Below are 288358 nucleotides of genomic sequence, written 5' to 3' on the forward strand. Positions count from 1 at the left end.
TCTTGCGTTTTGGCCCTTATCAAAGTTGCCCTAAATCCTTACGCTTGCTCATTCTTTCTGCTTTCAACACATCCACTTCAGGGACAACATTTTTACTTTGAGATGCCATTGTAATAAGATAATTAAAGTTAATCATTTTCCCTGTCAGTGGTCATCAAGTTATGGTTGATCAGTGTATATCCATGCTGTAAGGTTATATTGAGAAAAATATTAAAGCTGAATTCCAGGTATGGATTTTGTTACATAGTTACATTGGTCCAGCCTGGACCAATGTAAGCATGCACATACCTTACCTATGAGATCTTCGTGAAAGCTGAAAATCACTATTCCATTACTCCACTGATCTCCACTAGCTCTCTGGTCCCACGCTAAATGTCCTGCTACATTGTGAACACAGGCCACCAGTTGAGCATGGATGCCATTCTGAGAATGCCTTGTATTTGCTAAATGAATGCGTTTGTATTTGCTAAATGAATGCAAAATGCTCCAATGCTGGATGAGTGCAACTATGTAAAAATAGCCATACTTGGGATTACAGGAATTCAGCTACTTGGTAAAAAAAAAAAAAAAATTCTAAAGAGGTGCCTGCTGCCTTGTAGACTTCTCTCTGATGTTCATGTTTGACAGGTTTATTATGCACCAGTTAGACAACTTCCTGAGCTCCGACACAGTTCACTGTGGTCTCGGCTCCTTTTAGAGCAGAGTCGCTGGAACTGCTATGCTCGCCTCTTCACTCCTGCCCATTCACAGAAGCCTTTGCATTATGTGAACTCATTCACAAGGTACAAAGGCTTCTGTAAATGGGAAGCAGAGGGGAGGGGTGGGCATAGCTGTTCTGTGTGATTCTCTTCTCTCACAGCTGGAGTGTATCCTCCAGTAATTCAATAAACCAGTCACCTATAGGTAATCAAGAAATATCTTGGAGGTGAAATGCACCTAAGTGGATCTAACTCATATTAGGGATCCATCGATTATCGGCAATGCCGATATATATCGGGGGCCAATATGCACTTTCCCCGTTATATCGGAATCGGCCACCGGGGGTTACCTATATTGCCGATATTTCGGGAAAGTGCTGTACCGGAGTGATGCCTGCAGCTAGAGGCATCACCCCCGTACCGGCGTCCATAGTCGACACTCGGCTGTCTTGTAATGACAACCGGTGCAGCTAAGAAGCCGCTCGGCTTTAATTACAAGGAGCGGGCCAAGAAAGCTGCCCCTTTCCGCGGCTCGCTACCTGCACAGCTGCCGAAGAGAAGACCTGATCAAAGCCGCATTCGGCTCTGATCGGGTCTCCCTGTAAAAAAACCCGGAAGTGATGTCATGACACTTCCGGGTACTCGGCGGCAAGTTTAAAAAAATGTGAGCATTCAAAACAGCCAAACTTGGCGTTTTTAATGCTTTTAAGTGCAGAGCAGGGGTTTGGGGTCTTATAGACCCCCAGATCCCTCCACACTAGGTAACTGTGAAAAATAAAAAACATTTTTTTTTTTTAAATGTCCGAAAATATCGGCCGATACCGATATCCAATGACCAAAATATTGGTATCGACACTAAAAAAAACATATCGGTCGGCACTAAAAAAAACCATATCGGTCAATCACTAACTCATAGTGTGCCTGCTCTTTGGCAAAGTTGCTGAATTCCTGGAATTCAGCTTTAAGTGGGGAAAAAGCAGCAAATATTTAGGGGGCAAAAAGTTGTGGTCCAAAAAAAACCTTTGCGTTGTCCTCGAAGCCCCAGTATAAAAAAATGGCACCCTCTGCTCTTTTTCTTTTGAAGTATGCACTAAAAGCACATGAAAACGTGCATGGAAAGGGTTGAATTCATCCTAATTGTATTTTTGTATTTTATATCCAAATGGGCCATTAGACACTGGAGGTATTTGTTCACTGATATTGTTTAAAGTGTTTTCCAGATAGAACAATAAACTAATCATACTTAATACTATATTTTTAGCAATGTGATAAATCACAGACTGGAGCTCTGGAGGATGACGAAATTGAGGAATTTTATAAAATCCTGACAATGCGAGACGAAATAGATGTAATATTTGCCACTTACAAGAGCAGCCAGCATCTTATGTCTGCTGAAAAACTGCACAAATTCCTGATGGCGGAACAGAGGGAGGCTGTGACCTTGGAGCAGGCAGCCTCCCTGATAGACAAGTATGAGCCAAGTGAGGAAGGTGAGCAAGATTTATCTCTGGAGGGAAAACTTTCCAAATCTTGTGAAAAAAGAAAAAGCCTTGTTGTCCAAGGGCACCAATTATTAAAAAAAAAAAAAAATTAAAGTTTAGGTAACTTCTCATTTCACTTTTTATTATTTTCAATCATTTTATTTCTTTTTGGTTAGAACTGAAGGGTTAGAGACTTTCAGGTATTTATTTCCAAAGGGAAGCCAGTAACCCTGTATAAAAAAAAAAAAAATAAAAAAATGCACCCTGACTGCAAAAATAATGATAAAAATTACACCACATTCTGGTGCTTTTGGTGTTTCCAAGAAAAAGAAAAATATCACAAACGGTGAAGGCATATAAATAGACAAAACTAATTAAAAAAAACTATATTTACTATATTTAGCCAACTGTCCCCTAGCAAGTTGTTTGACCCCCCCCCCCCCCAAAAAAAAGTAAAACATACACAAAATCTAATCCGAACAAAAACCTGATCAGGTTGATATGATAATGTGCCCACTCTACTTATTGCAAAGGGCCGTTGTAGAGAGACCACTGCTTTTATATGGAAGCCGTAGTCACCCTCTGCAGGCTGCTAGTGGCCACATACTTTACAAGTGAATCAAACCGTAGGAATGTTGTGCTTTTTTTTTCGGTCCCTATTAGGTTTACAAGTGGTTTTAGTGTTTTTTTAGGCAAAACTTTTTTTTTTTTACTTTTATTATCAGGAATTGTTCAGGCCTTTTGTCAAGTTTTTATTAATGCTTGTGACTGGTGACCACTGTCGCCAAGAGAGAAAATGAGGCAAAGTTTAGAATTTTAGATTTGTCCTGGGGAGACCGTCCCTATTCTTTCTAACAATATAAAAAGTTTTAGCCATTCATACACTTTAATGTGAAATGTAACTTGGGCTTTAAATATGTTGCATTCAGTGTTGGGGTAGTTACTCAAAAAATGTAACTAGTTACTTCTGTAAATTGTAATGAGATTACTTTACTAGTTACTGCATTTGAAAAGTAACTTCACTACTTATTACTTTACTTTCCTCTTTCTTAATTGACCGTGTAGAAAAAGATACATGACACTCTTTCTGCATAGAGTTTATTGTATAAACACAGGCTTTGGGAAACATGAGAACAAAACCTGAAAAAACAGAATAAAACATAAAGTGCAACAAAAAGTCATAAACTTCATCCCTCTCTATTGGCTGAAATAACGATTGTATCGCACGGCTTGGGTAACGCAGGAAAGCGCGTTCCTATAGCCTAGTAAAGTAGTTTAGTTACTTCCTATAGCCTAGTAAAGTAGTGTAGTTACCAATATTAGTATTGTAACTAATTACATTACTTCGTTACCAAAAAAAGTAATGTAGTTACTGTAATCAGTTACTTTGTAACTCGTTACCCCCAACACTGTTTGCATGGCAATGCTTTATTCAGTTTAGTTTTATTGTATTGTTTGCTCCAAGTGTCTACTTTTCTAAGACCTCATTTAAACAGAATTCACCTGCAAAAACTTGTTTTGTATATCAGATGCCTGTACCGGACTATAGAACACTAATGTGTATTATATGCATTTTGTAAAATAGCAGCCTTTGTGGTCAGTAGCAAGCCTCATGCTTCTGCTCAGTGTATGCAATAAGGGAATTGTACAGGGAGTGTGCACACTTTTTAGCTTTACTTGCTCTATGTAGACACTAGAAGCTGTTGGCCACTCACAAATTTAAATCGGGCTCCATGCACACTAGCGGTTTTTTAAGCTCCTAAAAGCTGTTAGCATTCTTTTTCCTGCTCCTTGAAGCTAAATAGTGTTATCCTATGTGCCCATGCACACTACTTTAGGCTATTAGCGTTTTGGCGACTAGGAGCAGAAAAAAACATTTTTTGTAGAGTTTCTTGGATTGTTTTTCCAGCAAAAATGCTCCTAAACTCTACTAATCCTTCTTTTTTTTTTTTTGTTTTTTTTTTTTTTTTTGTTTAAGGAACTGAAAAAATGCTTATAAAACACTAAGGGCTCTTTCACACGGCCGCTCCGTGTGAGAGCTCCGCTGCGGTCCTTTTTTTTTTTTTTTTCACGGAGCGGATGACATTTCTGTCATCCGCTCCGTGTGTCCGCATATCATCCCATCCGTTTGCGGATGATATACGGACATAATGTAAGTCTATGGGGATTGCGGATGTCAGCGGATGACACCGCTGACATCCGATTTTTCTTCCTTTCCGTTTTTTGAACGGAGGAAAAATAGGGTTCTGTTCCGTTCGAAAAAACGGAACAGAACTGACAGGAAGGAAATCGGATGTCAGCGGATGGTATTTCAATGCCATTGCCATTGACTTACATTATGTCCGCAAATCATCCGCAAAAAATAGGATGATTTGCGGACATACGGAACGCTCGTGTGAAAGAGCCCTAACGCTCCTCAATGGACTTAAACACTCCTAAAACGCTACTACAAAAAGCTATTACCAACGTTTTTTTTTTATAGCGTTTTTTTTTCCAGCATTTTTTTAGCTAAAAAAAACTCTAGTGTGCATGGCACCTTAAGCCTTTTCTATCAACATTTTCTTACTAAGAACTGTTTGTTTCCTCACAGCCAACAACCAGAGTCAAACATGTACATCTACTCTGTACTATACATCTACTCTGCCACCTATCTGATGCTGATAGGTGGCAGAGTAGATGTAGAGTGCATCCAGAAAGTATTCACAGCGCTTTACTTTTTCCACATTATTTTATTTTAGGTTACAGCCTTATTCCAAAATGGATTAAATTTTATTTTTTTCCTCCAAAGTTCTACAAACCATACCACATAATAACGTGAAAGAAGTTTGATTGAAATCTTTGCAAATTTAATAAAAATAAAAAATCACATGTACATAAGTATTCACAGCCTTTGCCATGACACTCAAAATTGAGCTCAGGTGCATCCTGTTTCCACTAATCATCCTTGAGATGTTTCTACAACTTGATTAAATTCCACCTGTGGTAAATTCAGTTGATTGGACATGATTTGAAAAGGCACACCCCTGTCTATATAAGGTTCCACAGTTAACCGTGCAGGTCAGAGCACAAACCAAGCCATGAAGTCCAAGGAATTGTCTGTAGACCTCCGAGACTGGATTGTATGGACGCACAGATCTGGGGAAGGGTACAGAGAAACTTTTTGCAGCATTTAAGGTCCCAATGAGCAATGAGCACAGTGTCTTCCATTATCCGTAAATGGAAGAAGTTTGGAGCCACCAGGACTCTTCCTAGAGTCAGGGAGGTGACCAAGAACCCGATGGTCACTCTGACAGAGCTCCAGTGTTTCTCTGTGGAAAGAGAAGAACCTTCCAGAAGAACAACCATCTCTGCAGCACTCTACCAATCAGGCCTGTATGGTAGAATGGCCAGACGGAAGCCACTCTTCAGTAAAAGGCACATGATAGCCCACTTGGAGTTTGCCAAAAGACACCTGAAGGACTCTCAGACCATGAGAAATAAAATTCTCTGATGAAACAAAGATTGAACTCCTTGGCCTGAATGGCAAGCATCATGTCTGGAGCAAACCAGACAACGCTGATCATCTGGCCAATACCATCCATACAGTGAAGGATGGTGGGGGAAGCATCATGCTGTGGTGATGTTTTTCAGGGACAGGAACTGGTAGACTAGTCAGGATTCAGGGAAAGCTGAATGCAGCAATCAATAGAGACATCCTTGATGACAACTGCTCCAGAGCTTTTTGGACCTCCGACTGGGGCGAAGGTTTATCTTCCACCGGGACAATGACCCTAAGCACATAGCCAAGGTAACAAAGGAGTGGCTACGGGACAACTCTGTGAATGTCCTTGAGTGGCCCAGCCAGAGCCCAGACTTGAACCCGATTGAACATCTCTGGAGAGATCTGAAAATGGCTGTGCACTGACGCTCTCAATCCAACCTGAGGGAACTTGAAAGGTCCTGCAAAGAAGAATGGGAGAAACTGTCTAAAAATAGGTGTGCCAAGCTTGTAGCATCATACTCGAAAAGACTTGAGGCTGTAATTGGTGCCAAAGGTGCTTCAACAAAGTATTGAGCAAAGGCTGGGAATTTCTTTGTTTTTATTTGTAATACATTTGCTAAGATTTCAAACAAACTTCTTTCACATTGTCATTATGGGGTAATGTTTGTAGAATTTTGAGGAAAATAATGAATTGAATCCATTTTGGGAATAAGGTTGTAACATAAAATGTGGAAAAAGTGAAGCGCTGTGAATTCCAGCACTGTAACTCCATCCTATTACATTCGGGTCTGAATAAAAAATGCAAAAGTGTTGCGTCCTTTTCCTGTTTTTTGCACATAAACATGACAAATCAGAGGTGATCAAGCTGTGAACGAATGTAAGCCTATATACATGTGACTGCTCTTAGCTCTAACGCGAGTCCAGAAAGCTCCACTTTTTTTAAAGCTGTGGTTTAGAAATTGCATTTTGTATAGTTACATTGTTGGCGCTTGAAACCATGTAAGTGTACATGTGCCATATGTGGCCAATCATAAGGTAGGCACCACTACTACAGTGATCCCTGCTAGCTTCTGCGTCCCCCATGGCATGGGCACCATTCACAAAATCCTTGCATTTTTCTAAATTATTGCAGGGCTTTTATTGATTGGACGAGCTGCAGATTGTGAGGTCACTGCCCCCCCCCCCCCCCCTCTTTACCTTGCTAGATCAGAGAATGCTAAGTGTTCTCTGAATGGCGCCTAAACTGAACAGGCAATCTCCTGTGATTCACTATGCAGCAAGGCAGTCACTTAGCACAGGACCCAGAAGACAGCAGCGGTCACGGTAGTAGTTTCCAGCTTCCAGAGATTTGGCAAATGCGCACTTTAAGGATTTAAGCTTAACCAATGTAACCATGCAAAAAAAGCCATACCTTGACTTCTGCTGTAAATTCAGGAAATGAATGAAGAGACACCGATGTTACAAAAGTGATACCTGCTTTTTACTGCTCTGATTCAGCAGAGAATCTTTTTCCCTGCTGATCAGACCAAAAATGATCCAGAAATGATCCAGAAATGATCCATGTGAAAGGGGCCTTGGAACCAGTGTCAGTGGGCTTCAGTGGACAAATGCAGTGTGCTATTGACATCAGTTTAAGGGTCCTTTCACACAGGCTTTCCGCCCGTCAAACTCAATTTTGCTCAGCGGTTCGATCTGCCGATCCCCGCTGAGCAGGCAGATGACAGCTCTGTCTCCACTCACTTTGCAGAGACAGACCTATCAGATCCCCGCTCTACTCTATGGGAGATCGGATGAAAACAGACCCTATCTGCTCTGATTCTGCAGACAGATGGGAAATAGGGCTTCCATCAGTCTAGATTTCACGGATTGCATCAGATAGCAGCGGGTGTCAGCGGACATGTCACCGCTGACATCCGCTGCTCCAAAGAGGTGCATGGAGCATCCAATCAGGTCCGCCTGATTGAAAAGCCCGTGTGAAAGGGCCCCGATCATTGAGAAAAAATTGCTGATTCCTATGAATGACATTTGACCTTCTCCAGCTTTGTTTTTAAACCTTTACATCTTTGATCATGGTTTTTCAGTTGCAGACCATGCTGGATTAACAAAATAAACTCTTACTACTGGTTGTAATAGTGTCATACATTGTGTTACAGCTAAGAAACAACAGTCCCTGACAAAAGATGGCTTCCTTATGTACCTGCTTTCTGATGATGGGAATGTATTTAACCCAGCACACAATAAAGTTTACCAGGACATGAACCAACCACTGTCTCATTACTTCATCTCCTCTTCGCACAACACCTACTTGATGGAAGACCAGCTAAAAGGACCGAGCAGTACTGAGGCCTACATAAGGTGAGCTGCAATCAGCTGGTGATCTACCACCGTGATCACACCAAGCTTTTCTAGAATGGAACTAACACGCGCCTTTGTATATATTTCAGGGAATACTGACCTGGACTAGATTCAGTTTTGGGTGATGGACTTTTGGGGAGAGTTGTATAGTGACACTTATCAGCTGTATAGTATGCAGGTTTACCAAAAATAATTAGTATCCAGTCTCATAGACTTGGTATTGCAAATGAGGAACTGTAAAACCTCCAAGCAAACTTTGTAATATGTTTTTATAGCTGAAATTGAAATGTCACACTTCTGCTTTGAAACCAGGGCTCTTACAAAAGGATGTCGGTGTGTGGAGCTAGATTGCTGGGATGGGCCCAACGGCGAGCCCGTAATTTATCATGGCTACACCCTGACGACAAAGATCCTCTTTAGAGATGTCATAACGACCATAAAGAACTATGCATTCAGGGTAAGGATTGCCCAGTTTGTTTTTTAATATGTTTCAACTTTATTTAATTGTGTAGCGTTATTCTTAAGGCTACATTCACACCTGAGCGTTTTTACCGCGATTTTACCGCGATTTTTGCGGCGTTTTTTACCGCGATTTTACCGCGATTTTTACCGCGATTTTTGTGCAGGCGTTTTTAGATTGAATAGAGATCAATGGAAAACGCCTGTAATCTGCCCAAAAAGAAGCTCATGTACTTTTTTGAGCGTTGGGCGTTTTGTATACAGCTTCAAAACGCTCAGATGTGAACAGGGGCCATTGAAATGAATAGGATTTGTCTTGTTGGGCGTTTTGAGAGCTGATCCTAGAGCAGAAAAACGCCCCAAAAACGCCCCAAAACGCCTACATGTGAACGGAGCCTAACAGAGTTTTTGTGAGCATTATTTTTATACTATTTGATTTCACCCTTCTCTTTATGCAGTGATATATTAAAATGTTAAAAATGGGTATACACTGATGCCGGTATCTGTGCCAAGACTGAGTATTTTAACGAGTACTCGTGAAAATGCTCCCAATACCAAAATCGATACTTTGCAGTGCGATTTGCGGCCATACAAAATGAATGGGTGCAAATCACACTGCAAAGAATCGCAAGCAATTTGAACAGGAATGCGGTGCGATTCAGGTCTGCATCGCATGCGTTTTCCCGCACTGCTTCAGTGTGAACCCAGGCTAAAATGGTGCTGAATTACCTGGGTTCACACGAGAGTTGTGGGAAAACCACATGCGATTTCAGATAGGAATCGCACCCGCATTCCTGTTCAAATTGCATGCAATTATTTTCAGTGCAATTTTTGTGCCTGTTCATTTTGTATAAACACAAATCGCACCGCAAAGTATGGGTATCGAGGAGCACTTGACCTTACCTATCGGTACTCGTACTCACTGATAAAAAAAACAAAATGATATTTGTGCATCCCTAGTTAATAGTATAGTTCACCTTTACCGAAAAACTGCCTATATGGGTAAGGGGCATCTGTGGATAAAAAAACAAACTGTAGCTTTGGCCACAATTGAATAATGCTTTCGCTATGGATGTGGGCCATTTACGTACCTCCTGAAGAATGACTAGGAAACTCCCAGAGATCACATCATCCCTTTCTGCTTTGTTGGTAGGACATTGTGAAGATACTCCTAGCTCTTACTGATCACCTCCATCACAGGTACAAGCTCTTTCTCTGATACAAACCCCCTCTCGTGCGTTTTCTCTCCCCTGACATAGTAGCTGTGAGCTCAGTGTTTAAAAGCTCCCTCCTGTGATAGTGGAGGTGAGCAGTAACAAATAGAAGGCTCTTAGCAACGCCCTAGTAACAAAATAGGACGGGATGATGCAGTCTTGAGGAGTTTTTCAGTTATGCTTCAGGAGGTACATAAATGGCCTATACCTATAGCAAGGGCATTATCAAATTTTGGGTAAAGTGGCATCATTTGTTTTCATCTACAGGTGCCCATACCTGCATAGGCAGCATTTGGTAAAGGTGAACTATGCCTTTTAAGCTTTAGGAGTTTTATTTCTCTGCCTTTTGCACCTTCTGTTAGCAGCAAGCTTCACTTAGCAGTAGCAAGAATCCCGATTTATAGCACTGCAAACTGTTTGCCAGCACTTAGCAGATTCCTCTGTTGTATACAGATATATTCCCTGCATTTAGTTTGGATACTCTCTAGAAAATAGCTCTTGTCCATTTGTCTACTGACTGTGCCCTGTTGGGGAGATATCCCTTCACTTCCTATCTTGGAGACACAACAGGAAATTCAATCTTTCCAAAGTGAATATAAATTTCCTCTGATGCAATAGCCTCCAGAACAGGTGTCCCACTTCAAGATTTCCCATCACCTCCTGCTCCAAAAATGTAATCTCCTCTTTGTATTGTTTATGAGCATTGTGCCATTTTTTTTTTTTTTTTCATTTTATTCTCTTTCCTTGTGCAGGCCTCCCCGTACCCTGTGATCATCTCTCTGGAGAATCACTGCAGTCTGGATCAACAGAGGACAATGGCAAAGCACATGAAAAATATACTGGGGGACATGCTGCTGCTGATGCCTGTTGAAGGAAAAGTAAAGGAGTTCCCATCCCCAGAGGTTGGAGCAAATTGTCAGAGTGTTGTATAGAAAAGATCAAAATGTAAACTTTAAGGGGTATGAAAAGTTATACTACTTTGGTGCCAGCCCTAGTAACATGAACCTTCTGGAGTGGAGACAGAGGACTTGCAGTGATGTGCAGCTTATTGAACACTTTTCCTGCTACATCTGGGGCTGAGAGGAGCTCCATTCCTGCCCGCAATCCTAACAGGTGGCATAGGATGAGGAGTCCCCCCGCCCCAGAGCATGGTTGGCACCTATGTGTTGTATTTGGTTCACTATTAATAAAGATGCCTTAAATGTGTAACCTTGTAAATGTTAGTACAGCATACTACTAAAAAGAATGGACTTTTCAGCTATCTATTGAGTTAAAGAAACAAACAGAAATGTTCTATATAAAACGTTTTGCGTGTTTGCTATACCTCTACATTTATGCCTGATTATCAGATAATCTGATCCAGATGTCGACTGGCATTTATGAAACTGGAGGAACCGGAAATGGAATAATAGATTCTCCAAGCTTGCCACCTAGTGGTAGAACTAAAGAAGAACATTTGCAACTTTTTACTATCCTTGGCAAATCCTAAAAGGAAAATCTTTACTGGTGTTCCCTGGGAATGATTATTGTAAATACGCTAAACTTTCTCTTTTTCACAAACATGTATTCTGAGTTAATTACACAGTGTATGTATGAAAGGAATTCACTTAATACAAGATTTATCTTCATTATTTGTATTACAAATAGTGATTTGAAGAATTGGCACTGAAGCTTAGTAGAGCTACTGTGACTTTTAGGCCAGCCATACATGAATCTAAATTTGGCCGGTTTAGTAGGTACCGACTGAATTTCAATCCATGTATGGGAAGGCTGATTGTACCCTTTAGATCCATCGATCGACTTGGGTACAACCAGACTGTCCGATTTTTCTACATGCGATTACTACCAGCGGCTATAGCCGCTAGCAGTAATCATTGTATCCTGCTAGCAGTTTGCTGTAAGTAAAGTCAAAGAAAAGTCAGTGCTCTTCTCTGCATATTTGAACTGGGTAAGTGACTAACGAATAATTGAAGCCAATAGATCAGAGTTACAGGGAGGTACATTTTCTGAAGTAAAAACTGGCAACTGCCTTGCTCCTCTCTGTACTGCTGCTGTACTGTTGCGAATTGCACAATTGCAGAGTTTTCTTTTAAAGCTTGCTGCATTCTCTCCTTTGAAGGCTCTTTGTACCCTGTGTCATCGGTGCACCTTGTTGCCAAGATTTGTTTTTCATATAAAGTTTCATTCATTTCCGTATGTCCTTGGGTTGAAGGGGTTATACCGGGGCTATGGCTGCAGTCATGACCCCTGTATCCATCTTTTTTGTCAGCGATGCTGAATAAAGTAAAAGCAATCTGAGCAGCAAAATAGCTGCCGGATCACTTTTATATGTGTTGGAAGGGGATCCCTTCCGACGTTGTCAGGCATGCATACAAGCACATGGGATCTGTACAAACTACTAAGTACCGTTTTGAGTTGCTGCAATAACATTTCAGCAAAATAGACTAGCCTGCTGCATCAATTTTTCACTTTGATTTTCGGGGTGTCTTTGAACTTGGCCCTCTGTAGGTTGATAATTGTCATTTCAATCTAACGATGTGGCATCCTTTCATTCCGAACTCATTACCCAGTCCATATCAGTATAGATATCCAGCATGATATTTTTCCCCATTGAGATCTGATGTGTTTTCAAAGTGTCCCTTTAATTTTTTTGAGCAGTGTATTTTACCAAACCATTGAGTATTACATTGTGTTTTTGTGCATTAAAATTTTAAAGTAATTATTCCAGAAACATTGCGTTTGAAAAACCACTGGGCAAATATCGTGTGACATAAAAAATTACAACACCCATCATATTGTTCTCCATGGCCTCTGCTTAAAAAAAAAAAATGTGAGAAGTGTCAGAATAGGTTTGGGAAGCAAGTGGTTCTACTGGCCTCATGCACACTGGACGTTTTTAAAAGCTGCTGTTTTTGGTTTCAGGCGTATTTTTCTACAGCCAGTAAACTCATCAGCATGTTATCCTATGGGTCCATGTACAGATAGGCTTTTATCAGCAGTTTTTAGCAGAAGAGTTTTCTGGCTGGAAAACACTCCCAAAACTAGTGGTTTGAAGAAGAGTTTTTCAGCTCTCTAACTCTGGGGGAAAAAAAAGCAGAAAAACATGATTATCCTGCATGTATGAGCGTTTTTGAAACATAGGCTTTTGTGGGAGTAAAGTTTTGCTAAAAAACGCTAATGCAAAGTTATGCGTAAAACCGCTAATGCAAAACGCTAGCAAACTCAAGTTTTTACAGTAGCATTCTACAGCTAAAGTTACTGCCATTTTTACAACGTCCAGTGTGCATGAGGCTTTATAGCAAGAAAAAAAATGTAAAAATCTGTTCAATAAAAAATAATGTAAAAAAAATTTAAATAGCCCAAATCCATTTTTCGACTGTTTGTTTTTTTCTCAGCAACTCAAAGGGAAAATCCTGGTGAAGGGTAAGAAGCTTAACAAGCTAGAAGACAGCCTGAAGAATGGTGTCAGCAACGGCACCACAGAGACCGCTGATGTGTCTGATGAGGATGAAGCTGCAGAAATGGAGGATGAGGCAGTCAAGTCTAAAGTGAATGCCAAGAAAAGCACAGTAAGCCATTTGGGTTTCAGTGCAGACCTGTGTATACATTGACATTTTATTATTAGAGGTAAAGTGTGGACTTTGCAGTACCTAATGATGTAAACATTGTTATTTTAGGCTGCAAAGCTAAAGCTTGCCAAGGAGCTGTCTGACACCGTAATCTACTGCAAAAGTGTGCATTTCCGTGGCTTTGAATATGCAGCAGAGCACCAAGCATTCTATGAGATGTCCTCCCTAACTGAGAGCAAATCTCTGAAGCTGGCCAGTGAGTCAGGTGAGCTCAGGTTATACAGATAAATGGCAACCACCCCAATCTATAACTAGCCTTTACAGTAAGGTGCACATGGAAGGGGCTTTGCACATTATGAACAGAGAATTTCCCAGCACGTTTACCAGCTAGCCTGCAACAAAACCAAATTAGCCCTGTCCAACAGTTCATGTTAAAACCGAGGTTGCAAAGTATTCCCAGCGTTTCCCTTTATCCACATTTTGTTACGTTACAATGGCTTAATTTCATTATTTTCCTAAAAATTCTCCAAACAATACTTCATAATGACAACGTAAAAGAAGTTTGTTTGAAATCTTTGCAAAATTATTAAGCATATAAAACTAGAAAAATCACATGTACATAAGTATTTGCAGCCTTTGCCATGACACTCAAAATTGAGCTCAGGTGTATCCTATTTCTACCGATCATCCTTAGGCTCCATGTATACGGGACGTTGTAAATGGCCGTTTAGGAGCAGTTGGGCGTTTTTTTCAGAAGCCCCTGAACCCACCTACATGTTATTTTATCTGTCCATGTACACAGGGTCGTTTACAGTCATTTGCAGGCAGTTGAGTTCAGGGACGTTTTCTGGAACGCAATTATTTGCGTTCGAACGTGTTGTTTCCCGGCGATTCAAACGCAAAAACGGGACTGAACGTGATGAAGTACGTTCAGCCACGTTATACGTTTTTTTTTTTTTTCTTCCATTCAAAATCAATTGTTCCCTATGGGAGCCTATTAATTTGAATGGAAGGCGCACCGCAAGTCAGATCAGGATCCTGATCCGACTTGCGGTGCGACTTGCGCTGTGAGAATCTTGAGGGGAACTCCACGCCAAAAATGGGGAAAAAAACTGCGTAGGTTCCAAACCAAGCCCTTCGGGTCTGGTATGGAATTTGAGGGTAGACCCACGCCGAAAAAACGGCATGGGGTCCCCCCCAAAATCCATACCAGACCGTTATCCGAGCATGCAACCCGGTAGGGCAGGAAGGGGGAGGGGACGAGCGAGCGCCCTCCCCCCCCCAACCATACCAGGCCGCATACCCTCAACATGGTGGGTGTTGGTGCTTTGGGACAGGGGGAGCTCAGGGCCTCATCCCCACAACCCTGGCCGGTGGTTGTGGGGGTCTGCGGGAAGGGGGCTCATTGGAATCTGGAAGCCCCCTTTTAACAAGGGGGCCCCCCAGATCCCGGACCCCTCCATATGTGAATGGGTATGGGGTACACTGTACCCCTACCCATTCCCCCCATAAAAGGCAGTGTATGTAAATAATGAAAACAGAATGGTGTAGCGCTAAATTATGAATGACAAACACCTATACTGAATCAAAGTATGATGTTAACATTTACAGTCCAAAAAATGAACACTGAAGTCCACAAAGGAAGGTATTGGCTGAAATAGATTCCCAGGAAAGGAAAAGCTCCAAACAAATGAAGAAAGGTGAAGATCAGGTGTGCCAAGGAGTATAAATGAATCCACCAGACAATATAGTGAGAAATGGCTCCTTACCAAATAGCTCTTTCCACTAGATTATAGGTGGCTGAACGCTCATATGAAAGAGAGATCCTCCAATGTAGTGGAATGGCCAGGCAGGAGCATAGGTCACTCTCTCCGGGGACAACCAATCATAGGTCACAGGGATATCCAGTGTATAACCATGGAAATAAAAAGGGGAAACACTCCCATAGTGCATTACCAATGTATAACTTAAATAAATAAAAAGGGATGCACTCTCATGTAAAAACTTCGTATGTCAGCGGAACAAACAATGACATGCAGGTGCAGCGTTCCTGCAGAACATTCCTCCTCGGATCGTGGGTCACCCGGCAGTATGGTGGAGAGCTAACGCTGATGATCCATCTAAACACCAGGGACCAATACGAACTCTCGCGCCGTCAGGATAAACCACTACATGTTTCGTGATAACTCACGTCCTCTGGGGGTTGGTCCTAGGACGATGTCTCCGGTGATTATGCCAGTCTCCTGTGACATGAGGGGGCGGGGTCTCCTGATGATGTCACCTGGCGGCCACGCCCACAATGGCTATATAACAAGCTGCAGAGACCGACATAATCACCGGAGACATCGTCTGAGGTGGCCCGGAGGAAGAAGAGGAGCCGAGGGCAAAAGAACAGAAGAGCGGACCGCAAAAGAGAAGAAGACCAGGTGATCAGAGAGGGAGAAGACCAGAGCGGAGAAGACCAGATGAAGATTTTTAATAAACTTTCCAAAACGTCTCCTGTCATTATTTACATACACTGCCTTTTATGGGGTGAATGGGTAGGGGTACAGTGTACCCCATACCCATTCACATAGGGAGGGGGTCCGGGATCTGGGGGGCCCCCTTGTTAAAGGGGGCTTCCAGATTCTGATGAGCCCCCTGCCCGCAGACCCCCACAACCACTGGCCAGGGCTGTGGGGATGAGGCCCTTGTCCTCATCAACATGGGGGCAAGGTGCTTTGGGGTGGGGGGTGCAGAGCTCCCCCTGCCCCAAAGCACCAACACCCCCCCATGTTGAGGGCATGTAGCCCTACCGGGCTGCATGCTCGGATAAGGGTCTGGTATTGATTTTGGGGGGGACCCCACGCCGTTTTTTTGGCGTGGGTCTACCCTCAAATTCCATACCAGACCCGAAACATTGTTTATAGACAAAATAACTATAAGGGCTCTTTCACACGGCCGCTCAGTTATTTTCTTCCGCTCCGGTGCTTTTTTTTTTTGCACGGGCACAGATGACATTTGTGTCACATCCGTTTGCGGATGATATACGGACATAATGTTTGTCTATGGGCATTGCGGATGTCAGCGGATGACACAACTGACATCCAATTTTGCATCCGTTCCGTTTTTTAAACAGAACAAAAATAGGGTTCTGTTCCGTTCCAAAAAACGGAACAGAACTGAAAGGACGAAAATCGGATGTCAGCTGTTGGTCATCCGCTGACATCCGCAATCCCATAGACATTCATTATGTCCGTAAATCACCCGCAAACGGATGGGGTGATTTACGGACATACGGAAAGTCCGTGTGAAAGAGCCCTTAAACAGCAGTTCAAAAAACATTTAAACAGAAAAAATATATATATTTCAATGACAGTGAGGCCTCTGTGTATTTGCTGACAATTTATTAACTGTCCATGTCCCTGTCTGGCATTTATCACTGATCTTCACAAAGATAATCCTATCGTAGAGAAGTAATATCCTCAATTGCTGATGGGTACTGGCAATATCTCACCCAATATAACCACAAATACAGATTCTTACATTGGATATTATTTATGCAAACCACAGGATTTACTATGACCAGTAAGCCTGATTTTGGGATAGAACCAATTGATAAAAACAGGTTTTATAACTTTGGGGTTTGCTGTGATATGATTGCAACACCAACTATGTCCTTTAAGGCCTGGTTCACATCTATGCGTTTGGTGCTTTTTGCAGAAACTCTCTACAGTCCATTTGACATGGTTTCCCTTGGGGCACATTCACATCAATGCTTTTTTTTTCAGCCCCTGCGTTTTTGGGATGGGTCAGGGACTTTCTTAAATGCAAAATGGTGCGTTTTTGGTTCAATAAACTTCAATGGAGATGCTGCAGAAATGCATGTGCCAAACAACAAATTGGCCAAAAAAAGCATAAAAAATGTACCAAAAACCCAGTGAAAAACATTCTGCGAAAAGCACTGCAGAAACAGATAAAAAGCAAACTGCATAGGTTTGAAACAGCCCTAAAAACCAGTTCACAAGTTCAGGATAATAGAAAAGGAGAGCGTTGTTTTAAAATGAACAGCTTTTAAAATATTTAAATATAATAACACAAACCTTCCTTGTGGTGTGGGAGCAGCCAAAAAGTTGGGACTGTAAATCTGTGATTTAACATAAAACTGTAAGATCATATTGAAAAAATAATTAAGCTGTGCTTTTTTTTGCATCCCAGTCCTAGTTCTCTGTATTTATATTTTTGTACTTGTCTTACTCCTAAAGCAAACAGTTATATTCGCCATAATACTCGACAGCTTACCAGGATATATCCTGATGGCAGGAGAACAGAATCCTCCAATTACTGTCCTGTAGATATGTGGAATGTGGGCTGCCAGATAGGTAAGTCATTCTCAGCCAGACGTTGTCCATTCTCTCTCTCTGTCTTCAGCCTTATACATAAAAGGGATTCCCATATGAAAAATTATAGGGTCTCTACAATTTAAAACCCCCTTCTAATCAAGTTTTTTATTTTTTTTTTATGTTTCTTGGCAAGTGTCTTCTATACTGAAAATATGTCAGCAGTGCACAGATATGGATGTTATGATGTAGAGTGCAGTAGACCCTAGCAACCAATTATCTTTCAGTTAAATGTAGTTCAGGGAGTTAAAGAAGAATTTCTATTGGTGGGTAGCTGTTAGCGGTGATTAAATACCACCAAAAGAAAGCTCTATATGTCTCAAAAAAATTATAAAAAAATTGTTTTGGTACAGTGTTTCTTGACTGCGTAATTGTCATTCAAGTGGCATAAACACCGTACACAGCCAGGCAGGTGACACTCTTGTTTCTTGGGTGTATAATATTGTTGCCAGGTCATCTCTCTGCATTTTTCCTTTACTGTGTAGTGCAAATCAATTCCAAGTCCTGTATGCACTGAGACTGTTTGCATAAAATCCTAGTTTGGCCCTGGGTATTGGTTAGCTTTCAATGAAGGCTAAGAAATGTTGGGTACTCGGGTTTTATGCATGTGTATGTGCAAAGTACTGGAATCAGTACATTCAACCATCTAAACAGTAGACAAACCCCTTTTTTCACTCTACAGACACAATTTAAACATGTTCACTCTCATCTACGTTTTACACGCCATTTTTTTTTATGCTTTTTTTTTTTATGTTTTATATTTTTTTATTCAGTTCACAAAAATGAAACCAAAATTAAAATGTGAAATAAAGACTGGTGTGTTTGAGAATAATACGCTTCTAAAATGTTGGGTGTACTTTACAGTGGCTTTGAATTTCCAAACTCCAAGCGCAGAGATGGATGTGTACCAGGGCAAATTCCGCGATAACGCGTTTTGTGGATATGTGCTGAAACCCTCATTCCTGCGATACAATCAGTCTAAATTCAATCCAAAGTCTATTCAGGATGGAGAGTGGTGGACACCTAAAAAGCTTAATATCATGGTAAGCTATGTACGAACTTGCCTCAGGACTACCTCTTTTTACAAACTTCAAACACAAGTTCTGCAGTTCAGATGATATTACCACTGTAACATCCCTCAAAGGCTTAGGCTGGCTATACATACATAGTTTTTTTTTTTCGAAAATATTAGTTTTTTTTTTCAGATTCCTCCATTCACGTTATACAGTATTCACGGCTATTCTGACAGCTGCCACCAGGGGTGGACAGGGCCATCCACTAAGCGAATATTGGCCAGTTCATCGGGAACCTGTCAAAATTCAAACAGTGTATGGCCTGCTTTGTACATGAGCTTGTGGTAATATTGATCTGTACACTGAAAAGAAGCTTTGTCTTATCGGACATCTTCAGTTTTATTCCATTAGTATGTGCTACATCACAACAATATGTCATCCTTACTATTTCACAACTGTAATATAAAATCTTATTGGTTGCTACTGTGTTTATAAAATCTTATTGGTTGCTACTGTGTTTATAAACCGGCAGAGAAGAGTAGGTGGTGGTATGTGTCCATCCTTAAATTACTTTTGTGACACTTGGACTCATCAGCTTATTCAGATGACAGAAGGGAGTTCGGTGTTCCTTTGTTTCCTTTTCTCCATATAAAAATGAACAATTTGTTATGAAATGAAGAATGCATAGATCTATACCTAACAAAAGAAAAAATGCTCCCCCCCAGTAAACAAAAAACATGTATAAATTATACAGAAGACCACTTAGCCATCTTTCTGGCGTCCCTTTTTCTAGGTTTCTGTAAATTTTTCCAGCATGTAGTAAATGCCTTTCTATGGCAATATTTGGATCTGATAATCTAAAGTCCATGCCCAATATTTTAAGTTATGCTCAAGTTGGTAATACACTACGAGGGGGATTTACTAAGACTGGAGCATCCAGAATTTTGGACCATTTGTGCATATCCACTAATCTAGCTTCTTTTTATGAAAAAGGTTCCCCCAATACTTTTTATTGATTCCATTTAGACTTGCATAACCTTCTGTTAAATTAAGTTGCAAGCCGCAATGAAATTGGCAGTGCAAATCGCACTGATGTGCAGCTTTGAAATCCCGCTGAAATAGTGCGATTTTCTCAAAAATGCACTGGTGTGAACAGGGACCTATGGTCCAAGCTTAATTGAACAAGTACAACTGCATTCGATGCTGTCTGCTCCAGTTTTAGTAATAGTAAATCCCCCCACATATAGCCAAAATATTTTCGACACCGGACTATCACACCCATGTGAGTTTGCTGGACATTCCATTCTTAAACCATGGACATTAATATGGAAATGTCCCCCACATTTGTCACTGTAACAGCACCCATTCTTCTGGGAAGGCCTCCCACAAGATTTTGGAGAGTATCTGTGAGATTTGTGCCCACTTAGTCAAAAGAACATTTATGAAGGCAGGTAATTATGTTGGACCTTGCTCACAATCTGAATTCCAGTTCATTCCAAAGGTGTTCTATAGGGTTGAAATCAAGGCTTCCTGCTAGCCACTTGAGTTCCTCCACACCAAACTTGTCAAACCATGACTATATGAAGTTGGCTTTGAGCAGTGGTACACAGTTATAATGGAATAGAAAAGGGCCGTCACTAAACTGTCACTACAAGGTTACAAGTGCACAATTAACTAAAATGGCTTTGTATGCCTTAGTATTAAAGTGATACTAAACAGAGAAGCGTTGGTTTCATAATTCATTCACCTAAATCTTCTATATCATGGCACTGTATTTTTTTTTTATTTATCCTTTTCATGTTCTTTGACGTCTGCAGGGAAAGATCCTTGGGAGGGGCCTGTGTTACTTTGCTGATGTATGCTCTCTACAGTGTGAGTCTGTGTCTGGCTCTGGCCAGCCCTGATTGGTGCTGTACCAGTTTCATGACAAAAAAAAAAAAGTTTCAGAAGAGCAGTTCAAATTCAATTATAAATATGAAAAAACTATTTTATAGCTCCCAGTTTATCTTTATTGAACATCAAATGTGCATGTATGTGGTGTCAACTAACTTTATTTTGTTCAGACGGCATCTGCACCCAAGGCTCTTTTTTTACTTTACCAGTATTAGCAATTACATTCAATACTGATTTATATTAAAACTAAGCTGAAATTCTTAGTGAATGTGATCAGAATGCTATATCCCAGCCCCATAGTGAAGAACATGGAAGAGGAGTTAGGGAGGGGAGTGTCATTTATCACTCTATACAAGCGTGTGACTCTATAGCCATGTGGGCTGAACAGATAAGAAAAATAAGGAAATGGAGAGCTTAGAAAGGAATTAAAATAGGAGCATGCTCACTGGCGGACACAGTCTACACAATCTCAGGCTGAAATGGGGACATAGAGAAGATGGGAGGGATAGCTGAAGGTAGGATCACCCAGGTATATTTCAATCTACACAAAATGAATGCTTTATTAGCTAAAGTGTGTCGGGATTTCCTCGCCTCCTATCGATATCAAGGATGCCTTTCTTCACATTCCAATATATGCCAGTCACCAGCGTCTTCTCCGCTTTTAGTATCACATCTGCTTCTCCAAAAGTGTTAGCCCCGGTGCTAGCTTTGCTACGCCAACGGGGGATCGCGGTACTGGGCTACTTGGGTGATCTCCTTCTGCGAGCAGAGTCTCCTTCTGCTCTGGTGGAGAACCTGGAGATCACAATATGAACTCTGCAGGGGTTCGGCTGGATTCTGTAATTTCAGAAGTCTGCTCTGGTTCCAACCACAAAGCTGGACTACCTGGGCCTGACTCTGGACAAACTCCAGAAATTGCTGGCTGCAATTTGCCCCCTGCTGTCCACCAAATGGTCATCCCTCCGGACTTGCATGCGGGTGCTTGGCCTGAGGGTGTCTACCTTCGAGGCGGTTCCGTTTGCACAGTTTCATAGGAGGTCCCTGCAAAGGGAGATTCTGACCAAATGGGACAGGACTCCGCAGTCTCTGGACTATCTGGCTAAGTCGGGGAACAAAGGAGTCCCTTATATGGTGGCTTTGTTCTCCCGCGCTTTGACTGGGAAAATCCTTCCTCCCCTTGTATTGGACAGTGGTCACCACAGATGCCAGCCTGTCTGGCTGGAGAGGCGTCCTCGGCAAGCATTCTGCTCAGGGAATCTGGATGCTGGAAGAGTCCAGACTACCAATCATTGTCTTGGAAATCCGAGCGATCAGACTGTGTCTGGGTCATTGGACAGATCGTCTTCAGGGTTGTCCAGTGGGCATTATATCTGACAATGCCACGGCCGTGGCTTATGTCAATCACCAAGGGGGCACAAGAAGTGTCCTGGCGGCTCTGGAGGTAGCCGGCATTTCAAGGCGGGCAGAACGGTTCGTTCCAACCCTCTCTGTCATACACATTCCCGGGGTGGAAAATTGGCAGGCAGATTACCTCATTCGGCAGGCGTTGGATCACGGGGAGTGGTTCCTTCATCTGGAGGTGTTTCATCAGCTGGGTCTCCGGTGGGGCACCCCCGAGTTGGATCTGTTGGTGTCTCGGCTCAACAGAAAGGTGCAGAGGTTTGTGGCTCGGTCAAGGAATCCTTTGGCGGATGCCACAGACGCGCTGGTGGCCCTGTGCTGTCAGGATCGCCTGATTTACGCCTTCCCGCCTCTGAAGCTTCTGCCCAGACTTCTATGCAGGATTGAGGCAGAAGGGATTTTGATCATCTTAGTGGCTCCAGACTGTTCTCGCCGGGCTTGGTACGCTGATCTGGTGCGGCTGGTCGCCTGACGTTCCTTGACAGCTTCCTCTCAGGGAGGATCTCTTGTCCCAAGAACCGAGCTTCCATCCTGCAATACAGTCGCTGGCTTTGACAGCTTGGCTGTTGAACGCCAGGTGCTGAGGGATAGAGGTTTATCTGAGTGTGATTCCTACACTGTTGAAAGCTAGGAAATCTACTTCTAGGAAGATCTACCATCGTATGTGGAAGATGTACATTGCGTGGTGTGAGTCTCTTGTGGTGCATCCTTGCTCTTTCTCGGTGGCTCTGATTTTTTACCTTCCTTCAACAGGGGGTTGAACAGAAGTTGGCCTTGAGTACCAGCATCTTCAACCATCCCTTTGAAAATATATTGTGAGATTCCCCTGCTTGCGCTGTCCCAGAAAGTGGCCTTTTTAGTGGTTATCGCCTCTGCACACAGGATGTCGGAACTCGCAGCGTTATCTTGTTGTTCACCTTACCTGGTGATTCACAGGGATAAGGTGGTTCTTCGCCCCTGGTTGTCGTTCCTTCCAAAGGTTGTCTGGTTACCTGGCAGCTACGGAGTCTTTCAGGAAGTCAGACTCTCTTTGTGCTCATGGATGGACCTCGAAAAGGGTTGTCTGCTTCCTCTGCGACCATTTCCAGATGAATCAGACAGACAGACGGTGGTTCAGGCCTATTCCATCAGGGGTCAGGTTCCTCCTTTCCCTGTCAAGGTGCACTCTACTAGGGCGCTTAGTACCTCCTAGGTTTTCTTTCATCAGGAGTCAATGACGCAAGCTTGCAAGGCGGCAACCTGGTTGTCGGTGCACACTTTTACAAAGTTTTATAAAGTGGATGTATTGGCATCTGCAGATGCTTCTTTTGTTCGCAAGGTTTTTTGCAGGCTGTTGTTTAAGAAGACCTGACCTGACCTTTTTTGAGGGTGTATTGTTTGTTTGTTTTTTTTTCAGGTGGGCTCCAGTTTGTTTGATATCCTGTTGCCTGGTTGGCTAATGTTTTAGCCTTGGGAATTTTTTTTGTTGTTCCCACCCCTCATGCTTAACACTGCTTTGGGACGTCCCAATGGTTATGAATATAAGGAACTGTGTCCGTCACTGAATGAAAGCGAAAATGGGATTTTTGACCATCAAATCCATTTCTCTGATGTTCATTGACTGACACAGCAGCACCCACGCCACTGTGGAGTTATAATTCTCCTGACCATGTTGTAACAAAACAAAGTGGCTTTAGCAAAGAGTGGTAGTATACCCCCTAGGAGTGCTCATGGGTGTAGACAGAATTATTTTCTGCCTAGTGTCCAACTCCTGTAGGGGGCAGTATAACCCAATGGTTATGAATATCAGGAGCTGTGTCTGTCAATGAATATCAGAGAAATGGATTTAACATTAAGTCAAAAATCCAATTTTTGCAGATCTGGTATTCACAACATATAGCACATACATATCGATCTATATTCCTGGTGTATATATAACATACAGTCAAATATTTGTGTGCAATATATTGTAAATATAATTTATTTTTTATGAGTAGACCATATGTAGACTTTTTATCTGAAACAGACGAGCCTCTACTTTCTAATGCCACATGTAAATTCCCTATCTGTTTTGTTATATGTTCTGTTTACTATTGTGGGATGGTGGCATTTTGGACATATGACTTTCACATTTGATATACCGCTCTTCATATCATTAATTATTAACATTTTCCAGTTTGACAGCCTTGATGTATTCAGTGTTGATCGTGAATGACTCTTTGGGTAACCTGAGCATGTTTTACATAGTGTATGCTGTAGTCAGTATAGGTGATCACACATATCCTAAGTGTATACCATGTTACATCGATTTATGTAGAAATACACAATCCTGTTATAAAAGGTCAATGCACAAACAATTCAGTTCTATGTTATATTTTCTGAAAATGTCAGATAGCACTTGGAAGGATTTCATGTTTTATTGGGCAATCCCTGGATTTGACAATATGACACAGGTCATTGGTTTCCCAAACCCATCCTCCATATCTGATTTTGAGTTCTGCTACTTTCACGTTTTTTATTTAGATTGACAGGTCAACTTTATTTTTGTTCAGGTGATTTCTGGACAACAACTACCAAAGCTGAACAAGAAGAAATCATCCATAGTGGACCCCTTTGTTTCCATAGAAATACTGGGTGTCGCTCGAGACCATGAGAAAAAGCAAACCAAAGTCAGAGAGAACAATGGTAAGAGACTTCAGTAAAGCATTCACGGCACTTTTCTGGTAGTAGCGCCCTTTAAAATCTACCTGCACCTAATTCAGTCAAGCATTTGCACCAGTTTCTGTAACATTACCCTTTCATGTGACAAATTCAGGTAGTTCTTACTAGCTATAGCAGCAACTGATTCCTAAAGAATTACAACCAATTCGCAGATTAAGAAACTGGCGGTAATTAAGGCCATCTCTGAGCTGGCATAAAGAGGAATGCCAGTGCTCAGAGTGTGGCATGGCTGTGCAGGGGAGCTGTCACAAAGGTGACAGCTTCCTGAGTAGTACAATATCTCTGGACCCATTCAGCTGTCAACAAGAGATTCCCCGGTTGTAAGCTAAATGTAGACAAAAGGGCAGAGGATAATAATGGTGTCCTTACCCTAAATTTGGTAATACCCATATTTGAGAAATGTCAAGTTCACAGGGGAGGCGGACCTCATAGTCTTGATGGCCCAGCACCGTATAACATTCCCCATCATGTCCACCTTAATTTTAGTTGTCAGCAGATGGCAGTGGGCAAATTTGAAAGCTGCTATTAGACTGAATAGCACCTGTGGAGCTGCCCACTGCCGTGAGATGTCAAACATAAGCAATGCGGACCTGATCAGGAACTCCTTGCAATGAGCCTGTCTGTATGATGGACCCAGTAGTTGGGTAGGGAGTGCACTGGGAAAGGAGCAATCCAGTACGTGCTCCAACTTAAAGCGTTTGTTATCCCAGCACTTCATATACTAGTGTGAGAAAGTATCCTGTTTTCTTTATATTTGCTTTGTGTGAAATCCCTGGTGTTCCTGCTAGTCCCCTTGTTTTCCAATAAAAACTGACCACACTAAGCAGGAGAACATACTGTGGTCGGTTCTCTAGTGTACTCTTCTCCAGTGATCAGATTTGTCCTGACACATGCTTTTAATTCCTATTTTAAACTGAATTGGTTGTTTTACAAGGTGATCCTTTACAATCATTTTATTGTACCTGTTTCGGACACTGAATCTGAACACCAGCAATTTTCAGTGTGGAGGCCTAACCAAATTCTAAAAGGATGTCAGTAACACCCTTTACGAATTCTCCCCAGTGTCTGGCCACAGATGTGCAGACCAGGTCAGACCAGTTTTGGCAACCTACCAGATTGAGATTTACTGACATTACACCCAAAATTTACTGGCACAGCCAAGTTTTTACTGGCATTTTACAAAAGTTACAAAACTACAGTTTAAAGTGTAAATTTCAGTATTAAAGCTGCAAACAAGTACAATATGCAAATAGCAATGTTATTTAAAGTGAATATTAAGGTTAAAAAAAATATTGCTGTTATTTTCGATATAATAAGGGCGGATTATTTAGCCAATCAGTTTTTGTCACCTATCTCCAACTGGAGAGATTTCACCTTAATTTGTGTTCCATAGCCACCACAGAAAGTGAGGGAAAATCCCAGGTAGGCGCTAGGATCACCAGAATTTATGTCCCCAATTCTAAAGACCTCCTGTTTCCATCAAACCTCACCTCCTGTCTCCATCACACCATCTCTTCATCACCTCCTGTCTCCATTCCTCCAACACCTCCTGTCTCCATCACACCATCCCTCCAATCACCTCCTGTCTCCATCCCCTCCTGTCTCCATCCCCTCCTGTCTCCATCCCCTCCTGTCTCCATTCCCTCCTGTCTCCATTCCCTCCTGTCTCCATCCCCTCCTGTCTCCATCCCCTCCTGTCTCCATCCCCTCCTGTCTCCATCCCCTCCTGTCTCCATCCCCTCCTGTCTCCATCCCCTCCTGTCTATATCCCCTCCTGTCTATATCCCCTCCTGTCTCCATCTCACCATTCCCCCTTGCCTCCATCTCACCATCACCCCTTGCCTCCATCTCACCATCACCCCTTGCCTCCATCTCACCATCACCCCTTGCCTCCATCTCACCATCACCCCTTGCCTCCATCTCACCATCACCCCTTGTCTCCACCCCTCTAGTCTCCATCTCTTCATCACTCCTTGCCTCCATCCCCTCCTGTCTCCATCTCACCATCACCCCTTGCCTCCATCTCACCATCACCCCTTGCCTCCATCTCACCATCACCCCTTGTCTCCACCCCTCTAGTCTCCATCTCTTCATCACTCCTTGCCTCCATCCCCTCCTGTCTCCATCTCACCATCACCCCTTGCCTCCATCTCACCATCACCCCTTGCCTCCATCTCACCATCACCCCTTGCCTCCATCTCTCCATCCCCTCTTGTCTCCATCCCCTCTTGTCTCCATCCCCTCTTGTCTCCATCCCCTCTTGTCTCCATCCCCTCTTGTCTCCACCCCCTCTTGTCTCCACCCCCTCTTGTCTCCACCCCCTCTTGTCTCCATCCCCTCTTGACTCCATCCCCTCTTGTCTCCATCCCCTCTTGTCTCCATCCCCTCCTGCCTCCATCCCCTCCTGCCTCCATCCCCTCCTGCCTCCATCTCACCATTCCCCCTTGCCTCCATCTCACCATTCCCCCTTGCCTCCATCTCACCATTCCCCCTTGCCTCCATCTCACCATCACCCCTTGCCTCCATCTCACCATCACCCCTTGCCTCCATCTCACCATCACCCCTTGCCTCCATCTCACCATCACCCCTTGCCTCCATCTCTCCATCCCCTCTTGTCTCCATCCCCTCTTGTCTCCATCCCCTCTTGTCTCCATCCCCTCTTGTCTCCATCCCCTCTTGTCTCCATCCCCTCCTGTCTCCATCCCCTCCTGCCTCCATCCCCTCCTGCCTCCATCCCCTCCTGCCTCCATCCCCTCCTGCCTCCATCTCACCATTCCCCCTTGCCTCCATCTCACCATTCCCCCTTGCCTCCATCTCACCATTCCCCCTTGCCTCCATCTCACCATTCCCCCTTGCCTCCATCTCACCATTCCCCCTTGCCTCCATCTCACCATTCCCCCTTGCCTCCATCTCACCATTCCCCCTTGCCTCCATCTCACCATTCCCCCTTGCCTCCATCTCACCATCACCCCTTGCCTCCATCTCACCATCACCCCTTGCCTCCATCTCACCATCACCCCTTGCCTCCATCTCACCATCACCCCTTGTCTCCACCCCTCTAGTCTCCATCTCTTCATCACTCCTTGCCTCCATCCCCTCCTGTCTCCATCTCACCATCACCCCTTGCCTCCATCCCTCCTTCACCTCCTCCCTCCATCCCCTCTTGTCTCCATCCCCTCCTGCCTCCATCCCCTCCTGCCTCCATCTCACCATTCCCCCTTGCCTCCATCTCACCATTCCCCCTTGCCTCCATCTCACCATTCCCCCTTGCCTCCATCTCACCATTCCCCCTTGCCTCCATCTCACCATTCCCCCTTGCCTCCATCTCACCATCACCCCTTGCCTCCATCTCACCATCACCCCTTGTCTCCACCCCTCTAGTCTCCATCTCTTCATCACTCCTTGCCTCCATCCCCTCCTGTCTCCATCTCACCATCACCCCTTGCCTCCATCCCTCCTTCACCTCCTCCCTCCATCCCCTCCTGTCCCCATTGCTCCATCCCCCTCATGTCTCCATCACCTCCTGTCTCCTTGTGTCCTTTATTGCTCCATCATTCCTTTATCCATTCCCTCCAAAACTCCATCCCTTCATCACTTTCTCCATCCTATCCTCTATCCTCCATCTCTCCATAACTCCATGATGCCATCCTTCTATCCACAAAGGTGATTGCAAGCAAGACTGAATGTACATATGTGTGAAGTATCATCTTGATATCTTAACGTAAGGAAGTCTGAGAACACAGGCTTGCCTTGCTTGTGTGCCTGCCCTGGGTTGGTCCGTTCGTGCTGTGGATGCCTGGGCAGCTGCTGGGCTGGTGCATGACTCTGTCCCTGACTCCCTGTGGAATCTGGATGGCCTGGACACTCCACCAGACCACCACGAGGGCTCGTCCATTTCGGCTGCTCAGCTCCTGTTTTTTTTTTTTTAAATGCGGACGGGATGCACCATGACATCACTTGCCTTGCCTTGCCAGTAACACGCCGCATAACCTCTGTCAGATTCGCCCCCTAAACCCGAGCGGCTCCGCCCACCGGCGCCAGCCAAATAGAGGATGGCATGCGCAGTTCCAAACGAACCCGGTCACAGCTTTTTTTTTTTTTTTTTTTACTGGCACTTTTCTCCTATAATGGTCATTTACGGGCAGGGAAAAAAGTGCCTTGTTTTCACGATTGGCAACACTGGGTCAGACTGAGTCTTGAAACCCACCTGCATCACCTAAAGTTAAAGGAACCATTAGGGCACTAGGAAAGCCTGATTATCCAATTTGTACATAATGTGATCATGAACATATACTGTGATATGTGTCCATAGACACAAGATGACGGTTTTCCTATCTGGTTGAGTATGGTTGGATTGGTCTGTGACCTGTGCAGACTCTGCTGGTTAAAGAACTGATTGACCTTGATGGAATTTTGCAAATAGTTGTTTTCGGTGGCACAGATGTCTGTTCAGTTGCACAAGTAAATATATTTCCAAATTATATATGCGGGTAAGTATAGCCTGTGGGTATCCGCTTTTGGTCTAATGAGAAACAATAGTAATAATATATTTGTATCCTGGTTTAAACTAGGGATCGACCGATTATTGGCAAAGCCGATATTTAGAGGGCTGATATGCACTTTACCCGATATATCGGCCCCTGAGGTTACCGGTATTGCAGCTACAGGCATAACCCCGGTACCGGCGTCCATAGCCGGCAGTCGGCTGTCTTGTAATGACAACTGATGCGGCTGAGATGCCACTCAGCTGTCATTACAAGGAGCGGGAGGGGACGTTCCCCCTCCCGCCGCCTTTCGCGGCTCACCCGGGTCTCCTGTCCCACCGGGAGACCCGGGCAACCAGACTGCACGACCGCCGAAGACCCGATCAAAGCCGCATTTGGATCTGATCGGGTCTCCATGTAAAAACGGATTCTCTCGTTCCAGACCAGCGCTGGGTGATGTCACTAGGGGATCCTAATGTGCAGGGCAGGAGGCACTTTACGGAGCTCTGATTTGCTGCTTCCTCGATGTAACGCCTCCAGGGGGCGGGGCTTGGCTGTTACTGTGTCCGCTCCTTTTAATGTCGGGCTGTCCAGCTACCTGCAGGAGAGAGTGCCCTATCTGATCAACGAGGCCACCAAGATCTATGGGGCGCCTGCCGGGGCTCTCAATGCTGCCGCCTTGGTGAGTCCTATGGAGAGACGGAGGGGGGGGGGGGGGCTCCTGTGTACACAGCAGTTCGGCTTCTAGTGGTGCCAGAATGACATCACTTCCGGGTACTCGGCGCCAGTTTAAAAAAAAGACAGCATTCAAAACAGCCAAACTTGGCATTTTGAATGCTTTTAAGTTCAGAGGAGGAGTTTGCGGTCTTTTAGACCCACAGATCCCTCCACAAGAGTACCTGTCATTTGATCAAAAAAAAAAAAAAATTAAATGTACAAAAATATTGGCCCATATCGGCCGATACCGATATTCAATGGCCAAAATATCAGCATCGGCAACAAAAAAACGATATCGGTCGATCACTAGTTTAAACATTATGAATTCTAAAACTTAAACATTCATCTCTAGAGTGAATCCATTTTCGATTTTGTCTGACAAGAAGGTGTGTCCTCTAGAGCTAGAGGCCAGTGTTTATAGGTACTACGTATACAAATATTTTCTATGAGCAATGATGAAAGATTTAAGACATGTATAGTTTCTGATGCATGTTATATGCGTGTTACATTTGCAGCGTAAACTAAATCCCCCAATGAAAATATTCAGACGTTTCCTATTAAATGCTAAGTAAGCTTTTAGTGCTGATCCCTAATTTGACCTTGTTCAAGTACTCTGTACAATACGTATAATAAGTGTAGCTCCACTTCTATTCAAGGGGAAAAAAAGAAACAACCATTTCCAGGGCAATTCCATAAAGTTAAAGCATTTTAGATGGCTTAACTGCAATTGTTTTACCTTCTCTTCTTGGTGTTACTGAAATTAGCTACTCCACTAGTCTGCCCATTATCACTGCTTGACCAGGCCCTGTATTGTAATAAGAGAAGCATGGCATCCCCATCCTTTGGATATACGGTATAGTCAAATTATAGCCATAGATGAAAAGCTTACTGCACTAAACAGAAACAGAGCAAACGATGCCCCAGGTTTAAGCTTAACATAAGTTTTGAAAAATGAATGAGCCAATCACACAAGTGGGTAGTACAATTTCTGAGGAGTATTCCACACAGGAACGGTGTACTGAACAGCGCCCGATATCTTTTTTTCATTACTATAAAGGATTTATAACATCTTAGCTGGCTACTGGTTGAAATGGAGATGTCCTTTTATTTGTATGAATTATATAGATAGTATTACTTTTAAAACCTAGATACAGAAATTCCCTTTATATTGAAAGCAGTACATGTGTAGTTGGGGTCAGTGTATATAAAAAAATACTGTGCCTTGCGGTCTGTAGTTGTGTGCACAGTCAGCTGTAGTGCTAAGGAAATGCTCCCTGCTGCTACAAGAGGGTGCGCTCCAGAGACAGGGCAGACCTGTATAGGGTAAATGAGAAGCCCTCTCCAAAGTGTACCTTCCAGTGGCAGCAGGTGGTACACTGTCAGGACGCTGAAATATGTGTAGTACAGTATACATTTTTGTACAGGTTATCCTTTAAAAGATGGGTTCTGAATTGCTGCCTTTAGGAAGTGATTTATGTATTTTGATATATTCTAATAAAGAATTGAAAAGTGGGCCATGTTTAACACATTTGGTGCTTTTTTTAGAATGGTAACAGACACTCTGTGTTTTTTCTTTCTTTCCTTCTCTTTTTTTAGGATTCAACCCAATGTGGAATGAGCACTTTGAATTTGAAATTGACGTGCCCGCCCTCGCTGTGGTGCGATTTCTGGTGGAGGATTATGATGCCTCTTCGAGAAATGACTTTGTGGGGCAATACACTGTTCCACTCACCAGCTTACAGCTAGGTACAAATATGTTCATCATAAGATTTATGGGTGTTGTTATTTTTGCCTAAGAATTACAGTTGAGGGTGCCAATTGCAGTATATAGGAAAATACTTTATTAAAAATCACAAATTTGCCCACTTTGTATTGGTGTTAGAACCAAAGTATTGACCTGACAGGGACACAAACAGCAATAAAAGTAGAATTTCTTGTACATCTATACAAAAGCCTGTGATATTGACAAAAAAAAAATATTGCTAAGGGAAAAGGGTAAGAATGAGGGGGAAGGGGGTAGAGGGGGAGGGCCAGAAGGAAGAGGAGCAGCAAGAAACAGCCCTTTTTTCTATCATTTCTCCACCTGCTCTAAGACAATCAGCCAGACAGCCAGAAGAGATCTTAAACCAAGTAAAGGGCCTACAATTGTCCCACAAGGCATTTTCGCAGTTCAGATAACTCCCTGAACACCTAACAAGAGAGCTATGTTTGGTGGCATTGTTCGTATGTATCGAGTTTGCGTGCTAGGAGGGACTCAATTCTCTCAACGTAATCCATCTCTGTAACCCATTGGTCCTCAACCCTGGCCTACAGGGCCCACTAACAGGCCAGATTTGCAAGATAACTGAAATACATCACACGTGATATCATTTGCTGCTCAGTGATTGCAGTACTCTAGTCTGCATCTCCCCAAGGTAATACTTAAAATCTGGCCTGTTAGTGGGCCCTGAGGACCGGAGTTGAGGACCTTTGCTGTAACCCACTCAAAGGAGGAACTTGGGTTGTCCACCAGTGGCGTGAAATAACCGATCTCCCCGCTGTCAAACAATGCCTAAGGAGGTCTTTTTTAATCTGTTTAAAAAAGGCAGGTAGGGTACAGAACAGAGTGATTTGCAGGGTGTTGGGAACAGTCCCCCTTGTAACAGTGGTATAGAGCTGTAAGATCTGATCCCAAGTAATCATGAATAGGGGGGGCATTCCCAATAGATAAGCAAGAGGGAGCCCCTAGCAGAACGGCAGCACCTGCAGAGGTCCGAAACGGACAAATACATCCAATGGAGCAGCGTCGGGCATCGATACCCACAGGAGAGGAGCTTGAAGTTCGTCTCGTGAGCTGAAAACCTTTTTAGTAGACCTCTCTCTGGTGTGCAGAGACCATGTTAACCCCTTAGTACAACATTAGAGAACATCAGACTATTTTTATAGTCCACATATAGTTTATTAGTCCCATTTCTGGGGTTCTGAAACGGTTCTCTTTGTCAGGGCTACAAGATAACAAATAGATCTTAGGTTAGCCATGTAGTTGTGGTATCCTCAAAACACATAATGTGATGGTATGAGGTCCATCTCTCTGTGTGTCATGGACTTCCCCATAGACCTAGGTGAGAGAAATGGGTGACAAAATCTCAAGGCTATTCAGACCTAGACTTTCAAATAGAGATGAGCTTGTGTGTCCTCCAAACCCATATCTAGCCGAACTCTGAACCTGTGCTCTTTTTATAATCTATCGCCTCTTTGATTACATGAGCTGCAGAATAGGAATGACAGCCTCACAGCTCATTGGAGTAAAAAAATAGCAGGAGTCTGAAGTTCTGATGAAAATAAGTTTTTGGAGAATGTTCAAGCTCATCTCTTTCAAACAGCAGAGCATTAAATAAGCAACACTGAGACAGGTATGATTTGTATCTGCCTTGACCCCTTCCTGCTATCTACTGGCACTCCCTAGATTTACGTAGGTGGAGTTGTTCTTAAAACCAATCCAGTTTCTTTTTTCTATTAATAAATGTATTTGATCTTCATCTAGTCACTCTCTGAGTTATTTACCCAGTTTGGTTGTTTTTATCCTAGGCTATCGTCACATCCATCTACTAAACCGGAATGGAGATCCTCTTCCCTCTGCTACATTGTTTGTGCACGTCATGCTCCAAGAAAGCAAACCCTGAATTACGATTATGTTTACATTATTTTATTTTATTTTTAACTGACATTTTTTAGGTCAGATATTTTTACAATTGCTAGACAAGGTTGTTCAGTAATGTTTTAGCCTATTTTTATAACAGTTTTAATGTATTATAATTTTAAAGTTTTAATGAGGTTTTTAGAAAGGTTAGGTTGACTTCCATGTTTAGTGAAATGAAAAAAAAAAAAACATTTAAAGTATATTGACTCGAAAGGGAATGTTATGCCAAAATAGCACTTTGAGACTTTGCAGGGTCCGAGGGGGATAAATCTGTAGGTTGGGCCCTGTATGACAACCCAGAAATGTTTTTTTTTCAGTGGGCCCCAGAATATTATATATGCAATTTATTCTACTGAAAGCTGTGGTGTTAAAGGTCCCAGAAAGATGTCCAGAGTAAATTTATTTGTAGGTATCCAAAACATAAACTGTCTGTGTTGGCCAAAGAAACAGGGATATGACAGTTGAAGAACAGAAGGCACACTCTGAGCAACTTTAGGGCAATCAGACAGTTGTTCGTTTGGGCAGTGTAATAAGTGGACATATCTGAGCATGTTCTGGTTATTTTAATTTTATTGAACTATTCCTGCCTCGCTGTATACTCATGCAATATGGCATATGTGACAATCAGTCTATGCTTTTTCTATTTACTCAGGTAATGAAATCTGGAACTGATTACCCAGAAGCCTTAGCTTGGTAGCCTGTGCTGCATGTGCCTTAAAAGATAAAATAGGATAAGAAAGCATGTAAATAAATCCTTAACTCGGCTAATACACAGTCTAGCCCCATAAGTACCTGATGGCTAGAAACTGGAGAATAATACTGACAGAGAATAGAATTGTATAGAAACTATTCATATGGCTTCCAAATTATTACTGTACCTCATATGCTGCAAACTAAGCTGTCAATATAACATTGTTTTTTCAAGGGTGATCCTACAAAGATTGGTTGTAGACTGTTCACAAGAGGGAGCATTCATATATACATTGTGATTTTGCACATGCAGATTTCATGGGTTATCTGCTGTTGATAACCCATTGATTGCCCTCTGTAGAATTAGGGGGTCTAATATGTCACTAATACCGTCACTTACCGCTTCTAATGGTGACAGCCTGTGTGTCATCCATTGTCCAATACACTACAAAGACACTGTGATTTACATTTGTATTTAAACATCTATGTACATTAGAAATGTCAACATGTTTTTTGTGCTTGATTAACTATGTCAGTTTGTTCTCATTCATTTAAATTTATGTTCTATTGCATTAAATGTGTCCCTTTATCACCCCTGATTACCTGTCAAATAACGGTTTATTTTGTAATCTAATACAAATACCGTTTTGGGTTCCATAAAAATGAGCAACCAAATCAGCCTTCCCAGTTAATAGTAGTTAAAGGGGAAGTTTATATTTTTTGTAAAATGGAGTTAGAATGTTTGACTTTTTTGTAGATGTCCCTACCTTTTTATAAAGATTTCCCCTTCTGACCATAGTGTCACTGAGACAAGAAGTATGGTGACATTTTTATAACTTGGCAGACAGAAATACACAACTTTTTGGGTAAAAACCTGTGTCATGCTTTGGTAGCTTTGCCCCCACTGGGGGGATTGTCCCTCATTCTGTGTCACTGGATCAGGAAGTGAGAGGAAATGTTACAAAGGTTCTAACTTTTCCCCAAAGTTTTATCGGAAACTCCCTAAATGTCAGTTATGATTGGTTGTCATGAAATGCTCAGTATTTCGTTTAAACTTTCTCGAAGTCAAACAAACAGGTGACTTTTCTTCATGATGTATGTTGTCTTGTTTTATAGCCCACTTATTGTCTAGTCTTATTTAGTAAGATTTAAGATGTCCTGTTGTATGTACAACTGCTGTAACTATTTAAAGAGCCTGTATCCTATTTCTTTTTGAATTATCTCCTGTATCCCATAATCTGTTTACTTAAATCTATTCTAAAAAAAAAAATCTTGGATAAATGGGATACACATTTTGCAAATAAAAATTTTCAGGCTTGTTTTCTGACTGTTGCATTTTAATGTCCATATTTTGCCATTAGAGGGCAATCTTAGAGAATTGCATTTAATTGCATTTATTTGTCTGATACAACATGCTACACTGATTAAATGCCAAAAAGCAGTTTAGGAAAGTCAAAATGTGAACCGTAGAGAATGAAGAAAAGGGCAACTTAACTTTTATAACAGGCACTGATGACCCCTGTTATGAGGGCATATAGTGCACTTGGTACATACGATAAGTATACCAGAAGCTAGGATCTCAGACACCTAGTCTTCTACTCAGGAGTTGAGAGAGTTCTTGCAAAAAAAACTTTAGAGGTGTTTTCAGAATAACCTGGTTGAACAAATTTAATTTACCATGACACTGTGAGCCTCGTGTTAAAGTAAAGTGTAAACCTTATCAAGTACCTGAGATTCAGAGAAAAGCTATTTCAGAAGAGGAACATAACATGGAATCTAACCACAAGTGGTCAATTGCCTTGGTCAGCAAGTGGTCAAATGCTTTGGTGCTCATCCCTGAACTGGCAGCCTGAAGTTCTGCAACTACTTTAGGAAATTAAGAGAGATCCAAATTTTAATGCTTATCCCATGCCCTAAGTAAGTGATCTCCAAACTGCGGTCCTTTACTCGCCATGATCTGTCCCTTGGAGCACTTTTCTTTCTACTGATACAAGACACTATTCCTTCCACTGCTTATATCAGCAATGCTCACAGCCCAACTTAAAGTAGAACTATAGGCAAAACTTTTTTCATTTTGGACAGAGTAAAGGAGGAGTTTAACCCCTGTCAGTTTTTTTTTTTTTTTTGCCATATGGCATGGGTGAAGAGGTATTATTATTATTATATATATATTTTTTTTTTTTTATTTCTGTACCATAGCCAAAACAGGAAGTGAGTGAATCTCTAGTTGTTCCTGGGGTCACCAGAGGGAATGATTTACCCTATATTACTGTTCTGGTAACAACCCAAATTTTGGGGTTTTTCTTTACCTTTGGCACCCTTGGTAAACATAACAGAGTGGGTGAACCTCTCTAACCTGGGCATAGACAGCAATAAAAACATGACCGGTGGTCTAATCCATCTCCATTGTATCCAAAACAACAAAAGGTTTTTCCTAGTTGTACTTTAAGCAAAATCTTTTCAGTTACGTATGCATAGAGTGCAGAAAGGTTCAAGCCTCTGTCAGGTTTTTATTGGAATTCTGTGTACCTATTGTATCAGAGTTTTAGTAGTTAGTGGCAGGTTAGAAATTCCAGAAATAGGATCCAGGAGCACTCACTGCAAACTGTTCTTTCTTTGTAACCATAACAAAGGCTAAAATCAATTAAAATGGTTATCTGTTCAAAAACCGTTTCCAGTGCAATTATTTTTATATTTAATGCTTTTATTGGTATCTGTTCCTTTCTATCCCTGTGAGAAGCACAAATGCCACTCCTACCAGGGGACAGACAAAAATGTTTTCTTTTACTTCGATTTTATTACCACGTTAACAAATTTGACCACATGTTCACTTGAAGTAGAATTCTTAAATGAGCTATACCTAACTAATCTTAAAAATGCCCCCCCCCCCCCCCAAACACCTATTCTAAATAACCTGTGTAGAAACAATTTTTATATTTAGCAGCTTCAGGAGGGGAGCGGAGGGAGCGTCGTCAAAACATATGGGTCATGCAACCCCCCAGGCATTTTCAGCTATTGTCAAGCATTGTCTTCTCTCCCCTGCAGCCAGTGCTGGATGACACAGGGGAGATTACGTAACCAAATCAAAGCGGCCTGAAAATGGGCAAATTTACATATCTATCTACACATTATCTACACATTATATTAAGAATATGTTTTAGAAGGGGGAGGGGGGGTATTTTTACATTTTTTTTCAAATATTTTATTGCAAAAGATAACACTTTTGAACTAAAGGTTATAGTGGTACAAATCAAAGCGTAAAAGATCGGCAAGTAAAGTGAATATCGAGAACAATGGGTAAACTACAAATTAAATACATTGTCGTAGAGGTTAGGGTTTAGGAAGAATCTGGAAGGTTAGGGGGAGAGGAAGATATCGATAGTAACGTAGAGGGGGAGTGCAGGGGAAGTATAAGTATTGCACAAAACTAACAGTTGTGTCCAGCAAATCGAGAGGAGTGGCTGTTTGGCACCCAGATGGGGGTAAATGCCAAAGAGCTCAAGAGTTCTGGGAGACTGTAGGCAGTGGAGGGTAAGGAGGTGTATAGAGGAATAGGATTAAGCCAGGGGAGGGGGAAAAAAAAGGTGGGGGATGTGAAGAGATTTCCCTTAGGAGTGGTAGAGGTGTGGTGCCACACTCAGGAAATGGGAATTTATCAATAGAAATGATGGGCGTACTAAGGTTACGTCGGGACGGGGGGGTAAGAAGTGAGTTACCCAGGGATTCCAGAGCTTCTCAAATTGAGGGATTTTGTCCTGAAGGACAGCTTCTTGTTTAGCCTGTATCATTGCCTGGGTAACTCTGTGTTTTGTTGCGAGTACACATAGAGAAGTGGATTTCCAAGCTTTAGCTATGGCATGCTTAGCTGAAGTTGTGACTTGGAGGAGAAGTTTAAATTGGCGATGTGTCATGAGAGATGTGTCATCAAGAGAGCAACTGATGGGTCAGGTGATAGACTTGTCAGTAAAAGCAAAAAAAGGAAGAGACCACTGTGGTACTCAGCAGAAGTGGCCCAAATCATTAAAAATAAAAAGCTAGCATTTTGTAATTATAAAAAAACCCAGAGCAATGAAGATAAGGAAATCTACAAGATTAGGCAGAAAGAGGCCAAGCAAGTTATAAGAACTTCTAAAGCGCAGGCAGAAGAAAAACTAGCTCAGTCTATGAAAAAGGGGGATAAGACATTCTTCAGATATATAAATGAAAAAAGGAAATTAAAACAAGGAATAACTAAACTAAAAACAAAGGACGGAAGGTATGTAGAAGAGAATAAAGGGCTAGCCGACTGCCTTAATGAATACTTCTGTTCAGTTTTTACAGAAGAAAAAGAAGGACCTCCACTTGAAAGGATGACTAATGAATCATTTGATGCCTGTGTCTTTACAGAGGAAGACGTTCTAAGATTGCTGTCTAAAGTGAAGACAAATAAGTCACAGGGTCCTGATGAGATACACCCAAAATTATTAAAAGAGCTTGGTGGTGAGCTGGCAAAACCATTAACAGATTTATTTAACCAATCATTAGTAACAGGAGTCCTCCCGGAAGATTGGAAATTGGCAAATGTCGTACCCATTCACAAGAAAGGTAGTAGGGAGGAATCAAGCAACTATAGACCAGTGAGTCTGACATCAATAGTAGGCAAATTAATGGAAACCCTATTAAAGGATAGGATTATGGAACATCTTAAATCCCATGGATTGCAAAATGAAAAACAACATGGGTTTACTTCAGGGAGATCATGTCAAACAAATCTTATACATTTTTTTGACTGGGTGACTAAAATAATAGACAGTGGAGGTGCTTATCAATAAACTGCAGTCATTGAGCATGGACTCCCATATTGTTGAGTGGATTAGGCAGTGGCTGAGTGACAGACAACATAGGGTTGTAGTCAATGGAGAACATTCAGAACAAGGTCATGTTACCAGTGGGGTACCTCAGGGATCTGTACTGGGACCAATTTTGTTTAATATCTTCATAAGCGATATTGCAAAAGGCCTCGATGGTAAGGTTTATCTTTTTGCTGATGACACAAAGATATGTAACAGGGTTGATGTTCCTGGAGGGAAACGCCAAATAGAAAAGGATTTAGGAAAACTAGAAGAATGGTCAGAACTCTGGCAACTGAAATTCAATGCGGAGAAGTGCAAGATAATGCACCTGGGGGCGTAAAAACCCAAGGGCAGAATATAGAATATTTGACACAGTCCTGACCTCAGTAGCTGAGGAAAGGGATTTAGAAGTAATTTATTTCAGAAGACCTAAAGGTGGGAAGACAATGTAATAGAGCAGCACGAAATGCCAGCAGAATACTTGGATGTATAGGGAAGAGGTATAAGCAGTAGAAAGAGAGAAGTGCTTATGCCGCTGTACAGAACACTGGTGAGACCTCACTTGGAGTATTGTACGCATTACTGGAGTCCATATCTCCAGAAGGATATAGATACTCTAGAGAGAGTTCAGAGAAGAGCTACTAAACTAGTACATGGATTGCAGGAAAAAACTTACCAGGAAAGGTTAAAGGACCTTAACATGTATAGCTTGGAAGAAAGAAGAGACAGAGGGGATATGATAGAAACTTTTAAATACATAAAGGGAATCAACTCGGTAAAGGAGGAGAGCATATTTAAAAGAAGAAATACTACCACAAGAGGACACAGTTTTAAATTAGAGGGGCAAAGGTTTAAAAGTAATATGAGGAAGTATTACTTTACTGAGAGAGTAGTGGATGCATGGAATAACCTTCCTGCAGAAGTGGTAGCTGCAAATACAGTGAAGGAGTTTAAGCATGCATGGGATAGGCATAAGGCTATCCTTCATATAAGATAGGGCCAGGGACTATTCATAGGATGCAGATATATTGGGCAGACTAGATGGGCCAAATGGTTCTTATCTGCCGACACATTCTATGTTTCTATAGCGGGGTGCCAAATAGTTTAGAAAGTATTTTAAAAATTTCTGACCAGAAGGTTTGAGCTATGGAGCAGTTCCTCCAAATGTTGAGGTGCGTGCCCGTATCGCTGCATCCGTGGAAGCAGTGGGATGGGTATTGCGGAAGAAATTTAGTGATTCTGGCAGGAACCAGATACCATCTGGTGAGTACCTTGTAATTAGTTTCTAGGGCAGCGATATTAGGTGAGGAAGATTTAGTCGCCTGCCATATAAGTGACCAATCTGCATGGTCAAGGGTGAGGTTAAGGTCTCTTTCCCACTTGCTAATGTATGTCGGGATATGGTTGTATAAGAGGTGAGAAGATGGATGTAGAGGTCAGAGATTAGTCCACGTCTATGTGGATCAGACTTGCAAGCTCGTTCAAAAAATGCCTGTGGTCTGATGAGCCAGTGGGGATGTGGGGGACTAGAAAGTGTTTTATTTGTAAGTAGTGGAAGTGTTGGGCAGTGGGTAGGTTGTGTGTTTTGCATAGTGTCGGGAAGGGTTTGAAGGTGTTGGAAGAGAAGAATTAATGTGTTCGGAGTAAACCTGCCCTAGACCAGGCGAGGAACAATGACAGGGAGGACCAGGTTGGAGGAAAGGAAGGATTATGGAGAAAGGAGAATAGAGGGTTTTGGGGAGATTGGAGTTTAAAGCGAAATTTAAGCCTATACCATATGGTGAGGCTATGTTGTGTAATTGGGTTGGTAATGTGTCAACATTGAGCCAGGGTTAGCCAGAGGAGGTTAGCTGTAGAAAGGGGGGTCGCAGTCGACAGATTCAATGGCAACGCAGGGGGGATTTTCAGTGGAGGTATGATATTTCGGGAGTTGGGCTAGCTGTGCCGCATATTAATATTTCAAGAAGTTTGGCACTCCAAGGCCTCCTCTGATTCTAGTGGTGAATAGGGTAGATTTGGGTACGCTGGGTTTCAGCTTACCCCTGATGTAGGAGGATACAAGATGTTTCAGGATCTGTAGATAGTGATGTCGCGAACCTAAAATTTGCCGTTCGCGAACATCGGCAAATGTTCGTGAACTGCCATAGAGTTCAATAGGCAGGCAAATTTTAAAACCCACAGGGACTCTTTCTGGCCACAATAGTGATGGAAAAGTTGTTTCAAGGGGACTAACACCTGGACTGTGGCATGCCGGAGGGGGATCAAAATTACGTAGTTGACGCAGAGTCGGGTTTTATTCCATAAAGGGCATAAATCACCTAACATTCCTAAATTGTTTGGAATAACATGCTTTAAAACATCCAGTGTGTATATACGATCAGGTATGATGTTGTATCGATCAGGTAGTGTAAGGGTTACGCCCGCTTCACAGAGACAGACCAAACTCCCTGTTTAACGCACCGCAAACAGACCAGAACCGACCAAAATGTGACAGGAACTGGGCTTTAAGGGTTAGGTTTAGTGTTAGGGGCTAGGGTTAGGGTTACGGTGAGATACTTAGGGTTAGAGTTAGTAACCCTACCCCTACGCCTCTAACCCTAACCGTCTAACCCTAAGCACTAAAAATAGCCCTAACCCTAATTCTATTTTTTTTTCTGGTTCTGGACATGCTACAGAGCTTAAACTTCACAGGTACACTTTTTAGACCCCCAGACACTGAATCACACAAAAAAAGTTCTTAAAAATTGTCACTTTTTGATAGAGAGCCAATTATTGGAAAAATTAAAAAAAAAAAAAAAAAAAAAATTCTTTGGATTTAGCGTCTGGGGGGTCTAAAAAGTGTACCTGTGAAGTTTCAGCTCTGTAGCATGTCCGGAACCAGAAAAAAATTACCGGTTAGGGTTATTTTTATGGCTAGGGTTATGGTTAGAGGGTTAGGGTTAGGTTTAGTGTTAGGGGATAGGGTTAGGGTTACGGTGAGATACTTATGGTTAGAGTTAGTAACCCTACCCCTACCCCTCTAACCCTAACCCTAATTCTAATTTTTTTTTCTGGTTCTGGACATGCTACAGAGCTGAAACTTCACAGGTACGCTTTTTAGACCCCCCAGACAATAAATCACACAAAAAAAGTTCTTAAAAATTGTCCTTTTTGATAGAGAGCCAATTATTGGAAAAAAAAAAAAAAAAGAAAAATAAAAAAATTCTTTGAATTTAGCGTCTGGGGGGTCTAAAAAGTGTACCTGTGAAGTTTCAGCTCTGTAGCATGTCCGGAACCACAAAAAAATGACCGGTTAGAGTTATTTTTATGGCTAGGGTTAGGGTTAGGTTTAGTGTTAGGTCGATAGGGTTACGGTGAGATACTTTGGGTTAGAGTTAGTAACCCTACCCCTCTAACCCTAAGCACTAAAAATTACCCTAACCTTAGCCCTAACCCTAATTCTAATTTTTTTTCTGGTTCTGGACATGCTACAAAGCTGAAACTTCACAGGTACACTTTTTAGACCCCCCAGATAATAAACCCAAATACATTTTTTTTTTTTTAATTTTTTTCAATAATTGGCTCTCTATCAAAAATGACAATTTTTAAGAACTTTTTTTTTTTTGTGTGTGATTTAGTGTCTGGGGGGGTCTAAAAAGTGTACATGTGAAGTTTCAGCTCTGTAGCATGTCCAGAACCAGAAAAAAAGATAATTTTTCAGTAGAGCAGGGATGGTGGGAACCCTCCTTTTTATAACTATATGATCTTTTTTTTCTGGTTCTGGACATGCTACAGAGCTGAAACTTCACAGGTACGCTTTTTAGACTCCCCCAGACACTAATCCAAAAAAAGTCATGCCTGCCACCGTATATATCAGTGGTGGGTGGGCAGTGGCACTGCAGTGGGCACAGTACACTCTGTGGACCTGACAGTCACTGGCACCCAGGCAACTGCAATTATAAAAAAAATATATATATTTTTAATTTGCAAGCTGCTGTGCCACCATATATATATATCAGTGGTGGGTGGGCACAGTACACTCTGTGGACCTGACAGTCACTGGCAGCCCAGGCAACTGCAATAATAAAAAATATTTTTTTTTTCAATTTGCAACAAGGTGCTGTGCCACCGTATATATATCAGTGGTGGGCAGTGCACTGCAGTGGGTACAGTACACTCTGTGGACCTGACACAGCACTCACTGCAATTATGACAGAGGAAAAAAATATATATATTTTTTAAAATGCAAGGTACTGTGCCTGTGCCACCCAAAATGAGTGTGTTGTGCACACAGTACAGTCTGTGGTGGGTCTGTGGCCTCTCTCATACAGCGGGCAGGTAACTGCAGTGCACAATAGATATATATATGTATATATAAAAAATACTCAAATACCAGCCCTCAAAAGGGCTTTTGGGGACAATAGATATATATATATATATATATATATAGATATATCACAGAACAAAAAAAGTTACACAAATACCAGCCCTCAAAATGTATTTTGGGGACAATAGATATATAGATATATCACAGAACAAAAAAAATTACACAAATACCAGCCCTAAACAGGGCTTTTTGGGGACAATAGATAGATATATATATATATATATATATATATATATATATATCCAAAAAAAACCTCAAATACCAGCCCTAGGAAGGGCTTTTTGGGGTGCTGTTCTTACAGCAGGAGTGTACCAAGAACACTGGCTAACAAGACCGGGAACACTGACTAACTGTCCCTAGCTATAACAGCAGCAGCAGCACTTTCCCTGCTCTCAGTAACACACTGCTTCAGAAATGATCTAAGATGGATGCTGCCCTTGCTTATTTATAGGAGGTGGGAGGGAGGTATGCTGATTGGCCTGGAATGTGTCTGCTGACTGTGAGGTTCAGGGTCAAAGTTTGCCTCAATGATGATGTATAGGAGGCGGACCGAACATCGCATATGTTCGCCCGCAGCGGCGAACGCGAACATGCTAGTTCGCTGGGAACTGTCCGCCGGCGAACAGTTCGGTACATCACTATCTGTAGATAGTGGGAAGGAACCATGACTGGTAATGCTCGGAATAAGTAGAGGATTTTGTGGAGAATAGACATCTTGACGACCGCAATCTTACCCAACCAGGAGAGGGGTAGGGAGGCCCATTTGGACATTAGGGTCGTAAGGTGTGATCATATTGGAGGGAAGTTTGCTGCATAAAGATCTTGGGGGTTGGTGGTAAATTTAATACCCAGGAAAGGAATATGTCGGTCAGCCCAAGTGAAAGGAAGGAACTTTCTAAGTTGGGTGTGGAGGGGGTTGGTAAGGGATAGGGTCAAGGCTGTCGATTTTGGGTTAATTTTAAGGCCTGAGATATTCCCAAAATGGGACAATGTATCCAGTAGGTTGGGTGGGGAAGTCATGAAAAGCAGAATATCGTCCACAAAGAGGCATCATTTATTTAAATCCCCTATATCCAGACTCTGGATGTTCGGATTTGAGTGGATTAGAAGGGCTAGGGGTTTGATTTCTGGGGCGAAGAGGAGAGAGTGGGCATCCCTGTCTGGTGCCCTGAAAATGGAAAAAGGTTCAGGACGGAAGCCAGCGTAAGAAACAAAGGCAGTAGGATTCTTGTATAGAGTTCATTGTAGAAAATGTTCACTGAAATCCCATTTGCGTAGTATGTAGTGCAGGTAGGACCAGGAGAGTGTATCAAAAGCTTTGCGTATGTCTAACGATATGAAGCATGAGGGGATTTGGCGAGTACAAGCGGTGTGGGCTGAGAGTGTAGCATGGCGGATTTTGTCACTGGCTTGGGGAGAAAGGATGAAACGACTTGGTCTTTATGGATCAAGTAACTAATGATGGGGTTGAGGCGGGTAGAAAGGACCTTTGCAATGAGTTTGATATCCAGATTGAGAATCAATATAGGTCTAAAATTAGACCAGGAGGAAGTATCTGTGTGGAGGTTTGGGAATCATGGATATGGCTGCCTTTAGTGATTCAGTATGGAAGGAGTGGTCAGTTAAGAGAAAATGAAGGGCTTCCACAAGGATTGGGGAGAGGAGATCAGCAAATTACTTGTAATAAGTAGCGAAGAGGCCATTGGAACAAGGGCGTTTGCGAAGTTTAAGGGTCTTAATTGCCAGCCGTCATTCATCTTCAGTGATAGGTTGGTCGAGTTTTTCACGATATGAGGGAGAAAGAGTGGGCATATGAAGGGAGGACAAAAGGCAATCGGCTTGGGCCGGGTCAAAGGCTTCAGTGTTCTTGTACAGGTCATTGAGGTGTCTGCGGAATTGGTTAATCATTTTTATAGGGTTGCTGGAGTAGGTATTAGAGGAAAGCTTCAGTCTAATGGGCTTTGGTGTGTGTTCCGCTCTGCGAAGCGCTAAGGCAAAGAATGTGTCAGGTTTGTTCGATTTCATGTACAATTTGTGTCGTGATCTACGGAGAGTTTTCTCAGCAGCCTCAGTTAGGAAGAGATCCAATTCCAGGCATGCTTTTTCAAGCTCTTTTCTGGAGTGGATATGATTGGAAGGCTGTTGAAGCCTGTGTAAAGGCTGCCTCTAGGCACGTATGTTGGAGGCATTTTTCTTTGCGTAGAAAGGAAGCTTGGCTAATACATACTACTCTGATGAATGGCTTATGGGCTTCCCATAGTGTAAGTGGAGAAGTGTCAGGGGAGGTATTATTTGCTATGTAGTCTTTGAGGGCTGTTTCGATTTCAAGTCGATGGGTAGGGTTGGCCAAAAGACTATCATTGATACACCATTAGGTGTGGGTGGGTCTAGGAATGAGAGATGATAGTGTGGCAAGAACTGCGGTATGGTCCGACCAAGAAATCGGAATAATGGTAGAAGCTAGGAGAAGCGGGGAAGAGCCGATTGGTTAGAAAAATCACTTGATTAGAGTCCCCAAAGATTATGAGGGTACTGCGCTTGGTTGAGTCAACAACAGCTAGCAAGTGGGAAAGAAATGGAAATGGGCCTTTTTATTGGGTGCATAGTAAGAGACAATTGTAACTTCGCTGTCAAGCAGTCCGGTCAAGATAAGGTAGCCTCCTTATGGGTCTCTGTTCACTGCTGAAAGTGTAAATGGGGTAGTCCGGTGGAATGCTATGAGTACACCCCTCTTTTTGGAAGAGGTTGAATTAAGTAGACCCTTGAAAAGGGGAAAGAAAGGAGGTTAATTTAAGGTGGAGGAGAAGGAAAAGGGACACCTACTAGTGGATAAGCACAGATACCACAAAGGACAGGATTTGGGTCAGTAATATACCATATACCATAATGGGGTATAAGTGAACCTGGTGGGGTGGCAGTGAACAGTCTCCGAGACTCTTACAGCCTAAGTGATCAAAGAAAATATAACACATAAGGTAATGATACCCGACGAGGAAATATTGGTTGTAAAGATGCTAGCAATAGTAGAGGGTCTATTCAAATATTAATTGTCAACAAATTTGCCTCAGTGAACAGAAATGACAAGAAGAGCAGTTGGAAATATTTAGCAGTAAACAAATAAACTTTTAATCAATCAAGGAGATAATATTGCGAGGGGTGGGAAGATAATTAGGGAGGGTTGCTGTGTGAGCAGTTGGAAAGGGATGACATCCTCATTTGGCAGATCAGTCAGTCCATGAGTCCTCTTGAGCTGCAACCGGCGAAACGAAGCGTCTCCTTTTGGGAATGCTGGGGGAGGTCTTTGGGTTGGGTGAGGCCAGGAGCTTCTGTGGGGAGCAACGGTGGAAGCCAGGGGCATCGGAGTCCGGGGGTGCCAGGTGTAGTTTGTGGAGAGTAAGGAGGAGGCTATCAGCTGACTTGCATAGGTAGGATGATCCTTTATAGGAGAAACAAATGGAGAAAGGGAAGCCCCAGTGATATGTTATACGGCGTTGTAGGATTTGTAGGTGAGGCTTCATCCCTTTCCGCTTTGCCAAGGTAGTTTCGGAAAGATCATGGAAAATCTGGTATTGGTGGCCTTGGAACACCAGTGAATCTTTGTTTCAGGAAGCTGTCAACAATTGCTCTTTGGTGCGGAAGTAATGGAGTTTCACTACAATGTCTCGAGGGCGGGGGCATCATCTGGACTAGGGGACAGGGTGCGGTGGATCCGGTCCATCTCAAGGCGTTCAATAGATAAGAAACAATATATGGTTGGTAGTGCCCTGAAAAGCGCCTCCATCCCTATTATATATATGTAGCAATATTTCCATGCCTTGGGCCTGGGTCCTATGCCATTAGTAGCGGTGGCACTCCCAACACATTTAAGTTGTGAACCCAGGTGTGAGAACTGAGACAATGACCATTCCGGAATCTTTGGTTTGTTTTATTGTATTTAGGGGATGGGAGAAGGGAATGAGTGGGATACTCCTCTGGCTCAACTATGTACACTTTGGGACACTTGAAGAAAAATGCCTGTTGGCGCTGTCTTGACGCCAGCTGAACGCCGACCAGCGCTTTCTGATGCCTATAGATACTGTAGTACTGAAACTGTGCTGGAACCTTGACTTTAATTCAGAAGATTCGGGACTGTAGAACACTTGATTCCTGACACTACTTTGGCTCAAAAGTCACTGAACAGCTCCCTCCAGCCCTGCACTGTCTGAGGTAAGCTATGTGTAGATACTTGTGCTGCTGCAACTCTTAACTTGTACACTTACCATTGTACACTGACTCTTCAGGGCCCAAACTACAGGTGCCCCCTTTCACACTTCAGGGTCCTCTACCTGGGTACCCCCTCTAATACTTCAGGGTCCTCTGACTAGGCACCCCCTTTAACTGCTAGTTGACTCCTGGAGTTAATATCTTGTACGTGTTATTCAGCCACAACATGTAGAAGAGTTGGTGGAGTGGGTCCTCTGAAACCCACGCTCATACTAGTTTGCCTTGCACCGCAGCTGCCAAAGCGGCCCGTTCCACAGGCTCCTTCTCCGCAGCTACTCCTTCTGTCGCCCCACCATCATGCACGGAGGAGTCACCTGAACTATTCGACCATAGTGTCAGTGACATGCTTCTGGAGGATGCACAGCAATTTGAAAGCTGTGATGTTGGTTCCCAGGTTGATGAAGGGAATAATGTGAGTCTAGAGAGAGGGAGTGACAATGACGAACAAGAAACTAGCATTCATGTTTCCACAGCTGCAGCATATTGCCAAGTTTGCTCCAGTGACGAGGAGGGAGGGGATGATGAGGACACAGACTGTATTTGGGTGCCTGACAGGATAGAGGAGAAAGGGGAGGAGAAGGAGGAACAACTCCAACGAGGCAGGATGTGCTCCAGGGGCCACCATAGGAGTAGCCAACCTATTGCATCACAGCACAGAGCTCCACAGGTGCAGGGTGTGGCAAACTCCCCACGGACTTCCAAAAGTTCATTACTGTGGGCTTTTTTTCAGCACATGTGCAGTAGACCGCAGAGTTGCTGTTTGCAACATCTGTCTGAAGCAGATCAAGCGTGGCCAGAACACCAGCTGCTTGGGCACCACATGCTTGACAAGACATACGAAGACCTGCCATGCAGTCCGTTGGCAACAGCACCTGAAAGAGCCACAAGATAAAAACGAGCATACTTCACCTTATTCCTCATCTGGGATCTCTAACCCTAATGTCTTCTCAAATACCTGCATTGAGAGGGATGATGGTATAGCAATGAGTGCCACAGAGACTTGCACCCAATCTGCTAGCAGTACACCACTGCTTGATTTGAGCAGCAGGCAAATTTCACATTACCCCAATTGCTGAACCGTAGAAAGAAATACTGTCCCAGCCATCCACATGCTCAGCTTCCTAATGCTAGCTTTGCCAAATTGCTAGCATTACAATTGCTGGCTTTTCGTCTGGTAGACTCTGCTCCCTTTCACAAATTTGTGGAATGTGCTGTACCACAGTGGCAGGTACCAAAAAGGCATTTCTTTTCGCACAAGGTCATTCCGGCTCTCTACCATCATGTGGAAGGTAGTGTTTTGGACTCGTTGGACAGAGCAGTCAGCAGGAAGGTTCACATAACTGATAATTTCCTTTACGGCGTAAAGCTGGCTGGCAGCTGGGAAGCTGGCAGCTGGGAAGGATGCAGGACAGGGTTCAGTGTTGCAGCTTGTTTTGCCACCATGCCTCCATAAAGCTGGTGCTGGTTCTGCCACCCCTGGCTACTCCACCACCTCCTCCTCCTCTTTTTCTTCCTCCATGTCCTCTTCTGCTTAATTGTCCTCTGAAGCAGCAGTGCTCCCTAAGCGTTCAAGGGGCTACGCAAGCAGTCAGGCTTAAAGATGCCATGCCGTGCTTTAGTTAGTCTGTCTAGGGGATAGGAGTCACACCAGGGCAGAAATTCTGTCAGCTGTGCAGGGGCAGGCTCAGAGATGGTTGACGCCACAACAGCTTGAGCCAGGAATGGTTGTATGCAACAATGGAACCAACCTTCTCTCCGCCCTCAGATAGGGACACTTGACACATGTTCCATGCTTGGCACATGTCCTGAATCTGGTGGTACAGCGTTTCTTGACCAGATACCCGGAATTCTAAGATCTCCCGAGACAGGCCAGAAAAGTCTGGCCATTTCTGGAGTTCATACAATGCCAGTGCTCGCTTATCTGACATTCAACAGGAATTCAACCTGCCCACCAACCGCCTCATTTGTGACATGCCCATCAGGTGGAACTCAACATTGGCAATGCTGCAGCGGCTGCACACGCATTAGAGGTCCATCAAAGAGTACCTGTGTGAGTATAGCACAAGGACAGGGTCAGGGGAGCTTGGCTTTTTTTCGCCACGCCAGTGGCTTTTGATAAAGGATACATGCACCATCCTGTCACCATTTTAGGAGGCCACAAGGATGGTGAGCCGGGATGATGCATGCATCAGTGACACTATCCATCTAGTAACTGCGAGGGGTTGCGGTGTTCAGGCACCACCAACAACCAAGGCCCAATTTTTCTGCACCTGTATGACAACTTATGCGATTTGAAATTTGTTTGGCTCATCACTTGTAGTGATGTGCAGAATTAAAAATAAATAAAATGAAAAATGGTGAAAAGGTAAAAAAAAAAAATAAGAGTAAAAAAAAGTTTAAAATGACGATTGAAACCACGGCTGACCGCAAAGATCTTATAACCACTGTACACTAGACCATTTTGTTCTTCACGCTATATTTGGGGGGATGCCAGGCCACCGGCCACCTTTCCTCTGACTCACTGATTGTCCTTGCACTGTGGTTCTGTACACTTTGTGAAGCACACACTTGACCTCCTTAAGGCAGCAGTTATGTTGATTGGGGTTAGGTTGATTTTCTTTTTCTGTGTTTTTATGTTTCTTTTGTTACTGTTTTATGTACATGAGCCAGGGTATGCCCAGAGATTCTGTTTGTAGTTTTTCTCTTTAAAACAATAAAAAGAATTTACAAAAAAAAAAAAAGATAATTGAATAGCCAAAGACAAACATATGGTTGTCTTTGGCTATTCAATTATCTTTTTTTTTTTTTTTCATTTTATTTATTTTTAATTCTGCACATCACTACCCATTTACACTCCCCTTTTTGAACAAGCAATGAACATCAGAAAAATTGATTTTACGGTAAGTCAAAAATCCTAATCCTCAAAGAGGACAAGGTCTTAAATAGCAGCCTGCAAAAACTTGTGGCCAAAAGAAGCACCTGCAGATGCCAACACATCCACCTTCTAAAACATTGTGAAAGTGTACACAGACGACCAGGTGGCCGCCTGGCAAACCTGCAACACTTGACACCCGATGACGGAAGGCCCAAGAGGCAAAAAATCGCCGGAGTAGAGTGCGCCTAAACAGGGAAAGGAGGAACCTGACCCCAAATTGAATAGGCCTGAACCACTGTCTGTTTGATCCATCAGGAAATGGTCGCAGCAGAAGCGGCCAACTCTTTCCGAGGTCCATCCGTGAGTACAAATAGTGAGTCTGACTTCTTAAAAGACTCTGTAGCTGCCAGGTACACCCTGATTGTCCGAACCACATCCAGGAATGCAAGGCAATTTCCTTGGGATGTTTAGGCCTGGGACATAGGAAAGGCAACACAATATCTTCATTCAAAGGGAAATCATAGACGACCTTTGGAAGGAATGACGGACAGGGACGAAGAACCACCTTATCTCAGTGAACCACCAGGTAAAGTGAACGACAAAACAACACCGCCACCTCCGACACCCTGCGCGCAGCAGTAATAGCCACCATAAAGGTCAATTCTGGGACAACGTAAGCAGCGGAACCTCCTGAATATTTTCGAAGAGGTTTCTGGAGAACTGACAACCAAATTAAGGTCCCATGGCGCCAAAGACCGCGCTGGAGGAGCCTGGTGTCAAACTCCCTTGGAGGAAAAAGGGGAACCCCCAAGAGGCTCACACCACGCAATACTTCTTCCAAGTATGATGGTAGATCTTCCTGGAGGTAGACTTTCTAGCCTTTAACAGCGTAGGAATCACCGATTCAGTCAATCCTCAATCCTTAAGCACCTGGCTTTAAACAGCCAAGCCGTTAAAGCCAGCAACTGTAAAGCAGGATGTAAGATTGAACCTTGGGACAGCAGACCTTCCCAAAGAGGAAGTCTCCAAGGAGCATCGGCAACCAGCCAAACCAAAATCGGCGAGGCCAACCCAGAGCCACTTGAATGCGTCTGTGGCGTCGGCCAGGGGATCCCGAGACAGTGCCACAAATCTCTGTACCGTCCTTGGAATGTGTACAGTAGAGAGCTGGAACAAATTGTTCTGCCCACCTTAGAATGCCGACTACTTTGTGAGCCGCCAGGACACTTCATGTGCTCCCTTGCTAATTGACATGGACCACAGCCGAGGCGTTATCTGATTGAATTCATACTGGACACCCCTAAAGACAAATTGTCCAAAGATCCACACAAAGTCTGATCGCTCGAAGTTCCAGTACATTACCTGGCAGTCTGGACTCTTCCAGAGTCCAAACGCCCTGTGCACAATGTTTGCCGAGGATGCCTCCCCATCCAGACAGGCTGGCATCTGTGGTGACAACCGTCCAGTACAGGGGGAGAAAGGATTTTCCCTGTCAAAGTGCCAGAGAACAAAGCCATTTCTATAGACTGTGTATTCTGTCCCATTTCATTAGAATCTCTTTTTCCAGAGATCTCGTGTGGAACTATGCAAACGGAACCGCCTCGAAGGTAGACACCATCAGGCCCAGAACCCGCATGCAAGCCCGGAGGGATGACCGTCTGCTGGACAACAGAAGCTGAATTGTTTCCTGTGAGGTCTGGATTTTTTCCAGAGGAAGAAACACACTGGTTGAGGCCGAGTCCAGAGTCAGACCCAGATAGTCCAGTTTTGGGGACGGAACCAGAACAGACTTCTGAAGGTGCAGAATCCAACCAAACTCCCTCAGAGTAATCTCCAAGTTGTCCATCAGAGCAGTTGGAGGCTCTGCTTGCAGAAGAAGAACGTCCAGATACCCCAGTATCGTGATCACCTGCTGACGCAACAATGCTAGCAGCGGGGCCAACACTTTTGTGAAGACCTGAGGAACTGAGGCGAGACCAAAGCAAAGCAGAGGAAGCGCTGGAGACCGTCACATATTGGAATGTGAAGGTAGGCGTCCTTGATGTCGATAGAAGTGAGAAAATCCACCTGATGTAGGGATGCCACTAACGTGCAAATGGACTCCATTCGGAACTTCTGTACCCACACAAAGCAGTTTAGCACCTTGAGGTCCAGAATTGGACATACCTTGCCTTCCTTCCCGGGAACTGTAAAGAGGTTTGAGAAAAACCCCTGAAAACGTTCTGAAGTCAGAAAGGGAACAATCACTCCTTGAAGTAACAAGTCTTGCACTGCCCCAAAAGAGACCCCATAAGCGATCTGGGGACAAGTCCAGGTTAGAAGGGAAGAACCTTGCTGGAGAATAAGACCAAAACTGGATCTTGTAGTCAGGCTGAATGACTTAGTGGACTCACTTGTTCTGTACCAGGGAGGTCCACAGATCCGGAAACCGGCGAAGACATCCCCCACCCCAGAAACGGGTGAGGGGGCCCCTTCATGACGAGGAAGCCTTGTCCGCCGGTCTGAAAAAGCCTGCTCGTGGCTTTCCAGACCAGGTCCTCTTGGAACCTCATGTGGAGGCCCTGAAGGGCTTTGATCCCTTGTCTTGAGACCCTAAGGGACGAAAAAGGCCTCTTATGAGCTGAGAAGTATGCGCCACATCTATGACGGGGCTCCTTGCCCTTGGTAGCCTGCGGAAGAAGAGTATTCTCCCTCCCCTGTGAGCCCCTTAATAATGTCATCCAGGGAAGCTCCAAACAGGCGATCCCCTACAAAGAGGAAGATCAGATAAGGCCTTATTATACGTCTGGTCTGCAGGCCAGCATTTCAGCCAGATAATACGCCAAAGGACCACTGATGATATAGGCAGCCTAAAATCATAAGAGCCGTATTCAAAGAGGCAGTTTTTTTTTCTTTATATATAACCCCACTGTTTTGTGACAATGTTGTCAAAGTAAGCGCAAAAGGGGAACACCCTCGCCGCTTTGGAGGGCCTGTGGGTGCCAAAAGCGACCGGCGCCTCTGATGCAGCATCAGCCGCATCCTCTATTTTTAAAGTTTCACGCACTGACACAATCAGTGCATCTGCCAGCGCCTATTCATGCATGCTATAGGAGCAGAGGAATCATCCTCACCATCTGAGCAGTCAGGATGCGTGGACGCAGACCCAGTAGGGCGACTCACGTCCTCGGCGGTCGAAACAGATTCAGGATCTGATGAGGCAGGGTGATCCCGCAAAGGGGGCGCAGACCAAGGGCCCACAAATGGACCACCTACTGGACCCCGCAAAAAAAAAAACAAGAGGGTCGCCCTCCATAGAGGCCTGCATAATAGGAAATAGCCACCCACCTTGACACGGACGCGCAGGCAGGGTACCCTGATGGACCTACAGCGCTAAAAAGGGACAGGTGCCCAACACATAAATGGGAGCATGGCTGCCATCAAAAAATAAACCGCCCCTAAAGTGCCACCCCTTCCAAGGGAGGTGCCAAGCTGGCTGCATGGCTTAGTAGGCCACAAGCCGCAGCCTAAATTTTTGCATGGATCCCAGCCAGGCAGATGCCCAAAAGAAGAGCAGGCACTTCAGCTAATCTCACTGAGGCTGCCCCAAACGGAGGCGCCCGACTCGGCTGCATGGTCTATTAGGCCGCAAGCCGCGGCCTAAATTTTCATGGATGCCCAGCCGCTTGGGCAAGAGCCCCAGCAGAGCCAACCACCCAGGGGCAGCGGCGGGGAGGGCGGATGCTCAAACGGAGGGTAGTGGCTTTAGCCACCCTCACTGGGGCTGCCCCACATAGCTCCCGACCAGTAGGCTGCAAAGCCACGGCCTAAATTTTTGGCCGAAACCAGCCACGCGAGGGGCGGACCCACGGGTGCTAAACCATCCACTCCCTCAGCCCAACAACTGCAGCACAGAGCCCAGAGGACTCCCTGCCCTAGTCAAGAACCCCAAGGGTGGCGAGAAACCCTCCTAAACCCCCCATTGCGCACCAGGAAACCAGCAGCAAATCCAACAAGCCCCCCTTAAGATCATGTGGCAAAAGCCAGCTCATAACCTCACCCAGGTAGGGGGGGGGGCAGAAGACCCACACTGACCACCAAAATGTTGGAGGGGTGGGGGGAACCCAAGGGTCTGACCATCCCAGGGAGGGGTCCACATACACCCCAAAACCCTCCAGGGGAAGAAGAGGGACAGCTACTTACCATACTAGGAACAAAGTGGCACCGCTCCTGACAGACCAATGCTCCATCGGAATGGGGGGCTGTCGGCCAGGAGAAATGCTGTGACTCAGGTCAAAGCCAGGTTGTATGGGCCCTCGTGAGACGGTTAACTCCCAAGCCAGCCCTTGTCCAGTGGGGCTATGTCGTGGTCGACCTAGCATGGAGATGAGGCCTGCACCCGCTTGCTGGCCAGACTGGGGGAGCCCTTTGGATCTAGATTACCCAGTTAGTTGCCCAGTCCAGCAGTTGATTGTAGATTCTAACCGCAACCAAAAAACAAAGATAGGAAAAAGTTCAATTTAAAAGGAAAAAAACTGCCAGGACCAGAGATCCCAGCAAGGAATTAGGTCCTTACTCCTGACTAGGCATAAAAAACTGAGTGCCAATAGCTGAGAGTGGGAGTATACCCCCTGGGACTGCCCCATAGGCGTAGTCAAACTTTTTTCCAGCCTAGGGGCCTACTCCTCCAGGGGGCAATATAACCCAATGGTCAAGAAGATAAGGAGCTGTGTCCGTCAAAGAAAGAGAAATTTTAAGCTTTACAGAGTATGAAGCATACAATCAGGTTCGTCTTTACATGGTAGTATCACATTGCCTAAGAGTAATAAACATTGATGGTCAAAAATAACTATCCCATAATGTGACCAGACAACAAATAGGCGGTGCCTCTCAAGGCTTCAGCCTTGTCCTCTTCTGTAGTACACTGCTGGGAGTGCTGGCAAAGACAGAGCTCATCCCAGCTGCAATGATGCAAGAGACAAAAAATGTCCTATGTGCCGCACATCACTAGAAAAACCTTATGGATATGTGAAATGACAGCCTCAGCCTTATGGGCCATACACGCTATAAGATTTTCTGAAGACTTTTTCCTTTAGACTTAACAAACCCATATAATATGAGGTCAAACCTAAACACTTTGAATATGTATGCAATCTGGCAGGCCCTTGCACTACATAGAAAAGGTAAATCTGAAGGAAATCTAACCACAAAAGTTGGATAGTGTGTATCCAGCTTTAGCCTGGGCTTCAGCCAAGCCCCCAGCACATTTCACTCCACCCCTGATGTTTAATCATGGGGCTCCTGATGATTACGCTCATAGGTCCTTTTTTTATCTCGTTTCCCATAATGTGGTAATGGTCAAGAATAACTATCCTATAGTGTGGTAAGACTGTTAGGGCAAAACAAGAAGAGAAAGAGTAGATGAAAAAGAATAGACCCACTCCATTAGCCACACTGAGAATGAGAGAGAAGAGAAAAGAAGTTGAAAAAAAAAGAAAAAGTAGAAATATTGCCATAAAGATGTACAAGATGAGTGTATATTCACAGCGCAATATGTTTTTAATTGGTTTGTGCAACCGATCTTCCATGGGTCCTTTAACCACTTAAGCCCCGGAAGATTTTACCCCCATTCCGACCAGGGGGTATTTTGCGATTCGGCACTGCGTGACTTTAACGGAGAATTGCGCGGTCGTGCGACGCTGTACCTAAACGAATTTGGCGTCCTTTTTTTCCCACAAACAGAGCTTTCTTTTGGCGGTATTTGATCACCTGTGCGATTTTTTGATCACGCGCTATAAACAAAAAAAGAGCGTCCATTTTGCAAAAATAGCAATATTTTTCCCTTTTTTTTATATGAAATTCCCCCCAAAAAAAATGTAAAAATCAAAATTTTTTAAAATTTTCGGCCAATTTGTTTTATGCTACATATGTTTGGTAAAAAAAATCGCAAAAAGCGTATTTTGATTGGTTTGCGCAAAAGTTATTGCGTTTACTAACTAAGGGAAAGATTTTTGTCATTTTTGTTGTTTTTTTTTTTAACGCGTAATGGCGGCGATCTGCGATTTTTTTTGCGGTACTGCGACATTGCGGCGGACAGATTTTTTACACTTTTGGGGTTACCAGTGACATTTCTACAGTAATCAGTGCTATACATATGCACTGTTACTGTAAAAATACACTGGTAGTGAAGGGGTTAACTTTATTTGAGAGGGAGGGGCTGTGTGTGTCCCTAGGGGCGTGATTCTAACTGTGATTGGCTGGGGCTTCAGCTGTATGCAGAGTGATCAACGGATCTACATAGTAGATCCAGATGATCAGCTCTCATACAGCGAGGAGAATGACAGGCAGCTTGCTTACACAAGCTGCCTGACTTTCTCCCTCTCCCCCGCCGATCGCAGAGTGGCCGGCGGACATCGGGTCCGCCGGTCACACGCGCGGGGGGGTCCGTGACCACTCGGGAGCGGGAGCGCTCCTCCGGCGGCGCGCGCTCGCTCCCTAGACCCTCACAAGCTAGTGACGTAGACCTACGTCACTTTGCCTGTGAGGGGCTGACCGCCGACGTAGATAGTCGTGCGGCGGTCGGCAAGTGGTTAAGAAGGCTGACTTAACCACTTCCCCTTAGGTGGACATCATATGACATCCTGGGCTTTAAGTGGGGATATTTGAATGATGCCTGCAGCTGCAGGCATCATTCAGATTTTTTTTTTCCCCCTAGCTATTCCCTTCACCATAAGAACAATCATAGTGGCTGAACAGCGATCGGCGAGCCGGAGAAGGAATCGGCCGCCTGCGGAAGTGTACCATAGAGACTGCGAGGACCAGATGGTCCCCCCGGCAGTCTCTATGACTCTCGGAGGCCCAGGCGCGACGTGATGACGCCACACCTGACCTGGCAGTTTCAATACTGCACTGATCTCGGCATTCAGCGGAGATCGTTTTTCATTTATTTTTTTTTTATTTCAGGCTTTCTAGCCTGTAGGAGAGATCTCCTACATGCATATGTCGTGGCCACATATGTAAACTACGTTCAATACATGCAAGTGAGGTATCGTTGCAAACTTTAAGAGTTAGAGCAACAATTATGGCCCAGGACCTCCACTAACCCTGAATTGGTAACCTGTAAACATTCTTAAAGTGTCGCCTATATTTTTAAGTACAGAAGTTTGACATCATTCCACAAGTGTGCACAATTTTAAAGCATGACATGTTTGGTATCTATTTACTCGGGGAACCACATCATACAAAAAAATTGGGCTAACTTTAGTGTTTTGTTTTTTTTTGTTTGTTTTTATTCACAAAACGTTTTTTTTTTAAACGTGTTAGAAAATTTCTGTGCGAATACCGTGTGACATAAAAAGTTGCAATGACCACCATTTTATTCCCTAGGGTCTCTGCTAAAAAAATATATATAATGTTTAGGGGTCCTGAATAATTTTCTAGCAAAATAATGATGATTTTTACATATAGGAGTGGAGTGCCAGAAATCACCCGGTATGGAAGTGGTTAAAGGATAGTATTAATTGTACATACCCTTAGTAAACATAATGTGGTTATTAATCACTTTAAGAATACCCAATCAGGTACAAGGAAAATAAAAAGCATTTTTGTCCTCATATGAATGGATGATGGAAATCAGTAGAGTTTTATCACGTTGACTAAGCTCTGGGGAAAATGAGTGCAATTGCACTTGCAAAGTGCACAGTGTGTGCCTTTAGTAAATCCACCCCATAATTACTTTTTGTATTTGTCCATTTGGTTTCTTTCTGTATTTACATACCAAAGCTTTCCAGACCCATTTTAGATCTATAGGTAGCCAGATAAAAATAAACTTGTATGTTTAGATCACATTTAGGTCAGTAGAAAGGGAAATAGACTCTCAAGAGTGTAGGTAAGTGACGTAAAGCAACATTCTACAACCAAGGACTATCTCCTAGATTCCCCCTCCAAGCCAGAAACCCCCAAGAACAAGAAAATGTTTGGTAAGACTGTTCCATTTTATTCAAGGGGTAAACAGGATCCTTAAAAAGGGGGACAAGAAACCAGTAAATGCTGGATATAGACAACATCCTAAACCACAAGGAGCCTCTTTCATTAGAGACATGACATTTTAAGGGCTGGTGTTGGAAAGGACTGGGCTGCCAATTGCCCCCATATGGAAAGGACTGGGCTGCCAATTGCCCCCATACAGAAAGTGACCTGGAGGAGGAGTAAATCATTATTTGCAAAGTCTTGTTCCAGGCCAATCTGGTAGACCCTGCCCAGCTTGACTCAAACTGAATGGGGAGTACTACACTATATTACCAAAAGTATTGAGACGCCTGCATTTATACACGCATGAGCTTTAATGGCATCCCAGTCTTAGTCTATAGGGTTCAGTGTTGTGTTGGCCCACCCTTTGCAGCTATACCAGCTTCAACTCTTCTGGGAAGTCTGTCCACAAGGTTTAGGAGTGTGCTTGCCCGCAGCTTGTATAAAATGACAACCAGCATTCCCATTATGATCTACTGCATGTTTACCATCCCCAAGCCGAAACTGAAGGTTTTCATAAAAGCTGGTTGACATTTGCAGAGAGCTTAGTAAAATCTTGCTGTAAACTCTACTTTTAAGCTGAAGTCTGTGTCTGCAAGACCTTACAGTACAAAGTCTTACAGAAAGACATGGAATGACAGCTTTCACTAGGGCATACTGAGGCTCTGTTCTCTGAGGCATTTACTTCTCATTTTGATAAAATACATTCAATCAGCTGTGTAGAGCATAATGCGAAGTGTCTGGTATTACAGGGTACATTGCAGACATCTGCAGACTATCATATGATTGTAAAACCGTTCTGTTTTTGCGCACTTAAACAAGAAGGCAAAACAAAAACTTTTGGAGTGAATTTAATAGATATCACGGAATGATTAAACAAAAATAAAATGCTATTTAAACATTGCACCTTGGCACATTCTTCTGCTAGCCCCCCTCCAGCAGTGTTGGAGGTAATAAACAAGACTACAGCAAATAGGAGAATAACAGTAATCAAGATCTTGGCAATGGTTATGTTTATTGGTAATAAACCTATAGTGGTGTTTCAAAAGAACATTGGATGGAAAAAATGGCACCAGTGTATATAAATTTTAATGAGAAGCCATTTTATAGTAGTTCCTCTGCATATTCAGGATTACAACAAAGGCTCAGTAGGATATTTTGGTCCTGGAGACATCAGGATGTGTTAGAAACTGTATTTTCATGCAGGTACATGCTTGCTGTGTTTCTAGATCTCCTTTTTAAAGAAGTAGCATGGTATTTTTTTCATTAAATTCTCCAAATTTTGCTACAAACATGTGTGTGTTTTATCGCTATATGAGGCTGCATTCACATCTATAGGTTTTGGTGAGATGAGATAAATAATTATGCTTGCCTCATCTTTGGTTCAATGAAATGTACCTTCCACTGGGATAAATTGTAGCACACAATAAAAAGAAAATACTTGAACACACCACAGCAAAATAAATGAGCTGTAAATACAGAGTACAGAAATGGCGAGTGAACAGACAGAATCTAAAATGTCTAGATTTTACTGCAATAAAAAAGAAAATTGCAAAAAAATACTACCTTAATAGAATTTAATTGTCATCCTTTTTTGGTTAAAAAGTTGGCAAATAGCCTTACAAAAATTGTGTTAAGAATTTTTTATAAAGCCACAAATCTGGAAAAATCAACATTTCAGCAAAAAAAGGAGAATATTTGTTTACTTTATAAGCAGTTCCTTTTCTGCTGTGTGAGGTCCATAAAGAGAATCTTTACCAAAATCATTATAATTATTTTTTCTGTATCAATAATTCCCTATGAATAGATAGACTTAAAAAAAAAAATCTGATTTTCTTGTTTATATTAGTAAATTGTATTTTCAAAGCTCATATCTTACAGATAATTAAGCAATAAGCTATCTAGGTGTACTCATCTTACACATAAACAGCTTGGAAATATGGCCTAGTCGGGAAGGGTTAGCGTGATGTCTTAGGAGGTTGGGTATCACAGAATAGGTATATATGGAAAGATCTTAAAAATCAGGAAAATAGGAAAATGGCCCTCTACATTGTTGTGGAAATGTCAAGGAAATCAGAATAAAAAAGTCACATTATCTAATTTTGCACATAAGCTGTACTGGGGTAAATAGGGGTGTTAAAAAAAAAAAAATTCAAAGGTCACAGCTCCTGAAAATCCCTGAATTTATAGAAACCTAAATAAATACAAATCACAGAATAGAAAACAGGAATGTGCTCATCTCAGCAGACGCATGAATAACTTTGGAAGTAAGATGGTTCCGGATGTCTCCTCGTAGATGTCAAAGAATACAGATTTAAAACAGGCCATGTTGTTTTTTAACATTTTGCTGCTTCCATTTGGGTAGCTGGTAGAACTGGGCTTTAGGCATCCCAAAAATGTTGGCAAAGTCACTATCAGACAGGTACATCTGTTAAAAAAGAACACAAAATATGAATTAATAATATGGGAAATGTACCTGGCCTTTATGTTAGCATGCCTTTAAACTATGGTGTTGGAGAAGGCTCTTTAACCGCCCTGGCGGTATGATTATGTCAGGAATTACATACCAAAAGCTGTACAATTTTTTTCATGGAAATTTGGCGTTATGTATTATAGGCCTACAATTCTAAGTAATTACTGACTTAAACCTGACCAAAACAAGAGTCTAGTAGACATCCCAGATGTGATAAATTTGAAACAAGCATTAATTATAATTGAATCAATAATATAATTTTATTATTTAATATATAACATATATAATAAAATTATATTATTGATTAGATTATAATTCATGCATTATATATTATATATAGATATGTGTGTGTGTGTGTATATATATATATATATATATACATATATACACATATATATATCTATATATATCTATATGCATATATATATATATATATATATATACACACATTTTTACCGTGCTGCATGGGAGCGGAACTAGGGAGGGAAATTAAAAAAAAAAAAAAAAAAAACGTTGCACAAAACACATAACACATTTTATATTATATGTATATATATATATATATATAATATATATATATATATATATATATATATATGCATATATATATATATATATATACATATAATATAAAATGTGTTATGTGTTTTGTGCAACGTTTTTTTTTTTTTTTTTTTAATTTCCCTCCCTAGTTCCGCTCCCATGCAGCATTGCTGCTGCAGGGAACGGAGCTAGGAAGTCATCACACCGACGGAGGACGGAGGAGCGGCGGGACTCTCGGCTGGCGGTCACAGCAATCAGAGATCATTGCTGGATCGCCAGGAGAAGGTAAGAGAACACCGCTGCGCTCTCTGCACATCCACCCCGAGCGTGACTCGGGGTTACCGATCCTGACCTAAAAAATCCACCCCGAGTCACGCTCGGGATTACCGCCAGGGGGGTTAAAGTCCCTTGGACGGCAAGAAGATCAAACCAGTCAATCCTAAAGGAAATCAACCCTTAATATTCAGTAGAAGGACAGATCCTAAAGCTGAAACTTGAATACTTTGGCCACTTAATGCGAAGAGAGGACTCATTGGAATAGACCCTGTTGCTGGGAAACATGGAAGGAAAAGGAGAAGAGGACAACAGAAAAGAAGATGGATAGATAGCATCATCAAAACAATGAACATGAAGTTAGGCAAGCTTTGGGAGGCAGTGGAGGACAGAAAAGCCTGGCGCAATATGGTTAATGAGGTCACGAAGGGTAAGACATGGCTAAACTACTGAACAACAACAAGCTACATCATATTAATTGCTTGTCTTCGGATACCACTTTAAAATCGGTACTACATTTAAAAACAAACATTTATTAAATTGCAGCTTGCCAATTCCTAGATGTGGTGGCTGTATTAGCTTTCATTTTGATGCATTTTTCCTTTATTTTCACCTGGTGATCCAGCCAATAGGTCTGTTATTTTCAACTTATTTTAACAGACCAAGGTGACTAGACAAAGTGTTAGTGTTAAATGGTTTGCCTCAACCCTTTAACTGATAGGGGTTCTTACAATGGTTCATTTATGTAAAACCTTTATCCCAAAATAAAAAAAAACGTTGCTGTAATTATAAAGCGTTGACTTGATTTTAGGACTGCTGACTTGAAATCAGCAAATGATGGTGAGCAAATAACCCAATTGTTAACATGAAGCTGTGTTCACAGCAAACAGGGTATTTTAATTGTCAGCCTCCCTCCTATATTTGCTCACCTTTACTTGACTCTCCCATCACAACAATGCTGGGAATAAACAAAAATGCCAGTATTGGGATCGTGAGACTCATTCCCTGCCTTCCATGTGGCACCACCCAAGCTTGATGATTGGCCCAGTAATGACATATGGGGATAGGGAGAGTTTCCTGAGCCTGGGTGAGCTTCATCTGGACCTATAGTACACAGAGGTTCTTGATTTTTTTTCTGGGGTAGGGAAGGCAAGTATAAGAAGCGACAGGGGTTTCCTTTAAAGTAAACCTGAAAAAAATCCTAGACCTAGAAGCTGTGGAAGTTGAGCTCATTTAGGCAAAGCAAAAGGTTTCGCTTTAAAGTATGATCATTACACAACTGCCCATTTTGACCAAATTATATTCACCTCTTTTTTTGAAGGGTCTACTCCATCAGGCAGGTCCTCAGCATTTTTGTTAATGAGTAACTCTTGGTCGAATACATTGTTTCCATTGCTTTGTGGGAAAGCCTCCACTACAGAATTGCTGTTGCTGGGGGTGCCATTGGTGGCAGTGTGGTTACCATTGCTAATTGGCAGATTTCCTTTCCTGTGTGTCTGATACACTGGGGCTGCCACATTGCTGTTCTCTGTCTTTGCTGGAGCGCTGACCTTACTCGAGTTGTTCGCATTTAGGTTTGTGTTTTGTAAGTCCTGGATAAATTAAATAATGTTATAAATGTGTTATTATACAGGATTTATATGGCACCGACAGTTTGTCCAGTGCTTTACAAAAAGAGGGCAAACAGTACAGTTACAATACAATTCAATACAGGAGAAATCAGAGGGCCCTCCTCGTTAGAGCTTGCAATCTAAAAGGGAGGGTCAAGTGATACCAAAGGTAATAACTGTGGGTGATGAGCTGATGGAGAAAATAAAAGTAAAAATGTTAGCTGGGGGCCATATAGGCTTCTCTGAAGAGAAAGGTTTCAGGGATCACCTAAAAGTGGACAGAGTAGGAGATAATCGGACAGATTGGGATAGGGAGTTTTATAGGGTGGGAGAGGCTCTGGAGAAGTCCTTGAGGAGAGAATGGGAGGAGGTGACGAGGGAGCTAGAGGGCACGTGTTCTTGGGAGGAGGCAGCCTATGGAGGGATTGGCAGAGTATGTTTTAATGTTTTATAAAAGCATTTGTTTGTATGCCTACTATGTATAATATACAGCTGAAGGCAGCTATTTTGTTCATTACACACAGGCTCTGCTTTTTGCTTTGCACATTACACAATGGCTGTGATTTACTGCTTCATCTCACAGTACAAGTCTATGGGCCCAATCACACCATAGCACGGTGCATTGCATTAGACAACTAATTAAATTTGAAGGACTACCAATATATCTCAATGCACAAAAAATAGGGGGTGCATGCTTTTTTCAGTGCAGGGCAACAGAATGCACAAGGTATAAGCATTTGTGCTTTGCGTTGCTCTATACCTCCTGTGGTTGCTCTGTACATGTCCTGTAGTAAAAAATGACTAAAGTATCAGCAGGAGAAACCACTGCATGCAACTTGGAAAACATGTATTTGACCAATCCAGCTGGTCGAATAAATCGAACAGCTGGGCAGACGCAAAGGGCATAATAAAAAAAAGAACACATAACGAGAATCCAGAAAGGTATGTATACAGGGTCACTTTACCCCCTTTGTTGCCAATGATGTGTACCCTACATCTTGGCATTGAAAAGTTTAAGAGAAGTTATTTGCTGTTTTTGCAGCTGTGAGCTTCTTTTAAAAATGTTTCTTGTAATGTAGAGGTGATATTTTCCTATTCTCTCCCTTCTTTTATATGAAATATGCAGTAATGTTTCCATAGTTTTTTTTGGCCTGGGCAAATAAAATAAAAACTCAAAAAATATTCGGTAAATATGACATTTTACATAATATTATGAATATTATGTAGTCTTCTATGCAGCCAGCAGGTGGAGCGCTAGTTGTCCTTTTACATGATTAGCTCTACTGAAATCAACTTGTTTACTGAGCTCATTGAGCCATAACAGTAGCTGGTTAATTTCTCAGATGGCTAAGTTTGAGGTGTCAATCAGACAAACAGAGCCTCAAAGCAAGCTTTGTCAGCTGTGCTGTCTATTTAATTAACCTATTGCATTAAATGCTCTGCCACTTTTACAATAAAGGCTGTATTTCCATTTGTCTCTGCAGCCTACATCAAATGGAAAAAAAATAAAAGTTAATAGAGGAGCTGATTACCTCATAGCGGGTAACCCAATAGTTTAACTACACTTTTGGAAGCTAATTTTTTTGGCTGTAAAGGTGCCTGATACTACTGGGCTTTTATAGAGGATTCAGGATGAAATATGAATATGGCACTTGTATTAAAATGTTAGCCTTTAAGCATATTTCATTTTTTTTAAAGGCAAAAATATTCATGTTTGCCAAGTGTCTCCTCACTTTAAATTCATTCTAAGTGCAACCATCTTTAAAAAGTATCCCCAATATCCCTGCAAGAAACATTCTGCTGTGGTATAAGGGATTTCAACAGAGCGCACTATCACCGCACATTTCCACAATTCATTGCTACATAAAACCTGTATAAATTTCTATATGTTTTAGCCTGCTCTACAACACTAATGTTTTTTCACATGTGACAGGAGCTTCAATTTTAGTAGAGTTCCAGCAGACTTACCACACTTATCTGTGAGATAGCTGACACATCACCCAAGTTCTTCTTCATATCTTCATACGACAAATCAGACTGATGAACAATAGACCAATAGAATATCAGACAAACATATAAATGATATGCCCCCCATTCAGGACATTTAAAAAACAGTTTGTATTGTAATTGGGTACGGGGCAAGAAAGAAACAATGGAGTCACTGAGCTGATTTACCCCAAGCCTTATTACTATCTAATGGGAAATCCAACAGTAGTGACTCTGCCCCACAAACATTTATTGGTTCTGATCCCACCAACATTTTTTGGTTTCTTCTACTTCTGGTCTATGTTCAATGATACATAATTCATTTAAAAATAAACTCAGTCTTAGCTGTTGCCAGACACCTTGCTGTTTACAGAGTTGTTGTATATTGCCAGTGTTATTGTGGTTATAGAGTGAGTGTGAGCGAATGGTTGATCTACCACGAGAACACTGTATTCACATACACAAACTTTTCTTGCATAAAAAATGATTTGACCAAAAAAATTAAATTTTGCACAGGATTAGTGGTACCCTGATATAATGGCCAGGAAAGGAGTGCAGACCTGAAAACTGCAATGTACATATTTTCAAGCTGAATTCCCCAGAAGATTTAGGAAACCATCAAGAGATTTGAATGTCCAGCATCTGCCAAAAAGTTTTTATACTCTTATTATCGCATTAAGTTATTATAGCATTAGGTACTTCTCTGTATTTTTTATGCTTGCTGAGTAACTTCTGCTGCTGATATTATTATATACAAAAATATTACAGAAATGGGCCCGATGAGGTTACTTACAGTCCACTTATGAGAGTCCCAAGCATCAAACCAGCCAGTAAAAGTTGGGGGTTCATGTCCTTGTTTCACTGTAATTATTGGTGTGGACAGGTCCCGCCCTGCGGGGTGAGATTTCAGATACTCTTTGGCACTGTTAAGTGATTCATTCCTCTCATATTCATTGGAAGATTTACCAATCCAAAGGAAAAGCTGTTAAAAAAAGAAAAATATGAGGGTATTTCCATAAACCAGTAAATCATATGATTATAGCTAGGAATGGTTATAATATTAGAAAGCCAATTCCATGTCTGTTGCTGTAATGCATAGGTTTGAAATAAGTCTATGTACAAATCAAGACAGAAGCTGAATTACCTTGGAACCCTCCACTGCTCTCAAGTAACTTGGTCTAAATTCTCTTCAAATTATATAGTGACAATGGGAAACATTAACTACCATTTGATACCTGGGTACATCTTACTGCTGCCTGAAAAGACCAGATTGCTGCAAGGTCAAATTTAAATGCTTAACTTCATAAATGTACTAATGTTTCTAATTACCATTTTTCTTTTGTCAGTTTTTTTTATCTATGAAAGAGTGTAGCAATATTTTACCACAGACCTTTTTTATTAAAATATATTTGGGAAAATTCTTATGTTCTTTCTGGTCATATTGGGCTCCATTAACAAAGCGTTATCTACTGCTTTAAGAAATGCAGTAAAATACCGCATAGCGTTTTTAAAATTATTTTTGGGCATTCACAAAAAAACACTTAAAATACCACATGGTGTATTTTTCCAAAATATGCAGTATTTATCTCATGAAACCATGCAGTATTTAAACTCATGGAATATGCAGTGGGATGGATACAGTGGAGAAAAACTGGAACCACTGTCAAGTTATAATTGCTAATAAAGAGGTAAAATGGTTTATACCGTAGAAATATGCCAACTCACTAAAAGTCAGTGTGGTCCCTGCAGCATATGTATTAATACAAAAGAAAAATGGTGACTAGAATACCAGTAAAAGGGAAGCTGCTTTCACAGGACACACGTGGTGTATCAAAAACCACCAAGCTAAATTAAGTGAAAATAATTCTATTTAAAAATTTCAATTTTGTCTTTTTTACTAGTGGAAAAAGGGTAATTTATATGTGTCTGACTTTTGATATATTTTTTTTTTTTTTTAGAAGTATATTTTGTATTTACTTCAAGTATAACTAAAAGGAAAACTTTTTTTAGTTTTGGATTGATATAATAACACCTATTAGGTTTTTATTGCTGTCTGTGCCCTCATTAGGGAGATTCAACCTATATCCATTACTATATGTACAACTCATTAGTGTAATGGTCATTGGGAAGAATTATGATCCGGTCCGCCTGTCCGTTTTTCAGGCAGAGCCAATCAAACCACCAATTGTTCTCTATGGAGTTGGCTGATGTCAGCAGACATGCAAATACTGACATCGCCTGCATTTGATACGGTTTGCTAAAAATAGACAGATGGGGATACGTTTGCCACCCGTCCGGCTGATTGGATGACAATCAGATGGAAAGGAACATGCAGTCTGTTTCCATCTGACAGCCCCATAGAGGAGCAGACACGGACCTGTCATCCATCTGCTCAGTGAGGAAAAGCGGAGAGATCCCCCGCTAAGCAGGCAGATCAGCTTGGACGGATCCGCTCTGTCTGAAAAGGGCCTTATAGATAGCTAAAAAGATCATGATGGGAACAGTGTCAGTAGGAACTTGTCAGTGGGAAGATGTCTCAATTGTGAAAAGTAAAGTATCCCCATTACATATATATATATATATATATATATATATATATATATATATATATATATATAAAGTGATATCGTAATAGCGCTACAATAAAGTGCTAATAACAAAAAATTGCTGTTCTATTCGAACAGCAAAAAATGCTGTGCTTCTGTTATTTGCACTCCCCTTTCCTCACACAGACACAGCGTGGGAGGAAAGGAATGCTGATAACTAGGGATGGGCCAAATACCCCCCTGTTTGGTTCGCAGCAGAACTCCCGAACAGGGGGAATGTTCTAACCCGAGCGGAAAACCCCATTGAAGTCTATGGGAGCTGAACAGGAAAAAATAAAATGGCCCATTTTGAAGGCTTATATAATTATTATTTTACAAGTAATTGGCCATAAAATGGGTATGGGGGTCTAGGTACTGCCCCGGGGGACAAATATCAATAAAAAAAAAAGATAGTTTTTTTAAGGAGCAGTGATTTTAGATATGCTTTAGGTCAGGGGTCTTCAAACTATGACCCTCCAGTTGTTCAGGAACTACAATTCCCATCATGCCTAGTCATGTCTGTGAATGTCAGAGTTTTACAATGCCTCATGGGATGTGTAGTTCTACAACAGTTCGAGGGTCGTAGTTTGAGGATCCCTGCTTTAGGTGCAACAATAAAAATGAAAAATTCCTTAGTTCCTGGGGGATCCTCTTAATGTGCTTGTAAAGTGGTGCATCTGTAGCATGCATAAAACATGCTACAGCAAAAATGACAAAAAAAAAAAAAGAAAAAAAAAAGAGTCAAATTCCATTTAAAATGACTCGCGATTACAACTGCCGGCACCCAGCTATTGAAAAAATAGATAAAAAAATGGTGTGCCCCCCCCCCCCCATCAGTCCATACCAGGCCTTTTGGGTTTGGAATGGATTTTAGGGGAATCCCATGCCAAAATAAAAAAATAAATACATTTAAAAAAAAAGGCGTGGCCCCCCACCCAAATACCATACCAGACCCTTATCCAGGCATGCAGCCTGGAAAGTCAGGAAAGCCCCTACCCATTCACCAAAAAAAAAAAAAGTGTAAAAAATAACCACACAAGACACTTTTTGACAAACCCATTATTAAAAATAAAAAAAAATAGTGTCCCTCGATGTAAATCCATCGTCAATCACGCCACCCACCGACCCGAATCAGGGCGCAGAATGCACTGTGCAGCGTCGGGGGCAAACACCTGGTGAACACCCTGCAAATTCAGTGTGTTCAGGTGCAAATGTTCGGCCCAAGTATGAGAACCCATCCCTACTGATAAACAAGCAAGTCTGTTTACATGTCATCAGCTGTGATTGGACACAGCTGATCACATGGTAAAGGGCTGCTGTGATTGGCCCTTTACCCCGATCTGTGATCAGCTGTGTCCAAAGGACACAGCAGTCACAGAGCGTGCCTGATGCGTGCCCCAGGAAGCACCCGGGGGTGGGGGTGGGGGAGCGGGGTCTGGGAGGACAACAAAATCATCTGCAATGTTTTCCATATTTAGGTTTCTATGCATTACTGTTGAGAGAACTGTTCCAAAAAAGGCAGAACCACTACTTAATTACCGCATACATTTATTTAACCCCCTTGTCAGAATACAATAGCACAGCAGGGGAGATCACTGTATGAATAAGCTGTCAGGTTTTTTTTTTTTCGTTCAGCTCTGCTGGAAAAAAAAAAAAAAACAACTAGTAGTGTGTACTATACTTAAGTGGTTGTAAACCCTTACATATATGCAGTGAAGTAACTGGCCTCAGATGATAAAGAGAGATAAAACAAATCCTCCTACATACGTTGTCAGGGCTGGCGCTACCTGTAAGGTGACCTAAGCAACGCCGGCATCCTGCACCCAGAATCAGTAATGGACCGGCCGCTGGCACAGCACTGCTGTATGGAGGGCATCTGCAGAGAGTTGTGACGAGACCACAAGTTGTGGAGTAGCATACTTTGAGTCCCAAGCCAGCGGGGCGTATAGTCGCAATGAGAGCGTGTGAGTACATGAGTGGAGCTGTCAAATTGAAACTCTGATGTCGGGAAGGGCGGACCAATATATGGGGCTCTGCCCCTTTGTTCTGTCTATAGAGAAAACAGCCAGCGTTTAAACATTGGTGGGCGGGGAAGAAGGTGGCAGGGGGAGGGACCAACTACTGCATGTGCACCCACAGCTCTGTAATTCAGGTTAATTATACAGAGCTGTGGGTGCACATGCTGTAGTTGGTCCCGCCCCCCTGCCACCTTCTTTCCTGCCCACCAATGTATAATGCAAATTGTTTTGTCTATGCAGGGGACAAAGGGGCGGAGCCCCGCACTTTGGCCAGGCCCTTCCCGACATCACAGCTTTAATGTGACAGCTCCTCTCCAGGACTTACACTCACTCTCATTGGCCGTACACCCTGCTGGCTTGCCCACCAATCCCTGGCTGTGCTGGATAGAGGTTTATACTGCTGAATGTCCTGCTATAGGCTGCTCTCATTTATTATCTATCTGATGCCTGCATTTTTCCCTCGGCTCCTGTATGCTGCTAATCAAGATTTTAGGATGTAAGTGTGCTATGTTTAACAAATTCCTGAACCTTGCACTCTATACAATGCATTACTGAACCTTGCACACTGTACAATGCATTCCTGAACCTTGCACACTGTACAATGCATTCCTGAACCTTGCACACTGTACAATGCATTCCTGAACCTTGCACTCTGTACAATGCATTCCTGAACCTGCACTCTGTACAATGCATTCCTGAACCTGCACTCTTGAATCCACAATAAGCATACCGCACGCATGGGCAGGGCAAAGGGGGTGGGAGTCAGGGGTGGAGTGGCAAACTCAGGTTTCGCCTAGGGTGTCCAAAATCCTCGCACCAGCCCTGTACGTTGTACCAGTTTATCTACAGTCTTCTACCCTCTACATCTGTTCAAAGTCCAGACATTTTTACAGCTTGTCTGAGCTGTAAAATAAAGGGGGCAGAGAGCTGAAATCACACCCTGCAGAGCTCAGTTAGGTGAGCTCTGAGAGCTGATTGGAGGGAAGGGACACCCCCCCCCCCTTCACGCAGCACACAAGCAAAGAGCTGGGACTGTCAATCTGCTGGAGGTCCCTCCCCTGTCACCTTTTTTCTCTTGGTGCCAAGAAAACTTATAAAGTGACTCATGCTGATAGCAGAGGACCGAAGCCGTAGACAGAAATTACACTTAGTGCTCTTAATTGAGACAAGTACACACTATAGAGGGACATGCTTTGTTCATATTTCATGTCTGAGGTTTACAAGCACTTTAATGGAATTTTTAGATTGTAAGCTTTTTTGAGCAGGGCCGTCCTGGCCCTCTTGTAATGTATTGTAACTGTACTGTCTCCCTTTATGTTGTAAAGCACTGCATAAACTGTTGGTGCTATATAAATATTGTATAATAATAAATAATTTACAGCCAAATAGTGCTTCTAACTTTGGAAGCACTACTTATTGCCCTATAGGGAACCTAGCACCAGCCAATACTTGCCCAGATTCAGTCTCTTTATATTAGATGACGACTGGTGGTAGCAAACTGACTATGGAATTCAGTTTTATATCAGCAGCTGTGTATTTAGAGAAAAATATGATTTTGTCCCTTTCCTATGCAAATATCTGTAGCATGCTGATTAGTGCCTGAGTCTCCCTGGGGCAGAGCATGTCACTTACCTCTTCCCAGGTGTCCAGTAACATAATATCATCCTCGTCAAGGTCACTCTGAGCGAAGTCTACCACCTCCGTCATAATGAACCGACCCGTCTGATTGGAACACTCAAAGAGGCGGGGCTTATACTGCATCACAGTCTCCTGGAATCTAGACACATCAAACAAAACATTAGGACTTTGTTCAAGTACTGAAAATAATAAAATAGCAACTTAAAGTAGAATTATAGGTAAAACTTTTTTTTTTCCCATTTTGGATAGAGTAAGGAAAGGATTGTAACCCCTGCCAGATTTTTCGGAAATGTAATACACCTCCTGTCCCATAGCCAAGACCAGAAATTAGAGAAAATCCCTGCAAACGTTTCTGGGGACAACCCAAAATTTAGGATTTTTTTTTTAAATATCACTTTCAATGATAATGGTAAACAGGACAAATAAAGAGGGAGAATCTCCCTAAAGGGGGAACTGACAGCAATAAAGATCCTAGGTGCTCTAAACCCTCTCCACTCCAGTCCAAAAACTAGAAAAAAAAAGTTTTGCCTTTAGTTTTAATTTAATTCTAACATTTCTAAGTATTTTGCTATGTTTTAATTACTTTTTTTTACTAAACATATATCACACTCTGCTAATTGTAGATGAAAAAAAAAGTAGTGACACCAGAGGGCGCCAAAGTAACACATGGTTTATGGTAGACTGACTTTTAAGGAGCCTGTCAGCATAGAATAAAGGAATTTGCTGACTTGTCTGTGAAAGGGAAGTCACTAAATTTTGTCACCTTTCCAAATCAACATGAAAGATGCGTGTATCAGGTGCCCAGCCACCTCTCATGTTTGTGTCAAGAGAGTCACCCACTATGTAGTGAAAAAAAAGGTAAGAATGGCAATCTGGAACTTGTTTGGTCAAAAACAAATCAGCAATCACAACTCCAATATTTCTGATTCCAAATATTTTTATTATTAAGTTGTGATAGGGCAAAGGGAAATGTGTGCAGCACAGGAAATTCAACCTCCTAGGTGACATACACTATAATACCAAAAGTATTGGGACGCCTGCCTTTACACACACATGAACTTTAATGGCATCCCAGTCTTAGTCAGTAGGGTTCAGTATTTAGTTGGCCCACCCTTTGCAGCTATAACAGCTTCAACTCTTCTGGGAAGGCTGTCCACAAGGTTTAGGAGTGTGTCTATGGTAAGGTGACCAGATTTTTAAAATGAAATCCAGGGACATTTTTTTCTTTATTGGCAAATGGCACAGGACTGCATAATACACAGAGCGCTGGGCACAGGGCTACATAATACACAGAGCGCTGGGCACAGGGCTACATAATACACAGAGCGCTGGGTACAGGACTACATAATACACAGAGCGCTGGGCACAGGGCTACATAATACACAGAGCGCTGGGTACAGGACTACATAATACACAGAGCGCTGGGTACAGGACTACATAATACACAGAGCGCTGGGTACAGGACTACATAATACACAGAGCGCTGGGCACAGGGCTAGATAATACACAGAGTGCTGGGCACAGGACTGCATAATACACAGAGCGCTGGGTACAGGACTACATAATACACAGAGCACTGGGCACAGGACTGCATAATACACAGAGCACTGGGTACAGGACTACATAATACACAGAGCGCTGGGTACAGGACTGCATAATACACAGAGCGCTGGGTACAGGACTACATAATACACAGAGCGATGGGCACAGGGCTAGATAATACACAGAGCGCTGGGTACAGGACTGCATAATACAAAGAGCACTGGGCACAGGACTGCATAATACACAGAGCACTGGGTACAGGACTACATAATACACAGAGCGCTGGGCACAGGGCTAGATAATACACAGAGCACTAGGTACAGGACTGCATAATACACAGAGCACTGGGCACAGGACTAGATAATATACAGAGTGCTGGGAACAGGACTGCATAATACACAGAGCGCTGGGAACAGGACTACATAATACACAGAGCGCTGGGAACAGGACTACATAATACACAGAGCGCTGGGAACAGGACTACATAATACACAGAGCACTGGGAACAGGACTACATAATATACAGGGGGGGTGTTAGGCATAGAGTACAGGGTTCAGAGGTTTGCTATGCACAGAGGACACTTCTGGCCCCGCATCCATGGCTCACCTCTACACCCTTCTCTCAGATTATCTCTGCAGCCATCTCTTAGCCCTTCCCCCACAACAGCTAAACTCTCTAAACATCAGCTCTGACCCTTTCTACCCCACTGCCCTCACCTGTGTACAAACAGACCCCCCCCCCCCCCCCAATATCTGCTCATCTCACGTTCTCAGCCCTCTACACAGTCCAATTTTGGCTCTGCCTCTCTTCCACTGAACAGCAGCAGGAGCAGCAGTGAGATCGTCCAGCAGGGGGTGTCTGCATCGGAGCCATCAGGCTGTTTCTCAGCCAGCATGGGATGCCTTGTCTGCAGTAATCTGGCCCTGAATCCGGGGAGAAAACCAGGGACAGACTTGAACCGGGGACAGTGTCCTTAATCAGGGGATGTCTGGTCACCCTAGTCTATGGGTAGGTTTGACCATTCTTCCAGAAACACATTTGTGAGATCAGGCACTGATGTTGGACGGGAAGACCTGGCAGTCTCCGCTCTAATTAATCCCAAAGGTGTTCTATTGGGTTGAGGTCAGGACTCTGTGCAGGCCAGTCAAGTTCCTCCACCCAAAACTCACTCATCCATGTCTTTATGGACCTTCCTTTGTACACTGGTCCAAATCATCTGGTGGAGGGGGGGTTATGGTGAAGAATGATCAAACATTCTCAAAGACACACCCCTAAACCTTGTGGACAGCCTTCCTAGAAGAGTTGAAGCTGTTATAGCTGTAAAGGGTGGGCCAACTCAATATTAAACCCTACAGACTAAGACTGGGATGCCTTAAAGTTCATGTGGGTCGCAGAGTTGTATAAAGTACTCAAAATACATACTTGAGTAAAAGTACAAGTGCTCGATCAAAAAGTGACATGAGTAGAAGTGGAAGTGCTCGATCAAAAAGTGACTTGAGTAGAAGTGGAAGTGCTCGATCAAAAAGTGACTTGAGTAGACGTACTAAAGTATTCAACATTTTTTGTACTTAAGTATTGCAAGTAGTTTTTTTAAAAAATTTTGCTACTCAAGTACTGAAAGTAAAAGTACCAGTAGTTTTGAAAAAAAATTGCTACTCAAGTACTGAAAGTAAAAGTACAAGTACTGTGTTATGTAGTTATTAAAGAAAGAAGTCAAAAGTTTGAACATCATATTGTTTTTTATTATTTCAAATACAGCTTTTATTTATACATGCAGTAGCTTTTATTTTCGTATGCGCTGATAATACACATGTTTTGAGCTTCATGAAACCTGCCATCTACTGTTCTGGCAGTGGTAATTTTTATAATAGTAACGAGTAACTATGCAGCACCAAAAAAAAAATATCGGAGTAGAAGTATTGAAATCATTGAAAAAATGTAGTGAAGTAAAAGTGGAAGTAGGAGAAAAAAATTCTACTCTAGGAAAGTACAGATACCGCCTTTCGGTACTTAAGTACAGTAGTGAAGTAGTTCTACTTAGTTACTATACATCTCTGTGTGGGTGTAAAGGCAGGAGTCCCAATACTTTTGGTAATATAGTGTATAATAGGAATGAACATGGATATAAAATTGTATGAATGCACAATAACACAACTATTATATATAAAACAGCCTTTACTATTATTTATAAACACCTTTTCTGGTTTGGAAATTAAGTCTGACATTCAGAAAATATTAGAGTGGACTAGCAGATAACAGTATTCTTTGGATTGATGAGAAAAGACTGGTCATTGTTGTCAGCCAACCAGGGATTCCATATAGTTTGAATCTTTTTCAGACCATAGTTTGGTTTGGTTAAACCATATTCAGCTTAAAGGTTAAAGCGGTATTAAGCCCAAAATAAAAAAATGTAATATATTGCAGTTTACCAATCCCTATTTGTGGTGGCTGCATTCGTTTTCTTTTTTTTTTTTTTTTAGGTCTTTTTCCCCTCTGTTTTCACCTGGTGATCTGGGCAGTAACACATCTCTTGTATTAGAGATCCCCACTCTGAATAAAGGAGCACAGAAAGCACATTTGGGCAGCAGCATTGTCAATCTGGAGAGAAGCGAGTGTTCTATGTACTAGCAGATTTAGATACACTAACAAATTAAACCCAAACTCCAGCTCTCACTGCAGTTACACAAGACGTTACAGCAACAGTTGTGTTCCTGTTGGGTTAAAGGTTTTACATAAATAAAATGTGATTATTGTAAGCACCCCTGTCAGTGGTAAACTGTTTTTAATAAAAATATTGCAGGGCTAAAAGTGAAATCAATTACAAAAACATAAAATAATTTCCAACAATAAAATAAAGAATGTGCATGCAGCAGAGGTAAGTGGACTGATCACACAAATACAAAAAAGTGTCCTTATATGAGATATCAAATCCAGGCATCAACAATCTGGTAAATGGTTTGTCTCAACACTCTAGCTGCTACTGCAGGACAGCTAGTTCTGTTGAAACAACAGACTTACTGGATGGATCATCAGGTGAAAAAAGAAAGCCTTAAAAAGAAAACTAATGTTGGGATGAATGTATAGGTGAATGTCACTATACTGAAAGTGAATTTACCTTTTGTCACTTGAGTAAGGAGCTTTTCCTCCCAAAGCCACCCAGAATTCATTAGGTTCCTGACCCTCAAGGATGGTTTGCTTGTCCTGCTTAGAGATGATATTGGCCACAGTCTTTGCCATTTCTCGCTCGTCTCCACTGCAACCCTAAAAAGAATAAAAAATATACAATGTGATTTATATGACTAAATTGATATGTTTTGTCACACTTGGAGCTCCTTGGAAAGTACAGTATTTAGTTCTATACAGTCAGTGTTTCATGTGATGTCATAAAATAAGTAAAATCTATATGGATTAATTTCTCGTTCGCCGTTAGTTAAATTTGATTTAAGAGTGGCAACCATAATGGCCCTCTGTAACATTCCGGGGCCTTCACATTTCAAAAAATAACAATCAAAAAGGACAGATCCTGCACATGCTGATATACAACAAGTACAAAGAGGAGTACTTCACCAGCCCATGGCGCTGTCCATGTGTTCACCTCCTTTGTTTGTATGTTTTTTAGCTGAAATGTCCTGGTTGCTGCTGCTCCTCTCTCACTCCACTGGGGGGGGGGGGGGGGGGGGGGCGGATCAAAACAATTCAAATCTGTAAAGAAAAGCGCACGCAACCTCGGGCAATAAAGCTTTAATAAAGGACAATAAAACAGTACATTGGAATTGCACTCACACTTTTTCTTTAAGGCAATCGCTTTACAGCATTCCAACAGGAGCTACTCGCTTCTACCTTCCCTCCAGATAGTGACTCTGCGGTCTCCTCATCCGCGGCTGCCGCTGCTGTATTCCCGCTCTTCTTCACTTCCTGTGTTGCCTGGTCACCGGATGCCGGTTCTAGTGCGCCTGCGCACTATACCGACGTGATCTACGGCGCCTCAAGAGAGCCTCAGCCAAAGCCGGAGCCACAAGTTGTACGGAGCTGCGAGGTGGGGGATTCAAGACACGGGTGCACTGCCTCTGCTGTTGCTACGGACAACGTGTTTCGGAGGCGGAGCCTCCTTCCTCAGGTCCCACCTTGCTTCCTGCTAACGCCCCTCCCTATATACCCGGGATACCATCGGCCCTAATTAGTTAATTGTGTGTTCTTAAAGGGGCCAGTAACCAATAGTCATTATCCACCTCGGCTGGGACGGGAGAAGCAAGGGGCTATCCACTTTTAAAAAACATATATTAAAAATACAATATAAGATACAATTTGAAATACAATTTAAAACAGTACAGTACAAGCGCAGATATTAACCAGAGCTATTATGGATACATATTAGGATATCACATTCCCTACATAGCAATGGTTTTCTCCTGCTAAAAATACATTAAACGTATCTTAGGAGTATATATGTATATAAAACTCTAAACTACATCAGCATTTCCTTATACCAATAATCAACAAATCATTTTAATTCCACATTATCTGTCATCCATCTACCATAACAATTTCATAAACCAGGATATTGAATCTTATCCTATGGAATTTTTAATGAGTCTAGTATTTTTAATTATTTAATTATATACAGTGGGTACGGAAAGTATTCAGACCCCTTAAATTTTTCACTCTTTGTTATATTGCAGCCATTTGCTAAAATCATTTAGGTTCATGCTTCTTCCTCATGAATGTACACATAGCACCCCATACTGACAGAAAAACACAGAATTGTTGACATTGTTGCGGATTTATTAAAAAAGAAAAACTGAAATATCACATGGTCCTAAGTATTCAGACCCTTTGCTGTGACACTCATATATTTAACTCAGGTGCTTTCCATTTCTTCTGATCATCCTTGAGATGGTTCTACACCTTCATTTGAGTCCAGCTGTGTTTGATTATACTGATTGGACTTGATTAGGAAAGCCACACACCTGTCTATATAAGACCTTTCAGATGACAATGCATGTCAGAGCAAATGAGAATCATGAGGTCAAAGGAACTGCCTGAAGAGCTCAGAGACAGAATTGTGGAAAGGCACAGATCTGGCCAAGGTTACAAAAAGTTTTCTGCTGCACTTAAGGTTCCTAAGAGCACAGTGGCCTCCATAATCCTCAAATGGAAGACGTTTGGGACGACCAGAACCCTTCCTAGAGCTGGCCGTCCGGCCAAACTGAGCTATCGGGGGAGAAGAGCCTTGGTGAGAGAGGTAAAGAAGAACCCAAAGATCACTGTGGCTGAGCTCCAGAGATGCAGTCAGGAGATGGGAGAAAGTTGTAGAAAGTCAACCATCACTGCAGCCCTCCACCAGTCGGGGCTTTATGGCAGAGTGGCCCGACGGAAGCCTCTCCTCAGTGTAAGACACATGAAAGCCCGCATGGAGTTTGCTAAAAAACACCTGAAGAACTCCAAGATGGTGAGAAATAAGATTCTCTGGTCTGATGAGACCAAAATAGAACTTTTTGGCCTTAATTCTAAGCGGTATGTGTGGAGAAAACCAGGCACTGCTCATCACCTGTCCAATACAGTCCCAACAGTGAAGCATGGTGGTGGCAGCATCATGCTGTGGGGGTGTTTTTCAGCTGCAGGGACAGGACGACTGGTTGCAAATCGAGGGAAAGATGAATGCGGCCAAGTACAGGGATATCCTGGACAAAAACCTTCTCCAGAGTGCTCTGGACCTCAGACTGGGCCGAAGGTTTACCTTCCAACAAGACAATGACCCTAAGCACACAGCTAAAATAACGAAGGAGTGGCTTCACAACAACTCCGTGACTGTTCTTGAATGGCGCAGCCAGAGCCCTGACTTAAACCCAATTGAGCATCTCTGGAGAGACCTAAAAATGGCTGTCCACCAACGTTTACCATCCAACCTGACAGAACTGGAGAGGATCTGCAAGGAGGAATGGCAGAGGATCCCCAAATCCAGGTGTGAAAGACTTGTTGCATCTTTCCCAAAAAGACTCCTGGCTGTATTAGATCAAAAGGGGGCTTCTACTAAATACTGAGCAAAGGGTCTGAATACTTAGGACCATGTGATATTTCAGTTTTTCTTTTTTAATAAATCTGCAAAAATGTCAACAATTCTGTGTTTTTCTGTCAGTATGGGGTGCTATGTGTACATTCATGAGGAAGAAGAATGAACTTAAATGATTTTAGCAAATGGCTGCAATATAACAAAGAGTGAAAAATTTAAGGGGGTCTGAATACTTTCCGTACCCACTGTATTTATTATATGTTTTATGAAATTATCCTGGTTTATGAAATTGTTCTGGTAGATGGATGAGAGATAATGTGGAATTAAAATGATTTGTTGATTATTGGTATAAGGAAATGCTGATGTAGTTTAGAGTTTTATATACATATATACTCCTAAGATATGTTTAATGTATTTTTAGCAGGAGAAAACCATTGCTATGTAGGGAATGTGATATCCTAATATGTATCCATAATAGCTCTGGTTAATATCTGCGCTTGTACTGTACTGTTTTAAATTGTATTTCAAATTGTATCTTATATTGTATTTTTAATATATGTTTTTTAAAAGTGGATAGCCCCTTGCTTCTCCCGTCCCAGCCGAGGTGGATAATCACTATTGGTTACTGGCCCCTTTAAGAACACACAATTAACTAATTAGGGCCGATGGTATCCCGGGTATATAGGGAGGGGCGTTAGCAGGAAGCAAGGTGGGACCTGAGGAAGGAGGCTCCGCCTCCGAAACGCGTTGTCCGTAGCAACAACAGAGGCAGTGCACCCGTGTCTTGAATCCCCCACCTCGCAGCTCCGTACAACTTGTGGCTCCGGCTTCGGTTGAGGCTCTCCTGAGGTGCCGTAGATCACGTCGGTATAGTGCGCAGGCGCACCAGAACCGGCATCCGGTGACCAGGCAACACAGGAAGTGAAGGAGAGCGGGGATACAGCGGCGGCAGCCGCGGATGAGGAGACCGCAGAGTCACCATTTGGAGGGACGGGAGGAGCGAGTAGCTCCTGTTGGAATGCTGTAAAGCGATTGCCTTAAAGAAAAAGTGTGAGTGCAATTCCAATGTACTGTGTTATTGTCCTTTATTAAAGCTTTATTCCCCGAGGTTGCGTGCGCTTTTCTTTACAGATTTGAAACATTTCAAAAAATGACATTTCCCATATTCACAGTGTCCTGTTCAATTGAATATGAGACTTTTCTCTATTCATTCATGGAATTCCTTAAAATGATATAAAAACTCTGCACAATGGTGGTGAGCTAGGACACAGGAGGTTTAAGCACTGCTGCTGTATTCTTGCATTGTTAAAGCAGGGCTTCACCCAAAAGGGGAAGCTCCGTTTTAAGGCCTCCCCCCCTTCTCTTTAATAAATGGCACTTTTTTTGGGGGGGTGGTTACCTTGTTTTGACAGACAATCGGAGCGGAAGTTCTCCTCTCCCCCTCCCTCCCCGCAGTCTTCTGGGACACATTGCAGGTCCCAGAAGACTGCAGGACCATTCACAATGCACAGCACAGCCCGTGCATGCTCAGTGGCCACCCGGCTGTGAAGCCGCAAGCTGTCACAGCTGGGGGCTCACAGTTGAGATGCCGGCGCCAGAGACAAAAGCTTGGTGGAAAGAACAGCTCGGGTGAAGACATCACTGGATCCTAGGACAGGGGAGTATCCTTTTATTAAAAGTCAGCAGCTACAGTTTTTGTAGCTGCTGACTTTTAATTTATTCAAGGGTGAATGGAGCTCCTTTTTAAGGCTCCATTCACGCTTGTGCGACTTGTCATGCGACTTTTGATATTAAAGCTGCATGACAAGTCGTTCTCTATGCTTTTCATTATTAACTATTCATATATGTGTGACTTAATGTTGCAGCGACTTCAAAGTAGTTCATGCAATACTTTGGTCCTATTTTCATGCAATTTGAGGGCCATAGACTTCAATGTTAGCCCTCAAAAGTTGCATGAAAGTCGTCCCTGAATGTTATGCAAAGCAAGAGTTGTGCAACAGTTGTCCATTACCATGGGTCAAAACCAAAGTCGCACACTTGCTTTGTGCACTGGTGCACAGTCATGTTGGAACAGGAAGGGGCCATCCCCAAACTGTTCCCACAAAGTTGGGAACATGAAGTTGTCCAAAATGTCTTGGTATGCTGATGCCTTAAGAGTTCCCCTCACTGGAACTAAGGGACCAAGCCCAATCCCTGAAAGACACCCCCACACCATAATCCCCCCTCCACCAAATGACTTGGACCAGTGCATAAAGCAAGGTCCATAAAGGCATGGATGAGTGAGTTTGGGATGGAGGAACTTGACTGTCCTACACATAGTCCTGACCTCAACCCGACAGAACAATTTTGGGATGAATTAGAGCAGAGATTGAGAGTCAGGCCTTCTTGTCCAACAACAGTGACTGACCTCACAAATGCGCTATGGAAGAATGGTCAAACATTCCCATAGATACACTCCTAAACCTTGTGGACATCCTTCCCAGAAGAGTTGAAGCTGTTATAGCTGCAAAGGGTGGGCCAACTCAATATTGAACCCTACAGACTAAGACTGGAATGCCATTAAAGTTCATGTGTGTGTAAAGGCAGGCGTCCCAATACTTTTGGTAACATAGATGTGTATCTGCATCAAATATAAATTCACAAGCACCACTCATGAACTACACAGCAACTGTAATGAAATGTGCAGCATTTATGTGTACAGATTATGCATTTCTCATCTGATCTTACAGGATATCTTTTATTCAGCAGCCAGATTTAGTGATTGCATGGCAACAGCAAGGTACAGATCATACATAACCACTGCAATAATGTGGGATTTCAGGAAAACTCTAAATAAATACATCAGTTATTGCAGTTATGTATTTATTAAACATCATTAAATGTATTTTATATTTAACTAGTGTAAGTACCTGAATTTGTCTTAAACCCATACGTTTGTAACTTCCTGTACAGCAACACAGAGAGTGACGGGCACCAGTAGTTATCAATTCATTTCTGCAGCATAAACATGTGCTGTTTTTAACCCCTTCATGCCTAAGGCTTTTTCTGACACTTGCTATTTAGAAGTTAAAAATCAGTATTTTTTGCTCGAAAATTACTTAGAACCCACAAACATTTTATATATATGTTTTGGCAGAGACCCTAGAAAATAAAATGGCGATCATTGCAATATTTTATGTTAATATTGTTCATATATCATCATATTGCTGATTGAAAGAATTTTTTCTTTGGATTGTTGGACTTTATGATTATCATTGTTTTTGCACTTGATTCATTTATTTGAATTTGTTTAGTTGGATTTAGCGCACCATAATATTTCACACATTCATATTCTTTTTTTCTGGTAGCAGCTTTATCACGGATCAGTGCACTTTTTTTTTTTCCTATACACATTAATATCTTATGTTACACTGTATTTGAGCAGCGGTCTTTCAAATGCAATTTTTTGGGAAGAAAAACACTTTCATGAATTAAAAAAAAAAAAAAAAAAAACCAGTAAAAAAGTTAGCCCAATTTTTTTGTATAATTGTGAAGGATGATGTGACGCCGAGTAAATAGATACCTAACATGTCATGCTCTAAAATTGCAAACACTCGTGGGATGGCGACAAACTATAAATACTTTTCTCCATAGACGGCGCTTTCGCTTTAAAATTTTCTACAGGTTACCTGTTTAGAGTTACAGAGGAGCTCTTGTACTAGAATTATTGTGCTCACTCTAACAATCGCAACGACACCTCACGTGTGTGGTTTGAAGACTGTTTACATTTGAAGGCATGACGTACGTATGAGTTTGCTTCTGCACAAGAGCACAAAGGGATAGATGCTTCACATTTTTTTTCTTATTTTTACATTGTCCCTTTACATCCCTTGTGACAGTAATAGGCAGTGACAGGTACTATTTATGGAGCGATCTGGGGTCTATGAGAACCAAAATCCCTCCTTTGCACTTAAAAGCATTCAAAACACCAAGTTTGGCAGTTTTGAATACTGTCATTTTTTCTTAATCTGGCGCCTTTAAAGTGATTGTAAAAGTCTTGTTTTTAAAAAAAAAAATAACAAACATGTTATACTTATCTGCTATGTTCAGTTGGTTTTGCACAGAGTGGCCCGGATCCTCCTATTCTTGGGTCACTCTTCAGTGCTCCTGGCCCCTCCCTCCTGTTGAGTGCCTCCACAGCAAGCAGCTTACTATGGGGGTACCCAAGCCAAGTCACAGCTCCCTGTGTCCAGACATGGAGCCGCAACCTGCCCCCCCTCTCTCCTGATTGACAGCGGGAGCCAATCGCGCCACGCTGCTGTCTCAGCCAATGAGGAGGAGAGTCCCGGGCAGCTGAGACACTCCGGCAACATCGCTGGATAAAGATGGGCTCAGGTAAGGATTAGGGGGGCTGCTGCACACAAAAGGTTTTTTTCCTAATGCATAGAATGCATTAAGATAAAAAAAAATTTGCCTTTACAATCCCTTAAAGTCTTCAGTAAAGCGGAAGTAATGTCATGACATTGCTTCCAGGTTACTAGATCCGAGACCCAATCAATGCGGATTCGTTTGGGTCTCTGGGCAGGCGGCGGACGTGTCGGCTGGTCGATCGGTACTTCCAGTAGGACAGGAGAGCCTGGACGAGCAGCGGAAGGTGGCGGGAAACATTCCCTCCCGCTGCTTGTAATAACAGCCGCATCAGTTGTTATGAAAAGAAAGCCAACCATCTTGTCTAAAAAACAGATTGCAGGCATCACCCCAGTACAACACTTTGAAGCTGAAGGCCACATATTTGCGTTACTTCGACGTCAAGACACTTTAAACATGCTGATAGAAGGAAGAAGGAATGGCCTAATCAGTTTTCTGCTGCAGGTTGGGTTTTTTTTTCACATAGGTTTTATTTCAAGCTGTGCTGCTGCAGCTGAGTCGGAGGATCTTGGCATGCTGTGTGTCAGGTCACACTTGCCACCATAGGTGTGCAAAGCCTATTGCATTAGGGTGTGCACCTCAAAGCTCAAACACATATGTGTGTGTGCGCGCATGTGTATTTATACTGACGGTGTCAGTAGGGCAGCGGATGGTGTAGTTTGTATTTTTTTAATTTTTTACAATATTTTTATTATTTTTTAGAATTTTATTTTTTTATAGTTCTTTACCAATTTTTTTAGGAGCCCTGTTAGGGGGCTTTGGTGAAATATCAGGGGTTTAAACAGGGAATCTGCATCACACACGGTAGGGTGTGCCCAGGCCTATGCTGGCCACACAGAAACACAATCTTCTGGCAGGCCAAACTGATCCTATATCTGTATGTCAGCTGTGTATTTAGATGCCAGCCTGGAGTTCATTCAGCTTCAAATGCATAGTGTGAACATTTCTTGTCAGCCTGCAGTTTTACATATTTAAATAATGCACATACCTTTCCACACCACAGGTAACACACAGAATCAGTCTTCAGCACAAAGACGTCATTGGAATTAAGAGATGCTGCTCTGGCTGGGACCTCTGTGGCCTTTGTGTTGTATTCATCAGTTCCTCTAACCTGGAACAGTCTGATAGGAGGCTCTGGTTGTACTTTGTCAGTTCGACTTGTTCCTCCCTGCACAAAATATGAACATATTATTTAGACAATACACATAAATGCCTACACAGCTCCAAGATTTGCACTGCACTAGAAGGAAAAAGGAGGAAGAAAAAAATTGAAGGAAAAGAAAATGTTAAATTATAATGTGGCAATAAAATGTTTCATTTACGCCAGTAAGCCATAACTTGATGACCACTGACAGGTTAAATTAAAACTTCTGGATTATCTCATTACAATGATATCTGAAAGTGGGTGGGATATATTAGGCAGGAAGTAAACATGTTGTCTCTGAAGTTGTGTTGAAAGCAAAAAAAAAAAAAAAAAAATGGACATCACAGTTTGTTGTGTATGGGGCTGCATAGCTTCAGACCAGTCAGGGTGGCCATGCTGACCCATGTTCACAGCCAAAAGTGCCTACACTGGGCACATGCGCATCAGAACTAGACCAAGGAGCAATTGAAGGAGGTGGCCTGGTCTGATGAATCCCATTTTCTTTTAAATGTGGATGGCTGGGTGTGTGTGCTTGGGGAATAGATGGCACCAGAATGCAGTATGGGAAGAAGGCAACCCAGTGGAGGCAGTGTGATGGCTTGGGGCTTGGGCAATGTTCTGCTGGGAAACCATGGGTCCTGCCATTCATGTGGATGTTACTTGACATGTGCCACCTACCTAAACACTGTTGCTGATCAAGTACACTCCTTCATGGAAATAGTTTTTTTCCCTAATGGCAGTGGCCTCTTTCAGCCGCACTGCAAAAAAATGGTTCAAGAATGGTTTGAGAAACAATACAATGGGTTTGAGGTTTTGACGTGACCTCCAAACTCTCCAGATTTCAATCCAATCTAGCAAAGGTGGACTGTGCTTGAAAAACAAGTCAAATCCATGGAGGCCACACCTTGAAATTTACAGGATTTAAAGGATCTGCTACTGATGTAATGATGCCGGATACCACAGCGTTCCATCAGAGGTCTAGTGGCATCCATGCCTTGGCGAGTCAAGGCTGTTTTGTCAACAAAAGGGCGACCTATTCAATATTGGGGGGTGGTCATAAAGTTATGGCTGATCAATGTATATTTCTAATGTGCCTAAAAATACAATTTTCAGTGGTATTTGAAAACTGAATTGATATCTCTAATAATGTACTTTAAAGCCAGCATTGATTGTGTCATACAGTATTAAGTGCCTGGCTTCAGGTTCTTTTGTCTTGTGCCCAGTGCTAAATCAATGTGTAAATCAGCACACTGCTAAATCAATGTGTAAACCAGCACACTGCTAAATCAATGTGTAAATCAGCACACTGCTAAATCAATGTGTAAACCAGCACACTGCTAAATCAATGTGTAAATCAGCACACTGCTAAATCAATGTGTAAATCAGCACACTGCTAAATCAATGTGTAAATCAGCACACTGCTAAATCAATGTGTAAACCAGCACACTGCTAAATCAATGTGTAAATCAGCACAGTGCTAAATCAATGTGTAAATCAGCACACTGCTAAATCAATGTGTAAATCAGCACACTGCTAAATCAATGTGTAAACCAGCACACTGCTAAATCAATGTGTAAACCAGCACACTGCTAAATAAATGTGTAAACCAGCACACTGCTAAATAAATGTGTAAACCAGCACACTGCTAAATCAATGTGTAAACCAGCACACTGCTAAATCAATGTGTAAACCAGCACACTGCTAAATCAATGTGTAAATCAGCACACTGCTAAATCAATGTGTAAACCAGCACACTGCTAAATCAATGTGTAAATCAGCACACTGCTTAATCAATGTGTAAACCAGCACACTGCTAAATCAATGTGTAAATCAGCACACTCCTAAATCAATGTGTAAACCAGCACACTGCTAAATCAATGTGTAAATCAGTACACTGCTAAATCAATGTGTAAACCAGCACACTGCTAAATCAATGTGTAAACCAGCACACTTCTTACTGTGTTCAGTTAAACCTGTTATGTGATCCAGTGCAGCATCTTTATATTCTTCCAGTGCCAACCTGAGTTACACAGACAGAGCAAACACCAGACTGCTAGAGGCCTCATAAACGTGACAGTTGGATTGCTTGCTATGGGAACATCAGACTATTTTATATGAGCTATATACAGTATTATGAATACATGTCAAAATCTGTTTTAGCATTCCAGATTTATTATTCCGATAGTTTGAAAATATAAATCTAACCTCGTATATGATCATCTTTCCTTTGAAGATAGCTTGGAAGTGTTTTGGCTCCTTCCCCATTGTCACACGTATTTGAACTGGCTGGTCTTGGTACTTGCGGTCCAGTTCTACTGCATGAAAAGCACATGCTGTGATCTCATCTTGAGTAGCATGGCGGCCCTGTCCAGGGATAAATATTAATACATTACACTGACATCGTGTAAGGAGAAAAACAAAAAACACATTGCACTCATAGTTCCATGCATCAAGAAAAGGGGACCTCAATGTACAGATCTGCCAAACAACATTCTTCTGTATAGAAAACATATAAATACATATTCGTGAGTTGTTGTATCGACCAATGAGTTTGCATTTTTGTCTATCCAGTCCTAAGATTTATACAGCTCTGCCACACATCACAGCCCTGTTTGATAAGGAAGAGGACCTGATTTTTCTCTGCTGCTTTCCAGTAACACTTACAGGTCTCCTTTCCACCCCCCAGCCTGTAAGTGGGCAGTGAAAAGAGAATTAGCAGACTAATCAGTTCATCACTTCGTCTATCACTCTGCTCTCTCTTCCTATCAGCATGCTCCTTGTACTACAACACAGCGGATTGGTTACTTATTGTGCTTTTCCCTCCCCAAGTCTGAGGTCTGCTGTACAGGGACTGCAAGACAGATACCAAGTAAAAGTTAGGTACTTCCACATCTTCCATTAAAAAAAAAAAAAAAAAAAGAAATATAAGGATGTAGTGATGAGTGCAAAGATGCATTAATTGTTGTCTTATATATCTGCTTGGAGTGCAGCTTTGAATCAGATTTACAAAACAAGGCAAAGTCGAGGGAAATATTTTCTAGCAATTATGACTTTTCAATGGTTTAGAGATGTCAGGCAAAGATACCTGCTGGTTGCTGCAGGTTTACAGGATGCTTTCATCCTTATATAATACATTTTAATGAAAGATACATTATTTTAAAAATAGATGTATTTAGGTAGCCCAGAAGCACTACATTTTGTAAAGTAAGGGCAAACAAATTGATTATTCCTTACTTATGGCTATTTTATTTGCAGTCTTCTTTTAAAGGGAATATTCCACTTACCAGCCACATGTATAGCAAGTAATTTGGCTTCCCAGATTTAATGTAGGTATACAGCACTAAGTAACAATCCCCTCCATAGAATCTTCCATATGTTTTTGGATCAACTTCCTTAAGCTCCAGGTTTTCCACTCTCCAGACCTGTGAAGGAAAGTTTTATATTTTCTAAGCTTTAAATTCACATAAGTTCTTTTCTATTAGTTCACTACTAATGATGCTCCCCCATGAATTGCTGACTTACCTGCACATTCCCAGAAGCATCATCCACCATCCTCTGTTCTGCTGCCAACTCTGGTCTGGCGTACAACTGGTTAATGTCAAATTTAACTTGATCCACCTTGGCTGAAAACAAACTTGCCATTAGAATACAACAGAAAACATGTTATGGTATGCGTAGCCGTCATCTCCATTCCACGTTATATATTTAAAAAAATATATAGGGGAGATTTACTAAAACCGATGCACATGGAATCTTCAGAAGCTATGCATAGTAACCAATCAGCTTTCAGGTTTTATTGTCCAAGCTTAATTGAACAAGCTGAGGTTAAGCTGAATGGTTACTATGCACAGCTGCTCCAGATTCTGTGTGCACCAGTTTTAATAAATTTCCCCCTATATATTTTATTAGGGAGATTTTCCATAAGGCCCCTTTCACGCAGGCTTTCCGATCCGGTCTGCCTGTCAGTTAATCAGGCAGATCAGACCCTCCAATCTCCCCTATGTCCGCTGACATCCGCTGCTATCCGATCCTGTCCGCAAAATCCAGATGAATGGTGGTCCTATTTTCCATCCATCTGGCGGATTGGATCAGATGAAAACAGACAGGTGGTCCGTTTTCACCAGATTTCCCCATAGAGGAGAGTGGGGGGCTCAACGGGCATCAGCGGTACGATCCCCTGATGGGCAAGCAGATTCTGTTAAGTGGAGGCGCCCGCGTAAAAGGGGCCTAAATGGTACACACCGAATCTGGTTTAGCTGTGCATAGTAACCAATCAGCTTAACTTCAGCTGTTCAATTAGCTTTGATAATAAAACCTGGAAGCTGGTTGGTTACTATGTACAGCTGCACCAGATTCTGTGTTCACCAGCTTTATCTCCCCATATTGTGTATGAAGATTTTAAGCTTTTTCTGAATTTTAACTTGTAAAAAATCATACCAATCTTCCCCACGTTGTATGTCTTTCCAAGTCCTTGTGTCTCCCCAAAATCCCTCCAGTTCTGAAATAATTGTTTGAACATGGCAGACTCGGCTCCATCATTCACAACCTCCACATTGGTAGTAGCAGGATATCCCTTGGCTTGGATGAAGCCCTACAAGTAATAATAGTAAACATCATAAATATCAAAATGTAGTGAATTAAAATATTGCTATGATGGCAGTAGCCCAATGACTTATCAAAATCCAGCTTTTTTACATGCCAGTCATGTTTGAGTTTGATACGCTTTAAGAAATTTGTAGAGGGTGACAAGTAATCATACTACTTCATTTCTCAATTTAGAGAAATTGGGTTGATCAGATCCAAATTTATTAATAGCTACAGTAGGCCTGTGTTTTTAGGTGGTAGGGGAATCCTTTTCCTGTAAAGTTATAAGCCATTTTCCTTTTTCTGTTATCAATAGAACTACAGCCACCTCATATGAGATTAGTTACACATTGTTACAATATTCTAAGCCAGGTTGGAATCAGTAAAACAAGAAAATGTTCTATGTAAATGCAGTGGTGTATTTTGGTTTTGTGCTGCCCTAGGCAAGACTAAAATTGGGCTCCCCCCCCCATGTAAAGGGGTGGGTGAGGGGGGGTATGAGAGAGAGAGGGTGGGTGAGGGAGGGAGGGGGGATGAGAGAGAGGGGGGGTGAGAGAGAGAGAGAGAGAGAGAGGGGGGAATGAGGGAGGGAGGGGGGATGAAAGAGAGAGGGGGATGAGAGAGAGGGGGGAATGAGAGAGAGAGGGGGGATGAGAGAGAGTGGGGGAATGAGGGGGTGAGAGAGAGAGAGGGGGGGAGAGAGAGGGGGGATGAGACAGAGAGGGGGGTGAGGGGGGAGGAGAGCGAGAGAGGGGGGATGAGAGAGAGAGGAGGATGATAAAGAGAGAGGGGTGAAAGAGAGAGAGGGAGGGAGAGAGAGAAGAGGGGTGAGAGACAGAGAGGGGGGTGAAAGAGAAGGGGATGAGAGAGGCGGTCCTAGCAACCAGTGGCCAATAGAGTCTCAGGTGGGAGGGGGTGGCTTTTTTGCTGCCCCCCAGCAAAGTGGGGCCTTGTTGGCCTAGGCCAAAATACAGCACTGTGTAAATGTAGTGATCCTGGCAGAGGGGTTTTAGTTTGGGAACCAAATGTTATATGTCTGCAGGCTCCTGTGATAGAAATCTGGACCCAGTAATAAAATGCACACATTTTGTAATAAAAGTAATAAAATGCACACATTTTGTATATCCTCTGTTTTTCTATAAGTGAAATATTCTTTTCCATTGTGCTTACTTTTCAAGTAATTAATCACCTCTCCTGGACATAAACCCTGCCATAATATAAATACACGTTGTACCCAGCACTTGATCAACTGTTGCCCAGCAATCAGTGGTACATTATATCATCACCAAACTACAAATGCTTGAACAAATGTGTGTGGGATACTGTGGCCTCCACCGTCTTCCCCAGAGCCTCTCCCATACTCTACTACCCCCTCCCTGACAGCTTCCACCACACTCTTATTTACCACAACCACATACCCCGGGTTCCCATTATAACCACTCAATTCTTTAGATATCCCAACCATCCCTTCCGCTGTCTCACATACCATATCCCAATACCTATCCCCTTTCTAGATGCCATACGCCCCTATTTACATGGATCCCAGATATACCCCAGCAGACTTTGACATCCTTATACTGTAATTACCCTTCAGTGGGGTCTCACCCAAAGAGCTTTATGTGGTGGTAAGGAACCTTGCTGTGTCGTGCCCTCTCCCGATCCAGATCAGACAAACTCCATAGAACGGATATCTTACTTTTGTTCTTACAAAGTTCCCGCATGACTGCCTAATGTTACCTCTTGGTTTGATACTTTAATCAGCAGAGTAGGTGCCATTATGTTAACAGTTACCTTCTGTACCATGGTATGTTATTGTACTGCCTTCAGAATTGTTAAAAATGGTAAAAATACTTTTCAACGAAAAATACTTGTGGAAAAAAAAACCTATAACAATTCACAATTGTTTATGCTTTTACTTGCTCCCAGTCATTGAAAAACAAAGAAACCAAGCATCACCATGACATCCAGGGGACTAGCATTTTTTTTAGAAGGTTGGGGGCGATAATCCACATATTTTTCTAATAACAGGTGCACCTTGGCTTCTTGGCAGACTTTGGGCTAATTCACCAAGGGTTATATTTCAGGTATGGGTGGATGCTATTGGGCTGAATATTCCCATTACTTCTTTTATTTTAGGACTACAGCGCTGAGATTACCTAAAAAACAAACTAACTATTTTACAATCCCAGAAAAAACACACTTTAAATTCAGCGAGGCACATTGCATCAGATTTAATTCCTGTGACAGATTAGTATAAAATGGCAAGTTAAAAATTTTCAACATATTGGGGGCGATTTCATAAAACTGGTGAAGCTTTGAATAGAAACCAATCAGCTTTCAGGTCTTATTATCAAAGCTTAATTGAACAATCTGATGTTAGAAGGTGATTGGCTGGCTACCATGCACAGCTGCACCAGAGTCGGATTGCTCCATTTGTAGTAGATCTTCCCCACTATTTCAAGCCAACCTATTCAGCGGACTTTGAAGTCAGGCACACAAAGATTAATTCACAGGCAAGTGTCAATATATTGCTCGTATTTATTGTTCAAAAAATAACAGTAAGATTCTAAGGGTATATCAAACAGTAATTACAATTTCTAGCCCTTGTACTCGGGGCTGTCAATCTGCAGTGTGTCCCTCACTGCATTTTAGAAAACCCTGGAGGGTCAGGTGCAGTGTCCAGTCCCGCTGAAGGCAGCCCATGAAAGTCTATGGCAGACCGCGGCTGAATAGGGTGGTACCAGTGCCAAGGGCCCTTTGCGTTCAGGGACAAAGATCCACAACAAAGAAGACCTGACACTTCCTCACTGTTGCAAAGTAATTACACTGGTCCTGCCTGGGAAGCAGAATTCAATCCACCTGGCAGTCCACCACGAAAATCTGGTTTTGCCTGGCTGCCATTATTACAATCCCATGGCAATAATGGGGGGGGGGGGGGACTATTGTAGATTAAACAGTAATCACCAGCAAGTATCAAGTAGGAGTTTGACATACTGGAAGGTGCTCAGTCATAAGGTTCATAACTAAAAACCTTTGCAAAATGTGTATGGGCACAAGTAACACTCCAACCATTATGACTCCCTGCAATCTTTGGGGCCTGTTTGTCCAACTGCCTGATAGAACAAGCTTCAAACACACTTCACCCCATCACAGTGACTTTAAATGAGATCACCCATTGAATATCATACAGCAAAGACCCTCTTCTGTGGCTGTATATTATCTTTAATATTTTAATTAAATATAGATATCTATACTGTATACAGAGTGGAGCTCATTGCTGGATTGAGTGACTTACTACTGCTCGGCTAAAAGCTGCCTTCTTCTCTTCAGCACTGGAATCTTTACCTCTCCAGACAAAAATCTTTATTCCTCCTTGATCCAGGATGTGGCAGTCCTGTAGAATTGAGTATACATAGGTCAAATGATGGTGCCATAATGGGTATACTTATGGTTATGGTACAATTTAATCATTTCCTCAAAATATTTTCGCAATTGTATATTGGTACAGGGGATAGAGTCACCTCTGCCATGTTACAAGAAACATCTAGAGACATCTTCCATGCTACAAGAGACAATGATTACCATTGATATGTAACCAGGAATTGTTAGAGACCACACGAATGTTACCAGAGCCTGATAGCAACCATCGTCATGTCACAAGAGCAGAGTTGTATAAAGTACTCGAAACCCATACTTGAGTAAAAGTACAAGTGCTCGATCAAAAAGTGACTTGAGTAGAAGTGTAAGTGCTCGATCAAAAAGTGACTTGAGTAGAAGTGGAAGTGCTCGATCAAAAAGTGACTTGAGTAGAAGTACTAAAGTATTCAATATTTTTTGTACTTAAGTATTGCAAGTAGTTTTTTAAAAATGTTGCTACTCAAGTACTGAAAGTAAAAGTACAAGTACTGTGTTATGTAGTTATTAAAGAAAGAAGTCAAAACTTTGAACATCGTATTGTTTTTTATTATTTCAAATGCAGCTTTTATTTATACATACAGTAGCATTTATTTTCGTATGCGCTGATAATACACATGTTTTGAGCTTCATGAAACCTGCCATCTACTGTTCTGGCAGTGGTAATTTTTATAATTGTAACTAGTAACTATGCAGCACAAAAAAAAATATCGGAGTAGAAGTATTGAAGTCATTGAAAAAAATGTAGTGAAGTAAAAGTGGAAGTAGGAGAAAAAAATTCTACTCTAGGAAAGTACAGATACCGCCTTTCGGTACTCAAGCACAGTAGTGAAGTAGTTCTACTTAGTTACTATACATCTCTGCACAAGAGACTGATTGACAACATGTTACAAAAGACTTATGAGTGTTCGGTAGCATGTTGCAAGAGACTAAAACATTAGCACAAAGCTTCTATGTTTTGCTTCTATGTAACCCACTTACCTGGTGCTGCAGCAAATCCTGGGTAAGAGGTTTTGTTGCAATTTCTTGTACTACCAAATCCCCGTCTTTTTCAAAAACACTGTAAAAAAAAAAAATTAGATTGAAAGACTGCTACAATACTATCTATCTATCTATCTATCTATCTATCTATCTATCTATCTATCTATCTATCTATCTATCTATCTATCTATCTATCTATCTATCTATCTATCTTACTGTGCAAACGTTTTAGGCAGGTGTGAATAAAATTCTGTAAAGTAAGAATGCTTTCAAAATTTAAATTGTTTATTTTTATCAATTTACAAAATGCAAAGTGAGTGACCAGAAGAAAAAGCTAAATCATATCAATATTTGGCTTGACTGCCCTTTATCTTCAAATCAGCATCAGTTCTTACACTTCCACACTTTGTACACTTCAGGGATTTTGTAGGAATAGAGTCAGGTTTATGATTAACCAATTATATAAAGCAGGTGCTAATTATCGTCTATTTTATACATCAGTTGACACACACAAATTAACTGAAACAGAAACAGCTGTGTAGGAGGCTTAAAACTGGGTGAGGAACAGCCAAACTCTGCTACTTTGGGTCCTTTCACATGGGCGGTCCCATTTTTTTGCGGATGAAAAATTTACATAATGCATGTCAATGGGATTGCGGATGTCAGCGGATGACCATCCGCTGACATCCGATTTGCGTCCTTTCCTATCAATTCCGTTTTTTGGAATGGAAGAGAACCCTGTTTTTCTTCTGTTTAAAAAACGGAATGGACGCAAAAACGGATGTCAGTGGTGTCATCCGCTGACATCCGCATTCCCATTGACATGCATTATCTCCGTTTATCATCCACAAACGGATGGGATGATAAACTGACATACGGACCGAATGACAAGTGTCATCCATGTCCGTAAAAAAAAAAAAGTGCCGGAGCGGATCAAAAACAGTCCGCCCCGCGTGAAAGGACCCTAAGGGAAGGTTGTGGAAGACAGTTTCATGTCACAGGTCATACATCATGGCAAGACTGAGCACAGCACCAAGATACAAGACACAAGGTCTCTCCCAGGCAAAGATTTCAAAGCAGACCAGGGTTTCAAGATGTGCTGTTCACGCTCTTTTGAAGAAGCACAAATAAGCTGGCAACATTGAAGACTGTAGACATAGTGGTTGGCTAAGGAAAAATAATGCAGCAGATGAAAGGCACATCATGCTTAATTCCCTTCAACATCAGATGATATCCAGCAGTGACATCAGCACAGAAATGACAGAAACCAGTGGGACCCAGGTACACCCATGTACTGTCCGGAGAAGTCTGGCCAGAAGTGGTCCTAATGGGAGAATTACTGCCAAAAAGACATACCTATGATGTGGAAACAAGGCTAAGCGACTTAAGATATAACTAAAGGCAAAAACTTTTCCTGGTGCCTCCATGGCAGCATACTAGTGATAGAGCTCCGCCTCTACTCCTCCCTCAGGACTAGTGAGTAGCATAAAAGAAAGGCCCAGCCCCCTGTCCCATCATTCTCCTTTTTTTCCTCATACCTTCCTGACTGGTGAAGAATAAGCAGAATGTCCATACCTCTGCCTCCAGGCAGCTTTCCGCCGGGTTCAGCCTCTCCTGTGCGGAGTCCCGGTTCTTGGGTCGCTCAAAGCACTAATAAGGCCGGGAACCCCTTCTGTGGATCTTTGGGGTACAATTTGCAGTGTTTCCTCATAGGAACGCATACTGCCACTGTCTCTTTAAAAAATCTTTAAATGTTTGGCTTTGCAGGATTTTGCACAAGGACCGTCTTTTTTTTTTTTTTTTCTTCCTCCCCCCCTCTTTTCAGCTTGGATTCCCCTTTAGGTTTTCCAGTTCTTGTTTGTTTGTTTGTTTGTTTGTGTTCGTTTTCCTTGTTGTCTTTCCCTTCTCTTTCCCTCTTTTTCTTTTCCCTTCTTGCCTTTGTCTTACCTTTTCAGCCTGTCCCTTTAAGTTTTCTGTGAAGACATCCGATCCTGTGTAAATGGCTCCCAGTCCTGGGATTCCCCCTGCAGCGCCATGCAAATCGAGGCCGCCCCTTACTCCACAGAGCCTCGGCGTCTCTGCGGACCGCCTCGTAGGGCGGGGAGTAGGGCCCTACACGAGGAACGTTCTGCGCATGCGCGGGCGCATGCGCAGTGTGGTTGAGGCTCGGGCGGCCATCTTGGATGTGGGAACCAGGTGTAATTTTGCCCTGAGTTCCCACAGAAGCTAAGGGGAGGGGTTTGGTGCTCTCTTAGGCTGCTCTGCCTATTAAAGGGCCATTCCACCTGCTGTCCACCTGAAAGACAGCATCTTTCCCTGCTCCTACCGACTTGTTAAAGCCCTTGGTAGGTAGCACTTTGTAATACTTTTTTTTTTCCTCCGTCATCATTCCCATTTATTCCGTTTTTATTTGTCTTCAATAAAACTTTTTTTTTTTTTGTTCCTTCTTTTCTTCTCCCTTTTTCTGTTTTCCTTCTTGCGTTTTCCTCTCACAGCCGGTCCTTCTGCAACGCCCTACGATGAGCCACTCATCACGTAACCAAGATCCTCACAATAGGTATGGGACCACCTTTCTGTAAGTATTGAAGAAAGAAGGAAAAGAGTGCTTGTATGGACTAAATAGTGTCCTTTGTTCCAGCCCAACACACTCCAAAAGATCCGGGAAGTCTTCGAGGCACCGCGACCATGACAGTCCAGATCGCAGATCAAGATCTTCCCACTATAGATCCTCAGAAAGATCTAGGTCAAGATACCGTCACTCTCCTTCTCCGCCATCACATTCATCAAGGAAGAAGTGTTGGGCTTGTGGCGCGGTACCCTTACCTAGAAAACTAGTCTGCCAGGACTGTTTTCGGGACTACGCAGCCAACCGGGAGTTGGAAAACCAACAAGTGGTGGATCTGCTAAAGCAGACAATGAAGGATTCCCTTTCGGATTTAACAACTCTAGTACCCGCACAGGCGGCTCCCTCTGCAGCTCAAGTTCCGGACAGGGATGATAGCGCTCCAGGCCCCTCTGGGCTAAACCCTTCACGCGCTGCGGCTCCATTACTTGGGGAGGCATCTTCTGGTCACCTTTCGGAAGAATCCACAGAGGGGTCGGACCCGTCAGGCTTTAACTATGCCTTAATCCCACCTTTTATTCAGGCAGTAAAAACAGAAATTGCCTGGGAGGATCCTGAAGAACCCACTCCTAAGTCAAAAACGTATTTTCCCTTCCTTAAGAGGAAACAAGTATTCTTTCCTCTTATGGGCCAGATAAGAGAAATTATCGAAGAGGAATGGAAGAAGACGGATAAAAAGTTTTCATTGGGCCGTCTTAATAAACTCTACCCTCTAGCCGAGGCTGAAGCGCAATCATTAAATTCCATGCCGGTGGTGGATGCTGCAGTCATACGGCTCGCCAAAAACGTGACACTACCTATGAAAGATGCAGCTTCTTTCAAAGATCCGCTAGATCGCAAAATAGATCTGGACCTAAAAAGGAGCTACCTGGCCTCGGGCGCAGCCTGTAAACCGGCTATTGCCCTTACATCTGTCTCCAATGCCATCAGGGCTTGGACGGAAAATGTCGAGACAGCGCTACGCCAAAATGTCCCTAGAGAAGACATTGTCAAGGCATTGGAGGAACTGAAAATATCGGCCGATTTCATCGGAGAGGCCGCCATTGATACCATACGTTGTTCCGCACAATCAATGCTCCACACAGTAATGGCCAAAAGGGCCCTCTGGCTAAAACCATGGACAGCTGACCTTGCGTCCAAACAGAGTTGGTGCAAGATTCCGTTCGACGGCAAAACCCTCTTCGGAGAAAAAATGGACAAGGCAATTTCCAGGGTAACTGGAGGCAAGTCTGGTCTCCTGCCACAAGACAGGAAAGGCAAGAGAACAAGAGTCTATTCGTCTAGATTCCGGCCCTCAAATTCCAGGGATTATAGGCAAACCAGACAGAACAGGGATAACAGAAGACCCTGGAGAGGCACCCAGGCCTCTTTTTTGAACACACGCAAAACCAAGGCTTTCACCGCTCCCCAGGAGGCAACGAAGCCTTTTTGACGCCAGAAGATCGCAATCCCTCCCAGTCGGAGCCAGGCTACAGGCTTTTTTCCAATTTGGGCTTCGCGTTGTCAGGACCCCTGGGTTCTGTCAACAATCCATCAGGGTCACCGGTGGGTGTTTGCTCATCCTCCTCCTCATGCATCGTTTCAGGAGTCAAGAATACCAGCCTCGCCATCAAAAGCATTGGCATTATCCCAATTCCTGACAGATCTTCAGCTTCAAGGTGCAGCCATACCGGTTCCATTGGCGGAGCGTTACACCGGTTTCTATTCTCCACTCTTCTTAGTGCCAAAAAGGACGGGAGGTTGGAGGCCGGTGATAGACCTCAAGAGGCTCAACCGATATATAGAACTCGAGAGCTTCAAAATGGAATCCCTGCAAACTATCATCCAGGTCATTCAGCCAGGAGATTGGTTGATATCTCTCGATCTACAAGATGCTTACCTGCACATCCCAATCTTCCCAACTTATCAGAGATTTCTGAGGTTCGCTGTAGGCGAGATACACCTTCAGTTCAAGGCCCTTCCATTCGGGCTCTGCACGTCTCCGCGAGTGTTCACCAAGACCTTGATAACTGTCCTAGCCCCCCTCAGGGAGAGGGGGTTGAGAGTGTACCTCTATCTAGACGACATTCTCCTATTGGCAAGCAATCCAGATCAACTCAGATCCCACAGGGAAATTCTCCTTCAGACTTTGCAGGAGTTCGGCTGGCTCATAAATTTTCAAAAAAGCAACTTGTCTCCGACGCAACAGATGGTTTACCTGGGAGCCATGTTCAATACCCAAGTGGGGACAGTGTCCTTACCCAGCCAGAAGATGGATATTATCATACGGAGGATGTTCACTGTAATTCGGAGTACTCATCTGACGGCCTCTCAGTGTCTGAGTCTAATCGGCACAATGTCCTCTTGTATTCCCATGGTGCCATGGTCCCACTGGCACCTGAGGTTCTTCCAAACAAGTTTTCTGTCACAATGGAGGAAACAACACCTCTCCCAGAAGATCCGAGGGACCGCCTTAATGCGCAGAAGCTTGTTTTGGTGGACGAAGAAGGAAAATCTTGCCAACCCCCGTCACCTAGGCTCATTCAACTGGACCATCCTTACGTCCGATGCGAGTGGGCACGGATGGGGCGCCCATTGCGGGGAGGTCAAGCTTCAGGGAAGATGGTACCACTCAACCAAAGGAGTGGTATCCAATGTACTGGAACTAAGAGCGGCATTTCTAGCTCTGATTTCCTTGGCACCCCTCCTCCAAGGCCACAGAGTCCTCCTGAGATTAGACAACAAGACAGCAGTGGCATACCTGCTGAGACAAGGAGGTACTCGCAGCAGGACCCTCCTCCGAGAGGTCGAACCCATCATGCTGTGGGCAGAAAGGAACCTACGAGATCTCAGGGCCGTTTACATTCCAGGCCGGCTGAACACAGTGGCAGACGCTTTATCCAGGAGGTTTGCAGACAACAACGAGTGGTCTCTACATCCACAAGTTTTTCTCCAAATCACCAACTTCTGGTACCCTCCTCAAGTGGACATGTTTGCCACTCCGGACAACTCGAAACTCCCCAGATTCTACTCTCGCCTCCCCTGCCCTCAGTCGGAAGCAGTCGATGCCCTGACATGCCCATGGAATTTCTCGACGGCCTATGCCTTTCCTCCCCGCCCACTGATTCTGAAGTTTCTCCGGAGACTTCTCACAGAATCAGTACAAGTCCTGGCAATACTCCCTTTTTGGCCGAAGAGACCATGGTTCCCTCTAGCCATCCATCTCAGTGTGGAACCCCCCATGAGGGTTCCACATTTTCCCAACCTACTGTCCCAGCAGGGACTATATCATCTGAACCCGCAGAGATTAGATCTGCGGGTTTGGAAACTGAAAGGCAAAGGTTTCAGGCCTTAGGATGTACTCCTGAAGTCATCGCGACACTTTTGAAGGCCAGGAAGCCCTCTACCAACGCGGTCTATTCAAAAGTGTGGAACAAATTCCTAGCGTTTGCCGCGGGGCAGGACTTCAACCCCGTCCTCCCCTCTACCTCTCAAGTCTTAGCCTTCTTACAGACAGGACTGGATTTAGGATTGGGACTAAGCTCCCTCAAAGTACAGGTAGCGGCAATCTCGGCTGCGACCAACAAGAGATGGGCCGAAGATCCTCTAGTGGTTACCTTTTTAAGAGGAGTGTTGAAAATTCGTCCTCCCGTTAGACGCTCTTTTCCACAGTGGGATCTTTCCCTGGTCCTGGAAGTTCTTTGTAACCCCCCATTTTCTCCAGTGGAACAGGCCTCTCTTTGGAACTTGTCATTACAAACTGCCTTCCTCTTGGCCATCACCTCCAGCAGACGAGTCTCCGAGCTATATGCCCTAGGAATAAGTGAGGATCACATCACCTTTTTTCCGGACAGGGTTGAACTTCGCCCTAGGCAGGGGTTCATCCCCAAGGTCTCCTCCTCTTCTCATCTCCTAGAATCTTGGGCCCTTCCAGTTTTCCAAAACGCAGATGCACGACCTAGACATCTCTAGAGTTCTTCGAGCCTATCTGGAAATCACAAGCTCATTCAGACAGTCTGACAGTCTGTTTGTCATCCCCTTTGGGAAAAACAGGGGCAAAGAGTCCACCAAGAGGACTCTATCATCATGGATCATCAAGCTCATCCAGAAAACCTATAAAGTCAAGGGGCTATCTCCACCTTCACAAGTAAGAGCTCATTCTACTAGGGCAGTCTCGGCTTCCTGGGCGGCAAGGGCCAACGTTTCCTTAGAGACGGTTTGCAGGGCCGCCTCATGGTCTTCAAGTCATACATTCTTCAAACATTATCGTATCAACCCAGGGTCGCTTACAACTGTAGAGTTCGGCAGAAGGACTATTCAGTCGGCCATGTCTTTTACCAATTAAAGATTTGCATATTTAGCATTACCCACCCATTTGTCTTGCTAGTTATTTATCACTAGTATGCTGCCATGGAGGCACCAGGAAAACGGAAAATTGCTTCATACTTACCGTAATTTTCCTTTCCTGGTGCCTATCCATGGCAGCATATGCTCCCACCCCTGGTATTCTATATGACAGAGAATGATGGGACAGGGGGCTGGGCCTTTCTTTTATGCTACTCACTAGTCCTGAGGGAGGAGTAGAGGCGGAGCTCTATCACAAGTATGCTGCCATGGATAGGCACCAGGAAAGGAAAATTACGGTAAGTATGAAACAATTTTCCGTTTTTTTTTTTGTTTTGGATAGTGTGGAGAGAGATTAGGACACCTGTCAGTTTTTATGGGTGTTTGTGCCCCTGTTAGGAAGATTCACCCTCTCTATTTGTGCTGTTTACCATTATTATTGAAATCCCAAATTTTGGGTTGTCCCCAGAAAAGTAAAAGAGGGGAAATCTTCCAATGGCAACACTAATTTCGGTGACATGGGGGTGTTCAAGGAACTCCCTTAATTTGCAGGGATTTCCTCTCATTTCCTGTTTGTCTATGGGACAGGAAGTGAAGGGAAATTTCTGCAATGGGACACAAACGGGGGAAAAAAAAGAAAAATCTGACAGGAGTTATAGTCACTTGACCTCTGGAAAAGATCCCCTTCATAACCAGGCCATTTTTTGCTATATGACACTGCGTTATTTTAACTGACAATTGTGAAAAACTGTACATAAAATTACATTTACGTAACTTTTCCCCCATAAATAGAGCTTTATTTTGGTGGTATTTGAAAACCACTGGGTTTTTTATTTTTTGCGCTATAGCAAAAAAAGCCCGACAATTAAAAAAACAAAAACAAAAAAAACAAAAAAACAGTATTTCTTACTTTCTGCTATAAACCTATCCAAGACATTTATTTTAAAAAATCGAATTTCTTCATAAATATAGGCCAATATGTATTCTGCTACATATTTTTGGTAAAAAAAAATCCCATTAGGCGTATAGGAACTAGGAACTAACTTTAGTGTATTGAAGAACAAGGAATCCTGGAAGTGGTGGTTTGGCTCCCACACAGCCCTGATCTCAACATCATCCAGTCTGTCTGGGATTACTTAAAGATATAGAAGGATTTGAGGCAGCCTAAATCTACAGAAGATATGTTGTCAGTTCTGGAACAACCTACCTGCCGAGTTCCTTCAAAAACTATGTACAAGTGTACCTAGAAGAATTGATGCTGGTTTTAAGGCAAAGGGTGGTCACACCAAATATTATTTTGATTTGGATTTCTCTTCTGTTCATTTACTTTGCATTTTGTTAATTGATAAAAAATAATCTATGAACATTTTGGAAAGCTCTCTTACATTACAGCATTTTTTCACATCTGCCTAAAACGTTTGCGCAGTAGATATATTTATTTATTTATTTTTCTTTGTTAGTGGTTCAGTGGATAAAGTCAGGTAAAGTTCTGACTCAATCCACAGAGCTTGTATGAATTGGGTGAAGTGTGTGTAGGCATAGGTGTACAACACTATAGTCAAACAAGTGAAGCTGTAAGGCCAATAATTTAAGGGGGGCAATTTTAGGAACCAGCTGGAGGGGGGGGGGGGGGTCAGTCAGAGTAATGGAAAAGACAAAATTGGCTGTAATTAGAGGGATTTCGATAATTTCATAGGTACAGTAGAAAGACCTAATTAATGCAAAAAGTAATCTATTCGTATATGTACACACAGCAATGCAGTAAACAATAAGGCTAAATGGTATAAAGTTGTGGTATAGAAATATGAGTCAAAACATTTTTGGGAGAAACCCAGCCCTAAATATGTAAACAATGAAGAGAAGGAGGGGAAGAGAAGAAAGAAAGGGAAATATTTTTTCCCTTTCCCCCCATATCCCCTCGAAAAATGAGCCTTTAGACGGTAACTCCCAAAAGGTATATAAAACCAATACAAATATATTGATTTTAAAGTACAAAAATATATTTTTATTGAACATACAAAGACATATACATGACCTAATCCAAAGCAGTGTCACAAAGGTAAAAGGATCCCCGTAGCATTGATACATATAATGACATAAAAAAGAAATAGTTAAGCAGATATAAAAGTAAGCCAACATGTTTCGTAGTAAGGGAATTCGGCTTCTTCAGGGCTTCATTGCCGCATGTGTTTCACCAATGTCATAAACATGGGGAGACAGAAGAACATTGTTGGATGTGTCCCAGCTAAGGGGAGACCATAAAATATGCATCAGGTGCTTCAGGTTCCCAAAAGATGCTGCCTAGCCGGGAGAATATAAAAAAAAACTCCCAAGCTATAAGGCAAAGGGTCTATTAACTCAAGCAACACCAGGAATAGGATATCATATCCGCCTTAGAATGAGTGAATGGACAATTAGGTCCGAGCATAAAGGAATCCCAAAAGCATGATGCCTGGGTCTCCCAAAACCCCACCAAAAACACCACACACCCAAAAATAAGGTTATGTCCACCTAAAAAGAGGGTACTGACCAGGTTTTCAACACCAACTGTAACGTCCCCGCAACAAATGGGTCTGAATGTACTGAGCTTCCTTCAGACTATTGTGTGCTCACCCATTCATTTTATTTGCTTCTGGCTGTGTGTAATTTTTAGCAATTATGATAAGTGTTTAATCCTGTTATTTGACTTTATGTTTGTTGCAATTTACAGATAGCAAGAGAAATACATGAGATCATATTTACGCAACGTTGTATTACTATATTCACGACAATAGTTGTGCGTTTTGGAGTCTAAATTTAATATTCAATATATTTCCCTATTCAATATATTTCCCTGTCCTGCAATGTAATCTTTCTGAAAAATGTTACACAAAGTTAGCATTCATTTACTTTATTTAGGTCACAGATGCCACTAAAGTAGATTTATAGCATGTTGAACTAAAAGCGGATTTAAGGGTTTAGAAGAACTATTTTTGGGATTCCATAACCCTCTGATTTCTGCTTCTTCTATTTGTTAGGATCATATTGGTATATATGGCCAGTAAGTGTGACTTACTGGTAGAGTCTGACGTTTGATTTCTGTTGCTCATCTGGCTTTTCATCTGGAATGGCGTCTTTCAGTTCACCTTGTCTGGATCCCAAAACAGCCGTCATAATCTGCATCAGGTCAGGGGAATCATGCTCACTGTCTATAATCCCAATCTGTGCTCTTCCTCCCCTCTCATCATCTCTAATACTCTGTGCCAAGGAGCAGGCCTGGAAAAATAAAACTAATATTATTACAATGTGTATATTCGATTTAGCAAAATCCACAAATCATGTAGAACACAATATTATAACAGTAATAAAAAAAAAAACAAACAAGCTAATTAAAGAAGCTGAATTTAGAAAGTGGATTGGTTTCCATGCACAGGTGCACCAGATTTTTTACTCTCCAGTTTTAGTAAGGCCCCTTTCACACTTGTGTGACTTGTCCTGCGATTTGGGACTGCAAAGTCGCATGACAAGTCGTACTCCATGATTTCCAATGAGTACCGTTCATATCTGTGTGACTTCAAGTTGCAACGACTTCAAAGTAGTCCCTGCACTACTTTGTCTTTGAACCTCAAAATACATCAAAGTCAAAGTCAAACCATAGGCATTGCTTTAAGTCCAGCCAAAATCGTGGCAAAATCGCGGCACAAAATTGCATCAAAATCATGTGAAAGGGGCCTAAATCAACCCCATAGTAGAACAAGGAATTGTAGTTGTAGAAGGAGAAGCTGCAATGTTACCAATATTAGTGATTATGATTTTAGTAGTAGTAGCATTTATCGGAATGGTCTGGTCTGTACAATTTACAGTCAATCACAAAGCAAGGTTCATTTTCCAAATTATGCTAGAAATAATTAGGGGTGTAAGGTGCAGTTCATGCCCTATATTTTCTAGAAATTAGGTGCTTCCTAAAATGTTAACCACTTTACGACTTTGAGTGTCTATACTGGGATGATGCCTGCAGCTGGCAGTTGACTTTCTTGTAAATGCAATCCTAGCAGCTAATTAGCCGCTAGATAGCTTTTACAAGCAGCGCACTATTCCGCCGCCTTCCATGGCTCTGACATCACACCGGGAGACCCGAGTATGCAACTGGCAGTTCCATCGGCTGACCATAAAGCTGACCAAGGGAAGTGATAAGCATGTCATCATTTCTGGTTTGCCATCATTTCTGGTTTGCCAGTTGTGAACAAACCATTAGTGGTTTGAAAAAAGCATCAGATAATACCGGTTTTGGTGTGATCTGAAGCTTTTAAGGGCAGAAACATTCAAACATTCCCATAGACACACTCCTAAACCTTGTGGACAGCCTTCGCAGAAGAGATGATGCTGTTATAGTTGCAATGGGTGGGCCAACTCAATATTGAACCCTACGGACTTAGACTGGGATGCCATTAAAGTTCATGCGCGTGTAAAGGCAGGCGTCCCAATACTTTTGGTAATTTAGTGTATGTTAATTCACTAAAAGTATATGTAAAACCCAATAACGGGTTTGCACCAGTGTTAATTTCGTCGACTAAAATGTTTTAGTCGACTAAATTAACACAATTTTAGTCGACTAAAATACGACTAAAACTAAAACAATTCAGATGACTAAAATACGACTAAAACTAAAATGGCATTTTAGTCTTAAGACTAAAATACGACTAAAACTAAAATGGCATTTTAGTCAAAAGACTATAACAAACTAAATCGAAATTTGCTGCCAAAATTAACACTGGTGCATGCTCAAAGCTTAATACCATAAATAATAACATATTACATTTTTCACACCAGGACCAGCAGTAGTATTTAATGAGTTTGGAAATTGTAGAGAAATGCTTAAATAATGCATTACAAATTACAATTGAACTACACCCATTCGATTATAGATGACTAAAATGAGTTTTAGTCGACTAAAATGTACTGGAGTTTTAGTCGACTAAATACGACTACAACTAAAACACTTGCAGAAGACTAAAATGGGACTAAAACTAAAATGCCATTTTAGTCCTAAGACTAAGACTAAAACTAAATTGAAATTTCCTGCCAAAATTAACACTGGTTTGCACTGTTCTTTAAGTAAATGCCTGGTTATCCTGCCGAGAAGGTTGTAGCTCTGGCCCTTTCTATCAACGAGGGACAACATTTATTGTCTCCCAATTGTGCCCCTACATTGTCACCGTGTCACACGGGCTTCCAATAGGGGCTACAAGTGGCCATTTTAACAATGCAATGCAGGCATGGTCCACTGTTGTCACCATCAGAAAACATGCCCTGAAAAAATGTCCTGCAGCCATCACTAAAGTTTGTACATAAAGACAAGAAGTGGCTTCAAAGCATTTTGTTTAAAAAAAAAAAAAAAAAGAAAAAAAGAAAAAAAAGAAAAAAAGGAAGTTGTTCTGATACACAGAGCTTTTGAAAATTAAATGACATTTATTTGGGGTTTACATATATTTTAACAAAATGAAAAGTACTGGTATATTTATTATTATTGGTTAAAAAATAGACCTTGCTAAAATGTCATAATTTCCAAATTAATTTGAATCCATAGTGTTTTTACTGACCCGTATCCTCTCGGTCTTGTTACTGTCTGGCCCATTCCATTGGATGATAACTTTTCCCAGGTCAAGCAGGAATGCATCCCCTTTGTTAAAACTGTTCCATGACATATCAACCTAGGAAAGAGAAAAACAATTCAGCATTCTACAATAAGCCATTCCAAACAGTTGAACATTGAATTTAAGCAGGTATCCAGTCCCCATATATATATATATATATATATATATATATATATATATATATATATATATTTTAATATTCGGCCGTAATTGGGTCCACTTCGAATGTAATATTTAGATAATGATATGAATGTTGTCCTTTTAGTTTCTGTTTGAATGTTTAAAAACTAACAATCTCGGAAGTAGGCAGGGACCATCTCTGCTGTGGGCAGAATAGGCTCAATCCAACCCGACGTACGTTTCGTCTAACTGGACTTCATACCCCATATGAAATCCAGTTGGACGAAACGTATGTCAGTTTGGATTGAGCCTATTCTATGATATTGCGCCCATTGAAGGCCTTTTGTGATCAGAATGTGGGTGCCTTATATTTACATGGTAATTGTAAAGTTTTCTACTTTTAATAAAATTGTAAATTTTTGACAGTATTACGCTATGTGGGAAATGGTTTATATTTTGAGCACTTGAGAGATCAGAAGAGGTGCAGACAACCAAGGGTCATACTAAGGCTTTAAGCCTACCGCCTGTAAGACTCTTTGCTACTGGCAGTAGAGTCCACAACTTCTGGTAAGCGCTCCCGACTTCTCTCCTTGGTGATTGACGCACTAGTGGTGATTTCCTTTCACTTTGGAACACGGAATATTTCTTGTGGACACAAATTTCATTCCTGATTTGGACATTATTTATACATTTTCTTAATGTTTGGACTTTTCACTTTTAATGAAATATACACAGAACCATTTTTGTTATTTTTGCAAAGTGTTGCACTATGCACTTTAGGTGATAATGCACTGTGGATACCAATTTCATTCCTGATTTGGACAGTATTTATATCATTTTTAATTTGTGGATCTTGCACTTTCAAGGAAGTATACACTGAACCATTTCTGTGATTTGTCACAGATTTGCACTATGCACTTTAAGTGATATTACACTTATTAATTCTTCAGTGTTTATATATGGCATTTTATATGTTTGATTAATCTAATTATATTTCATGATTTTAGGATGGCATTGTTTTACCTTTGTTTTCAAACTGCTTCCAACAATGTTGTGTTGTTGTGCCTGTTCTTTACATTTAGTAAGCGCAGTAGTTTTCCCTATATAGACTTTAGTATTTATTTCCTGGGAATAGGTGCATCTGGCTACTCAGCATGCACCTCCCGATCTAGCTCCAGGACAGTAATGCCACTGCGCGGTACTCTTTCATCTTGACACGTTGCTATAGCATTGACGGCGTTGGCTGAAGTTCCCACCCCTTTGCTAAAGCAACCTGTCATTTAAACAAAATCCTGGAAAGTAATGGAAGTCGGGGAAAGCAGTGTGGCCCCACAACCAAAGAAAACTAATAGATTAGCTTTAAAAAGGATCTGTTATTAGGTGCACCTGGGCATTGGAAACGTTTATGTTAAGCTATTAAAATATATGCAAAAATGGAAGAAAACCTTTTTCTCCTCCCGTTCGGGTCATTTCCGGTCCAGAAATCTTACGAGATTTCAGTATTAGGTGATTCCCATGGACTCCTGGGATAGATGATGCCAGTATCTCAGGAGCCTATGGGAATCGCCTAGTTATGTCATCGCCTAGGGGGCTGGAGCCGGAAGACTCCATACTCTAAAGGAAAATAAAAAAGGCATTAAAAAAAAAAGCCATTTTAAGTATAGAGGCGGATGGGCATTGGATTGATGCCAAGTACTTAGTTTACATTTCAATTGTTTTACAAACTAATAACTAAAAGTATAAATAAAAGCAAATTATTTTTTTTTTTTACTTTTGAATAGAGTATTCGAGCACTTGTGGGGGCTTTTATTGCTGTCTGTGCCTAGGGAGATTCACCCTCTCTATATGTCATGTTTACTGTCACACTGAAAGTGAAGGGAAATCCCAAATTTTGGGTTGTCGTCAGTACAGAAATAGAGGGGAAATCTTCGAAAGGGGACACTAATTCTGATGACCCTGGTGACAACCAGGGATACTTTGACATGGAGAGATTTCCTCTCACTTCCTATTTTGGCTATGAGACAGAAGTGAAAGAAAATCTCCCCAATAGGACATAGAGGGCAAAAAAAAAAAAAAAAAATGAACATGGCTAATAACCCTCACTTACTCTATCCAAAAAAATTTGCCTTTAATTCTACTTAAAAAAAAAAAAAAAAAAACACTTAAGATCACATTGCTTTCGCTTTTCATGTGTCGTTTCATATGGTATAAATTTTGATGGCCATCACAGGCAAGTTTTAATGGACAGGAAATGAGAGAGGAAACTTATCTCTCCCCACAATTGCAACTTTTCCAGAACATCAAAAATCTTTCAGGCATATTAAGGCATTAAATCTATCAACGCTAACAATATTTTATTTAAAGGCTATCTTGTGTTTTAGGTTTATTTTTTTTTTTTTTTATTCAAAACCTTTCTTTTTTACTTTGGATACATTGGTGAATGGTTAAAACCCTTCTCAGTTTTTTTTTTTTTGCCATCTGAATCTCATTGGAGGGGCTTCCCTTCTCTTTCTGGCCTTCAGATACAACAGGATGTGTAAGAGTAAATCTCTCCAAAGGAAGGGAAATGCTCCCTTGGGCAAATACTAACACAGGTATCACTATTAGAAAAACTTTATAGGTTTTGGACTTAAAGTGTACCTAAACCAAAATAATAATAAAAAAACATTCCATGATTTTTTTATTGCACAAATCTGTATATGTGATTATTCTTGGTTGCTCCTACAGTATATGCCAAAATATTTTTTATTTATTAGACCTGGCACTTGCACTTCCTTTTTGAGGGTAGCTACACTAGCCCTACATGGCCTTACTGTTGGGCTGATGTAGCCACCCACCTCACCTACCTTGGTGCAGTATTGTTGTGGACTCCAATGCTACGTGCCAATGCAGCCAGAGCCGTCACATAGAACTTTCTTCAATGAAAAAGTAAGCTGTCCTTCAAAGCACTTCTTACAGCCAAGCTTTACCAGCTCCCCCTTCTGGTGGTATCACCAGGTGTCGCATGGTGCCTGGACCTGAAGGCCGTCTAAGAGCCGGGACAGGTGAGGACATCGCTGGATCCTGGGACAGGGAAGTGTGTTTTTTAAAAGTCAGCAGCTGCAATATTTGTAGACGCTTACTTTTAATTTTTTGTCTACACAGTGAAGATCCTCTTTAAGTTTGATGCTAGTAGTACAGGTGACTACGATTATATGTGCACTGCTCAAGGGCAGAACTTACAGTGCCTTGAAAAAGTATTCATACCCCTTGAAATTTTCCAAATGTTTTCATGTTACAACCAAAATCATTTAATAATTTATTGGGATTTTATGTGATAGACCAACACAAAGTGGAACATAATTGTTAAGTGGAAGGAAAATGATTTTTCTGATTTTTTTACAAATAAATATCTGAAACGTGTGGCATGCATTTGTATTCAGCCCCCTTGAGTAAACGCTTTGTAGAACCACCTTTCACTGCAATTACAGTTGCAAGTCTTTTTGAGTATGTTTCTACCAGCTTTGCACATCTAGAAAGTGAAATTTTTGCCCAGTATTCTTTTCAGAATAGCTCAAGCTCTGTCAGATTGGATGGAGAGTGTCTGGACAGCATTTTTCAAGTCTTTCCACAGATTCTCAATTGGATTTAGGTCTGAACTTTGATTGGGCCATTCTAACACATGAATATGCTTTGATCTAAACCATTCTATTGTAGCTCTGGATGTATGTGTAGGGTCGCTGTCTTGCTGGAAGGTGAACTTCTGCCCCATTCTCAAGTCTTTTGCAGACTAACAGGTTTTGTTCTAAGATTGCCCAGTATTTGGCTCCTTCCATCTTCGCATCATCCCTGACCAGTTTTTCTGTCCCTGCTTAAGAAAAGAATCACCACAACATGATGCTGCCACCTCCATGTGTTTCACAGTGGGGATGGTGTGTTCAGGGTGACATGCAGTGTTAGTTTTCTGCCACACATAGCGTTTTTGCTTTTAGGCCAAAAAGTTCAATTTTGGTCTCATCTGACCAGAGCACCTTCTTCCATACGTTTGCTGTGTCCCCCACATGGCTTCTTGCAAACTGCAAACAGGACTTCTTATGGCTTTCTTTCAGCAAGGCCTTTCTTCCTGCCTCTTCCATAATGGCCAGATTTGTGGAGTGCACGACTTAGTTGTCCTGTGGACAGATTCTCCCACCTGAGCTGTGGATCTCTGCAACACCTCCAGAGTTACCATGGGCCTCTTGGCTGCTTCTCTGATTAATGCTCTCCTTGCCCAGCTTGTCAGTTTATGTGGACAGCCATGTCTTGGTAGGTTTGCAGTTGTGCCATACTCTCTCCATTTACAGGTAATGGATTATACAGTGCTCCGTGAGATATTTAAAGCTTGGGATATTTTTTTTTTTTATAACCTAACCCTGCTTTAAACTTCACCACAACTTTATCCCTGTCTTGTGTGTTCCTTGGCCTTCATGATGCTGTTTGTTCACTAAGGTTCTCTAACAAACCTCTGAGGGCTACACAGAACAGCTGTATTTATAATGAGATTAAGTTACACACAGGTGGACTCCATTTACTAAATAGGTGACTTTTGAAGGCAGTTGGTTCCACTAGATTTTAGTTAGGGGTATCAGAGTAAAGGGGGCTGAATACAAATCCATGTCACACTTTTCAGATGTTTATTTGTAAAAAAAATTGAAAACCATTTATCATTTTCCTTCCACTTCCCAATTATGTGCCACTTTGTGTTGGTCTATCACATAAAATCCCAATAAAATACATTTATGCTTTTGGCTGTAACAGGACAAAATGTGGAAAATTTCAAGGGGTATAGATACTTTTTCAAGGCACTGTATTTTTTATTTTTTTGGGAGAGTGAAGAGGATTAGACCCCCTGTCAGGTTTTTATTGCTGTCTGTGCCCCTGTAAGGAAGATTCACCCTCTCTAATTTTCCTGGTGCATGTTATCATCAAAAGTGAAAGAAAATCCCAAATTTTAGGTTGTCACAAGAAAAGGGATAGAGGAGAAATCTTCCACTGGGGACAATAGTTCTGGAGCAAAGTAAAGGGTAATCTCCCCACTGAGACACAGAAAAAAATATCAACACAGGGGTGTACACATGTCCCGTCCGCATTGCCTTGGTTCATGACCAGGTCAAGAATTAAACACCATCATGTTCGGCAGGAAGTACCGCCCGGCGAATGCGACCCATTCAATTGAATGGGGTCACGCAGCACCCACTCCACAACTATGTGCAATGCGCGCTTTTAGGAGATAAAACAGGCAGTGATGAGTAACATAATCCCTCCCTGTGGCTTGTCAAATGCCCTCTGAAAAGTGATCCACCGCTGATACAGTAAACAAATTCTCACTCTATCAAAATTAAAGAAAAGTTTTGCCTTCTGTTCTACTTCAAGGTCTTCAAAAGTTTAACTAAAAAAGTTTATTTTTTTTTGTTTTTGTTATATTTTTTAGTTATCGATTCAGCAGTATGTTCTCAAAAGTATCCCTGCAAGCGGTAGCCAGGCTGCTCAGAATCCTAAACATAACATAAAATAGAGCCAATACAACAGAGGATGAATTGAGGCAGATCCGGAGCTCGTGCCCTTGGTAAAACAAACATGATACTGTAGTCAAAATCCCACTGAATAGATAAACACTTTGGAAAGGTTATTTCCACAAAGGATTTCAGTACAGTGCATTGCAAAGCCTGAACAATAACTGTATTGTTACCAAAGATTATGCATTAAATCCACAAAACAAGTAACTTTAGTTCTATGAAAGGCAAACAATGTTTTTTGATATACAGGAGGAAATTAAATATTAATTATATTCATTGAGAAGGCTGCATACACAGAGTTCAAACATTCATAAATCTGAAGATTTTAGTTTCCAACTGCCGCATGGTATTTCTTTGTGCAATATAGACACCCCGAACCTGCATTTTTCTTCCCCATCGCTTCATTCAACCACCAGAAGTGAAGGAAATCCCTGTGCAGGCCAATTGTAGCTTATGTCCTTCCTTTGTGATGGCACTGACTGGCCCAGTGCTCAAATAGAATCATTTATATGGGGTTGCCCTTCGAAAAAGTCAGTAAGTGACGAAACGTCAGGGACGTGGCCATACAACGTGCCTGGTGATTGATCGGGTGAGCGGCGGTGTCTCACCGGAGAGTCCTGGACCCGAACGCTGGTACAGCAAGTGAGCACCCTGATCCCCACTCTTGATTATGATGTGCTTTGCATAGTTATATCCCATATACGTGCATATTAGTGGATTTTAAATGGAATAAACTAGTTCATACGTTATTGCACTAGTTGGCTCTCCTCTTTCTTTTATGGTATATGTGGAGCGCCATCTTGAGAATTACCAAGGATCCATTATTCCCTATATCCTGTGCAGTGGTGCATATTCCAAAGCGTGATCAGCCTTATCCATGAGAGTGGAGGGCAAAAAATATGGTGAGTGTTCTAGCTGAGGGGAGTGGAGCACAAAGGTGGCGGACACTTTGTTAGTGTGTTTCTGTTCAGCTTACTCTGGAATCTCACTGGATCATCACATATCACTATTCTCCCACTATTGGACTTTTAGTTTCCCTACTATTGGACTTTTAATTATACATTGATTTATTCATGTGTGTTTCACTGGAATTTTTTCACTGATTTTTTTCACTTGATTTATTGTTCAGGCTTCATTCACATGTAGGCGTTTTGGGGCATTTTGGGGGAGTTTTTCTGCTCTAGGATCAGCTCTCAAAACGCCCAACAAGACAAATACTATTCATTTCAATGGCCCCTGTCCATATCTGAGCGTTTTGACGCTGTGAGCAAAACGCCCAACGCTCAAAAAAGTACTTGAGCTTCTTTTTGGGCAGATTACAGGTGTTTTCCATTAGTCTCTATTCAATCTAAAAACGCCTGCACAAAAAACGCCTGCACAAAAAACGCCTGTAAAAACGCCTGTAAAATGCGGTAAAAACGCAGTAAAATCGCAGTACAAAAACGCGTGAAAATGCTACGCTCAGGTGTGAATGTAGCCTCATTAATTTTGGGATTGGATTTTCAGTGATAATTTGCACACATATATTGATTCAATTGTTTGTTTATTTTGTTCACATATATTGTGTGCACGTTTCTGAGTTGAGCGCTGCCAGGTGGGATTATTTTTATCTTTCACTTTTTTGGTATATTGTTTGTTTTTAAGCAGCAGCACAATCATTTAAACATTTTTTTCTGATGCAGGATCAGCTCATTAGTGCAGGAGACTGCTAAATATATATATTTTGTAGAATTCTCCTTTAAAGGGGGCGTGGCAGGAGGTGTGTCCTATGCCTACATACTTTTTCTAGTAGATGTCCCTCGTTCCAATTTCATAATGTTGGGAGGTATGATTGTGGGTTTAACTAATCTTTTTTTTTTTTAACGACTTCTAGACCGCCCACAGTGTGTTTACATCGGTACTTTGACGTTAAATACCGGTGTTATGACAGCAAAAAGGCTACCATTACCCCGGTATTTCTTTACACGGCCGGCATACCTCTTTAACATAAAAGCGGTCTCAACAGTCGATTTGCTACGGGCTCACTTTTAATGGGCGGCGGGAGAGGGGAAAACCAGAGCCACCGGAGATGTCGCTACCGGATCCGGTCCTCTGCTGGAAGTCGAGTGAGGGCAAGATGGCCCTCCACTCAACTCTATGGCCTTGGGAGGACCAGAGCAACGTCATACATCACTTCAGTCCAATGGCCTTAAACGGCTTTTTTTTTTTTTGAGTAAAAATTATTATTTTTTTTTAAGACCTCCTCCGTAACACTAAACTGATACCTTTTTGGGCCTTTGAAGTGTCGCCCCTAGGAAAATATAGGATACTGAAGTTTTTGCCATTTCACAGGGGCACACAAATTTAAGGTTGGACATGTTGGGTATCTATTTACTCGGTGCAGCCTCATATTTTATATTGTATCAATAAATTGGGTCGTTTTTTGCATTTGTTTGATCTAGAATTCACTTTAGTGTGTTTTTGACTGAAAGTTTGCATTCCCTAGACCAGTGATGGCGAACCTTGGCACCCCAGATGTTTTGGAACTACATTTCCCATGATGCTCAACTACACTGCAGAGTGCATGAGCATCATGAGAAATGTAGTTCCGAAACATCTGGGGTGCCAAGGTTCGCCATCACTGCCCTAGACCATTGCGGTAATAATGCCTGACATAAAAAACAAAATGGAACTACCACTATTTTGTTTTCAAGTGTGTCCGCTTTCAGAAAATATATAATGTTTGGGGGCTTTGTGTAATCTTCAGGCCGAAAATGATTTTTTAAACGGGTGCAAAAAAACTGCAAAAACGGCTCTGGCTGCGAAAAGGTAAAATCTCTTAAGTGGGCGTGGCATGGGGTGTGTCCTATGCCTACATACTTTTCCTAATAGGTGTCCCTCATTCCCATCTCAAAAAGTTGGGAAGTATGGGTATACATGCTATGCAATACATGGACAAAATGCAGATTTGCATTAAAGAAAAATTCTACGGTATCTGTAACTTTAATGGCTATGTAATATACCACCCTTAAAAAAAAAAAAAAAAAAACAGGCACTCCTTTCTGTGAAAACAGATCACTTCTTTCCCCCAACATGCTCAGGAAAAAGTTCAATTTTCAAGATACAATAGGGGCTCCCCCAGTTTTTTCCTGGATTGGGTGTACTTTGTGATTTACCGGTTTCTCATCCTAAAACAATATCACACTTTTCAATTAGACCAGGGATCCAATTTAAAGCTGAGCTCAAGGAAGATATAACAGCAACACCAACTAGTGCATTTGTAAAAAAAGTTTTTCAATGTGAGTCGTCTAAATACCAAAATTGTGTATAACTAGGAGCCAATCAGGAGAGAGAAGACTGCTGTGCTCAGCAATATGCTGTTGCTAGTTTATTGTCCAATTACAGGCTAGGGGCAGGGAGAAGACCAGGCTGTACTGCTTAGCTGCAATAGAGAAATGACAGGTCACCATTCTGGCTATCTTATCTGAGAGATTCTCAGGACTGGATTGTCAGAAAAACAATCTTTGGACAAGTAAAATAGTGACAAGTTGGGGAATTTGCAGCTCATTGGTAGCGCCAGCAGTGAGTTTACTCCACGTGAGAAGTATGTTTTTCTGCCCACTTTTATTTAAAATAAAGTAAAAAGTTTACACTTGAATAGTTTCCCACGCAGTGGGTTCTCATCATCAATACAATAAAACATAGAATTTATCTTTGTGGCTCTCTTAACTGCTCAGACCTCATGCTTTGGTCCTCCGGACCGTCAAACACAGTTCCAGTGGTCGCAGGGCCGTTTGAAGGAATTTGGGGGCCCCAAGCAAAATGGACATGGAGGCCCCCCCGCACACACGCAAAGCCTACAGGAACCACAGCATAGCCATACAGATTAATTTCACCCACACTTTATATAAATAAAAAATGAGTACAGTGCAAATACTGCTTGAAAAAATATTTGAAATTTGAACATTTTCAACAATTGAACATTTGCAAAAAATATAAAATCAAATATACATTAAAAAGTGCAAAATAACTAGGCTGTGCGGACATGGTACAGGAGATGTCAGGGGCTGTGCGGACACGGTACAGGAGATGTCAGAGGCTGTGCGGACATTGTACAGGAGATGTCAGGGGCTGTGCGGACATGGTACAGGAGATGTCAGGGGCTGTGTGGACATGGTACAGGAGATGTCAGGGGCTGTGCAGACATGGTACAGGAGATGTCAGGGGCTGTGTGGACATGGTACAGGAGATGTCAGGGGCTGTGTGGACATGGTACAGGAGATGTCAGGGGCTGTGTGGACATGGTACAGGAGATGCCAGAATTATTAGGGGCCCTAATACAATGCTGATCCCCCCTCCCCCGAATACAATGCTGCTCCCCTCCTCCTAATACAATGCTTACCCCCTCCCCCTAATAAAATGATGACCTCCCCCTAATACAATGCAGTTTTCCCTCCCTCCCCCTAAAATTTAGGGGGGGGGGATCAGCATTGTATTAGGGGAGGGGGCCCCAGGGGGAATGGCATGGCAGATAAGCATTGTATGAGGGGGGGCGGGTCAGCATTGTATTAGGGGGAGGGGGTAGGTTAGCATTGTAGTACTAGTAGGGGCCCTAAAATATGCTGATCCCCCCCCAAATGCAAGAGGTCCAGGTCCCCCAGGCCCCAGCCCATTTACTCTTGCCTGGCTCAGCTGGCTGTCTCAGGCTCTGCTCCGCCTCCCCTCCTTCAGTCAGTCTCAGTCAGACTCCTGCGATCATGCTGCTGCTGGCGTCTGTGTGCTGTGGGAGGGATCAGCGCTGTGACCCCTGTGACCGTCTTGCAGAGTTGCAGTCAGATGAATGAACAACCGCCGCGCAGCCGCTCCCGCCGGATGTGACGTCATGCCACTCATAGCGGCTGACGTAGGAAAGATCCGTCACCGTCACTGGAGCACAGTGGGGGCCGGGGCTGCAGCGGACATCACAGCGTGGCCGCAGCACCGTCCCAATGCTTAAAGCGGCCGCATCTTAAAGCGGCCTGTGTCGGGTCTTGGGGCCCCAGGCCAGCTCGGGGCCCCAAGCAATTGCTTGGTTTGCCTGCCTTGACGCGACGGCCCTGAGTGCTTGTGCACAAAGCACAGTACTATTTTCAAATTTACTGTTTCTCCTGCAGCTCTAATTACCAGTCACTCATTGTTTCCGCACCGACTCACCTGGTTACAATTACCTGCCTCATTAGTCCAGCCTACAGCCATCCTTTTTTGGCTATTTAAACTACCTGGCTCATTCCTTCGGTGCCTATTCCTTGGTCAACATATCCCGTTTGTCTCGCTGCTGTGTTCCTGTTTGACTTTGCTTGGCTGACATTTCCTCTGGTTCCTGATCCTGATCTTTGCAATGCGAAACAGATCTGATGCAAACAAAGCCCCACTGACAGTGGCCCTTTAGGCTTTATGGGATATCTGGTCAATTTCTGAAAGGGCATGCCTGGCTCCCTGATTCTAACAAAAAAGATATTGGGGGGCACACCCTAAAATGCACAATTCTCAGGTTGGTGCTGCTAAAAGACCAATATACAAATTGAACAATATAATAGCGCACACATTCACAGAAAAAAATTGGTTTTCAAATTTTGCAAGGCTATTTAAAAACACCTGCTCTTATACAGTAAATATGGGGATTTGGTCACACCATATGGCCATACTGTGCTTAAGCCCACCACTACGTCAAAGTACCCCATTTTCAGTGGGTCCTACATTATTCATAGAGAAGATAAATCCCACTTCTCAAAACCGTAGGGCATCACTCCTGTCATGGGAAAAGTTTGCAGGCTGCAGACTCCTCTGCTGAAACTGCAATGAAGGGACACCTCCTGGAACTACTCACAGGTGGACCATGCTAATGAGGTTTTGGTGTGGGGGAGTGGGGTGCTCCGCCCATAAGTCTGGTCAGGACTATATATGACTATATATGGCTCCCTGATTCTGGCTCACCTGATTACCCATTTTTGCATCCTTACCCTAGCTTCTGTTTTTGACTATGTTCCTGATTTGTATTATTTTATTATTACATTAAAAGGTGTAATTTTTAACAGCATTTTCTGTCTCTGCCTGGTTTATGGTCCCTGACAGCCAAATCCTCCCAGGCTCGGGCCTTTGTCTATCCTGACCTGGACAAAATGGTGCAATGTGCACCTCATAGCTCCCTTCATTGATTGACCCCATTGGGAGGGTGGGGCCACTGACCTCTAACTCTGGCTCTAACATAAACCCAGAACACATCATCAGTGTGCGTGTTTCCTGCAAAATCTGGCCCAGAACACCATTTTAACCAGTGGCACTGGCTCAACCTGCAACATATTTTTTTTATTTATATATATATATATATATATCTCATCTGTCTACTTTTCTGTTTGCCTGAATTTCAACTTTAGGGTCAGTTTGAGTTGCTGCTGCAATCATTGGGAATTCATTGAGAGTTGCAATTAAACTTCTTGAAACTTGTTTTCATTCCCATAGACTTGTTTGGTAATGCGAAACAGATTTGATGCAAACAAATCTCCACTGACAGTGGTCCTTTAGGCCGGCTTTATTGGATATCAGGTCAATTTCTGAATGACCAGACCCTTTGGGGATTCGGTTTTAATTATTCACCTCAACTGGTGAGCACACAATACCTCCCCATAGGCATGATATAACTGGTTAGTATGGGCATAAGCAGTTGGTTTCTATGGGCAAAGACATTTCTTCTAGACACTCTCCGTTATGCCTGATCTGTGTGAAAACGATATACAGAACATATTAGACACGCACCTCTGTAGCTGTGACATGTTTTCTGCCCTTTACGTGAAGCAGACGTCGAATATTGTACATATTTGTTTCCACATGTTTGAATCCCGAGGCAACTCCTCCTTTCTTGTAGCTGGAAGGTGAAAGGAAAACATACGTTTTATGAAAAGTTTGTATTTCTCTATTTCTGCCTCTGTCAATGGGGAGATTTCCCTTTACATTCTGTCTCTGTGGGGGGAGAGCTAGAGGGTATAGCTGTCACTGGAACTGGAAGACATAGACAACAAAAATTCTGATAGAAGTCCAAACCCTTCCTCATATTACTAAAAATGTATTTTTTTTCTGTTTCTCTGTTGGGTAGATTTCCCATGAATAATGGAAAGTGTGAGAAATCTCCACATCAGGGACATAGACAGCAATGTAAACCCAAAGGCAGGTCTAAACGTCCCCCATTCTATCCAAAACAAAATTCAATGTTTTGGCTAGAGTTTGTCTTTAAACTACCTGAAAGGTATACTAGGCCAGCAGGGCTAATTTCAAGACCTTAAAACTTGCTAATTGTAATTTTCTAATTGCTGTTTTTACTCACACATCTGGGATGATTAGTATTAATATTTTATGTGGGTTATTAGCAACAGCAGCTGTAATCCTACCTGGGAGTGGGGAAAACATGTTCCATCGGTGGACGAGAGCCGAACAGCACTACATTAGACCAATTCTTTCCACTATGGTACTGAATGACCACCAACAACTCATGTGTTCCAGACATTCAGTCAGAGGCACAGCTCAGTAAATTGGTAGCTTAAAAGATGCACTTGTTTTAGCATATAAACTTTATTGAAAGTTTTATAATATAAAGAAGGACAATTTACTTGAGATTCAGTGAAGAAAACACATGACTCCTTTCCAAAATGAAAAAAAGGGGCTTTAACATACACTTGGTTGTCCTGACTCCTGACTAGCATTTCTCAACTTGGTGCTTACCATTATTGCATAACTTTCAGACTTCCAGGTTGAAGTATAGCTTTATCAGCTAGTAACAAGAAGCACTTTATGGTTGTAGCACCCTCCTAGCGTAGGATGTTAGGCAAATTTTGTTTTTGTCTCCTTCTGTAGTCAAGGGAGCAGTGATTGTTTTCTTTGGTCTGTTCAGGGTTTCACAGGTTGAGTTTGACTGCTCCCCCTGCTTCTGGAAGAAGTTTCCAGAATATGGGAATGGGAGAGTCAAATGAACAGTCTGAATATTTATCATGCCCTAGCCGATTCATGGAAGGGAGTTTCCAAAAGGTGGCTGGGGAGATGATAAATTGTCTGGAGCCCTGCAAGGATTGTTCTTTCCTCGGCAGAGAGGGTTCCAAAGCATCTGGGGCTACTGCACCCTGAGGCAACCTGTGGACTTTATAGCTGTTCATTGAAGTCTCAGCTGTGGCAAATTTGGGAACCTGGAATGATCTTCTGAGGAGCTGGATGTGGGACTTCACCATAAGGAATCTGGACCGGAGAAGGATTGTTTGCCTCACTGGACCATGTCCAGAGGAAGCTGGAAGGTGTGCAGCTGTCCTTGGGACTTGTGTGTACTGACTGTAAATTGTGATCCCTGGTGACTGTGTGCTTTTAGGATATAAGTGTCAGAGGTAACTATGGACTGAGATGGCTCTCACAGGGTCTCAGGGTACTAGCCATTCCCTCGCATCCCCAGAAAAACCCATGCAAGTGAGCCTAGAAAAGAGTGCCCTCTGATTACTGTGCAAATGTTTTGGAGTATCCAGTGCCCTAACCGCTCTTCTTTTTAAAGTTCTTCAAACCATACATTTCAAAATACATCTCCTAGACTGAGCTATTGGAGCTGGAGTGTATGAACTGGTTCTTTTTGTGGTGGGCGGCTTCTGTACTATTAAGCAAGAGCCAGCTATTACCTGTGGCCCAACGTGATATCGTTACATACTGTATCTGTAAACAGGTCAAAAAATGCATTGTTGGTGGCCACCAAAGGCTAGAATTAGAAACCCTATCACATTTATATCTCTTGTTTCTGATAATGCTAGCCTTTTTTTCCTCTTTTTAACATGAAGGAAGTCTTAAAACAACTTTCCAGGCTCAGGGAACCTCCTGTTAATATAAATAATATCTACAGCTTATTAGTGTGATGATGATCAGTGAGAAGAACGCTTCTTACATTTGTTGTCATTGGGAAGAATGCCCCCTTACAGATAGCTAAAAAGATCAGTGGTGACTCATTTTGAGAGGCAGACGTTTCTAGGAACCTCTGGAGGAATGCTACCATCCCACAGAACTCTAGCTGAGAGAGACTGGGCTAGACTGTCATCCACATACAAGTTACAAAAAACGCTCTGCCTGATGTGAATAACCTTTCAAGTCACTTACATAACTCCATTCTTGAAGTAACTTTTAAATGCGGCTGATTCGTATCCTTGCACCTCTCTGTGTTGAATTGGGCTCCCCCCTAATGCCTCGTCCAGTTGTGATGTGTAGAGTGCAGCCGCGCCTTGTTCATCCTGAGTGGAGTCCTTTCCGATCCAGTAGTGGACATCAGAAGCTGTACCTGTAGATGTCTGCTTGATCTGTGAAAGAACAAAACATAATCGATAAAACTGTAAACCATTCTGAATTATTCACTAGACAAAGTTGGCATAGCTACAACAGAAAATACAGCATAAGCTCCCTTTTGTGTTTGCAGCACTTTGAATATTATATTATTTTCTGATCATTATTACCTTCTTTTAAAGGAGACCTATCATGAAGGACACAGAGAGGCTGCCATTTGGAGACTCTTCTTTAAAACTTTGAGTCACTGACCCCCAAACAAGTAAAGAAAAAAACTTGACTTGTCAGATTTACCTATCATTAGATAGGAGCCCTTGTTACTGGCTAGTAGATTCTTTAGGATCATCTCATTTGTCCGTGTGCTTTTTTTGTAACCAATAATAAAGTTAGTCTATTCTTTGTCTGCACAGGGCAAATCAAAAGGTTTACTTTACAGTCGGCGACTGAAGAAAAGTTTCTTACATTCCTTTTACTTCTGCATCCCTCTGTCCACTTCTGGGAGCAAAAAGCCCTTCGTAAGCTCCACATTGATCTTAGTGGGAGCATACACATGGATAAGGCATAGCGCCTAACTGTTCAATTCAATAGGAAGTGGGGCATGGGATGCAAAGTAAAACTTGCTCCATGGTCCAGCTTTAAAATAAACCTGTTGCTCTACCCTGTATAAGTAAAACACAGGTTCATTTTATTGCCATTTCACACCAAGCCCAAGCCCATTCCCTCCCTCCTCCTCCTCCTCCTCCATGCAACACAATAGAGGCGGGATATTACTTGTAGATTGATGAAGGCTTTACCTCCCTTTTATTCTAAGACACAGACTTGAGGGGGCGACACAGCCTGTCACTGGCAGAAATCAACCTACACCAGTAATGGCGAACTTTGGCACCCCCGATATTTTGGAACTACATTTCCCGTGATGTTTATGCACTCTGCAGTGTGGTTAAGCATCATGGGAAATGGTAGTTCCAAAACATCTGGGGTGCCATAGTTCGCCATCACTGGATTACACCATGTTATCACTAAAAAATAATAAAGATTTGATTAAAAATATACATTGTATGACAATTTAAAAAACAGTTTATTTTTTTACTCTGTATTCCAAAAGCTGATTTTTTTTTATTTTGAACATGTGACCAGCAGCAGGAGACTAGAAGCTCCTCTTCCTTGTGTTTCCCTGCAGAAAGGCTGGGAAAGAGCTGGGTCATGTGAAAGCTGTATATTAATTAGGAAAAAGGTACTTAGATTGTTTTTTTTTTTTTTAAATAATTACAGTGCCATCATCCATATACAAAAAAAGAAGGAACAATGTAAAATAAACAGTGTGTGTTTAGCATAACTTAAATGCAATATGACTAAGCTACCGTCCAATAAAGGTTGAACAAAAAAAAAATGTAAACAGTGAGATCAGCACTGCTGTCATCACACCACACACCAGCAGCTGCATTCTAGTGCAGCTGCTGGTATGAACAGGTCCTGGTCCCAAAGCTGACCATAGATGGAATAAAATGTGTCTGATTCAACAGCGACTGGCCAATTTTGATCCATCTATGACCATTCCCATTCATGAAAAGTCAATTTAACGACTGACTTCATGAACGGGCTTGTTGGAAAATTTTGTTGGAGTCCTGCTGTCAGAATACAATGACACAGCCGGGTGGATTCCCCCATCCACCTCAAATATGTGGATAAGGAATCAATTCAACCAAAAAAAAAAAGAAAACTGAGCCATATAAGATGTCTATAGAAAAAACTTCCATAATTGCCTGAAAATCCAACACCATCATTTTTTTGCAGTACAAATTTTTGTTATACTGATTCACAAGCTTTTTCTAGTTGTCTGTATCCCCACTGAGGAGATTCATCCTCTGTTTGTCCTAGTTACCTTTCGTTACAAAGAGTGAAATCCAACATTAAGTTGTCACAGCAACAAAAGGTGAGGGGAAATCTGAATAAAATTTGCATGTTCTCCCTGTTTTTCCTTCAAGTACTCAGGTTTTTTTTTTCCTCTCTTCCAAGACATGCTAGTAAGATAATTGGTTGACATGTGCAGAACTAAAAAATTTGTTTGTTTTTTTTCCGTTTCGATTGGGTATTTACATAAATTTGTTTTGTTAAATTTGTTTAATTTGTTCTTGGAATTAGTTTTGTTTATTCTAATTTTAAATCGAATTCCATTTGAAACTCAACATTCTATTCAAAATTAGAATTTTCAATATTCTTTCTATTCCATTCTATTCTATTGTTTTTTATATTTTTATTTTATTTTCCCTCCTTTTCTATTCTATTCTTTTCTATTCTATTCAAATTAAAAAATTTATTCTTTTTGAAATTCGAATTACGGAAAACAGTTATATTGTTCTATTCTATTGTTTGTTCTATTCTTTTCTATTCTATTTTTTTCTATTCTATTCACATTTGAATGTATTCTTTTTGAAATTCAAATTTCGGAAGAAGGTTATATTCTATTCAATTTTTTTCTATTGGATTACTTTTTTCAAATCCATTCTTTTCTATTGTATTCAAATTTGAATTTATTCTATTTGAAATTCAAATTTCAGAAGATGGGTATATTCTATTTTTTATTCTATACTATTTTGTTCTGTTTTACTCTATTCTTTTATATTCTATGCTTTTTTTTTTTTCAATTCTATCTATTTTTTTCTATTCTGTTCTGTTTTACTCTATTATATTCTTTTCTATCCTATTTCTTTATTTTCTATTCTATTTTTTTCTCTTTGGAAATTCGAATTTGATTTAGAAAACTATTTAAATTTGATTAGGAAACTACTTGAATTCGACTTTCGTCCAAAATGTTGTTTAGTTATTTCAGATTCATTTAGTTTTGTTACTATTGTAAAATATTTGGAAATTTGGATACATCTGAATTTCTGAACAACAAAATTTGTCTGAATTTTTTTCAGAATCAAACAAACTGCACATGTCTAATAATTGGCTCCTGTCTAAATTGGCCCTGATTCACTGATGTGAATGTAATGATATATGTAAGCACTGCTTAAACTACCAGCGGTATAAAAATACCTGTAATAAATAAATAATTTATTAAGTCTTACATTGGTTAAACCTGTTCTAGCGACAACTAACAAAGAGGATATACCCTTTCTTTAGAGAGATCGCCTTTAACTTCCTGCTGTGTCTCTGACACAGGAAGGGAGAGGAAATCTCCCCGGACACAGATAGGAAAAAAAAAACTGACAGGGGGTCTTAACCATTCTCTAATCTAGCCATAAAATGCTTAACCAGCACTTTGAAGGGTCAGTTTTCAATGTTTTCACCCAAGTTTTAGAAGATTAGAAAAATGTGTGTATATTGGGTGAAAGTTGTGTAAATTTTGGGTTAAAGAAATAATAAACAGACCTGTGGCACAGCAACTGGTAAAAAAGTAATTGTTGGCAAAAATCTATTGCACCTGTTGTGGGCCTGAGGTAAAACAGCAGTCAGCCCATTGTTCGGTTACTATTATATGAAGGAAGAGTATGAAGCTAGGTGTGTTTTTCAGTGAGTCATCACTTCTGATTCATAATCTATGAATGACACATCTGGGGTAAACCTCCCCTGATTAATCTCAAACCTATTTAAGCAAATTCATAGAGAGTATCTACTAGGAAGTGCCTAAGGCTATGTTCACACTGCTCCGACACAAGTAGTACCACTTCCGATCCGACTTTGCTTTGCAACTTCAGTCCAACTTTGAGCCAACTTATTGTGACTTTTTACACAGTATGGCATTGAAGTCATATCAAAGTTGGACCAAAGTAGTGCAGGAACCTTTTTCAAAGTCGGACAAACTTGTGTCGGACCATTTAAGACGGCTCTCATAGGAAACCATTAATTTATACATGTCATGTGACATATGCTCTCAAAGTCAGAACATACTGTATGTCACACCAGTGTGAACCGGGCCTGAATCTGCAGCATTATTCAGTAAAGCTACTGAAATAGGCGGCAGGGATTTTTTAATTTGGTGAAGGTCATGTTAAAGGGCCATACCACCAGAAAAGTGTTGCTAATACTCGAATTCCCTAAAATGTCACAGCTACATTTCAGTTATATCCTTGAAGACACTAGCAAAAGGGACATAACTTACAGTCAGTAGGATGTGTCCATTGTGCTGATGGCTCTTCTTTTACTATAGTTGCAATCCTCTTCTGTCCGTCCGCCGTATTCTTCCAGTGGAGCAGTGTTAATACAACTAAGGGGCTGTCATCAAGAGAGCCTGACTATGCCCACCCTTTAGGCCCCTTTCACACCAGCGGACTGATCAGGTCTGCCTGTCCATTTTTCAGGTGGACCTGATCAGACCACCCATTGTTCTCTATGGGGAGGACATGTGTCCGTTTACACCCGCCTGTATCTGATCTGATCCCAACTGCCAAAAATAGATGGGCAAACCATTTTCCATCCGACCGTCCCATAGAGAAGAGCGAGCTGTGTCCATGTCGACTCTGCATAGTGGAGCAGACACGGACCTGTCTCCGCCTGCTCAGTGGGGATCAGCGGACAGATCCCCTGCTGAGCAGGTGAGTCTGCTTTACGGAGAACGTCCTGTATAAAGGGCCTTATACCAGCTGCTCCATTCCTAAAAGCTGTACTACAGCTTCTTTAAATGAAATGTGATTGAAAGCCTCGTACACATGATCAGACTATCGGACAGATTTTCGTAAATTTTTTTGTTGCATGCTAGTCTCAAATTGACAGTAAAGAAGCTACTTTCATACGAACATTCTCATACGACCGAATTCAACTTCAGAAGTGATGTCATGTGTTGAATTGTTTTGTAAGTATTCTGTCATTTCCGAGCATGCCTAGTCTTGCTCTTATGTTTTTTTTTTATGGACCAAAACTGTACTAATTAAACGAAAATCGTACGTTGTGTTCACGTCCAATTAAAATTTTATAGCCTGCCCATTCAGTTTTTGTCGTACATTCGGCTGTCAAAAGCAATTCGGCTGTCAACTAACAATCCGAAAATCGGCAGATTGTTCGGACGAAATTTTACTTCCGATTTTCTTATGTGTACAGGTCTTCAGAATGGGGGACAGGCACGTGATTTATAGGTCTGTCCCCTCCATTCATAGATCACTTATTCATAGAAGCTGTAGTATGGCTTCTACGAATGGAGCAGCTTGGCAGATAGGGTGGGCATAGTTGCATAGCCCCCAACTGTCCCTGATTTCGAGGTACAGTGCCTGATTCAGAACAAAGTTCCTCTGTCCCTCTTCCCTCTTCATTTGTCCCCAATTTTGGCCTGATCTATATGTTTGTGCATATATAATGCACAATTTATCTTTCAAAAAGTGTTTCCCAGAGCTAAACGTTTCATCCAAGTTCTAAATGACTGCATTTGTAGTGCACTTGTGGGTTTAGCTAATCATTTTTTGTTTAATTCTCCTTTAAAGGGGGTGGCAGGGGTGTGTCCTATGCCTACATACTTTTTCTGATAAGTGTCCCTCATTTCCATCTCAAAAAGTTGGAAGATATAACAGTTGGGCTTTCTTGATGAGAGCCTGTGACAGCCCCTTAGTTTTATTAACTTCAGCCGCATGGGAAGATTATGGGGGGGAGGGGGCATTCATGAACAGAGGAGCATTTCACCTATAAGAAGAGACATCAGCATCACATCAAGGAACATAACTGACAGTAAGTTACATCCCTTGTGCTGAATTTTTAGGTTTTTATTTTTTATTTTTGCTGCACTTAGGCTTTAACCTGTTCTGGACCGCCCCATGCAGATATACTGTGGCAGTGGCCATCCTGCGCGAAATCACGTACCTGTGTGTGATTTTGTGCACTGGGGCATGCATGCGCAGGGCCAGTCAGCGGGCCTGGCGGATTCGATGTTTGCTGACACCCGGCAATCTTTCTCAGGAGAGGCAGAACAGAAGTCTGCCTATGTAAACAAGGCAGACCGCCGTACTGGGGGGGGGGGAGGGGGGGGTAAGATGAAGATCTTGTGTTTCTGCTAAGCACGAACATGGATATCTATCTTCCCCCAGTCACGCAGCATATTTAACCCTTTGATTGCCACTGTTAACCCCTTCCCTACCAGTGTCATAGTACAGTGACAGTGCACTTGTTTTAGCACTGATCACTGTATTGGTGTCACTGTCAGATTTGTCCAGCAGAATGTCGCGGCCTCGCTAAAATCACCGATCACCGCCATTACCAGTAAAAACAAAAAAAAATTAAAATTCCATAAATATATCCCATAGTTTGTAGATGCTATAGCTATTTTGCAAATAATCAATATACACTTATTGCGATTTTTTTTTAACCAAAAACATATAGAAGAAGTAGCAGAATACATATTGTCCTACATTTATGAATAAATTCCATTTTTTAAATTTTTTATTGGATATGTTTTATAGCATAAAGTAAATATTCGTTTTTATTTTTTGCGCTATAAACAAAAAAAGACCGACAACTTTGAAAAAAAAAAAAACATTTGTGGGAAAAAAAGGACATCCATTTTATTTGGTTACAACGTTGCACGACCGCGCAATTATCAGCTAAAACGCAGTGCCATATTGCTAAAAAATGGCCTGGTCATGATGGGGATAAACCTTTAGGGGCTGAAGAGGTTAAATATGCCATTTCCACAGCGTCAACCAGAGAGGTGAATGACTTTACAGTGAGTTCTTTGATTTGATGCATTCTTGTTATATCCTATGCTTAAAAAATTACCATGAAATAGTAGTAGAGCGGAAAATGTTGTCACCATAGAACCGTGCGATTTTTCCACAGAACTAGGTCCACATATGCATCAGCAATGTATCCTAGTACAACGGAATAGCGATGGCTGCCCACATTTGATTATTGCGCTTCTCATTTTGCATTAGTAAAAAAATAAATCTCTCAGTTCTTTTTCATGCTGCACTCTTTTTTTTCTTTGAATCAAATGTAGTTTTGCTAGATGCAGGAGACCTGCTGCAGAGGGCCAGGCACAGTTTATTGTGCAGACTGAGCTGGAATTGCTATTGTCTGGGATGTGTTCCAGGCATGGTTGGCTTTTTCTGTTTGATCCTGTCAGAATGATGTGTCACCTTTAGCAAACATGTACATTCCTTCCTTTCCTTCACCCTCGACTACCTACTCATTAAAGAGATCACCTGTGCAAAACCAACGTAAATAGGAGAAGCAGATGGCTTGCCTTAACGACCATTTCTTCATTTAACCCCTTCATGGATTTACTGGGGCTTCCCCATAAAAACAAACACAAAACAAAACTACAGTTCTAATTTGATTGCTAAATGAAAGCGGTATTAAACCAAAGTACCAAAAATGTCAGATTGCAGCTTACCAAGCATTAGATGTGGTGGCTGCATTAGTTTTCTTTTTTAGGCTTTCCCCCCCTCTATTTTCACCTGGTGATCTGTCCAGTAATACACCTCCTGTATTAGAGTGTCCCCACTCTGGATGAAGGAGCACAGATGCACCTTTGGACAGCAGCATTGTCAGTCTGGGAGGAGGGAAGTGTTATGTACTAGCAGATTTAGATACACTAACAAAACTGAAACCGAACACCAGCTCATGCTTCAGGCTCCATTCACAACTGAGCATACCGATTTATGGTCGATTTTCAGGCTCTGTTCAAATATTGGTGTCTCAGATCGCTAGCCCGCGATCCCGAATCACTGCAAATTGCAGGATGCCCATGCAATTCCAGTGAATTACAATGGCACCCCAGACGCGGCGCGATTTTGCCTTGATTGTTGCCCGATGATTAGTGGTAAAACCGCAAACGCCTGTTGCCCAAAAAAGTACAATAACTTCCTTTGGGCGACAGGCATCCGGCGATTCTCTTTGTGCGATTTTACCGCGAATCACTGGGCGACAATCGCGGCAAAATTGCACCGTGTTTGGGGTGTCACTGCAAGTCAAAGGAATCGCACAGGCGTCCCGCAATTTGCAATGGGATCGTGGGCAGAATCAGGGCAATTGTGCTGGGTCTACAGCTAAAGCTAATATTATTAACTGACCGCCCCGCGTACATTTACTGCGGGGTGGTGGCTCCTCTGCGGAGAATCATGTACCTGTACGTGATTCTGCATGTTTGGGTCTGGGGTGTGCACGTGCACTCCCAGCGACCTGCTCGCACTGTGATTGGACACAGTGAAAGCAAATCAGCAGGTCCAGAGGACTCAATGTCCACCCCCACCAGGTGATCATTCAGGAGAGAGGCAAGTCGCCATTCTGTCAGTGGGGAAGGTAGTAGCTGAATACATATTGGCCTAAACTGATGAAAAAAATTGGAATTTTTGACTTACCGTAAAATCCATTTTTCTGATGGTCATTGACGAACACAGCTTCTGATATTCATAACCATTGGGACGTCCAAAAGCAGTGTTAAACATGAAGGGTGGGAACAACAGAAAAATTCCCAAGGCTAAAACATTAGCCAACCAGGCAACAGGAGCTCACCTGGAAAAAAAAAAAAAAACACACCCTCAAAGAGGATCAGGTCCTCTTAAACAGCAGCCTGCAAAACCTTGCGGCCAAAAGAAGCATCAGCAGATGCCACCAAATCCACTTTAAAAAACTTTATAAAAGTGTGCACCGACGACCAGCGTCACTGACACCTGATGACAGAAAGCCCAGAAGGCACTAAGCACCCTAGTAGAGTGCGCCTTGACAGGGAAACAAGGAACCTGACCCCTGATGGAATAGGCCTGAACCACCGTCTGTCTGATCTATCTGGAAATGGTTGCAGAGGAAGCGGACAACCATCCATCTGTGAGCACAAAGAGAGAGTCTGACTTCCTGAAAGACTCCATAGCTGCTCTAATTGCCCGGACCACATCCAAGGCATGAAAGGCAATTTTCTTCGGATGTTTAGGCCTGGGACACAGGGAAAGCAAATCAATATCATTCAAATGAAAATCAGAGACAACCTTTGGAAGGAACAACGGACAGGGGCGAAGAACCACCTTATTCCTGTGAATCACCAGGTAAAATGAACGACAGGATAAAGCCGCCAGTTCCAACACCCTTTGCGCAGAGGTGATAACCACTAAAAAGGCCACCTTCTGGGACAGCGTAAGCAGGGGAATCTCCCGCATATTTTCAAAGGGAGGCTTCTGTAGAGCTGAAAGCACCAAATTAAGATTCCAAGGTGGCAACAGAGCCCGCATTGGAGGAACCAAATGTCTGACACCCTGAAGAAAGGTACACACTAGGGAGTGTGTGGCCAAAGGTTGTTGGAAGAAGACCACCAACGCCGACACCTGGCCCTTGCTGGTACTCAGGAAGGTCAAGATCTGAGCCACCTAGAAGGAGCGAGGAAGAACCCCAACAGACTCTCACCATGCAATGTAGGTCTTCCACGTACGATGGTAAATCCTACTAGAGGTAGATTTCCTAGCTTTCAACAGTGTAGGAATCACCGACTCAGATGAACCCCTATCCTTCAACAACTGGCGTTCAACAGCCGAGCTGTCAAAGCCAGCGACTGTAAATCAAGATGGAAGACCGGTTCTTGGGACAGCAGATCCTCCCTTAGATGAAGCTGCAAGGAACGTCGGGCGACCAGCCGCACCAAAACGGCGTACCAAGCCCAGTGAGGCCAGTCTGGAGCCACAAAGATGACGGGAATCCTATCTGCCTCAATCCTGTGTAGAAGTCTGGGCAGAAGCTTGAGAGGAGGGAAGGTGTAAAATCAGACGATGCCGACCCCACGGGGCCACCAGTGAGTCTATCCCTTGACCAAGCCACAAACCTCTGCACCTTTCTGTTGAGCCGAGACGCCAACAGATCCACCCCAGGGGAGCCCCACCGGAGACACAGCTGATGTAACACCTCCGGAAGGAGGGACCACTCCCCGTGGTCCAACGCCTGCCGACTGAGGTAATCCGCTCGCCAATTTTCCACCCCGGGAATGTGTACGGCGGAGAGGGCTGGAACTAACTGTTCTGCCCATCTTAGAATGCTGGCTACCTCCAGAGCCACCAGGACACTTCTTGTGCCCCCTTGGTGATTGACAGAAGCCACGGCCGTGGCATTGTCTGATTGAATGCGCACTAGACAACCCTGAAGACAATCCCTTCAATGATCCAGACACACTCTAATCGCCTGAAGTTCCAAGACCTTGATCGGGAGTCTGGACTCTTCCAGCGTCCAGATCCCGTGAGCAGAATGCTTGCTGAGGACACCTCCCCAGCCAGAAAGTCTGGCACCGTGGTGACCACTGTCCAATACAAGGGGAGGAAGGATTTTCCCAGAAGAAGCGCCAGAAGACGAAGCCACCATATCAGCCCTTTGTGCCCCGACTCGGATTGTCCAGAGACTGTGCATTCTTGAATTTCCCTTGCAGAGGCCTCATATGGAACTGTGCAAATGGAACCGCCTTGAAGGTAGACACCATCAGGCCCAGCACCCGCATGCAAGTTCAGAAGGATGACCATTTGTTGGACAGCAGGAGGCGAATTGCAGACTGCAGTTTCTGGAGTTTGTCCAGAGGAAGGAGCACTCTGGCTAAGGCCGAGTCCAGAGTCAGGCCCAGATAGTCCAGCTTTGTGGACGGAACCAGAGCAGACTTCTGAAGGTTCAGAATCCAGCTGTACTCCCGCCGAGTTCAGATTGTGATCTCCAGGTTCTCCACCAGAGCAGAGGGAGACTCCGCTCGCAGAAGGAGATCCTCCAAGTAGCCGAGTACCGTCATCCCCCGTTGGCGTAGCAAAGCTAGCACCGGGGATAATACTTTTGTGAAGACCTGAGGAGCAGATGCGAGACCAAAGGGTAATGCCACAAACTCATAATCCCCCTCTCCCACAGCAAAGCAGAGAAAAAGCTGGTGACTGGCACATATTGGAATGTGAATGGACTCCATTCTGAACTTCTGTACCTGCACAAAGCTATTTAGTGCCTTAAGGTCCAGGATTGGATGCACTTTGCCTTCCTTCCTGGGAACTGTGAACAGGTTTGAATAAAAACCCTGAAAACATTCTGAGGTCGGAACCGGGACAATCATCCCTCGATGGAACAGGTCTTGTACCGCCCCAATCAGGCCCTGTAAGCGGTCCGGAGACAGGAGCAAGTTTGCAGGAAAAAACCTTGCCAGGGGACAAGATTGAAACTCACTCTTGTAGCCGGACCAAATGACTTTGTGGACCCATTTGTCTTGCACCTGGGAGGTCCGGAAACCAGCGAAGATGTCCCCCGATACGGGGGAGGGTGCACGTTCGCGCAGAAGGAGCCTTGTCTGGAGAAGCCCGGTCTTGGCTTGCCAGACCAGGTTCGTTTGGATCCTGAGCTGAGAAGGGGGCGACGTTCCTTGCCCTTAGTAGCCTGCAGAAGAAAAATACTCTCCCCCCCGTGAGACCTTTAATGATGTCATCCAGGGTAACTCCAAACAGCCAATCTCCTTGAAAAGGAAGATCAGTCAAGGCCTTTTTTGAAGTCTGATCCGCAGACCAGCATTTGAGCCAAAAGACACACTGAAGGACCACTGCCAAAATAGAAAGGCGAGCCATCAGGGGAGCTGCATCCAAAGAGGCATTGATCATTTACCACCAAAAGAAAGCTCTATTTGCGGGGAAAAAAAGAACATACATTTTATTTGGGTACAGCATGGCACGATCGCCCAGTTAAAGTAATGCAGTATCATATCGCAAAATATGACCTGGGCCTGAAGTGGTTAAAGTAACCCGTTACAAAGCAAAATACCTGGGTGAGAACCATCTGATGAAAGCGGACGCATTTTGCCTTTTTGTATGAGGCTGGCCATACATTATACAATTTTTCTCCTTTAGATTTACCAAACCCATATAATAGGAGGTCAAACCCCTTTCAATTTTGTATGCAATCAGGCAGGCCCTTGAACTACATGGTTTAAAGTAAATCCAAAGAAAATTGAACAGGAAAATTATATAATGTATGGCTAGCTTAAAGTCTTCTGGATTCATGAAAGTGTAATCATTGAACCACTGTCCCAGAACTGCCGTGCAGACCTGAAGTCAGAAAATGGCAGCTTCCATTTGAGTCTTTTCATCCAGGTATTTAATTTGTGAAACATTTCCTTTGAAGTTTAAAGTTCAGCTTTTTTTTTATTTAGCTTTCAGCACTGCATATATGTACGTGAGCTGCATCCCGATCTGTCTATCAAAAGGAGAACTACTATAAAGTATCATTGGCATACGTGGAAATGTGTCTGAGTTCTGGAAGAGTGAGCCTCAACATCAATACAATAAAAAGATTTACATATAAATGTAAAATTTAGGATTTCCTCTCCTCTCATTTTTCCTCTTGGTGACAACAGTCACACAGTATAGAAAGAGGAATTGAATTTCATCAATAAAAACCTGAAGTGTTCTAATCATTCCCCACTATCCAAACTTAAAGAATGTTTGGTTTGGATTCCTGTAGAACCTGCAAATCACTATAGTAGGAACTGCTACTCCAGTGATCTCCACTAGCTTCCAAGTCCTGTACTGAGCACCTGGCCTCCTGCATTGTGAACACAGGAGGTCACTTGCTGGCATGAGCGCCATTCAGGGAACACCTTGCATTCTCTTAATGAATGCAAAACGTTCTCTGATTGAATGAGGTAGAGAGGTGGGGTGCTGATGGAACGGTCTCCAACTTATCCAGGAAAGAATATGCATTCATTAAGAAAGTCCTTTCTGAATGGTGCTTGTGCTGAGCAAATTGCATCCTGCGTAAACTAAGCAGCAGGACAGCTGCTTGGCATGGAACCCAGAAGCTACTACGGTGATTTCCAGCTTCTACAGGAACCCTACAAGTAGGGCATGTTAGATACATTAGTTCAAGCTGGACCAACAAAACTACGTAGAGGTATAGTATAGATTTTTACGATATATCTGATTGGTGCAGTATTAAACAGACCACATAAATACTTTGTAATAAAAAAAAAAAAGGAAAAAAGGGCCCTTGAGAGCCGGTTGAGTCTATACAAAAGATACGGCTGGCTTCTCATTTGCCTTGTACTCGAAATAACAGGACAACTGGTTGGATTTTGGATGTGCAGAAAAACATTCTCATTTAAGGAATGCCTAAGAGTGATAAACTATAGTCAGATTTATCACATTCTATCTCAACTATTTAAATTCCCTGTGATTTGTGACATTGATACCTTTGTATCACATTACTTTTAGTGTGTACACCTGCACTGTCTGAAGCGGTGCATTACCAAATCAAAATAATAATGAATGGCCTGCCAACGCCCCTCAATGGACCATTAAAAAAAGAAGACCCTATTTTTTAACTCTGTCTTCTCCTCTCTATTTCTTCTTTCTGTAGGAGTCCCCAAAACTCTGTCCTCGGACCTCTTCTCCATCTACACCTACTTCCTTGGACACTTGATAAAATCCAATGGCTTTCAGGGACATCTCTATGCCGATGACACACAAATCTATCTCTACTCCTCACCTCAATCCTTCAGTCTCCTGTTGCATTACTAACTTATTAACTGACATATTGGCATGGTTGTCACCCCACTTCCTCAAACTCAATCTTTCTAAAACTGAGCTCATAATATTCCCTCCTGCCCCGTCCCCCTCCTCTGTCTTCTCCATTAAGAATAAAGCAGCCCCAAATCAAGTCGCTGTCCAAATTTTTTAGACTTCATCTCCAAAAGACGCCACTTTTTAAACGTTGAAACTACCAAGCGATTTATTCACTCCCTTATTATCTCTCGCCTTAACTATTGTAACTCCCTCCTCATTGGCCTACCTCTTCACAGGCTATCACGAATGCTGCTGCAAGACTCATCCACCTAACTAACTGTACAGTGTCTGCCACCTCTCTCTGCCAATCCCTCAACTGGCTTCCCATTGCCCAATGAATAAAATTCAAAACATTTACAACATACAAAGCCATTTACAACTCTGCCCAGCACTACATCCCCAATCTTGTCTTCAAATGTCATCCAAACCGTCCTCACAAGACCTCCTGCTCCCTAGCTCCCTTGTCACCTCCCATGCTCATTACCAGGACTTCTCTCCAGCCTCTCCCATCCCCAATTTGTCCAGCTATCTCATACCCTGGCTGTTTTTAGGTGATCTCTGAAAACGAATCTCTTCAGGGAAGTTTATCCTGCCTTCAGCTAATACCTAAACTTTTTACTTCTCCCATTAGTTCATCCCTCACAGTTATTACCTTTCATTCCACCAGCCCCTCCCTATTAGATTGTAAGTTCCCAGGAGCTGGGCCCTCCTAACCACCTTTATATTGTAAATCACTACGCAAACTGTTGGCACTATATGAATCCTGTGTAATATTAATATTTTTTCAGACACACTGTAGTGTGCATTGGCCCCTGCTGAACAGTGTATTAACTAATAGTGCCATTAACTGGTGCCACATCAGACCGCACCCCAAACAGATCCATGCTCTGACGTGTGTTGGGCATTACCTGAATAAATGGGCCCTATGGGTCAATTAAGATATGGACTTTATGGTACCCCACACTACTGCAACCTACAGTAATGTGTAGAACTATGTGCAATGTTTTGCAGAGTTGTTTAAAGTGACATTAAACCTTTAATTTTTAAAATTAAAATAACAAACATGGTATACTTACCTGCTCTGTGCAATGGTTTTCTAAATAGCTGCCCGATCCTCTTCTTCTGGGGTTCCCCACTGGTGCTTAAGGCTCCTCCTCTTTAGTGAGCACTCCCAGTGGCTTTCCATGCTGGCACCTGTGCAGGCTTGCTCCCGAACTGCCCTGTCTGCGGCTATTGACACAGAGCAGATGGCTCGGCCCGCCCCCCGCTCCCTCGTCACAGCATTTGATTGACAGCAGTGGGAGCCAACGGCTCCCGCTGCTATCAATCTGACCAGTGAGGAAGGAGACAGCAGCAAGACCCGCCACTCTCGTGCACATCACTGGATGGGATTGGGCTCAGGTAAGAATAAGATGGGGGGGCTGGGGGGATCCTGCTGCACAGGATTTTTTTACCTTTAATGCTTTAAACCTTGAGGCCTTAGAACCACTTTAATTTGAATGGCACCCCAATGCACCACACCACAATGCATCTGAACTATCTGTGCACTGTAAATTAATTAATTAATTGCAAAAAAAAAGTCTAATAAAATATGAGCTGCAGTGTGGTGGCAGCCGATTCAAAGTAAATGGTTTGTCCTACTGTAATGTATGGTAATGCCCTATGTGAAAATTTGTTAGGCCTCATGCACACTGGATGTTTTTGCTGTCTCTCTAAATGCCGTTCCTCCTGGCAGTGGTGTTTTGTCAGAAAAAAAGATTTTCTTTACACTTGTAAACGCATGTAACGCATTTAGGCGCATCAAGCTCTTGGGCGTTAATTTAATTGCCCAAAATAATAAGTTATTCTGGCCATTGAAATTAAAATGGTTCTAAAGCCTTAAGGTTTTATACATTAAGGTAAAAAAACACTGCCACTGCTGTCAGTCAAATCCGGTGACAAGGCAGCAGGGCCGAATCCCACTGTCTTAGTCAATGGATGCAGCATGCATGGTTACCCCCTGGAAAAACAGCTTTCCATGGCGGCAACCAATGAAGAGGCGCCAGGAGTGCAGGGGACCCCAGAAGAAGAGGATTTACGCTGCTCTGTGCAAAACCATTGCACAGAGCAGGTAAGTATAGGCATGTTTGTTATTTTTAGAAAAAACAAAGCTTTATAACCACTTTATTGCTCAAGCACTAAATGCACCTATTGTTAACACGCATTTAAATTATTTTGTTTTCTGAAAAATTCACACTGTTCCTGGATGCACTGGCAGGGTTTATTTTTTCCTCCCTCTAAACACCTTTGTGTGCATGGACACATAGGCTAATATGTAGAGGCATTTAGAGGCAGAAAGAAAAATGCCAGAGCACCGTCAAAAATGGCCAGTATATGTGAGGCTGTAGGTAATACACCACAATAGTCTTGTTCACATGTGCACTGCACCAAGGGGGCAATAAAAACAGGCAACTGAACTGTTTTACCTACCCCTGACCACCCACCTAAAAGATATCATGCAGCAGGATGGGGGTCTTATACATGTGGCAGCCTCCAGAATTTGCTTTGTGGCAAAATTAACCAAGCATGTCGAGTTTGACAGGTGGAGCAGCACAAAATTGTTGTAAAGCTCAGACACAAATGGAAGGAATCTTCCTTGTAATCTAGGATTAACCTTAACATTTATGGGTACTAGAATTAGGCCAACTTCAAAAGAAATACAAATTACATATAATTTACAGAAGAATATTCTCGCTTGAATTTTTTTATGCGCAAATCTGAAAAGGTGCTTCAAGCAGTTGTCAGATAATGAAAAACAATTATATAACTGCGCTCCCAAAAAATATATATTCATACAAGTGCTACAAGTGCATATACAAGTGTGGTGTCACTTTAAATTGAATATAAAAATGAAATAAAATCATATAAAAGTGCAATGTCCACAAAAACAACCACCAGGTGTCTTCAAACAAATGTGAATCTTCCTATAGTTTCCAAAATAAGTAAATCGGTAATCCCGTGTCTTCCTTCATCAACATAAAGCACACATCCTACTGGATAAAGTTTTTATATACTGCACTATGAGAGGCATTTGCTTTTACTTTCCCATATGAATTGGAATTACGAGGGTTTGTTCGACATTGATGATTGCCGCTATTGAACCCTGCACCTGGTAACAGGATCAAGAAAGTGGCATCTCTTATTTGCTTTGTATGACTGTCTGTAATGGGGGTCATCTAGTTTTGGTGAGTAGGATGTGTGCTTTATGTTGGTGAAGGAAGACACGGGATTACTGATTTACTTATGGTGGAAACTAAGAAGATTCACATGATTTGATTTTTATCATTTTTATAATGAATTTTTTATATTCAATTTAAAAGTGACACCACACTTGTATACGCACTTGTATGAATACATTTTTTTAGGTGCGCGGTTATACAATAATTGTTTTTCACTATCTATAGGCTATAATTACCCATACAATGGGCTGCACTATATTTAAGGTAGTAATTATCCAGTTTGCACAAATTGGGGATTCATCCCAAAATTTTCTACATAGTTGTCAGATAATTTAGATAGTAGGCAGCTGCAACCTTAAAAGATTCAATCTTATTTAAAAATATATGCTGGGATTTACAATTGGAGGTGTGGTAGAAATGTAGAAAATGCACAATGGCCATTATACAAGCGAATTATAGCTGTAATGTTATGCCATACTCTAGGAAGAGACATATTTAAATATACTAAACAAACAGTGTTGCGCCAGAAAAAATAATTTCATAAATCACAAATAACAACTGTGATAAAGATGAAAGTAAGTAAACTTTCAAAGTATAAATGACTAAGCAAAATCATATATAGTGCAAAATATGTTAATGAAAGTGTCCATCAAATTAATCCCAGACTCTAAACAGGTGACACCTCCGTGAATGTGCTTCCTTCACCATATAAAGTGGCCTCTCACCTTTTTTCTAGACCTGAGTATTACAGGTCAATCCAAGCTTTTTTCCCTCAATCAGGGGAGATGTAAAGCCCCGTACACACGCACAGATTGTTGGCCGTAAATTGTCGGCCAACGTCCGATCAGCCGATTGTAGGCTTGTTAGTATGATGCTTCCGACAACCAACTGCGAATTTTCGGCCAAAAAAAAATCTGGTGTGCATGCTATAAAATTTTTGTTGGCCAACAACAGAACGGCCGATTGTTCCTCAGTCAGTACAGATTTCGGCAGGCAAAAATCAGATGAGCAAGACTGGGCATGCTCAGAGAAGAAAAAAACACACAGAAAGTCAACCATCACATGACATCATTTCTGAAGTTGGTTTTTGTTGGCCAACAAAAGTCCAGTGCAAGTCTAGAGCACATTTCAACCAACAAACAACACTGGACAAAAGACGGCCGATCGGTCGGCCAACAATCTGTGCGTGTACGGGGCTTTAGACTATAAACAGGGAGGCAAATCCTGGGTTCCACTTCCGATCATAGATGGCACACATGAACATTAAAGAAAGAAGAAATCTAGTGCTCTCTGCTTATTTAGACAGTAATTTAATGAATAAATAGCTGCACTTACATACACGGCACGCCGCAGTGCCTGCTTAAAACACAGTTTGTGATAGATCAGGGAGAGATGCAACGCTTGGTATGCAGGCTCCGCCCCCTATGCAAAAATTTTCTTTGCATATATTTAGCACATTTTGTGGTTTTAACACATAGAGATTATTTATCACATTTTTGCGTTGATAGTTTTTTTGATTAAATATTTAAATATATACATATTTCTCTTAAGTTCTTTCCTGGATACATAAGATTTTGTACCTCTAGGCCCCTGTAATATTGAAATTTGCCCCTTTCGACCCCTTCTTCAAACAAAAAAATACTACCTTCAAAAAGAAAGATCTATAAATTTCAACTTGAAGGTAAAATACGTTCTACATTACTTTTGTATCTTAATTATAGTCAAAATCATGCTTTAAATTAAGATTTTTAAATATTGTTGTCAAATATATTACTGACAAAACATTTGAAGCAAATTGTTTGCCTTAAGCCCCGTACACACGTACCGATGGTCGGCTTACAAATGTTCCTCTTTTCTCCCCGGGATGTCGGTGTCTGCTGAAAAGTGCAAAGACAGCACAAGGACAGCACAAGAATTTTGTCCACCGACTGCAGAAGTGATGTCATGTAATGGTTAACTTTCCCTGTGTTTTCTATTTTCTGAGCATGCCCAGTCTTGCAAATCTGCGGTCTGTCGGCCGAATTGTGTACTGACAGGCGAACAATCGTCCGTTCTGGTGTCGGCATACAAATATTTTCATGTTTGCACGAAAGACTTTTGTCCGCGGATTGTGCGCAGACATCTGTCGGAGGCACCATACTAACACGCGTACAATCGGCAGATCCTTCGTCCACCGACGTTTGTATGCCGACGATCGGTACGTGTGTACGGGCCTTTATGCCCCATACACACGTGCAGATTATCTGCAGACTTTTGTCTGCAGACTTACCTCTTCTATGTAGTGCAAGGGCCTGCCGGATTGCATACAAATTGAAAGTGTTTAGGTTTGACCTCATATTATATGGTTTTGGTAAGTCTGCAGACAAAAGTCTGCAGATAATCTGCACGTGTGTATGGGGCATTACACATATGCAGGCTTTTCTGCCATACCTGACATATTCACACACATTACTACGTCATGATTCCCTTGGCCCAAAGTTCAATTTTATACATGAGCTTTAGTGAAGGTCTTGGGAGTACAAAGACCAGTGACATTTTTTTAAGGCATTTATTCTCATACATGATACACGAACATTGTTCGAAAAATTAGTCAGCTATTCCATATAAATATCTAAAGCTGTCACTTTATGAGAACAGATCTATTGACATATTGATGAGCACTAACCCTCAAGAACCAATCAGCTTAGCGTTCAGATATTTCATACTTAGGCTAAAGTCAATTTCTACTAACACAAGTTCCAGTGCTTGTGCAGCTTTTTTTTAATTGGGAAAGGGGTTGGTGAGGGTCACCAACAAAACCTGCGCATATGAATGTGAAAAAATATATATAAATATACGTGAATATATATATGTATGGTGAAATTACTTTCACTCTGTGAGCTGAAACATAAACGTGATAACGTGATAAACTAAAAATTGGACAAAGTATGGCGCTCATAATACCCCCTATAATCAAGGGGTCCTGTACTTCTGGTAAGCAGTTTATACTACCACTGGGTGAACGTGTGGAGGAATTCACTCCTATCAAGTCTGTGATTTTCCAATGATTATCTGGCTTAACACCTTGATGACTGGAACACTAGAGACTTTTTTGAACTTCTATTTATTTATTTTGGAGCACATTTCACCATTTGATTTATTATTGTGATTTATCTGTTGAGCGCCATACTTTGTCCAATTTTCAGTTTTTTTTAATACAGCTTTATGTAAGACAGTTACATTGTGAAAAAAATTTTTTTCTTTGTTAAATTAATGTTTTATAGGATGAATAACTGAAATTGGATTTTATTTACAGATGTTAGGTCGAATGCGTATCTGGTAATATAAGCTGAGATGACACATTTATTTTAAGCTGAAGTGCTGATACTTACGGATAAAATAATGTAGCAGTCGCCTTCAAAGAAGCTCCCATAAGCTTTTTCAGGCAGTGGAACCAATTTCATTTTCTGAAAAGAAATCCAAAAACATTATCTTACAACCAAACATTTTGCTTTGCTAATGTCATTTAACTTAGGTTTACTTTTGATGGATTCAGCATGCAGATGGAAGACTTTAAATATATTGTACATTCAGATTGCATGACCATGTACTTTTACACACACACAATATATATATATATATATATATATATACACACACACACACACACACATATATACATATACACTCCCGCAGTATATACAGGGTGCATCTAAGAAAATTAAAATTAGATCAACAAAAAGTTAATTTCAGTAATTCAATTCAAAAAGTAAAACTCATTATATAGATTATCTAACACGGAGTGATATTTCAAGCATTTTGTTATTTTAATTTTGATGATCATGGCTTACAGCTAGTGAAAACCCAAAATTCAGTATCTTAGAAGATTAGAATATTACAAAAAAAAAAAAAGGATTTTAAATACAGAATGTTGGCTTACTGAAAAGTATGTCCATGTACAGTCTAGTACGCACTGTATAAAGTATTCTTGGTCGGGGCTCCTTTTGTATTAATTACTGCATCAGTGCAGCATGTCATGGGGGCGATCAGCCTGTGGCACTGCTGAGGTGTTCATGTCAGAGAGAAAGCGCTGTCACATCAGGGGTGGCAGGGGTAAATATCCCTTTTCTAATACAATAGTGTGGTAAAATATCTATACCTAATAAAATACCCCAAAAAAACATAAAATGACATAAAACAATACCTGGTATTTAAACACCTTAGGTAGTACCCCTTTTTGGTTCTACACTATCACCCATGAATATATGTACATGCAAAGCTATGGCTAATGGAAGCAGCTCTAACCATATAGTGCAAATCCATAAGTTGTGTGAAATCCTAAAACAAAAATAAAATGTGACAAAAATGTATAGAAATGAAAGCACTGAAAACGATACTGAATGTCACCAGTGAATACGAGTGTAACAATAATCTAAAATGCATGTCATTCCAAACCAATAGTGAAAAATAAACAGCAAAGTCCACAAAACTTGTATTTTGTGTCAACACAATAGTGAAAGTTATATAAAAGTCCAAACACCTTCTTAGTATAAAATGTTCTTGCTTTTTGTAAATGAATCCAGTGCTCCCCCACGTGCAAGTATAAGAACACAATGCGCTCACCAGAGCCCCCAGGCCCCAGGGACCACAGAGCTTTTAATCCACTGATGTGCAATACTTGTATGAGTAGCCACGTTCTCTCATCAACCATATGACTGATGAGGTATTATGGAAGCCCAGGTTGCATGGATAGCGGCCTTTTAGCTCGTCTGCATTGTTGGGTCTGGGGTCTCATCTTTCTCTTGGCAATACCCCACAATTTCTCGATGGGGTTTAGGTCAGGCAAGTTTGCTGGCCAATCAAAGACAGTGGTACCAAGATTATACACCAGGTATTGGTACTTTCAGCAGAGATGCATTTGTATATATGTAATGTGTGTATACAGCATATATTATATATATATTTTCACACACATACACACTATCTCACAAAAGTGAGTACACCCCTCATATTTTTGTAAATATATTATATCTTTTCATGTGACAACACTGAAGAAATGACACTTTGCTACAATGTAAAGTAGTGAGTGTACAACTTGTATAACAGTGTCCCCTCCAAATAACTCAACACACAGCCATTATTGTCTAACCTGCTGGCAACAAAAGGAGTACACCCCTAAGTGAAATTGTCCAAATTGGGATCCTTCCTTCCATGTGCCATAGTGATCCTTCCTTCCTTTCCTCTTCCACTCCTCCATGACGACATCACGATGCTGGTGGATGTTAGAGACCTTGTGCTCCTCCACGTTCCATTTTAGGATGCCCCACAGATGCTCAATAGGGTTTAGGTCTGGAAACTTGCTTGGCCAATCCATCACCTTTACCCTCAGCTTCTTTAACAAGGCAGTGGTCGTCTTGAAGGTGTGTTTGGGGTCGTTATGTTGGAATACTGCCCTGTGGCCCAGTCTCCGAAGGGAGGGGATCATGCTCTGCTTCAGTATGTCACAGTACATGTTGGCATTCATGGTTCCCTCAATGAACTATAGCTCCCCAGTGCCGGCGGCACTCATGTACCCCCAGACCATGACCCTCCCACCACCATGCTTGACTGTAGGCAAGACACACTTTTTTTGTACACCTCACCTGGTTGCTGCCACACATGCTTGACACCATTTGATCCAAATAAGTTTATCTTGGTCTCATCAGACCACAGGACATGATTCCAGTAATCCATGTCCTTAGTCTGCTTGTCTTCAGCAAACTGTTTGCAGGCTTTCTTGTGCATCATCTTTAGAAGAGGCTTCCTTCTGGGACGACAGCCATGCAGACCAGTTTGATGCAGTGTGCGGTGTATGGTCTGAGCACTGACAGGATGACCCCCCACCCCTTCAACCTCTGCACCAATGGTGGCAGCACTCACATGTCTATTTCCCAAAGAAAACCTCTGGATATGACGCTGAGCATGTGTACTCAACTCCTTTGGTTGACCATGGTAAGGCCTGTTCTGAGTGGAACCTGTCCTGTTAAACCACTGTATGGTATTGGCCACCGTGCTGCAGCTCAGTTTTAGGGTCTTGGCAACCTAATAGCCTAGGTCATCTTTATGTAGAGCAAAAATTTTTTTTTTCAGATCCTCAGAGAGTTCTTTACCATGAGGTGCCATGTTGAACTTCCAGTGACCAGTATGAGAGAGTGAGATTAATAACATCAAATGTAGAGACCTTATAATAATGACGAAACACATGACAACGGGGAGTGAAAATGGCTAATTGGGCCCAATTTGGACATTTTCTCTTAGGGGTGTACTCACTTTTGTTGCCAGCGGTTTAGACATTAATGGCTGTGTGTTGAGTAATTTTGAGGGGACAGCAAATTTACACTGTTATACAAGCTGTACACTCACAACTTTACATTGTAGCAAAGTGTCTTTTCTTCAGTGTGGTCACATGAAAAGATAAAATAAAATATTTTCAAAAATGTGAGGGGTGTACTCACTTGTGAGATAGTGTGTGTGTGTGTATATATATATATATATATATATTATTATTATTATTATTATTATTATACAGGATTTATATAGCACCAACTGTTTGCGCAGCGCTTTACAATGTGAGGGAAGACAATACAGTTACAATACAATTCAAAACAGGAGGAACTAGAAGGCCCTGCTCGTTAGAGCTTACAATCTAGAAGGGAGGGTCAAGTTAAACAAAAGGCAATAGTGGGGGATGGGTTGATGGAGAAAATGGAGATACATTTGTTAGGTGTTGGTAGGATAGGCTTCTTTGAAAAGGAGGGTTTTCAGAGATCGCCTAAAAGCTAATAGAGTAGGAGATAATTGGACAGATAAGGGTAAGGAGTTCCATAGGATTGGAGAGGCTCTGGAAAAGTCCTGGAGGCGAGCATGGGAGGAGGTGACAAGGGGGCTAGAGAGCAGGAGGTTTTGAGAGGAACAAAGAAAGCGATTAGGTTGGTATTTTGAGACGAGGCTAGTGATGTAGCTAGGGGCTAAGTTGTGGATTGCTTTGTAATATGTTGTAAGTATTTTGAATTTAATTTGTTGGGTGAGCGGAAGCCAGTGGAGGGCTTGACAGAGAGGAGCAGCGGACACTGAGCGATTGGTAAGGTGGAGGAGTCTGGCGGCAGCATTTATGATAGATTGAAGGGGGGATAGCCTGTGTAGAGGTATGCCAACGAGAAGGGAATTGCAGTAGTCGAGGCGCGAGATGACCAGGGAGTGAACTAGGAGTTTTGTTGTGTCTTTGGTTAGAAAAGGGCGTATTTTGGAGATGTTGCTGAGGCTGAGGCGGCAAGATTTGGACAGCGATTGGATGTGGGGATTGAAGGAGAGTTCAGAGTCCAGGACAACACCTAAGACCTTGGCATGCGGGGATGGGCTGATAGTAATGCCATCGATATTTATGGAGAAATCGGGGGAAGGGGAACGTGGTGGAGGAAAAATTATAAGCTCGGTTTTGGATGGATTGAGTTTGAGGAAGTGGTGAGACATCCAGACCGATATATCTGATAGTAAATTAGTGATACATGAGGAGACTGAGGGAGAGAGCTGAGGGGTGGATAGATAGATTTGGGTATCATCAGCATAGAGATGGTATTGGAAGCCATGGGAGGCTATCAACTGACCCAGAGAGGAGGTGTAGATTGAAAATAGGAGGGGTCCAAGAACAGAGCCTTGGGGGACCCCAACAGAGAAGGGAAGAGGAGAGGAGGAAGTAGAATTGTACATAACGCTAAAGGTGCGGTTGAAGTAGGAAGATAACCAGTGAAGAGTACGGTCACGGAGACCAAAGGCATGGAGTTTTTTGAGGAGGAGGGGATGGTCAACCGTATCAAAGGCAGCAGAAAGGTCCAGAAGTAGGAGTACAGAATAGTGTCCATTGGTTTTGGCCATTAGTAGATCGTTTGTCAGTTTTAGGAGAGCAGTTTCAGTGGAGTGTTGAGGCCGAAATCCAGACTGAAGGGGATCAAGGAGGCTAGTCTCGGCAAGGTGGTCCCACAGTCGGTTGTAGACTAGACGTTCGAGGAGTTTGGATGAAAAGGGGAGCAAGGAAATAGGGCGTAGGTTGTTCAGATCGGTTGGGTCCAGTGAGGGCTTTTTAAGTATGGGGCTGACTAGTGCATGTTTTAGAGAGTTGGGGAAGATGCCAGAAGAGAGGGAGAAGTTGAAGATGTGGGTTAGAGAGCGTAGAATAGGGCCAGAAGGTGAACGTAGCATTTGGGAGGGAACAGGATCCAGAGGGCAGGTGGTTAAGTGGACGTTAGCAAGTAGTTTAGCAACCTCATCTGTAGTGGCGGGGTTGAATGAGGGAAATAATGATCGCACATGTGGGCATGAAGCATAAGGCATGGAAGGTATCTGAACAGCAACGATCTCCTTACGAATTGTATCAATCTTCTGTTTGAAGTGGTAGGCAATCTCCTGGGCAGTGAATGAGGCGGTGGGAGGGGGTAGTAATATATATATATATATATATATATATATATATATATATATATATATATATAATATTATATTATATTATATATATTTTTTTCTATTTTTTTAGTTACTTCCTGGTTTCCAGGCCTAGGCAAATTATGTCATACATCCCAGGAGTCTTCAGGAGGGGAGGAGGGTTTTCTCACCACCTGTTTGCATGCCTGAGCTAAAGACAGAAGGATTCCAAGAAGTAAATGCTACATAATTCATCTGCCCTCAAGATGGGCATGACCAGAAATGCTAGGGGATGTTTTTCAAAGGGATTTCTCAGTAAAATAAAGCATGGATGAATGGATGGATGGGTGGGGTTGCTTTGAATATTATAAATGAGTTAAAGAGTTTTGTTTGTGGTGCTCAGATGCAGTGTAATTCCGCTTTACGTTCAGGAATTTTTTCAATAGGCATTTGTATGTGTGAATGGCAACAAATTGGGCATCCACACATCACCAGCAGGTGTGTTACAGGATCTCTAGGACCGGTGCAGTACAACAATGCCTGGATGAAATTAGAGTTTACCTTTAGGTGAGGTGTGTCTAAAAATGTTGATCATTTCAAGAGGACTAAAAGCTCATGGTGAGTGAGCCTCAGGGTTTACTGACTAATGCCCAAATGACTCAGCAAGATTATGCTACTGTACATTCAGTAGCTTATTAACTGGGCCCTTTCCAAATATATTCAACATTCAAGTTTTAAAAATATATCTAAAGGCATTTTTAATATTTGGATAGAGTGGCTAAAACCAAGGTCAGATTTTTTATTGCTGCCTTTGTCCCTGTTAGAGAGATTAACCTTCTCTAATTGTCGTGGTCAAAATGTCACTGGAAATAAAAATGAGGGTAAATCCAAAATTATGTACTATCACCAGAACAGGAAAATAGGGGTTATTTTTTTTTTTTTTTTTATAAACCTTTTTTGCAAGTATCAACGGGCCCATTGGAGGGAAAGCGTAGGGAAGGGAAATCACATCACAACAGTGGGTCCTCAGATCTATTCCCACCATAAGTGTGCACAGCCTATTGCATTAGGGTGTGCACCCAAATGTTTTAATACATTAATTGGTGTCAGTAGAGCAGTGGATTTTGTCAGTAGAGAAGTGGAGTTCTCAGTAGGGCAGGGGTTGGTGTCAGTAGAGCAGTGGACGGTGTCAGTATTTTTTATTTTTATTATTTCATTCTTGATTATTTTTAAAAAAAATTTTTTAGGGCTTTGGTGAAATATCAGCAGGGGGAATCGGTTCCGCACAGGGAGATTAGGGTGTGCCCAGGCACACCCGGCACACCCCCTGCACATGCCTATGATTCCCATCAGACTCCCCATACCTCAGGGTTGGATCTCTGCAGATATCTATACCCCAAGACACAGGATAGGACACACCTGCAGTGGAAGAAGTCACATACATGGCCATACCCCAGCAGCAATCAGCTTGAAATATTTCAAGAAAATGTATTTAAAAATAACATGCAACATATTAAAATAGAAGCATTCAGTAGGCACTTTGATAGCATCTTTCATATTTAAACACACAAAAAAAAATCACTTTAAGTCAATATTTAACAATTTTAATTGTTGTTTTCTCCGTTTTAAGCAAATCAAAAATAAAATCAAATTCTGGATATAGTGGGAAAGGGTTAAACATGGATTGGGAAAAACTCCTCACATCCTGTCCCTTTGACACATAGGAAGTATGGATATCTTAACAATGAGATTCCAGACTGCAACAAAATACCTGATAGGAATTGTAATCTTTCTCCATGTTACTATTTGAATAAAACTTTATCCATAGTCCTCATTCAAGAAGAGATTCTTCTGGCTTCCTCTCTTGGTGACATATAAGGAAGTAAAGATAAATCTCTCCACAGGTTTAACAGACAGCAATAAACACTTAACAACATTGTGAATGGATCTCTATTTTCAGGTAAAGTTGACACATGAATAAAGTCACTGTTACAAAACAAACTGAGACAACATAAACGTGCTTTTGTAAACTCAGAAAAATCAGTGGTTTTGCACCTTCTAGTTACAGAAAGTTGTCGCTTTGCAAACAGCCAGAGTTGTATAAAGTACTCGAAACCCATACTTGAGTAAAAGTACAAGTGCTCAATCAAAAAGTGACCTGAGTAGAAGTGGAAGTGCTCAATCAAAAAGTGACTTGAGTAGAAGTACTAAAGTATTCAACATTTTTTGTACTTAAGTATTGCAAGTAGTTTTTTTTTTAATTTTGCTACTCAAGTACTGAAAGTAAAAGTTCCAGTAGTTTTGAAAAAAGAATTGCTACTCAAGTACTGAAAGTAAAAGTACAAGTACTGTGTTATGTAGTTATTAAAGAAAGAAGTCAAAAGTTTGAAATCATATTGTTTTTTATTATTTCAAATGCAGCTTTTATTTATACATACAGTAGCACTTATTTTCGTATGCGCTGATAATACACATGTTTTGAGCTTCATGAAACCTGCCATCTACTGTTCTGGCAGTGGTATTTTTTATAATTGTAACGAGTAACTATGCAGCACAAAAAAAAAATATCGGAGTAGAAGTATTGAAATCATTGAAAAAATGTAGTGAAGTAAAAGTGGAAGTAGGAGAAAAAAATTCTACTCCAGGAAAGTACAGATACCACCTTTCGGTACTTAAGTACAATAGTGAAGTAGTTCTACTTAGTTACTATACATCTCTGCAAACAGCAAATGCTGCGGCTTTATATTTTTATTATTCTCCTTCCCAGGCAAAACAATGACCAGGAGTGTTTTGCTTCTGTGCCATCCCTAAGCCCACAACCAAATACACCCTAGCTCTCAGGCCTTGTTCACACGAGCATAACTTAAACATATACCTGTGTGAGGTCCGTGTTTTGTATGCATGGGTGTTCCATGCATCCCCGTGCAGGCAGTCTTCTTTATATCAATTGGGATGCAGCACTGTATGGACGCATCCGCTGCTCCCACTTTGACATCTGCATGGGTGAGTGTCCCAAACGCCACACGACAGTGTGAATTCAGGGACAGGTACCCACACGCACCAATACAGATCAGCGGGAGAACTGCCGTCACACTGATGCACAAAAAACCCCACGCAGGAAAAATATAGCCCTCGCACTGTGTATACCTAAAGTGGTTGCAAACCCTTACATATACCCAGTGAAGTGACTGGCACACAGATGAAACAAATCCTCCTACATAAGTTGTATCTGTCTATCTGCAGTCTTCTCTGCTCTACATCCGTTCAAAGTCCAGAAGTTATAAAGTTTGTCTGAGTGTTTAGAAAAAAGGGGGTGGATAGCTGAGTTACACTCTGCAGGGCTCAGTAAGGAGAGTTCTGACAGCTGATTGGAGGGAAGGGACACCCCCTTCTTTACACAGCACACAGGAACAGAGCGGAGGCTGTCAATCAGCTGAATCTCCCTCCTCTGTCACCTTATTTCTCTTGGTGTCAGAAAAAATTGGCAGAAGTGACCCATGCTGGATAGCAGAAGGAGGAGGCAGCGGGCAATTTCTCCAATTTATAAAAAAGCACAACAGAATATTGCTATCCCAATTTTAAAGAAAATGGTCAATAAGAGAAACACATAGGCTGCCTTGGCTGACCAGTCCTTTTAAATATGCTAGTTACCTGGCTGTTATTCCGATTCTCCTCCAACTGGTTTCAAAATGTTCTGTTGGGGCTTATTTACACTTGTGACTTGCTGAGATATTTGGGGAGCAGCTTAGTTAGGTTTTTACCAGTGGCAGCTGGTGCATTGGGGGCGCAGGGGCGCCGCCCCCCCTATCCATGCGTCTGGTTACCTTAGTCTAAATGCGGGGCGCTGGACGCATGGAGTTCAATGTTTTTTTTTTTATGAAGCACGTGATTAGAGCCAGAGGCTCCAATAGGCTTCAGAAAAGGGTGGGTCCAGGGCGCAAAGCACTGCGCCCTGAGCCCACCCATTTGTGTGACAATAGCGAATGAATATTCCTGGCCAATCAGGAAGCGGGTCCGATACCCATTTCCTGATTGGCCGAAAGGCAAACCCATGCCATTGGCCAAGGAGGAGGAGGAGGGAGGACTCGAGGAGACACTGGGATACTCGGGGGACTGAGGAGAAGCCGCCGCTGCAAATCAGGTAAGTGCACTGGTCACTATACATTGAAGGGGGCACACTGGTCACTCTGCATTGAAGGGGGCACACTGGTCACTCTGCATAAAGGGGGCACACTTTACATTGGTTACTGAAGGCCCCTTCCACACTTTTGTGACCTCAAAGTCAGTCATTTTTTGCTGCGTTTTTTTGCCGCAAAGACATGCCTATTACATTTTTCTGTTTGTCCCCCCCCCCCCAAAAAAATTTTGAGCACCAGCTGCCACTGGTTTTTACCATTGTTAGACCAGGGCCCCGCGCCCCCCCCCCCCACACACACATAGGGTTGTACATGTGCTGCAATGGTGTGCTTCACAGGCATGGACCCCCATCACATTTGAAAGCAGTACCGCTGCTAAATACAGTCCATTCAAGAAAATGGGTCTGCACCTAAACAGCCATGCAACCATATGCAGCATATACACCATGCAGCTGTGGCACAGTAGTGCAGAATTTAGATGGTTAAAACAGGCAGTGATTAAGTGGCATATCTCCTTGCCACCTGTCAAACCTCTCTGAAAAATGTTCCAATGCAAATCACATTTCAGAGGGTCAAGAAGGGGCTTATACCCATCTAAAAACTTAGTCATATTGACCTTGAAAAAGCATGCTTATTAGAAAGAGTAAAGTCACGACTCCTGATTTTCATCCATGTACCAGGTCTGGGCCTCATAGTATTAGAATAATGGGATCACCATGAAAGTCATGGAGCTAGCAGTTTCAGAAAATGAGGCCAGCAACGTCAGTCCCCATATTCTCTCAGTTGGGGTTTCCCGTTACCAATCCTTTGCTGGTTTCCTATTTTTAACCCATCCTCTAAAGCCTCGTACACACGCACCGATTGTTGGCCGTAAATTTTCGGCCAACGTTCCGATCGGCCGATTGTCGGCTTGTTAGTATGATGCTTCCGACAACCAACTGCGACTTTTCGGCCGAACAAAAATCTGGTGTGCATGCTATAAAATTTTTGTTGGCCGTCTCCAGAACGGCCGATTGTTCGTCAGTCAGTACAGATTTCGGCAGACAAAAGTCACTTGAGCAAGACTGGGCATGCTCAGAGAAGAAAAAATACACTGAAAGTAGACCAGAACATGACATCACTTCTGCAGTTGGTTGTTGTTGGCCGACAAAATTCATGTGCAGTCTAGAGCACATTTCAACCAACACAACAACACTGGACAAAAGACGGCCGATCGGTCGGCCAACAATCGGTGCGTGTGTACGAGGCTTTAGTGTTCTCTCTTTCTCTTAAACCCTCTCTTTTTCTGGAATACACTTTACAGTGCACTACAAGAACTCTATGGTTGCTATAAGAAGCTGAGATGATTCAAACATTCCAAACAAGGCCTGGTACGTGCAAAACCCATTATAACAGAGTGTGAGAGGGAAGACCCAGTGTAGTGAGGACTATTCAAACTTTAACATTCATCTTCATGAAACACAATAGCTATTCACTGTTTGTGACAACACACTGTTGACATGTCTTGTCACCGTTGTTTGTGTCATAGGAAACACACTATATTACTGGCTGAAAACTGGCCGCCTGATTAGGTCTGTCTTTCTGCTTCCCATTAGACGTTAGGTCTCAATTAAATGTGGATAGTGGCAGACAACTGCTGTTGACATCCATTTAATTATTACAGGTATTTATACATTGCAGACAATTTTCACAGCACTTTACACATTGTACAGTTAGATCAGTTTCTGCCCTCAAGGAGCTTACAATCTAAGGTCCCCGCCTCACACATGTGGGCTAATTTAGACAGGAGACAATAAACCTACCAGAAGGTCTTTGGAGTGTGGGAGGAAATTAGAATATTTAGAGGAAGCCCACACAAGCACAGGGAGAGCATGCAAACTCCATGCAAATACATTTGTGGTAGGGATTTGAATGGCAGGTGTGCTAATCACTAAGACCCTGTGGGGTAAAGTTAGAGAAGTTGTGATTGGACACAGCGGGAGCCAATCAGAGGGTGGAACCCGCCGATCATTCCCGAAGCAGACCGAACGGCGATCTGCCTATGTAAACAAGGGGAGAAGATAGAGATATTGTGTTCCTGCTAAACAGGAACACAGATCTCTGTCTTTCCCCAGTCAGACCATCCCCCACACAGATAGCAAGCACCCCCTAGGGACACATTTAACCCTTTGATCGTCCCTGCCAGTGTCAATAGTACAGTAACAGTGCATATTTTTAGCACTGATTACTGTAGTAATGTCACTGGTCCCCTCAGAAGTGTCAAAAGTGTCAGTTAGGGGCCTGATCTGTCCACTGCAATGTGTCAGTCCCACTAAAAATCGCTGATCACCGCCATCACTAGTAAAAAAAAAAAAAGACCTAAATCTATCCCCTAGTTTGTAGATGTGATAACTTTTGCGCAAACCAATCAATATGCACTTATTGGGATTTTTTTTTGGCAGACTGCATATTGGACTAAATTGATGAAAAAAAAACTTTTATTTATTTATTTCTATTGGCTGTGTTTATAGTAGAAAGTAAAAAAATGTTTTTTTCTTTTTTTTCAGAATTGTCACAATCTTTTGTTTATAGCGCAAAAAATAAAATCCGCAGAGGTGATCAAATACCACCAAATGAAAGCTATATTTGTGGGAACAAAAGGACATCAATTTTATTTGGGTACAGCGTTGCAAAACCGTGTAATTATCAATTAAAGTAACTCAGTGCCGTATCGCAGAAAATGGCCTGGTCATTAAGGGGGTAAAACCTTCCAGTCGAGAAGTGGTTAAAGGGAACCCTGCTTATAAAGGTACATTCTGAATGTATTTTTGTGTTATTCTGAATCCAATAATACTGATTACACAAGTAAAATGTATTCATTCACTTTAAAGTGTAACTGTAGGCAATTTTTTTTAAGTTTTATGTAGATTGAAGGAGAATTAGAACATCTGTCAGTTTTAATTGCTTTCTGTGCCCCCATTAGGGAGATTCAGCCTCTCGGTTTGTCCTGGTTGCCATTATCATTGAAAGTAAAAGAAAAATCCCAAATTTTGGGTTGTCCCCAGAAATGTAATAGTGGGGAAAACTTTCCAACGGGGACACTAGTTCTGATGACCCAGGGGTCCCCAAGGCATTCCCTTAAAGCGATTGTAAACTGATGGATTTTTTTTTTTTTTTTTTATTACACCCTGCAAGGTAAAGGCATAATATGCTAGTATGAATCGCATACTAGCACACTATGTTAAACTTATCTTAAAACAAAGCCCTCCCATGCGGAGATCTCAGAGCTGCAGCGGGCTCCCATCTTCACCCGTCTTGCTTCTGGGATCATAGACTCCAGCTTTGTGACTGGCCGGAGCCACGATGACATCACTTACAGCACAGGGCTCGGAAAGGAACAGCACAGCTGGCCAATCCTTCAGAGCACATGCGCCAGTGACATCATTGGCTGCATGTAATGTATCCCCTTAAAGGTGCCCATTTGGAGATATTTACACTACCTATAGGTAAGCCTTATTATAGGCTTACCTATACGTAAAAGTAATGTGTGGAATTTACTTTCACTTTAATTGCAGGGATTTCCTCTCACTTCCTGTTGTGGCTATTGGACAGGAAGTGAAGGAAAATCTCCAAAAGGGACACAGATGGCAAAAAATACACTGACAGGGGTTATAACCCTTCCTTACTCTATCCAAAGTAAAAAAAAACGTTTTGCCTAATAGTTATAGCTTACATTTGATTCATTTATTTGAAAAACTGTTTTGTTTTTTTTTTGTCCTGCAAATATTTGTAAAATATACAATTTGGCCCTTGCACTGAAAAGTGTGGAGAGCTCTGCCCTAATGTAAATACAGAGCAGGCACACAGGGAGAAGGGGAGAACAGAGTGCAGAGACAACTTCACTGCTTCTCTTGTGCCTGCAGCTACAGGGGGCTTTGCGGGATTGTTTTAAAGTATATTTACTGCTTGTTAAGAATATGCAAATATTTGAGGGTCCAAAGCCTGGCCACAGACTACGTCAAATCAGCATACATTTTCCTGCATCAGTCTTTTAAAGACATTGATGTTGGGCGGTTGAATCATGTCCACATAATGTTCCCAAGTACAATCTGTAGAACCGGTTTAAACAAGCTACTAAAATACCTTTTAGTCCATATAAATTCCAGTCACCATACCCATTTGAGCTTCTGTTTCATGGTCATTTAAAGCATGAACAGTAGAGTGTTGAGCTTCATGTACATGGGACGTTCTAAAACCTCTCCTGAATTTTGGAACTTGACAGCTAGTAACACACAGTTAAACAAAAAATGTCTGTTTTGCCACGTTTAGAATCCTTTTTTACATTGTAAAAAATGGTCAGAAATGTATCCCCATTGAAAACATTCATAAACCAAAATGCTTAAGAACGTGAGTTAGCACGTTTAGACACATTTGCATGCTGTTACAAGCATTTGGTTTTTTAAATGCCAATAAACTTCCGTCTGAATGCATTTTTTTGCTTTAAAAAAAACGCTATTAATCTCAACTGCCTCCTAACGACTATAAGAGCCACACTATCGCGACCAGAAAGTCGCCTCATAAGGGGCGACTTGTTAGCGCGACTTTCAGCGTGACTTAGCGCAACTTCAGCGCGACTTATATGATAGACTACTTTGTATAACTTTGTATTTGGCCAATCAGAATATGATGTGTTCCTCATTGCCCACCAAAAAAAAGTTCTTAAAAATTGTCATTTTTGATAGAGAGCCAATTATTGAAAAAATTATTAAAAAAGAAAAATGAGATTTGCTTGGATTATAGTCTGGGGGGTCTAAAAAGTGTACCTGTGAAGTTTCAGCTCTGTAGCATGTCCAGAACCAGAAAAAGATAATTTTTCTTAGAATTTTTATTAGCGCAGGGATGGAGTTCAGCTCCTGTCACACCTGAGCGTTTTTGTTTCAGGCGTTTATTGGGCATTTTGTGGGCGTCTTTGGAGGCAGGCATGACATCTGAACTTCTGTATAGAGGTATATACACACACACACGTATATATATATATATATATATATATATATACATATATAGGTGTGAAAGGAGGGTAACACCATCCCTGCAAATAATTTCAGTAGCGTAGGGATAGGGTTCCGCTCCTTTCACACCTATATGTGTGTATGTGTATATATACATATATATGTGTGTGTGTATATATACCCCTACACAGAAGTTCAGATGTCATGCCTGCCTCCAAAGATGTCCACAAAAAAGCCCAATAAACGCCTGAAACAAAAACGCCCAGGTGTAAAAGGAGCGGAGCCCCATCCCTGTTCTACTAATAATTCTAAGAAAAATGATCTTTTTCTTATGGCGGTCACCCTGACATGGATGAGTTCTGTCACCCTGGCATAAAAGGAGAGGAGCCCCATCCCTGCTCTACTAATAATTCTAAGAAAAATTATCTTTTTCTTATGGCGGTCACCCTGACATGGATGAGTTCTGTCACCCTGGCATAGCAGTCAGAGTCAGTTCACCCTAAACTAGACTACGGTCACCCTGACACCTAACACTTTCCCTACAGAAACTAGATTATTGAATCTAACTATAGTGGTATATAGTACCCTAACTACACTGCATATACCTTTCCTCACACTAAGTGTCCACCAGTGCCACGTATCAGTGCCACGCATCAGTGCCACGAATCAGTGTCCACCAGTGTCACTGCCCACCAGTGCCACGTATCAGTGCCAGGAATCAGTGTCCACCAGTGCCACGTATCAGTGCCATGAATCAGTGTCCACCAGTGCCACGTATCAGTGCCACGTATCAGTGCCATGAATCAGTGTCCACAAGTGCCACATATCAGTGCCATGTATCAGTGCCACGAATCAGTGTCCACCAGTGCCCCGTATCAGTGCCATGAATCAGTGTCCACCAGTGCTACATATCAGTGCCACGAATCAGTGTCCACCAGTGCCACATATCAGTGCCATGTATCAGTGCCACGAATCAGTGTCCACCAGTGCCACTGCCCACCAGTGCCACTTATCTGTGTCCACCAGTGCGACTCACACAGACCAGGCAGAGATAATGGTATATAGGAACTGTAGGCATGGCTGCAATGTGGGGAATGCCTGGTTAATTTTCCTTCTTCTTCCTGGAAAGTCGGATCACAAGTCGCTTCAAATAAGATAAGGATCCGACTTGAAGTCTATTGACACAAGTCGGATACAAGTCGCCTCAAAGTAGTACAGGACCCTTTTCTGAAGTCGGAGCGACTTGAGTCGTGCCAATTAAGACGGCTCTCATTGATTTACATTGCATTTGCTATGTCAAGACTTGGGGCGACTTGAGGGCACACAAGTCGTCTGACAAGTTGTGTGAATGGAGTCTAAACGTCTCAGTGTACACGGATAGATAAGATAACAGAGGAGTGTCCAGGGGCTGCTGAAAGAAAAAAAAAAAAAAAACACCCAACTGTTTCTAAATGTCAGTTTATCAGCAGCAGTGTACATGAGGCCTTAATGATCTCTTACCTCGATGGACCATATCTGCAGACCTGGCTTCCGACTGATGTTAGCAAACACCTGCTCGCTCATCTTGACAGAGAAACTGAAAAAACAAAATTTTGATAAATATATTTGAAATCAGTCCTTTTTACTTATAAAACTTAACAGCATATAGATAAAGTAGACAGGAGACCAGGAGAGTTTCTACAAAGAGGCACACAAAGCAACAACAGCTCTAATTCGATTTCCGGAGAAGACTCAGAACTTCTGTCAGGTTTATGTCACAGTGGGGGAGATTTACTAAACCTGTTGCACAGGATCTGGTGCAGCTGTGCATGGTAGCCAATAATCTTCTAACTTCAGTTTGTTCAATTAAGCTTTGGCAATACAACTTGGAAGCTGATTGGTTTCTATACAGAGCTGCACCAGATTGCACTATCCAGTTTTAGTAAATAACCCCCCGTGTGCTGCTGTTGAGAAGATCTTACAGTGAAGGAAGTAGTGGAATATCTCCTCTTACTCTACCTCAATCTATTCAAAACTAAAGAATCTCACATTGTAAATAAGAGCTACATCTATATTTTGCCCTTACAAAATGTGTACATAATAAAAAAAGACAATGATGATACAGGTAGCCTTTGTTCCAAGAGATACTGGTAATTGAGTGAGCCCCTTTGTACAGGCTGGCCATAGAAGTCTCAAATTTCTGCAAATTATTGCTCAATTAACCAAAATTCAAGCTGTAGGTGGCCCTGAAAGCACCACCTGACTCGACCAAAAATCAGGCTGAGTCAGGGGAAAATCGGCCAAATGGTGACTGCATCCCATGAGATGCAGTCACTATCCGGGTATATTTAGACAGCCATGTTTGCTGCTGCTAGGGTCAGGAATGTATATTCAGACAGCTATGTTTGCTGCTGCTAGGGTCAGGAATGTATATTGGAGAATTGGTTTTCTCTCATTCAGCCCACACTAAGCCTGGGGTCACACTTGTAGACGCCACATATGAATCGAACAGGAATCACACCGCATTCCTGTGCACATCACATGCGATGTCTGTGCTGTGCGACTTCGGCCATACATTATTTTACTTTTTTCCCCCTGCACCTAAATTGCATTGCATGAGTGTTCACACCTATGTGATATGGTTCTGGCATTCGCACGAGATTTGCGATCTGCTTTGGGTGTCCTTAAGATAACATCGACACCTGCAGCAGATCGCATGGATGCCGTGCGATCGCAATGCGGTGCAGTAAATGCACAGGATTCGCGGTTTCACGCATCGCATAAGCAGTTTGAGCCATGTATGGCAACATTTACACCAGTATTTAGTGCACTGCTATTGGATTATCTTTTTAGGCCATGTCAGATTTACATTATAAATTAGAGACAATTTGACTATAAGGAACAGATATAAAAAATATTTCCAGTGCCAGTTTTGAATATATTCAAATACACAAAGCAGGTTAAATGTACCACCAGCTATGTAAAGAATAGCCATGTGGAGGCTCTGTTACACTGTCCAGATAGCCCTAGATTTTTGTCATAGTAACTCCTAATTGATCCTTGCATTCCCCTTTACATCTTCCCTAAAAGGAAACTTTGTTTATTTCTTTTGTGTATGTGGGTGTGAGTCTCGCGCTGTCTTGAGGGTTGTGGGTGGGGATACCCTTAATGCTGCGTGTACCAATACTGTGAACCATACAGTTAAAAACAAAGATTGGGGGGGGGGGGGGGGGGTAGTACCGTGCTTCAGGGAAGTTGTGTAATTAAATAAATAAGTAAATAATATTATAATATATGTGGAGTCAATAATAAATAAATAAATATACTGTGATAGTGCTGAATGCTTTGTGATGTCTTCTAAAACTTAACAATATAGATCTCCACTAAAACAATATATCTTAAAAATCATCAGTTTAATCAGTTTACCAAAAATGGATCTATAAATATCAAGTGCAAGGGTGCATATACAATTGATAACATAAAGGTGCTTATAATGGTATCTGTATTATTACCAAGTGATTAAAAGGCATAATCATAGAAAAGTGACAGTAAAGTGTTCAGTGCACAGAACATTTCTGCCATCCGCTCCGTATGCGGATGATATGCGGATGATATGCGGACATAATGTAAGTCTATGGGGGTTTTTTGGATGTCAGCGGATTACACCGCTGACATCCGATTTTCCTTCCTTTCCGTTTTTTGAACGGAACAAAAATAGGGTTTTGTTCAGTTCCAAAAAACGGAACAGAACTGACAAGAAGAAAATCGGATGTCAGCGGATGGTATTCCTCTCCTCTCAGGCCTGAGACTCAGAAAGGAATCTGAGAGAGGAGCTCTGTTTGGACTTTCAAAAGAACAGATTTGAGGGAGTTCCGGAGGGTAAGACGAGGCAGACCACCATTCCCCTATCGTATATACAAGAAGGAGAGGAGAGGAGTGTAACACCTATTTAGAAAACTTGATAAAGTCACGTGATCTAGTGACGCAATGCGTCGGGAGGAGCCGGGTGACGTAGCTTCCGTGTCTACGGCTGTGACCGGAAGTCTGTTTGCAGACCGCTTGCTAGCGGTGTCAAGTTCGTTTTTAATTTTTTTGCTGTAAGTGCATTACTTTTTCTTTAATAAACCTATTTTTGATGATACCACACCATGAGCGATCTCTCCTTCACATTCTTATGAGGTAAATCGGCAGTAGTCCACAGTGGAGGATCTGCGTTTTTCACCATTCGGCACAAGGAAGGATTCATCCATTCATCCAGGATAGAGGAATAACCCGTGGAGCGAACCGGGAGCAAAGAGAATCTCAACACTGGTTGTCACACATACGAACATTATGTGTATTTGAGGTAAGAGGCCACTGCACACCTTAAGATCTTTGAGGATCGGCATTTCTTTTTTACTGGATAACTTGTATGAAGATTGTTTTGCACATAGAATTGCACAACTGAGTTATACAGGACACTTTGGATTCAATTGGGATTATTTTGTTTTTCATTTCTCTTGGACACTTGTTGAATTGTTTTTTTTGCACACAGGAGTGCACTTATTCCATTAACACAGATTGCATTTGATTGGGACAATTGATTATCTATAAGAACTTTTCTTTCTCAGATTTGTTTGTTTTATTAGTATCTTTTCTGTTACACATTGTGGATACACTCATCAGTGAGAATTTCTTTCAGCACGGTCTCACACTATTCATCACAGATATTATTTGTTTTGGATTAGGAAGATACATTGATTCATTTATTCACTTGCATCAAGATTTTTCTTTTCTACATTTATCCACAAAAGGATTTATTATTTTTTACAATACGGATAATATTTTTTTCACATCACGGTTTTTATTTATACATTCACATAATTATTTCTCACATTTGTAGAAATTTTGGATACACAGAATTTTGTTTCATATCAATTTTACGGATTTATCCATTGGCACTTCATTTATATATTTGCACTTGTTCGAATATCCTAATCAAGATAGGTTAATTATCACATAAGAGGATATTTTAATAGAATTGATTATTCTTTTATTCATCTTAGCACATTGGTGTTATTTTACAATTATTTGAAGATTGAGGAATAGTGCCAATTTTCTGAGATTTTTAAGTCAGCTTAATAGGGCTGGCAATGCATCAAAACTCACAAATGATAATATGGACCTCACAATGTTTTAGGATGGAAAAAAAAAATGGATGGAAAAGGACAGGTCATATTTTGCAAAATGCTCCGTAAAACAGTGCAGAGATGTGACCACCACTTATTTATAACAATTTGACAAAACAAATGCCCTAATTTGCTGCACCAACTTGATGCTTCTTTCTATGTGAAGTATGAAATGCTATAGGCCCAATCAGTGAGTGTGTATACGATAAGCAAGGTTCAATACTGTGTAGAGGTTGTCTAACCTGAGAGTGGGTTGGCAGAAGGTCCCCATCCATTACTAGCTTACTAAGTAATTTGGTTAGATTGGCAGAGCTTAGGCCAGGATTTCTCAACCAGCATTCTGTGGAACCTTCAGGTTCATCCAGAGCTTGCTAAGGGGCTCCTCAAGGAAATTAAGAATATCTATCTCTCATGAACCATTGATACCAATTACTATCTTTTTAGCTGTATGTAAGGGGGGGGGCAGTTTTCCTGCCATTCAATAAAGTAAGAGTGTCTTTCTCCCACTGGCCGTTAATTTCCCACTGGCAACCAATATATGGGACCATTACACAGACTACTAATATCAAAATTAACTCTTTTCAGGGACACTTTCTTTAGGGGCACAAACATTTTAACTGTTAGGGTCCTTTCACACGGGCGATCAGTTTTTATTCTCCGCTCCGGTCCTTTTTTTTTTTTTCACGGAGCGGATGACACTTGTTTCATCTGCTCCGTATGTCCGCATATCATCCCATCCGTTTGCGGATGATATACGGACATAATGTAAGTCTATGGGCATTGTGGATGTCAGCGGATGACACCGCTGACATCCGATTTTGCTTCCTTTCCGTTTTTTGAACGGAGGAAAAATAGGGTTCTGTTCCGTTCCAAAAAACGGAACAGAACTGAAAGGAAGAAAATTGAATGTCAGCGGATGGTATTCCGCTGACATCCGCAATGCCATTGACTTACATTATGTCCGTAAATCATCCGCAAAAAAAAGGATGATTTGCGGACATACGGAACGCCCGTGTGAAAGGACCCTTAGACCCCGTTCACACTGGGGCGACCTGTCAGACGACCTGGTCGCCTGACAGGTCGCCGTAGGTCGCCTGCCATAGAGAAGCTGTGGACCCGTTCTAATAGGAGCGACACAAGTCGCTCTGACTTAGAAAAAGGGTCTGGAGCTTCTTTGGGGCGACCCGGAGCGACCTGCATTGACTTCAATGATATGAAGTCCATGCTGGCCGCTCCGAGGTCGCGGTGTGAGCTGCGCACCACGACCTGTGAGGTCGCCCCGGCAAGTCGGATCGCCCCAGTGTGAACGGGGTCTAAGTGTTCATTTTCTTGCCATTATTATTCTTTGTTCCTATTTAAATTGTTACTGAAGCAATTTCTTATAGTAAAATAAGGGAAAAAAAAAAACAAAAAACAAAAAAAAAAACTTTGAGATATGCTAGATAGACTACATGCATTATTCTTTTATGTATTATTATATTTACAACTTACTGACCACACCAATGTGCTATGAGATAAAGATATAACAATTTAGCATGGGTTGACAATGACAAGAAAATAGTTTCAAGGGTTCCTCTGCATTAAACAGGTTGAGAAAGGCTGGCTTAGGCGATTGGTGTTAAAGATCCGATTGGAACTGGTCTACTGGTGAAACCAATCCAGTCTTCAATATTTACATTGCATGAGGTGTACAGAACTGTGTGATCAAAAAGTATGTGGTCTTCGAGAAAAGAACCTAGGAGGATAACAATTCCAGATTTGTACAGTTGTACAGAGCTATAGTTACATACAAGATTGAAAAGTTCATATCGAGTTCAACTTAAAGACAAAAAGTAAAATAAAAACTTGCAGACTCAGAATTCCAAACCTGCCATCTATTCAAAGGAAATCAAAAAATCCTGATAATGCATAGTCAAAGATTCTTCAATAGGGAAGGAACTTCTTCCTGATTCCCTAAGGCAGTGTTATTTCCTATATATTATTAGACCATGATATTTTGTGCTTTTAGAGACTCATCCAGTCCCCTTATAAAGCAATCTACAGAGTTTTCTAGAATTAGATCCAGTGGCAGACTGTTCCACATTTTCACAGCTTTCACTGTAAAGAAGCCTTTTTATATGTGAAGGTTACATTTCTTTACCTGCAGGAACAAAGGATGCTCTTGCCATTTGCAATGATAATAAAGTGAACAACTTTGCACCAGATTTACTAAGAACTTAAAAAGCTTGTACATTTTTTTCTGACTGGCACTACAATTTTGTGTGCCAGAAAGATATTAACCATGGTTACACTTGGTATGTGTGCTAATTAAATGCACTTTAACATATGCATTTGAAAGTGTTTTTCAAAGATAATTAAAGAAAATGTCTGGTTTCCTTGTAATGGAGAACTAAAGCTTTGTATGTGGCATCCTCATCCTGCTATGTGATAATATATTATCTCTGAGGATTTAGTAATGTCCTTCTTCATATCCGGTTACACTGTGGCCTTTATTCTGGTTATGGCTGTTCTCCTTGCATTAACATTTCTAACTACAGCATTGCTTGTGCTTGCCCTGCTTTTATCTGGTCCACTTATTACTGAGCTATAACATTCTTATTCAAAATGGTTGTATGCTTCTCTGTATTATTTTAAATGAACGTTTAAAGTTGAATTTAAGGCAAAATTTTTTTGGTAGAGTAAAGGCTTGTACACACATTAAGAAAATCAGGTGAGAACTTTCGTTCATAGAACTTTCATACTATTTTCGAATACTGTGTACACAATTTCTACAGCCAATTCAGACCTTCTGAATGAAAATTTCCAAAGATACAAGCTCCAAAACGAGAAAAATCAGAAACGAAAGACTGCGCATGATCAGAAACAATAAAAGCTTTGTCTTAAGAGAATTTTCATACGAATTTTCATTCATCAGTTCAGATTTGCTGTAAAACAACGAGGAAAAAAAAAAAATCAGACGATCGTTCACCCGATTTTCTCATAGCGTGTACCCCACTTTAGGGAGGGTTATAACCCTTCTGCCATCTGTGTCCCATTGTGGAGATTTTCCTTCACTTCTTGTCTAATAGCCAAAGGAGGAAGTAAGGGGAAATCCCTCCAAAGTGGGGGAATCCCTGTTTGTCACTGGGTCATGGGAACTAGAGTCCCCATTGGAAGATTTTCCTGTTCTAGGGACAACCTAAAATTGTGGATTTTATTTTACTTTAATTTTCAGTGATAATACTCACCAAAATTATTCTTAACAGGGACACAGATAACCGCAAAAAACCTGACAGGTGTCCTAAACCTCCTCCACTGTATCCAACACCAAAAAAAAAAAATGTTGATACTTTAAATCGCTATAAAATCTTTCAGAACCCCTAAACACTATTACATAAAATAAACATTTTGTCTTTAATTGTAGCCTGCAGAAATTCCTGTACCTAGGATTAAAAATTAACAGACACGTTCATGTTTGTAGTTAGAGGACTGTGTGGCCAAGGGAGTGTTTGAACTGTACTGTGTGCAATTGGCAAGCTTGAGTTTCCATTGAGTGCATAAAGGTTTTAGAAACCTTGCTTTTCTTCTAGGCAGTGTATGCAAAAGCAAAGACAATTACTCATACACAGTTTTCTAAGCCTTTTTTATTACACCAGATTTGCAGCATGTGTAATGGCACAATGCAGTGCCATTCATTCTCAAAATTGTTGGATTTCCCAATAGTCTTTTTAAATGACACCCCAACAATATTATGTTGAAGCTCTCCACAAGGCGTGGTAACACACCATTGTGCATTGTGGTGCTTTGCCCTGCTACATATAGTGCATGAAAAAATCAAAAAACAAAAAAGTGTTGCGCCAGATATACACAAAATTATTATTGCTGGGTGTCCATATAAACAGTCCAAATAATGCCGTGCTCAAGTGTCCATAATAAAGGAACCGTGATCCTGTGAGAATTGCTATCAAACACCAATGTGTCAAATCCCTCCACCAGGAAGATTAGCCTCTCACCTCAACATGGGACCCAAACGGGCCAGCATTAGCCTGTATGCAAACAAGGGACCCCAGGAGGATATCTCTCCAGCCTCTCACCTCCGGAGAACACAGGGACCTAAGACATGCAACATAGATAAGACCAAACCATTTTCATATCCATTACAAGTAACAGTGGAGCTTGGAAAACTTTTCTTTCTCTCATACAGCAAACTTCAGATCAGTAGCTCTCTCAGGTTTGGCTTCCTGAGTCCCAGGCCAAGAACCATAGTGAGACATTCAAGCAATTCTCATTTGGAAGCATAAGCAAATACCCCCCACCAAGAAAAAATTCACGATCTGTCAAGAACCACTTTTCCCAATGAAGTCCATTAGATGGACACAGTACTGTTTATGGTTTGGTGTTCCAGTTTAAACAAGGTCCCATGATTGCCTAAAAGTGTTACTAAACCCTGAACCCTGCATTCAATATATCTGGACTCCCACAGTACAGAGAACTGCAATTATTTTAGTAAATATAAACTGCTAAATATATTTTATCATCAGCAGTATATAGCAGTCTTGTGACTTCTATTAGTGTCTGGTTAAAGCATGTGGGATGAGTTTTCATTCTACTCTGACTGTCCTATGAGGCTGCAGGACCCCTGGCCCTCTGGACAGTGCTGTTTGGCCCTGTGCTGATCACATGCAGTCTCCCAAGAAAAAAAAAACTCTAGCAATACACGCCGAGCATGTGCATAGTACCTCCAAGGTTCTGTTCTATCAGCAGATGGATTGGGGACAGTGGAAGGAGGAGGATCAGAAGAAGACAGGATCAAACAGCCTTTTTACACAATGCAGGAGGCTTGACTCCATTGGTTTTTTTTTTTGTAATACTTTAAACATTCTATAGTGCAGTGATGGCAAACCTTGGCACCCCAGATGTTTTGGAACTACATTTCCCATTATGCTCATGCACTCTGCAGTATAGTAGAGCATCGTGGGAAATGTAAAACATCCAAAACATCTGGGGTGCCAAGGTTTGCCATCACTACTATTCGAGAGGGTTACTTATATATGGTTACATAGTAGTTGAGGTTGAATAAAGACAACAGTCCATCCAGTTCAACCTGTGGTGTGTGTGTGTGTGTCAGTGACATATTCATTTCCCATAACCCTGAATGTTGTGATCTTTGAGATGCACGTCCAAGAGTCTTTTAAAAAGTAGCCATACTCCCCACAGTTACCACCAATTGTGGAAGAGAGTTCCACATTCTCACCGCCCTTACAGTGAAGAACCCCTTACGCAGTTTAAGGTTAAACCGCCTCTCCTCTAATCTTATTGCGTGGCCACGTGTCCTCTTACACTCCTTGAGACTAAATAATTTTTTCCTATGCTGGGATCACCATTGAGGTATTTGTATATCACTATCATGTCCCCTCTCAAGTGTCTCTTATTCATGGAGAATAGATTAAGCGCTTGCAATTGCTCCTCATAATTAAGGCCCTCCAATCCCCTAATTAGTTTAGTTGCCCTTCTTTGGACTCTCTCCAGTTCCAGCAAATCCCTTCTGAGGATTGGCGACCAGAACTAGACAGAATACTCCAGATGTGGGCGGACCAGAGTTTTATAAGGTGGCAGGATTATAGCTTTATCTCTGGAATATATCCCCACACTTATGCATGACATTCTGCCGGCATTGGCAGCTGCAGCTTGACATTGCATGCTATTGCTTAGTCTATCTTCTACTAGAACCCCCAAATCCTTCTCTATCCTGGATTCCCCCAGAGGTTTCTCCCCCTAGAGCACATTTTGTATTTATGTTTTTAGCCCCCAAGTGCAATACCCTATCTTTCACCACATTAAACCTCATATGCCTCATTTGCATTCTTGTTTTTTTATTTTAACAAAAAATGGAAGTTTTACTAAAGATAGAATATGGCATGGACTGTGTCTCATGGTGAAGATTTCCCTTCAGGTCCTGTACCACAGACACAGCAGGAAGTAATAAAGCCCGCACAGATTGTTGGCCGACCGATCGGCCGTCTTTTGTCCAGTGTTGTTTGTTGGTTGAAATGTGCTCTAGACTTGCACTGGACTTTTGTTGGCCAACAAAAACCAACTTCAGAAGTGATGTCATGTGATGGTTGATTTTCCCTGTGTTTTTTCTTCTCTGAGCATGCCCAGTCTTGCTCATCTGATTTTTGTCTGTCAAAATCTGTACTGACTGAGGAACAATCGGCCGTTCTGTTGTTGGCCAACAAAAATTTTAAAGCATGCACACCAGATTTTTTTTCGGCCGAAAAGTCGCAGTTGGTTGTCGGAAGCATCATACTAACAAGCCTACAATCGGCCGATCGGACGTTGGCCGACAATTTACAGCCAACAATCTGTGCGTGTGTACGAGGCTAAGAGAAAAGAAGAAGAAGATCTCTTCAAAGTGAATGGATATCCCATTGATTTACAATTGTCACCAGAACAGCTTTTCTCGTTGAAAGGTTTGCCCTCATCTACTGTTTCTGTGACAAAACATTGGATTTTTCATCATTTCTGTACTGGATACAAGAGTTATCACTGGGGATCTGAAAGACAACAATCCAGCCAGCGCCACATTTTTTCAGCAACATGGCGGGGGTGCTTGGTTTACAGTAATGCCTTTGTAAAACATTTTGAGAAATAGCCAGCACACTAGAAGTAACCAAAATGCTATAATATGGTGATAAATTCAAATAATACAAATACGAAAGATTAAAAAAATTATCCTAAGAGGTGGAATATGTTTTTCTTGTACTAATTTTTGTCTTTTTGTATACGGACTATGTGAATCAATGACCTCAGTAAAGCAGTAAGTTTACTCCTGGTGTGCTGGCTATTTCTTGCCAAGCAATAAAACCTGACAGGGGTTCTACCCCTTCTACATTCTGCCCCAAACTAAAAAAAAGTTCTTGCTTTACACATATTTTAACAAGAACATAAAATAATAAATCAATAAGCATTGTTATGTCAAATGGAAAATCCATGAATTCGCCTTGAAGGAGTTGCTGTTCAACATATACTGACTTGTAATTACCAATCTGAGCCCTCTAATTATCAACCAGTACAAAATCAACTAGGGATCAGATGAAGTTGCTCATGCTTGTTAAACCACTTCTTCACCTAATCAGTGTTGGACACAATTAACTGCAATAAAGGCTAGCCATACACAGAGCAAGTTTCTGTCCTGCAACAAAAGAACAGACAAAACAGACAGTGTTGATGCGGCAATTCCTCCTGCCAGGCCATTGTCTTTTCCTGGCGGGGGGAAACCATCCCCACTGGGAGAAGACAGTGATTATTGCTAGTGGCTATAGCAGCCACTAGTGATAATCTCAAGAGAATCTGGCAGGCTAGTTGTACCCAAGATGATCGATCGATCGATCAACTTGGTACATTCAGCCTATCATTAATGGTTCAAATCTCAGCCTACTTTACTTTTGCTGCAAAACAAAATTTACTGGTTAGTAATACATTTTGAGAATTTTAAGAAAAATCTATGCTGAGTCCTGCCTGCTGCCATTTCATGGATTCCTCTCATTTCCCATTTGCTGAGTGCTGAGAGAGAGAGGAGTCTTCTTATTATGGTCAAAATTAGTTTTTTGGTGATGTAATATGTAAAAAACTATTGAGAACAGCAGTGAGCCCCAACCACATGACCTGGACATTATATCTTTGGGGTGTTCTGTACACCAACAGTGTTCCCAACTCACCCACACTCTGAAGTTAGCTGAAGCTGAGCTTTTATAGATAATATCAAGTTAAAGTGTAACTAAAGCCCCGTACACACGTACCGATTGCCGGCCGTAAATATTCGTCTGACGACCGATCGGCCGATTGTAGGCTTGTTAGTATGATGCTTCCGACAGCCGACAGTGCACTTTCGGCCGAAAAGAATCTGTCGTGTAGGCATTAAAATTTTTGTAGGCCAACACCAGAACGCCCGATTGTTTGCCAGTCAGTACAGAATTCGGCCGACAATCAGCAGATTTGCAAGACTGGGCATGCTCAGAAAAGAAAAAACACACGGAAAGTTAACCATCACATGACATCACTTCTGCAGTCGGCTGCTGTTGGCCGACAAAATTCATGTGCAGTCTTTTGCAGTTTTCAACAGACACGACAGCCCTGGACAAAAGACGGCCGATCGTTCGGCCGACGATCGGTACGTGTGTACGGGGCTAAAGGCAATTTTATTTTTGAATAGAGTGGAGAGGGATTAGATTTATTTTTTGCTGTCTGTTCCCGATTGGGAGATTCATCCTTTTTATCGGTCTTGTTTATGGTTTTCATCGAATGTGAAGGTAAACGAAAATCGCAAATTTTGGGTTAACACCAGAACAGTAATCTTTCAATGGGGACACTAGTTCTGGTGACCATAAAGACACTCTGGGATTCCCTTACTTTGAAGGGATTTTCGCTCGCTTCTTGTTTTGGCTATGGGACTGGGAGTGAAGATAAATCTCCCCAAAGGGATATAGATGACAAAAAAATAACAAGGTTTATAATCCTCTCTTACTCTATCCAAAATGAAAAGAAAGAAGAAGAAAGACGAAGAAAGAAGAAAGAAGAAGAAGAAAGACGAAGAAAGAAGAAAGAAGAAGCAGCTTTGCCTTTAGATCTACATTAAAGCCTAAATGTAGTCATAATTAAAAAAACAAAAAACCCACAAAAATCAGCAGAAGAGAAATTACTTGCTAATAATGCACTTTGTCCATTCATAGATCATGTTTCATAGAAGCTCTAGTACAACTTCTATGAATGGAGGGGCTGGGTAGAAAGGAATGGCATAGTTGGGCACTCTTGATACATGCAAATGGCAGTTCTCTTAGTTCTGTTAACTCCCTCCACACTGGAAGATTATGGTGATGGGTGGGAGGATCAATGGAGAAACATTTCAAGGTAACCCCCAGCCTGCAGCACAAGGGACACAGTGCATTTTGGCTACACTTAAACAGGGTATACATTTTTTATTTTTATTTTCTTTCAACCAGCAGGTTAGACCAAATTTAACTGTAGTTGATACACAGCTGTCACATGACCCAGGTCTTTTCCAGCCTGTCTAGGAAACCATGGCAGGAGGAGCTTCTAGTCCTCTGCTGCTGGTCACATGTTCAAAATAAGAAAACAACCTTTGGAATACAGAGTCAAAATAAATGTATATCAATAAAGTTATTTACATTGCCATACATATAAATATATTTGATGATGAATTAAATCTTTGTTATTTTTTTGCCAATAACATGGTGTGCGCGGATTTCTGCCAGTCACAGGCTGTGTCACACCCCTCCAGCCTGTGAAGCCTCCATCAATAAAGATGTAATATCCTGTCCCCATTGTGTTTAGTTGGTTAGGAGGAGGAGGGAGGGAGTGGACTGTCATTTACCACTATATACGCCCCCGTGTGACTCTATAGTAAATGCTCAGGATAGAAAATACATTGAAAACTAATCATCTGCACTAGCTGCCAACACTGCTCTGTGAAATCCCGAACTGCAGTGGAAACAGGGACAGAAGGGGGAGAGAGAGAACAACATGATCAACCAGGTAGATCAGTGGTCCTCAACTCCGGTCCTCAGGGCCCACTAACAGGCCAGATTTTACGTATTACCTTGGGGAGATGCAGACTAGAGTACTGCAATCACTGAGCAGCAAATGATATCACCTGGGATGTATTTCAGTTATCTTGCAAACCTGGCCTGTTTGTGGGCCCTGTAGGCCAGGGTTGAGGACCACTGATAGATCATAGAAAATGAATTCCATAGTGACTGAGTATGAACCATATGTAATACACCATTTATTGATAGTTTTTATTGATATGGGTTTAATGAAGCTTTAAGTCCAGTCATAGCATTCAACCTTTTTGGGAATACTGGCAATCATGTCATGTAACCAAAGAAAGGCAATAATATTTGATTTATAAAATATATATTTTCAAGGTGTTAGCACCTGTGATCCTTCAGATAAATATTATCAAAAACTATAACGAAATGAGCATGTTCCATAAACCCAAAAAAACGGTTTTATTTTTAAGAAAAATACCGAAATTCCAGGAATAGAGAATGTTGCTAGGTGAATGTTAATAAATAAAGAGAAACTTTGTTTACATTGAATACCCAGTCATATATGAAGGAAATGAAAAAATACATATTTTTTGCTAGCACTTAATAGGTTGGTTGAAGTGAACACAGCTTTATCCTAATTACTTTGCTCCATGAACATGGATTTTGAAAAGTGTATATGGACTTCCTAAATGAACAGTCACTACTCTTTTTGTAAATCTACCCCTTAATGCTAGTGTAGCACCCTCCTAGATATGTGCTAGGTAAAGGCATCTAATGTTCCTGCTGCTTATCAGGGGAGCCTGATCTTTAGTTAGGCCTGCTCTCTGTGCTCAGTGCGTATTCATCTGGTCTGAGGGAGTGTCCCCACTATGTCCAATGGGGAGGCCTGTTGGTCAGTGAAGGAAACCTGGCCAATGATACACAAGCTCTTGTAACTGTCCTAGTGGGTTGGCACCTGGAGAGGTGCATCATGGGATTGGTGATAAAAACGGGGAGCGCATGAGGCAGGGGGTCTTTTGGCGGGAGCAAAGTCCCAGGAGGAGGTGGACGGCTGTCTCTCCTCCTGCAAGTGTGAGGAAGGTGGTTCAGGCATGTGACGAGACCCTTGCTCGCTCTGTCCGCTCTCCCCACACTCCTCTGTTTCTAGTAAGTCAGCTTGCAGATCGCAACGTCTGATGGTTCGGTCAACCAAGGATCCGGGATCCGGACTACAGCTATGTGCCGTCCGGAATCCATTAGAACAAACACCAAGCAAGCTGTATGTAAGTTCAAACAGGAAGACCATTTATTGGAAGAACACAGCACACTTTTATACAGAATTTGGAACATCCTGCCCCCAACAACCGCCCTCCCATTGGTCAATTGCAAAGTACCTGCAGTTCCCATTCAGGTCCTCTTTTAGCCATGCAAATGAGGAATTGAAAATGAGTCAACAGGGATTGGTCAGATAGCTTGACCAATGGAGACAGAAGCCCCAGGGGGCAATCAATGTACACAATAGTCAGACACAGAACAATGGTTCCCTAACGAGCCCTCAATACACATTACTCTGAATGTCAATACATCCCTTAGCAGCCAACAGGTGAGGTCATTAGCACACCTGACAATAGGTGAATGGAAAGCCACCTCAGACAAAAAGCAACATTGTTAGCCAGCCCGTCTCCCCATTGAACTTCCTGCAATGACCATATTAGGAGTGGACTTCCTGCTCAGAGACCTCATGGCAAAGGGAACAATTGACCTTGCTGACAAATATGAAGCAATTCAACCCATCACCCATCTGTCCTTACATTCCAGTGATGGTGAACACCATCACAAGGCAGTTGTTCCAGTAAACCAAGTGTGGAGCTGAGCTGCAGAGGATCCAGAGTGCTGACAAGTGGAGCTGCTGGCAGAATCATCTTGGGAAAAAAACAGTATCATGAGTACCAGGAGATCTGACTAAGGGTCTGCCTAGGAGAGGGGACCACTCCAGAGAAGTCAGGGGATCAAGGAGGCTAGCTCACACAAAGAGTGTATCAGTAAAGGGGGTGCCGTGTAGTTGACCCTGAAGATTCGAAACAAAAGGGGGTGCCAGGAAGGGCCCTGAAGTTGCTCTGCAGTACAGTCTAGTTTACCTCAGGATACAGTTTACCTCAGAAAGCTCATTTAAATATACTTCACAGCTAAGGGCAAAGCGAAACAGCGGCCTAGCCGTGACTAGCGTTACTCAAGTTCAAGTCGTCCCAGTGTATTGTGCATAGTGTATAAAGTTGGAGTATCCCACTCATTTTCTTCTCCTATCCAAGTTCCTAATAAAAACACAAAAACCAAAAGCTACCGGAATGTTTCCTGACTGAGCTAAAACACTTGGGAAAAATGTCAAACTGTCATGTTGTTGCTAATGGTAACACAGGGGAACCCGTAACAAGCAGCTCCCAAGGGAGTAGTGCTACACTAGCAATATCACAAAGATCCAGATATTATATACAAAAGGTGGACAGTCTGGTGGAAGTATGAGCAGAGGAACCTATCCTTACAAAGGAGTGGCAACTGGGAGCCATGCTTGCTGTAACTCCTACGTGTTTTTGCTTATAACATAATCCCTAACTACCATTAATTATTAAAGTATTTTCCCTTTCATATTTTCCAAACTGTCCCAATAAAAGGTCTCTAACGAAAAACACAATGCAACACAACAGAACTTCCGAAACAGCAAATACAGGGATTTAAAAGAAAGCTCATCAGGAGTTATATTTTTCTTAAGGCGAGTAAAGAGTTAATACAATAAAATCTCATCCCTTGTTTTGTGCATTGGCAAGAGGTCAGCTGTGTACGTGGCTGTATATATTGTATTGTTTGTTGCCTGGCAGGTGGCCTGCTCTTTCCTCACAAAGACAAAATTCAGCATTGGTTCAGGTGTTGTGGATTGATACAATCAAGCAAGAGCTGTTTGTATTCTTTCACAATCCAATTATATCCAGTCCAAATGTCACAATACCAGTAAAGAGCAATAGTTTTACAGCATTCTTGTTTTAATATCTAGCAATCGACTGTATTATTTCCAAGCTGCACACCTGTCAGCACAACCCGTTGTATCCAAGGATCAGACTACAAGCAGGCTACATTACTAGAGTTAGAAAAGTGGACTTGGCCTCAAAAAGTGAATATTTAACATGTTATAAAAGAGACAGCTAGAAATTTTAATTGTACCTAAGCAGCACCCTATAAAATGTATCTTTTCTTTAAAATGTCTCCTGAAAAATACCAGTGCCCTTCTTGGCATGAAACTAAATCTAGGCATTTATGTGCCTTGAAACCTTATAGCGGTGTGTCAATAGGGTTATAACATCTAATATGGCACTGTGCCTGCTAATCTAAAGAGACTTTGCTTGAGATTTTGTGATGTCACTACTCTAGTGCTTACTGTCCTCCGTGCTGGAGAGGAAGCTGTATATGAAAACTATCCCTACTTTTGATTTTGTTTATTCTGTTGATCTGTACTTTCTCCACCTCTCTTTCTACTGTTTCATAATCAGATCAAGAGTCATTGAGGGGGTAGCTCTGGTGTAAGGAAGCAAAGCCCTACCTCTACCAAGATTGCTACCTTCACAGAGAAACATTTTGCAGAACAAGGTAAGGCAAGTCAGTAACGTAGAAAAGATCAGCCTTAAGCCTCGTACACACGCAACGATTATCGGCTGACCGATCGGCCGTCTTTTGTCCAGTGTTGTGTTGGTTGAAATGTGCTCTAGACTGCACACAAATTTTCTCGGCCAACAAAAACCAACTTCAGAAGTGATGTCATGTGCTGGTTTACTTTCCGTGTGTTTTTTCTTCTCTGAGCATGGCCAGTCTTGCTCATCACATTTTTGTCTGCCGAAATCTGTACTGACTGACGGAAAATCGGCTGTTCTGTTGACGGCCAACAAAAATTTTATAGCCTGCACACCAGATTTTGTTCGGACAAAAAGTCGCAATCGGTTGTCGAAAGCATCATACTAACAAGCCGAAAATCGGCCGATCGGACGTTGGCCGAAAATTCACGGCCAACTATCGATGTGTGTGTACGAGGCATTAGGCATCTAAGAAGCAATACCAGTCCTTTGTTATCTGCTTGAATATTTTTTTCTGCTTCTCTTCCACGGTTCAGGTCCTCTAAAATTAGCTTACACAGAAAATCTTCTAAACTCAGTTTGCAAAGGAAATATTTTAAAGAAATTGTGTACTTATTGATAATGGGGGGGGGGGGGGATGTAATAAATCTGCTGCATCACTTTTCCTGCATTCATTTCTCTTGATAATATAATGCACCAAATTCATGAAGCTTTTGCAACACTTTCTGACAGCGACTCATGTATCAAATTTGGGTAGTTCTAAAACGCGTCACTTTTACATTTTGGCGCAATAAATTCACAAAATTCAAAATAAAATACCAATGGTGCAACATTGTGCCTAATTCAAAGTACAAGTTCTAGACAGGTACATGAGAGACATTTCTGAAAAATCTGTCTGCTCCAATCTTTATGAATTCCGGGGAATGTTTTCTGCCAATGCTCACCTTCTAAAAAATACTGGTCGATGGGCTTGCTCTAACTATAATAAATAAAATTCACTGACCCATAGCATGTATATAGTTTTATACTGGTTTAAAAAACCTGTAATCTATATAGTATTTACACTGGTTTAGTAAGGCTGGTTACACATATGTGCGAATTGGATGCAGGTTTCCCTGTATCCAATTCGCATGACATGCGAGTGTGCCCGGCCCGCAATGGAGCCAGTTCACACATATTTGGGGAGCCCACAGTCCGCATTTTTAAAAGGGTACTGTGCATCTTTGGGTCTGGTTCAGGTACGAATTCAGGCAAAAATTCGGAACCGAGTCGAACCTGAACCAGTGAACAGGGATGCACCAGACCCCGTGCTGGGAACCACGGCCGGACATATGTGAACCCAGCTTTAACCTGTAATCATCAAAGATAGCCTTTCAGTTTTCAGATACTCTGGTTTTTCAAGTTTGTCCTGTTCATTAATACTTTAGTATACAAAGAAGTGTTTCGCTTCTCAAAAAAAAAAAAAAAAAGACAAAGAATGGGAAATTCCTTTAAAGTAAACATATCAATTTTCAGCTAAAACAGTTTACTCAGTCCTGTGCACACAATGAAATAATTTGCAAAAGCAGCTATACACAGAAAAGTTATAATCTAATTGAGAACATTTGGGGGGATTCACTAAAGTCCTAACAACACTTTTCTGGTGGTATGGCTCTTTAAAATGGCCTGTGTCAGAATAAAAAATCCATGCCACTCATTATGGTAGCCTTAACAACACATGCGGCAGATTCAGATAGTTCTTAACAGCATTAGTTTTACAAAGTAGAACTATTACTGCACATTTGAAAAATAACTACCTCCAGTTCATAGATAATGAACCTGGAAGTATGTATGACCAACTCTAAGCTGGCATACAGAGAGAGGTGCAGTGTCTGTCTCTGTACACGGTTTAGCAGGAAGCATATTTGTTGCTGCTACCTCCTACCCTCCCCACCTGTTACTGTTGGCTTTAGAGCCGACAGCCTCCTGCAACCAGTGATGTTGATTAGGGATGATCGAACGGTTCGGGTCGCCAATTGGTTCGGCCCGAACATTGGGTGTTCGAGGTTCGGCCGAATTTAGAACTTTTTGCCCAAAAAGTTCGGAATTCGGCAACCAGAACCGACAAAAATGCAATGGTTCAGGAAATGGGCTTTAAAAGCCTGTGATTGGACCAGAACCATTAGCAAAAGCCAATTGAGGGGGCAGGAGAATGCTAGGAATGTGATTGGAGTGACTAGGGGGTCCCTAGGCCAATCATTAGTGAATACGCCCCCCAGTATATAAGATAGCCCCCGCCAAATTCAAACTGACTGCTATGGAAGGGTGACCAAACCCTTCCATATCAGGGTGACCGTAATGTAGTGTAGGTTGAACTGACAGTGACTGCTATGGCAGGGTGACCAAACCCTTCCATATCAGGGTGACCGCTATAGAGAAAAGATAGTTTCTCTCAAGTCACTTTCGCTGCAGTAATATGGCTTCGCCGCCGTCAGCATTCTTTGGCTGCAGGAGTCTATAGTGATTTTTTGAGCACATGTTTGGAGTCAGGCATGACATCTGAACATGTGTATAGGGGGTATATATACACACACGTCTGTATATATACACCTGCACATATATAGGTGTGAAAGGAGCAGAAAAAACTATGTGCGCTAATGAAATAATTAACACCAATATAGTTACGCTCCTATCACACCTATATATGTCTAGGTGTGTATATACATATAAGTATGTGTGTATATACACCACTATACACAAGTTCAGATGTTTTGCCTGCCTCCAAAGAACCCAAAAAAGCCCAAAAAAATGCTAGCGTCAAAAAAAAAAACGCCCAGGTATGTTGTTGCAGGCATTTTTTTATTGGGGTTTTTGGAGGCAGGCAAAACATCTGAACTTGTGTATACGGGTATATATACCACTATACACAAGTTCAGATGTTTTGCCTGCCTCTAAAGAACCCAAAAAAATGCCCAAAAAAACCGCCTGCTACTAAACTGGCAAGGTGTGAAAAGCGAGAAGCCACTAACCTGTTCTATAATTGCACTAATACAAATGATCTTTTTTTATGGTTCTGGATATGCTACAGAGCTGAAACTTCACAGGTACACCTTTTAGACCCCCCAGACACAAAATCACACACAAAAAAAAAGTTCTTAAAAATTGTCATTTTTGATAGAGAGACAAAAAAAAATTAAAAAAAAAAAATGTTCTTTGGATTTAGTATCTGGGGGGTCTAAAAAGTGTACCTGTGAAGTTTCAGCTCTGTAGCATGTCCAGAACCAGAAAAAAAGATAATTTTTCAGTAGAGCAGGGATGGTGGGACCCTCCTTTTACACCTATATGGTCTTTTTTTTCTGGTTCTGGACATGCTACAGAGCTGAAACTTCACAAGTACACCTTTTAGACCCCCCCCCCCCCCCCGGCACAAAATCACACAAAAAAGTTCTTAAAAATTGTCATTTTTGATAGATTTTGGATAGAGAGCCAATTATTGAAAAAAAAAAAAATTCTTTGGATTTAGTGTCTGGTGGTCTAAAAAGTGTACATGTGAAGTTTCAGGTCTGTAGCATGTCCAGAACCATAAAAAAAAGATTGTTTGTATTAGAACACTTACAGAACAGGTTAGTGGCTTCTCGCTTTTCACACCTTGCCGGTTTAGTAGCAAGCGTTTTTTTGGGCATTTTTTGGGTTCTTTGGAGTCAGGAAAAACATCTGAACTTGTATATAGTGGTATATATACCACTATACACAAGTTCAGATGTTTTGCCTGCCTCCAAAGAACCCAAAAAAATGCCCAAAAAAACGCTAGCGTCAAAAAAAAAAACACCCAGGTGTGTTGTTGCAGGCATTTTTTTGGGGTTTTTGGAGGCAGGCAAAACATCTGAACTTGTGTACACACACATACTTATATGTATTTTACACTTAGACATATATAGGTGTTATAGGAGAGTAACCATATTAGTGTAAATGATTTAATTAGCGCAAGCATATATTTCTGCTACTATCACACCTATATATGTCTAGGTGTGTATATACATATAAGTATGTGTGTATATATACCCGTATACAGAAGTTCAGATGTTTTGCCTGCCTCCAAAGAACCCAAAAAAATTCCCCAAAAAAGCTAGCACCAAAAAAAAAAACGCCCAGGTGTGTTGTTGCAGGCATTTTTTGGGGGTTTTTGGAGGCAGGCAAAACATCTGAACTTGTGTATACGGGTATATATACACACATACTTATATGTATATACACACCTAGACATATATAGGTGTGATAGTAGCAGAAATATATGCTTGCGCTAATGAAATCATTTACACTGATATGGTTACGCTCCTATAACACCTATATATGTCTAAGTGTAAAATACATATAAGTATGTGTGTGTACACAAGTTCAGATGTTTTGCCTGCCTCCAAAAACCCCAAAAAATGCCTGCAACAACACACCTGGGCGTTTTTTTTTTTTTTTTTACGCTAGCGTTTTTTTGGGCATTTTTTTGGGTTCTTTGGAGGCAGGCAAAACATCTGAACTTGTGTATAGTGGTATATATACCACTATACACAAGTTCAGATGTTTTTCCTGACTCCAAAGAACCCAAAAAATGCCAAAAAAACGCTTGCTACTAAACAGGCAAGGTGTGAAAAGCGAGAAGCCACTAACCTGTTCTGTAAGTGTTCTAATACAAACAATCTTTTTTTTTTTTATGGTTCTGGACATGCTACAGAGCTGAAACTTCACAGGTTTTAGAACCCCCAGACACTAAATCCAAAGACATTTTTTTATTTTTTATTTTTTCAATAATTGTCTCTCTATCAAAAATGACAATTTTAAGAACTTTTTTTTGTGTGATTAATAGTCCCTGGGGTATGACCCAGAACCCTAGGCACTTTTTAGGGGCATTTATTGGGTTTTAGGGCTTCAAAATGGTGTTTTTTTATTACCTAAGTTCGTGTCCCATTGATTTCAATAAGGTTCTGAAATCCAGGCCGAACTTTCGGGAAGTTCAAAAGTTCTGGCCGAACCGAACTTTTGAAAAGTTCGATCATCCCTAATGTTGATAGTGGGCAGAGCCTGCACTGAGGAAAGGGTATCCCTATAGACACTTCAGTCCCAGTGTGTCTGTGTCCACAATAAAATTTGTCATGCGAAGGAAAGTCGGAATTCTAAAGAGTGTCTTAAAACACTCCTTATGAATTCCCCTGGTTGTCTTTATTCTATATATCAAGTCATGCTGAAAAGAAGAACAGGCAGGTAGTTTTGTTCAGACTTTTCTACTCCAAAACATGTTTTTCCTTCTTATCACATCTAAAATAATCTGTACATTCAAATACTAAATCTAGGCATGTTTTGACACCAGCTATAAAAACAACCTCTAGTAAAAGTCCGGAGGACCTGAAGATACAGAGCTCAAAAGCATGTGAGATGCTTTCAATCAACACACAGCCAGATAGCCATTGTTTAATAAAAGATCTGAAACACACCCAGATGTGTTGCTCTGCAGATAAGAACCCATGATTTTCTTTAACTAAAAAACCCAAGGACATGTTTTTTTTTTTTGCAAAACACTATAAGAAGGTCATGGTGAAAGTTTGATTTTTTGCCTGGCTGTCCTACTACTGAACAAATTGTCTTCTCTGACAGCGGGATCATATAATGAGTAAATGTATCCAAGGAATGTTGGTAAATATTTGAAGTTGAGGTGTGTTTTTATCATCTCGAATTCAGTCAAGCTTTGCTTTTTTTTACACTGGCAGAGCGTGGGAATATATGCAGTTAAAGATCTGATATTGACATGGCAGAAAGTGATTTCCTTCTACAACGGCCCTCTCCAGGGTTTCATTGTAAGGCACTCATACCTGGGCTGGGCTGTCCATCTTACACATAATGCCGTAATTGTTGATGAGATTTTAATTGCCCAGATTTGAGGAAGTACAAATGCTATTTCCAAAATAAAACCCCCAGTCCCTCCGATATTCAGTGTGGTATAAATCTTCATATAAGCCTTAAAGTATATCTGAAACTATTTTTTAATTTTGGACTAAGTATTGCTTAAACCTGTCTTTTTTTTACCATTTGTGTCCCTAATGGGGGGAACTTTCCTTCACTTCGTGTTCTGTAGACACAACAGTATGTGGGGAGAAAAACTTGCCACTGCCACCAGGACAGGTGTCCTAGATGTAAGATTTCATCTGTATGACTGTTCTGCTGACAACCCAAAATTTAGGATCATCTCTAGCTTTCAATCCCAGTGACATGGTCAACAAATAGAGTAAATCTCCCTAGTGGAGTCAGCAATAAAAACCTGAAAGGGGCTTTAATCTATTCCACCAAAAAAAAAAAAAAAAAGTTTTGGATTTAGATACACCACAGCTGGTACTCAAAACTGGTACTGTTTACATGGATAAAAACACTTTCAAATGCATTATAATTGCATTCTTATAACAAATGTTCAATCAAAAGCAGTTGCTGAAGATCAAAAAATCCAAAGCAACACTGTCAGGATCAATTTATCATTAAAAATGCTCTTTAATTTGTGTTTGTGGCAACTTTAATCAAGTGCAATAGAGGAAGGAAGTTCAAAATGAATCTCAGAAAGTAATAGTTTTACTGAAAGAGTAGCTGATGTATGGAATAGACTTCCAGCAGTCAACAGTAATGCCCCATACACACGTGCAGATTATCTGAAGACTTTTGTCTTTAGATTTACCTTTTCTATGTAGTGCAAGGGCCTGCCGGATTGCATACAAATTGAAAGTGTTTAGGTTTGACCTCATATTATATGGTTTTGGTAAGTCTGCAGACAAAAGTCTGCAGATAATCTGCACGTGTGTATGGGGCAATAAGAGGATTCAAACATGCTTGGGACAAACATATATCTATACAAAAAAACAAAACAAAATGGGGCAGATTTGATGGACCGCTTGATTCTGCCATCACTTTTCTATGTTTCTGTGTTTAATGCTATATATCCAGCTGTGCAGTACTAACAGTTAGTCACACATTTTGTATTCAAGCCAAACAGCTTAGCAAAAAGAAAAAAAAAAAATTATGACTATTATCATGTGAAAATTGATAGCCAGAACCTAAGAGCACCTACAGATTTTAAACCATTGCTCTTCAACTGTCAAATCAAATATGACATTCCTTCCAACTAGTTTATAGATTACATGGACACCAGAGTGGACATCAGACCATCACACCTATATGGGTTTGTTGGACACTGCATCCCAAAACCAGGTGCAAAAAATTAGGCATATAGCCAGGCAATCTCCTTTGACAAACATTAGCATACACAATTCGTTTAAAGTGTGGGGAAGTCCCTTCTCTTTTCCAACATAATATGCCACTGGGGCCTAAAGACAGGTCCATAAAGACATGTTTTAATGGGTGTCGTATGGAGCAAATTAAAAAATGGGGGAATTAGCCCAAACCTCAACTCTATTGAATACCTCTGGAGTGATCTGAAATGCCAATTGCAAGCCAGGTCTTCTCTTTTAACATCAGTACCTGACCTCCTTGACCTTCCCTTTCTGTAACCAAGCTGACATTTGTGACATGGTAGGATTACCATATTTATTTTTCATCATTATTTTTTCTTTTATTTTTTATTTATTTATATATTTTTTTTTGTATGTTCACATTTCATTTCTATTTTATTTTCCATTTTTATTTATATTTTCTTTCAATCCATAGAGGTTTTTGTTTTCAGTAGTATGTTTATTTCATTTTTTTTCCTTTTTTGTTTAATTTATTCTTGAAAATGTATTTTTTAATTTTTAAGTAGTGTAATGATGTGATCACCTTAACACATACATATACACCTTTGGGGGTATTTTTTAGTTTTATTAATACTTGGCGCCAATGAGGGTTTTTTAAGATTAACTCTCTAATTCATTATATTAAGTATTTTAGATAACAACAACTCTAAGAAGGTTTTATTATAAGCCATCTGTCTAATCTACATTGCCTTTTCTTTGACGCTGGTTTGCGATCCCAGTAATGGCAAATGTAAACAGGAAGTTGTAATTCTTTCTACTTCTGGGTTCCGCCTATGCGCCAACCGGAAGTACTTTGTACTTAGAGGGCATATGCAAACAGCAAGTGACGACGCGCTGTTCTCCGGTCCCAGCTGAGGCCTGATAAGGAGAAACGCGTCGGAGAGCAGCCACGCCGTCACGCCACATGGTCCGCACTGCAGGCGGCCACGTTTTTCATATTGGAACCATTGTTTGTGCCTTTATGCCTCCTTTGCCATTTAAGTGTGTTTTCTAAGGATAATGCACTATTGGCGCTTTATTTTTCCTATTTTGAGGGAGCTACACTAGAGAAAAGTATCGTCAGCTTCACTTGTGAGTTGGACACGTTTTAGTGGAGGAAACCTCACAGTCCATGCATAGAAGCCATTATTTGGATACCTTCTATCTAGTGAATCCATATACCAGCAGTGGTTCAAGTTTACCCTCTTCATACTTCTGGTAAGAAGTTTGCACTATCACTTGGGGGATACTTAATTTGGTTTTCCTTAGTCACGAGTAGAAAGTGTCTGTTCACTGTGAAGGCTCACTTCTGAGTGCTATTTGGTGAGGGGCTATTCCTCCTATTCCATCATCACGGATTTGTTGGTTCAATATTGGCAAAGATTGAAGATATCTTGATTTATTGTATTTTGAAGAATTTAAGGACTTTATATCACTTGCACACTTGTGACTTTATGCATTTCTTTGCAAAGTGTTTATTTGTATATTTATTTGAAGGTTTTCACTTTGTGTGGGAATTACTTGATTTTTGGATAACTAATATATCATATGTAAATTTATTTGCACTGAATATATTATCCTGTTGAGCTCACTACACCATTTCTCAAATTCACCTTTCTAATTCTAGTGCTGCCACAATATTTGAAGGTTAGCGCACCTCTTTCTTTTCACAAGGATTACCATAGTGTCCTAGAAGACGTTAGCATTAAAGTTATAGTTATGTGTTCTATAAAACCACAAAATACTGCATATTTTATACACATAAGCCAGATGAATTTCAGTTTCTTAAACATGTCATGCAGTCATCTAAATAATGCTCAGACATAGTCCACACTCTTCAGATACACAATTTATATACTGGATATAAACAATACAATATATATTAATTACTGGGTAGTCACCTATGTAGCAAATAAATGACAAAAATCAATCTGTACCCAGAGTATTTACAGTACAATAGGGTGTTCAAGAGTCAATGCCTAAGGTGATGTGGAGTGGCACCAAATTGTGATACATTTTTTTTTTTCAGGCCACTTCTGGACATTTGTTTCAAAATTTGGCCTTTAGATTTCAGAAAATATGAAACCATTTCTCCTTTCTTCTGTTTGATTGTCTTTAAAAAGTCATCCTGCATATAAAATCAATCACCATGCTACCTGTACTCTAACATTAGTTTATACAAGAAAAAAAAAAAAAACCTCACATAATTAAAAGGGGTGGAGCCTAAACAAGCATTATTAAGCATAACTTCTAAATATGACCATGTTTGCACCAAATAAAACTGCTTTTTAAAATGTATTAGAATAATATTTACTAATTCACATTACAGTTGTTGTATCTCAAAGCTTACGGTTGTATAAATGAAAATATTTATGAAGATTATATACTGTATGTTCGATGTAAAGTGATAATGAACCCTCAGTTTTCAAGCACTTTCAGCAACTGATTTAACCACCTACTAAAAATGCAGCTTCTTTATCTTTAAATATTTGCCTATGATCTAGTTTAAGCTAGTGCAATGACTGCTGCCCCAGATTTTTGTGTCAGGGTAGCACATTTCTGTTGTGGCATCCTATGGAGCCACTCCAGCATGCAGGGACAAGAGTTCTGTCTCCTTACACCGTGTGCATCAATTGAAACACACAGCCCTATAGCCTAGGATGGCAAGGCTCTCCCCCCCCCCCCCCCCCACTACTCCCCTCTCCTGTCTCCAGCCTAACTGACTGATTCAAGACCCAAATGTCCACTGTTAACTCTTTCCTGTAAAGACTGGAAGTTCGGGAAACACACACTGCTACAACAGGAGCCAGTAGCATTTAAAGTTGTAAATGCAGAAGGTTAGGTAAGAATTTAAAATAGTTTACTGAGGATTGTTTATTTTATTGTGCTCAGTGTGTTAAACTGAAAACTGCTGTGGGTTTAATACTTCTTTAAAATGAAACTCCCTTTAACAACAGCATTTGGCAACATTCCATAACCAGCTCCTTCTGGTTACATGTAGTTTGTTGCCACAGAAACTGTAATGAGGTCTTCAAATATACAATTTAGGACTCAACAATGGTTTATATTGTGATAAAATTCTTACTTAAGTCATAGAGTCATTGTTAAAAGAAAAAAAAAAAAAGAAATTAAAAAAAAAAAGATTAACCAGCTGAAGCACTAAAATCCCCAATGGTCATTTCTTACTTCAGTAAGGTTTGGCAAGAAAGGGCAAAACGTGAAATAAACAAATTCAGTAAAAAAAAAAAAAAAAAAACCCACACGACAATTTAGAGAATGTATCATGCTTTTCTTTGCTTGTGTTTGTGGATCCTACAAAAGTGCTCCTGCTCCACCACCATTGTAAACACTATTTTCTTACCAGCACATTAGACCCCTAATTACAGAGGTCCAAAGCACTTCAAAATAAAGCCACAGCGGCCATCTAGTCAAAAGACTTTGCTCTGGTGGTGTGCTGGTTAACAATTGGACAGGTCTGTTCCTTCTCTCATAAGCAGCCCCATATTGCCACAGAAGAAAGAAGAGGACTATAGTGCTTTACTGCTTAAACAATGGCACTTTATTAAAACCAAAATGTCCTCACAAGGAGATATGATAACAGGCTAGTAACAATGCAGTATACGGTCTGTCCCGGTGAGCATGAGCATGCATTATGATGTCAGCACCAAAACTCTCTGTTTTAGTTTCGCCCACTTAGACATCCTCAGGGAAAATCTCCAAAATTTAAATTGGTCATTACGTCTATAGGTTTTAATGACCAATTTGTGTTTTGTTTAACTATACACTAAGCGCGAGGGTGATATTGTACTAAGATTTTACTACAATTAATAAAAGTACATCGCCAAGTTAGGGTCATTTCCTCTAGTCTGAAAAATTTTGATATGGACTGGAACCTACCACAATGTTCAAGCAGATATTCTCAGGGGGATAACTTCCTGTCAGTATGAACTGACCTACTCATAACTTTTACTACTGATAATAATTTAAACATAAATTAAGTTACTCTCAGCATTAAAATGCATAACATTTTTCATATAAGCTATATACATTATACAAAACCTAGTCCTTAGCTTCAAACACTGGTATGAAGAAGAGGACAGCAGCAGATAATAGAGTGATTTTCTTTGTCATTTAGGAGAAGATGGCAAAATTGTCTAAAGTAAAAAATGGCCATGGGCACTAGAAGGCACAAGTAAACATGCTAGCACCAATCAATCTCCCTAAGAATTGAATGTGGGGTACTAAATAAGAAGGGTAGCCTAAAGCCAGGTATACAAGGAACAATATTTAGCTGGTTCAGCAGAAACCAGCTAAATTTCAGTCTGTGTGTGCTTCTCCCTGTTCAACAGAGACCAGTCATTAGATCAGCTTCTATCGAACAGTCCCGATTGGATAACCGTTATCAATCAGCAGTCAATGGCTGCAGCTGCTGATGTGTGTATTCTAATAGCAGGGGGGAGTCCTGCCTCCACTTATTTTGTGATAAAGGAATCTGTTATTTTTTTTAATTTAGCCTGCTGATTGAATGAAATAAAAATTAATAGTGTGTACCCAGCTTATGGCCATTTAGTCTACAGAGAGAAATTATTCAGTTCTTGCTCATTGGGTCATTGGGGGGGGGGGGGGGCCCAATAGAGATCCGACAAGTGTTAGTGAACCGATTCCTGTTATTCATGAAAAAGCTAGAGCCAGAAAAAAAAGCAACTTATCTCACAACTTAGGCGCATTCACACCTGGGAATTTTATAGCTTAAAATACAAAGCTCCAAAAAAACTTTCAAGAAACAAAATCCCATGTATTTAAATGGTGGTCATTAACATATAAGAGCTCAGGCACCTGTAGCTCAATGCCCAATGTTCAAAAAACAACATTAATTTTTTTTTTGGCAAATGTCTGTGTTTTTGGCCTCAAAGACTTCAATAGGAATGCCTGTAAATGCAAAAAGGAAAATAGGGTGAAAGACAAGGCATCTGTCAACCTAAAAGAGAACAACTAAGGGCACTGAGGAGGCAATAATTATGTATGGTGTAGCAAAATAATTTATTAGGCACGTATGCCTGAAAAAGATCAAAATGATACAGGTGACAATGTGTGGCACAGCAAGACAATAAAATCAGTTAAAAACAAATACATATACTGAATGGCCTATGGACTAAATAGGCTATAGTGAGCTGATGTATAAAAATATACACATGAGCCTATGCTGACTCCAATAGCTGAAAACCCCTAGATGTTCACTGTTCCATAATAACACAATGGATGGCTGAATGAATCTAAATTCCCAAAAATAAAAAAGAATATGAAGATGATGTAATCAGTTGGGGCAATGATAGTTCCACTAAGAGGGGACTTCGAAGGTGGTTCCTGATAAAGGTCAAAATGAAGGGATATGATACCGTAATGCCCTGAAAATGAGTCCGGATATCCAGGAGGTGATAAAACCAATTCAAGGAAAGGGATCCAAATCAGGGAATGGTAATGGGACCACAGTCCAAAGAGGGGCTTTCTGCATGGCGGCTTCCCTATTGTTCCCCCGCCTCCATACTCGCTGCGCCGGACATGACGTCAGGCCGATGCTAACAGACCTGTGCATCCGTATCAGGATACCGGCTGAGTGAGAGCGGGAGGAGAACGCCGCACAAGGAACGCCACGGCCGGCAGACCCTCGGTTCTACACGGAGGTATGGACATCTACGACAATTGCCTTTGACCCAGCAGACTGTTACTTACACCAGTTCCCGTGATGATCCCTGTTTCACCTTCTGACCGAATCAGCTACTCACGACCCATTGGTCATTCTTAAGGCTTCCAAGATGGTTATTCCCATTTCACTACTGGGTGTGCGTTACTAATTCCCATCATCGCAACAACTTGATTTGTTCCATTAGTTGCCACTCTTTGGACTGTGGTCCCATTACCATTCCCTGATTTGGATCCCTTTCCTTGAATTGGTTTTATCACCTCCTGGATATCCGGACTCAGGGCATTACGGTATCATATCCCTTCATTTTGACCTTTATCAGGAACCACCTTCGAAGTCCCCTCTTAGTGGAACTATCATTGCCCCACCTGATTACATCATCTTCATATTCTTTTTTATTTTTGGGAATTTAGATTCATTCAGCCATCCATTGTGTTATTATGGAACAGTAAACATCTAGGGGTTTTCAACTATTGGAGTCAGCATAGGCTCATGTGTATATTTTTATACATCAGCTCACTATAGCCTATTTAGTCCATAGGCCATTCAGTATATGTATTTGTTTTTAACTGATTTTATTGTCTTGCTGTGCCACACATTGTCACATGTATCATTTTGATCTTTTTCAGGCATACGTGCCTAATAAATTATTTTGCTACACCATACATAATTATTGCCTCCTCAGTGCCCTTAATTGTTCTCTTTTAGGTTGACAGACGCCGTGTCTTTCACCCTATTTTCCTTTTTGCATTCATAGGCCTTGTTCAACGGTCGTTTGGGGGAGGCACAGTATATTTTCCATGGATTATCTTACTCCTTTTTTTGAAATTTGCTAGGGCCATTGTGGGGACACCATTTAATTATTTTTTTCAGGAATGCCTGTAAATGCTCAAGTCGAGCATTTAAGGTTTTTTATTTATTTATTTTTTTTGTCTGAATGAATTGGGCTTCTCACACCAATGCATTCCACTGGCTAAAACAAAAATGGCTGAAGCTTGAATACACACGTATAACGCTTAAAAATACACTTCTAAAATGCTTGCAAAGTCACAAAAACACTGCAATAAAAAACACCTGAAAAACGCTTTTCTTAGGCGTGAATGCAGCCTTAGGTTACTGTATGCATGCAAACCCCTGTAGAATTTCTGCCAATATGGAAAAACATGTTAGGACATGAATTGATTTGCATAAGTAAATTCATTACATCAACATTATATAAACAAATGAGGATAATCATCAGGGTTATACCGATTATGTCCCAGAGATTGATTTTATACACACGAACATACACAACATAATCTGAAGCACTGTTATCTTTACATTGAGATGATAATGTTTTGCTGTGCCTTCTAATGCCTATGGCAATCTTTTGATTAGATGTATTTGTGGTCCATACACAAACAATCTTGGATAAAATTATATTTAGCTTTAGCACAAATGTGAAGATTAATTTAAGGGATGGCCCATCCTGCCACTGTATTATTAAATATTTTTTCTTGTGGCTACAGATATACTGTAGACACAACAACAGACACACCCTGCCCGGGAAGACGTGGAACTGATCAAATTAATGAAAGAATAAATAAATAATACAAATTCCTTATTCTGTCTTATTATAGATAAAGGGCAATCACATCTACTGAGATCACAAACCAGTAAATATGCAGTGACGCTTCAAAAAAAGGACCTCCCTAAATACAGACTAGTGCAAATAAAAGTTTCTCATATCTGCAAAAGATAAATATAATTATGTAGCCTGGTCACAAGGCTAGTGTTGTTCTGTTAATAAAGTATTGACTTGTGAATTATGGGAGATGTAGTTCTGGGAGGAGCAAGAACCATGGACTGCCCATGTGATTGGACTCTTCTCCCAGGGAGCAGTGTGATTCGAGGAGTCTGCTGGGAGTGTCTTTATAAAGGGGGGGCGGGACCAACACTCGCTCTCTTGCCTCTAGGACAACACGCTGTGAGGAGAGATAGAGCTGCTGCGGAACGAAGAAGGGTACGCCGGAGGCCTAGTGGAGGACCCTGGAGTCAGAGTGAGCTGTGTGTGTAAGGATCTCGGTTGCGTGACCGAGTGAATGGACGCCCTGAGAGGCCATTAGTGTCGCAGCAGAGAGCGAGACTGTGGAACAGAGTTCGTCACATTGGGTGAGAGAAATCCAACTTAAAGTGACTACTATACTTCTAGACCAAGCCAGGGCGTGGGCTGTAGAACTGTTCTAGCAGAAGGCCACAGTAATCCTAACGATCGCCACAGGACACTGCAGCTCCGCATAGTGTGTGGCGGATCAGAAGATCTTGCCCCTCTTTCCCAGTACTAGATTGATTGCCAACTGCGGAGTACAGAAAGTCATCTTCTCCCTTTTTTGTTTGGATTACAATTACTGGTTATTACCGTGGGGATTACAGTTAATCACCTTTACTGTGGATTACAAATACTTTCTTTGGATTGGCTGAGGATACCCTTGCAGGCGAAGATTAGTGAGGCCTCACTCATCCAGGAGACTCTTGCAACCTAGCGTAAAGGGGGCCCCCCGATAGTATACAGAGTGCACTCTGATAGTTAGCTTGGTGCAGATATATTAGAACTGCTAAGAAGTTAATAATAGCAGAGTTATTCTTTAACCTCCCTGGCGGTATGATTATGTCAGGAATTCTGTACCAAAAGCGGTACAATTTTTTTCATGGAAATTTGGCGTTATGTATTATAGGCCTACAATTCTTAGTAATTACTGACTTAAACCTGACCAAAACAAGAGTCTAGTAGACATCCCAGATGTGATAAATTTGAAACACAAACGCATAAATTATAATCAAATCAAAAATATAATTTTATTATATAATATATATATATATATATATATATATATATATATATACATACATATATATATATATATATGTATATGTATGTGTGTGTGTATATATATATATATAAATATATATATATATATATAAATATATATATATAATATAAATGTTATGTGTGTGTTTGTGTTTTGTGCAACGTTCAAAGTTTGAATTTCCCTCCCTAGTTCCGCTCCCATGCAGCATTGCTGCTGCAGGGAACGGAACTAGGAAGTCATCACAAGGACGGAGGACGGACGAGCAGCGGGGATCTCAGACGGCTAGCGATCACAGCAATGGGAGATCATCGCTGGATCGCCAGGAGAAGATAAGACACCGCTCCGCGCTCTGCCCATCCACCCCGAGCGTGACTCGGGGATACCGATAACAGCATGGAAAATCCACCCCGAGTCACGCTCGGTGTTACCGCTAGGCAGGTTAAACACTGTCAAATCCTGGTTTGTGGTCACTCTTGCATTACACTTAAATAGTGTATCTACAAAATTACCTACAAAATTACAAAACGAATCCTCCAATATATATAAATATATATGTTAGGAATGTTCTTTTGATCCTGAGTGCTGAACCCTACTTAGTTACAGGTTGGGGATTCAGGATCTATTTGTCATGTAATGGTCTTGTATTATTAATTGTTTTATTGATACTGTTTGTGCATTTTCTAAACTCAAGCTAAAGACCTGATTCTTTATTGCAAACTTTGGTAGTTCTCAATCATTTACAATGACAGATCAATCATTTGCAACGACAACGTTCAGGGCAATCGAAGTGAGCAGGATGTGTCTACACTTAGCCACTCCCAGGGGGCAGGGCTACAATTATATATGAGATTTTTATGTATATGGGTCACAAATACATCAAATAGTCTAAATCAGCATTTGATTTGATAAGCATTGTCATACTTAACATGCCCATCAAGTATCCACTTTACTTTTTAATTAGCAACATTGGTATGAGTATGTGACTCACATATGGCATACGCCACTCTTCAAAAGCAGTGGAAATACATATAGAGAGCAAAGATTAGCCAAAAAGGCTTGCTTTTGTCATTCTACGCTGACAGCTGCCTAGTGTATCTGCAGCCACCAAGTCTTACCCACTCACATTTTAAATGAAACATATTGGTGTCTTCATGTGGCTCTTGTATGGCCATCTTTACCCTCACTTGCATGACATACTGTAGGCATTTGGTGTAAGCAATACTACTTAGGTCTTTCAGATTTGGTCATCATTGTGGCCCTCTGAGCAGTCTGCAGCCCAGTAGGGCAACTGTTTTTAGCTACATGTGTAAAAGCACCTATGGAGCCATTCTTGATTGTACTCTGGCTGTTGGTTTATTTTTTTCTATACCATTCAGTCCCCTAAAGTGTTTAGTAGAAGGAAGTCCGGTAAAAAATATATCTTTATCTTGTACTGATTCAGATAGACAAGGTGGTAGAACCGGGTAAAAGCAAAAGCAGATATTGCAGTTGTTCTTGCCAGTTTACCCAATTCACATAAGTAAAGTACGGTAAATAAAATATATCACGTAGCAGATAGCTGGCCAGTTGGCTAGCTGTCTTTCCTTGCAGCTCTGAGTTACAGTCCCACTAGGTACAACATCTGCATGGAGTTTAAGGGCTAAATTTGTGTAGGTTTGTCCCAGTTTCCTTCCACAATCTAATCTAAGTCAATTGGCTTCCTCCCAAAACTTAGCCTATATGTTTGCATAAGTATGGTGGGATCATCAGACTGTATGCTGCTTTGAAGGACATAGACTAATTTGAATAATTCTATATACTCTGTAAAGCATCAATGCTATGTAAATATTGTAAATAAAATCATTTTAATGGCTGCTTACGGAAAGGTAACTTTCTTTGCTCCGGTTTCTTCAAATCAGCCCCATTGTCTTTTAAAGAATAAGTATTCCTCCAGGAGATCATTGTGGGAGAAGAGGGGGGATTAGTTCCATTCATTACACAACAGCTGACTGCTCATTCACAAAAGTAAACAATCACCAGAGCTACAGGGCTGTGTGAGGATTCTCCTATCGCAGTGGAGGTTTACTATCAGCCAGTGGCTCCATTACACTGCGTAATAGCATGGACTGATGGTTTACTTTTTTAAATGAACAGTCAGCAGAGGCAGGGCTGGGTGATAGAGCTGTGGGCTGATAATAAACATTTATTGCACCGGCAGATCTATTACACAGTCCTGCAGTGCTAAACAAATAGTCTTTTGCTATTATGAATGAATGGTCATCACAACCCGGGCTGTGTGATAGATCAGAGGGTGCTGTGTATGTTTACTAGCAGCTCTACCACACAACACCGGCATCACTGCCTGTTGCTCATTCATAAACATAACAAATCAGAGATCAGTCAGCTTGGAGAGGGGCAGGGCCTCAATGCTGTGCTGTAGCCCCCCTAATACCCATAAATTGGGCTTCTGCCTGGAAATAAAGCTACAGCACAGAACTGACAGAACAATAAAGTAACTTTTTTCCAAAGCCAATGTTTGGAACTTAACAGGACCAAGTGCAATGTGTAGCGGTTCCCCTGCAGGATTCCACATGTCATAACTGCTATTCAACTATTGTGGAAGGATAATAATTTAGGCATGAATTTCTTAATGGGTACTGCATAGTAACTTTTTTTCAGATCTCACCCACCCTTTCCAAATGCATACAAATAATTTAATATAATGTTTAAGGTGTATATCAAGCCATAAGCTTTTTTTTCTAGTTTTGGACAGAGAGGGGAAGGATTAGAACTCCTTTTGGGATTTTCTGCTTTCCAGGTCTCTTGTTAGAGAGATTTACTCTCACTTCCTGTCCTGATGACAGTGATTTCACCAGACAGGAAGTGAGGAAAAATATGCAACAGGGCAGAGACAGAAATAAAAAAACAGACAGCAGTTTCAGCCTTTCCCTACTCTACTATAAAACATATTTATCATTTTTTTCAGTGTTCCTGTTGGCCTATTTCTTTTGAATACCCAGTCACATGTAGATGCATTTCCCATAACTAGATAATTATATATTAATACAATTCTCAGAGAAGGCCCTCATATCCTTTAGTAAATCAGCCTAAAGGTCTCTGCCAAAGTCTTTGTAGAAGAGTCCCACTTCTCCCTCTGGTGCAGTTGTTTTGATGAGCAAGTTTCTTTCTGTGCAATGTAAATGCCAAACTTGCCCCTTTCAGGATTCAGTGATGAGCCTCCTCCCCAGCACGCGGTCATGAGCACTTCATCTAGTTCTCTCTAGTGCACCCATCTCATCCTGTAACTTTTAGTGATTTTCTGTGCATCCCAGTGTCCTTTAGGGACTCCAGTACACCTTGTGACTCCAATGCATCCCATGGCACTTTGTGTCATCTAGTCATTCAAGGGTATCATGTCAACCTTCTGACTCCAGTGTATCCCAGGGAATCCTGTGTTATCTAGTGACTCATATTACAACCGCTGGTGCCTCGTGAACCCTCAGGTAAACTCATGAAATCACTTGGGCAGTTCTTCTCTTAGTGGATTGGGACAGTAACAAATAAAAATCTATTTGGCAGAGTGAATTCCCTTTACAATACATCTGTCAGTTGAGTGGACTAGGGAACTCAGATGCACAAATCTGGCCAATTTTAGATGACTATAGGAAGACCGTGGGTTATTCTACTTGTCATGTATACAAAACTGAAATGTTAGTTTTTGGTAAAAATAGCTCTTTCATTTATAATTATAACCAGAAGCAACTGACTTGAATTGATTTTTCATTAACTAGACTGCATTCTGATTGGTTGCAGTGGGTGCATTTGTTATACCCAATGCAGAGCTATGACCACTAGCTGGTATTCTACAATGTAAATGCCTGTGACATGGTACTCTTCCATATACAGTATCTCACAAAAGTGAGTACACCCCTCACATTTTTGTAAATATTTGATTATATCTTTTTATGTGACAACACTGAAGAGATGACACTTTGCTACAATGTATAGTAGTGAGTGTACAGCTTGTATAACAGTGTCAATTTGCTGTCCCCTCAAAATAACTCAACACACAGCCATTAATGTCTAAACCGCTGGCAACAAAAGTGAGTACACCCCTAAGTCAAAATGTCCAAATTGGGCCCAATTAGCCATTTTCCCTCCCCGGTGTCATGTGACTCGTTAGTGTTGTTACAAGGTCTCAGGTGTGAATGGGAAGCAAGTGTGTAAAAATTTGGTGTTTTTGCTCTCACTGGTCACTGGAAGTTCAACATGGCACCTCATGGCAAAGAACTGTCTGAGGATCTGAAAAAAAGAATTGCTGCTGAGCTAAAGATGGCCTAAGCTATAAGAAGATTGCCAAGACCCTGAAACTGAGTTGCATTGCAGCACGGAGGCCTAGACCATACAGCAATTTAACAGGACAGGCTCCACTCAGAACAGGCCTCGCCATGGTCGACCAAAGAAGTTGAGTGCACGTGCCCAGTGTCCTATCCAGAGGTTGTCTTTGGGAAATAGACATATGAGTGCTGCCAGCATTGCTACAGAGGTTAAAGGGGTGGGGAGTCAGCCTGTCAGTGCTCAGACCATAAGCCGCACACTGCATCAAATTGGTCTGCTTGGCTGTCATCCCAGAAGGAAGCCTCTTCTAAAGTTGATGCACAAGAAAGCCTGCAAACAGTTTGCCAAAGACAAGCAGACTAGGAACATGGATTACTGGAACCATGTCCTGTGGTCTGATGAGACCAAGAAAAACGTATTTGTTTCAGATGGTGTCAAGCGTGTGTGGTGGCAACCAGGTGAGAAGTACAAAGACAAGTGTGTCTTGCCTACAGTCAAGTATGGTGGTGGGAGTGTCATGGTCTGGGGCTGCATGAGTGCTGCCTGCACTAGGGAGCTACGGTTCATTGAAGGAGCCATGAATGCCAACATGTACTGTGACATACTGAAGCAGAGCATGATCCCCTCCCTTCGGAGACTGGGCCGCATGGCAGTATTCCAACATAACGACCCCAAACACACCTCCAAGACGACAATTTCCTTGCTAAAGAAGCTGAGGGTAAAGGTGATGGACTGGCCAAGCATGTCTCCAGATCTAAACCTTATTGAGCATATGTGGGGCATCCTCAAATGGAAGATGGAGGAGCACAAGGTCTCTCACATCCACCAGCTCTGTGATGTCAACATGGAGGAGTGGAAGAGGACTCTAGTGGCAATCTGTAAAGCTCTGATGAACTCCATGCCCTATAGGGTTAAGACAGTGCAGGAAAATAATGGTGGCCACACAAAATATTGACACGTTGGGCCAAATTTGGACATTTTGACTTAGGGGTGTTCTCACTTTTGTTGCCAGCCGTTTAGACATTAATGGCTGTGTGTTGTTATTTTGAGGTGACAGCAAATTTACACTGTTATACAAGCTGTACACTCACACTACTTTACATTGTATCAAAGTGTAATTTCTTCAGTGTTGTCACATGAAAGGTATAATAAAATATTTACAAAAATGTAAGGGGTGTACTCACTTTTGGGAGATACTGTGTTATTACTGATTGCAGTATTATGCACTGTAGCCTGTTTTGACACAATTTGAGGGGTTCCATTCCTATCTAGTTAGCTGTTAGCAGAAAATCCTACTAAGGTTACTAGCATCAAAACTACCAGCATTCTCAGTTACTTGACTTTTTCCAATTCATCGTAAAAAACCCACAGAGCCTACCTAGTAAAAAAAAAAAAATTGATAAACTGAAGTTCCCGCTAAGAGAGTAAGTTAATCACATTAACGATTTTTGATGAGTTGAAACAATAAAGCTAATGTTTAACAAACTTCTGACCTTGATGTATATGGAAGAGAACTGCTATTACATATTAAGGGGGATAACTTATTAACAAACCTCATATGTTTAACGAGGCAACATTTTAAAATATCTGTCATAGGTCTACCTCTGAAAAAACAGCTTGACAGCACTTGCCATGAGTTCCTGAAAAACAATAGCAACTGTGTCAAGGAAGGAGGAGGAGATAGACTGTTTGCTCAAAAATATGACATACTTGCTTTGCCAGGCTGAACTGGGTGTGTACAGTGAAGTTCCCTGACTGCTTCTAGGAAGACGTCAGTTTGCAGGTTACACTAATCTGTGTCACCTGTGTGTGAAAAGCAAGGGTCATAAAGTGTGTATCAAGAATGTTTTATAATATAGTGGTACATGCCTTCACATGTCCCTTGTTTTATCCCTTCAAAGACCCTGCAAGTGCAGAAACATGCCTGTTGATCTGCCAAAAAAATGCACTTAGCTCCTTAAGGGTCAGTTAACACCCACTCCTCCGGTCATTGGTGCATGTAAATTGTGTGATCCGTTCCCCATCTTCTGATGCCCTCTCCAACTGGTATAATGGTCAAGCTTTTTAAACTTCATTAAACCAGAACTAAACACTCCTATTGTTTTCAGTCAAGGAAGCTCCCACCTTGGCCTCTGTTTGATCTTTAATTGTTCTGATTCTGCACATGTGATCAGTTATGACACCAGTCATTTGATGATTTGACGGTTTTGTTGAGAGCACAACCAATGTGACAGTTACAGTCCCGACACATGACAAAAATCGAACTGTTTTTTTTAAATGGTTAAATCAATGGGTTTAGTGCTGCTTCAAACTGCACTAAAAGGTTGTATATCCGCATATCGCTCAAAATGGCGAGCACTCATTGGTTATCTCTCCTATCTCACGAGTCCACTATACGAGAAGCCCGCACAGCTCATGTGCAGGACTACATGAGTGTATTGATGTAACTAGTTTTAATAAACACAATTTATACAGAGAGTACTAGATCTCCTTCTCTTTTATATATGGTGCTGTCCGAGTATATGGAATAGGAAGCCAGCATAGTGATTAACCCTTGCAGTGCCCTAAGAGTATCTCAAGATTTTGAGGAGTGACCCTGCCTTTCCCTTGGTGAAACACGGGTCAGATTATGAGGTGAGAGGCCATCTACTTATGGCGGTGGGATCACGAGCACTGGATACTCTGTTTGATTGAGCACTTGTTCACTTTGTGGATATTGAAGAAATGGCTATTCCATACTTTGAACTCTTATACTGGATGCTACTGCACTTTATTATCGATTGCCTATTTATGAGCACATTATAATTGATTTTGCACAGTTTATTTATTACTCATTTTGCACATGTTTTTTTATTTATTTATACCTACTTGATATCACTGTAGTATTTTTCTAATATTGGGACTTGGTTCACATATCCAATACTCTAGCACTTTATTGATCAGCACTTTTGTAATTAATTCAGCACTTTATTGATTATTTAGGCACTTTATTGCATATTTGCACATGATGATGTGCTAGTAGCGCTGTATCGTTTTGTTTTCACTCATTGGTTAGTGTTGGCCACATGACCACACTCACCAACGAGAATCTCTTTTTTCTGGGACCTTAACAAAAGGATTCCCATTGGCCAGTGTGCTTATCTGGCCAGCGTGAGGGGATAGGATAGTGGTTGTTGGCCATGTCGTCCATGTTTCCCTCCTTGTTGGGCACCAAGCAATGGTCACATGAGGTGCCTACCCTGGAGTGGATACTTCTGTGCTATGCTAGCCCCCTTGTACAGGGTCATTATACTACACATGGCATACCTTTGCGCCGCCCCCATCAATGCCCTGGGACATTACTGACACCGCTGTGGGGGGGAATACCCAATCTTAAGGCAGACTACTATTATAGATGAAGATACACAATGCACACTAGCGCTGTAACTGTTCAGTTAATTCTTAGTTCCCGTGTCAGTTATCACATTCTCAGTAGTCTTCATTAAGGAGGCTCACACTGAGCCAATGTCCAAACTCACCTTTCCAGTATTTTCCACTACTACTCCCCAGTAGCGGAGTGGGCACCGCCGTTCACTCAGCGCGGGCACTACATTTGCACTTAACTTATTAGCTCTTTTACATGATGGGAACCTCTGCGGCACAAATCTTCTCCCATTGCTTTGAAAAAGATGGCTGGCAGAAGGACTGACAACAACATCTCCCTTGCTGCTAGAGACTGCTCCACCCTAACAAGTACATGCTACCTACCGGCTGCTTGTTACACTTCTGTTACCCCAGAAAACCACTTATGTCTTCACACTACTCCACTCCACACCACACCAATGTTTTCCTTCCCTTATGTGTTCAGACCCACTCAGTGAACTATGTGTGTGCCAGTTACTTGCAATACACCTTTTTAGTAACTTCAGTACAGGCAAGGACAATGTTTCAATACTTAACTTAGAAAAAGTGCAAAATTGAACATTTCAAAGTCCAACATACAAATGCAAGGTTGTTCCTGTGGTGAAGTTGTCCTTTAATAAAGCCCCTAAATTTTCCTTCAGCCCCAGTCCAGTGATCATACCACTGACAGGGGGCCTGGCCGGCTTCTCTTCAGTCTGTGCATGTGGGCCATGGTTTATTCATGCCTATGGGTGAAGATATACTTCAGTAGACCAATGGAAGTGCCATGAGTACAGCTACCCATAGAAATGAATGGGACTTCAGGATGACTAGTGAAGACAGGCTAACCCTGTCCATGTCCGCGATCAGTTTGGACCTCACCCACCCTCTTATCTATGCTCCAGTATTTACAATTAGGATTAAAAAATGTTTAATGGCCACTGATAAATAATTGAATGATCAGAGGTAAAACTTAAAAGTGTCTTTCCGATACGAAGGTGACAGAAACACTTAAAAATCTGTGAATAGAAGTATGTTTGGTACTGCTAAATTATTAGACATTATTTCTTCATAGTTACCCAGGCTTGGAACAAAATACAATAGTCATTGTGTTCCTCACCCATGTCAGTTGCCTCAACCATATCAGTGTGTTTAAGGGGCAGCAACAGCCCACAAAATGGCTTATTTGGCCATTGTGTGCAGCTGACAGGCGAAAATTAATCCATGCTACACAAAGCAAGAAAAAATGCAATGCACCAAAAATTCACCCCGAAGCCTATCTACATAGAAACGTACAAAGGAGGGATTATGTTAACAATATTTGTTAAATATTTATCCTCTGAGGTAAAAGTAAAAAAAAACTCCTCTAATGAAGTATTAGGTTTCTTAAGACTTCCTGCTTTTTCTATTCTGCAGCTGACAAGTGACGTTATAACTAGAATGCATGTTTTCTTTCTCTGCAGTTTAGTAAGTAAGAAATAGCTTTCTACACCTAGTTGCCAACAGAAGTTGAGTTTTAGGCAGCCAACTGTAGCAAGGTTCCTTGAAAATGTGTTTTTTTTTTCTTTTTTAATAATAAAAGACAATGGATGGAGGTTTTTTTTTGTTGCTGCCTGTGGGGGACTTTTTACTCACTTTCTGTGATTGAAAAACTGACAGACGTTCTACTACATCCCCACTTTATCCAAAACTAAAAAAAAAAAAAAAAAAATACACAGGAGTATGGGTTTTAAAGAGACACTGTCACTTCGCCCATTCAAAACCCTGTCCAACCCACTGATATTCACCTTTCTAACAATCCTCCACCATTCCTTCACTGTCATAGCCAGCATCAAAATACCAATACCTAATGGCGGCTGTTGGCGGAGCAGTAATATCACCCTCTCTATCCATAGCTCCCCAAATGTGATCTGGAGGGACTATCTCTTTTGGAACCAAATCTCTCTGTCCCTACTTCCTTCCCAGTAGGGATCAGCTCAGGCCAAATTCAGTTGAAGCTGAACCCGTAAGAAACTGTCACATGACAGCAAGCTGCTGTCCCAATCAGCTGCGGCTAAAAAATTCTCAGGCCTGCAGCTGAGCTTAACAGAGGCAGGGATGCTGGTGATGTTGTTGATCTAATATAGGCATATGGCTGTATTTGGACAATGTCATTGACAATTCTATCTATCTGAACTTTATCTCTCCTTGCTCCTCAGTTCTCCCTCTTTGGTTTGATGTAGAAAACTCTATCAACTGTACTTTTTAACTATCAAAAGTGTTATATTACTCTAAACCTTTTATTAATTTAAATTTCTACATCATAGAATTTTATGTTTTGAAAAGCCAACATAAAAGGAAGACTACTAGTAACTTCTTGAGTGTAAATTTATCAAGGTTCCGATATCTTGGGGCATGACTTTGCCTACACATTTTGTGCTAAAAGGTGCTCCACTTTCTTCTCTCAGGAGTTTGGGAATTATACCTCTATCATGTGATAGAGCTTGTCTTGAGACCCAAGCAATGTCATATGGTAGGAGGTCACATACCTAGAAGCACTGGATATTTTATACCAGCTGAGGTAAAGGGGGAAATCACGGTCATTTTTTCCTGAACTATATATCCACCCTAAGCAAGCCAATTATATAAAACCATGGGGTAACACCAATGGTAATTAAGACTGTAGAGCATATTTAATTGGCTGTAGATAACACCAATTAAAGTGCTTTCACTAATCTGGTGCAATTATCACACACACATGTGTCCTGCCAATTTCATCACTAATGCATAGCACATCATTAAGGCCAGTCATACATGGTTCAAATCTAAACCGGCCCACATTTGAATTGTTAACGAGCAGGCAGAATGTACCAAGTTGATTGATCGATCGAGTTCAGTACAACCAGCCTGACAGATTCTCTTTTGCCATTATTATAAGCGGCTGCTATAGCCGCTAGCAGTAATCACTGTCTTTTATCCTGCAGGGACGGCTTCCCCCGCTCGCCCTCTGCCAGGAGCAGACAATGGCCCGACAGGAGGGATTCCCGCATCAATACTGTCAGTGTTGATGGTGGAATCGAGCAAATTTCTTTCCTGCAACAAAGAAATTTGCTCCAAAGAAATTTGCTCCATGTATGGCCAGCCTAAGGCCCTTACTCACGATCAGGAAATCGGATGAAAGTGATAGTTCAATAATCTGATTGTTAGTAGACAGCCTTCATCCAAAATTATCCGAAGGGAGAAACCAGGAAATTCTTCTCATATGATACCAGATCGTACAATTTTCGTTTGATTTTGTTTTTATCCGAAAATACAATGCTTCCGAATTTTTTAATCGGTCATATGAGAATGGTTTTCTTTAGTAACCTCTTTTTTGATATGGGGACTAGCATGCAAAAAAAAGGCAATCAGGATCAGATAATTTTATTGTGTGTAGCAGGCATGAGAAATTCCTTTGTTTTTAAATCCTGAAAGGTAAAACTGATTGGTTGCTTTGAGTTATTCATACTCCTTACACCTAGCACGACTTTACTACATAAACATGTTATATGAAAAATAATGTCAAAAACGTTTAGACATTTATAAATATAAGCTATATCTTAGACCATAACATGAAGAAATAATATATTTTCAGATAACCTTTACACACCCAGATACAGGAAAAATGGTATCTAGACAATTCTATAGCAGGAACAGGCCCCCAGGGTATATTCGCCTGCTTAGGTAAAAGGGTGGAGGCTGCTGAGCATGTTTCTCTGCAGAGTCACAGAGGGAGTCACCCATTGCTTAGGCACGGCACCTACACAATCCACAGATCTATATCTGCTCTTTTCTCTGACAAAAATCTGCTTCCCTTTGGCAATATTATTTACAATTAGGATTATAGTAATTTTAAAGTTACTCATACCTGAGCAAATCCAGCAGATCAAGTTTTAAAATCTACAATTAGCTGGGCCATGTAAGACAACATTCGAAAAGGAACCAATGTTTTTTGGATGATCCAAAAGATTTGCATGAGTGCCAAAAGCACAAGTCTTAAAGATTCGGTCACAGCTGTATATTTACACATTTATGATAGAATAGATGTTTTGCATGCCAAAGAAAATTGATTGGACATTCTAATTACAATTTACAAAACCTAATGTTGGTACAGGAACTTACTTAGATTCAGCGCATGGAAAAACCCATGATATCTATCCACAATAGATACTCAACTTGCATGACCACATGAAGAGCCTGGGTCATTTTCTTTGGGTTCCCTATGTACTTAAGAACTATTAGTTGACTAAGCATACTCTTTACCGAATGGGATTGTGTGATTTCACTGTCTGGTCTCTCCCCTCTTCTTGGCTCACTTACATCTTTTATCCCCCACTTTTCTTGTACCTGCCTTCATACCCTATCAAGGAAAATTTACAATTACACACACGCGAGTTCCCTTCTGCAATTTCCCCATGAGGCTCCCATGACCATGGATTATTGTATTAATTATAGATAGTGTACATGTGTATCTTACCACAACGACTTCCACCGTGAAGTCGTTATATATATTGAATTTGACCCTGGCTTCCCCTAACCTCGCCCTACCATAAAAATCCTAAAAAAAGAATGATACTGCTTTAAACCTAGTTGTTGGCCATTAACAGCCAGATATTTATTTTAATCACATGAATGATCCAATATTTGAAGTTTTCCAAAACAGTGCCATATAGGCATAGCAAATAATTACTTCATGCATTGTTCTGAACACCTGGATTAGGATCTTTTGTACTTCTTGCTTTAAATCTCACACACCTGTACAGAGTAAATATTATTTTAGCTATCTGTTCTCTGGCCCTTTACACAACCAATTTCCGAGCATTCACACAGAGAGCAAAAACATAGGATATTGACTTGAGCAGGTACAGTTGACATTTATTCGTTATAATATATTAGAAGCTTATTGAAATACTGGCCTTACATAAAATATTGTGACACTCACCATGAAACAGGGCAGGCAAATGCACTCATCCTACATCCAGACTACAGCTTGCTATGGGACTGCTAGGGGAATGGGAATTTTTTAAACAGCCATATCTGTTGGATTGGCTCTATATATGGGACCTAAAACAGTCCATTTTTTCAGGCTGCACAAATGATCCACTTGTTTGTCTATGATATTTACTTTGGTTAACACATGTATCAGTACAAAGTATAATCAAATATACAAGTGAACTCTGTTCAACACATTATTTTTAACTATACATCCAGTAAAGATCAACGGACATCTCTGCTAGGTCCCAGACTGTGGACTATACAGCACAGGTGGGAGTTAGCTTTCTGAAGCCCAGATCCTGCAGTTCATATGGAATGCACAGGACCTTCAACATGTTATAGAACATTACAGAGATCTGAAGTCATTGAATGAAGAATAGAAGTCTTACCTTGGTGACAGCAAAGATAAATTCTTATCTGAAGGTTTTCTCTGTCAGGACTGATAGAGTGCCCTGCCACCTATGACAGACACACAGTTCCAAAACCTGAGAGCTGAGACTGAGCTGCACTGATCCTCCTACCTGCTGGGCCAGCCCATCACACACTCTCGCATACCTCAGCCACAGGACGGTCCCAAGAAGTCATTTGCATCTGTTCTTTAGAATACAAAGGTTGCATTGCTAAAATTATACCTACAATAACACAGTTTAAAGGGTTAGTAAATTATCACAAGCTGGTTTATTCAGTCAGGCAGAATGTAGTGCTGTGCAGAATGCTTTAAATCCTAGCAGCCAACAATATAATAGACGACAAGTATCCCTCTTTCTACATGGCAGACCGTAGAGTTAGAAAAAAAACTCTCCCATGCCTCCCAAATTCCAAGGACTATCTGATCAAGCACACAATTTACCACATCCAGGCGGTCCCCGAGTTACAAATATCCGACATACAAACGACTCCTACTTACAAACAGAGGAAGGCAACAGGAAGTGAGAGGAAATCTCCCCCTGGGAAGGGAAAAACGTTCCGTTCAGTTCATCAGTTCAGTCACGTCAAAATGTATCAGTTTTCCATCCGTTTTTCATCAATTTTTCATCCGTTTTTCGTCAGTTGTAATCCGTTTTTCGTCAATTGTTATCCGTTTTTCATCCGTTTTTCGTCAGTTGTTATCTGTTTTTCATCCGTTGTCATCCATTTTTCATTCGTTGTCATCCGTTTTTTCATCCGTTGTCATCCGTTTTTCATCCGTTGTCATCCATTTTTCGTCCGATCTGTTTTTTTGACGGATGAAAAATAGGGCATTCATCCGTTCAAAAAAACGGACATTGACAGAAGCAGATGAAAATGGATGTTAACTGATGATCATCCGTTGACATCCGTTTTTACATAGAGATACATCGATGTCCGTTTTTCATCCGTCAACGGATGGATGAAAAATGGACAAACGGACAGCATGTGTGAAAGGGGCCTAAGAGTCATCATGGGAAAAAGGTGTCTCCACTGACACTATCACCAATCCTTGTTTCCACAACAACCCAAAAATTTTCAAAATCCAATTGTTACAGGGACAGAAAGTGAAGTGACATCTTCTGAACAGGGGCACAGACAGCAAAACAAACCATTCCCTATGCGATCCAAAAAACGTAAATCGTTTTGGCTGGAGCTACACTTAAAAAAATGTACCCGTTCTGACAAACAAATCCAACTTAACAAACCTACAGTCCCTATCTTGTTTGTAACCCGGAAACTGCCTATACTATTATATTTTCTGTTGCAGGAAGGTATCCTCTAATTCTTTCAGGAAAATGTTGGCAAATATGCAGAATTCCCTTTCAGTATTGAACTGACCATAGGCTGGCAGATTTTTGTTCACACTGAAATTCAGCAAGATTGTTCGACAGAGTATTCAATAATACCATCAACGACTCGACAAATTTTGCAGGAAAGTCCTGAAAAAACATGCTCCATGTGTAGAGCACAGGAGCGGATTAGATATTGGTTTGCCCAGGCCTCCCACTAATTACTCCGCAGCCAGTTACAAGGTATTTTCACACAGCTAGGTGCACACACTCTTCAATGACCAGTCTAGGGAATTTGTTTTTGTGTTTTATTTGGAAAACTTGGATAGGAGAAGGGATTTAGTAGGACACTCCATAATAACTATTCACAGGTGAGGACAACTCTCTCAATAGAACTGTATCGCAGATCATCTGCAGGACCATACAGCGCCTGTATGGGATGAACAAGTCCCTCCGTAGCTGAAGGAACACAGTGAACCTTGCCTCTTCAAGACACTAGCCAGTGTCTCTTTTAGCTTGCACCCAGTAGCTGACTTTTAGCACCCAGAGGAGGATCTAACAGCACCAGTCCCAGGGACCCCCTGTCTGTATTCACAAGGCTCCTGAAGTACACACGGTCAGGGCCATTGATAAGGCAGTGCAGCCAGCCCACTGTACTAGGCCCGGGCACCTTCAGTTCATAAGGGGGGCCCGGGCATCTGCTGAGTAGGAGGGCTGGCTGTACTGTCTTATTACAGCCACCGTTCCTCTTCTGCCTCCCCTTGCAGTGCTACCAGCTTCTCTTTCTCCCTCCAGGTGCACTGCAGGGGTTTGATCCTATCACATGTGCCCCTTCCATCTGCTGTCTGGGCCCCCCGTTTGCCTCTTTTCCCTACAGCACTTCTGGCTTCCCTCTTCTCCCTACGGCAGCTACTTTGGATACAAAGAGATGTTCCAGGATAGAGAAAGTGGGGAAGGGGCCAATACATTTTTCATTTACTGGTCCCTTCCTTACTTGAATAAACACAGTGAGCGATCGGTACCAATCACTACTGTGTCCATTCATCACTGAAGCATGGTAAACTGTGTTTACTATGCTTCAGTTTGTAATTGAGCAGGAAGCCTCAAAGTGTTTCTTATTCACGAATCTGTGCTGATAAGGCTGCAAAGAAACGTACTGATAAATCTATGTCCTTAGTCACTTTCGGCCAGGAGGGGGGTAGGGGGCTGTCAGATAGGCTGTATGGTGCCCCGTGATTTCTAACAGCAGCCCTGCACCTGGTAGCCCTCTCCAGTGATACCAGACAGGATCCACGGACATCCTCAGTCAGCTCTTATAAAGGACCGTGGGTTGCAACTTCAATGTTTCAGGCTCTCTGGTTGACCAACTGAGGCCACATGGCAGCCTGTGCTGGGAGAGGCAGCATTCCCCTCCCCACCTGGACCTCTCTTTTTAGAGGTAGACTGGATCACGAGCCCATGTTCTCTTCAGAAATAAATACAGGTACCCAGCATGCCCTTGGGCACATCACTTTCTAATTTGCCAGGACTGTACAGACATCCATGCACTCATCTGCCAGGTTTCCACCTACTGTCCAGTATACTCCATAGCTGTTGGATGAGTGAAGAGACTGCATCAAGACAGCATGAGCACCACCGGAGCACACTGAGCAGAACTCACTAAACAATCTGTTAAGCAGACAGCGCATAAATGAGCCAACGGTTCGCGTGGCTGGCCATGGAGGTGAACAGAGACCAGATCGTCTCTGATCACCTCTGATTTTGGAGGACCACAACGACATCATGACTTCCGGTCTAGGGTGGAAGTAAATTGTTTTTTTCTTTTTTTTATAAATATAAACACTTTTGCTTTTTATCTCTTGCTTTTAAAAGGTATAGACCCCAAATCTCTCCATAAAGAGGACCTGTCATTCTCTATCTCTATTACAAGGGATGTTTACATTCCTTGTAATAGGAAAAAAAAGTGATAAAAAAAAAAAAAACACACACAATAAAAAAAGGGACTGTAAAAATAAAAAAAATAAAAAAAAGTTTTTTTTTTTTTTTTTTTTTTTTAGAGCCTCATCCCTTTGTGATCGTGCACAGAAGAAAACGCATACGTAAGTCGCGCTAGCATGTGTAAACTGTGTTCACCCCACACATGTGAGTTATCGCCGCAAACTTTAGAGCAGGAGCAATAACTAACATAAGACCTCCCCTGTACCTCTAAACAGTTAACCTGGAAAAAATTGAACCCCGGAAACCCAATTCTCTGCATTGTGTAAAAAGGCTGTTTGATCCGTCTACTTTTACTGTTCTCAATCCATCTCCTGATAGTATAGACAGAGCCTAGAAGGCACTCTGCAGATTCTCAGTTTGGTGTGTATTGCTAGAGAGAGGTATTTATTTTTGTAGGGTGCATGTGATCAGCACAGGGCCAATGAGCACTGTCCAGACTGAATGTCAGGGGTCATGCAGCCTCATAGGACAGTCAGAGGAGAATGAAAACTCCTCCTACAAGCTTTAACCAGACACTTATAGAAGTTACATGACTGCTATATGCTTCTGATGAGAAAATATATTTAGCAGTTTATATATGCTAAAGTAATTGCATTTCCATGTTGTGTGTACTGTGGGAGACCAGATATAGGGAATGCAGGGTCCTAGGTTTAGTAACATTTTAAGCCTAGGTTCATACTAATGCAGTGCGGAAAACCCCACGATGTGTGCGTTTTCCCGCATGGCATTCAAATCGCACTGCCCTTGCGATCTGCTGCAGCTGTCAGTGCAATCTTAATGACACCCCAAACGCAGGTCGCAAGGTCGTTTGTGGGTACCGGATTGCATGGCACAGAAGTACAATACTATCCGGTTGCAGTGCGGTTCCAAAATTGCATGCATGACTTTGGTGCGATGTAGGGCTCAAATTGCACTACACTGAATCGCATGTGAATTGAACAGGAATGCGGTACAGTTCCTGTGCAATTCACATGCAGCTCATAATGTGAACCGTAAACTGGATAAAATTCAGCCTTTATTATTGGCTTAAAATAAAAGAATACATTTTAAACAGACCAATGACAAAATGAACTCAAACTTTCTTAAATAAATCAATCCACTTAAAAACAGCCCAGGCACTGGGACTTGAGCTGCAATAAAAATCAACTGTAAGGCCTCATGCACACAGGGTGTTTTTGCAGCTGCCACCCACAACCACTGCCCAGGGTTGTCAGGAAGAGGCCCTTGTCCTCATCAACATGGGGACAAGGTGCTTTGGGGTGGGGGGTGCAGAGCTCCCCTGTTCCAAAGCACCGCCCCCCCATGATGTGGGCATGTGGCCTGGTATAGTCCAGGATGGGGTGGGGCCGCTCACTTGTCCCCTCCCCTTTCCTGATCTGCATGCTCAGATAAGGGTTTGGTATGGATTTTCGGGGGGGGGGGGACCCCAGTTTTTTTTGCATTGGGCTCCCCTCAAAATCCATACCAGACCTGAAGGGCCTGGTTTGGAACCTGGGGGGGGACCCCCACGCCATTTTTCCCCCACTTTGGTGTGAAGTTCCCCCCTCAAGATCCTCATAGCGCAAGCTCAACCACAAGTCGGATAATCATGATCTGGCTTGGATGCGACTTCTATTCAAATTAATGGGCTGAAAGCCGTATCACAGATGGCTCATAGGCAACCATTGATTTTTAATAGAGGCAGAAAAACACTGCTAAAAGCCAACATGGTAAAACGTGCATTACAGCCAATGGAAAAAGCTACTAAAAGCACATTTTTAAAGCTGCTTTTTCCTAGCGTCAGCAGTGGCTCTGCAACTCTTCTTTTTCTAACACACTGTGTGCATGAGACCTAAAACTTTAATAACTGTCCCGTTGTGTAAAATAAAGGTGACCCACCACACAACAAGTGTCCTTGATCACCACCACCCCAGTCCCAGTGTCCCTGATCGCTGCCATACCAGTTAGGGTTCTTGATTACTGCCACATCAATCATATTGTCCCTAATCGCTGCTACCCCAGTTACAGTATCCCTGATCACTGTAACACAAGTAATATTGTCCCTAATCACAGCCACACCAGTTATAGTGTCCCTGTTCCCCTCCATGCCAGTTTTATTGTCCCTAATCACCGCCACACCAGTTACAGTGTCCCTTGTCACTACCACATCAGTTACGGTGTCCATGATCATTGCCAAAGCAGTCATATTATCCCTAATCACCCCCCACACCAGTCACATTGTCCCTTATAATGGCCACATCAGTCATATTGTCCCCAATCACTGTCAAACCAGTTACAGTGTCCCTGATCACTGCCACACCAGTCATATTGTTAATTGGCTATATGGTTCATGTAGATGTAGCACTACTCCCTTGGGAGCTGCTGGTTACAGATTCCCCTGGGTTACCCTTAGCAACAACTTGACAATAAAGCATGTTCAAAGTACTTGGCTCAGTCAGAAAACAATATAGGGTTTTTTGTTTTTTTTTTGTAGCTTTATTTGAGAACTTGGATAGGAGAAGGGATGAGTGGGATACTCCAACTTGAATAACTATGCACGATTTGCTGGGACTGCTATATAACTGAATGCGGCAGGGCCACTGCTTCACCTTGACTATACAGTGAAGAAGATAAGCTGTACTTTAGAACACTCTTCAGGCCCTTCCTGGTACCCCCTTTGTCCCTATTCTTTAGGATTCTCTACATGGCACCCCTTTACTGTAACTCTCTGGGTGAGCTGGCCCCTTGATCCCCTGACTTTGTTGGAGTGGTCCCCCTTCCTGGGCAAACCCTTTGGCAAGTCCCTTAATAATCACAAACATTGTTTTTCCCCGAGAGACTGCCAGCAGCTCCACCCTCAGCTTCACTGGATCCTCTGCAGCACAGCTCCACACCTGGTTCACTAGGCCGACTGCCTAAGACCACCTTCTTCATACACAGCAGGATGAGAGACAGCCGTCTGCCTCCTCCAGGGACTCTGCTTCCCGCCAAAGACGCCCTGTCACATGCCCCGCCCCCCTGCTTTTATGAGCAATAACAGGATGCATTGCAAGAATGCCCTCCCACTGGGACTTCCACAAAAGCCAATGTGTCACTGGCTGGGTTTCCTCCACTGTCCAACAAGCTTCCTCATTGGATACAGTGGGGACACTCCCTCAGACCCCGTGAATCACACGTGGAAACATGTGACAAGAAACCTAAAAGATCAGGCTCCCCTGATGAGCAGAAGGAGCAATAGATGCTTTTGCCTAGCACCAACCTACCTAGGAGGGTGCTACATGCTACAGAGTAATCTACCCCTCCATGTTTCCTGACACTTAAATGAAAGCCCCGGCATCCCTGACTGATTGATATAGAAGAGGCTGGGGCTTTAACTTAATTGCTGGGAAACGTGGCAGCTACTCCACCTGCCCCCGAACATCAGTAAACAGTCTTCTTTCTGCCACAGCCTCCTACTGAACCAATAGGCCCAGGGGAAGTCTTTTTTTTTACTACTCTGCTACTCCCCAGAAGTTGGGAATCCCCTCTCAGCCCCCTGCTGAATTGGTTGGGGCTAGGCCTGGTTCATTTACAGTATAATAATTTATATATATCACACACATACATACATACACACAGTGCCTTGAAAAAGTATTCATACCCCTTGACATTTTCGACATTTTGTCATGTTACAACCAAAAACGTAAATGTATTTTATTGGGATTTTATGTGATAGACTAACACAAAGTGTCACATAATTGTGCAGTGGAAGGAAAATGATAAATGGTTTTCAAAGTTTTTTTTACAAATAATCTAAAAAGTGTGGCATGCTATTGTATTCAGCCCCCTTTACTCTGATACCCCCAACTAAAATCTAGTGAAACTAATTGCCTTCAGAAGTCGACCAATTAGTAAATGGAGTCCAACTGTGTGTAATTTAATCTCAGTATAAATACAGCTGTTCTGTGAAGCCCTCAGGAGGTTTATTTAGGGAACCTTAAGCCCCGTACACACGTACCGATCGTCGGCCGAACGATCGGCCGTCTTTTGTCCAGGGCTGTCGTGTCTGTTGAAAACTGCAAAAGACTGCACACGAATTTTGTCGGCCAACAACAGCCGACTGCAGAAGTGATGTCATGTGATGGTTAACTTTCCTTGTCTTTTTTCTTTTCTGAGCATGCCCAGTCTTGCAAATCTGCTGTCTGTCGGCCGAAATCTGTACTGACTGGCGAACAATCGGCCGTTCTGGTGTTGGCCAACAAAAATTTTAATGCTTGCACGACAGATTCTGTTCGGCCGAAAATGCGCTGTCGGCTGTCGGAAGCATCATACTAACAAGCCTACAATCGGCCGATCGGTCGTCGGCCGAATATTTACGGCCGACAATCGGTACGTGTGTACGGGGCTTAAGTGAACACACAGCATCATGAAGGCCAAGGAACACACCAGAAAGGTCAGGGATAAAGTTGAGAAGTTTAAAGCAGGGTTAGGTTATAAAAAAATATCCTAATCTTCGAACACCTTACAGAGCACTGTTCAATCCATCATCTGAAAACGGAAAGAGTATGGCACAGCTGCAAACCTACCAAGACATGGCCATCCACCTAAACTGACAGGCCGGGAAAGGAAAGCATTAATCAGAGAAGTAGCTAAGAGGCCCATGGTAACTCTGGAAGAGCTGCAGAGATCCACAGCTCAGGTGGGAGAATCTGTCCACAGGACAACTATTAGCCATGCACTCCACAAATCTGGCCTTTAAGAGTGGCAAGAAGAAAGCCATTGTTGAAAGAAAGCCATAAGAAGTCATGTTTGCAGTTTGCGAGAAGCCATGTGGGGGGACACAGCAAACATGTGGAAGAAGGTGCTCTGGCCAGATGAGACTAAAATTGAACTATTTGGCCTAAAAGTAGAAACGCTATGTGCGGTGAAAAACTAACACTGAACATTACCCTGAACACACCATCCAGACCGAAAAACATGGTGGTGGCAGCATCGTGTTGTGGGAATGCTTTTCTTCAACAGGAACAAGGAAGCTGTTCAGAGTTGATGGAAAGATGGATGGAGGCAAATACAGGTCAATCTTAGGTGAAAACCTGTTAGAGTCTGCAAAAGACTTGAGACTGCGGCAGAGGTTCTCCTTGCAGCAGGGCAACAATCCTAAACATACAGCCAAAGCTACAATGGAATAATTTTGATCAAAGCATATTCATGTGTTAGAATATCCAGATGAAGTGCTTAAAAAACCATAGACTTTATAGGCACTACAAGACAACAATTCTCAAAAAATTCATATTTTTATTACAAAATCTCTAAAACATTATAAATACAAATAAAATATCAGCATATCTGCGATCTGAATTAGGCTAATAAAACCAACAAAACCACCAAAAACCATCTCAATAAGTAATAAATGCACCAAGGTTGTGTGGCTGCCTTGGTGAAGGTTGATGTTTCTTGTGCAAACGCTACATGTTTTGTGCCTCTGCGCTTCTTTAGGAGCTTAATCAGATGTTTAACCTGCTCCCATCCGCGCTACAGCCTATATACGGCTGCAGCGCGGACTTGAATTTTCGGGAGGCCGTTTTTAAACGGCCTCCCAGTGACACGCCCCCCGCACGCTCCCGCGAGCGCGCATCGGGGAGAATCTGTGTCGGCCGTGTCCCTTGGACACGGCCGATCACAGATCGTGGTGAATGGCCAATCACAGCGGCCATTCACCACATGATCAAGCCGTCCAATGAGAGATGATCTCATATGTAAACATATGAGATCATCTCTCATCGCCGGCGCTCCTTCCTCACACAGAGCCTGCAGTGTGAGGAAGGAGGGCGAGCCGTCAGCCGAAGGGGACACACAGCGATGTAATCAGGGCACTGATCACCAGTGCCCTGATTACTAAAGGTAAAAAAACACACACAGTGCCCGCCATCAGTGCCCCCCATCAATGCCCACAATCAGTGCCCATAGTGCTGCTAGTCAGTGCCCATCAGTGCCTGCTCATCTAGGCACTGATGAGCACTGACTGCCAGCACTATGGGCACTGAGTGTGGGCACTGATGGTGCTGCCCATCAGTGCTCATCAGTGCCACCCATCAGTGCTCATCAGTGCCACCCGTCAGTGTCCATCAGTGCCATCCGCCAGTGCCCATCAGTGCCGCCTATCAGTGCCCATCAGTGCCGCCCGTCAGTGCCGCCTCTCAGTACCCAGCAGTGCCACCTCTCAGTGCCCAGCAGTGCCGCCTATCAGTGCTCATCAGTGCCGCCTATCAGTGCCGCCTATCAATGCCGCCTATCAGTGCCGCCTATCAGTGCTCATCAGTGCCCATAAGTGCCACCTCATCAGTGCCCATCAGTGCAGCCTATCAGTGCCCATCAGTGCCGCCTCATCAGGGCACATCAGTGAAGGAGAAAAATGTATTTTCAAAATTTACTCGCAGAAAATAAGAAAAACTTTTTTTTTTTTTCAAAATTTTCTGTCTTTATTCTTTTTTTTTGTAAAAAATAAAAAACCCAGAGATGATTAAATACCACCAAAAGAAAGCTCTATTTGTGTGAAAAAAATGATAAAAATTTCATATGGGTACAGTGTAGCATGACCGCGCAATTGTCAGTCAAAGTGTGACAGCGCTGAAAGCTGAAAATTGGCCTGGATGGGAAGGGTGTTTAAGTGCACAGTAGGCAAGTGGTTAATATGTAGTAGCAGACAATGAATCTGTAATAAAAAGAGTAAAGACCCATCCGTAGCAGCAGAGAATGAGGAGAGTTCCATCCAACCTCACAATTGTCCATGAAACAATGGTGTATAAACACAAGAAAATGTCTCAATCCTGGTATAGATCAAAGCTAATATATAGACTAGAGTATGTTTTTTTTAACAGGTGTCAATCCTATAAGACATCCAGTCCCTTCATACGCTTCCACAATTCTCCAACACCAAAACCTTTACGGGATTATCAACACAGATATATGCTGGTAGGTCACTAATACTTATACGGGTGTCTCCGCATAGCTTGTCCGCAGCCACAAATACCATCCAACACCTTCTAGCAGGGCAACGATCACATACAGCCAGAGCTACAAAGGAATGGTTTAAACCAAAGCATATTCATGTGTTAGAATGGCCCAGTCAAAGTCTAGACCTAAATCAAATTGATAATCTGTGGCAAGACTTGAAAATTGCTGTTCACAGACACTCTCCATCCAGACTGACAGAGCTTGAGCCATTTTGGAAAGAAGAATGGGCAAACATTTCACTCTCTAGATGTACAAAGCTGGTAGAGACCTACCCAAAAGGACTTGCAGCTGTAATTGCAGCAAAAGGTGGTTCTACATAGTATTGACTCAGGGGGTCTGAATACAAATGCACGCCACACTTTTCACATATTTGTAAAAAAATTTGAAAACCATTTATCATTTTCCTTCCATTTCACAATTACGTGCCACTTTGTGTTGGTCTATCACATAAAATCTCAATAACTTACATGTACGTTTTTGGTTGTAACTTGACAAAATGTGGAAAATTTTAAGGAGCATGAATACTTTTTCAAGGCACTGTATACAGGTATTATATATTTTCAGTAATTAATGTATATGTGTGCATATAGTTTTTTCTTTTTCATATTGACATAACTAAGCTGTCACTCGTTATTAAAAGGTGAATTAGGCGTGTCTGCATATTACCAAATCAACATAAACAGGCTGTGGCGACTGAACATATTTATACCTCAGGGCCAAAGAAAGTGAGAGACAGAAAAACATAACTAAACACTCATATGTATCTTTGCAATTAAAACCACAATCAGGAATGACAGGTTTGCATGTCAGGCAGATCTAAGCCCTAAGGCCTCATTCACAAGGGCCTACTTGTAGGGTAGGTGGGCAGTACCTCCTCCATGCTCCCCTCCTCTTTTTTTGCTAAACTACCTCCGCCTCTGAAAGATTGTATTAACATGCCTTATTATATTTCATATATATTTCAGTTTATGCCCATTCTGTGATGGAGTGTGGGCCCTTGCATTTGCATGGTAACGAGCCAGACTGACACTCATTCATACGGCCCTGGACATCAGACAGCTGTGTTTTGCATTTAGACGACATGTTAAACACCTTTTCATTCATTCATTTGGACACTTGACAAAGTTAAGTCTGCGCATGGAAATTACTGACACCCCCTAAACACATTTGACAATTGCTTGCATTAACACATGACAACTGAATACAGACAGAGCGACTCGTTCCACAAAACACAGATTCAGATACAAGAACACCTCATATTGACACAGATGCATAGCGAAAACAAAAGCCCTTTCATGTACTGTTCTGTGAGATATGTGCTATTGTTAATTTGACTGATGAATTGTAACCAGTTTGGAGCAGTCTTTCCCGCTCAAAACGTGCCTTAAATATGAGCGAAACTTGCAATAAAATCAGTTGTGTCTGCGCTAAGTTTGAGTGCTATGTGTCGTCACAACTCCCGGCCGGATGAGGGGAAATTCACTATCTGGGGGGGTTAGCCACTGAAGGGCCGTATATCATCTTTTAATTGCCTCCTGACGAGATTCGAGCTAACAGTTTGGTGTCAGAAAAGTGGAATCTGCCATAACACAGCATGGGGTAAGTAATTCTATTTTTTATTTATTACTACCCTATACTGTCAGAGCAGATAAACGGTACCCAGTTAACCACTATTTTTAGCGCCTCCCGGGAATCTGATATTCCCAAAGATAAGATGGGGTCTGATACTCCAGGGCCTGAAGCCCCGAAGATAAGATGGGGTCTGATATCCCAGGGTTTGAAACCCGTTTACGAAGCAGTACTGTGTGTGATAGTGAATTCTCCCTCTAAAACTTGTATATTTGCTGTATAGTGTATTTTTAGTCAATATAAGATTGCATTGTATAGATGTATGTGGACATTGTATGTGATATTAAGCTGAGCTTGAAGGTATACACTTGCCCACCAAGGATAGTTAACAGAAAACCATAGGTTGGATGTATATAAATCTGATTAGAGAGTCGCAGGAAACCACATAAGTTGGGAAACTAGGTTTTCCAATAAAGTCTAAATATTGACCTCACCATCCCTATATATATATATATAAACCTTCAAACTCAGCTGATCTCACTTTGTATTCTGAGCTTAGATAATGGGAAATTCTCAAGGTAATCCCGAAAAAATTATGAAATTTACGTTTAGGAAAATTGTATGAAAATTGTATTGTGTATGGGCAACCTTAGATCCATGAATCGTTATGTTGTGTTCGTTTTAACACTGTTCCTAAAGGTGCTGTATCAGCAAAGCATTTCATAACACTGAATGAATACTGGTTGCATAATAATTTGTTTTGTGTTTATTACTTATGTTTTAAAGTGATGTGATTTTGCCACGAGTACAAAAAAAAAAAAAAGGGTAACAAATCCGTACTATGATGGTCATGGCAGCTTTTAGAAGCAAGAAAATATATTTGGTGTGTAAAGTGTGACCTTAAGGACTAAAAATTGTATTTCTATCCTAAAAAAATCGTGAGCAATTTTGAACTTTTATCATTGAGGTTTTGTGTCACCGACTTTTTTATCACTGACTTTTTAAAACAAAAAAATGTTGGTGCCTTTTTTTTGCACACAAACCCCCCCCCCCCCCCTCTCCTGTCTGTGACACAGGTAACTGCAAAAGGAACTGTAAACAGTTGTATTGTCATACAAATGAACTATCAGTGTTGCTTTTGTAGAAAAAAAAAAAAACTGTTTTGAAGGATGTTCCAAATGGGTGAGAAGAATGGTGATGGTGACGTATGGGTTCTTGTATCCAAATGTGAAATTACTAATGTTTATTTTTGAGCTGCTCATTTTTTAACCATGGTGAACAATAATAATTTTTTTCTTTATGGTATACCATAGCATAACAAAAAAATATAGAAATCCACGTGGTAATAATTAATTTGACGTCAACAATTTTTGGTATTAGAGAAGTGCACTGTTAGGAAGGAAAATGTTTGACATGCTTACTGTATGCTAAATTCTTCTAACCGTTGGTTTATTTTTAGGAGGAAAAGTAAAATGTTTTGTTACTAAACCTTTCTTGATGCTTATTCCTCAGATAAGTTTAATTTGAGATTTTCAGAATGAAGGATCACAGCCCTCAACGACAACTCAACCTTATGGGAGTATTGTTTACAAATTATTTTTTTTTCTGATTGATTAGACTGTTTTTATGGGCGTTAGATATTTGATGTGTTCTAATTTGACATATATGAGCTCTGGCATTAATGAGGTGCTATGCCTTAGATAATTAAGCATCTCTTATAAAGTTTTCTTTTAGGATATTAAAAAAAAAAAATAGGATGGAATTGGATCACTTGTTGATAGTGTGCTAAGAATTATAATGAATTTTTTTCCAGCATTAATTGTTGATAGTGTGTTAAGAATTATAATGAATTTATGCCAGCGTTACTACTTTGAGATGTTACTACTTTGATATTGTAAAAGATTTAAAATTTTAAGGTAACCTCCTGCGGTGAATTCAATTAGTTGCCAGGCCATCTCTTTTCATTCTAAAGGTGACTCATTGCTCAGGCTTTGCATATAAATGGTCCTTGAAGTCAGATCCTGTGTCTCCAAGGCTATTTGTTTTCAATTTCCTGCTCTGTGTCACTGAGCAAACTGTGCAATCTCTTATAAATTTATGTTTGCATGAGTACTTACTTCTAGCTGTTTTGTGTGTCTCTATGTGTCCATGTACACAAGACAGCTTGAATTTCACTCCCTGCTGTTCAGTGATCACAGCATCTTAGCCATGCAAGGGATTCTCAGTTCTAGGTAGCTGCCTGCTTGGGTGAGTCAGAGGACTGCAAGCCAACCCATCTCCACCTTTGGAGAAATACAAGGCAGTTCAACCCCTCCAAGGGCCCTCACCATTGTTGCATGTGTGGACATGCTGTGTTCTCACAAAATAGTGCCATTAGGTATCCTTCCTGTCTTAAAATGAACTGCCTTCCTGTAGGCCCTAAACCCTAGTGCTGCGACTAGCATTTATTTTGCTGCCTGCCTGTAAGGCCAGAAGCCTAGTGCCGCAAAATACTCCTGCCATTCTTGTAAAACTTGTATTCTTGTCTCTGTACTTACCTGCTATTCTTGCTGAAGTCAGAATGACTCCAGACCAAGTACCAAGCGATCTCCCTTTGAAATTTTGATGGGGAGACTACTCCCGGCCGGATGAGGGGAAATTCACTATCTAGGGGGGGTTAGCCACTGAAGGGCCGTATATCTTCTTTTAATTGCCTCCTGACGAGATTCGAGCTAACAGCCTCATAGATCTCTACAACAAAGGCTAATTATTCTATAGTCCAGGATAAGAAGGGCTCTTTGAGATTACTTCAGCCAATCCAGTAGGAGGTTTGGTGCATACTGGGGGAGAATATAAATATTTGAGACAAGCCATATGCTCTCTTTCTTCCCCTGGGCTGAGGCCCAGGGAGGTGCTGCTGGATGAAGCTCTGCTGTTAGGCCCAATAGCCTGTTTTGAGGCCTATTGGGTGCCGAAGTGGTCCTGAAGCTGTCCTGCCTGGTCTGGAGGAAGGTTGACCAAGAAGGAGACCCATAAGGGGCCCATTGCTGGAGAAAGCCAGGAAGAAGGGTGGACTCTCAGTAGGGCATGGTGACTCACGTGCTGAAATTTGGAAACTTGCTTACAGTGTTTCTCGGTCGGCCTAAAGGTTCTGACACAGTAAAGCTTGACATTGATCTTGAAACTCTTCTTCTTCCTGGTCTTGGGCGCACATGCGCGCCACCAGCAACCCACTGTGATTGGCACAGCTGGAGTGAATCGGCGGATTCGATGTCCGTCAGATCCCGCAGATTGTTCCCGAAGGAGACAGAACAGCGGTCTGCCTATGTAAACAAGGGGAGAGGACAGAGATCTGCGTTTCTGCTAAACAGGAACATTGATCTCTGTCTTCCCCCAGTCAGACCATCCCCCACAGTTAGAAACCACCGCCTAGGGACACCTTTACCCTTTGATTGCCCTTGATGTTAACCCCTTCCCTTCCAGTGTCATTAGTACAGTAACAGTGCATATTTTTATCACTGATCACTGTAATAATGTGACTGGTCCCCAAAAAAGTCTTAGGTGTCTTATTTGTGCCGTGATGTCACAGTCCCGCTAAATAAAATTGGCAGCAATTTTTTTTAAAAATAAATAAAAATGCCATAAAAATATCCCATAGTTTGTAGACACAATTACCTTTGCACAAACCAATCAATATACGCTTTTTTGTTTTTTTGTTTTTAACCAAAAACATGTAGCAGAATATATATTGGCCTAAATTTATGAAGAAATTCGATTTTTTACTGGATATTTTACTTAGCAGAAAGTAAAAAAATATTTTTGTTTATTTATTTTTGTTTTGTTTATAGCACAAAAAATAAAAACCTCAGAGGTGATCAAATACCACCAAAAGAAAGCTCTAATTGGGGGGGGGGGGGGGGGGAGGGTAAAAAGGACATACATTTTATTTGGGTACAGCATGGCAATTGTCAGTTAAAATAACGCTGTGGCGTATTGCAAAAAATGGCCTGCGCTCCAGACTGACCGACGCAAACCTGGAAAACCAGTTGCAAGTAGCAACATCATCAATACCAGCCAACATCACACACCTCACCAAAGAGAAGTTGCAGCTATCACATTAGAGGTGAATTAATTAATAATTAAATGTTTGACCAAATATAACAGGCACATTTTTACGTTGATAATTTTTGAAAAGAATGCCCGCCAAAGCTGACTTGATGCTGGTTAACACTGGCCGGATGCCGATTAACGCTGAACTATTCTTGTAACTGAGCTTCAACTAAAGAAATCCTCTCTTAGCTGCCTTAGGTACTCCTTCCTGAGGTAGCTACTTGTACACTTTTGCTGCACTGCTGAAAGCTTCGGGCCCCCACACTGACGCCCCCTTTCCATACTTGCCAACTTTCCCTTTTTTCCTGGGACAGTCCCTGCAAATAGGAGCCTGTCCCATGTAATTTATATTGTCCCTGGAAGCACCTGTTAATCGGGCTGCCCGTAAATGTTATGCAGAAGTAGTGCAGCTGAATGGGAGACCTATTCCAATTCTGCTACTGTGGCCTTAAGTTTAAAATTCCCTTTTTAATTTCCTGTAATTCTCTCTATATTGGAGTAGACTCTATAATCTGATAAGTAGGCGAGATTAATTATGCAGACTGGGCGGAGCTTCAGGGAAGTGGGTGTGGTAATTGATAGCTGTGCTGCAAAGTGTCCTTGAAACTTTTTTTTAAATGTTGACAACTATGCCTTTCACTCCCTTATCTTCAGGGCTTAAACATTGGCACCCCCTTTCTATGCCACAACTAGTTAGCTGGCTCCTGGATTCCTTTGACCTTCTGGAGTGTCCCCCTCTCTTAGCAGACCCCTGGGCAGATTTCGAGTACTCACAACACTGTTTTTCCTGGAAACTTCTGCCCAGCAGCTACACTCGGTCAGCAACAACCTGGATCCCTTTCTGCAGCCCAGCTCAACCTCCGGTCCTTCAGGCCGACTGCATAGGACACCTTCACTTGCTCTGACAGGTGAACAGACAGCCATCAGCCTCCTCCTGGGACTCTGCTTCCCGCCAAAGAAGCTCTGTCACATGCTCCCACCAGGTTTATACCCAATCCCAGGGTGCATTGCGGCAAACTCCGCCCACTGAGACAGCTATAAACCCTGGTGCGCTATTGGCCAGGTTTCCTCCACCGTCTAACAAGAGCCCGCATTGGATACAGTGGGGAGACTCCCCAAACTCAACAGACTACACCTGGAAACACATGACAGCCTAACTAACTGATCAGGCCCCCCTGATAAGCAGACAGGGCCACACCTATACTTTTCCTAGCACCTACCTAGGAGGGTGCTACATAAAAAAAAAACACTACAGCGATAAAGTTATATTATGGAAAGAGCTACTAGCATGTGTATTAACCTGCAGTGCAGATTACTTGGGTTCATAGCTTCAGAACAAGCAAAGCAATGTGGGTTGATTGTGCAACAAATCACAGATCTAAACAAAACAATGTTTCCGCAGTTCCAATAAACAGAGGCTGTGAGCCTTTCAGAAGCAAATACTCCTCAAGATGCTTCTTTGTTCTGCATTATTCAGTAAACTTGTCCTCTAATGTCCCCATTGAATAAATGTTTACTTTCTATATCCTTCACTAGGTATCAAACATTCTCCATGGGATAGGATTATTAAACAAACCAGCCTGCTTTCAACAAAGCATAATGTCAATTCTAACACGGGGAGTCTTAAACAGAGGCCTTTGCTTATGTTCACACAAGTGCTGAATGCGTTTCTGCACTAACACTACAGTTCCAGTGTGCTTGAATACTGGGAGTCTGAATAACACTCCAGTATCCTTTAATATTGGAAGTCTTAGAAACAGGCACAAAATGTGTTCCTGTGTCCTCCAATATTGGAGGTTTTAAAACAAGCAGTGTCCTGTAATACTGGAAGTGTGAGAAACATAAGCTAATAACGCTCTAGTGTCCATTAACCACTTGATCTCCAGAAGGTTTACCCCCCTTTATGACCAGGCCATTTTTTACGATAAAGCACTGCATTACTTTAACTGACAATTGCACAGTAAGAGCCCATTCACACTAGCACGACTTGTGAGGCGACTTGTGTAGCCCCAGGTCGCTTGACATAACAAAAGCAATGTTAATCAATCAGTGCCGTCTTAATTGGCACTACTGAAGTCGCTCCGACTTCAGAAAAGGGTCCTGTACTACTTTGATTAATTGAAGCGACTTGTTATCAGACTTTCCAGGAAGAAGAAAGAGATTAGCCAGGCATTCCCCACAGACAAAGTCGCCTGTCTCTTCAAAGTAGTGCACAAGTCTCTTCCAAGTCTCTAAACAAGTCTCTTCCAAGTCTCTAAACAAGTCTCTAAACAAGTCTCTTCAAGTCACGGGGCGACTTTCTGGTCGTGGTAGTGTGAACCGGCTCTTACTGTACCCAAATACAATTGTTGTTCTTTTTTTCCCCCACAAATAGAAATTTCTTTTGGTGGCATTTGATCACCTCTGCAGTTATTACTTTTTGCGCTATAAACAAAAAACCGACAATTTTGAAAAAAAAAAATGAACAATATTTTTTACTTTCTGCTATAAAACATACCCAATAAAAAAAATTAAAAAGTCAAATGTCTTCATCAATTTAGGACAATATGTATTCTGGTACATATTTTTGGTAAAAAAAAAAACCCCAATAAGCGTATATTGATTGGTTTGTGCGAATGGTTTAGCACCTACAAACTATGAAATATTTTACATTTTTTTTTACTAGTAATGGCGTTGATCGGCGACTTATAGTGGGACTGTGAAATTGCAGTGGACAAATTGGACACCTACCTGCCACTTTTTGGGGACCAGTGACAATAATACAGTGATCAGTGCAACAAAAATATGCACTGTCACTGTACTAATGACACTGGCTAATAAGGGGTCAAAGTGATTGTAAAGTCTCGTTTTTTTTAAAAACAAAAATAACAAATATGTTATATTTACCTCCTTTGTGCAGTTGGTTTTGCACAGAGCAGCCCCGATCCTTCTCTTCTTGGGTGCCTCTTCTGTGCTCCTGGACCCTCCCTCTTGTTGAGTGCCCTCACAGCAAGCAGGTTTCTATGGGGGCACCCAAGCCAAGTCATAACTCTGTGTGTCCATTCAGACACAAAGCTGTGGCCTGGCCCTGCCCCCTCTCTCTCCTGATGTGCTGACTGACTCTGATTGACAGCAGCGGGAGCCAATGACACCACTGCTGTGTCTCAGCCAATCAGGATGCAGAGTCTCGGACAGCCGAGACACTCATGGACATTGCTGGAGAGAGATGGGCTCATGTATGTATTAGGGGGTGCTGGAGAGGCTGCTGGACACATAAGGATTTTTATCTTAATGCAAAGAATGCATTAAGATAAAAAAAAAATCTGACTTTTTCAACTCCTTTAACATCAGGGGCGATCAATGGGTTAACTGTGTGCCTAGCCTGTTCTTACTCACTGTGTGGGAGGTGCTTTGACTAGGGGAAGGCAAGGATCCTTGTTCTTGCTTTGCAGAAACACAGGATCAAAGCCTTCCCGCTGACAGAACGACAAGCTGCCTTGTGTCCTGTGTAATCGGCGGGTGCCAGCGGACATCAAGTCTGCGGTACCCGCTGCTGGGCTCCCATTGTGTGTGATCACAGCAGGAAGTAGGTCGCCGGTTTCGTTTGCGCGTGTGCGCCCCAGACCCGGAGGTGTAAGATCATGTGTGGCCGCCCTGCCGCTGAATGTATAAGAGCTGTTCAGCAACTGCAGTCAAGTTATTATTCCATGTGAAGAGTTCAATATTGGTTCTAATATGGATCTGTGAAGTTACTGTTTTCTCTGAGTCCATGCGGGTTTCACCGCATCCAATTCGCATAACAGGAGAGTGTGCCTGGCTGTCAATGGCGCCGGTTCACACATCTCCATGGTGGCTGTGGAGTGGATTTCACAGGGATCCTGTGTGTCTTTGCAATGAATAAGTGAACCTGATTCGTGAAACGCGTCTGCTATTTGAGTCATCTGTTCATTGTGCTGTCATGTATTTGGGGAAATAAAGACTTTTTATCCGCCGACACTGGAGTGCTGTCAAACCATTTCCTATACAATTGCTACTAACATTAATTAGTAATGGAAGTCCATGGATGCCTTTCAAATTATTATTACACAACAATGGAGAATAGGGATGGGGGAAATATGCTAACAGTCCCTGGATCAAGCACAGACTTCTGCATACAGCAGACAGAAGTAGCATTCAGTAAATAGTTACATAGTTGGTGAGGTTGAAAAAAGACATCAGTCCATCCAGTTCAACCTATAATGTGTGCGTGTGTGCGTGTTTACTGTTAACTGTACAACGTATAGCCCTGTATGTTGTGCTTTTTAAGGTGCCAATCTAATAGTTTTTTGAAACTATCGATGCTCCCTGCTGATACCACTGCTTGTGGAAGAGAATTCCACATCCTTACCGATCTGACAGTAAAGAACCCCTTACGTGGTTTAAGGTTAAACTGCTTTTCTTCTAGTTTTAGTGAGTGGCCACGTGTCTTATTGTATTCCCTTTCTCTGAAACGTTTGTTCCTTATGCTAGGGTCACCAGTACAGTATTTGTACATTGATAACATATCCCCTCTCAATTGTCTCTTCTCCAGAGAGAATAAGTTCAATGCTTGCAGTCTTCCCTCAAAGCTGATGTCCTCCATTCCCCTAATTATCTTTGTTGCCCTTGCCAGAAGATCCTGTTTTTTCTCTTTAATGACTGCAGCATCAGGCCAGTGGAGGATTAAGTGTTACCCCATTGTCCCTTGCAATATCTCTTCAGCTAATGGATCAACATGGGTGAGGTCCCATACCAGTGGAGGTTCAAATCTGACTCCAGTGTCCCCAGTGATATTCTTTTGTCAGGAATATTAACATGGGTAGGGTCCTTTCAGAATCAGGTAGCTCATGATGGCGAGGTCCTCAGGCCTGGGCTCCAGCTCAACATCTCAGACTCAGACAACAGCCTGTAGGCCAAGACCCTTCCAAAAGCCTTCTCGTTTGTTAAAGCTAGGTCCAGCCCACTGATGAAAAGTTCATCAGTGATTGGGTAGTCCACAAACATAGTGCAAGAGAACAAAATACAAAACATAACATAATTCTTAGTTTGAAATCCCACTGGTGAGAGAATGAGACTGCAACTAGGCACACAACTTCACATTGCAAGGGATAAGCAATTTCCAGGGTTTAAACCTAAAAAGTATTTCTCTTTTCTGGGGCATGCATGGTAATACAGTCCATAAGAGTACATTAGGGTAGTTAGTACTAGACCACAAAGTGTTCCCTTGAATCTGTATTAAAGCAAAAAGAACACGTCTTAACTAATTACAACTATTTACAATAAGGTACACACAGCCAGAGTTGCTGTTAGAAATCACGGGGCCCCGAACAGCCTACCTGACAGGGCCCCCTCTTTCTGAAAATATAAAATGATATTTTCATTAAAATACCATGGCCATGCTATGCTTAGCAGCCATGGCAGAAATTATACCCTCATCAATCAAAACCCATTCAGTTTAATTGCGCTGCTCTACAAGTGCCCCTCAACTGCGGGATTAAAGCAGATGGTGGATCGCTCTTCAAAGAGCATTTTACAGGCAGTGAGCATTTAATACCAGATGCCTGTCAAATGCTTTTTGAAGAGTGATCGAAATTCAGACTGCTCTTCAGAGAGCAAAGCCCATTTGAACAAGTCTTTACATTTTTTTAAGTATGTTATAGAATTTTTAAATTTCTTAAAATTATTTAGAATTTTCTTATTTTTTTTCTATATTTTTTTAACTGCCATGTTGGGGGGGTCTTTTCTGAAAAATCAAGGGTCAACAGACCCCTGATGTCTCACATTTGAGACAGAGAAAAGGACTGAGGACATAGATTCATTAGTCCCTTTCTCTGCAGCCTCAGTTGCACTCAGCAGACCCCCCCGCTGCCCAGAATCCAGTACCCCCTTTACTTTCAGCTCCAGTACTGACTGCAGCTCCTCTGAGGTTGATTACCCACATATAACCCCACCTATAACCCCAGATGGCTCACCCAGATCCTGTAGGAACATTGCTGCATTCAAGCCAAGTGATCTAGGATTCTGCAGCAGCAAACCATTTAAAGCTTCTCTACTACGGATATAGGCAGGTCTTAAGCCCCGTACACACGTACCGATTGTCGGCCGTAAATATTCGGCCGCCGACCGATCGGACGATTGTAGGCTTGTTAGTATGATGCTTCCGACAGCCGACAGCGCATTTTCGGCCGAACAGAATCTGTCGTGCAGACTTTAAAATATTTGTTGGCCGTCACCAGAACGGCCGATTGTTTGCCAGTCAGTACAGATTTCGGCCGACAGACAGCAGATTAGCAAGACTGGGCATGCTCAGAAAAGAAAAAAGACAAGGAAAGTTAACCATCACATGACATCACTTCTCCAGTCGGCTGTTGTTGGCCGACAAAATTTGTGTGCAGTCTTTTGCAGTTTTCAACAGACACGACAGCCCTGGACAAAAGACGGCCGATCGTTCGGCAGACGATCAGTACGTTGTACGGGGCTTTAGGGAATACGTCCCTACAACTACAAATTAAAGTTTCTTGGCTGAAAACAATATAATTACATACTACTCAGTGACTAATGAGCTTAGCAAAAATAGGAAAACAAGCAGAGCAAAATATACCTGTCTCTGTTACAGTAGGATCTTAAACAGGACCTTGATAATAACTACATTAATTGCATTGCACTATTTTGTACAAGCAATCCAGTCCTCTGAGCAATTGTTACAACAAGCTTACCATAGCACTGCGTTTGACAATAAAAGTACTTGCAGACATGAAAGAATGTACCTTGTAATCTCAAAACATCTGTAAGACCTTTTTGACCTCACGGGATGGCATCTAAACAAGCCTTTTTAGAGGAAGAATTAGTGGGATGGATTTTCTTGGACTACTGTCTTTCCTAAGACAAATTGGAGCCATTAGTGCTTCTTTTTCCCCCTCCATAAACATTCCTCAAATACAAATGCACATATTTGCGTAACAATGCTGCATGTTGGTTCCCATATATTATCTGTAAGCATCATTAGGCCTCTTGTACACTGATGCCCAAAAATGCAACATTTTTAGGCATACATGCATTTTTTTTTAACTGATGTTAATGAAGCCTATAGTTTTTATGTGCCTGGACCATACGTGCATATGTAAGCATGACATGTCCCAACAAAAGCTAGAAGAATTTTTACAAGTGTGTATCCATGAAAACACACAAAAACACTCATTTACAATATTGGCGACCCTTTCGTTTTTATGCCAGGCATTTGATGTTAGATATTAGTACCATGTACGAGTACCCTTAAAGTCAAGCCGACAAGTAAGTTCACATTATAACATGGAATTATATAGAGTTTACTCGAACTTTGCTCACAAACCTTTATTTATTGGTGATAACTCATTCTGGCAGGTAATACAACACAAACTTATAAAGTGACTACTATGTAAGGGCAGTTTATAAAAATGAACTAGAAAATGCACAAGTGCGTTCCTCAAAGCCATTATACATTTTTAGCCTGTTTTTAAACTTGTTTCATTAAAACGCAAGATTCATTTTACATGTGTTTTTTTTTGCATGCATTTTACATGAATTTTTTTTTCTAAATCCACATGGGGAATGTTTAAAAACAGACTTCGTGCATTGTAGTGCATTTTCCATGCATTGCCCAAATATAGCGTAATGTGCGTTTTTACCAATGTGCACAAAAGATGCAACAAGCAGGAATTTTTAAAAATGAAGCACACTGCCCTATAAGACATTGCACGGATGTGAGGAGCTTCATGGATAAAAATGGTAACTAGTTTTCATGTGCATTTAGCATGCTATGACCCTGTGTTTTAGGCTGGGTTCACACTGCTGCACAGAGCGGCTCACAGCAGGGGTCCGGTGCGTCCCTGTTCACCATTTTAGGTCTGATTTCAGTCCAAATTTTTGGCTGAATTTGGACTTGAAACGGACCAGAAAATGCACAGGACTCCTGTACAATTCGCACCAGAGCTGCTCCGGAGATGTGTGAATTAGCTCCATAGAGAGCCGATTACAATCTCCTGACATGCGAATTGGATGAGGGGAAATCCGCATCCAATTCACAATAGTGTGAACCCAGCCTAAATAAATAATAAATGTGCTTGGAAAAACTGTTCAAACTAGTGAAACATATTAAATAATAATGACCAACAGCTAGCAAAAACAATTAATTTGATCTTGAATTGCAGTACGGTATAAAAAAATGTACATGCAGCGTTAAGTCTAAAATGTCCGTGTTACATTCAATCATAAATATATAATGTTGCTTTGAACAAAAAAGTCCATTTTGATGATATCTATGACAGGAGAGTCCAACACCAGCTTCACCGTAAAAAGAAGCACTCTGCACTTCTGTGATCAAGCCAAGCAGCTTACCAGATAGTGTGGACCCTCATATTATTGAATGGTCACAAGAAGCTTTAATGATGGTATATCCAGAGCTCCTAATCATTCCAATGAAGAGAGGGATGATAACTAGTCAGATCAGATCACCAATGGCTTCATCAATTACAGAGTAAGAGCATCCGCACATATGCACCAGACTCAACCCCATCGAAGTATACTGTAGATGAAAAAACTCCCATACTTTTAATTTGTTTAATAAAAAGTATAAATATATTAAGGTAATGAAGTTGCATGTAAAAGGCATGCAAAGCTCTTGTTCCAAACCAATAAAATTTCCCAGCATCCAGCGTGCTGATTTCATACGTCACTGGTCCTACCTAGCGCGTTTCATCACAGTTGACATCATCAAAGATGTGATCCTGTGTTGTATGCCACAAAAAATGTGATGGTGCGAATGGACAGTAAGATATACCTATATATTATCAAGTGGGTGGAAATTTATCTTAGGAACCTTGCTACATATTGATTTGATAAATTCACCTTTACACCATTTCCAGTCTGAAAAGTTGACACAGGAAAGAATGGCTGTATGGATCCATGCATTGTATGTCATATGTAGCACCCTCCTAGATAGGTGCTAGGTAGGGAGTGTAATTTGCTCTGACTGCTTATCAGGGGAGTAGCAGGTAAAACCTAGTTGCTCTGTCTGCTTATCAGGGAGCAGGATTTCTAGTCAGGCCTGTTGCATGTGTCCAGCAGTGTTGGGGGTAACTAGTTACAAAGTAACTGATTACAGTAACTACATTACTTTTTTTGGTAACGAAGTAATGTAACTAGTTACAATACTAATATTGTTAACTACACTACTTTACTAGGCTATATGAGGTAACTACACTACTTTACTAGGCTATAGGAGGTAACTACACTACTTTACTAGGCTATAGGAAGGCGCTTTCCTGCGTTACCCAAGCCGTGCGATACAATCGTTATTTCGAAGAATAGAGAGGGATGAAGTTTGTGACTTTTTGTTGTAGTAGCGCCAAAACACTGAATAGCAAATGTATATAAACAATATATGAAAACAATATATGACGTCCAAGAAGAGTCCCAAAAGTCCAAAAGATGGAGAGATAGTGTAGACCAGTTCCCAACTTCCGACTGTGCAGATGTAAGAAGCCAACACCCAAACGTGGAGTAACACCAACTGCTTACCAGATATTATTGGATCAAAAGCGATGAATATAGACTCAAGTAGGCCATCAATCAAAGGATAGGTCACACCACACGGTCACATCAGCTCCAATAAATAAAGCAGCCAAAATGTCAGATCAACGATAAAGGTCCAGATCAAACCACCAGGGAAGGTATATGGTCATAACAACTCCAGTAAACCTCAATAAAAGAAGGCAGGACGATAGTGCAGACTGTATGGACAATTCATTTATTCTTATGCCAAAAACATACTCACATAATGGTGGATATATAAAAGCATGATAAGGTAAAACCGCGGTATAAGTGGCGTGCTGTTCGTTTGTCGGGTCGCCTGACGCGTGTCGTCAAAATAATGACATCATCAGAGGCAGACCCGACTCCAAACGGCAGCACGCTTAAGACAAACACAACCGGAACTGACGTAGGCGGAAACCAGCCGCCAATGCGTTCCACTTGATCGTCAGGCGGAACCGGAAGTGACGCAGGCGGAACAACCCGTCCATGCGTTCCATCAGGCTCCGGATTGAAACCGAAACACTGTAGCGGAGACATAATAGGCCAAAAAAAGGGCCAAAGGAAAATGATGATTGTCTCCTCCCTGTCAGCGAAAACAACTGAATGACTCAAACCGCTGATCCACCGGTAATTGAAAACAATAAAAGCAAAAACCACCAAAATCGAGTGGGATGCAAAAAGTCAGTATACATCATATTAAAATGACATTTGTGCAATATTAACTTAGGCTGTAAATATAATGAAAACATTACTAAAAAGGGGACAAAACAAGTGTTAATGATGCCAACCTAGACGGAAAATATAGTATATGCATCATACACCCATATCCTCCTAATAGTACAACTCCAAAGAAGACATATGCCATATAAAAGCAACATGAGAAACGAAGATAAAAGATAAAATGTATGTAAAAAATGAAAACAAAAAATATGATACATCACTGGAAATCCTAATTTAGCTGTTGTTGATATAACAATTCACGTCCCACTCGACGTTCAACCCCCATGGGGCATAGGTCCTCATGCTGAAAATCCAACGAGTTTCCAAACGGGAAATCTCCCGATGGATATGGCTTCCCCTCCAATGGGGGGTGAACTTATCAATCCCCCATATTTTGGTGCCCTTAGGGTTTTTATCATGGCAATTAGCATAGTGTCTTGAAACGCTATGATTAGGAAAACCCTTCCTAATATTTGTAAGGTGCTCCCTCACCCTCACCGTCAAAGTCCGCTTAGTGCGGCCAATATACTGAAGGCCGCACGGACATTGCAGGAGATAGACCACATTGGTGGAGGAGCACCCAATAAAGGGCTTAATAGGGTGTATCTTGGAGGTAGCTGTAGGAGTGACCTCGCAGAATTTTCTGCCAATGAGGGAATTGACCTTACAAACCGAACACCTTCTACACGGATAATATCCAGTTAGGGTGTGGAAAAAAGGTAACTGTTCTGGTTTATCTAGAACATTCGGAGCAATCTGGAGACGTAAAGGCTCTACACCCCTGAACACTACCGGTGGAACTTCAGGGAGTTGAGGGCCCAGCACTTTATCATTTTGAAGCACTTTCCAATGCTTTTTAAAAATGCGTTTGACGTCTCTGTACTGCCTCGAATAAGTGGTAATAAAAGAAAAACCAAAACGGTTCGAATCACTTTGCTGTTTGGGCTGTTTCTGCAACAAGGTGGACCTATCAATACTTTCCACTTCGTGCAGCACCATATTCAAATTGGCCTCATCATATCCCTTATCCAGGAACTTATCCCTCAACATCAGAGCTTGATTGTGATAAATATCTGTATTGGTGCAGTTGCGACGGAGACGTAAAAACTGGCTCCTGGGTACAGAGCGCAACCAGGAGGGATGATGACAACTCCCCTGCTCGATGTACTCATTGCGATCAGTCGGTTTGAAAAACGTACTGGTCACAACTGCACCATCCTTGATCTCTATAGTTAGGTCAAGGAAGTTGATTTTTTTATCACTGACCTCGTGCTGGAGGATAATTCCGAGTATGTTGGAATTAAGTTCACTGATGAAACTGTCCAAAGAAGCTCTGTCGCCATCCCATAGGAGGAGGACGTCATCTATATAGCGCCTCCAGAGGACCAATTCTGGTCTCGGTCGGCCATAGATGACGTCCTCCTCCCACTTGGCCATAAACAAATTCGCCATGCTCGGTGCATATTTGGCACCCATGGCGACTCCTCTCTTTTGCAAGAAAAAGGAGCCGCCAAACCAAAAATAATTGTGCTGCATGGCGAAAGTGAGTAGCGACAGAATGAACTCCCTTTGTGGTGAAACCAGGGAATCATCCCTCTCTAAAAATGTTTGGACAGCTCGGTGCCCATGTTCATGGGAGATAATAGTGTAGAGGGAGGTGACATCTGCTGTTGCCAGCAGATATCCCTCCCTCCACTCTACCTGTTCCAATATATTCAGAACCTGGGTAGAATCTCTCAGATAAGAAGGGGTGTTGGTGACAATTGGTTGTAGGTACCCGTCTATATACCTCCCAACCCTACTAGTGACGGAATCTATTCCGCTCACTATGGGGCGTCCAGGAGGATTAAGGGAGTTCTTATGTACCCTTGGGAGGTAATATAGAACGGGCACCCTCTGAGCCACCGGTACCAAAAACGACCTCTCCTTCTTATTGATGATATTGTCCTGATACCCCTGGTCAATTAAGATGGATAAATCTTTTTTATACCAATTTGTGGGATTAAACAGGAGTGGACTATAGGTGTCCGTATCAGAGAGCAACCTGTTCATCTCTGCATAGTAGGAGGATTTGTCAAGAACGACAATACCCCCCCCCCCCTTGTCAGCGGGCCTGACAACAATGTTGTTTCTTTTCTTGAGGGATTTGAGACCCTCATTGAACCGAAATTCATTTCTGTCCCTCCCAATTTGTAAAGCCTCTACATCTTTAAGGACCAAGTCCTTAAAAACCCCTATGGACGGGGCCATAAAGCCAGGGGGGTTAAAGAGTGAGGCATTAGAAAGTCCAGAATGCCTAATGCCCCCATTGACAAGTCTATTGTCTCTGATGGGTTTAGACATAACATACCTTTTAATGTTCATTTTACGGATGTACTTATGTACATCCATAAAAAGTCCAAACCTGTCAAGAGGTTTGGTGGGGGCATATTTCAGGCCGTGTCCAAGGACCAATTTTTCATTGTCAGAGAGGGTGGCGGAACTCAGGTTAAAAATTCCTGCATCTCTCAATGCATTTTTCTTTTTTTGCCTGGTCCGCCTCCCCCCTCTGGTCCCTCTCTTTGTTTTCCGTCCTGTTTCCTGTTTTGGCTGGGATTGTGAAAATCCCCCTGTGGTCTTTGTTGTTGCACCCCCCGTCCACCACCATTCCACTGGTTGGTATATTGTGGGTGATTAGTGATGTATCTTTCATCATAATAATCGTCACCTTGATCCAAAGGAGCAAAACGATTGTATGATGACCTATCATCCCTTCGTGGTGAGCCATAATTGGTATAACCCTGGTGATAGTCATTCCGTTCTTGGTAATAACCATCACGCTGATAGTCAGTCATTTGGGGATTATTCGGGGGCCTGGCACCCTTGCCTCTTTTATTTTTACCACGTCCTCTACCCCTTCCAGGGATTTGCACCCATTCCCGTTGTACGGGTGTCAAGGGTGTACGGGGTGATGACACTGTGGGAAAAGCAGTTTGAGAAAGGGGAACAGGAACTGATGTAGTGGATTGGCTCGCTACCTCAGCCTGAATCGACTCCTGCTTTTTCTGCCATTTAAAGATTGAATTGGATTTATAATCCCCCAAGTCCCTAAGGTACTTATTTTTATTTTTGATTTTTTGGTCAGATTCTTCTTTTTCAAGAACTTTCTTTAAAGCATTGGATCTGTTGACAAATTCCAAGCTCTCAGTGGAAGAGGCCATAGAGGTTTTCAAGGCCAGGATTTCCTCATCCAATCTGACCAATTTAACCTTTTTTCTACTGACTAAAAACCTCAGCATATTCAATCCGGCATCATTAAAATACTTGGCCCAGACCATTGTGTCTTTCTCATCCTCCTGTGGGCTGACCTCCCACCTGAGGCTGCGTGGGACCATGCCCAATTCGAGATATTTATCAAGAAGGGCAATGTCCCATTTCGTATGTATTTCGGAAATCATGATGTTCTTCAATCTAAGGAAGGACCCCCCCAAATCCGTCACAGAGGGTTCCTCCAAATCATTGAAGACATCACTGGCATCCACAACACATTTACTTCTATAGGTAAAAATATCCATATTGCCGTCCAGCAGCAAATAATTTGGTAATCAGGTAACAGAATATAAAATGGAGAAGAATCTGCGCTCAGACGGCTAAATCAAGATCAATGAAGATCAAATAAAACAATAAGTGTAGGCAGCCAACTAAATAGTGGATTTGGGTGTATGATGCATATACTATTTTTTCCGTCTAGGTTGGCATCATTAACACTTGTTTTGTCCCCTTTTTAGTAATGTTTTCATTATATTTACAGCCTAAGTTAATATTGCACAAATGTCATTTTAATATGATGTATACTGACTTTTTGCATCCCACTCGATTTTGGTGGTTTTTGCTTTTATTGTTTTCAATTACCGGTGGATCAGCGGTTTGAGTCATTCAGTTGTTTTCGCTGACAGGGAGAAGACAATCATCATTTTCCTTTGGCCCTTTTTTTGGCCTATTATGTCTCCGCTACAGTGTTTCCGGTTTCAATCCGGAGCCTGATGGAACGCATGGACGGGTTGTTCCGCCTGCGTCACTTCCGGTTCCGCCTGACGATCGAGTGGAACGCATTGGCGGCTGGTTTCCGCCTACGTCAGTTCCGGTTGTGTTTGTCTTAAGCGTGCTGCCGTTTGGAGTCGGGTCTGCCTCTGATGATGTCATTATTTTGACGACACGCGTCAGGCGACCCGACAAACGAACAGCACGCCACTTATACCGCGGTTTTACCTTATCATGCTTTTATATATCCACCATTATGTGAGTATGTTTTTGGCATAAGAATAAATGAATTGTCCATACAGTCTGCACTATCGTCCTGCCTTCTTTTATTGAGGTTTACTGGAGTTGTTATGACCATATACCTTCCCTGGTGGTTTGATCTGGACCTTTATCGTTGATCTGACATTTTGGCTGCTTTATTTATTGGAGCTGATGTGACCGTGTGGTGTGACCTATCCTTTGATTGATGGCCTACTTGAGTCTATATTCATCGCTTTTGATCCAATAATATCTGGTAAGCAGTTGGTGTTACTCCACGTTTGGGTGTTGGCTTCTTACATCTGCACAGTCAGAAGTTGGGAACTGGTCTACACTATCTCTCCATCTTTTGGACTTTTGGGACTCTTCTTGGACGTCATATATTGTTTTCATATATTGTTTATATACATTTGCTATTCAGTGTTTTGGCGCTACTACATTTTTATCCATGCCTACTTAGTTTTGTAATCCACTATTTAGTTGGCTGCCTACACTTATTGTTTTATTTGATCTTCATTGATCTTGATTTAGCCGTCTGAGCGCAGATTCTTCTCCATTTTATATGTGACTTTTTGTTGCACTTTATGTTTTATTCTGTTTTTTCAGGTTTTGTTCTCATGTTTCCCAAAGCCTGTGTTTATACAATAAACTCTATGCAGAAAGAGTGTCATGTATCTTCTTCTACACGGTCAATTAAGAAAGAGGAAGGTAAAGTAATAAGTAGTGAAGTTACTTTTCAAATGCAGTAACTAGTAAAGTAATCTTGTTACAATTTACAGAAGTAACTAGTAACTAGTTACATTTTTTGAGTAACTACCCCAACACTGGTGTCCAGGGTGTGATTAATCTGGGCTGAGAGAGTGTCCCCCACTGAATCCAATAGGGAGGCCTTTTGGACAGTGGAGGAACCCAGCCAGTGACACACTGGCTTTTGTAGCTATCCTAGTGGGTTCACACAGAGAGTGGTGCATCCTGGGATGGGCTATAAAAGCCAAGGGCACATGTGGCAGGGGGTTTTGGGCTAGATGCCAGGTCCCAGATGGAGGGTGACGGCTGTCTCTCCTTCTGTTTGCTGAGGATGGTGGTCACATGCAGTGGACCAGGAGTGTGGTGCTGAATCCGGAGGTCCAGGAAAGCTGACTGGGGGAGGTAAAGGCAGAGCAACCTTGGGAAGAACAGTGTCCGTGAGTACCGGGAAGCTTGCCAGGGGTCTGCCCAGGAAGGGGGACTGCTCCAGTGGATAGAGTCAGTGGACGGGTGTCAGCACACACAGGCAGTGAAAGCAAAGGGGTGCCAAGTTTGGAGCCCTGAAGAGGATAATCAAGCAGGAATCTTTAAAACTATCTTCACTTCAGTGGCAGGGTGAGGCAGCGGCCTTGCCCAATTTTACAGTGAGTTGTCCTCAAGATGGTGCATAGTTCATAGTTGGAGTATCCCACTCATCCCTTCTCCCATCCCAGTTCTAAATAAAAACACAAAAACTAACATCCCCTGGATTGATTATTGACTGAACCAAGGACTTTCAATGCTGTTTGTCTGCTATCAGTTGCTAAGGGTAACCCAGGGGAATCCAGAAAGTGTAATTCTTAGCAGTCCTCAAGGGGGCAGTGCTACACATATTACAATGAAACTTTGTCACACAATACAACAATTTTCTGATCTTCAGTCGTTCAGCTTTGGTTATCCTGTGCCCATTGCAACTGTCCCTGATTTCAAGGGACTGTTCCTGATTTGGAACAAAGTCTCTCTCTCCCTCTTTCTTTGTCAATTGTTCAATAATTTTGGTCTGATCTATATATTTGTGTTGCAGAATTCCCAGCCATTGTGCTGGATGTGGTTCTGCCAGGGTTACCGCTAGTAACAACAGCACATTTAAGCATATTCTCCAAGTGTGAGCACTGAGACAAGAAACGGTCCAGCATCTTTGGTTTTTGTACTTATTTTTGGAACTTGGATGGGAGAAGGGAATGAGTGGGATACTCCTCTGGCTCGACTATACACAATAGAATGTGACTCTGAGAAAAATGCCTCTTGATGCTGACTTAACGCTGGCTGAATGCTGGTCAATGCCCGTTGGCGCAAGTGAACTCTATCTTGCTGTCTGTGGACTTGAACTGACTTCTGACACTTCCTCATGACTCAAAAGTCCTTTGCACTGCTCTCTTTAGCCTTCCTGGCTGAGGTAGCTACTTGTAAACACTGCTGCAATTCTTAAAACTTCAGGGCCTGCAACGGCACCCTTTCTCAAAGAATTCTCTTCAGGGCTTGGACTCAGGCACCCCCTTTCTAAGCTTCCTCCTGGTTAGCTGGCTTCTGGATCCCTCTGACCTCCTGAAGTGGTCTCCTATCCTAGGCAGATTCTGGGGCAGTTTACAGTACTCACGACTCCGCTTTCCTGGAAACTCCGGCCCCAACAGCTCCGCACGGTCCTCAGCACACTGGATCCCTGTCTGCAGCTCAGCTCAACCTTCTGTCCTCTAGGCCGACCGCCAAGGACACTTTCCTCACACTGACAGGAGGAGAGACAGCCGTCACCCTCCTCCTGGGACTCTGCTTCCTGCCAAAGACACCCTGTCATGTGCTCCCCTCAGACATATACCCCATCCCAGGATGCATTGCGGCATATTCTGCCCTCTGGGATAGATACAAGCCCTAGTGTGCTATTGGTCAGGTTTCCTCCCCTGTCCAATGAGAGCCCTCATTGAACACAGTGGGGAGACTCCCCAAGCTCAACAGGCACACCTGAGAACACAGGACAGCCTAGCTGAACAATTAAGGCCCCTCTGATAAGTAGACAGGGCCACCCATATGCTTTTCCTAGCACCCACCTAGGAACCTGCTACATCTGTATATAAAATGCACTACTTATCTAAAAAGTGTTCTGCAATGATAAACCTTTAAAGGGAGCATGGCATGGTGTGTGTCATATGCCTTCATACTTTTGCTAATAGGTGTCCCTCATTCTCATCTCAGAAAGTTGGAAGGTATGCCATTGTAGTATCATTTTCCTGTTCTTAGTTAGCAAAGTGGATCCCTGAATAGTCTTCTACTGCCGTAGCACGTACTTTCAATGGCACAATGGGCTAAATCATGGGTGTCCAACCTTTTGGCCTCTCTGGGCCACATTGAGTGTAGAGAAATTTTCTCGGGCTGCATATGAAATATAGACTATAGTTAAGGCATGTAATAAAATGCCGCCGCGCCCCCCGCACTAATTTAACACAACTAGAGGATGATCAAATTAAATGGAATCAGTATACAGAGGTTTACTTCTTCTGAGAGACCATAAAGGAACACTCTAACCACCATGACCACTTCAGTGATTTGAAGTGGTCATGGTGGTAGGAGTCAGAAACACTGCACATGCTCGTCCCCCCCCCCTCTCAGCCTCTGCCTACCGTTAGTTGGAAGCTGCTGTGGCCGTGCCCCCGACCCGACTTGCTTCCTCCCCAGCAAAAAAAGGTTGTCAGGGGGCAGTGGGCCGCATTGCTTGCGGTTCTGGGCCGCATTGCTTGCGGTTCTGGGCCGCATGTTGGACATGCCTGGGCTAAATATTTAGGGATAATCTAAAGTTGTATAGTCTGGCTGTTTGAGCAGTTGTGGACTTGCTGTGAGCCACTCTGACCTCTATCACCCACAAAGCTTCTGCTCACTAGATATTGCTTTTCTATTCTTCAACATAAATCTCTAGATATTGAAGCACATGAAATGCTTGAAATATTGGCAGCTTCTTTGGAGATACATCATTGCTGCCACCAACATTTCACTAAGAACCTGTATTTTCCTCAATTACATTTTTGGCTGAGACACACAGTTTTGCACATATTATTGGCAGGAAAAGTTAACTGCTTCACTATGTTTGCATTCTCTAAATATTGAATGGAAGCAACATGACTTGCTGTTTGGTTATTGATTAAATATTAGTCAGGCTTATCTAATAAAGTAACCACTGATTTCATTCACATGCAAGTACTGCAACTATTTCCATGAACACAATTTAATAGCAACAGTAAGTGTTTATATTTGATTCATCAAGCCTCTTTGTGTTGTAAAATAAAATAAGTACTCATTCTGCTTTGGCAATGGCAGGTACATGCCAATGCTATCACTAAATATTTCAAAATATCCTGGAAGAATAGATGCCATTGTCTTGTCACAGTAATACATTATTTTCAATTACCAAGAAGGTACAAAGGGAGTGGTAGAGAGTTGTGAAGTAAATCAAATCTTTACGTGTTCGAATTGAAATCAATGTGTGGCCTTTGGGCTTCAGACGCACCAGGGGTCTTGTCTGAGAGGTGAAATTACCATAAGGATCTGACTATATGCTGGCTACAGCTGAATTCCAGAAACCCCCCCAAAATTTTAGTCCAATTTCTTGGTTAAAATTATGTATGTAAAGACATATATTTTTATTTAATTATATGCAGCTAGTTTAAAGTGCTTGTAAACCTCCACCAAGAAAAAAAAGGTGACACGGGAGAGACTTGCAGCTGATTGACAGACTCAGCTCTATTCATGTGTGCTGGGTGAAGGGGGTGCATTTCTTCCCTCCAATCAGCTTTCAGTGCTCTCCTCACTGAGCTCTGCAGAGAGTAACCCTAGCCCCCCCCCCCCCTCTTTTTTTCCCCCCGACAGCTTAGGCAAGCTTTCTAAATTCTGAATTTTGAACGGATGTAGAGGAGAGGAGACTGCAGATAAAAGTGTACAACTTATGTAGAATGATTAAATTCATGTCAAGTCTGTGTATTACCTGAGGCCAGTCACTTCACTTGGTGTATGTAGGGTTTACAACCACTTTAAAGTATACGTCTTTTACAAGCATTAACAAATTAATTTTCTTTTTAAATCTGCAGATTTCAGTAAAATAATAGTTAGTGATCCTGCCAAGAAAGGTCCTTGTTTAGGCACTTGCTGTTATAGGGTGACAACACTCCTGCCTGTTACATGGGCTTCCAGTGGAGACTACAATTGATCATTTCAATGCACAATATGCTGGCATCATCAGGAAACCTGGTCTGAGAATTGCCATGCAGCCATCACTAGTGTTTATTCATGTAAAAAGAAAGTGGATGCGGAGGCTGAAGGAAATCAGCAGCATTGCTATGCAACAAAGAATGGAAAAAAAGTTGAAAACAAGTATTTTATGTGGAAACAAATGCAATTGTTTATGATACACAGGTCTTTAAGAGTCGGTTCACAGTATGGCGACAAGACTTTGGGGCGACTTGAACAAGTCGCCGTGCACCGCGACTTCAGCGCGGCTTGCACTGACTTCACATAATGGAAGTCAATGCAAGTCGCTCCGACTTCGGCCAAAAGTAGTGCAGGAACCTTTTTCTAAGTCGGAGCGACTTGAGTCGCTCCTATTAGAACGGTTCCCATTGCACAGAATGGAGCACGACTTGTCAGGCGACCAAGTCGCCTGACGAGTCGGAGTAGTGTGAACCGGCACTAACACACACATTCTCATTCAGTAAGCATTTACATTTACTTTAAATACTTGAATTTTATCTTTATTTTGATTTATTCTGAACTGTAGGCGGATATCAAGGACATGGAAACAATGAATGCAATTCTGCCATCATTAATACATCATCAAATGGATTTGAAATGCAAGAATTCTAAGCACCTGAATTTGTATTGGTATCAGACTTTTTAGGTCCCTGTACAGAGTGTCTGGAGTGTGAGAGGAAAAAAAGCCAATTAAATCATGTGCTCACACTGATAGGAAGAGATAGCAGTGTCACAGAAGGATGACCTCATCACTGTGCTGCTTCTCTTTTCACTGTCCAGTGACAGGCTGGGGTGGGTGCAGTATGACCTGACCAAATAGGAAGTTGGCTGTATGATGCTGGCCATCAAATTGAGGACATATTAAAAAAAAAAAAAAAGTGCTTTAGGGGAAATCTCTGGATTGAAAAGAAGGTTGTGTTATTTTATATTTTAATAGGCTTTTTTTATATTTTATGTCCCCCCCACCTAAAATTTTGTGTGGAAGGCAGGTGTACATATTTTTTTCTGAAAAGCTGCTGGAAGCCACAGTAAAAGAAATCGCTGTGTCCATTATTCAGCTATTTTTCTGGCTCAAGCAGTCTTTTTGGAAATCATAGGTATAGGTTGGGCACTTACACGGACCTGAACAATGAAATCTTTTGGTATTTTGCTTGTAGCCACAACTTGGTTTTAATGCAGACCAAGGCCTCATGCACACTGGACGTTTTTATAGTGGCTGTTTTTGGCATCAGACGTTTTTCTCTACAGCCAGTAAACTCCCCAGCATGTTATCCTGTCCATGTCCATGTACACATAGGCTGTTATCAGCAGTTTTTGGCAGGGGTGTGTTCTGGTTAAAAAAAAAAACCCCAAAATTAGTGAGTTTGAGAGGAGTTTTTCAGCTGTAAAAATGCTCTAACTCTAATAATAGCTTAAAAACCCTGAAAACGCAAAAAATGGCTGAAAAACATGGCTATTCAGGCGTTTATCTACATTTTTGAGCCATAAGCTTTTGTGGGGGCATAGTTTTGTTAAAAAAAAGCTAACAAACGCTTCAGCTGAAAAAAGCTAAAACAACGCTGAAAAACACTGAAAAACTTTACTGCAAAAAAAGCTGAAAAACTCCTTCTACAGCTACAGCTTTCTACTGGCGTTTTGATAATGTTCAGTGTGCATGAGGCCCAGAAAAGTACAGAATATTGTGACAATCTCTGATTGCATTATATATACTTGTGGGCAGCTTTTTTTGTGGTTTGCGGTACTCTGTGATTGGCAAATTTGTTGTTTTTATCTTAACGTTGTGCAGCTCAATTCCAGGTTAGGCTGGGTTTACACAAGTGCGAATTGAAGAGTGTGCCCGGGTCTCAATGGAGCTGGTTCACACATCTCCATGGTGGCTACAGAGCAGATTGACTGTGTGTCTTTGTCTCTGTTTCAGGTCCGAATTCAGGCAAACATTTGGGCTTGATTCATCCCTGAAGCGGAGAACAGGGGCGCACTGGGCCCCTGCTGTGAGCCACATCCGATGTAAGTGTGAACCCAGCCTAAACTAGATACTTCCATGCTTCTATACTTCTACTGGGTCCATAGTTCTAAGGACCCAACTGTCTAATCTGTTTAATTCAACTAGTCTTGTCTCATTTCCCTACCAAGCGAAGCATCATCAGGGAGCCAGACTGGGCGCCAGTTTTTTTATTGTCATTGTCTGCATATTGTATTAATTATAAGTTTTTTGACCATGTATTATAGTAATTGCCTGTTTGTTGCTCACTTATTGTAAAGATTGCCCATTTGCTGCTTATGTTTAGTAACAGTTGCCTGTTTGTTGGCCATGTATTGCCACAACTAAATATTTGATGGACAGGTATTGCCACAGTTGCCCATTTGTAGCCTATGTATTGTCAGGATTAACAGTTCTTGCCTCGTATAGTGGTACATGTGCGACCTCGATCCTGAGCCACGCTATCTGCATCTATTGAGACAAACAGTGCGGCTCGGCCCCCCATTCACTTGTCACAGAACTCGATTGACACAATCTGCCAACCCCTGGAGTTTTCATGTTCTCCCTGTACCTGCATGGGTTCCCTCCGGGTACTCCAGTTCCCTCCCACACTCCAAAGACATACTGGTAGGTTAATTGGCCCCTACCTAAATTGGCCCTAGTATGTGTATGTATGAATGTGCATTAGGGACCTTAGATTGTAAGTTCCTTGAGGGCAGGGAATGATGTGAATGTAAAATAAATTTGTGTAAAGTGCTGCATAAACTGATGGTGCTATATAAGTATCCTTAATAAATAAATACTATGCTATTTCTTATTTTTTGAGAGGAGGGGCAAGTGAAGGCTGCATATTGGTGGTGATTCACGCAGGAGCCAGTGGAGGGATCCCCAGGAGGGAGTGGGGAAGCCCTGTGAACAGAAGGCACATTTGACCTATGGCTTACACTAATAGCTCAAGAATTTCAGATGGGAGTACATGATGAATAGTGGTGGGACTCACTTGTGCTGTTGATGTATGTGAAAGATTAAAGAAGAAGTATTTCTCATCACTTTGGAGAAGGCACAGTTCAAGGGACTTATGTGACGGACATGTTTATGTGATTTGTATCATTTTTGCGACTTTAAGGATACGTTTTATTTACACTTACCAATGGTAATGGGTGCACATATTATTATAAGATAAATGCAGCAGTGAAATTGGTTGTTTTGAGCATTTTTGTTGATTTATAGTAGTGTTATTTACTTATTATTTCATTTATAACTGGCACACTCACAATAATCAAGTAGGGGTAATAACTTTGAGGTACAAAGGTGTTGAGCAGCATTATTTTTTGTTTACTTCAGTACACGCTGCCTGCCCATAGATAGAATAGATGCAAACTCACCCTAGCGCTACCACATAGTGAAATGAATGTGGAACTGAGTGTCGGTGCTCAGGCTGCAGCGTCCAGATGCATGCAATAGCTTCCAAGTAACAAGTATAGCATATGAGTAAGGCTACGGCCGAAACGCGTTAGCATTTTACCATGTTGTACATTGCTGTCATGTTGGAATGAATTGCATCAAAAGGAAGCATTCGTGTGCCGGCTTTTCTTGGTACTTGCCTGCCCATATGTGCTGTATTATATTACTGTATTTTTCAGTAATACAGAGTTTTCTGCAATACAATTTTTTCCTGTGAGCTTGATCAGTGTTGTCTTACAGAAATTTATTAGAATGCAGATGTAGAGATAAACTGGTTAACCAGTCAGGTTTATTCAGTAAATAGTAGTCATAACAAACCAATCAAAATTCTTGTAGCACAGGTCATCTTGTTCTAATCTGATTTTGAAATGCCAATTCAATCAGAATTCATATTACACTGATCCGATGGGTTGCTATTCGTTACTCTACTTCGCAATGTCATGAGATATTTATTGATTTGTTATGGTCATGTTGGGGAATCATTGTGTATGTGCAGTCTGCGACCTCTGTAAGTACTCCTTTGGTTGACCAATTTCAGGAGAAGAATCAATAATTCATAATGATCTCTAATGTTTCCCTGAAACATGACAAATACCAGTAGTGCCTGCTTGGTGAAGAAACTTGCTTACTCTCCCAATATGTGGCTCAGCGATAATGCCACACTTGTTCAGAAAGCAATCATTCTTCCATTCATCATCTCATGTCTATATGGGCACCTTTTGGCTTTTTCAGATTACTTTTAGAGGGGAATATCTTCTGAAGGGCATTCAAATAATAGCAGTAAGGGCTGGGAATTCCTTGGTTTAATTTCAAGCATAACAATTTGAAATATAAAAATTCTAAGTAGAAGTCTTAGAAAGCCCAGAAGGATGTAGTTAATTTCTAAATAAAGTCCTGTTAGATTTACTGTAATTTGTAATTGATGATTTGCCTTAAACATCTTATGTGGTATCCTAGGCCTGGTTGGTATTATATATTTCCCTTGTTCATTAGGAGATTGAGAGTTCCTTTACTGAAGCATATAACAGATGTTTGAAACAACTAATAGCAGATTTGAAAAAAGACCTAGAAGTGCAACTTTCTAGACACTAGTCTTTAAAGCTAAGCTAATTGATTTACCCATTTCCCAAAACAGTTACATTCAAAGCATGTCGTGAATAACTGTCACATATGCTTATGGTCTAAGCTGAATTATCAAGCCATCAAATGGCTGTTGTCATAGAAACATAGAAACATAGAATGTGTCGGCAGATAAGAACCATTTGGCCCATATAGTCTGCCCAATATATCTGAATCCTATGAATAGTCCCTGGCCCTATCTTATATGAAGGATAGCCTTATGCCTATCCCATGCATGCTTAAACTCCTTCACTGTATTTGCAGCTACCACTTCTGCAGGAAGGTTATTCCATGCATCCACTACTCTCTCAGTAAAGTAATACTTCCTCATATTACTTTTAAACCTTTGCCCCTCTAGTTTAAAACTGTGTCCTCTTGTGGTAGTTTTTCCTCTTTTAAATATGCTCTCCTTCTTTACCGAGTTGATTCCCTTTATGTATTTAAAAGTTTCTATCATATCCCCTCTGTCTCTTCTTTCTTCCAAGCTATACATGTTAAGGTCCTTTAACCTTTCCTGGTAATTTTTTTCCTGCAATCCATGTACTAGTTTAGTAGCTCTTCTCTGAACTCTCTCTAGAGTATCTATATCCTTCTGGAGATATGGCCTCCAGTACTGCGCACAATACTCCAAGTGAGGTCTCACCAGTGTTCTGTACAGCGGCATAAGCACTTCTCTCTTTCTACTGCTTATACCTCTCCCTGTACATCCAAGCATTCTGCTGGCATTTCGTGCTGCTCTATTACATTGTCTTCCCACCTTTAAGTCTTCTGAAATAATTACTCCTAAATCCCTTTCCTCAGATACTGAGGTCAGGACTGTGTCAAATATTCTATATTCTGCCCTTGGGTTTTTACGCCCCAGGTGCATTATCTTGCACTTATCCACATTAAATTTCAGTTGCCAGAGTTCTGACCATTCTTCTAGTTTTCCTAAATCCTTTTCCATTTGGCGTTTCCCTCCAGGAACATCAACCCTGTTACATATCTTTGTGTCATCAGCAAAAAGACAAACCTTACCATCGAGGCCTTTTGCAATATCACTTATGAAGATGTTAAACAAAATTGGTCCCAGTACAGATCCCTGAGGTACCCCACTGGTAACATGACCTTGTTCTGAATGTTCTCCATTGACTACAACCCTCTGTTGTCTGTCACTCAGCCACTGCCTAATCCACTCAACAATATGGGAGTCCATGCTCAATGACTGTAGTTTATTGATAAGTCTTCTATGTGGGACAGTGTCAAAAGCCTTATTAAAATCTAGATATGCAATGTCTACTGCACCTCCACCGTCTATTATTTTAGTCACCCAGTCAAAAAAATCTATAAGATTTGTTTGACATGATCTCCCTGAAGTAAACCCATGTTGTTTTTCATCTTGCAATCCATGGGATTTAAGATGTTCCACAATCCTATCCTTTAATAGGGTTTCCATTAATTTGCCTACTATTGATGTCAGACTCACTGGTCTATAGTTGCTCGATTCCTCCCTACTACCTTTCTTGTGAATGGGCACGACATTTGCCAATTTCCAATCTTCCGGGATGACTCCTGTTACTAATGATTGGTTAAATAAATCTGTTAATGGTTTTGCCAGCTCACCACTAAGCTCTTTTACTAATTTTGGGTGTATCTCATCAGGATAATTTTGGGTGATCGTCATAACGGATCACATGTGCAGCACCATGGTAACTACAGATCAAGCATGGGCTAAGGTGGCCTCTCTCTTGGCTGTATTGGATAGGAGGGTTTAGTTTATTTATTTATTTATTTCAGGTACTTTTATAGCGCTTTCAATTTACGCAGCACTTTACATATACATTGTACATTCACATCAGTCCCTGCCCTCAAGGAGCTTACAATCTAAGGTCCCTAACTCACATACACAGTAGGGCCAATTTTTTTTATACAGGATTCAATTAACCTACCAGCATGTCTTTGGAGTGTGGGAGGAAATTGGAGTACCCAGAAGAAACCCACGCAGGCACAGGGAGAACATGCAAACTCCAGGCAGGTAGTGTCATGGTTGGGATTCGAACCAGCGACCCTCTTGCTACTAGGTGAAAGTGCTAACCACTACACCACTGTGCCGCCCATAGTTCTGATAAAGGTGGTTCTAAAGTTCTAATGTCTGCATCAAAGGTAATAAAAAAACACCACACTATCTGCCCCCCCCCCTTATCCCTAAACACTTACTTGACACCTCTCATTGACTTACTTGACATCTCTCATTGATCTAGCACTGTCCTGGTTGTATCCCTGTTCTCCTCTCTTCCTCACCACAAAAGAAAAAAGCATTAACAGCATCATGTTACACAACAACTGGAGTTGGGCCCATGAGGCTGGCCAAGGTTCAGCAGACCAGTCACCCAGGAAGAAAATGCCAAAGCTACAGGAGCAGAATGCATTCATGTAAAACTCCAGCTGTGAGTTAAGCACGTGTTTCTCAACTCCGGTCCTCAGGGAACACTAACAGGCCAGATTTTAAGTATTACCTTGGGGAGATGCAGACTAGAATACTGCAATCACTGAGCAGCAACTGGTATCACCTGTGATGTATTTCGGTTCTCTTGCAAACCTGGCCTTTTAGTGTGCCCTGAGGACCGGAGTTAAGAAACACTGAGTTAAGCAATTCCTCAATTTATCAACAAGAATACCCATTAGATAAGTGCAAGGACAACCACACTTCCAAGTCATCACACTTGGTCTGATAATTTGTTTGTAATTTACGTGTATCTGATATACATTTCTTATATACAGAAGGCACTGCCCATCAGAAGTGCGTGGAATGTGCAAACAAGATGGCCCAAAAAAGATTGAAGCTGCTACAGCTTGGAGCTTCTTAGAGTCCCTTGTAAAATTTTACCAAGGACAGAAGCTCATTTTATCCCTGGAAGTCGACAGACCATCCCAACAATATCAATCTCACTGCCCAAAAGGACAGAAGATGGGCAGGACTTTCTGTGTTGTTGGGGCGGAACAGTCAAGGTGTACAAGAAGGAGGCAAAAGGCAGACTCAACGTCCAGAAGGTTAGAAGCAATGGCAGAAATTAGCAAAAAAATCACTGTATCAAACGTTGAGTATTGGTCCCAGGATTTCTCCTGTTCAATACCACCATTAACTGGCAAGCCTGCAGGGAAATAAAAGTGTAATATAAATTGGAGATTTTCTCGTTTTTTCTATTTTTTTTACCACACCAAGGAGCAGTAGCGAGGCAGACAAAGTGGGTCTGCTATGCGACCTAAGTCCAATTCTTTCTCAGTTTTGTCAGCTACTACTGATTCAAACTGTAGAGCTTATTTTAAATTAGCAGACATTGTAGGCTCTTCTGATGGAATGAAAGGGATCCAAAAACACTGGTCAAATCCCAATTGTAACATCCAAGCCTCCCTACTGAGAGGTTACTGATCTAGCCAGTGCAACATCCTTGGGATGTTCACTGGCGTCCTCTTTCTTAGGAGGGTCGACCTTGAAACCTGGTTTGGCAGGTGGTATATTCCCCATTCAGAAAGAGTCGACTGCTGGGTGGGCACCACTGCAAAGGGAACAGTCATACTTAAAGTGACATGCGGTGTACCACTCATATGATTTGACTCCTGAAAAAATGCATTAGTGGCCCTAAAACAGCTACACTTGACTTACCCCAGACCACCTCATAATCATACCCATTCAGCGGAAGTCATATAGAAAGACCGACGGTTGCCTTCAAAAAGAGCTGGAAGGAGAATCTGGAGTCCAGGAATTGACCCTGTGTGTCAGAGTTTGTGCTGAGTGAAGGGCAGAAACATGCAGAGTTAATAAGAAGGACCCTCCTGCCTCAAGTGACACAGAAGCCCTGTCGGAGAATCTGAGGCATGGTTTCTTGGGCAGGCTGTGACACTGAAATCAGCTGTTGCTGATAAAGAGGAAAGCTGACTGCAATGCAGGCTGAGGCTGGGATGGATAAAGTTAACAATGAGAGCCTCCTGCTGTACCAAAACCTGACCCCTCACGCAGGCAGTGAGAGGAGCTGAGTGAAATTCCAGAGAGGATGAGAGCTAACCATGTAAATCAGTTCCTTCCTGCCCTGCAGGGTACAGGGAGCTGTATCTCACTGACAGAATCTGGGGAAGGAGATGCTGTAGGGGTCCAATGTCCATTCATGTGTGGTTGCAGTGCACTGGGAATCCTAGAATGGGGAAGGCTGTGTCCATTGACAGGGGTATAAGCTGTATTAGAGGCATGGCTGTGGCAGGAAGATGCAGGAAGAGTGAGAGACTAGCAGAGAAGTAGTGGAGCTAGCTCCTTCAGCACTTGTAGCTCCAGAGGGGGTCCTGTGTCTGGTTGTATCAGTAGTGGCATTGGAGGGGCTGGGGCTTTGTCTGGCTAGAGGGAAATTGGGTCCAATGACCCTGGAAGAGAGTTGCCTGGCAGCAGAGGGTGGTTAGCAGGTGGAGGAGCTGAGAGGACAGTCGCACCATAAGAAGAGGAAACAGCCAGTGAGCCTGACCTCTGGATAATGGTCCCGTGGCAATGATGATACAGTAATGCCGGGGAAGTACAACTCTTGTGACAGTTGAATCTCCTTAGAGCAGTTGGAAGTGCCCCAGCATAGCCTTTTCCTAGAGTTTAGACACCACCCAATCACCTCAGGTCTTCATAGCCAATCCTAACGGAGCTATTTAACTTCCCTTTTAGGTTCACACCCACAGTGATGCCATGCTTCCAGCAGTCATGGCTCCCTTTCCCTAAAGGAGGTTAAAGGAGCCTCCATTTTAACTATTTTTGTATAGATCTATGTTTGTCCCAAGCATGTTTGAATCTGTTTACTGTTGACTGTCCCACTACCTCTGCTGAAGAGTGTAGGCTGCCATGAATACAGCGCATTTCAGAGGCGAGGTCACGCTTTCAAAACGTGTCATATCCATTGCAACCTGCATTCTCCTCCTGGGTGCATGCTTTTTCACTAAGCTATTGCCGGTCTTCTCCTCCATTTTCAGTGCCTGTCAGACATAAAGGGCTGGCTACCCGCACTCCCTTACCTTCTGAGATCACATCAGGATAGGACAGGATAGAGAATCATCAGGATAGGACAAGGATATACAAGTTGCATACATCTTAACAAGCTGGTGTCTGGATAGAGTTGATTTCAGAGATGGATTCTTATATTCTAGGGCTCAGGGCTCATGAGATATGTTTACAACTCGGTAGCATGTAAGTGCATTATTATATGACTGTATGATTCACATAAAAAAGAGGTATAGTGCACCAGGGTTGCATTCCCCTTTATTTGCCTTTTTGTACAGATTGTCTACAGGCATTGTCTAGACTATAAAGGGATGGCTGCACAGACCCTGGCTTTTTGAATATCATACTGCTGGTCTTGGAGTTCCTTCTGCTGGAAACACCTGAGTGTGAGAGTGGGGTAAATTGTATATACTGTATGTGATATGAACAGCATGGAAGACGTTAACAACATAAAAAAAATTAAGTGTGCTTATCCCTATGGTAAAATGTAGTTTTTTACAGATATAATTAGTGGTTTTAAAGATCGCTCCTATTGTATGAAGTTGTTCCTTATAGTGGAGTTCTACCAAAAAGTGAAACATCCGCTTTAGGAACTCCTGACCCCTTGACATGCCACCTTTTTGCATGTCATTTTTTTGGCGGGGGCGGGACCTCGTTTTGACAGGTACCCGCTCCCACTTCCACTCGGTCTGCTTGAGTCGGCTCGAGTGGAAGTTCTTCTCTCCCCTTCTCTCCCTGCAATATTCTGGAACATGTCAGAGGTCCCAGAAGATTGCCCGGCCATTCAGGAGGCGCAGTGCGACTTGCACATTCACAGTGCGCACCCGGCTGTGAAGCGGCAAGCTGTCAATGCCAGGTGCCCACACTAGTGTTGTCGGCGCCACCGAGAGGAGAGAAAGAGGAGCGAGGCATTGGGCAGCCGCATCGCTGGATCGTGGGACAGGTAAGTATGTGCTTAATAAAAGTTAGCAGCTACACTTTTTGTAGCTGCTGACTTTTAATAAATACAGAAATGGCTGGAACTCCGCTTTAAGGGCTGGTTCATACCAAAATGCAGTGCGGGAAAGGAGCGTTCCATACGTGTTGCCTACACCATGTTCAAAACGCACTGCCTTTGCTATCTGTTGCAATAGCCAATACATTGTCAATTGCACCCCAAATGCAAATGACAAACATAGTGCATTTGAGGGCACCAGATCAGATGGTACCGCCTTACCATGCGATTTGCTGTGGCATGTTTTTCAAAAGTAGTGCATGCACTATTTAGACAGGAATGTGAACTGCGTTCCTGTGCGATTCTGGTGTGAAATGGCCAGAAGCAGTAAGCCCACCTTTTTCTGTATTTTTTTTAAGGCTTGGGACATATAAATAGTATTCATCAATAAGGAAAAAAATATTTCACATGTCTTAACATGGTAGTTGCACACTATGTAAGATTTCTAAAGTATAATATTGATCAATGAAATACTATTTCTATGTGTAACACCATCCTAGGTAGGTGCTAGAAGAGAGTATAGTTTTTGGGTCTTTCTGCTTACCAGAGATATTGCCAGGTAAATTTAGATTGCTCTCTGCGTACCAGAGAGCAGGATCCATTGGTAGGGTCAGCTCGTGGTGCTCAGGTGCAGCTCAGCTTGTCTGGGGAGGCATATTGGACAGTGGGAGGAAACCTGACAAATGAGCGCACAGGCATTGTTTTAGCCCTGGTGATTGGCAGAGAAAAGTCCCTCAGTGCATGCTGGGTGACTGTATAAATGCCAATGGCACATGTGCTCGGGGTCCCAGAGGAAGGGGGCGGCTGCCCCTTCTTTGTAGAAGCTGCCATGCAGCCTCAAGCAGTTGACCTGAGGGCCTGAAAGTCAGATAGGAGCTGAACCCAGATGTCCTGCAGGGCTGACTAGAAGGGAAACACTTGAAAGGATCTGATTCTTACTACAGTGGCTACAGTGAGTACAGATCTGTGTTATGGGGCCTGTCATGTGAGGATGGGTGTCAGTCAAGGGGATGCTAGAGAGCGTTCTGAAGATAAAGTAGTTGCATCAAGTCCGCTGCTAAAGAGAGCAAGAGGACTTAATTCTTCCACACAATTGGCAGTATGGTTTAAGCAGTGTGTCTTCTTCAACAAGTAATCCGGTGAGAGTTGTCCTTAACTACTGTGAATAGTTCAGTTGGAGCATCCCACTATTCCATTTCTCCTAACCAAGTTCCACAATAAATACAAAAAAACCAAACACCCTGGACTGCTTATTGAGTAACGCGCAAACGGAGTAAGGATGGATATGTGAAAAATCCCCAGCAACTGTCTGCAGATAATCAGAGGGAGGCCTAAGAATTCAACACACATCGAGCCCTATGAGGACAGTCTTACATATGTCTTGTGTATGTTGTGTGCATTATAGCTCGCCTGAAACTGTGTATTTACAAGAGTAAAATGAAGTTACAAATGCCTTGCTAAGTAACCAGATATTTTGCCTTGAAAATCAAATCCATCTCTGTGTTGCTCAGAAGCTGAGATAAGGTGTGGCCGCGGTCAGCAATGTGAGGATTTTTTATGTGTTTACTGTTGACTCTGCAATGCCAGAACAGGTGGGGGAAAAACTGGAAAATCAAGTTAAGAAGAATGAAGTCAAGTTAAGACTTTACAAAGACAGTAAGATTTCACTCAACTTCTTTATGACAGATAGCATAGAACTCCAAATACGGCAAGGAAACTACAACCATATACAGTGTATGACTAGATGTACACATGATGGTTAAATCTTTACCTTCCCCAAGGCACACATTTCTATAGGAACACCATTCTTCCTTCCAACTCTTTGGATCAACTTTAAGGCCTGCATTATAGTAAACCAATTATTTACAGTAATTAGAATAAACTAACAGGTTTTCATTAACCACTTGCCGACTGCCTAACGCCGATCTACGTCGGCAGTCAGCCCCTCACAGGCAAAGTGACGTAGGGCTACGTCACTAGCTTGTGAGGGTCTAGGGAGCGAGCGCGCGCCCCCGGAGGCGCGCTCCCGCTCCCACGTGGTCACGGACCCCCCCGCGCGTGTGATCGGCGGGGGAGAGGGAGAAAGTCAGGCGGCTTGTGTAAACAAGCCACCTGTCATTCTCCTCGGTGTAAAAACACTGATCACACGGATCTACTATGTAGATCCGTTGATCAGTGTCCTTACAGCTCAAGCCACAGCCAATCACAGTAGAAAGCACGCCCCTAGGGACACACACAGCCCCTCCCTCCCAAATAAAGTTAACCCCTTCACTACCAGTGTATTTTTACAGTAACAGTGCATATGTATAGCACTGATTACTGTAGAAATGTCACTGGTAACCCCAAAAGTGTCAAAAATGTCAGTCAAGGGTCCGATCTGTCCGCCCCAATGTCACAGTACCGCAAAAAAAATCGCAGATCGCCGCCATTACGCGTTAAAAAAAAACAACAAAAATGACAAAAATCTTTCCCTTTGTTAGTAAACGCGATAACTTTTGCGCAAACCAATCAAAATACGCTTTTTACCAAACATAGGTAGCATAAAACAAATTGGCCAAAAATGTTAAAAAATTTTGATTTTTACATTTTTTTTGGGGGGGAATTTCATATAAAAAAATGTGAAAAATATTGCTATTTTTGCAAAATTGACGCTCTTTTTTTGTTTATAGCGCGTGATCAAAAAATCGCACAGGTGATCAAATACCACCAAAAGAAAGCTCTGTTTGTGGGAAAAAAAGGACGCCAAATTTGTTTAGGTACATCGTCGCACGACCGCGCAATTGTCCGTTAAAGTCACGCAGTGCCGAATCGCAAAATACCCCCTGGTCGGAATGGGGGTAAAATCTTCCGGGGCTTAAGTGGTTAAAGAAATGTGCTCATTATTTGGTTTAAAACTGCTCATTATTTGCTGTAAAAATTCCAAAACCCCTTATCAATAGACTGGCTTCATCATTCCCTGACCACTGAATATATATATATATATCTTTGCACACAGTATCTCACAAAATACAACCCTCACAATTTTGTAAATATTGTGTTATAACTTTCATGTGACAACACTGAAGAAATTGCACTTTGCTACAATGTAAATTAGTGAGTGTACAGCTTGTATAACAGTGTAAATTTGCTGCCCCCTCAAAATAACTCAACACACAGCCATTAATGTCTAAACCGCTGGCAACAAAAGTGAGTACACCCCAAAGTGAAAATGTCAAAATTGGGCCCAAAGTGTCAATATTTTGTGTGGCCACCATTATTTTTCAGCACTGCCTTAACTCTCTCACTAGGTGCAGTGCTTATTCCCCCTAATGCCTGGGTTTCTGCGTTGGCCCTCCCACCCCGCAGTGCTTCTGGCTTCCCTCCTCTCCCCCTCAGCTGCTGCAGGGGATTTTTCAGGATGGAGATGGAGAGTGGGGGGCCTTCCTTTTCTAAATGAATACAGTGATCCCGCTCACTCACTGTGTTTATTCATAACTGAAGCATAGTAAACTGTGTTTATTATGCTTCAGTTTGTGAATAAACAAGAAGTGGCTTGGCAGCAGAAAGGCCCATGTGTTTGAGCTTTGGGGTGCACACCCTAATGCAATAGGCTGCGCACACCTATGGCATGGAGTTCCCCAAAGCTTCACAGATTGCCACCGGAGTCCTCTCCCAGTCCTCCATGATGACATCACGGAGCTGGTGGATGTTAGAGACCTTGCGCTCCTCCACCTTTCGTTTAAGGATGCCCCACAGATGCTCAATAGGGTTTAGGTCTGGAGACATGCTTAGCCAGTCCATCACATTTACCCTCAGCTTCTTTAGCAAGACAGTGGTCATCTTGGAGGTGTGTTTGGGTTCATTATCATGTTGGAATAATGCCCTGTGGCCCAGTCTCCGAAGGGAGGGGATCATGCTCTGCTTCAATATGTCACAGTACATGTTGGTACTCATGGTTCCCTCAATGAACTGTAGCTCCCCAGTGCCGGCAGCACTCATGCACCCGCAGACCATGACATTCCCACCACCATGTTTGACTGTAGGCAAAGCAATTGCCTGGCAGGAATGACGATGCTGAATACACGTAAGGCCTATTAGTGGTCTGGTACCTGTCTGTACCCTAATTGAGGATGATGTGATGTTGTGAGATAGTACCTGCCTGGGGCAAGTTATACATTTTATATAGGCTGTAATTATTTGGCACCTCTAGTTTGAATATTGACCGCTCCTCACTCCCTGTATGATCGTTTATTGACTAAAAGCTTCATACATAATGTGCCGCTTCTAGAGATCCGGTTTTTGGACTCCCTAGTTAACAGGCTTTAGCTATTCCCCTATTGGGAGTGACTGGATGCTATCCACTTGAACATATTAAGTAGTTTTTCGGCGTTGGAGTAAGGAGTTGGACACATATTCATATACTACGAGAGTAGCTTTGAGCAACAGGTGCCAAGTGTGGTTACTAATTCTACTACTGCTATTTTCCTTTAATGCGTCCTGTTACTGTCTGCCACCCCCGGAGTCACAAAGGAAATACTGGTCTGTTATGGTCTCTCTGGCCCTGAGGAAGCCTTGAGCGAAACGCGTCGGCTTGCTGGGGACCTTCATTGACCGTGCTCCATCTGAGACCTTGATACCATCTAGCTATACAGGCTATTAGCTTTCCCTTACTGGGAAATATTTCTGATCTGTGACCCTATTTATATGTTTTTTGTTTTATATTCTCTCTTTAGTATTTGTTGTCTAAACATGTGCTTTTTTGCCCATGTCTTTTTAAAGTTGTAAAATAAAATATATTTTTTTATATATCTTGGTTTTGTTGTGATCCTTCTCCTCCCATTGGCCTGCAAAGCCCCACTTTTTTCTATCCCCTTTTGTTTTGCATATTATTCAGGGGTATGGGCCCTATTACACGGTACCTTTGTACCTGGTATGTAGCCGATGCCTGAATGTGTCCATGCAGCTGCGAAAGTGGGGCCAATGTAGGCACTGCAATGACATGCTGCTGAAACTAGAGAGAAGTGAAGGAGAAGGAGGGGCCATTGATGTGGGGTCACTTAGTTTCCAGTATCGCTACAGTTCCCTAAAAGAGGGGATTGATGACTGGGGATCAGAAGTAGAGGCTGAGTGGGACTGAGGAACTGAAGGTAGAAGAAGTCCTGGCAGTTCCAGTTCACTCAGTAAAGTGACAGAAGCAGCAGTCGTTCGAATGCAGTGCACGAGGAACTTGGGGTTCTGTGAGGTCTATGCCACTAGGGCCCCAGATCTATCCCCACCTTGCACCTATGCCCAGGCTCAGGCACAGAATGAAGCCTACTCTAATCTGATCCAGAAAGGGGAGACCGTTTACACCCCACCTGGGAGAGGAGACAGGCAAAAACTCCTCAGGTTCTCACGTTTTCAACGCCTTGTCCAGAGGAATGTGGCCATGGAGTACGGATACGATTATTCATGCACTCCTCGGGGAAGATAATGGAGGAAATCGAGCGCAAGAGAGGGGCCTGGTGTGAAGAAGCCATTTGGGACTTTCTGTATATCCCCAAGCCACATCGGAACCATTTCAAGCCTCAATTATGTGACACATTCCTGTCAATCAAGGCAAATTGGAATCTGGGGCGGTCTACATTGACCGAGTGGAGGTCAACCGCCCAGATGGAAAAGGCCAAGCCTGGGTCATCAGTATACTGAAGAGTCCTGAAAACCTCATCCTGACCACTACTACTGAGGTGTTCTGAGTTCTTTCAGCTGGAAGTTTGAGTTACAGACGGGCTAATAAGCCTGAAGAATTTTTTGTAGCTGATGAAAAGTGTTGAGTTACAAAGGGGCCAGCGTGCCTGAAGAGTCTCTTTGATACTATATTGCTGTTAGGGCTGGAAGCCCTTTTCCCAAATCCCCCTTTCCTTTTATCCTTGCAAAAGAAGATGGGGATCAGCAAAACTGCTACAGTTTCTTCACCTGGGAGAAAGAACTTTTGCCACAAAGGACTTCTCATGTTAAAGCCAGGAGCTGCTACCTGGAGGTGGTAAACCCCTAGTTCACAGAGACACCCTGCTAAAGGACACTTTGTGAAGATTTTCTTGGCTACGTGTCACCAGTGTTGCTAGGAAAAGTACTGAGAAAGGACACTTTGCGAAGATAATTTGTTTAAAGGACACTTTGCGAAGATTCTTTTGGGCCAGTGGGCCAGGATGTTGTCGAAGGAAACCTTGTGTGAGTTGCTACCTTGTCAGAAAAAGGTAGCGGCTCTTTGCCTCTTCAGAGAGAGGGATGCAAGAGTGAAGGATCCCTTGAAGAGTTCTTACAGACACCCACAAGTAAGGCAAGCTTTGTTCAGGCTCCAGCAATAATAGTCTGCCACCAGGAGAAGATGTGTTGCCTCTGTGTTACAGAGAGAAGGACACTGTAAACACCAGTCGGGTGAACTCCACACTTTTTATCCTAACTTGTGGGTCTGACTAGGATAGGAGAGATTCAGTGCCTTGGTAACTGAGAGAGACTGTGCCTATTGCTAGTCATACGGTTCCTAGATAGAACCAGTATAGATGTGTATGTCAGTTAGATTGACATGATTGTTCTGTTTTTGTCTATTACAGCTGCACAACAAAACGACAAATCTAGCTTGCCTTTAGGGGGCCGGATGCATCAGAAATCCCTACGGGAGTTAGATATTCTGCAGGTGAGAAGGTCGCCTCACTGTGAGTATGTAGGATGCATAGTTGCTATGTGCTCACCTTTCCTTTGCAGGCTTGTGGAGGATCTTCGGGCCTTGGAAAGGTCACTCACTGTCAATTTTGTGTATACATGTACAAACGTTATTTGTAACATAGTTAGATAGGATGCCTAGTCTTTACCTGTCAGACAGATTTTTGTTTGGTAGGGGGGGGATGCATTGGTCTAATTGCACCTGGTAAACCCCTATGTCTAAATTTGTAAATATTGTACAGCAGAGCTATATATTTTTTCACATAATTTATTGTATCTACTGGCCACATATGGGGTATGCCCCATTGTGTAGAAAAGAAATCAGGTGCGCTAAAATTCACTAGTGTCACAAATCAGGAAAAGGTGTGACACTATAATGAGTGTCCCCCATATACCTGTGATGTGTTTCCAAAATTGATGTGCACTTGAACGGGTGTACAGTAAATACTATGCACCCTGGTGCATATACTTGGGTGTGTTATGGTGAATAGGTGATGATAAATGGATAATGTGATACCAACATAAACCAACAAAGTGCACAAGTAATTCAAAGAAAAAGTGTCCAATATTTCAATGGTTGCCACCTCAGTGTATAGTCCATATACATATAAAAGTGCATAAAGTCCCAATCGTCCCCTCACAGGCTAAAGTAAAATCCACTCTGTGGGTTCCTCTAGATCCGTGGGGTGCAGATGGGTTCCACCACCTTTGTGGGGATTAGCCCCTTACCATAGAGAAAAGAGGTTAAGGACGGATAATCAGCCCAGTAGTGTCTTGGGAATTCAGGGAGGTCACCGTGAAATAATCAGATAGTAAGTGTGGCCTCTTACCGGATCGCTCAAACCAAAAGGCGACTGTCTCACTGATCTTTCGGTGTCTCAGTTTGTCTGAAGTGTTTCACACTGCTCCGATAGGGAGGCATATTGGACAGTGGGAGGAAACCTGAAAAATGAGTGCACAGACATTTAGTACAGCCCTGGTGATTGGCAGAGGATAGTGCCTCGGTGCATGCTGGGATACTGTATAAATGCCAAGAGCACATGTGCTTGGCGTCTTTCAGCAGGAGAGCAAAGTCCCGGAGGGATGGGGCGGCTGCCTCCTCTGTAGAAGTTGCCATGTGGCCTCAGGTGGCCAACCTGAGAGCCTAAAGGACTAGAGAGAAACTGAAAGAGCTGAAAATAAAAAAAAAAGTGAATCAGCGCTTTTAAATATAAATCGGTAGCTACTAGCAAAAAAGTGCAAAATATACATACACTAAATAATCATATATAAGAGAAAAATTTTGCAGCGCTCAAAAAACAAAAAAGTGCAAAAAACATTAACCACTTTACCACCGGAGGATTTTGCTGTCTTCCGTCCAGGCCACTTTTTGCGATTCGGCGCTGTGCGACTTTAACTGACAATTGCGCGGTCGTGCGACGCCGTACCCAAACAAAATTTACGTCCTTTTTTTCCCACAAACAGAGCTTTCTTTTGGTGGTATTTGATCACCTGTGCAATTTTTACTTTTTGCGCTATAAACAAAAAAAGAGCGTTTATTTTGAAAAAATAACAATATTTTTCACATTTTTTTATATGAAATTCCCCCCAAAAAAAATGTAAAAATCAAATTTTTTTTAAATTTTTGGCCAATTTGTTTTCTGCTACATATGTTTAGTAAAAAAAATCGCAATAAGCGTATTTTGATTGGTTTGCGCAAAAGTTATTGCGTTTACTAACAAAGGGAAAGATTTCTGTCATTTTTGGTGTTTTTTTTTTAACGCGTAATGGCGGTGATCTGCGATTTTTTTTGCGGGACTGCGACATTGCGGCGGACAGATCGGACCCTTGACTGACATTTTTGACACTTTTGGGGGTACCAGTGACATTTCTACAGTAATCAGTGCTATACATATGCACTGTTACTGTAAAAATGACACTGGCAGGGAAGGGGTTAATTTTATTGGAGAGGGAGGGGTTAATGTATGCCTGGTGCTTACTGACGTGTGGGGGGGGAGGTGACTGTGTGACAGAAGGACAGATCGGATGTCCAGCTATGCTGAACACTCCGATCTGTCAGTCCCTGTCACTATGGAGATCCGCCTGCTGTGTTTACATACAGCGGGCGGATCTCCAGACTCGATCCCCGACGATCGGGGCAGAGCAGCGGCAATCGCCGCTGCTCCTCCGCTGGCCCGACTCCCGCTGTGAATGAACACAGCGGGAGCGAGCCTCCGGCGGCGCGCGAGCGCCGCCCACAAGGGGCGGAGTCCAGCGACGTAGGTCTACGTCGCTGGACGGGATCGCGGCACTTTGCCGCAGTAGCCTCCATGTAAGCGGAGGTAAAGTGGTTAAAGTGCACGAAATATATATGGTGTCCCAATGCTGGGATATAAATTACAATTCCACATTGATAGGAAAAAAAAACAAGTTCAAAGAAAGAGTTAATTTAAGTATTCATTTAAAGTGTCCCAGTGCGATGATATGCCAAAATAGTCACACATGCAGCTGTATCCTCCACCGTATAGATACAGTACATTTCAAACTCACTAGAGAAAAATGCTGTCTAAGTTATAAGACAGCAATCAGGTATGTATTCATAAACCCCATGATCTTGGAAAGCCTGGAGAACCGATGATATCCAATCACGGGAATATCCTCCAGTAGAGGAGATTGCTCAGCACACCATATGAGAGTTAGAGTAAAAAGTAGAGGCTCATGGTGTAGTACGAAATTAAAAATGTAATATAACAATATTGCAACACTGACAGGCTAGTACAGTGTAAATAAGATAAAATAACAATGATAAAAGAAAAGACTCACATCAGGAGCCACCACTTCAAATATGGAGTGATGGCTGGACCTTAGGCGTTGATGTAATAGCTCAAACGGATCACAGAATTTCCTTTCTTAAATGGATTTCATCATCCTGACTTGGACACTTTAATTTATTTATTCAGTGATTTAGTCTGCACTGTTGCACTTTTTTTCATTGAAAGGTGGAAGTATTATTGGACCTATATTGAAAGACTTTTTTGCATATTTGTTTGCACCATGTGCTTTTGCTATTTTTTTACGCATGTATACATGTTAACTATAATAGAAATGTGCGATTTGATTATGTGTTATAACACATGTTAAATCCTTTCCAACCAATCTTAGCGCAGCATTGCTTATATATGTGTAGTGGTCTTAACAATATTGTTGTACTGTAGTGCCAGCAGCTGATTTTGGAAAAGGTTCGAGTAAGCGTGGTGGTTCTTCTATATTTATATATTACATACAACATTTATACAATCGCATAATACAAAGTGGTATTCCCAGCTATTCCCTTGTCAAACCCTATAGCCGTATGGCTTTGGATTATAGATGGTTTTTGGTCTGGAGATACCCAACGAGTTTCAAACAGGTCAATTTGTATCTTCTTCAGGAATATATACAGTACCACCGTGCAACATAAATAACCTTATTAAGAATTCAGAATTGTTACATGATAATTTTCTACACTTCTCAATCAAAGACTTTTATAATTACAGTAAAAAACTTACATAGTATGCTATCTTAGTAGATCAAGATGTCCACCCAGAATACCGTAAAAACTTAGACCACTGTTGGGAACATTGTCATAATGCACATTGCTGGTACCCCAACTGCCATCATAGAGAAAAAGGAAAATATTTAAAGTGGTTGTTAAGCCACTCTGACCTCTTTATACTATCAGTTCTTTTTCCTAATCCTGTGTGCCCCTGTGTGTGCGATTTATAAAAAAAATGCCGTCTATACCAGCTTTCAGAGCGCTGCTCAGTGCTCACGTGACCGGCCACCTCTCTTCTCTCCCTGTCTGACAGCTGCAGCAGGAGAGACCAAGAATCTCCCGCTGACGCCAGCCAGGAGGAGAGGAGGAGAGAGGCGGTCGGTCATGTGAGTACCGAGCGGTGCTCCGAAAGCAGGTATAGACAGCATTTTTTTAATAAATCACACACACAGGGACACACAGAATTAGGAGACAGAGGATAGTATAAAAATGTAGATGTTATTTAAGCAGCAGGAGTTGAGGGGGAGCACTGTCACTAGCTGACAGGCAGGGAGGGGAGGGGGGAAAAGGACAGGGGGAGAGCAGAGAGCAGGGCTGCGGATGACGGAGGCACTTAACTGACCACGGTGTCTAGGCTCGGCAGCCATGATATATTGTGGTCAGTTTACAGGGGGGAGGGTAGAAACTGGCAGGATCAGCCAGGTTTTAGGTTAAACAAAGGACCAAATTATACAAACACTGTGCTGTATAACATGCTTGAAAGGGACAGGATCCATTTTTTTTTGTTTAGGATGACAAACGCTATTACCATTTAGTTTGTTTATCAAAGGGGACATTTTTGTTGTATATAAATATTAATATATGAATTTGCCACCCTTGTATAACAAGCAGGGGTATCAAGAAGAAAATTCCCATAAGACAATTTACAGAGATATTATTATTATCATCCCCATTTAATCTCACTACATATTAGAAGTAAGGCACTTACAATGTAGCATGTGAAAAATAAAGGATTTCCCAGGATGCTGGCCGATAATTTGCCATTCACCTATGAAAATATTCCAAATTTAAGTTTACCCTTAGGTTCCTTTTTGTGTTTGGAACAGTCAAAATCCCTCCCATCTGGGGATTTAGCTCCCATCTGATCAGAGAGGGGAAGTAAAACGGCATCTGTGGCGATTTTCAGCATTCTCATATACTGCGCATGCGTGCTGGAATGACGTCATGTGCGGCTGCGTCATTTACGATCTCCATGAACTTGGTTTTCAGAGGCCAGCGGGCGCCATATTGACATGTTCAAAACACATTGGGTATCCCCAGCCCACAAGCCATCTATAATCCAAAGCCATAGCTATGGGGTTTGACAAGCTGGGAATCCCACTTTGTATTATGCGATTGTATATATGTGATATACTGTATGTTGTCTAAAGTTCATTGAATCCCATATTTGATTATGGTTGAACATGGAAATATGTTTGAAGGAATACTAAATAATAATGTTTTTATGATTTTTCTTAACATGAAAAAATAAAGAATATAATGTTTAATAGTGATTTTGGTTGTACTTGTTTGCCTTAACCACTTAAGCCCGGAGGATTTGGCTGCTAAAAGACCAGGGGGTATTTTGAGATTCGGCACTGCGTGACTTTAACGGACAATTGCGCGGTCGTGCGACGCTGTACCTAAACTAATTTGACGTCCTTTTTTTCCCACAAACAGAGCTTTCTTTTGGTGGTATTTGATCACCTGTGCGATTTTTTGATCACGCGCTATAAACAAAAAAATAGCGTTAACTTTGCAAAAATAACAATATTTTTCACATTTTTTTATATGAAATTCCCCCCAAAAAAAAAGTAAAAATCAAAATTTTTTAACATTTTCGGCCAATTTGTTTTATGCTACATATGTTTGGTAAAGAAAATCGCAAAAAGCGTATTTTGATTGGTTTGCGCAAAAGTTATCACGTTTACTAACAAAGGGAAAGATTTTTGTCATTTTTGTTGTTTTTTTATTTAACGCGTAATGGCGGCGATCTGCGATATTTTTTTGCGGTACTGCAACATTGGGGCGGACAGATCGGACCCTTGACTGACATTTTTGACACTTTTGGGGTTACCAGTGACATTTCTACAGTAATCAGTGCTATATATATGCACTGTTACTGTAAAATTACACTGGCAGTGAAGGGGTTAACTTTATTTGAGAGGGAGGGGCTGTGTGTGTCCCTAGGGGCGTGATTCTAACTGTGATTGGCTGTGGCTTGAGCTGTAGGAACACTGATCAACGGTCCTACATAGTAGAACCGTATGATCAGTGTTTCTACACAGGGGAGAATGACAGGCAGCTTGTTTACACAAGCTGCCTGCCTTTCTCCCTCTCCCCCGACGATCGCAGAGTGAGCGGCGGACATCGGGTCCGCCGGTCACACGCGCGGAGGGCCCGTGACTGCGCGGGAGCGCGCCGCTGGCGGCGCGCGCTCGCTCCCCAGAGCCTCACAGGCTAGTGACGTATATATACGTCACTTTGCCTGTGAGGGGCTGACCGCCGCAGTATATCTACTTGCAGCGGTCGGCAAGCGGTTAAAGTCATAAAGAGGAAGTTTGCAATGTGATATTTAATTCAGGGATGGTAGCAACCACACCCTCAGTCATATAAACTTTCTTTGTATAAATTGGTACGTACAACCTGTCTATTGTTGCTAACCAAATATACCCCTTCATGGAAACGATATTCCCTGATAGAAGTGGCCTCTTTCAGCAGGATAATGTGCCCTGCTACACTGCAAAAATGATTCATGAATGGTTTGAGGAACACAACAATGAGTTTAAGGTGTTGACTTGACCTCTAAATTCTCCAGATCTCAATCCAATCAAACATCTGTGGGATGTGCTGAAAAAAACCCAATCCATGGAGGCCTACCCTCACAACTAACAAGACTGAAAGGATCTGCTACCAATGGCTTGGTACCAGATACCACAACATAGCTTCCAAAGTCTATGCCTCGACAGGTCAAGGCTGTTTTAGTGACAAAAAGGGGGACCCACTCAATATTTGGTGGGTGGTCATGGCTGATCAGTGTACGCAAATACATTTGTTTGTTTGGTGACCTGAATTGGTGAGCAAACAGTAGCAATGATTATTGCCTGGTGCAGATATGATGCATAAATGCATGCTTAATACACACAAGCTTTCAGTGAAACATCAGGTAAATCTCACCCTGACAACATTAGGCTGCAACATCTTTCAAACTCAGCTGGATAGCACGTCCTTCACTGGTGGGGCAAGCTTCTGCAGCCAGCACTTGTGTTTACACAGTCTTAACTAGACCAGGCCATCATAATGCAAATTCAGAGCATTAATTCTTTAGTTTCAGCCTTTCTTGTTAAAACTATAAACAGTGCCGTATATATGTTTACAGCCATATCTACTGAGCTTGGTATCTTTGTGCTTTAGAGATAAGTAAATAGGTGCTGTTGGCAACACTATAAAGCAATTTAAATCAATTAAATGATTTTGATAACACCTGAGCTTAATGTTATTGATCCGTACGTGCCCTCTTACCTTTTCTTTCATTGATAATTGGCTTACTGCTTGCGGCATGCATTGCAACCTGAATTGCCTGTTTCCTTGTGGCTCCTGGGGTACTATCCATCCCCTAACAGTTCCCTTTCACATGGAATAAGTAAACCCTGACATTTTTGCAACATCTAGAGGTACCTTTGGATCTCAGGACACAGCCACAGTTGATCATTTGTGGAGAAAAAGTCTGCTGTATTATTTTAAAGCGGAGTTCCACCCAAAACTGGAACTTCCGCTTTAGGTATGTCATTTTTTTCGGGGGGGGGGGGGGAGCGGGTACCTAGTTTTGACAGGTACCCGCTCCCACTTCCGCTCGGAGCGCCGCGGCGCCCTGAGCGGAAGTTCTTCTCTCTCCCTCCCTCCCTGCAATCTTCTGGGACATGTCAGAGGTCCCAGAAGATTGCCGGCCAATCACGACACATAGCGCAACTCGCACATGCGCAGTGCTTACTCGGCTATGAAGCCGCAAACTGTCACAGCCGGATGCCCACATCAGTGATGCCGGCGCCGCAGAGCAGAGAGGGAGAAAACGGCGCATCGCTGGACCGTGGGACAGGTGAGTGTGTGGATAGGCTGGAACTCCGCTTTAATGAAGCACTGTCCCCGTAAGGCTTGCTGTGTGTTGACTTCTTAGGCCTCCCACTGATTACCTGCAGACAGTTTCTGGGGGGTTTTCACATATTCCTCCTTACTCCCGTTGGCTTGTTACTCAATAAAAAGTCCAGGATATTTGGCTTTGTATTTATTGTGGAACTTGGATGGGCAAAGGAAATAGTGGAATACTCCAACTGTGCTATTCACAGTGTATAAGGACAACTCTCACTTGGCCTCACCAGATTACTTGTGGAAGCAGACACACTGCTTTTACCATACTACCACTTGTATGGAAGAATTATGTCTTCTTGCTCCCTTTAGCAGCAGACTTGATGCAACTACTTTATCTTCAGGACACTCTCTAGCATTCTCTTGACTGACACCTGTCCACTGACTCTTCTAACTGAGGGGATGGCCCTCACAGGACAGGTCCCATGACACAGATCTGTGTACTCACTGTAGGCAGAGTCAGATCCTTCTTGGTGTCTCCCTTTCAGTCAGCTCTGCAGGGTCTCTGGGTTCAGCTTCTCTCTGACTTTCAAGCCCTCAGGTCGACCACCCAAGGCCGCACGGCAGCTTCTACAGAGGAGGGGCAGCTGCCCCCTCCCTCTGGGACCCCACTCTCCAGCCAAAGACCAAGAGCACATGTGCCCCTGGCATTTATACAGTCACCCAGCATGCAACGAGGCACTTTCCTCTGCCAATCACAAGGGCTGTAACAATGCCTGTTCCCTCGCTTTTCAGGCTTCCTTCAATGTCCAATATGCCTCTCTATTGGACCAGTGTGTAACATTCAGACAAGCTAAGCTGCACCTGAGCACAATGAACAGACCCTATCAATAGATCCTGCTCCCTGGTAGGAAAAGAACACTCTAAATGTATCTGGCAATCTTCCTGTTAAGCAGAAAGAACCCAAAATTATACTTTCTTTCAGCACCTACCTAGGAGGGTGCTACATTAATATTAATCATTGTTCCCCAAGTTTATAGGGTTGGCATTTATATGCATGTTCTTTTGCATGTATACCTGGGCATTGAACTAAGAAATAATCATGTTTGGATCACATATGTAAACATCATCAAGGTTTCATTTAGACATCATACTGCTCCAGTAACCCTGAATTAACCACTTGCCGACCGCTCACATGGAGCGTACTGTGGCAAAGTGGCTCGATTCCGTCCAGCGACGTAGACCTACGTCGCTGGACTCCTCCCCTTGTGGGCGGCGCGCGCGCGCCACTGGAGACTCGATCCCTCTGTATTCAGACACAGCGGGAGTCGGGTCAGGGGGCCAGGGGAGGAGAGGCGGTGATCACCGCCGCTCTTCCCCGATCGTCGGGGGATCGAGTGAGGAGATCCGCCCGCTTGTGTCTCCTATGTGACAGGCAGGGACAGATTACAGGATTCAGCATAGCTGAACCTGCGATCTGTGCCTGTGTTACACAGTCCCCTCCCCCCCACACACGTCAGTAAGCACCAGGCATACATTAACCCCTTGATCACCAATAAAGTTAACCCCTTCCCAGTCTGTGTCATTATTACAGTAACAGTGCATATTTATAGCACTGATTACTGTAGCAATGTCACTGGTACCCCCAAAAGTGTAAAAAATATCAGTTAGGGGTCCGATCTGTCCGCCGCAATATCGCAGTCCCGCAAAAAAAATCGCAGATCGCCGCCAGATCGCCGCCATTACTAGTTTAAAAAAAAAAAACAATAAAAATGACATACATTTCCCGTGGTTAGTAGCTGCGATAACTTTTGCGCAAACCAATCAAAATACGCTTATTGCGATTTTTTTTTTACCAAACATATGTAGCAGAAAACAAATTGGCCTAAAATGTTAAAAAATTTTGATTTTTACATTTTTTTGGGGGGGAATTTCATATAAAAAAATGTGAAAAAATATTGTTATTTTTTCAAAATTGTCGCTCTTTTTTGTTATAGCGCAAAAAGTAAAAATCGCACAATATACCACCAAATACCACCAAAAGAAAGTTCTATTTGTGGGGAAATAAAGGAAATAAATTTAATTTGGGTACAGCTTTGCATGACCGCGCAATTGTCCTTTAAAATAACACAGTGCCAAATCGCAAAATATGGCCTGGTCAGGAATGGGGTAAAAATCTTCCGGTCTTAAAGCGGTTAAAAATACGCTCATTGAGAATTTTTTTGTCAAAGACATGTAGCTAAATACATTTTGGCCTAAATATATGACAAAAATTTAATATATTGGATATTTTTTAACTGTCAAAGTAGAAAAATATTGTTATTTTTTCAAAATTGTCGCTTTTTTTTATTAATATTGCAAAAAATGAAAAGCGCATAGGTGATCAAATACCACCAAAAGAAAGCTCTGTTTGTGGGAAAAAAAGGACCTAAATTTTGTTTGGGTACGGCGTTGCATGACCACGCAATTGTCAGTTAAAGTCACACAGTGCCAAGTTGCAAAAAGTAGCCTGGACGTAAAGCAGGAAAATCCTCCGGTCCTAAAGTGGTTAAGAAGACCTTTTGAGCAAGCACCATCCTTTATGTCATGTGATTAATGCTAAAACATACTATTGGAGGTAGAATGCCATCTTCTTTAAAAGCAGGACTACTTTTCAATTGTATAGACCACCCTTTTTCAACCAGAATGCTAAGGCACCCTAGGGTGCTTTCTGTGGTCTTCGGGGATGCCGTAGCAAAATGCCTAAAAATTGCCAACAAACCAACGGAACAAGCCTGCCTTCTTGTTACTCAAATCACAGTTTATAACCTTGGGCACTGTCAGGGCCAGTCGCTGGCATCCTAACCACCGATGGTGTAATTGGTTGATAAGGAGGACGTCAGGCGCCTTGTTCGCCCTTCCACTGCTTCTCACCGCCAGTACTGAGGTCACATTAGCTGAGTGAGGGAGAAGAGAAACCCTGGAATTCTAGTCAGTACCAGTGTGCAAAGGTGAATTTGCATTGTAAAAATAAATCACCTCTAATGTTGGGTGTACAATATGTGTGGATGGTGCAATATGTAAAGCTATTAGTTTAGCTTTATACATTTTAGATTGGATCAAGATTGTGTGAAATTTTAAAGGATGCCATGACTGAAAAAAAGGTTGAGAAACACTGGTATAGACCACAAAACAGGATAAAGAAGAGATGGTTTATTGTTTCTTAACCCCTTGGTGCCGACCGTCTAAATATATGCAGCTTCTCGGCAGGTGGGCCTTAATGCCGAGCGGCTTCATATACTTACCATGCTGAGAGCACGCTTAGGTAGCACGGTAGCTGGCGGGGATCGATAAGCTCCGAATGCATACTTGTGATTGGGAGCTTGTCTGATCATGTGACCACTGTGACAGCCAATCACAGCAGTCACATGACCCGAATGCCCGCCTCTGCCTCTCGGCTTTTAGAACTCTTTAACCACTTGCCGACCGCCGAACGACTATTTACGGCGGCAGTCAGCCCCGCACAGGCAAAGTGACGTAGGGGTACATGGCTCGCCTGCGAGCCTCTAGGGGGCGAGCGCGTGCCGCCAGAGGCGCGCTACGGCCCTCGCTTGTTCATGGACATTCCAGCGTGAGTGACCGGTAGCACCTATGTCCGCCGGTCACTCGCGATCTCCCGCTAGAGAGGGAAAAAGGCAGGCAGCTGATGTAAACAAAGCCGCCTGTCATTCTCCCTGGTGTAACTGCAGAGATCATACGATCCTGCTATGTAGGATCGTATGTGTCTGTGGTTACATGAAAAGCCACGCCCCTTTACAGTTAGAAGCACGCCCCTAGGGACACATTTAACCCCTGCATCTCTAATAATTAACCTCTTCCCTGCCAGTGTCATTTTTACAGTAACAGTACATATGTATAGCACTGATTACTGTAGTAATGTCACTGGTACCCCCAAAAGTGTAAAAAATGTCAGTCGAGGGTCCGATCTGTCCGCCCCAATGTCGCAGTCCCGCAAAAATAATCGCAGATCGCCGCCATTACTCATTAAATAAAAAACAATAAAAATGACGAAAATCTTTCCCTTAGTTAGTAAACGCAATAACTTTTGCGCAAACCAATCAAAATACGCTTATTGCGATTTTTTTTTTACCAAAAATATGTAGCAGAAAACAAATTGGCCTAAAATGTTAAAAAATTTAGATTTTTACATTTTTGGGAGGGGGGGAGGGGAATTTCATATAAAAAAATGTGAAAAATATTGTTATTTTTTCAAAATTGTCGCTCTTTTTTTTGTTTATAGCGCAAAAAGTAAAAATCGTACAGGTGATCAAATACCACCAAAAGAAAGCTCTGTTTGTGGGAAAAAAAGGACGTCAATTTAATTTGGGTACAGCATCGCACGACCGCGCAATTGTCCATTAAAGTCACGCAGTGCCGAATCGCAAAATAGGGCCTGGTCAGGAAGGGGGTAAAATCTTCGGGGGCTTACGTGGTTAAGGGTCAGGAGGCGGTTAGTGGGAATGGGTTAAATTATAGAGAGTGTTCAGGTGTTATGACCCCTCATGACATCCCCTGCCTCCTTTCTCACTGCAGTTCTCCTGCTGAATCTAGCCACAAATGTCCAGATTTGGGTGAACAGAGAAACATAATAAGGATAAAGGTATCAAAGTTTACAAATGTTGGACTTTGTGCTACTCCTTTAACCCTGCTGCCATAAGCATTGGCCTATGAGTACCTTATTGTAATTATTACTGAATCAGAACAGTTTAATGTTATTAATCAGACAGCTCAATAGGCTTGCATTTCAAACCTCAGGTCAGAATCCTTGACTCTTTGTGGGGTGGAAGATGTTGGGCAGCAGTCACTTTAGAATGTTCTGTAGCGCTACCTCCTCAAGAGCTGCCGAATAAGATGGGTACTCTGCTCTTTGCCTTGACCTTCCCAAGGGCTTCAGCCCCTCTGATACACTAGGTTGAGTGTAAACATAGTGAAGCCTGACAAACAATTCCTATTACCTAATAACAGTACTATATCAAAGCAGACAGCAAAACAGTTTACAAAGGTAATATTTATGTATTATCACTCAGTAATCAGTAAAGTTGATAACTGAGCAAATACATATAAATTGGCAATTGTGGTAACACAGTTCAGCATACAAAATGGCTATCAGCAAGGGCTAAGCATAAAATAACACGTAAAACCCAGGTCAGTATAAACGGTAGCAGCACCACCTGAAGTGCAACAGTGAACAGCAATAAAGCTTCATCCAACAAACTTCTGGGACTATCCTGCAAGCGTGCACTAATGGCAGCTATGCTAGGCCTAAACTGACTCAGTAAGCACTGTCCATAGAAATTAAGTAAATGGGAGAAGGGAACAAATGGGACTTGCAGGAAGTTTTACGGGAGGGGGCAATCCCTTATGCTGTTCTTCTGCCAGCTATCATTGGGGCCCTTTAAGAAGCGTTCGTGACAGTTTTAGTAATCCATAAGTGTAGTAAATATGCAATAAAAGAGCAGTAAAGATGCAGTAAAGGTCCAGTATAGGTGTGGAAAAGCTGCAGTATGCCTAATGTCCTGCTTCCAGTGACTCGGTCCCTACAAGCAGTGTAAACAATGTGCAGTGAGCCCTATCAACAGTCCCTGTGGTGCATCTGTGAACTCTTGCTGCATAAGGGGGCCCCCTCAGTCTCTCCACAGAATGCCTCCAGCGATCAGTGGTGGAAAGTAGAGAGTGAGAGAAAGCTCCGCTCTTCCTGTGGCAGCGGTGCAGATGTGATTGCTGTGGTCTGTGCTGCTCTGCCCCAAGTGTTTCCACCCCTAGGTCTTAGTCTTTAGCTTTAGTCATTCACCCCGTGGATGATCAGTGTGCACCAGGACAGATGTGCACATTTTGGCTCGGCACTGCAAAGAGAAAGAGGTTTCCAGTGGTCTGGTAAAAGCCGTTTTGCCACTCCTCTTCCTCCGTAATGTCATATAGGAACTCTATTGTAAAAGTTCATAAATCCTATTCTCTGATTGATGTTTAGACTAAAATAGACTAAAATTCCCATCATCCACAGCATTCTGCATTGAAGTCCATAGGCTTTCCTGGCTATGGTTCTCACTCTGTTGACTGGAGCTGACATCCAGCATAGAGGTAGAAAGTGAAAGTAAAACTAATGTTAAAGAGGACATTGTCTTTCTCCATTCTCCTTGTTTCTGTAGTTCAGCACCTGGCTACGGTTCTAAAAAAGTTTATTAGGTGTAATAAACTCAAGGTGTGAATCTTAGAACACAGATACACAAAAAAACAACAAAAATGAGGGAGTATCTCCCTCCAAGCATAGGGGACCCAAAATCTGTCTCTGTTGGCACAAAGCTCATTATCTTCCTAACAGAACCTTCTGCACTGGCATGGGCAATATCTCTCATTAAAGTGTAACTAAAGGCAAAACTTTTTTGTTTCCATTTTAGATAGAGTAAGGACCAGTTCACACCAAGCCCACACATGAATCACACAGAATGCACTGTGCTATTTGCATGCGGAGCGATTTTCAGGCCATTCATTTTAAAACACACTGTAACTTAGAAAGTACCATGCGATTCGGTGCTGGGAGAGCACACTGCATTTGCAACCTGCATTTGGGGTGTTGTTACCTTTATATTGATTGCAGATTGAAAATGGAGTGTGTTTTGCATACGGTTTGCATCGCACAAGAATGCCTAGCGTGTTCCTATGCGGGCATGGTGTGAACCATGCCTAAGGGAAGGTGATAACTCTTTTTGTCAGCTGTTTCCTATAAGGGATATTTACCTTTACTTCCTGTCCCACAGCTAAAACAGGAGGTTAGAGGGAAATGGGATGTGACACCAGGGTCACCAGAACTAGTGTCCCCATTGGAAGATTTCCCCACAGTTACTGCTCTGATGTAAACCTAAGATTTGAGATTTTCTTTAACTTTCACTTTCTTTTTTTTTACAATTATTTTATTTATGAGAAAGACTCCAAGTTCCAAGGCTTCAAAGCAACAATATTCAAAGGAGTACACAATCTGATACGATGTAATAAGGCACGAAACACAGTGCGGTCATGGAACATAGACCCGAATCTTGCGGCAATAATAAGATAATCCAACATTACCTGAAGAAAGGGGACTAACAGGTCTAACAGGACTAAAGAATACCCAGAATTGACTAACTCAGTTTATGTTTAGAAGCAGCCCCAGATGAAGGGCATGCAGATAGCAGGGAAGATAAAAAAAAGTAAGAGAATAGAAAGAGAGGAGGAGAGAAGGAATAGAGGTATCAGTGGGAAAACTGGTGGGTGGAGAAGAAGAAAAGGGCAAAGGAGGAAGCACAAGGGAGAGTGTCGGTTAAGGCAAAGAAACAATGGACAGAGTTTACCTTCATCAGTTATTCCTTCCATCGATAAGCTCTGCCACCCCAGGCACCCGAGGGCGGGATTGGCATTTACGCAGAGGCATCCCTGGTGAAAAGGGGGTACCCTTCGTCAGAGAGGACAGACCTTTTATACAAAGCCCATGTCTTGGTATAGCAGTCATGGTGTTGATGTGCAGAGAAAACAAGGTCTTCCATCCTGTTTATCTCCTCCACCTTTTTAAGCCATAGGCCAATGGTTGGGGGACTTCCGGCAAAGAGGGATGCACATTTTAGTAGCATGTAAAAGGTGACAAATGACAGAGTTTTTGTAAATTTGAGCCAGGATGTTAGAGGCATGGAGAAGAAAGGAGGCAGGGTCATCAGGAAGTGGGTATTCTGTGAATTTCTGAGACAGTTTGTTTACCATGTTCCAGAACTCCTCGAGTTTAGGGCATGACCAAAATATGTGTCCCCTGCCCCTCCCGGGAACCTCCAGCAGCTATCAGTGACCGCAGTGACAGCAGAGGGGAAGAATTTGTTCAATTGGACTGGTGTACGATAACACCTAGTCAAAAGCTTAAAGTTGGTTTCTTGTGTCCTCGTACAACTAGAAGATTTAAGTGAGAACTGAACGAATCCCATTTGGATAGGTAAAGAGGTTGGTAGGTCTTTGAGGGAGTGATCATTATGGCATAAGTTATGGATAGTACGTGTGACAATATTCCATCCCGAGAACCATGTTCCTCAAAAGTAGTGAGTTGTGAGTTGTACCTTCCAGAAGGTGGTAAGGATTGTAAGAAGTGGTGAAGTTGAAGCGCTCTCCAAAAATCTAAGCGGTATCATCCTAGAGGGTCCATAAGGGCTTTGAGTGAGGGCCAGCCAGCTTCCATCAGAAAATGGGAGGCTTGGAAGTGACCCGACTCTATAAGAGACTTAAAGACTTTGTCTTGATAGCCCGGGGTAAACTGAGGGTTTCCCAGGATGGGAATTAGTGGAGAAAGTGTCGAGGTGAGTGAAAACCGCTCAAACAAACTCCAGCATGTTCGTAATGTATGGCCTATGAGGGGGTGATGTTTCACAGAGACCGGTAATGCGTGGTAACTCCAGGGAGCCCTACAAAGGGGTATGTCACTTTGAGCTTGCTCTAATCTAGGCCACAACTTAGTACTAGTGTGTCGGCACCAATCTATGAGTCTCCCCAGCTGCATGGCTTGATAGTATTTGCGCAGGTCTGGCACAGCTAGTCCTCTCAATCGTTTTGAGAAGGGAGAGTAGCTTTCTACCCAGCTGAGGTTGCCCACGGGCCCAGATAAAGTCTACCAGAAGAGAGTGGATTTGTCTAAAGTAGTGGGTCGGGATAAGAATCGATAGGGCTTGAAAGAGATAAAGAAATTTGGGAAGAATACTCATTTTGATTATATTGCAGCGGCCAAACCACCAGTGCAGGCCGAATGCCACTTACCTAACAGAGCACAAACCTTCTTTAAGAGAGGGGGGAAATTGAGTTTAAAAATTTGTGAAAATTTGGGGGGAATGAGAGTTCCTAAATATTTCAGTGCGGAGTCTGTCCATTTCAATTTAAAGTTTGATCATATCTGGTGGAGGAGAGAGTCCGGTATCCCCACCCCCCTGGCCTCAGATTTGGTGAAATTAATTTTTAAATTGGATAATGGGTCATATGATTCAAATTCATGAAAGAGGTTTGGCATAGAGACTAGGGGGTTTGTGAAGGAAAATAGCATGTTATCTGCATACACGGACACTTTCTGTTGAGTCCACCCGATATTAATCCCGGTAAAATCTGGGTGTTGGCGTATCGTACACAAAAAGGATTCCAATGACAGGGCAAAGAGTAGAGGTGACAAAAGACACTCCTGTCTTGTCTGACAGTACACCGTTCTCTTTGACCTGTGCGGTAGCCATGGAGTAAATCTGCGAAATCCATTTCAACACGGTATTGCCCATGCCTACGTGCTGTAGCACAGCAAACATTTAACGCCAATCCACCCGATCAAAGACTTTCTCAGCGTCTGTACTCAGAAGAACACAGAGGGTACAGGTTGTATTTGTCACATGTAAAAGTTAAGAACTTTGATTGTGTTGTTTCGTGCCTCACAAGTAGGCACAAAGCCAACCTGGTCTAGGTGAATTAATTTTGGCAGGTGTTGTTGGATCCTGGACGCTAGTATTTTGGTGAAGAGCTTAAGACCAGTATTTAGTAAAGAAATCTTCCTGTAGCTTCCACAAGACATATGATCTTTCCCCTCTTTGGAGAGGACCGAGATGTGAGCCTGTAGTGTCTCTTTGGGCATTGACGCACTAGACCCCAATGCGTTAAACAGATTTACCATAAATTGACCAAGTGATGGCAAAAGAGTTTTATAGTATTGAACGGTGAGGTAGCATTGATAGTTTCAAAAAACTGTTAGATGGGCACCTTAGAGACCACAACATACAGGGTTATACAATGTACGGTTAAAAGCAAACACACACACATCATAGGTTGAACTGGATGGACTGATGTCTTTTTTCAACCTCACCAACTATGTAACTATGTAATGTAACTCAGAAGGACTGTCCCTGGCTTTGGATAAACTCAGTGGGCGATCACCATGAGGCAGTCAGTACTTAATTGGCTTTTTGTTTGCAATCTTCTACTGGCTTTGTTGGGGCCCAGTCTTAAATGGGGTTTAAATTATTACTGTCCCTTTAGGATTGATACTGCAATGTCTTCTCTGGAGACTTTTTACTTTAACACTGACTGTAACTGCATAGCAGACAACGGAACCTGTGAGCTGCACATATGGATCCTGAAGTACCATATTTCTTGATTTCCCCCCTTACTTTCCCACCCCCTTTTTTTATCTTCTTCCAGATTCCTCCCTTGGTGCAGCATGGCCACGAACATTTCCCTACTCAAGGGGCCCTGATACATTACTGCTACCCATCCTGGGAGGTCTTGGTGCCTCAATGTTTTAATGCCATATATGCCTTACTAACCATGTGATGATACCTATCGTTCCCTAAATTACATATTGTCCTTCGGGTCGATCCTGCACTTGTGCGATGTCACACATTTATATGTCGGCCCAGTTTGCATTTATACGAAGGAGCATAGTTAACGGATTTCGTTCCTTTTAGTATTCAGAAACATACTGTGTACTGTTTGGGTTTTCGACTTTTCCATGTTTGTTTTTTTGGTTTTTATTTATTATTATTATTACTCTCTCCCAGCAATACTGCATGAGATGTATGTATTAGTTCTTCGCTGCTCATTTGTGATACTGCCGGGCTGGGTAGTGGGGCCGGGGGCTCACCCCTTGGCTTTCTTAACCCACAACCCCACATAGGCATTTGCTCAAATGCTCAGCCTTACGTTGGCGAGCGTCCTAGCATTTCTTTTCTTTCCTTTAGTACCCTACGGTCTCTCTCTAGATTGACCTTTTGTTCTCTTTATTCCTTAGTTTCCTAACTGCTTGACCTTGCTTTGCTCTCACTGCCCCTCTCTCTCTACTTCTATTTCTTCCCTCCTGCTCCTAATGCACTTTCTATTCTCTTTTCTCAAACTCCCCTTTCTACCCCCCTTTTTTGCAACCCTCCTTAACCTTTTACCTTCCTTCCCTGCACATGGATACCATCAGGATTCTCTTGATTAATGCTAAAGGCATTAATGTCCCAGAAAAGAGACAAATGTTGTTGAATAACCTGAGGAGATCCAAAATTGACATTGCCTTCTTCCAAGAGACCCACTTCAGAGAGGACAAACTCCCATTACTAAAGAGCAGATTTTTCCCTGTGACATATCCCTCTACTAACCCGGAATCCAAATCAAAGGGTTTCTCCATTATTATCTCAGGACAGCTACCGTGGACCTGCATGCACACCTTTTTGGATCCCAACGGTCGTTTTCTATTCCTGAAGGGCATGGATGGGGATGTCAAAGTGACTTTGGCCACTTTTTATGCTCCTAATAGCCAGCAAGATGTGTTCATTACTAGAGGCATGGAGAAGCTCCTCCAGTCCTCTGAGGGTCAACTGATCCTTGGGGGAGATTTTAATACCCCCCTGATCCCTTCTGAGGATTCATCCTTGGGGCTATCCTCTGTACCTTTTAGCACCTGCAAGCGCATAGCGAAATCCCTCCACAGAGTACAACTAGTCGATGTATGGCACTTGACACATCCAGGTGAGCGCGATTACTCGTTTTACTCCCCATCTCATAAACTATACTCCCGCATCGACTATTTCTTGATTCCGCACTGTGAACTACACGCGATTTGTGACTGCTCCATAGGCTTTATTACCTGGTCCGACCACACCCCTGTAGTGGTATCCTATGCGCTGATGGACTTCCATCTATCCAGAACCCGGTCATGGAGGTTGAATGAAACCATCCTTCAAGATGAGACAGTCTTAACAGATGTCACTGCAGAATTAGAACATTTTTTCTGAACCAACACTACTGCAGACTCTGACTCTGGAACTATCTAGGAGGCTCATAAAGCGGGGATTCGGGGAGTGCTTTTTAAGCACGGCTCATGAATCAAGAAACAACGCACAGTGCAATCGGACTCCCTCCTTCAAACCTTGCATGCATTAGAATCCCTCCAGAAACATGCACCATCGCACTCCTTGGAGGGAGAACTTCTGACTCTGGGTAAACAAATCAGCGATCTTCTACGTTACAAAGCCAAAGCGGCGATGCGAATATGTCGTAAGGCTTCATATGAATCCGGGGATAAATGTGGCAGACTGCTGGCCAGAATCCTTCGGGATCAGACTCTGGCGATATATATCCCCAGGATTATTTCTGCCCTAGGTTAAAAATCACATTACCCAGACATATTAGCCAGGAATTTAAAACCTTTTATACATCTCTGTACAATCGACAAGCTCCAACCCCCCAACAGGCTCAGATTGAGGAATACCTAACCTCCTTCCAAATGCCTCAACTGTCCCCTACAATATGCAAAGCTTTGGAGGAACCCATCACCTTAGATGAACTAAAAGGGGCAATAGGTAGCACCAAGGTGGGTAAAGCACCGGAACCTAATCAGGTCCCGGTGCATTACATACCAAGGGCACTTTAGAATGTTCATTGGTTACAGTCCAAAAAAAACCTTGCTATAGGTTACTATACTAATACTGCTTTTGCTGATGTTATTCTCTGCTTAATGTATTTCTGTGGTATAAGTGTCAACTATGAGTCACCATAACCTAAAGCCAATAACTGCTAACCAGTACGGAGTGATAACTCATTCTATCGCCAACTGATAACATTCTTGCATTGTTGCTCACATTTAATTTGTCACAATCTACTCTACTTGTAGTCAACTAGTCTGGTGTCCATTTATGGTGCCTTTTTTTCTTCTCCTAGTTGTGTGCAGCATACTTATATTTGTGCATACATACAGTAGGTGTTTGCAACACCTCTATATCCAGCCAGGTGTGCCAGGGGGGACATAGCTGTGACAGAATACCTTAGAACCCAAAAAAAAATCCAGTGGCTCTTTCGGGGTAAGCGCTACATAAGTGACAGCCTCCCGCACAGTTCTCTACCATTGAACATTCAGCTGTCAGCCAGGAGATTCCCTGACTGAAAGAAAAATGTAAACAGGGATATAGGGGATGCCATCACCCAAATTTGGGCAATGCCCATGTTTGGGAAATTACTTGTCTCTGTTCAGGGTGAGCCTGATTGGGAACTGAGAGATGAGTTCCCTATCAGATCAACTTTACTTTTGATTGACAGTGCATGGCAGTGGGTGGATTTAAAAGGCGCTATTGCATTGACAGTGTGACGGGCACGGCAGCCGGGGAGGGGGTAATGCACTGAGAAAGGAGTGGAGTTCCCTTCTCCAGTGCATACACAGCCATATTTATGTATCTTACAAACAACAGAAATATTATCAGTACATTTACTAGCTAGCCTTCAACAAAACCAAATTAACAATTAACAGGTCATGTTAGAACAGAGGTTTTAGTTGGACACATTTTCAAATTGGCATGCGAAATAGGCACAGGGACACATTGGACACCCAGCAAGAGCACAATGGCAGCTAAAGGTATCCAGTGTGTCTGTGACAGGTACATGAATCAAGAGCAAGCACCAGTACTTTCAGTGCTGCACATCAACAGAATTCTAAAGTGTGTCTACGACACCCTTTATGAATTCCACTGGGTGGGAACACACTGTCATTACTCACTGCTGATTACTCCTATTTTAGGTACTCTAAGTGTGTTGTAAATTATTGTGGATTACAGTCACTATAGAGCACATAGTTTCACTAATTTTTTGCTCCTACTGACATTGATGCAGCACATTTTTCTTTCCAATGACACCCTGACACGGGGGTATTTTTCCTCATACTAATGCAGCAGCCTTTATTCCTTCACCCCTGTTAGCTTCACATTTGCACTGCTTTTAAGCTATTTGGTACATTTTGTGTGCTGTTTGTCTACCCAGAGTCACCGGTATTTTTATCTGCAACTACTATGAGTGTATGTGTATGTCAAGGCAAAAAATATATTTCATACATCTCTGCAAAACATGCATATTTCAACTTTTCTAGGCCTCATGCACACTGGTTTAATTGTAAATGCTGTTTCTCCTGATAGGTAAAATTCAGCGTTAGCATTAGACAGTGCCAAGCTGTAAAGACAGCAGGCCTGTTTTCCCAGGATAGCACGGAGAGACATACAAATGTATTTGTTTCATTGGAAGTCAATGCCTTTCCATGAAATTGTTACAAAGCAACAGTGGGCACCCTACAACAGGTTTGCAGTTTAAAAATGGGCAGATTGAGAAATATGAGCAGTAAGCTATGTTTTTTGGCACAGGTGGAAGGAACCTATAATCTGCTTTGTCTCTAAGAGCCGGTTCACACTGAGGCGACACGACTTCGGGGGGCGACCTGTGAAGTCGCGTGCACCGCTGTGCACCGCGACTTCGGCGCGACTTGCAGGGACTTCACATAATGGAAGTCTATGCAAGTCGCTCCGAGGTCGCCCCAAAGTAGTACAAGTCGCTCCTATTAGAACGGGTCCTGTACTACTCAATGGACCGCGACCGACCGCGGCAGTGTGAATGGGCTCTTACTCTTTTAAGGTACTGAGCATCGAGAGGTGGAGCAGGCAGAGCAGATGACCAAGCCAGAAGGGTTGAGGCAGACCAGAAGATCGGATGAGAGCCTGAGGAACATGCAGATGATTTCCTAATGGTGGCTGAATTGGAGTGGACTTTCATCTGAGCATTTCCTTATGACCAGGAGGACAAGGAAGGAGGACATGGGATTCTCCTCATCTGGAATTGTCTTTCCACAGACTGCGTGGGACATTGCTAACCCTGCTCAAAGAAATGTTGATTGCCTAGAACATACGGAAGTCGAAAGGGATTTTTTTACTCCCATTACAATACGGGGGGGGGGGGGTTTATTTCACTCTTTCTTGGACAAAGGCTTTAAGCGCTATGAGAATTCTATAAAAATCAAGCGGTGGAATGTGTTGCTATGGATATTTGATGATTTTATAGCAAATGTATTTGTTAGTTAGATTCTGTGTTCCCCCATTGATATGCAAATAAATCAGTATGATTGGTTTAGAAGCTAAACATGTAACAAGAAGTATATGTGGGGGAGGTGTTTAGGACTTCTTAATCAAGCATGTGTTCAGACAAAGGAGAATTGTTTTTGGAACACAAAAGGAACAACATGTCTACCCAGAGTCACTGGTGTTCCGTGAAAAAACCCTACCCGTGAAAATTCCCTACCCTCGTCACTTCCGGTGCACCTACGGCGCACCTACATCATGGAACAGCTGAGCAGGTTACCATTGCGCATGCTCAGAGGTCCGGAGGGTAGGGAATTTTGACGTGGTAGTGTGTTGTAACGTTACACCGCATCAGCTGTTGCCACGGTAACATTAAAACATCTCGGCTGCAACATGAAACCATCTCCGCTCCTACCACTGTCACTTCCCTGATCTCGGCTACTAAATGTAAAAGCGGAGGCGGGTCTATGAAAATATAAATCACGGAGCCGAGATCTCCGTGATTTATATTTTCATACACCCGCCGCTTTTACATTTAGTAGCTGAGATCAGGGAAGTGACAGGGGTAGGAGCGGAGATGGTTTCATGTTGCAGCCGAGATGTTTTAATGTTACCGCGGCAACAGGTGATGCGGTATAACGTTACAACACACTACCCCGTCAAAATTCCCTACCCTCCGGACCTCTGAGCATGCTCAATGGTAACCTGCTCAGCTGTTCCATGACGTAGATGCACCGGAAGTGGCACCGGAAGTGACGAGGTATGGAATTTTCACGAGGTATGGTTTTCTAATGTTACACCGGTATTGACTTGATAAGAAGTTTAGACTCTGAGCTAAGAACGATGAAGATTCTATCTTGATTCCATCTTTGAGTAACTGTTTAGGATATTTTTTGCATACACATTGTACATGCTTTTTTGAAAATAATTAGCTTGTGCTGTTGTGGGCATATTTTTGTAACTATGAATCGTGTGATGTGCATGATGTATATAGGGAAAAAAGCATTGAGGAAAGCTAGGCCCCTACGAGAAGTAGAAGTGTATGAATTGTAATTGTCTATGTATGGGATCAACAGGTGGATTGTATCAGTTGTGGATATTTTTAACTGATTCATGACAAATGTTCCCATACATGTGTAATAGTATCTCTCACCCACAGGTGGTTTAGTGAGCTTTTTATGCCGTGTATTTAAAGATGGCTGCCGCATATCCAATTTACCATGCGGTTGTGGGGGGGGGGGGGGGAGCAATCATGTGTTTATGACCCCAATCACAAAATGACCTGTGAGTGGTCAAGATGAATGATTACATCCTGTGGGTGGTCTCTGGTATACAGGACTATAAAAAGAGTCCATAGCATGAGGAATAGTCTTTTTTTTTTTTTTGGTGCTGTGAAAAGACCAAGCATGCAGCCAGGATTTCTTATTGCCCTGTTCCTCCAGCTATCCAGTGTAAGCTCTTGAAATTCAACTACCAGAGCTAAGTATTATTTCATGTTTTGGGATATTGGGAATAGGAGTGTATGTTTAAGTTTTGGTGTTTTGTGTAATGTTTATGGAAAATGTTATGTGTAAGAAGCTTTATTTATTTTGATGTCCAGTAAAGTTTTGTTTTATGCTTTTTATCAAAATTGCTCTTGGTGTGTCTGTTCATTTGAAATATTCACTAGATATTTCAGTGGCTGTCCAGTATACCTTCATTATAAATTTTGTTGTTTCCACATTTGATACAACACCTAAGTTTACAAGTGTACAAGAAAAGAAATAGCCTTTAAAACACTATACTGTATATGTAAAATTATTAAATAAAGAGCATCCATGTATCTACAGTGTAACCTTTACAGAAAATCAATAGCCCTGTTAGGTTATTCACAATTAAAAATAAATCTTATGGGTTGAGTCAAATTTCATCCATAAAGATTTAGAGATTTATGAGTCTAAACTTCAAAGGGAGTGGACATTTTCTGCGTATGAGGTCACAAATAAGAATTTTTCTGCATGCTGGTGGGTGGGCCTGGTTTAAAGTATATGTGAGCCTTAACCTTGTACAACAACCAATTCAGTTTAAAGTAGAAATGGAAGACAAAACATTTTAGTGTATATAGAGTATCTCACAAAAGTGAGTACACCCCTCACATTTTTGTAAATATTTTATTATATCTTTTCATTTGACAACACTGAAGAAATTACACTTTGCTGCAATGTAAAGTAAGGGGGGTACAGCTTGTGTAACAGTGTAAATCTGCTGTCCCCTCAAAATAACTCAATACACAGCCATTAATGTCTAAACCGCTGGCAACAAAAGTGAGAACACTCCTAAGTGAAAATGTCCATATTGGGCCCAAAGTGTCAATATTTTGTGTGGCCACCATTATTTTCCAGCACTACCTTAACCTTCTTGGGCATGGAGTTCACCAGAGCTTCACAGGTTTCCACTGGAGTCCTCTTCCACTCCTCCATAATGACGTCAGGGAGCTGGTGGAGTTGTTAGAGACCTTGTGCTCCTCCCCCTTCTATTTGAGGATGCCCCACAGATGCTCAATAAGGTTTAAGTCTGGAGACATGCTTGGCCAGTCCATCACCTTTACCCTCAGCTTCTTTAGCAAGGCAGTGGTTGTCTTGGAGGTGTGTTTGGGGTTGTTATCATGTTGGAATACTGCCCTGCGGCCAAGTCTCCAGAGGGAGGGGATGATGCTCTGCTTCAGTATGTCACAGTACATATCAGCATAAATGGCTCCCTCAATGAACTGTAGTTTCCCAGTGCCAGCAGCACTCATGCAGCCCCAGACCATGACACTCTCACCACCATGCTTGACTGTATGCAAGACACACTTGTCTTTGTACTCCTCAACTGGTTGCTGCCCCGCACGCTTGACACCATCTGAACCAAATACGTTTATCTTGGTCTCATCAGACCACAGGACTTGGTTTCAGTAATCCATGTCCTTAGTCTGCTTGTCTTCAGCAAACTGTTTGCGGGCTTTCTTGTGCATCATCTTTAGAAGAAGATTCCTTCTGGGAAGACAGCCATGCAGACCAATTTGATGCAGTGTGCGGCGTATGGTCTGAGCACTGACCGGCTGACTTCCACTCCTTCAACCTCTGCAGCAATGCTGGCAGCACTCCTACATCTATTTCTCAAAGACAACCTCTGGATATAATGCTGAGCACGTACATTCAACTTCTTTGGTTGACCATGGCGAGGCCTGTTCTGAGTGGAACCTGTCCTGTTAAACTGCTGTATGGTCTTGGCCACCCGGCTGCAGCTCAGTTTCAGGGTCTTGGCGATCTTCTTATAGCCTGGGCCATATTTATGTAGTTGTAGAGCAACAATTATTTTTTTCAGATGCTCAGAGAGTTCTTTGCCATGAGGTGCCATGTTGAATTTTCAGTGACCAGTATGAGAGAGTGAGAGTGATAAAACCAAATTTAACACACCTGCTCCCCATTCACACCTGTGACTTGGTAACATTAACGAGTCACATGACACCGGGGAGGGAAAATGGCTAATTGGGCCCAACTTTGACATTTTGACTTAATGTTCAGTGTTGTCACATGAAAAGATATAATAAAATATTTACAAAAATGTGGGGTGTACTCACTCTTGTGAGATACTATGTATGCATATATATATATATATGTATATATATATATATATATATATATATATATATATAATCATATAACCTGCTGCATAAGAGGCTTAGAGAACTGGAGGTGGAGACTTCTTGTGATGATGGGGGGAGGGGGTGTGGCAACAACAGTATAAACGGAGCACGGCACAGTCCAGTGTAAAATGTAGATACAGGAATACACTGTGATTAGCTGGGCGGTGGGCTTTGGCAGCAGGAGACAATGAAACAGCAGTATATTGTTCTTATCAGTGAAGAACTGTAAGGGGGGGGGGGGTTTATATCACCAGAAGTCTGACCATTGGGGGACAGGGAGGCTGTGCTCCCAAGTAGAATGCAAAGAAAAAACCTGACAACATTTCGATGGATGTGCTTCCATGCACTGGTATGGTCAGTTTGAAATGAGAATGTAGGAGGACTGGCATAATCACGAGGTATTTTTACACATAGGAAGTGTAGTGCTACCCCCAAAAGAGCTGCTTGGTAATTTGCGTTCTCTGTTCGGTGCCTCGACTCCAAGAACAACCTCAGCCCTTCTGGCACACCTGCCTGAGTGAAAGTTACTGCAGGCACTTAGGAACAAAAGTGTGGTTACCTTTAACTTAACTGTGAGTTAATATCAGGAAGTAGAAACAAGAATGTTTAGTAGTAAATTACATAGTTACATAGTAACATAGTAGTTGAGGTTGAATAAAGACAATAGTCCATCCAGTTCAACCTGTGTAGGTGTGTGTGGCCATAATCATCTCTCATACCCCTGAATGTTCTGATCACTGAGATGTACGTCCAAGAGTCTTTTGAAAGCAACCATACTTCCCGCAGAAACCACCTCTTGTGGTAGAGAATTCCACAATCCTGTAGCCCTAACAGTAAAGAACCCCCTGCATTGTATGCCCTCGAGTCCTCATGCAATATTTTTGACTGAATAGCTTTTTTTCTATGCTGAGATCACCATTGAGGTATTTATAAATTGCTATCATGTCCCCCTCTCAGGTGTCTCTTCTCCAGGGAGAATAAATCAAGCGATTGCAGACGCTCTGCATAATTAAGGTCCTCCAATCCCTTAATTAGTTTAGTTGCCCTTCTCTGGACTCTCTCCAGCTCCAACACATCCCAAATTAACTCAATCTATTGGTATTGGTTGGAGTAAATGGTGGTTTGAGCATAAATAAGCATACAGAAGATAGATTCAGACATAGTCTGCTAGACAGGATAATCACTAGAATAGAGTTCTGTACCACTAAAGCGGGATTAACTCATGAATCAGCAAAGTCAGTAATAAATAGAGTAATACAGGCATTAACTGCCATGTGATTAGTAATACTACAACTAGTCTACAGTGCTCTTTAGGAGAATGGCTAGGATGTGGTGCAATGTTCCTTAAGAGGTACCACTTAGCATAGGCAATAAGAGAAGGCCTCTGTGTAGCAACTGTAAGGGAAATATTTTAGGCCCAACTCTTCAGCCAGCTAGCGCTGGGGCCCAATTGTACTGTTGGTACATATGAGAATAGTCCCAGTCAAGCCTGGAGACAGCAAAAAGGCTACTAGATAGATTTATGGTCAATTCATAAGGGACTCAGTCTCTCTAGCAGCAAATAGTAAACCCCCACAACAGCAGATCACTAGTCCCAGTGATATTACAGTTCAGCCTCCAGTCAAATACAGCAATTAGTCTACTCTCTACTCTGCAACAAAGTGACTCTGTCTGTAGGCACCCCCAAACTCAGCACTCCTAATCCTGCTCAGGTCACCGACATGCAGCATCAGTGGTGCACATTGGACAGTAATGTGCACTCTCTGGTCCCCCTCACAGCAAGAGCAAGCTGTGTCATGTACAGCCTGAGAAAATGCAGCTCTTTCTCTCTTTCTGGCAACCTCTCTCTGGGAAATGCAGTTCAAAAGCTCTTGATTACAGTAAAGTCTCTCTCCTCTGGACTACAGTTCCCACAGTTTAGTGCTGCCTGACTCAGTCCACTGAACTCTTTCTGCTCAACAGCTCCCTCTTCTCACTGATACAACTGTTAACCAGTTATAAACGATTGAAATAACATACACTTTAATATGCAAAACATCTCACTCACGATGTTATTCTCCATTGTTGCCAAGTAATTTCATATAGCTTTTAGAATCATTTTTTTCATAATCCCAAAATTAAAAGCTTTCAGTAATTAAAATCAGTATCTATGTTTATTCCAAAGTATATTTGATTAAAAGCATATATACGTACTATAAAGTGACTGCAAAATAACTTTTTCATTATTATAAACAAAACATGTCATGGTCTGAAAACTCCTTATTTTGGGCTAGAAATGTAATGTAAACCTGTTATAAGAAATGCCAATTGTGCAATATTTGACCAATGTTAGTTGTGTGTCTGTTTTGCTTACACGACATTAGAAAAGTCAAGTGCATATTTGACTTTAGTCACTTGTAGACAGGTTGAAATGTGTTAGATCTAGCAAGTTAGCGGCTGGCCAGGCTAGAGAAAAGGGTAACTGTTATAAGCTCAGTTCCTGGGCTTTTTGGTCCTGGCCAGCCCATTTTTGCCATAAAAAGAGGGAATACTGAGGCCCAGGAGCCCTTGATAGCTGATTCATTTGGTTCTGTTCCCGCTTGCTTTTAGAGGTACTGGGCCTGCTGAGACTAGCAGTCCACTGAGGACTCTGGGACTTTCGGAGACATCCAAGCCATGACAAATGCCAATATGTACTTTCACATCATGGAGGTTTGCCTGGGTAGTCAAACTACAGTAGTTAGTATAGCGCTCTCTAGTGTGCTAGAAATAGTGTAGGTTGCGTTAGAGTAGGTAAATTTAGTTTAGCTCAGGGCTAAAGCATGAGCTGTGGAATGTGGATCGGGGTTCAGTGACTCAGGGCTGAAAGACACATCCTGACAGCTCATCTGGAGCCTCCCCAGAGCTAGTGGGCAGGAGGATAGGAGGAGTTTCCTGGAATATTTATGAGACCTTGGCCTATCCCCAGTAGTGGGCTAGCAGGGGAAAGAGTTTACCTTATAAATAGGTATCAGCAGGGTAGCCGGTGGAAGGAGATACAGTGCTGAGGAGGCTGTCGGTGAAGTGCTAAAACAACAAGGGGCTGCAAATATCTGCCTGTAAAGGGCCATTGCTAGATCTGACCTGAGAGCCTGTCAGATCAACTAACAGTGATTCAGCGGGAGCCTGCAAGCAAGTGTGTGCAGGAGGAATGTTGAGGAGCCTGTATATAAACTGATATAGGAGGATGTCCCTGACGTTGTTACCAAAGTTTTGCTCCCATCCCCATCCAAGTTATTAACCCTCAATAAATAGCGAAAACAAAGTCATGGACTGTTCTTTGATCCCAGAGTGCCTGTGAAAATTTGGTGTGAGTTGGGGATACAAGTTAATTTGCGGCTCTTTTGGGGGTGCGCTATATTAGTTTAGGGAGGAGGACGCTGTTCGTTAAAACTGTTATACTTGCTCCGTAAAGCTACATCAACTGTTCTAAGCCTGGTCTGAAGTTATTCAAAGGGCTGCATGTTGGTTCTGTCTTATCTAAAGAACCAGGGTTTGTATACCACTATAGGGTATAAAGTAACACCACTACAAAGGGTTGACTCGGCAATACAAAGAAGAGGAGTGTCCGTTGCTAAGAGTAACCTAAGTTCAAGAAACCAGTCATTAGGCATGGTACCTGATGGGGTGGCGGGTTCTCTGATAGCAATGGGGTCATTGTCTGACAGGCTCAGCACTTCCCTCCTAACACAATACACAAGTTAGGCCCCTTTGACTTTGGGAGCACTCTGCCTGCTCAACTGGGAATCCCACTGAGCAGGCAGGTGGCTTGTCTGTGTGCTCTCCACTCATGCAGAGTGGGCACAGACACAGCCTGCTGTCCTCTATGGGTGGTCAAATGTAAATGAACTGCCTGTCTGTTTACACTCGATGGCCATCTGATCCGATCCCCTAGACAATCCTTCTGTATTTAGGATCAGATTGGCTGTCGGCAGGTGTATACAGACATATGTCCGTTGACACCAGCTGCTCCATAGAGGGCAATGGATTGGGTCGCCTAAAAAATGGACAAGTGGACCCGATCGGTCTGCCTATGTGAAAGGGGCCTTTCAGTGTGTAGTGACATGGAACAAGACATTTCACAGAGGAGCTCTGTACGTTTTATTACTGCACACAGTGAAGTTCATGTCTAAGTCAGGGAACTGCCTAAATGTTAGATTCTTCACATGACCGAATTCTTTGCCTGGTGGATTGATGAGCGCACTCTGCAGGAAAGGTACCCCGTTGTGCAGCGGGAAGTAGGCCCTGCCCACACACTGATTTAAAAGTCTGAAGAAAGAGGACAGCCAGAAATCATTATCACAAAAAAAAGCCAGTTTCTGTACAATCTTTTTTTTGATTTATCAGGAATTATATAGAACAAGGACCTGCCAAAACAATCCAATCAGGGAGGCATTGCCCCTACTTAATTTTTAGTAAACTTATAAGGAGATTGCAATTTAAATTGTACCATATATGACTCGATTTACATTGCCTTAGACCTCTTGTACTTGGGCTGTTTGTTTTTCTCCTCTGATTGCCAGATTCCCTGCCAAGAAAAAAACCTGCTTCAAAAATGCACCTAAAGCCGTGTATTGCACACGTGTTTAGACCCGTTTAGGTGCGCCAAGTGTTTGGGCATTACTAGATTCCCTTTGCTAGAATATGAAATTAGTGTAGTGTTTTTCTGCTCAAAAGTTCTTCTCCTGAACACGTTGGTGATGTTTTTTTTTTTTTTTTTTTAGCCTGTAAACGCTCCTCTTCTAATTCGCCTGTAAACGCTCATCTGTGCAGGGTAGCCGGTGGAAAGAGATACAGTGCTGAGGAGGCTGTCGGTGAAGTGCTAAAACAACAAGGGGCTGCAAATCTCTGCCTGTAAAAGGCCATTGCTAGATCTGACCTGAGAGCCTGTCAGATCAACTAACAGTGATTCAGCGTTTGGCACGGTACCTGGAAGCAGGTGGAGATCACTGGAGTGGCAGTGTCTACTTCAGTGATTTCCAGCTTATAGGGTCATCAGCAAGGAGTGGTATATACTGTACATATTGTAGTTACACTGGTCCAAGCTGGACCAATGTAACTATGTATAAAATACACCATACCTGGAATTTCTCTTTAAATATGTGTAAAACTTCTTATGTTTGATTTGGCACAGATGTATGCTTACTGAAATTCTTACCTTGGAGCTCTAAACCACTTTCAGGAATCCCACAATTTAATGCAGGAGCCTCTCTGTCTCTGTTTGGAATCCCAGGGGGTGGCTGGCCAGAGGTGCAAGCTGAAGCAAAGTGAGGATTTCAGGAAGTGTTTGGTTGGATACAGAGGATTCTATGTAGGTACCTTTCAGAGCCTACAGTATGTTGAGCTTGGAAATGTCTTTGTATTTTTTTCATATGCGTTGCCTTTCCAATGCTCCTTGCTGCAGTGACCAGTTAAAGGTGAGGGCAGTAACCACTTGTTTGTAGTTGTACTATGAATTATATTGGCCAGGCAACGTACTGACACCTTTGCTGCCATAGTGCTATGGGCTGGGTGCTCAGTGTGCTCCTGTGAAGAAGGGGTGGGCTCCCTTCAGGTTTATCTGCCCTACACCTGTCCATCTAAATGCATGTGCTTCCATTGTTGGAGACTCACAGAAATGAGAGTTTAGGTCCACAGAAAATGGGGTGCCTTGCTGGGGCTCTGTGGCTTATGCATGTATTTGCAAATGTGGGCAACTAAACCCCTGTTTTTAATGCATACTGTTGGACAGGTCAATTCGGTTGGTCGCAGACTGGTTCCAAGTTGGAAATGTCTTTGTTTTTTTCATATGCGTTGCCTTTCCAATGCTCCTTGCTGCAGTGACCAGTTACAGGTGAGGGCAGTAACCACTTGTTTGTACCTTTCAGATCCTATAGCCCACTGCTGGACTCCTCTTAGCCTCATACGTGTACACATCTTTATAGCTTTTTTGGCACACGAAAGAACACATGAAGTTATTTTTATGTTACTAACAGATTTTACTCCTTTTTTCAATAGTTCTGTAAAAAGTAATAAACTATTTCTGTAGGAAAAAATGATAAAACGTAAACTATAATTTATCAAAGTAATGATAGTCAAGATAAACACACATAACCTTTTACATTGTCAATATCCATGTGAACAAATAATAAAAATTATCAGAATAATTGATTTTTCAATATTTGTCTTATGGACATTTTCACGTGCAAATAAAAGCCTGTAGATCTTTAGCCGTGACCCTTGAATTCTATATCATTTGTGTGAAGATTGTAGGGTGTGCCAGTGCACTGATCTTTGTAAAATGACCACTAAAAAAGTGTAGCTGTGATGCTGAATTCCTTTTATTTGTAAACCATTTGCCTGACTGTGAATTGGTTTTCTTTCAAGTATCAAAAAAAAAGCTTTTCTTCCAAAGCCCTCAGAAGTCCCTTTTTGATTGGACCTTGCTGCATTTCAAGGGAATTTAGTTGTTAAATATGAATCAAGTCAGAACAAATCTACATCTGAAATTATTGGCTTCAGCGCAGCCTGGGAAAAAAAAGGCCCACTGGTCACAGTCCAGGATCAGGCTAGGAGACCAATAGTAATAGCAAGAGAGAGGCTCCCACCAACCAGCTGG

The 288358-nt window shown here is 42.1% G+C and overlaps 2 protein-coding genes across 3 annotated transcripts in view; one reads left to right on the plus strand and one right to left on the minus strand.

Moving 5' to 3' along the window:
* PLCD1 (phospholipase C delta 1) overlaps positions 1 to 34921 on the plus strand; it is a 201044-nt gene extending 166123 nt beyond the window's left edge. For both annotated transcript variants that reach the window (XM_082258051.1, XM_082258050.1), the window contains exons 5-15: positions 1960 to 2188; positions 7814 to 8015; positions 8328 to 8472; positions 10441 to 10590; positions 13084 to 13257; positions 13366 to 13522; positions 17502 to 17618; positions 18501 to 18679; positions 24475 to 24607; positions 31441 to 31590; positions 33412 to 34921. In XM_082258051.1, coding sequence (XP_082114177.1) covers positions 1960 to 2188; positions 7814 to 8015; positions 8328 to 8472; positions 10441 to 10590; positions 13084 to 13257; positions 13366 to 13522; positions 17502 to 17618; positions 18501 to 18679; positions 24475 to 24607; positions 31441 to 31590; positions 33412 to 33506 — 1731 coding nt within the window. In that variant the 3' untranslated portion in view covers positions 33507 to 34921. The remainder of the gene's footprint in view (positions 1 to 1959; positions 2189 to 7813; positions 8016 to 8327; positions 8473 to 10440; positions 10591 to 13083; positions 13258 to 13365; positions 13523 to 17501; positions 17619 to 18500; positions 18680 to 24474; positions 24608 to 31440; positions 31591 to 33411) is intronic.
* Positions 34922 to 60559: 25638 nt separating this feature from the next.
* VILL (villin like) lies at positions 60560 to 202860 on the minus strand. The gene is made up of 20 exons (XM_082258399.1): positions 202746 to 202860; positions 157064 to 157139; positions 141378 to 141452; positions 121131 to 121327; positions 118770 to 118878; positions 106291 to 106401; positions 103767 to 103966; positions 93766 to 93844; positions 92666 to 92764; positions 89224 to 89377; positions 88309 to 88409; positions 88071 to 88208; positions 86992 to 87150; positions 84631 to 84810; positions 76341 to 76486; positions 71677 to 71821; positions 66235 to 66423; positions 65424 to 65492; positions 63153 to 63437; positions 60560 to 60984 (listed from the first exon to the last, which is right to left on the minus strand). The coding sequence occupies exons 2-20, from the start codon at positions 157124 to 157126 to the stop codon at positions 60871 to 60873; spliced, it is 2613 nt and encodes an 870-aa protein (XP_082114525.1). The 5' UTR covers positions 157127 to 157139; positions 202746 to 202860; the 3' UTR covers positions 60560 to 60870.
* Between the last annotated feature and the right edge of the window lie 85498 nt (positions 202861 to 288358).

Source organism: Pelophylax lessonae, assembly GCF_965119305.1.
Source record: "Pelophylax lessonae genome assembly, chromosome: 5".
NCBI lineage: Eukaryota > Metazoa > Chordata > Amphibia > Anura > Ranidae > Pelophylax > Pelophylax lessonae.

Bases quoted from the DNA above. Each gene is read 5' to 3' on its own strand.
- VILL (XM_082258399.1), bottom strand. From the start codon at position 157,126: ATGAGCGAGCAGGTGTTTGCTAACATCAGTCGGAAGCCAGGTCTGCAG. The intron at 121,328-141,377 runs GTAAGTATCAGC...GTTCTTTCACAG, and splicing joins ACTGCTACATTATTTTATCC to ATCAAGCAGACATCTACAGG. The intron at 103,967-106,290 runs GTCAGTAAAAAC...TTATTTTTCCAG, and splicing joins ACAAGACCGAGAGGATACGG to GCCTGCTCCTTGGCACAGAG.